Here is a 288,358-nt window from a genome sequence, read left to right on the forward strand (position 1 = left end):
TCACCAGTGTTTGAATATTTAAGTAGTTCTTGCAATTATTCTTAAGTATAACAGCCTGAGTTTCAGCAGAGCTGTCTGGAGCTTGTGCAAGTCAGTAATTTGCTGCAATTAAAAATATGCAGCTTGCAAAATACAGGAACATTGTTTTTAGCACATTCTTATAATGTGTTAAAGACATTTTTAAAGTGTGCTAAAGCATCCAGCTTGTTCTCCAGCACGTACTTTCTTCACAGTTTGTTCCCCTATGAAAAGCTACCTCCAACGGTGTGGGCTTTTCTCAGCTACTGCCGTAATCCCACTCTGCTACACCCACTTCCAACTTCTCCATATCCCTGTATCTCACTTCCAGGCATTAATTAATTACTCCAATCCTTGTAGGGATCGTTAGTCAAACACTTCACTCAAACACTGCCTTACATATTGTCCGAGGACAGCCCTAAATCCAAGAACAAATTGTTCCTGTTACGTATTCACCGTTTTTGGTTTTTTTCCCCTCATTGTGCTTCCAGCCATCTCCCAGTAGAGCTGAGAAGAAAACCCCCACACAAAGGGAGGGACTGCACTCCAGGCAGGATCTGCAGCCAGATGGAGTCATCCTGATGTGAACCACCCGTCTGACCTTTGTGTAACTGTCGTGTTTGGCTACTGGCCTTTGAAGTGATGGGATAAGAGGTCTCCAAAAGGGGCAGGTAGGACAAGGGAAATAAATACTGCTGAGATGTGGGCCCAGTAAATAACTTATTTTTAATGTCTTTCTCATGTACAGCATTCTGAAGTGTTGCTGCTCTCCAGCCTTTTCCTTTTTCTCTTGCTCAGAGATGGTCCGTGCATAATTATTCCTGGATTTCAGGGGAAAAGGCACAGCAGTTCTCTGCCTGAGGCTGCCACCTCTGTCTCCTGGTTTAGCTTCTCCCCTGAGACATCAAACAAGAGTTTTGGGAATGCTTGTCCTGAGACAGGCTATGCCACCAGATTCACATCTCTCAAACAATGCAACATTTCTTTGGCACCAGGATCAGAACAGAGACAAAAACCACAGAACGAAAACAGAGCTGGAGGATCCTGGCCCCAGATTCTTTGGCCACATTCAAACTGAGAATCTGGTGTGCAACAGGCTCCTGGTCCCTGGCTGAACCAGCTGGGAGGACCTGTCAGAGTGTTCTGTAGCTCTGGTTGGTCTAGGGACCTGGACTCCTCTTGGAGAGAAAGGTCACTGTGTTCCCCAGCTAAGGTGGCAGGACATGGCCAAGGTGTGTACCTGGCATGGGAACTCAGACCAAGGCTGGTGGCATGGGACAGTCCTGTTAGAGAGACACAACAATTCCTGATACTGAATTTCTCCCTGGAGGTTCTTGGATCATTGTCCAGCCACCCCTTAACTTTCCTTTGACAAGTTAAATGGACTAAGCTCCTCAAATTTCTCCCTGCAAGTCATCTTTCTCAGACTTGTGTACATTCTTGTGCCTCTGTCTCGAGTTGTCTCCAGCTTTTCAGCCTCCCGCTTGCTTTGTGGATGCGAGAGAAGGGCACAATGGGTTGGCAGCAGTTTCAGGAGATGGGGAATACCCAGACATCATTATCACCCTCTTCTCCCTGGATTTCCTCTGCTTATACATACAAAGATTAGGTCAGTTCATGGACAGTTGATTACTCACCATGACTTGCAACCCTTTTTTGGTCATGACTTTCCATTGTAGAACCACTGCAGCCCCCATCAGGCAAATATCTTCTTTCTCCAGTGTTGTGACTTAACAAGGCTGTACTAGCTTACCTTCAGATTGCCAGCTCTCTGTTGGTATCAGTGACCTGGGTTCCTTCTTTTGACCATTTTCCCAGTCTTTTTCATCTGAAAAATTTGTTGATAATGATTTAAAGGTTTTTTTCCTAAGTTGTTGATAAAATACAATAGTGTGGAGCCAAGAAGTAGTCCCTGCGGGATCTGTCCAAACACACACCCACTCAAAGAAAATTTCTCTGGTTATAATAATATTTAAGACCTGAAGTTAGCCAATTCTTAATCCATTTAATGTGTTTCACAGTGGTTTTGTATTGTTTTAGTTACTTCATCAACATTCTGTACTGTTACAAGACAAATTTCTTACAGAAGCCCAACATCAATTCCCTCATCAGTCAGACTTGAAATCTAACACAAAGCTCTCCTGAGCTGCATTAAGAATGAGATAATGGGAGATAGAGTGCTAAACTGCCACATTTGGGTATAAGTAGCAAGGTGGGCACACCAGCACAGTGTTATAAAATTATAAAAGTTACCTTTTCCCCCCCAGCCTTGCTCTTGGCAAGGTGAAAAGCTGCTGCAGACAGTGCTGGTGTTTCAGGCTCTCCCTCAGGAAGCTGGTTACATGATCCACTGAGATATCCTGCAGGACAGTCTGATTTTCCAGGACTAATGCCACCCCTTCGTAACCAGAGAACCTCTTGTTTGTAATTCCATAAAGGATTTGTAAGCTGAAGGTGTTAAAAAAAAATATCTGGCCTGTTGGAGGTAACCTCAGCCTTCCAGGTATCAACAGCTTTCCTCAGGTATCAGCAAAGTGCAGCACCTCAGTGACTTCTCCAGCACTTAGAGGGCAACATGGATGGAATGAAACTTTGAGACAGGATGTTTAAACTCATCTTCCAGAGTGTTTGGTGTGATTTTTATCAAGAATTAGATTAATTAGACTGCCCTTCCTTTCTCCAACTATGGCAGTAACTCTCATGATATGGTTCTAATCTATTTGCCCTGATAGAGACAAAAGGAATAGGGGTTAGGTCATGATACATATTTTAGTGACCTGTAAGTGGTGTGGTCATCACAAATCCAGTCATTTCCTCGGGTGCAAAGAGGGTAATTCAAAAAATTGTCCTTTTCAAACACACCTTTTGAACTCAGAGAAAGGACCTGTAGAAAAAATGCTCGTCTGCTGCAGGAATGAAATTCATGTGTTTCAGCCTTGGATGTCTTAACTTCACCTAAAGGTAGACAATGAACAAATTATGTATACACACAAAATTAAAATTAAACAATTGTTATCTGGATTTAGATTTGAGAATGAACAGGATGCTAATGAGATAATGTCTAGGCATGACATGGTGTCACTTCTTGGCAAAAGAATGCATAATCATGTCTTCTACACTGCCTGTAGTACACTAAGGACAGACTCTAGAGATACCTTTTCAGTATTGCATACCTATTTATTTCTGTACATTGATTAGGATTAGATATTTTATAATTTCAATTGTTTCTTAGTGTGCCTAAATTCTGATTTAATGCTTGTATATAACTTAAATATTAAGTTCCAAAGACCATGAGAAAACAGGAAACACTGGCACAGGGAGGTTAACTCAGAAAGGGCAAGGCTGTTCCGCTGGAAACTGAATCTTCTGCCTAAACTGACTCGTTTGTGGTGAAGCCCAATAACACTTTCAGGTTCAGTTTGATTCCAAAGCAAGGATTTTTCAGCAGCAGCAGCCAAAACAAAAACCATTACAGGGTTGAAATAGGAAAGCAACATCTCTGCAGCCAGGCTTTGATTCATGCTAATGTGCAATTAGGGGAGGTTGTGATTGCGGGACCATGTCTGACCACATGCAAATCTCGTTCCAACCACGGCAGCCTCCTGACACAAGGTGGGTAATGGATGATCTGAGTTCTTATCACTCAGCAAACTCTTTGGGGAGGAGTTCATTCATATAAATAACAGGAAAGAAAAGGAAGATCAGCCCTGAAGGGATGAGCAGTTGGGTCCATTTTGAGATGGAGCAAATCCTCTCCTGGTGATCTTCTTGCTGCACCTGTAGCTCCCAGTGGTGTTCCAGGAGTCCAGCCCTGCTCAGAGCAGGAATCATGAGGCAGAGCTGCAATTTTTTTCTCCTTCCCTGATCTCCAGAAAGGATTAAAAAAAATTGCTGGTGCTGGTAATCATTAATCACTCTGAAACCAAACCTGGCCTTGCAGAACTAACTGTGCAGTCAGAGCACTGGGAAAACTAGGAGGGGGAAGAAAGTGGTCAAATGGTTTCTAGATGTCTCAAATTTGGGGTTTCCCATACCTAATTTCTGTGATTATTTTGTAGTCTCATAAACTATACCATTGAGAAGCCTTTATTTTTGCATGACCTGCACTTTTCTTTGGACAGTTAGATCCAAATATTTAAATTTATTATTTCCCATTTCCTCCTGAGTGGGGAATAATAAAGAAATAATATTGGTGTCCTGCTACTCTCTCATCTGTCTGCTGATTCTGTTTGCTCCAGTTGAGAATGAATGAACTTGTGTTGTGCTACTTAGAAGAGGTGAAAAATCCCAGTTGCAAAGCCTCTGTGCTCACCACCAGCTCTGAAACTTCTTATCATCACTGGGACAGGCAGGGAGCTGTCTAGAAAGCAGAAAGTCCCTGTATAAGCTGGTGGATGCAAACTAAAGGATACCAGTTGGATGCTGAAATTTCTTTCTGGATCATTGCCTTTTTACAAACGTTGTATCCTGTGATTCCTCTGTAAAAATGTCACTTAACTGGAGCATGAGGTTCCATTTGCTGATCCCTCTCCAGGCTCCTGAAGACGGATGGACAAACACATGGGTGGTCAGTGATGCTCAGTGATGCTGAGAAATGTCCACATTTCAGTCCCACATTTGCTGTCAGAGGGAAGGTGCTACATCCTCAGGAGAGGTAGCTTGAGGTCCTTCCACCCCCACCCTCAGGGTTCACTCCTCACTTCCATGTTCAGGTTCAGGCTCTTTCACTTTCTGGGGTTTTCAAAGATATAACAGCTAGTTGTGGAAACTGAATTTTCCTGACATATTCTCTGCTAAAATTCCTGAGTCTTCTCCTTAAGGTTCCTTTAGCTGTCATTTTTATACATCTTTTGTGCATGTTTTTAGTTTCTCCTTTGGTTCTTTGCACTGGTGTGGAGTTGCAGCAACCAGCAGTCATCTGTGGCTGGCACGAGCATGTGTGAGGGAAATGGAGAGGAAAACTTGTTTGGAGAGGAAATAAAGGTGAGCAATCACATGGACCTTACAGACATGTTGAAACACAATAAAACACAGATGGTTTTAACTCTGGCAGTGAGAGAGTAACATTGTTTAAACACAGGCATTTAAAGACCATACAGATAATTTCCAGAGAGGAGAAAGGTGATGCTGGGATCTACTTTGCAGCTCGGCCACACCTCCAGTCTAGCAGCAGCACCTCCCTGTGTGCAGAACTGCCTTTTGATAGCCTTTTGCTATCTGGCAGGTAAGTGTCTCCCTGCACTGGGCTGTCTGTGGGATTTTCCCAGCTGAAACTTTGAAGTTGGCTGTTTCGCCCGTTCTGTGATGTGGTGATGTGTGTTTATAATTTGTGAAGCACCTCAGGGTGAAAGGCCTTCTGTAAATGCTGTTATTCATCAAGAAATAAGCGGGTCTGTCCTTTAACTGTGAGCTGGAATTGTTCCCAAACCCCACTGCCACATTCAGCTGTTTATTACTTTTACTAGAGCAGTGCCCAAGGATGAAATGGGATGGGGGTGCCTTGTGCTGAATGCTGTGTGAATATAAATGTCATCTTCTCACTGACAAGAGAGGAAAAGGCTGTGGGAAGGGAAGTGTTTTATGTGCTGTGTCTGAGAGCCTTTCTTTCCCAGCTCAGCAAGGACAATCAGAGACCAGGTCTCTACATTTTTCCTCCAACCTAACCTAAAACTGGGTCCTACAATGAGAACTGCCCCATCTGAGCAGCTGGACTCTGCTTTTCACTGAGGGTGGCAAAGACTCATCCAGAGGCAGCTCACCCGAGCAGGTTCAGACACCAAATTTAAGCTGGGATGAACCACATCCTTCCTGAACCTGCTTCTCTTCCCTCATTAAATCATAAACCAAATCCAGATGTCAACACTCATAGGAGAGTTGCAGGTTGGGATGAGAGGAGCTCCCTGTGGGCAAACCCCACAATACCATTCTGTATAAACAGAAAAATCCCTCAAGATATGTTGCCTCAGTCTTGGGGCTGAGCCACAAACCAGTCTCCAGCTACATCCCCTTTTCCTTTGCTTTACAGGAGATAAAGCAATCAAAGAAGAACTGAACCCTCCCAGCTAGAAGGAGTAGTGTAATGGTGGGAGTATGTAGGTCCAAGTAGAGCAGGAGAAGTAGAAATACTGCAGTGAATTAGATGTTGTGTGTCTGACAAGAGACCAGTCAAAGCTGCAACAAACCTCCATTTATCCCCATGGGAATGTAGCATGTCTTATAGGATGCCAAGGACAGTATTCATGTTAAAAACAAACAAAAAGAGGTCTTCTGTGTGAAATTAGTACTGAGTGTTAGTGCCTCACAGAGGGATTTGGACTCTGTTAGGTTTTTTGGGCTGCAGCTCTCTCAGAGCAATTAGGAGCTTTGGTAAAAGTGCACCTGCTTAAAGCTGTGATGAACCATTATGGGTTTAATTCCATGATTAGCTAAAATTCAGCTTCTGAAGCCAGCACTTTGGGGTTGGAACTTGTGCATGAAAACACAAGTGCCTGTGGCTTCCCTGCTTCCTGGCTCCTACTGATTTAGAAAGGTTCCAGCAGAGCCTCACCTCCTTTTGGCATTTTAACATCCATTTTTGGCAGGGCTCCACTGTATCAGCGGTGTATAAAAATACAGAATAAAACAAACATAACAGAAGGAAGTAATTTTGAACAGCACACAAGGCCCTCCTGATGAAAACACTGGGCTAGCTTATTTAAAGATCTCACCTGCAACCCTCTTGGGTTTCACAACATCCAAGCCTCTCCACCAACCTGAGACTGATTTCTTTTGAGATAGGCCCAGGCTCTTAGAAGCTGGTTGGAAAAAAATGGAGATATGAGATAGGTTTTAGATATTAGGAAGCAATTCTTTACTCAGAGGGAGATGAAACACAGGGAAATGTTTCCTGGAGAGATGGTGGATCCCCCATCCCTAGAAACATTTAAGGCCAGGTTGAACAGGGCTCTGAGCAACCTGGTCTAGTTGATGTCCCTGCTTCTTGCAGGGGGGTTGGACTGGATGAACTTTAGAAGTTCGTTCCAATCCCAAACTGTTTTATGATTCTATGAATTGCAGTGAGATTTTAACTCTTCCTGGTCTGGTCAAGGATTTCAAAGATGCTTTGCTCTGCCAAGAGGGAACTACTAACCAGGGAGAGGAATAGGAATCCCACTATCTGGTGTGATGCTGGTTGAACTGGTCCCATTCTGTCCTTGCTGTGGTTATGAAGAGTATTTTCAGAGACTTTGAGGAAGTTTTGGTTATTTCAGGAATGGCTGCCTCCTATGCCTGGAGCAATTACTGCTACACCTCCTCCCTGCCCTGTTCACATCTTCCTGCTCCAAAAAGCTGCCACTGATAAGGTGGAGTTTAGTACCACAATGTGTGTCTTTCTGCCTCTAAATCCCATGGACCTGCCAGTGCTCAGCTCTGTGAGCAAAACCACTGCAGATGCACTGCACCAGGTGCATCACCTGGCACAGGCTTGTCCTGCTGCCCATCAGCTTTGCAGCACTAAAATTTGTCGCATCAGGACAAAATTACATTGCCTTTTTTTCTCATTGTAGTGATTTATTCTTTGGGCTTTGTGCTGATATTTAAAATACCCAACAACCAAATGTAAACACACGCTCTGACTCAGTCATGGTGTACTTTAAAAGACACAACCTATAAACATCCTTTCCTGCTGAGGCCCAAACAAAGGCAAAGGCTTTTCCCCTGAGCAGGATGCTCGGAAGGTTGGCTCTGAATGTCTTCTGCAGATGCTGTTGAGTCCCCTGCAGCTCTCTACTTTTATCCTATTTCTTCTATGAAATTTATTTATTACTCCCCAGATGTCTGACTGACAATATTTAATAGCACTCCTCAATCACGCTGCCTGGTGCAGCAGGGCAGAGGCAGTGGTTTGCCTAAAAACACCTTCCAAAATGCCACTGGCAGATTTGTTTTATCCATCGAGGCAATTGACATGCCCAAGCAAATTGTTTAATTTCTGGTGGCCCTATGAACACTTTGCTCCTTCATTCTTCATGTTTCTGACAAAGACAGGAATTGCAAATGTTTGTTAATTAAAAGAAATTGGATATAATTGCCCAAATGGAGTGAGAGGAGGCTGATTTGTATGACTGGAGCATTAAAACTGCTGACTACAACCTGTGTGTGAACAGCAGTGTGTGCCCAAGAGAAAAGGCAGAAAGAGACCACGACCCGTTTAGTTGTTAAATACAGAGATATTAAAGCTGTAACTATCAAAGGTTGGGGGGTGTAGTGGGAGGTGAGTGTGTGGTGCCTGTAAAGGGGATTACAGACCATGGGTTCACATTAAGAGGTGAGCTGTTCCCAGAGCTTTTATCCGTAATAAATGGAAAGAAATACCAGGTAATGGGAGATTTCAATCATAAAGATGTATGCTGGAAGCCTCATATAACCAGAAATAAATCTCTTTGAAGTTCCTCAAATGATGTGTGATCATTTTCTAGCCCAGGAGATATTGCACCCAACACGAGATAACAGTATTTCAGATTCCATTCTGACAGATTGGCTGGAAGCTGACGCTATCTGAGGAACATATGGCTGGGACTCCGTTTCAATAGAGGCAGAGGATGGACCAGTGTGGTAATGAATATATTGGGTAGCTCCAAAGGGATAATTTCCCAGGATTGAAGCAGCATAAAAAGAATGAAAGTTGGGCTTTCTATAAGAGGATTTTACCAGCTGACCAACCACCTTGATTTCACAGTCATGTGAGAGGGCAATTTCAATTAAAATCCCATCTTGCTAAAAAGGGAGGATGTCACTCAATGTGAGATAAATGACTTAATAAACTGATTGGGACAAATAAAATCTACCTTATCTATAAAAAATAGACTGGTGCAAAGCTACACTATCCCCACACTGCCAGGGAAAGCTGAGGGGCAGCTCAGAGGGAGAATTTTGGCCTTTGATGGCTGAAATGCTGCATCCCATTTGTAGGTTCAGGTTTAGGAAAGGCTGAAGACTGGGCTGAGCTGGGGTTGGTGGAAGGGAGAAGCTGAAGACAATGCCAAGGACCACCAGAAATGCTTTATAGCCTGATGTAGGAGCTTTGTCTGGTTAGTTCATCCAAAAGAAGCCAAGAGGTGACATCCCATCTGTTCCTGTGTGCTTTGTGGGGGAAGCACCAGGTAACTGGGTCAGGAACAGGGCTAGAGGAGGAGGTTGTGCTGTGCACTCTTGGAATTGAGCTGGTGGTTCTTCCTGCCTTTAAGACACCTCTGAATCTGTGAGGTGCTGGTAAGACCACTGGTGATACTTGATTATACAAAGTTTATTCAATGTTCCACGCTGTTTCCTGGAATGATGCTGCATTGTCTGTCACAGGCAGGAGACTCTGCAGGGTGCTGGGAGAGGCTTGTTCCAGCAAGATGCACTTGAGGAATGAGCTCTCTGGTTCTGTATGGAGCTTCATGAGCTATCAAACCCCATATTTGAGGCAGGAGGTGGGAAATTTGAGTCCTGGAGTCCTGGCATGTTACTGGGAGAATGTGAAAAATAAGTTCAAAGTCAGAAATACTGTGAAATGGCAAAATTCTGTGCAAAAGGCTGGAGGTTTTATGCAAAGCTGCCTTTAGCTATGCCACTACATCCTCTTCAGGGAACCTATATCCTCATCTCAGCTCTGCTGAGTGGCAACAGGCAAGTCACTACCTTCCCATGTGCTCATTGGTTGGCTGTAACACAGTATTTTAAAGAGCAGATTGGCATTTCCTGTGCAGAATGGCTCTTTAAGTGCTTGCAGTTGTGGGTATATTGTGACTGTAAAGCAGGAGAAAGTAGTTTCTTTCCCTTTGCACCAATAATTGAACTTTTCTAGAGTGAGACACTGATGGGCTCTGGAAAGGCAGAAGGAATAATGTCTAAACTGGCCTGAAATTCAGTCAACAGCTTGTAGCATCTCTGGGAGCCTCTGGGTACTTGTTAGTCCTGTCTTCAAAATCATGAAGGAAGTTAAAGAGGGAAATCTGTGAAATTTTTGCAAGGGGTCAGATGACTTTATTTCTTAGGAGTTCTCTGGTAAACAAAGGTTTCTTATCTTTTCCCCCCAAATTACAGCCCTTTTCTTGAACGCACATATAATACTGGCCAATCTGTCTGTTATTACAATGCTTTCCCAGGGAAAGGAGGGATAAAAAGATACTTAGGATCCCTGTGGCATTTCAGAAAGGCTATTTCCCAGTGGGTTGATAGGTCTATTTCAGCAGAAAAAGGCTCTTTCTTCAACTGGAAGAAAGAGCCTTGACCTTGCTGAAACTCATCTGTCTGCAGAGCTCAGTTCCTCCAGGTGTAGAATTCAGACCTACAGTAAGACCTTGTGTGCTCACAAATCCCTCCTGGTCCTCATGCTGAAGAGCCACTGTGGTGAGGGGCACTGAAATACTTGTTCCCAGCCATTCTGCCCTGGATTTGAGAGAGACAGAAGAGCCCCTAAAGATTGAAAACACCACAAAGTGCAGCATGGAAAAACTTGCAAAAAAGTTCAGCCATGGCTGTGAGATTTAATTCATTTGAACTGCCAGGCATGGCCAAACTCACTTACTGTGGCCTAACACCACTTGTTTTATTTCTAACACAGGAAGGGTACGGGGGCTCTTTGTCCATAGTAAATGTTACAAAAGCCAAAGAAAAAGGGGAAGAACAAACCCCTTCATCTCCCCATGGCTAATCAGGTATTCACCTTGAACAAGTCTGACGAAATCAGCACCACATCAAAGGGGAAGCTGGCTCCAGTTGAGAAGGTTATTAAAAAATTCAGAAGTACCAGGTGGCCCCCGACCAGCAGAAGTGACTGAATTTCACATTCTGTTCTGAACAGAAATGAAGCCCCGTGCTTGTCTGCTCAGCTGTCACCTGCTTTGGGGCTGCCACCATCAAAAAGAGGCACTGGGGGAGCCATCCTTGCAGGCATGAATGGTTTTTTCGCTCAGGGACTCAGTATTTCTCTTCCATTCCTCACACAGATGTTACCAGAAGGTAACAAACCTACCAGTGCTGACTTGAGTTTTGATGCATTGGTGATAGGGAACTCCTTTCAGTCACAAGGGTAAAAATATGTTAAATAGACTGAAGGAAAGGACCAAAACATCCCACTTGCAAACACAGTGGATGAAAAATAAACATGGTTTTGTGATAGCAGTTCACTGGGAATGGGATTCTTCCAGTTTGGCCTCCAGCTGTACAAAAATATAAGAGGTGAGGAGGGAGTCCCAAGCTGGGATGGAGCCGCCCCAGTGCTTGTAGGTTAATTCTGCTGCCACAAAATGTATATTTATATCAAATAGTGCTGCAGGTGAAAAGCTCAGCCTCTTTGCCAGGGGCAAAGACAGGGCATTTCCATATCCCTCCATCCTGAACTGCAGGACCGTGTTCCAGACATGCTCTTTTTAAGTCAAGAGCACTGAGATTTCTTGGTGTATGAGCTTGAAGGAATCTTTATTTCTACCATCACTGGGGAATTGTCCCCCCAGCTTCAATAGCATAAATGCATACCTGCAGGCTTGTACACTTGGAGACCAGGGTAAAAATTCTTCTCACATTAAAGTCTTAAAATCCTTAATTTTTCTACCATTTTGGACTTCTGTTATCTGTCATGAAGCCCTCAGAGTGCAAGCTGAAAGCATCCAGGGTTTTATCTACAAATAATGGCAGAGCCACCCACAGCTAAAGCAATGCCTAATGTTGAGCCATTCCTTTAGTCAAAAACTACCCTGTAGGGCATCAACATCCAGATTTCAGAGTAAGTTGATCCCAAAGCAAGCCACACTAATCTGCTCCATTGCACACCTGAATCATGCGATCTTGCAAAAAGATAGAACTGTTTTAGCTCCTGCTGAACTCCCATTATGGAAGATTCCAGGGATTGAAATGATTTTCCTGAAAGGTCCCTTCCAAGTCACATGGCAGAAGGAAATGTGTCTGCTTGTGGGGGCTGTTTTGGGGATTTTGCTCACTACTAGTTTATGAAAATGTCTGCAGCTGTGAAATCGAGGCAGGAGGGCCCCAGAGCAGCAAGAGGAGGCACCAGGCACCACCATTCAGATGAAAGAGATAAAGTTTCCAACAAAAAAAATGGGCATTTTGGCCCTGAGTGACAGGGAGGAAATAAAAACAGAGAGCGCAATGACAGCCTCTGCCATTTGTGTCTTGCCTTGCCAGGGAAAATAAGAGTTTAACTACACAAATATACTGAAATGTGCCAATTTTACCTGGCTCTGTCATTGATTTCTCTTTCATCCTGAGTTTCAATAACCACGTGGTTTATATGAACTGAGCATTAGCTCACTTCAATCTCCCCACGGTGTTGTGGTTTACGTGGTTCACTGATTTTCCAGAGTCTGGCTGAGGTGCAGATATGCTGATGCTCTGACTGGGAAAAAAAGAGGCCAATGTGCCTCAAAGTAGTTAATGTATTTATCCACTCAGTATCCAGTGAGGTAGACAAATGGGTTTTCCATGTTAAAGAGGGTCATGGATTCCAAAGGGGGAAAAAAAAGTGTTATTAAGTGTTACAAAGTGCACAAAATATATATTTGTGCATTTCTGTATGTGTGTGTTTTCCTAAATGGGTGGATTTGGCTTAGAAAATGTTTAAAAAATCCCAGCACAGCCAGGAAGTCTAAATTGTGGCTAAAAAATTACTTTTACAGAGGAGTCAGATTAGAGTGATGGAAGAAGCCCCTGAGCCCAGGACTGACCTTGGTGGAGGTGCAGCACAAGGGGTTGAACCACACAGGTCTGGGAGCACCATGAACCCCATCTTGCAGCAGACCTTGGAATTCCTTCGTGCCAGGGCTTGGTGGAGCAGCTCCAGGTCTTGGTGGAGGCTGTGAAATCTCACCCAGGAAAGCAGGACCAGCACAGCCCATCCCACTGACCTCACCGGGGGTTAAGGGAGGAGCCCTGACTTTGAGCATCCTTTCCCCGGCTGTGTGAGCTGTCTTTGTTTGGGACCTTCATTGTTCAAGTCCCGGAGAAGAATAGGCTGTCGCCGGGAGCGAATTGCAAGAAGAAAATTGCCACACAGGCAAAATCTGTCCTCATGTCCTGTTTCCAATAGAAGTGGATTTTTTTGAATGCCTGGTTTCAATAAAAAAACCCAGAAAGAAAGAATTGGAGGAGGCATCACTTTTCATGGAGTGCCAGCAAATAATTGCAAAAAGTTGCTTGTTTTTAAAGAGTTGCATGACCAGGGACAATGAGGATGCTCAGGGCTGTGCAGATCTGCCAGGTTCTGCACCAATTCTGCATTGAGTCCTGCTATTTATTCTTCTCCTTGAAAATGCCCCGGCCTGGGCATTTTTCTTCAACTCCTAAAGCTTCTCCTGCTGCTGGCTCTAGCAAGGACATGGTGAGTGGAAGCATCAGCTACTGCTCAGCTGCCCAAAAGGAGTGTTGAGCCACAGTGGCATTTCTGTATGAAGATATTGGTCCTGGCACTTGACAGACACCACACAGGAGTTGGGGTCAGTGCTGATTCCCTTTGGCACTGCAAGGTGACAGTGTGGTCAGGGTGGAATTGCACCAACAACCCTCCACTTCCACTTCAAATTTCATCGAAGCTGGGCACTCTCTGTCTCTAACAGCCTCAAAATAACCCTGAGGCAAAACATTGCCAGAGTAGTACAGAAAGTCTTGAATTTATGACTGTAAAAAACCCAAGCATACAGATCTATGCTATATATAAATCATGCTGTGGTTTTTTTTTCCTCATAATTTACCCTTTTTTCCAGGGAGTACTGTTTGCTTTGAATTTATCTGCTTTATTTGTACAAAGCTAAAGCCTTCTGGGTTTTGTAGTCACCATCACTCAACTAGAGATTCCCTCAAGCTTTTTTGCCTTGCACCCTGTAGCAGCTCCTGCTAAATTCCATTTGCATGTCTGTTCATGCCACAGAAAAAATCACACCTGCTGGCATGAGGGATATGATCATCATGGGGTTAAGGAGCTTAGATTCAAGAAATGTAGGAAATTTTTTTGCATTTCAAATTCCACTCTTATTTGGAGCTTTTAGCCCAGACTATAGAAGCTATTGACAATGTGCTGACACCAGAATCATTAATGGGGGGTTTTTTGTCACTGAAACTCTTGTAGGTTCATTGTCCCTGCTGGTTCCTCTCAAGGCTCAGCAGGTCCCATGACATCAGCAGTGCCAGGACAAGGCAGGATGCTGTTCCCTACAGATACAGGATGCTCTTCTTCCATATAAGCACATGAGAAGACTTTGGAGGAAGTTTCCACCAAATCTCTCTATTTCACCCTAGAGCAGCCCTTTTTTTGTGCTGTTCTGCCAGTTTGCCACAGAGACATTGAGGTGGAGTGACCATCTGAGCATCTTCTGCATTTTAATCCTAGATTAACAGAGTTTCTTCTCTGCAGGACCAGCTGAGAGGCTCCTGTGGGCAATGTCAGGAAAGCCTACAAATACCACAGGCATTTTGCCTACTTTGGGGCCAGATGGGGCAATGCAACCCCCCAGTGCCAGTGTGGCTCTTGTCCCTCTGAATTAAAAAAAAAACTTTGTCAAAAGTTCTAGAAAAACTTTGCAGAGGCAGAAGAACAGACAGTGGAGGGACTGCTGCTGGGGGCCTGCAAAACTATTGTTCCCACTTGGTGGGCAATTGCAACAAAACATACCAAAGACAGCTGTTTTGAGGAATCTATAGCCACAGGTGCTGCTCAGGCTTTCCCACCCAGGATTCCATCATGAACCACTCTACAGAACAAGCTCCCTCTTTAGTATGTTGAACAGCATGGGGGTAAGAGGAGGAAAACTCCTGCTGCATATCCCAGACCACAGATAAATAGAGATGACAATAATAGTGACAAATGGTGATAACAACAGTGATAAATAGCAAAGAAACAGGGCCATAGGTAAGTGGTAGCAGGCAGCAGAGGACAGCTCTGTGCTTGGCTTTTCCCACCCAGGACACAGAGGAACATGGAGAAGCTCAGAGGCAGCATTGCTTCATCCCCTCCTGCTCACAATGGGCAGCCTTGGGGTGTTTTCAACCTCCCTAGTCAGGCAGAGGGGGGCAGAGAGGGGGAGCTCGGGCAGAATATTCAGGGTGGCAAATTGCTGAGCTCCCCAGAGGCAATCATAAGCCTTAGGGATGGTGAGGCTCTTAGAGGAAGAGAAGAAGACTCATGAGGGAGGCTGTGACTGGCTGGACCTCATCCTGCTGTGCTCCCAAAACCTCTGCCTTCAGGGAATAGCGTGGGAAGGTGTCCTGCCGTAATGGGAGAAACAAGACAGCTCTGCCTTGAAATGTCTGGGCAAAGATTAAATGTGACTTGCTGAAAGAAAAAATTACTGTGATATTGTGCCAAGGGGCCACAGAGCTGTTCATGTCGGGATGAATTCTCTCTGTGAGTGGCACGGGGGCCCCGTGCCTGCCAATTACGGAGTTTGGGGAATGCATCCTGTGCTCCTCCCTGCTCCTGCAGCAATGCAGCTCACTGTGCTGCTGCCGCTGGTGGGGCTGGAGTGTGTTCTTCTCTTCCAGAAGCCAGGAACTCATCTCTCCATTTTTTTGTAACATGATTTTCGTAGTTCAAAGCGAGCAATGCTTGTTTTAATTAATGAATATGTTTCTCTTTTCTTGCTTCTTGGCTTTCTGCCTGGTCCCGCGTTTTCGTGCCTTGAGAATCAAATGTTTCATTCAAAACAGAATCCTCTTTGTCCCTGTGTGGCTGCTGCTCAGAGAGGTGAGGGAGCTGGGGATGTGGCAGTGGTTTCAGTTTTGGGGGTGGAGGAGCAGGGAGGGAGAAATGGGCTGGATTACAGAAGAACTGCAAAGAAAAGACAAGTTTTGTAGCACTCACCGCACTTAGCTCTTCCAATTTTCCAAAAGCCATGGCAAATCCTGTTTATGCAAATCCTCACCTTAGCAGCTTTGAAATATTCTTAGAGCCACTGGTGTGAACAGAAGTGGAAATTGGAAGTATATAATCCCAGCAAAACTCTACGTACCTGTGGAGTTCACTGCAAAATGTGTGAGTAATGATGTGGCACATTTAACTGGTGTTTGGTGACCGCTGCCCCCAGCATCAGCTGTTTTTTCACAGCCCTGCTTTAGCTTATCAGCCCTCCTCGATATTGGGCTAAATTCCAAATAAAGCAAGGGAATCAGCTGGCCATTCATTTGATGCGTTACATTTTTTTTCTCCACACTTAATTGAGCATTCCACTTCGAGTAATCCTCAGTATTAGATTAAATCTCTATTGATCTCATTTTAATGAGCTCACCACTGTGACCAAGAGCACTTTCTCCCTTAGCAGATGGAGAGGTGGCCATGTGAAGGTGCAGCAGAAACACCTCATTTCAGAGTCTGACACCTTCTCCTCCACATGACTGCTCTCAGCACCCCATGACTCTGGAGTCTGTGCTCCCAAAGCCAGCAGACATGTCCTGCCCTTTGCACTGAGCCTTTGTGAGATTCCTATTGCAGGGAATTTCTGTATGAATGCTGCCAAGAGCTTCCTGCTTAGGGATTTCACTGCTGAGCAGGCAATGTCCATGTCTGTCAGTGTGAAGGCAGGTAGCTGAAGGCTCTGTGTGAGCTCTCTGCTGTGCCTCAGGGAAACCAGGAGTGCTGGAGTGTTTGCAGCTCTGACTGCCTGCTTGAGGGGGAATATTGCAAATTCAGGTCTGGGACAAATCAATCTTGTGAGCTACAGAATTGATTCCACTCTTGCATTTAAATTTTCACTTGAGATTAAACTGTAAAATTAAGGAAATCTCCCTTTCCTTCCTTATAATGAAAAAAAGAAAGTGATTAATGAGTGTTTAAATCCTAATGACAAACACATCCTAATGACCCAGTACTTCATGATTTGCTGCACCATAGCATTTTGTAGACTTCATGGATCAAATGATCTTTAGGGTCAGCTAATCACACCTTCTGCCTAGCAAAGGTCACAGGCATTTCCTCAGTGATTTTTGCATACAGCCCAACAGCTTGTATTGGAACTGAAGAGTTTAACCCTTTCTGAAAGACCTTGATGTAAAGATGACAGCACTGGGGTGTTCTTACGGAGGGGGTGGGGAGCAGTGTAGTGCTATGGATGAGGCAGTCTAATTGAAATTTCATTCCCCTACAATTTATGCACTTGTATCATCAAAAAATATCATATACTAAGTAATATATTAAATCTGTATTCCCAGTTTTGGTGGGTTTGTGACAAATGGCATTGTTCAAGCACAGCTGAGATGCAGCAGCCAAGGCAGGGACATTGTCTCACATCTTTTAGCATGAAGTGTGCAATGTGAATTTGCCAATGCTGCCCATCATAATTTTCAAGTTTGGCTATTGTTCACTTGCTTTCTTCCCCTTTCTTATCTACTAGAGGCAATATGTCTTGCATCAGCAGATTGTGATTAATAGTCATGATGTGTAATGACATTAATTAGCAGTAGCTATTGCTAATGATTAATAACAGCAGCTAAGTGAAACCTTGGCTGCAATGATTTATTTTGGTACTTTTATTGAGCTGTGCATCTGGCAATATTGGGATGCTGCAGCAGCTTCAGGGAGGAATGTCTGTGTGGGAATGTGAAGAGCTGAGAAATGTGTTGAGTGAAGCAGCTGTGTGGACTTGTCCCCCCATATTGCTGCACACAATGATCCACTGGGAAATTTGGGTGCTTCAGTGGGATGGAAAATGGAAGCTCATTATGCAGTGTGTCATGAGGGTTCAGCACAGGTCATGGGATCATAAAATTATTTGGGTTGGAAGGGTCCTTATGGATCATCTTGTTCCAAACCCATTGCCATGGCCAGGAACACTTTCCACTGTGTTGGAAAGAAGACCCATCCCACCTGGCCTTGAGCACTTCTAGGGAAGGGCATCCACAGCTTCTCTGGGAAACTTGTGCCTGTGCCAGTATAGAATTTCTTCCCAACATCTAAGCTAAGTATCTCCACTTTTAGTTTAAAGGCCTTCCCCATTGTCCTATCACTACTTGCCCATGTAAATAAAGTCTCTCCTCCTCTCCTTTATAAACTCCCTTTAGGTACTGGAAGGGGTTCTAAAGACTCCCCAGAACCACCTCTTTCCATGCTGAACAACCCCAGCTCTCTCAGCCTGTCTCCAGAGCTGAGAGGCTCCAGCCCTCTGACCATTTTTGTGGCCCTCTCTGGACTTGCTCCAACAGGTCAATGTCTCCTTTGCTGGGGACCCCAGAGCTGGACACAGTGCTTCAGGTGGGGTCTCACAAGGGCAGAGGAGAGGGGAAGAATCACCTCCCTTGATCTTCTGGACACCTAGGTCCCTTATTAACCATAAACTCCAAAAAGGTTTGGCCAAAATGTAAGTTGGGTTGCACAGATTTTATATAGCTCTTTCACAGGGAAATGCTGTTTTAATGCTTTAACTTGTTTTGACATTGGATGGGAGACAAGCCAGAAGCACAAAGCAATAATCTCCATCGTTGCTAGGAAAGGCCTAAAAGAAATTCCAGCTTAAACATCCGTGGACTTTGGTAAAACAAATTGCAAATGAGAATTTGCAATATGGGCACATAATTGTTCATTACCCAGCTGAACAGAACGGAAAGGAATGGGCCCATCTTCAGCATGGCCTTAGTGCTGGTTCCACCTTCTGGGAGAACTGAACTTGCATTTGGATTAAATACAATTATTCCTTTTTTCCTCCTGCTTCCCATTAATTATATGCAATTTACTCTGAAAAGATCTGTTACTGTGCTAATCTTAGCAATTGCCGTACTGCAGCAAAAACATTGCACAGCCCTCTACATCTGTGAGTGCTTCCAACGATGAAATCTCAAATTAAAAAGCAGCAACAAAAATATCCTGGACCACTTCTACAATTTCCCTCTGTGGCACAAAGGTTTCTTAGAGAAACATTTTCCTTTATTTATAGCCACTTCTGCTACCGCCGCAGTTGTTTTTGTGGTCTATTCTTTCTAATTTAAGCTGCAGCATGAGGCAGTAGCCGGTTATTTGATTTGTCTCGAATGAGCCACGCAAACGAGTGATGCAGGCAGTGTAATAATAGTCCATGCTGGGCTGGGATTTATAGTCTGGGTTGTACAGAAATGTCCAAAAGCTTGAAGGAAATGTGAGGCATCAGAGAGCTGCGTGGCTGGAAACTTTCCAGTGACAAGCTGGTGGCTGGAGTGCAGCTCCAGGTAACTGTGATGGAAAGATGGTTTTTGAGAACTGGGAGATCCTGCAGCGTTTTACGCAGTGCAGATGAGAAAATGAGCATAGAAGGAGATGTGAAGAGGTGAAAACCCCAGAGAGAACAACTGCCAAAGTTGGACAGAACTCTTGAGTTTTGAGTCAGAAGTGGCTCTTGCACCACAGGCTGAATTTCTCTGCAGGAACTTCCAGACAAGGCCATGGAAAGGAACCCTCATCTCCTGTGGCCCACATCATAACATTTTTGGGAGCACTGGACTGGCAGTCATCAGGTAACAGCCACCAACAGACATAAAGAGCCAAGATGACCTTCTCCTCTGACATCCATAAAGCAAAGGCCTCAGAGGGTCCTGCACTGGAACCAGTAAGTTGCAAACGAGTTCAATCAACTATTTTAGAACAAGGCACTGTCTTTATAGAGAACTTTGCCAAGTGCTTTGAAAACCACTACAAGACACATCCATTTTTATTGCCATCACAGCTGGTGATAGTCTGTGACCTGAGAGGTTCAACGGATCAAGCCAGCAAATTCTTCTTGGTTAAAGCAATGATCCTGGTGGAGTTGCAGTCCAGCCAACCCTGTCTAAGCAGTTACCACATCCTGAAAACTCCTGGACATGAGATCATAAAATCATGGAATTGTAGAACATCCTGGAATGTAAGTGACCCACAAGTATCATTGAACTCCAAGTCTAGTCTCTGCACTGGACAGCCCCAAGAATCACACCTTGTGCCTGAGAGCATTGTCCACAAAAATTCTTGAGCTCTAGCAGACTTTGTGCTCTGACCACTGCCCTGGAGGCCCTGTTCCAGTGCCAGGATCCACCTGCCTAAATGTGTATCTACAGGGTACCTGAGAACTCATGCTGGTCACTTCTGCAATCAGTAAGTTGAGAGGCACCTGTCTGTTGAACACAGGGTGTAATTACTGTCCTGAAGAAGACACCTGCATGATTTGGGTGAATGACACCCTGTAGTGTGATGACTGGATCTCATTTATCTGTGATGAGCACCCAGACCATTAGTTCAGATGTGGATGTTTTAGGTGACATTAAGTGCCTCAGTAAACATGACAAAACCTGTGCTGGCTGCCACTGCAGAGTTTGCAGATCTCCTGTGTGTTCAACGTCACACCTGCCAGCCCTGGACAGAGGTCTGGGGTGACACAGTGTAGCCCATATGGCACTGCATGTCCAGCACCCAGATAGGCAATAATTTCCTAGCCCTGCATTTCATGAGCTGCTAAACTGAGGTGAGATGAATCATATCCTGAGTGTCATTACCTGATCTGAAAAATCTTCTGCAAAGTTCCTCTGAATGTCCCTAACCAAAAACAGAGAAGACACTTAGGGTGACAGACTAGCTGAGGATGGCTTTGGTGAACACCACACTCCTCCCCATGGTGCTGGAGCCCAGAAAGCCAGCCTGACAGGAGAAGCCCATTTTGTAGCCCATGGGCTGCACAGAGGGGAGGTTGTAGAATCATAAATGGGTTGGGCTGGAAGGGACCTTAACAATGTTTTGGGGCAGCCATGGGTTTTCTGTTTCCTGTTGGTTCATTCCACCCAACCCCTGGGTCTGTGTTTGTGGTGTCCTGTTGTCCATACAAAATGCCTTGCTTTCCCCAGGAACTGCAGAAGTATTTCAGCATCTCTCACTGGGCTTTTGCTTCCATGGTGGGACCAATATAGCTGAAGGTTTTGTGACACATAAAAATAGGCTGTGTCTGGAACAGCTACAATCAGAGTGAAAGTTCGTGGGGCTGCAGATTTTCTGACCCAAGATTGGTGGTAAATGAGAGCAGGAGACTGAAATGAATTTCCATACCGCGATGTGGCTGGTTGACTCAGAAAAGTAATTTGAAACCAACTTTTAAATTTATTCCCCTCTGCTCTTGGTGCAGCCTGGTGTGCAATTTTTCAGTGGTGACACTGAGCTAAGTAGAGTCAATGAGGGTTAAAAGGGCCTTAAGAAAAAAAAGAGAGTCATGTTTGGTCAGGTTATTATTATCCCAGATCGATCCCTGCAGGATTTATTGGGCAGCCCATGGAATGTTGTACTGACACAACTGAGTGGGCAGCAGGAGGAGATGTTGGGATTGCTCAAACTGACATAGCAGCAAGAGAAAGTGTTTGCCAGCCAATGGCATGAAGGGAAAGGAACTTCTTAAAAGTGAAACTCACTGGAATGACTTATCTATTCACTCACTTATCTACTACTGACTTATCCATCCAGAGCTCCATCCCCAGTGCAGTAAAAACAGACTGAAAATAGTGTAAGTCCAGGTATTTTTTAGGTTTTGTTGAAAAAAACTTCATGTACAGGGAAAATGTTAATGAAAATGTGTTCAAGACTTTTTGGTGGATATATGGAAAACTCATAGTAAACTCCTCAGTGCAATTCATGTACAAAGAGCTGGAAAATGAAAGCTAGAAATGAAAGTGAGGCAAATCAAGATAAAATCATTAATGATTAATAAAACTTGAGTATAAACCCAAAGCATCCTGTGAGCCTATTATTCTATCTGAGATAGGTGATCCTCCATCTCTGAGGACTTCTGGGAACCTAGGAGCTCATGGTTCTAACTCTCAAGGGAACTAAGGTAACTCAGCATCTCCTTTTCCACTAAACAAAGTGCTGAGTCCCACTAACTTGAGTTAAAACCTCAGCCTGTGTTTCTTATTACCACTCTATATGGAGTCTAGCCCCAGTGTAAGTGTAATACATTGAGCTTATTATCCTCATTTTCCAGCACAGCAGAACTGAATGCAATTACAAAGCCTCTTAGAGGTGATTTGACTATGCAGACGCTCTGCAGCCTGCTGCTTTTTCAGACACATTTAGTGCCTGTTGAAGAACAGAAATCCTTCTAGGCTGATATTGGAGCCATCTGGTGATATCTTTTTCAGTCCAGTAAACACTTCTGGGTTCAGTTTAGAGGATGTCACTACATAACAGCTTATTTAAGAGCCAGAACTGGGTGACTATGAAAAGCACATACACCTTGGGGATGATGCAAGAGTGCAGCAGGGATTATTCCTAAATCTAATGGTAGACAGGAGAAACCTGAATCATTTCTCTTTAAGCACAGGTTAGGGGGTTGAGTGGAATTTTAGTGGCACGTCTGGAAACGACAGCAAGCCTCCTATTCTGTGGGATGATTTGAATACAAAAGTGTGTCTGCACTGAGTGGTCTCCTGCTGTACTGCTTGGAGCAGAATAACACCATTGATCCACTGGGCTGCAGAGGGGATGAAGCATGTAAAGGATGCACAATGGCTGTTATACACAGGATTAGGCCATGTTGCTCCCCTGGAGATGTTCCTTATCAGCACACAAAGCCCCTGGCTCAGCACCATGCCCAAGGGAAGAAGGTCACCTTGTGCATTTTCTTCCAACACCCTGGCATTTCTTTAGATCTTTCCCATCCATGATGGGACCAGCTTAACTACATGGGACTGGCAACGTCTTGTGAGCTCACACCTGGGTCTGGCTTTGCCCTTTCTGCCTCAGGCCAAGGTAATTTATGCATAAATTTTTTTATGTCAATTTATGACTTGGTTTTGGCAGCAAAGTAGAAATAACCATCTTCTGATGGTGTTTCCAAAGAACAGAAAGGTCTTTTTGTTACTGGGTTTTCTCTTCATTGAAGGGCCTCTCAATAATTTGTACTGCAGCTGTGACGGTTCCAGGAGCTTGTTTGCTAATCAATATGATATGTGCTCACACATCCAGCTGCTCACATCCCTCCCTGTCCCTCCAGGTCAGTTTTTCAGGCAGCAGATGTGTCCCTGTCACCCCCTAGTTTGCACACTGATTCTGCATGCTTTGCTTTCTGCATCAACGCCTGCACAAGGCATTGCTGGGAGCCAGGAAAGCACAGCAGACTCTTCTCCTTCAGATCCCTCCCTAACAATTGCCCTTTCTCCACTTGTCTCCATGGGGTGAAGCAACAGGAAAACCTTCCAGAAAACTTCCAAGCAGATATTCCCCTTGTCCCTTCACTTCCAGACATGGCAGTCTCTCCCTTCTCCCTGTCTAGCAAACCATTACACTGTGCCCATGACTAAGCCACATGCTGGTACCTGTTGCCCTTCATTTTCTCTTTTCTCTGTGGTCCTTGTGCCCCCACACCTTAATGGGATTGCAGGTTCCCCTGGTTGCAGCCCTGCCTGTCAGGCTGTGCAGTGAGGCATTTGCCTGCTTTCAGGTGATGTCAAGCCATAACTAATACTTTTTAAATTAACTGCTAGAGAACAAGGTTTCAAGATGGTTCACAGACATTTCATATTATGAGCCATATTTTATGGTGGAAATTAATTCTCACAGTCATTCATGTGTGCACGTTCCTTCCCCTTAAAGCCCTTTGCTTCTTCGCTGGCATCCACTGCTGTTCTCTGCATGGCACAGTGGTATTAGGAGGCTGAGAATGAGAGTTAATAATATTTGTGATCCTAATTACCAGGTAGGTGTTGTTGGAAAGGAAAGTCAGGCTCACCAGGCTGCATATTTCCACTAAGTCCTTTGTGTTGATCCTGCTGCATGCTGGTGCTGGGAACTGTACAAGCAAAAAAACCCCAAAAACTTCTGTGACACAAAACCTGGAGTGCTCTGTGCTGGTTAACTCCCTGGACTGGCACAGTGTGAGGTCAGGGATGTAACAGTGAGGTGAAAGGGAAGCTGTGGGATGCATGTTGGGGTCAGGGACAACATCAGGGAGCCGGACATCCTTCTTGGCAGCGCATTAAAGTAGGTTGGCTCCAGTGTATAATCAAATCACAGTTACCCAGACCCCTGTAGAGCTGTGTATCCTGTAACAGCTGCCCTCTAGTTCCAATGTGAGAAGTGAGGTATTGAAATTGGTTTGAAAAATAATTTGTTTTAACAAATGCAATCTCTTTTCTTCTTTGGGAGCTGGTAAATCAGATGGTGTTCAGGGTACCTCTGCCTTTCTCAAGGGAAAGAGACAAGCAATAAAGAGAATCCTGAGGTTTGCCAGTCTTCATGACCTATCTCCCCCACGACCTCCCATGTCTGCCCTGATCTCAGGAACCTTCGGGACAAACCAGGGGATTCTTGAAATGGTAATCAGAGTATCCCCGGGTAATCAGAGAGAAGGAATGGCAGGCAAGGGTGACATGATTCCCTCAGTGCAGGGAAGTGGAAGCTCTTCTCCATGACAGAGGACAGTGGTTCACATTCACATTACTGGGAAGCCATAAAACAGACCCCTGAGGTCATCTCTCCAAGGACACAGGGAGTTGCCCAACCTCCTGCATCACACCCAACACGTCTGTGCCTTCAGGTGCTGCACTTGTGCTCACCTGAATGACTCAGCCTGACCAAGGTTTGCTTCCTGCACATCTGTGTGTCCCTGCCAACAGAGCTCTGTAGCATGAGTCACTCAGCAGTGTGGCAGTTGGTTTCTGCTGCTGTCTGCAAAAATCTTTACACCTCTTCAAACTTCCCAGACAGGTCAGCTTTGTGATGTGAGCCCACTGCTATATGTGGGAATGAGTTTAGGGAAATGATTCGAAGCAATACATTCCTTGGGTAGCTCAGGGGCCCAGAAAGATCTCTGTAGTCAATGCTAGTCTCAAAAGTGCTGGTATTTCACTTCATTAAGAAATTGTTCAAACTTAAAGAGGGATGAGATGTACTCATGGGAAGGGAGCATGCTTGTTTGCCTTTTACTGGTTTATTTTTGAGGAAATGACCTTTCTGAGCTGTTTAGCAGCTGCTCTTTCTCCATCATTTATTTTGATTCCAGTATTTTCCAAAATTTAAAGAAGTCATAACCACACCACCCCAAGAAGAAGAATGATGTGAGAACTGCAAAGATGGTTTAGCCAGGCAATCAGTGCAGATAAATTGATTGATGAATATGCACCCTCAAAACCAAAAATCATCACAGATATGATCAGGAACCAATTCATGTTGGCTTATTCAATGAAACCAGACTGTTACCTGCATGAAATTCCCTCTGAAAAGGGAGGGAGAGGTTTGTCTGTCTGGGAGCTGTGACCGTGCTCCTGATTCACTGCACAGACTCATTCCAGCACACTCTAAATAACCTCATTCCCTGGGGACAGACTGCAACCAGCAGCTGCCAGCAACCAACTTGTCTGGTGTTTCCTCCCCTCACTGGCAGGACTCCCCACCCCCAGGCTTTTCGGGGACATGGTGAGAAAGAGGCATTTCCTGGCCCTTGGAGGTGCAACCAAAGGGAAGCGATTGCTCATATTTCAGTTCTGACAATGTAGAAAAGACTAACCACAGCAGGGAATTTTGCATGTAAAATTTGGGGGTAGGTAGAAGAATCCTGACATCGCTTGATGCTGCTCTTTGAGTGTCATGCACTCACTTCTATATCTGACCAAAACCAACAATAAACACTAAGAGGAAATTCTGGAAAAAAAATCCCAACTCCTGTTCTTCTGGCACCTGAAGGTCTGGAAAATACAGATCCAGTGGGAGCACCTTTGTCCCAGCCTTTCAGCTTAACAGGAGGTGTCAGTTCTTCAACAGTGCAAGAAACTTAAGAGTAGGTTGGTATTGTGCTGCTGCTTTGTAGGAAGCAGGAAAAAAAAGGAATTATTGGATGGAGAGGTAATTGTGATGTGCTGTGGAAGTCAGAATGACTTTTATAAAGGGAAGTCCTGCCATAGTCCCTGGAGTTTTCTGAAGGTGTCAACAAGCCTTTGGATGAAGGATATCCTGTTGATATAACCAGCTTGTATTTCCTGAGAGCTGCAGACAGCATCTCTCACCAAAGGCTTTTAAGGAAAGTCAAGGCATAAATGGAAAGGTCCCTGGATGAATAAAAAGGGAATGAATTAAAAAAAAACAGGAAACAAAGAGTGGGAGCTCATGGTCAGGTCTTGTGGTAGAGGTTGATCAGCAGTGGTGTCCCCTGGAGGTATGTGCTGTTTGCTTACAAACTCATTCATGAGCTGGAAAGGAGTAAACAGTGAAGTGACAAGGTTTAGTCATGACACAAAACTACTCTGTGTATTAAAGAGGATTAAAAACTGGGGACAATTGCAGAATCTCAGTGAGTGGACAGAGAAATGATGCCCAAGGGGTAAAGTAGCCCTCAGCTCACACGTGGCTCTGAATTGGCCAAGAGGGAACAGTTGGCGCTCTAACAGATAGTTCTATGAAAACATCAGCTAAGCAGATAGAAGCAGACAGTAAAGCAAATAAAATGTTGGAAATTTATAGGAAAGGGACAGAGCTCAAATAAGAGAATGTTGCTACATAAATAAATAAATGTTATATTGCAAATTATTATAAATTATTATTAAATAAATACATAAATCTACGGCTCTTCTAGCTTGAATCCTGTGTGCTGCTCTGGTCCTCTCCCTTGAAAAGGACACAATAGATGTAAAAGGATTCAGAGGATTAAAAGGCTTATGAGAAGTACATAACTACTCAATGTAAGGGAGAGCTAAAGAAATTATCTCTTCAGTTTAAGACACGACCAGGATAAATCTATAACATCATGAACATCATGGAGAAGGTGGAGAGATTGATTTTTCATTGCACTTTCCAATAAAAGAAGAAGGGAGCAGTGATTTTAAGTGGGAGAGGACAAGCTCAAAGGAAACGGAAGGAAATGACTCTTCATGCCTGTAGTTAAACTTTGGCACTTCCTGCCACAGTGTGTTGTGGGAACTAAAAGCTGATGTGGCTTCAAAAGCACCCCTTCAAGCAGGCTCTCTGAGGAAGAGAGAGATTGAGAGTTATTAATATACCAAATCCACCTTTTCAGGAAGTCCCTGAACTGCGCATGATTGCAAAATGGGAGTATGTTTTTTACTCTCTTTGCATTCATCTGCTTTGACTGATGTCAGAATCATAGAGAAGGAATCTTAGAGACAACAGCTGGTTCTTGGGTTGCACTAAATCAGGGAATAAGCTCATGCACTGACCATCAGCACCATCACAGTGGTCAGTGTTGCACATTTTTCTCAGTGTTGCTATGCATTTAAAACCTTATCATGGTTTAATCCCAGTCAGCAACTCAGCCCTACAGACAGTCACTCAGTCCTCCCTGGTGGGATGGGGGAGAGAATTGGAAGAGTGAGAAAACTTGTGTGTTGAGACAGAGACAGTTTAATAGGGGAAGTAAAAGCTGTGCATGCAAGCAAAGCAAAGCAAGGAATTAATTCTTCACTTCCCATGGGCAGGTGTTTGGCCATGCTCAGGAAAGCAGCACATGTAACAGTGACTCGGGAAGTTAAACACTACTGCTCTGAATATCCCCCTCTTCCTTCTTCGCCCAGCTTTACATGCTGAGAATGATGTCCTATGGTATGGGATGTCCCTTGGGTCACTCAGGGTCAGCTGTCCCACATGCGTCCCCTCCCAGCTTCTTGTGCACCCCCAGCCCACTCACTGGTGGGGTGAGGTGAGGAGCAGAAAAGGCCTTGACTCTGGAAGCTCTGCTCAGCAATTATGAAAACATCCCTGAGTCATCAACACTTTTTCATCACAAATACAAAACACAGCCCCATAATTGCTATTATGAAGAAGATTGCCCCTGCACAGACCTCAAGGACCTTGGCCTGGGAAACAGACAAAGCAATGACTTCAGACATTCAGGTGCTATTTTCCTTTCAGCTCGTTTCCATGAGCCTGTGCTCACCTCTCCATCCTTTAGCCTGTTATCTTCAAATTTTCATTTCTCTTATGGGAACAACATTTACAGTCATTAGAAAATTGAGGATTTTCCTCCTATCCACTGCATAAAGAAGGTAGAATGATCACAAAAGATGTGAATTCTTAGTATATTATTTCAAGTGCTATATTTAACTAAATTACCCCCTCTTTTGGAATTGTTTGTTATTCCTTTGGTGATAGAACAGCATCCTGTTTGCCTGCACACACTGCAGCTGCAGATTTTTACTGAAATCCTCATGGGTTTCTTGAAATAGCTTTAGAACTGAAACCTCCCAAACACTGCACTGCACTTCTAATTTATTTAACCAGAGCCTAGTGTGAACCGACTGCTCCTATCACATTGTTGTTCTTCAGAATGCATGACCATGGTGTTTGTTTAGTGCAAGGGCTTCAAAATACACCTAAATCATGCAATTTTATCTTTACTAAACTATGTGACTCAGCTTGGGCAAATTCCAGAAGGTGTGTTTGCTCCCATAACCTTAACCCAATTATGTTGCACATCCTACGTGAATAATCCATTGTCAGCCACAGGAAATGGGGATCTTGTTGAACTACCACAACCTGATTACAGACAATGATCCATAAACTGGTAGTTCTGGCTAATATTAATCACTTTCCTGAACACTTGAGTTTAGATGCATGGGTAAGTAATTAATTCAGCACTATAAATTTGGAGAGCTTGTAAGAGCTAGGTTGTGCTGCTGTTAGAGCAAACAGTTACATGTCCTAGCAATATTCCTTGTTTTCCATATTCTACAAGTATTTCTCTTCCTCACAGGGAGGGCTTAGGAGCTGGAATTGCTAACTGCTTTTTGAAGACATGATTTGCACATGAAGGTTTTGTTTTGTAAACAGAATAGAGCTGAGTCCAACCTAAAGGAGGTTTATGGATTAGGGATGCTGATGTTAATTCTACCTAATAACAACTGGGTAGCTTTGGAAAATCAGAACCTGAACATCTGCTGCTAAATAACAGCAGAAAGCAGAGTTGAAAACCTGGCTGGTGAAAGATCCAGATGAAGTAGCTCCCAATTAATCCCTGGGACATGAGAGACAGATTGGACAAACTACCAGGGCCAGAGGTTTCACTGTCTTCCCAGATGCATACCCACTGTCCTCTCTAGCAAACAGGATTCTGCTATCTCTAACTTAACCCTTTGGTTTCAATTTAAACTCCTTACACCTGACCCACTCCCAGGGGGCATGGAGAGCAGATTACAATCTCAATTTCTGTACTCATATAGGATTCTCTGAGCAGCTATGGGCAGGAAAACCTGTCTTCCTTATAAAAAGAGAAATGAGGATGAAAATTGGCTTCTATAGACTGTTCAGCATATTACACAGAACTGCAGAATATCATATTTTTGCTCTTTGGTTAATGATATAAGTCTAAAATTAAAAGCACAGGTATGGCATATCTTTAAGCCAGCCTACTCTCCACATCCAGGATGATGTTTTTCAAAGGTATCTTTGACACTGCAATGATCTCTGTGCAGAGGCTTAAAATTGCATCAATAATAAAGTCAATAAAATAGCAACATTCTCTACCTGAAGTCCAGAAAAATGAACAGGAGCACTTGAATTTTAGAAGTCACCAAAGAGCTCATTCCATAGGGGCACCATCATGACAAATCAACATGTTGGGGTCAATGACAGTGTATTTCATCTGGGAGAGCAGAAGGACTTCCTCGAAAGGGAGCTAATGATGGTGCCTTCTGCATGACAGATGATCTCACATATGGAATCCATTTGGCCACAGGCAGAACCACCCATTGAGCAGATTACAATGATCCTCAGCTCTGCGGCTCTGTGCAGCTCCAGCCACTCTGCCAGGACAGACGGGCTTACAACGAGTACTTAAATATTCATTACCTCCATCCAGCAGATTAAAGAAAAAAGAGCAAACTGTGGAGATACAAGGCTCTAAAGCAACAGCTGACAATATAGGAGATGCTTTGCTTGGTGCATCTGTTGCACAGATTATGGCTGAGGAGTTGTGCTGCTGAGCCACAGCTTTTCTAGAAATTCTGTGTTGGAGGACACATTTCCCATGTGACAGGCTCAAATCCTGCATCTCTTTCAGGGTATGAGGGAGCTGCCTCTGTTCCTTCTGGCACTTTTTTTCAGTGCTTAAAGATGTTGTTTGGGGAGCAACAGCGGAAACCAGAATGGCTGAGAAGGGTGTTAGGTTTCTGCCTAGATACAACTAAGCCACTGTATATATGATCAGGGCACCATGCATATGATAGATATACAATATATATACAATCAAGGCATTGTATATATGATTAGGACACTGGAGATGGACTTCTCTGTGTTTTCATGTATAAATCTCTTAACCTTATTGCTCATTTTATCCTGCCCCTTGTTTTTCTCAGTGATGTTGTGTTGAACTTTGTGCTTTTTGTGCAGCCAATGCTTGGGTTTTTTCCCCCATTTTGATGGTTATCACCACGGACACCAGAGCTGGAAATGCCAGTGAGTGCTGACTGATCAGGATTAGGTGGCACCTTAAAGTGGCTGGCAGAGACAAAGCTCAGACTAAACAATCTGCTCAACAATTCACCCTGCACACAAGTGCTGCCCTTGCAGGCTGAACTTTGAATGAACTGCAAATTACAAACAAGGTTACAGGCAGCTTATCACTTGCTTCAAGTGCTGAGGATAAAGAAAGGTTGCAAGGAGTTGCTAAAAAACACAGGAAGAAGCAGGAAAAGTGTTCCATTAAAACAAATTAAGGGCAAGGAGAGGCTGGTGGTTTCTGGGGTTACACTAAAGGGCTTTGATGAACGGCAGCTCCCAAAGGAAGGTATCAATTATCTACTTCAAGCCCAGGCAAACTGGTTGCTGTGTAAGCATCAATGCACAGACAGCTTTTCTGATGTCATCTTAATTCACATTAGAACATTCATCTATTCTTTCTCAGCCTCATTCCTCATCTCCTCTCACCAGCACAAACCTTTATTTACACTCTGGTTTTTTGACTCACCTGTACCATTTCTCTCTTTTCTGACCCTCCCCTTCCATTACCTCTGAATACTCTCACTCTTTTCAACCATCTTCGTCCTGTCCTCCTCTTTTGCTCATGCTGTCTCTGGAATCCTTCCTCTATCACAGACAAGATCACAGATATCCAAGATAGTTTTCCAGCTCTTTGGGTCTTTAAGACTGCATCACTTCAGGAAAATCTGCCATTTGTCAAAAAGGGAGAGGGCAGCAGGTGAAATTTAAGAGTTGTGCTATATAGGACATAAAATCTAGTGGTCACATCTGGGTCTATTTCTGGCACTTTTCTCCCTCCACCTTCTCAGAGGTCTCATCCTTCTCATCTCACAGTTTTCTCTCTTACAGGGTACTTCCTGCTGGCACTCCCATCTTGTATCAGAAAGAAAAATGTTGAACTTATTCTCCACCTGCTGCCTTGAACCCTCCTCTTTTGAACAGTTCCTTCCCTTGATACTCTTCTCCCCTCATCTCTACTGCTTCTCTGTAGCTGCCCAGCTTCCTTCCATCACCCTTCTTCTTTTATTCCAATTTCTTTTCTTTCAATTTTATTTTACTTTATTTTATTTTATTTTATTTTATTTTATTTTATTTTATTTTATTTTCATTTTTTTCCCTTTGTTTCTTTCCTCACAATCTCCCCACTTGGTTCTTAATTAGTTCGTTAATCTGGATGGGGTTTTTAGGCCCAGATTTTCCAGGGATACCAAAACCAGGACAGCCACAATCTATTTTTTCTTTTTCTGACCATTTGCAGAATAGATGTTCAGTTCACTGTTTCCTCATATTGATTTTCTCAGCAGCTATTCACAGGGTTTATTCTGTGAATTGATTCAACATTAGGGCTGTGTTATTTCCACCTAGTTGGAGAAGTAATGTGATGCTGTTTTCATTCCCTGCATATTCAAGGGCATGAAAGATCAAGCATGAATATCTGTCTGATCTTAGCCATTCATCCTGAATGTGGAATGTGCTCCGTGAAAATAACTTTATAATTTGCAGAGTTATGAACTTAGACATTAACTATAAACACTGACTTTTCTTCTGTTATATCTAACATTGATTAAAATTGGAAAGAAATATTCAGAAACAGTTATTTTTCATACCATTCCCTTAATTCTAATTATGTCTTTCTCTACCCAGATAATAAATCCACAGCAGAGATGACAGTTTCATGATTTTTAGTCCACAGATACTTCCTCCCATATATGTAAAAGAATTAATAGAAATGGAGGAAATTCTGTGGCTTTCTTCACTAAATGAGGTAGATATGGGCTACTGTTTGAATCTCGAGTTTTCTCCTCATACAGAATAATCTTAACTATCCTGACATATGGACTGGTTACTAAGGAAACAGCTGGGAAGCCCATGTTGGGTTGGATAGGTTGAGAAAACAAAAATCTAAACCAAAGCTTGTGTTTAGTCCTAATGACTACTTGGTCTGAATGCATTTACCAGAAACATCTCTGTGGAAACCTTGCCTGCAGAGAGTCTCCAATTCCACTTTGCCTCTGGGTGGCCTCAGGCTGGTGTGCCACCAGGGTGGCCTGACAGCAAGTGGGAGGGCAGTTAAGCTTCTCACTCTGGTGCTTTCCTCTACCTCTATTTCCTCCAGGATTCTCTTTACTTACATACTGATATGGTCTACAGCTTCTTCTAAGATGAACATCCCATAATCTTGAATCCTACTGCCAGTGAAACAGGATGTTCTTATCAACCTTATTCTATCAATGTGGAAGTTAAAGTGACTTGCCATGGTCAGAGGTATTGAGTCCCACACAGAGCAGGGCCATCAATGAAACCAGTGCAGAAAAACCTTGTGGAAATTCTGAGGTGGAAGGCACTCCAGAGAGAACAGTTACCTTAATTAATTAAGGTGGTCATGTGGCAGGGTGCTGTAACTTTGCCAGCTTGACCAGTGAACATCCCTGTGGGAGTGTGCCTGGGTAGAAGAACACCTTCGTTCAGCGTCAGAACGCCAGGAGGAGGGGAGGAGCTTGAGGATTATCAGGGAGTCTGAGAGAGAAACAGACTGCTGGAATCACACTCTGCTTTCCCTGGGACATGCCCAGAGGCAGACAGGACAGATGACACAGAGGATTACTTGTCCTCTCTCTGCCTGGCTGAACTGACTGACTTAAGGGACAGAGAGCAATGGCAATAAGCCCCTGCCTGGTGCAGCAGAAGGATCTCCTCTGTGACTGCCCCAGCATAAGGTTCTGCAAGTGGAACTGAACAATGACAAGGATGATGGCTCCTCTAGGTGGGAGATGTTGCTGAGGTTGATGGTTTCTCCAGGCTGGAAGTGTTGCCAAGGCTAAGTCACCCCACACTATGCATCAAAGCTGCTTCCATAAAGAAATAAAGATGGGTCACTGTCATAGGAGACTCCTTTCTGAGGGGAACAGAAGGCCTGAAATGAGGAGCCTGGTTGACACAGTCCCTTGGGAGGCAGTCCTGAAGGCTGGACATTCTTCAAGAAGGAAAACTGAAAGGTACAGGAGCAGGCTGTCCCCACGTGCCACAAGACAAGACAGAGGGGAAGAAGACCAGCCTGGCTGGACAGAGAGCTTTAGCTGGAACTCAGGGGAAAAAAAATGTATGACCTTTGGAAGAAGGGATAGGCAACTCTAGATGACTGCAAGGATGGTGTGAGGTTATGCAGGGAGAAAATGTCTAATTTGGGCCAAAACCCAGCTAGAACTTATCTGGCTACTTCCGTAAAAAAAAAAATATTTTCTAAAATAAATTCATAGCAAAAGGATGCCTAAGAAGAATTTCCATCCTTTATTGGATGCTGGGGGAAACATAAGCTACAAAGGATGAGGAAAAGGCTGAGGTGCTTGATGTTTTCCACAAAAAGGCATTGAGGTGCTAGAACATGCCCAGAGAAGAGTGACAGAGCTGGGGAAGGTTCTGAAGCTCAAGCCTGATGAGAAGTGGCTGAGAGAGCTGGGAGGGCTCAGCCTGGAGAAAAGGAGCCTCAGGGGGAGATCTTAATGCCTTCTAAAATGACCTGAAAGGAGGTTGTAACCTGGTGGGGGTCAGCCTCTTTTCCCAAGTAACAAATGACAGGACAAGAGGATGTGGCCACATGTTGCACCAGGCGAGGTTTAAATCAATATTAAGAAAAACTTCTTCACTGAAAGAGTTGTCAGGAATTTGAACACTCCGTCCAAGGGAGTGGTGGAGTTACCATCCCTGGAGGCATTTAAAAGATGTGTAGCCATGGCACCTAGGGACATGGTTTGGTAGTGGACTTGGCAATGCTGGGTTAATGGTTGGATTCAATTATCTTAAGGGTCTTTTTCAACCTAAGTAGCTCTCTGATTAACTCCTATAATGACCCACAAGCTGAGGATACAGATTGTGGCTGCGAGAACTTGTCATTGGAGTTTTGTAAAACCTTGGGAATGAGGGAGAAACTTAGGCACAAAATATCCTCTGGAGCAGGATAAAAGAGGGTCCTGGTCCAAGAGGCACTGAGCACACATAACTCCTAATGAAATCTATAAATGCTGCCATTCGTCAGCCTCATGTAGCACAGAGGGCCTGGGGGCTGGGAAGATCAGGAGGAAACTGGTAATGGACCCAGCAGCTGTGTTTGGTGGCAGACTGTGATACAGTGGCCAGAAGTGTAGTTACTGTTCACTTTCCTTTGGGATGGGTTTGAACTGCCTGAGCCTCCTCTGCCACTTTGTCTGGCAAATAAGAGACACCCGCCTGGGGGAATGAGGAATCCAAAGTCAGGTGCAACTGCCATATGGCACAGATGTGCATTTGAGCTAAGAAAACTCAGCTCAAAAGGTCTGGGCTGGATATGAACCAGCATTAATTCCAGGGAGGAGCAGTCTGACCCATCCTGCAGTTGCTGAGTCAAACTGAAGCTTTCATCAGTGTCTCAGAAAGTACTGCAGAGGCCGAGAGGAGCCTCAGCACCAAGCAAACCCCTTGGACAAATCAGCCCTGAGATGAGGTGTCTTCAGCATCCCAGTGTTTCCAGGGCAACCAGAGCTGGAATTCAGTTCTGATGAAAGTTCACCAAATCCGAGCTCTTTGAGACATAATATTTTTCACCAGCTGAACTGGCATCTTTGGAAGTTGTTTCTGAACAGTGGCTGTAGTGTGCATGGCCATGTCAAGTACCAGCAAGGGCACAATAGGCAGACGTTACACATTTCTGGGAATAAGAGGCAGCTCCTTTGCCTTCAGTACTGTTATTGTTCCTTGAGAACACAGAAATCACTGTACTGTTGGATCCATGGCCATTTGGTGGGATCATTTGTTTCTGAGAGTGGTTAGTAATGGAGACATCAGTAGAGGGTGGAAACAAGCCCTGATATCTCCTTTTTCCCTGATGGTGTAATATAATTCTTTATATAAAATAGATACCAAAGCATATATTTCCCTTCTGGTTTTTGGAGGTTAATTTTTTAGTTTTCAGTGTTGCAACTGCATATGTTCCTGCTACCACATCAAGATTTGTCATGTTTTGGGTTTTCAGTAAATTCCAGTGCTCTGTGGTTTGTAACTATGTCGAGCAAGTGCTGCTGTAAAATCATAATTTGCTATTTCTCATCTCTTTGAATGACACTTTGCTCTTTTATTATATGAAAGGGAAAACAGGCACACTCAATCCACGTGTCCTAGACCGTTCATGGTTTGATTTTTCACATCTTATCCTTCCTTCCTAGACAAATGGTTCCAATCCTTTAGGTTTTTTGTTCATCGCTGTAAGAATGCTGCTTGTCCCTGAACTCCCCAATCCTGTTATTTATTTTTGAAGCACACTAACAAGCACTGAAGACCGTCTTCTGATGACAGCAATCACATACATTGTGTAACTGAATTATATAACCCTTCATCCCATCCTTTATATAGCCTCGTCTATGTTTGTTTTTTGGATGTGGCCACACAGTGAACGCAATTCTCAACTGACCTTTCTCCAGTAATAGTCAAGGACTTTTCCTGAGTCAGTGCTTATCCTAATTTATCGTGGCACAAAGGCACACTGAACTGTGACAGCTCCACGGTATAACTCCCAGCTGTGTACATGTATGCCACAGCAAGGCTTTCCACAGAGAGGAGTTATCCCAAAATCTCTGGAATGGTCTCCCATGTAGATAAGTCCTAATTTAGGGCCACATTCCAGTCTCGAGAGTCAGTTTGGGAAGAATCACAGAGCTGCGTAAAGGAAAAATTAATGTATGAGCCATGAATGTTGCCATGGATAGTGGAGCAGGGAGTACACAAGGCTGGTGTGACAGGGTGGCTAAATAAAGTGGAAGTGACACAGTGAAAGACCTTGAAACATGCAGCAAAAAATAAAATATTTCCCCAAAAGACAGATCACTCAATTAAAAAAGAAAAAAAGCCCCATTTCTAGGCAGAATGAGCTGTAAATCTCTGTGAGAATAGAGACAGCAACGTTCTTCTCAAGTTACAGTGAAGGGTAATAAATCTGCAGGTAATTCTCGCAGCGACCGTTCAGCACGATGACGGACAAAGGTCTGCAGGGCTCTGCAGCCTGCCTTGCAGCTCCTCCTGCTCATAGATTTAGTTTGGAGAATTATACAGGTCAGGCTACTGGGATTGCTTTTGGATGCTGCAGGCTGGAGACCAATGCCTCAGCAGGCAAGACCTGTGTGCTGAAGATGCAGGTGATGACAAACATATGTGCCCTGCCAGTCCCAACAGACCACTTACCAGAAATTTAAGAACTGAAGGCTTTAGCTGAAGCATCTCTGGTGAAGCTCAACAGAGCTCTGACAGGCACTGAAGCTGCTTTCACAGCATGTTTAATTATCAGATGTAATTTAAATGGCTGGGGAGCTGCATTTAAAGGGGGAATCAGTGAATCTCAGGGAGACAACAGGGTGTTATTTCCTTCAAAGCTGCTTGCTCAGGAGTGAATTTTCCTTAGTAATGTTAAACGTGCCAAGGACTGCTGAAATTTTGTGTTACCACGTTCCTCTGTGCTGCCCTCAGACTGAGAGCAACTCTTTCTTTCTGATGTCATTTGGAACCTGTGTGGAAATTGTATTCTTTTGGGAAGGTGCAAATAGTGGGCTTGGTGTCATACATTGCTGTACACCAGCAGTGGTCTCTGAGGTTGGGGAAACCACGTGTGTGAGTCCAGAGGCCACGCCAAAGAGAGAGGAGAGGAACTGATGAACTGGAGGTTTTATTTATGTGATGTCTATCGCCTTGCTTACTGGGAAGCTCTGGATACAGCAGCATTTCCCTCAGCAGCTGCAGTAATCCCGTCCCAGCCCATATCTTCAACACAATCTGCTCCTAAAATAGCCTGTTCCTCTGCACAGAAGTAGGAGATCTCATTTTCAAAGCATTTCCTCTGCTGGTAGTCTCCCAGCTTTTACTCACGGTGCTGGTATCCAGTGCTGCTGCAGTGAACGGGCAGCAACGCCCTTGCAGAGAGAGGAAGGGAAAGGACTCAAGGAGAGGGAAAAGTCACCTCCCTCCATAGTGTGGGAAGCTGGGAAAGGCCAAGTGCCAAAGGACCACGACACACAAAAGGCAAGGTCTGGTGCTTCCTGGAGAAGGATGAGGGCAGGTGGTCTGGCAGGTAGCTCAGCACAGCCCATACAAGGTGCTTCTGCAGTCATGTGGCAGTTCACAAGCAGAAACATCAAGTGCTGCATCTTGTCCAAAAGCCACGTGAGAGGTGATGCAGGATGCTACCAGCTGGGATTTGTTCATGGTGGGCAGAAAGAAACACATTTGTCACTGGGAATGAGCCCCCATGCTTACAGCCACAGCTCAAGTAGGAGACTGCCATCTCATCTGCAATGGAAAGGATAGTCATGCTCAGACATGGAATCTCCCAGGTCCTGACCTCTTGTCCTGATCCAGTGTCTTCCAGGAACTCTCACTCAAATCCTTATTTTCAGTTACCTTACTCAAACCCTTTGGTCCAGAGTCATTCATCCTTGTCCAGCCCATTCCCCTCACCTCATATTTTCAGTCCACTATAACGTTTAAGCAATTTAAAACTATTACAGACCATGCTTGCCATCTCTCCAAAGTGAAAAACTACACACACATATATATATATAAAGGTGCTCACATATATGAGCACAGTGTTTCTGATTTCAGCCCTGAATCTCAGGAACAAATTCCCCAGCATTGCACAGGATTCTCGTAAATGCATACCAAATGGGATTTATCTCAAGCCCCTAAAAAGCACATGTACACAAATTAATATTCATTACTAAATTAATATTCAAATTCTTCCTCTGTGATGATTTATCTTCATAGACCTGGATTTGGCACTGTCCTCTTCCTTCACGCTGGGATCCATTCCTTTCTCTACACCTGATTAATGTGTTGATATGAGGCTGCAGGTAAATGGCCAAATGTTAATTTATCTGTCTTTTATACCAATTGTTCCTTCACAGCTACAATTCTGTCTTTGTTACGAAAATCTTGTGGTATTCCCTGCTCTTGGGACACCACTGCTGGCTAAGCATTGCCTCCATTTACCATAACACCAAAGAATGTGCTGTTGTACCTTTGGAGTCTGAGCTCCTGTGCCCTGGTCAAGCAGGAGCTCACCTCTTCCTTTCCCATCCACCTGCACTCTGTGTGATAGACAGTGATGGATTATCCATGGGGAAGACAATGTGAAATTTTGAGCTGGCCTTTCTTCTTGCTTCCTCTGCTGGAATAATAATTCGGAATATTTTTTTAGAACCCAACCTATTTCCCCAGTGGGTTTTTTATAGCAGAAATCACTTTGTAGTAGTGTGTCTTCAAAACTAAGGTAAGGTTTTGCCAAGCTATTTAAATGCAATCCAGCTGTCAGAAAACAAACCTCTCTCTTTTATAAAAATACCAAATCCACCACCTCCTTTCCTCTGTCACAATCCCTTTCTGGGCAACATCTGCAAACAGTCTAATTAGTGGTCCTGAACATAACTCAGCAAAATCCTTTCTTGGCAGAGTACTAGAGCTGGACTGTAAACCAAAGGCCCTATGATGTCCTTACTGTAGCCAGATCCTTGCTTGTCCCACAGATCCTGCTGCCTGGGCAGGGCTGAGAGAGTTGCCCAGCAGCCTTTTGCTCCCTGTAAAACGTGAGCAGCCTCAGCAGCAAGGTAGCAGCTGCTGATGGCACAGGAGGGGGATGAGGAATTGCTTAGGAAGTGGTGGGGCTTTCTCATCACACCAGAGCCATCTGCATAGTGAGTGAAATCCCACCAGGGGTGAGGAGGTGATTTCCTTCCTGGCCAAATATCCTGCTCCAGCTGCAGCAGGGCAGCATGAGCAGTGAGAGGTGGACACATCTGGCACTTGTGTATCTGTGGTTTGGCTTGGCTCACAAGGCTTCCCCACAACCTGCAAAAGGGATATTTCCCTCCAGTTTTCCTTCTCTATTGTACCTTGGATGGTAACAATCTCACAGCAAGGACTTTGTTGCAGGCCCCCGCAGCAGGAAAATGTTTTTGTGATACAAAAATAGACTGATGCAAAAAGAATTCCTTCAGATCCTTGAAGATTTTCTACGTTAGAGGCAGACATGGACTTGAATTGAATTTTCCAGAAGAGAACTGATTAGTGCAGAAATCATGGAAAACAACTGAACAGCTCCCAGTTGAAGGGAATATCCAGCAACTCTGGCTTTCAAAATGTAAATAGGAAACAGTCACAAAATCTTATCTGTACTTTGCAGCTAATGAAAACACTAGTCTCTCCTGGGAGCCAAGCCTTTGCTCTAATTTTAATGCATTTTCTTAGGTTTTCCTTAGCTGTGACTAATTTGTGCTGTCAGGTGTGCCTTTTTTGAAGTTAAAAAGCATATCTGAAGTGCTACAACCTCTAGCCAGAATATTTAAATTAATATCCACATCTCAGAGTCTGTCAAGAAAGGGGATGGCCCTCAGCTGCCCTCATGTTCTGCTGAGCCACGGGTACAAGCAACCTCTGCTCCGAAGGGAGCCTGGAAGGAATTCTTCCTGGGTGAAGTGCTGTGCTGGCCTCTGGCACTATCTGGGCTGTGCCCAAACAGCACTTGGACTGTCCAGCACAAAGCATTTCAAAGATGGATCTCATCAACTTCCTGGAATGGGTCTAAATAGCTATAATTTTGTATATTTAATTATAACTTTATTATAAAAGGTAACTTTAAAGACTTCACCCACCTGCTTACTCTGGCTGTGTTCATGTCACAGATTAAATCTGGCGCGGTTGATCACACCATCAAACTTCTATCCCCAGGCCACAGAGCCCTTTAGCTAAGAGTCAAAGGCTTTAGGAGCTCTGGAGTTAGAACTTGGTGGAGTGGGGTGGGCTGGGATGGCAATGAACTGTTCCTAATTGCTGTTCAGCTCCTGCTTCTTCCTCTGGCTCAGCTGATTCTTGTGCTCTGCTCTGCTCAGGAGACAGAGAAATAAGAGGGCTGGAGGAACCCACAAGCTGGGCAGGTCACCCTCCATGGCAGGCATAATATATAGCATGGACATACCTTATGGTATCAGTGACAGATGGAATAACAGAGCACCCTGAGTTCAGGAGAGCAATTCAGGCCACCTGCTACCCACCACTACCAGGCCATGAGGGCCAGGCCCTGCCAAGCCTGTGTAGGAAGTCTCTGAACTGTTCTTAGAAGCCAAGAGGATGTAATAGTGTAGTAAAATGTTTAAGTGCACTTCCTTCTGTGTGTAGTTTGGGATGAACATGGCTGTTCCCACCAGTGAGCCGTAAAGACCAAAGGAACTATGGTCTGTTGCTCCAATAAAACAATAGAGAGTTTCAGTTGAGGTGTTCAGTGCTACCTAATGCTGTACATTCAGATATGGGATGGTAGATATGGTAGGCAGGGATTTGGACAGGGGCCAGAGATGAGATTGCACATGATTTACACTTAATGTCAGGCATGTGACTTGCTGCCTACAAGGCGAGGAGTTGTTTGCACATAACTGTGTCTGCATTGTCCCTGCAGCTGAGCAGAAACAAATGATTGTGCACTTGTCTGCAGACATTAACCCTGCAGAGTAGGGAGGCTTGTTCCACCAGAGCTGGATCTGCAACAGCCAGTTTTAACTCCTGGAAAAGCACAAAAAGGTGTGGATGTGTGTGACACAATTAACATAATGACAGAGAATGTTTTTCTGCTGGGAATGCAGCCAAAGGAGGCTTTGTGCTATCTCCACAAAGTTGTCAGCCCTTCTCTCCGTGCCCCCTCAACAGAATTTATTTTCTCTAAGCAGAGAAATAAAAAAAACAGATTTTGCAAATTTACCTATCTATCCTTGCTTTGTGATGTGACGTTCAGATAAAGACATAGATGTTCCCTGAGTACAGCATCAGCAAGCTGAGCAAAAAATTAATTCAGTGCTGGATTCCAGAGGAAAAGGTTTGGATATTCTGTGCTGCCTAGAAAGAAACCTGCACAGAGAGTGAAACAGTTGTTATTTTGTACTGTCAGAGCATTTTCATTCTGTCTAATGACAGCTGTGTCTTCCAGTCTTTCTCTGATGCTTGCTACAGTTAAATTCCTTATTTTCTGATTGATTTTCTGTGGAGACTTGCAGAACCACAGCACCTGATGGATTTTCCCATCTTTCTTCTTCTTGCTAATAATATTTACATCTGTTTTCAGTCAAATAAGACAGAAGGGCAAAATGCTGAACAGAAGTTCATGCCACCTTTGTGAAACAGGCAGATGGGTTGAAAAACAAAGCACCTGTAAGCATAGCTAGTAAAGGCTGCAAACTCATGCCTCATTAGAGAATACAGGTGGGAAGGACATCTTGTAGGTGCTGCTATTACGGGAAAAACCTTCATTGATGATTTTGCTGGGAAGTCAGTCAGGGCAGAAATCTTCAGGAAACCAGGATTCACTGGTGCTGATGCTCAAAAATTACTTGTGGAAGTATGGGTTTTACAGGTTGCTACCAAGACTTCTTTGCATAGCTGGTTTAGAAAAATTTGGTGCACAACCATGTCACTGCCCACTTTTAAAAAAGGTTATCAGTCCATACCACATGCTACAAATACAGTCTGATCTTTGAAACAATTCACGCACTACTTAATAAAACATCCAAATTTCACCTTTTAATTGAAGGTTTGTAAAGCATTTTGCTTCAAACCCACATCCAAACTTCACACACTGGTTGCTGTCTTGCCACACACTTTACCAAGGATGCCTTCAGTGCTGCTGCTTCTCATACCTGTAATTGTGTCAAGGGGTGCTTCGTTGAACTCTAAACCTCATGGGGCCAAATTTCATTTGTAGGTGATTCAGGTGTTCATTGAGTGTTGCTTCTTTATGTGTGAATTGCACAGCTCTGCAATTCTGTTGCATCACACTGAAATTAAACATCTTTCAAAGTGTCAAGTAATGAGTGCTCCTCATTCACATTTGTAGTAGGCTGGGAAATATGAGATGATGGGTTTCAGCTTCCAGGGAGGTGTCCAGCATAGTGAGGCTGTGGAAGTTGCTATGATATGCCCAGACTATCTAAAAAATTGTATAATATTGTCTTCCTTGGATAGTGAAAAAGTCAACAAAAGTTTTGGCTTCTAAATAATTTTCTGAGATTTTGAATGCTGTACTAGCTTGTGAATTGTCCTGCAGACTTGTGTGTGTGCAAAATGGTCAGATTGGACAGAATTTGATTGAGGAAAGTGGCAGAGACCAGGATTTTTATTCATTAAGCTGCTCATATTTTCAAGCCTGTTTGGTAACCACGCAGTGGATAGAGAGATTCCAGTCATTCTGCAGGTGACCTGGCATACTTTTCAAAAGTCATTTGGAATATCTGAGCTTTGAAATGGTGAATATCACAGGAGTGCAAAATCCCCCAAGAGGGACATTACAAGCTTTGCAAGAACAAGTATTGAAAATAATCAAATGCCAAATGTCATCAGGTTTTCAGGAAAACTGAAGGCAAAAAAGTGTATATTAACTCACAGCAATTAACAATCCCAGGCAAACCATGTTTGCCACCACTCCAGAGTACTGTGAAAAGAGGATGGGTGGAAATGGAACTGGCCATTTAGCTGAAGTGACATCCTGAGAAGAGTTGTAGCTACAAACCCCTCCAGATTTGGAAATACCTACAACCTTCTTTAAAAATATTGCCAAAAGTTTTTGTATAAGATTCAGTAGAACCACTTCCCCTCCACCCTAGCTCTGCAAATGCTGGCTGTGCTGGACAGAATTTGCTGGGTGTGCTGGGATTGCATTGGGACAGTGAAGAAAGCTAGACTGGTAGAGCATAAACTCTAGACTCGGGTCAGGCTGGGACATGTTGAGCCTTCCTGGGCAATCCCAAACACAAGGATGGATGAGGTGTAGGTTATTCCAGGATCTGACAGCCCTGGATCGTGGAAGATCTTAACTGATTGGATTCAATGATCTTGAAGGTCTTTTCCAATCTAAACTATTCTGTGATTCGATTCCCCTGACCTAAATGCTAAAATTTGCCAGATCCGTTACAGGCAGCAGATGGTCTGAATACGGCTCCTAGTGGTTAAAGGCACCCATGACACGTTTTAGATGAGCTTTGCTCAGATTTATGAGCTCTCGGAGAATTGGATGAGTAACTCTTCCCTTTCCCTAGAATTATCCATTGTAATCTTCCTGGGTTTTTTTTTTCTTAATTTGATTTTTCATCCTTGGTAGAATGCCTGGACTTCCTCTGTAATGAGAAGGATGACAGCTGTGAGAAAAAGGATGCAAACACAGAAAGATGAATAGAGCCTTGACTCCCAGCTTTCACAGGATATTTTAAGCAAGTCATTTTGCCTTTCCCTATCTGTCTCTCCATTTGTTCACTACTGTGCATGTTGCATGCTGGAATTTCTGTCACAGAAAATGATCCCATTGTGACTGAAGCAATAAAAATCTGAAGGGAAAAGCTAATCCTGCCCCAAATTGCTTTTGAGGTGTAAGACATGAAACAGCAGATGGGTACAGTCACGGAGGGGAATTTAAGGCAACGGTGAGGCAATCCTGATGAGTGTGATAGGCAGCCAGCACAGGGTATGAGCTGTTGCCAAGGCTTCTCTATTGTTGCAAAAGAAATTTTAATGAAGGATTTGAGAAAAGCTAATGAGAGAGCTCTGTAAATATTTTTGTAAGCCCAAAGCATGAGAGAAAGCGTGAAATTGATTGTTTGAACATCTAACAGTAACTAATTTGTGTAGTAAGTTTGATACCCATGAATTCATAATGGAGGTTATGAAGGTTAATTCATGACCATGTCTAAGTGTGTTTAAATACCATTGAAGAGTATTGTTAAATGAATCAGTCCAGGGAAAAGTCTTAGAATCATTTTTTAAAAAGGCAGAATGATTTTAGACAGGCAGCGAGTGCAGAAATTGGAAGCTGCTAGGCCATAACCTTTTGATATCAGCAAAGGAGATCATTAAGATGAAAATTGCAAAAGGGATTTTTTAGCAATTGCAGCCTCTGCTGTATCAGATTGGGTTTTATTTTCATTTTCAGTGGCTGAAATACTGGTAGTGGCTGCTCTGACTTCAATACAGTGTATGTTGATTTCAGGAAGTAGAAGACATCTCACTGGGGTTGAGAGAACTACTTATGTGTGTTGGCATGGAAGAACTAAAATACACAGCAAGACTCAGAGCCAGAATGTTCCTGTCAAAGCAGTAAGCCTACCTCAGCACAAGGGGGGAACTGCAATGAAGGAAGCATCATAGCTAAACCCCTATAAAATTTGATTTGGAAACTATTATTTGGAACAGAAAATAGCTGTCAAAGAACTCCAACTTTTAATCTCACAAAGCTCCTCAGAGGCAATTCCTGACATGGCCCACTGACCCTGAACACTCTTCGTCTGCTGTCTGCAGTGAAGACAACTGGGAGAACCTCTCTGAAAAAGGCTTTGTATGAAGTTACAGTTATTTGTGACATGCAACAGCAGCTTGAATACATTTCCCAGAAAGCAGATCTTCCAGGTTTTGTATTCTTTTGAATTACTGCAAAGATTTTTCTATTACTATTTTTTAAACTTAGGAGATTTTCTCTGTCCTAGTTTAAAGACTTGAATTTGAGGTTGTCAAATCTGATCCCTTTCAAGAAGCCTTTAGAAAAAATCTTTCTAATGTGATTTGTGTGAGATAATTCAGGCCTGAGCAAATGTGACCCCTCTGTGCCCTATTCCTGCCTAGACTGAAGCAGTCGCCTGCAGCTGTGTCCATCCTGCCCTCAAAGGATTTTTAAAGTGCCACTTGACACACTGAATGTATTTGAATGAATATTTTCTGTCATTACCAATTGAAATGACTTCTGCCTTCTCCTCATGACCTTCAGAGTTGGAGCCCATAGAAGAAAAGCATTCTTCCTCTTCCAGACAATTATGTGTCTGATCACCCTATACCAAAATGGGAGTTTCTGACATGGGAAGTATTTCCTTGTCCTTGAAGGGAGGTGGTGGGTTAGATGATCTGTGTAGGCTGACGTTAAATTAATTTAACAAGTCCTGAGCTCTAGTTTTAGGCAAGCTCAGACAGGAGCTCACCCTGTGGCTATGGACACGTGTTGGTGTATTTTATCGCCAATTTTTTTTTACATCTCTGTGAAACCTAAAACATGATTGCTGAGTCTAAGTGAAAATCAAATAGGCAGTTTTCCAGGGGAATCTGAGACTAGGCCTACCAAGAGTTAAGTGGCTGTGGACAAAAGGACCTGGGATTTTCTCAGCTGGAAGGCACTGCACATAAAAAGGAAGATAAAAGGAGTACTTTGTGGCGGGGGAAACCCTGAGAGCTCAGTTACGGGAAACAACTCACTCCAAGTAGGTCCTTCGGAGAAAGCAGGACTTTGATTTCACACACCGGCAGGAACAAATAATTATAGCTTTTTCTCCTCTGTTATCAGCAGCGGAAGAGAAGGGATGGGAAATCCACAGTTCACCCACATTTTATCTGATTTCTGTTTTTTTAGAGAAAGGGTAAATTATTTTCCCTGAAGTTTCCTCAGAGAGGCCTTCAGGTGCCAAGAAGCCATGATGGCCATGCATATCCAAATTATATAGATTATAACCACAGTCACAGAGGCAGCCTTTCTGAAAATTTCTATTAAGGTACTTCAAACTCAATATATAAAACATAGTCAAAATTAGTACATACTTTTGAAATTCCTGGCCTCTATTTAGGATGTGCTTACACTGCAAAGAGAAAATAAAAGAAGAAAGTATGCTCTTCATCTGTGCCTGAAAGAACTCCTTGTTTATTAAATTTGGAGTGCATTAGTTGAATAAAATGTAACAGAGGTAATTACCTTGGTACATCTAGTTCAGCCTCTTACCATCTTTGTTCACAGTGTTTGTTTGCTTTGAACAGATGGAGCAAGGTAAATAAGCTAAAAAAATAAATCCTGTGGAGCTACTGTACCTGCTTTTTCTGCGCAGAGGTGAAACAAAGAAGAAAGCAGCTCAGGTCCTGAATGTCAAGGCATGATGGTAACCAACACTGTTTTTCCTGACAGAGATGAAAGCTGCACACTGATTTTTCCCATGTGATCTTACAGACATGAGTCGTGGTGAAGAGAGGTGCAGATACAATGATTTTACTTCTAAACCAGAGGAACCAAATAACAGCATTAGTAGTGGGCATCATACAGAAAATGCTGCTGATACTTTTCATCATCACTGGGTTGGAAGGGAAGGAAAATCCAGGTTGTAAGTTTTTGTTCATCTGAACTATAAACTTTGACCTAACCTTTCAGGCAGAGTTATTTGCCTGTCTTAGTAATTGTTAGCAGTCAAAACAAAAAGGTGAAAAAACCCTCCATAACCATCTTCTTAGTCATTCCAATGACAGACTAAGCACTGAATGTGCAGATGACTTTGAGCGTGGAATTTTTTCCTCATCAGTTGTAGCTGGAAAGATGCAGACATGCAAATGTTTCTTGCAAAACTTGCAACTTTCCCATATGTATTTATTAGTTATTCTTGTGTCTCTGTACCCTTATTAGAACAATTAATCTGAGGTTTATCACATCAATCTTTAGGTACCATTGAAGTATCTAAGCTGAAATCCAGTCTAAGCTCCTTCTGTTCTCTGTGGTGCTCTCATCTCACTGTCAGTTTGAATGCTGGTCTAAGGTGCTCCACAGTTGTTACAAGCAGGGAATACACTTTCAAAACCTACCAATCTTTTTTATATCCTGCTGGGTGTAAGCAGTATATACAGGCCTGAAGCATGACAGGCTGGAGGGAAGACTTGCTTTGGTCTGCTAACATAAAAAAACAGTGGCAGTGGTGCTCAGAAATTCAAATGCTGTGGAACAACTGTCTTTTATACCACATTGGCCCACACCACCAGTCAAAAGTGGACTTTACACCTTTGTTTACAGTTCCATGATTAGCATCCAGGATGTTTGCACACCCTTACAAAGGTGGGCTCCCTCTAATAAGAGCCTGTATGTTTACAGTGTGCCACAAACAGCTGTCATATCTGTCACATTAAATACATCAGCAGTTTTACAGCATTTCCCCTCTCTTTCCCAAGAAAATGACAGAATCTTCATAGAATTATGGAATGGTTTGGGTTGAAAGGGACTTTAAAGATCATCTCATCCCAACCCTTGCCATGGGCAGGGACAACTTCCACTATCCCAGGTTGCTCCAAGCTCCATCCAACCTGACCTTGAACACTTCCAGGGATGGCGCATCCACAGCTTCTCTAGGCAACCTGTGCCAGCGCCTTACCAGCCTCACACTAAAGGATTTCTTCCTAATAGCTAATTGCAAATCTACTGTGACATACTTCACTTGGCATTGTTAATTCCATAGCTGTCATTGGGCCTCAAAATGTTCTGCAGTTGCTGAGCTTTGGGAGATTTGCTTCTGTTTAATCTGCAAGTGTCCAGTTTGAAACATTCAAGGCACATTTCATCAACACATGCAGGATAAACACTGCACAGTAGTCAGCAGTAAATGTGTGCAGCCTTTTCCCATGCTTGTACTTTTCTTATTCCTTCCATCTTCAGGGCTACCAGAAGTAATTTTTTTCCTCCTTTTGGAGAAAGGTGGATACTAGTGAGAGCAGAGGGTTAAAACTTAAAAATAAAAAAGCTGCAGTGGAGGAAGGGAGATAGCAATGACTCCTGCTCACCTTTGGGTGTGAAACCAATCAGTCCTTCAGTTTGCAGTAACTCTGCCATCGTTTAGTACTGCCTTGCTACTGGGTTCTTGTTTTTCTTAACCCTGTTGAGAAATCATCTGTGTTACATTAATGTATCAAGCTTGTTTTTATTCACCTAAAAGAACAGCAATGAAAGCAAAGAACTTAAACTGACAACTGAAAGAACTTAAATTGACAGCTGGAAGTTTTATTGTTTCAGTACCTGCAGAGGTGGATTTGACCTTGGCTGTCTAACAGACCCCACCCAGCTGCTCTCCCTGCCCCTCCTCAATGGGATGGGGGTAGGAATGAGATGGAAAAGCTCACAGGTCAAGATAAAGACAGACAGATCCCTTAGCAGTAACCATCATGGGCAAAACAGACTTGGGGAAAACTTTTAATTTATTGGCAATTAAAAATAAAGCAGGACAGTGAGAAGAAAAGATTTAGCTAAAAACACCTTTCTACCACACTCTCCTACTTCCCAGGCTCAACTCCACTTCTTCCTTCCCAACTCTTCTACCCCTGCCCTCCTTGTTCAGTGCTGGGGGATGGGGAATAGGGGTTGTGGTCAGTTCATGACACTTCCTCTCTGCTGCTCCTTCCTCCTCCCAGTCTTCCCCTGTTGCAGTGTGGAGTCCCTTTAACAGGCTAGAGTCCTTCACCAACTCCTCCAGGCTGGGTCCTTCCCATGGGCTGTAGCTCTTCAAGAACACAGGGGAGTCCTTGGCTTCTTCTCACATAGATCACCCCTGCAGCTCCTCTGATGACAGCATGGATATGGACACCCAATACACCATCTCTTATAAAATGTAGGATCAAAGAAAAACTCAAGTTGGAAGGGAACTCTGGAGGTCTCTAGCCTAATCCCCTGCTCAAAGCAAGATAGGATGCATTTCTGGGCATCCTATCTAACACTGAAGTTAGATAGGATGCCCAGAAATGGGAATTTCACCTCTCTTTATCAATTAGAAGGAATCAAAACTGGATGGGTAAATGATTTGCAGGAGGGGAGGCTGAAGACTAATTTGCAATTCAGACCTAACCATTACTGAGGGTGGCTGAATGTCAAGAAATGGTAAATGTGAAGAGAAATCAGTATTGGCATCCCCACAGTTTGCAGTGGGAAGTGTTCACGTGACAGCAGTAGTGTTACAGCTACCACTAACTGCTTCCATTCTGCCTCGGGGCAGAGTATGCACTGCGGGTGAAGAAAGATGGAGAGAAAACGTTCCCTAGGGGAAAGACTTCGAGTTTTTACTGCATTTAACGAAATCTGGATCCTGATGGCTTCAGGTACCACTGGAGTACAAGTTCTAATGACTTCTGTAGGAACCATTGTGAGATCCACTTCCAAAGGTAAGGGTCAGGCAGTCTGTAAACTCTGTACAACAGGAAAACCTGATGACCTCAGCCTCCATCCTGACCCTTTGCTTTTACAGAAACCTTGCATGTTCCCCTGTGGCAAATCAGAAAAGGTCTTGTACATGACAAAAGGAAAAAAATTATTCACTGGGCATTTCCATTATGCTGTTCAGTGGTGCTTTAGCCACAGGGTGAAAACAACCTTAACGAATGTTGAGCGATGAAAGCAGAGGATCCTTTAAAAGCCCCTATTTTTCAGGTATGCATAGTTCAGGGTTACTGTGATCCCAGGCAATCTGACCCCTGTCATCCTAAGGAGTGAGAGCAGATGCCTGGCTGAGACTAAGCTCTCCCTGGTACAGGAAACAGCATGAATGAGATGACCTGAGCTAGAAATCTCATGGGAAAGCTGTGAAGAGCTGGGCATGCTCTTTCTACCTTGACCAGAATGCGAAAGCAGAAGCCAGTAGCTGTTGGTTATGCACTGGCAACCTTTGAATCTTCATCTCATGCACTTTCTCCTTTTCCTTGCTGGCCGCTGGAGGGGCAAGCACAGCTTTTCAGAGCTCTGCTATTGACTACAGAGGTAGCCATGAATGTTCTGTTACCATAGAGTTGGAGTGGATTGGAATTGGCTTTGCTGTCTGAAATGAGACAGGTAGTGAAAGATAATAAGTAGAAATCCTTGCCTGATGATGTAAGTGAGATGCAGTTAAAATTAATATGAAAGCACGGCCACAGACTTTGCATATTTATGCAATCACTTGTCTGGAGCATGTGGCTGTTATATTTAAATTCTTATATTTATTTTAACTTAGCAGAACTGAACACCATCTGTACTCAGAGAATTAAGACAAAACAAGCCCATGTTGCTTGGCTGTGGGTTCTGTAAGCTCTTCAGAGAAAAAACTATGCCATGGGGCTGTAGGGCATTGAGCATCAGTGGTGTTACAAGCCCTCATGGGGTATTTAGGTGCTAGGAAAAATAAATTCAATAGTTGGCTTAGTGCTGAATTACAAATTCTGCTTAGTGCCAAAGCTGTAGTGCTGTTTATATTTAAAGTTCGCTTTTTGGCTGTGCTGAAAAACAGAAGGCTTGGCTGTTGTAATTTGACAAGAATTAGAAAGGCCCAGATCACTTGGAAAGTCGAGGGTTGCTGTCTCCCAAACAAAATTTGCGGCTTTTCAAAGATGTTAATATTGAAATAAATGCAGCTTTTATAGCATGTTGTAACTATATGCTGCAGCACAGTGCCCTGTAGCACTTTCCTTGGCACTGCCTTAATAATATCATCTTTGATTCCTTCCTGGTTAGCTGATTGGTGTTCTTAGTTACTCTAAAGACTTCCATATTGAGATTCAGATTTTGCTCCATAAGAGACTGAATGTTTCTGGACAGTGCATAAATAAATTACCTTCTTTCCTTTGAAATCTTTATCATAATTGCATGATTTGCAGGGGTAACCATGCATGTCATTATGAAGAGGTGATTGTATCTTGTTCAAGTCAGTCAGCTCTCTAGTGGTGTGCTGTAATATATTGGCAGCAAATCTCTGTTAGAAAGCTTCCATGAAAATCTTGTTAAATCTGGGAGAAAACCCAGGGAAATACGAATTGAAGAAGAGACTTTTCAGGAAAATCTGTTCAATGATTCATTTATTAACTCCATTAATGTGCTTTCTCAATCAAACAATGCTGCTTTCTTGTAACTACAGCCAGGGAAGGACAGGAAAGTCACCAGAAATTTTGTTGAAACAGCTTTTATGAGCAGCATGCACTGTTGTCATCAAAGACACATGGATTCTATCAGTGTATGATTGGCTTTTTGACCTATGAGCAACTTGCCTGAAGAAAGGCCTGAAAGGGAATGCCTCACATGGCTGTGCCAAACCGCACATTCCTAACATGCTTTAAAAATCACCTCTCCTTTGGTGCAATATGGACAATGCAGAATGATATATTTCACAATTTATATTAACGTCCCTTCCAGCCATGTTTGGTGTAGGGGCCAAAACGCAATCTGCTGATAGACGTAAAACAGCTTTCCTTAAAACAATGGAGAACTTTACCAGAGATAGCAGAAAGCGGTTGGTTATTGTTGTGCTGTTTCCGCAGCATTGGACCGCTGCCCTGCTCTGCAGGATGACTGTGCTCCACTCGGAGAAACGCCTCCCGCCCTCAGGCATTTCCAGTCTCAGGTTGCAACGCGATAATGAGTTGTGTGGGATTGATCCTGAAGAAAAAAAAAGAAAGAGGGGTGAAGGCTTAATTTTAGAAAAGATGCAGCAAGTGAACTTGCCAAAAGAAAAATGTAGTCGGGAACAGAACTAATAAGAAAACGTTGTTGTTTATGCCTTCAGACTGCATAATGTGAGAACTAAAAACAATCCGGTTTTTTTTAGCCAGAACTTAACAGTAAGTACCATTCTCTGTAGAAGTACTGATAAATTTATTCCTAACTCTAGCTTGGGCTATATCTGGTTTTAGTTTTTCATACAAATTTACTTAATACAAGCTATAATTCTATATGTTTTTATATTACATCATTTTACTCTCAGTAGGTGAACAACATTGGTGACAATATTACCAAACATGTGAGCAGTGTTTTCTGAGTCACTGCTTTTCTTAGGAGGAAGCTTTCCCAAATCATATGACAAAGTCCTTTTCCACTCCAGTAATTGCCTTTGCCCTCACAACAACTCTTGGTAAAATAGAAGAACTCTTTTTTTCACGGTCACCATGAACACTACTGTAACATATGATAACTTGGCAGCTAACCAAGCTGGGCTCCTGGTATTGTGTGTGCTCTGCAAACACAGAAAACTAAGAGCCACCCTTCAGGAGAATCATCTTGTACTAGGAAGGTCAGAGGTCATAAATGGTTTGCTTTGACACTTGAAATTTTGATATAAGGTTAATCTTTGTGTAATATGAACCCACTTTTAGAACTTTCAGTAATTTCATTTATGTCAGGTTATGTTACTTCCCCATATAGAAATATTTTATTTTGGTGTGTTTTTCTTATATAAGATTAGAGGTGAATCAACTCCAAAAAATCTCCAAACACCTAAGAACAATAAATTAAGGAAAACAACATTAGATTCAGCTGTGCCAAAAAAGAAAGCCTAAATTGCTCTAAAATTATGTCTTAAAATACCTTTGATGAATAATTCACCCTAGTAGGTGCTCTTCAACTAACTGGGTGCCCTACAGAAAACTGAAACAGCCGTTATGAAGGAATAAACAAGAACAACAGAAAACAAGGCAGTGGGGGACTCACTGTCAGTTAAGTTTCCTACTCAAAATTTATTGTTTGTTTTTGTTTTTGGTTTTTTTTTTTTACATTAGAAGAAGTGCAACATGGAAAACAAGCACAGACCATTGGGTGGTGTTTGTACAAGTGCCCTTTTCTCTATATAGTCAGTTGTGCAGAATCCTCCTTGGCCTACTCTCGTGGTAGGAGTTGCCACATGATTAAACAGGAGTTAATTATTTATGAGGTTATGTTCTGTCCAGTTTCAGTCATACCTGACACAGCAGCATGTGCCTAATTACTATATTTGATATGTCAGGCAATATTTGAATACACTCCTTTTATAGTGCTATAGCAGTACACCTAAAAGTAGACGATATGTTTAGCCATGCAAATGGTTGAGCTTTGTTCTCTCTCTGCTGGACAGTTAAATCTCTCAGGAATCTAGGATGCAAATAAAGCAATATGGGCTTCATTAAATATAGAATCAAAGACAAATGTTGTTTAGATCGGACCTTTGGAGGTCTCTAGCCCAACTCTTTGCTCAAAGCACAATAACTTCAAACTTAGATCCGGTTGCCCTGCTTTTCACCCAGGCAAGTTTCAAAAATTTCTAAAGAAGGAGGTCACACTGGCACCTTGGAGAACCTGCTGAAGCACTTAATCATTCTCATGGTGAAAACCTTTTCCCTTGTATTCAATCAGAAATCAATCCCTTGCTGCAACTTTCAACTGTTGCCTCTTGTGCTCCCACTATGTGCCTCTGAGAAGAGTTTGTGCTGCTCCTCTTGATGACATCCTCCTCAGGTGGGTGGCACTTGGATTCTCCTTAGCTTTCTCTCATGACCGCTCTGCCCTTCAGCCTTCACCCCCAGTGGCATCCACAGCCTTGCTGAGCTCTTTCACCCCACAGTCCACATCCATGGTAAAGATGCCAAGCATTTTTAGCCCCATCAAACTATCCCTCTAAAGTATACTCAGTCTTTGCTGCCTTTTTGTGGTTCTTCTTAAAGCATTTTTTATCTGGAGATACGCAGAGGTCACTTGGAAGCTGAGTGTTTTACATGGAAGATATGATGGGTATTCTGGTTGGATCCAAGCCTGGATTAATCTTCTTCAACAGCCTTGTTATGTGTACATTTAAAAATTAACAACCTTTTCATATATAAGCAGTTCACCAGCTTAGAGAAGATTGTTTCTTATATAATAAAGGTAATTTTGTTTATATATGTTGTTTTTTCATAAAGAGAGTGATGTAAAAGCTGCCATGAAAAAATCGAGAGGGAAAGTGTTTGGCCTTTAATATGCATTGCACTAAGCTAAAATTAATTAAGGGCGAAGTTTACTATATGGTGCTTTTGTCAAGCTATGAACTGCTGATAGATCTTTTCTGAACACAGTGGAGTATCCCAAGAGAGTCCCCAGATTACCGGGAGAAAACCAAGTATTTTAATAAATTAAAAAAAGAAAAAAGCAGTTCATAGTTCAGAATGATGATATCTGTGTCAATGTATTTTAAGGTTTTTTACAATGATGTTTACAAGAAGCTATTACACAAAACCCATTCTATCTGAAATTTTCTTTTCTGTATCTGACTGACAATCTTTGTGCACTAATTGACCTCTTCTCTCTCTTGTCCCACCACTTCAGGAATTCTGAGTGTGCATTTATTTTACAGCAATGCTGTAAAAGAACAAATGTTATGAAATCTTAATGCTACTATAAAAAGCAGCTGCAAAATCTCTTTGGCTGCCTGAGATTGTGCCAGATGGTAAAGAACTAGAAGTATAATAAATGTCATATTAAGGCAGTCAGATTTGAGGGACATGTTATGCATCCCACATAAATAAAACACTGCTAAAACTGCCCCTGGAGTGATGAGATTCAGGAATAAGCTCTTCTGTAGCCTCAGGAATATCTCACAGTATCTACAATGCAAAGTGTTTCTAATATTCAGAGCACTCACATTAGTCTGGTTCTTTGCCAAGGCCTGACAGCTCAGTGTTGCTACATCTCTCTAGATGCAGGGGCTGTGATAAAGCTAATCTCTTTTTTTTTCCCCTCCTAGGACTTCCACCATTTTTTGTCTCTGAAAAATAAAACTGCAGCCGACCTCCTTATCAGAAACATAGAGATGATGAGGAATAAATGCTGCATTGACACCCAAAGCTATTTCCTTGGGACTTGGTTATCCCATCACAAAAAAATTGTGTTCATCTGAAAGGTCACTGACTGTACAACTGGGTGAGGATTTTCTCTGCTTTTTTTCACTGTAATTCTAACATTTTGTTTCCTTCATATACAAATTTTAAACCCTCCTGCTGTGTTAGTACACAGAGACCCCAAGAATGGCAGAATCATCCACATCAGAGAGAACCTCAGGAGATCTGTAGTCCAACCTCCTGCACGAAGCAGGGTCAGCTGTCAAGTCAGCCCAGTTTCCTCACAGCTTTATTCAGTCTCTTGAAAACCTCTGAGGATGCAGACAGTACAGCTCCAGGCCTCTGCTGCCTGATTCTAGTACATGCTCTGCCTTGCTCAGAGATGACAAAGAAACATGACAAAATTATTTGGCTTATGTGGATAAATCACAAAGATCTGAGCTTTAAGGGATGTGTTTCCCTACAAAATTAGAATTGGGGATACATTTCCACAGGTCAAGAACTGAGGAACTAGGAGGCAGTAGGTGACTTCTTCAGCACATGGGCAGGTTCAAACTATGAACACAAATCCCACATGCTGACACATTGTGAAACCTGCTCCATGCTGGCATTTTTCTGTAATGCCAGTGAAACACATCCATGTATTCTTAAAGAGATGCATGATAAATGACAGTTAATGTTGCAGAATATTTGTATTCTGTAATACCATAAATGGCAATAGCACAACCCAGACAAGCCAAGTGAAAAAGAAAGAAGATGCAAATTAAACTGTAAATAGGCACAGAGATCTCTGAACTGTCCTCCTTCCCCTCTGATATGTTTATGCTCAAAACTAGTAACCTTTTACAGAATAATTTTGAGGCCGAAGCCATTGCACTCAGTTGGACAATACCTGCAATAATAAAGAATTGTCATAGCAGGTTTTTGTGGCATTATTAGGAATGGGAATAAGTCTCTGAGACACTGAGAGAGGAATTTTAAGTCTGTGCAGGGCCCTAATTTGAAAATCCTGATTTGATTTGCATAGTCAGTGGTTGCTTGGTTGCTAATTTCAGTGTAAATTTAGACAGTGAATTGTCCTCAATGAAAGAAATATTATGTCTGTCAGTAAAGATCTTTCTCTGAAGAATCACGGAAGCCTCCTGCTTCATTATTCTGGAAGAAGGAATATAAAATGAGAAATGAAAAACTTGGAGAGAACACATCAAGCTGACTAGCTCAGTTTTGTTCAAAATAAATCCCTCACCCTATGAATGACCTTGATGGTAAGAGCATAAAGAACTGTGCTCAGAGACAAAGAGTTTAAAATCCTGAGAGATGGTGTTTTTAATGGACTTCCAGACTGCAAAGAGTTATCTGATATGTATTAGAGCAGTGCACTTCATGCTGTATGTCCTGTCTTCATTTTGGCTAGAACACACAGCTCTGGACAGAATAAAGATTTATTTATGCAGTCTTGCTCAGCATAGACACAGAAATCAGAATCATAGAATAGTTTGGGTTGGAAGTGACTTTTTATAGGTCACCAAATCCAACTCCCTGCAATGAGAAAGGACATCTTCGACTAGACCAGGTTGCTCAGAGCACTGTCCAGCCTGACCTGGATGTTTCCATGGATGGAGCATCCATCACTTCTCTGGACAATGGATCTTCCTGTGAGCCAGGCACTGGAAGGAAGCAGTGGTCTCAGTTTTTCTCACCTACAGATAGTGCTGTGCCACAAGCTTGATGATAAGACAAAGAGAGGATATTTAACTATCAGGAAACCTGCAGAACACTAGTGATGTCTGTATTCAGTTTCAAAATGAGAATTCCTGCAGTCCTTACACTCACTATAGTGAAACTCTGCAAGATGTACAAGCCCTAAGTTAGTCTATATGTGTAGTTTTCAGCACTGTTTGGAAAGGGGCACGAGTTTGAAAAGCATGAGTGAAAATCAGCTTTCTTCATGTTGCTTTTCTGCAGTTCTCCTGTCTTAGTTATCTGTATGTGCATGGGGGGTGTGGACTTTTTCTTCAATCCTCCAGTTTTGGCCAGCATACCTGTTATAGTCCTTATTAGTCTTCACATCTCCTGACAAATTCAGCTTCAGTTGTGCCCTTGGCTGCCCTGATCCCATCTCTACACATCTGAGCAGCATCCCTATATTCTTCCCAGGTCACCTGTCTGTTGTTCTACTGCTTGTTCATTTCCTTTTTACACATCAGGTGGACCAGAAGGTCCTGACTGACCCATGCCATTCTCCTGCCTTCTTGCTTCTTTGCAAACACACGGGAATTAAGTGCTCTTGCACTCAAAGAATATTGTCCTTAAAGAGCTGCCAGCTCTTTTCACCTCCTTGAGAGCAGTTTCCCAGGGGGTCCCACTCACTAATTCCTTAAAGAGCTGCAAATTTGCTCTCCTGAAATTCAGGGTCCTGACTCTTCACCTGGTCCACATACCTCAGGACTGAGGTGTTCACAGTGTAGGAATCTACGACTCAACAAGTCACTCAGTTACTTTATAAGCAAGATCATATCAAAGAAACACAGCTTGTGGAATCATTTTCTCCCCTTAACAGAGGCAGTGTGGCTAAAACAGAAACACTGTATTTGGAAGATAAATTAGATTCTATGCCAAGAGAATTTTTCATTATTCAGATATGGTCCCATAGTTCTGATAAAACCTTTCCCATGCTGAAGACATATCAAGAACAGCAGTTTTTTCTGCATTCAGCAGCCCAATACCACCTCAGGGAGTTAACAAACAAACAAACAAACAAACATTTACTGCATTTGTGATCTTACAAAAAGAAAACACATATTAAAAGCTGGCATTTCTTCCTCAGTTGCCTTCTTTTTCTTAGGAAGGAAATTGCTCAGCTACATGAATCTTTTTTAGCACACAGAGATTCTTTATATGAATGAGTTTGTCTCTTACCAGTGACCTCATACAGCAGGATTTCTACTTTCAAGGTTCTTGAGATTTCATCAGATTAACATTAGTACCTTTAATCTTGTAGTTCTGTTTTGATAATAACTTCACCAAATCTTTGCTTTGAGGGCTACATTAATGATGAACAAGAATCATCCAGTATTTATCATTGCAGATAGCAGAGAAATCAGAAAATAATTATGATACAGATTAATTAACTACAGGTGACCTGAATTGCTTAATAGCTTTGGTTCATTTGTAATTTTCTTTTAATACGGTCAAATGCTTGGTCATAGTCATAGGTCAAACAATGTAAGATGTAGGATTGTCATGCTGGAAGTAATAACCCTAAGAAAACTGTACAGGGTTGCAGTGGATAACTAATTAAACACTACACCCTTGCTGAATGATTCATGTATCTGTCTGTCTCTGTTTTAATTAGGTGGGGATATCAGTCAGAAACAGCAATGAGATTTACCACTCAGTATTCAACAATAATAAAGCTTTGGTTTTGGTGTTCATAATTCAAAAATAATCCTGGAAAATTTTGAAATTTTTGAGGAAAGATGCACACAAGTGATTAGGAAAGAAATTTTAAAAGCATGAGTTATATAATCTTTTAGAAACAGAAATTAACAATCTTGAACTCTGCAGAGAGGAACCTTTTCATAGTAAAAAGTCTGTTCAAGCAGCAGCCAATGTAACATGATCCAGTGACAAAGAGTTAAGCTAAGAAGTGAAACTAAAAATGAGATGCCCAGCATTTAGTAGTGACTGTTAACAATTCCTACTGCTTGGCCTCAGCCTGAAGTTACAGCATTAATACAGGAGTTACTTGGGGCTACAGAGGCTAAACAAGATCATTTTAACAATCTGTGATGACCTCAAAGTTCATGAACATAAATCTTTGAGCCCTGGATCTTCTTCTATCACTTTGGAGAAGAGATCCCCGAACTTCCATGTTTTCAAGAATTTTCTTCTTTCAGTCACTGCTGTATGAACAGTTTTCTATATCCTGGATGTGTGTTTTCCTCTAAATTTGAGACAACCAGAGGCCATACAATCCTGAGCTATAACACCACAAAAATTCAGATAATAAAACACCCACAAAAATAATAAAATCCCCTCATTCTTTATACTTTTTGAGGAAGCCTGTTTTGACCCCTGAACTGACAAGAAACTCATGAAATCCTGGAACTATTCAGACCAGGATGTTTTTGCATTTAAAATACGTGACCACTAGTCCACAAAAAAACGTTTGTGGTTGTGATGAAACTTTATCTCGTACCTCCAGTTTCAGAGAAACCGATCTCTAGTTTCGGGTACTTTATGCTCCAGTCCCGAAGGAATTACATTCTCTCAGTGAAGATCTGCACAGAGCCAATACATACAGAGTGACTCATGGTGTATTTGGATTAAACAGCTCAAGAAGAAACCTCGGAGTTCCTTGTGCTGTGTCTCTGCTGTGCAGGCTGCCCCACTACTCTAGAAAGGAAAGCACCATGCTGCCTGCCCCAGCTCTGTGCTTACAGTCCATTGAAACCGTGACCCATGGCAACGTAAATAGAAGACTCTCTCTGCAGTGGCATTGACACAGTCCTGCTGAAGTGACACAGTCTTGCTGAAGTGACACAGTCCTGCTGAGTCACCTGGAGCAAATAGCAGGGAATGGCTGTGCTAAACAAGGTGCCAGTCCGTGACATCACCCATGTCTGACAGGTTGACAGCCAGCCTGAGGCACCTCGGCACCTCCGGGCCATCAGCCCCACAAGGAAAACAGCCCGTGGAGAAAAATTAACTTGACCTTGAATCGGGAAGTGTCTTTCCCAGGGGCTGTCCCAGTGTGACAGTGAAACAAGGTGAGAAAAGAGTCGCAGAATGGTTTGGGTTTGAAGAGAACTTAAAGATCATCCAGTTGCAAGTCCCTGCCATGGACGGGGACATCTTCACTAGGCCAGGCTGCTCAGAGCCCCATCCAGGATTGTCTTGAGCACTTCCAGGGATGGAGCAACAACTGGGGACTCCTCTCGTTCGAGTTAGGTCCTCAATTTGTTGCTTAAAACTAGCAAATATTATAGTCCTTGGTCATGTCAACCTGCAAATTATGTGACTGTAAATCACAAACCCTATCACTAGTCTTTAATGGGGCCAGTGGTATCTCAGCCCCTTAGTCCCGCACCCTCAGCCCTGAGTCCCACAGCTTTCAGCCCTGAGCCCCTCAACCCCTCGGCTGTCAGTCCCTCAACCCTGAGACCCTCAGCCCAGAGCCCATCATCCTCTTACCCTTCCAACTCTCAACTCACAGCCCCTCAGCTCCACCCCTCAACTCTCATCCCTTAATCCTGAGACGTCAGCCCCTGAGACCAGAGCCCCTCAGATCCCAACTTCTCGTACCCTCGTACCCTCAGCCCCTCAGCCCCGCCCCCGCCCTGCCCACCACGCGTCCGGCCGTTCTGATTGGTCAGAGCTCTTAGAGTGACAGACTAAATAGCCAATCAAAGTGCTCATAGTCGCGATGGGCGGGCAGGTTCCCGTGTGAGAGAGAGGACACTCCTCCCCCAGCCCGCGGGGCGGGAGCGGGCGGCGCTGAGGGCGGGAAGGCGCTGCTGTCCCGAGGGAAGGAGTCGCTGCCCGCAAGGAAGGAGCCGCCCTGTCCCCGCCGTGCCATGGAGGACGTGCTGCCCTCGGGCTTGCTGGAGATCTGTCTGCTGGTCGGTGCACCCAGGGAGCGGGTGCGGGCGCTGCTCCAGGTGAGCGGGGTCCGGGCGGGCAGTGCCGGTGTCTGGGGCAGGGCTTGCCAGCGCATGGAGCTGAAATACCTCACAGAAAGTTGTTGACAGGCGAACGTCAGCAAAGCAGGGAGAGTTTGGTAGCGCGGTGAGGTAGCTGCACTTTTTCAAAGGTCTGAGTTCCGATGGAAAACTCACTATAGGTTTATACCAGCAGGAACTGCAAAACGCTTAACGATGCATATTCTTTACTGGATGTACTCCACGTCCTGTGTTCCTCTGGAAAGAAAAGCAAAAGAATAAAGGCTGATAACTTGTATCCTCAGGAAAACACGAGATCTAAATCCCCGTGAGCTCAAGTGCCCTGAGTTTGGCGCAGCCTGAACCACTTGGATACGGCAGGAGCTGATGGGTTGGTTACCGCTTTGAATATGCGGGTTATAATTTGTTTTCTAATTATTCTCATGTTTTCTCACAATGAAAACTCTCCTCCTCCTGGTTCTGCTCGGTTCAAGTGTGCCGAGGGGTTTGTTCCATACCTGCAGCCCTGCAGTGGGAAGAGCTGTGGTGCCAGCACGTGCAAAAAAAAGTCAAACAACTCGCAGGGATCTCAATTGCTTTGCTTGAACTTGAATTTGATTGCGCGCTCTAATAGCATTAGATAAAGAAGTCTTTGTTGGGCTTGTTGCTCGTTCACTCGCTTAGGAGACAGTTTTTTGCTGATGTCAGCTTCTTAAGTGATAACAGCCAAGCAGAGGTTCACATTCCAGGATCTCATTCGTGTGTACCTTCAGAAGGGGAAAACAAATGTCAGCACCAGATTTTTGAAATCGGTGTCTACGTGGTATTTTATCAGAAGCGTGAGAAGTGAACCCAAAGGAAGGGGAATTTCTTATTCATTCCAGTTTGCTTAGTTTGATCTCAGTGCTTTCTAAAAAAAACCTGTGGAACAACAAATAAGAAATTGGCTGCAGAAAGCAGAAGCAATTCTGATATTCTGATTACACTGCAGGTTCTGAAGTGTTTCTTTGCTCAAGATTCAAAAAGGCATCAGAAGAGAAAGTAGTCTCTTCTTTTGTCAATATTAAGTTCAGTAAAGTCCCTGCAAGCTGTTGCACCACAGGGTTTTCAGTCACTGTCTTAGCTTACAGATTTACTCCACTTCCTTTCCCTTCTGCAACACTATCTACACGAGGAAAGAGTGGAATATATTTTATGGCTAACTTTAATGAGTGTAGGAAGAAGATACTTTATTGACAGAAGATAAGAACATTTCAATGGAAAGTAGTGGATCTCTCATGATATTTGCAGAGGAAACGGCAGGTAAAAGTCCTGATAGTGCTTCAAATCTTGGTCTTTACAGTCTATTGGTGCATTCTTAGCTGTATTGAAACACGGAGTGATAAAGCCAATGAAGTCAACGGGACTATGATATAACCCACCCCCAAAGTAAGAGAAGTCTTATATGACTGACCTGTTGTCAATGGGGACTCTAGGAAAAAAGATACAGTTTTCCACTGAAGCTCATGAAACAGAAGTTTTTGGACTGTCATCCATCACTTATCCTTATTGCAAAAAAAAATTGTCTCTCTGAGATTTCAATTTGAAAAGATCAAAGGCCTCTATTTTCAGCTAGAGATTTCTTCTTTAGTGCTGGAAGTGTGTATTTTGTAAGAATGAAATGTACAGTTCTGATGCTTCTTGTCCCTAAGTTATTTACAGCTATAAAGCTGGATTTTGTTTTGGCAAGTGTGTGCAAGCTGTCAGTGACATGTCTCAGATCTTCCTGCAGGTTCCATCGTTGGGTTCTGGATCTGCCCACCACAGTCAGTGGTACAGAGCTTGTCTCCTGCTTTCTGGCCCTGCTAATGCAGACATAACTACCAAAACAATTTTTCCTGCTTCTGTAATGCCTCCCTGGCTATCAAGGTGCCTGAAAGAAATGAGGTGTGATCAGATTGAGCATCAGTCAGCAGTGTGTGCTTGTTGCAGTGTAAAGCACCTGGACAAGCACTAAAGGTGAATCCATGGGAACCTTGGGAGGATCAACAAAGCCAAGTGCAAGGTGCTAAACCTGAGTCAGGGCAATCCCTACTGTTGGTACAGACTGGGTGATGAGTGGATCAAGAGCAGCCCTGCGAAGAAAGACTTGGGGATGCTGGTGGATGAGAGGTTGGATGTACCCTGGCTATGTGCACTGACAGCCCAGAAAGCCAACTGTGTCCTGGGCTGCATCCAAAGCAGTGTGGGCAGCAGCTGAGGGAGGGGATTTGGCCCTTCTGCTCTGCCTGGAGTGCTGAATCCAGCTCTGGGGTCTCAGCACAGGAGAGACCTGTGGGTCCAGAGGAGGGCCACAAAAATTATTAGATAAGCACCTCTCATAAGAGAAAAGGCTGGGAGAGTTGAGGCTGTTCAGCTTGGGGAAAAGAAGGCTCTGGGGTCACCTTATTGTGGCCTTTCAGTACCTGAAGGGCCTTCAAGAGAGCTGCAGAGGGTCATGGTCAAACTGGGTGGGGCTTTGGACAGCTTGGTCTAGTGGAAGATGCCCCTGCCTATGGCAGGAGGATTCAAATGAGGTGACAATTTAAAGTCCCTCCCAACCCAAGCCATTGTATGATTGTCTGAAAAGTAACTGTAGTGGACTGCATCATCAGGACTGTGGCTCACAGGTGGAGGGAAGGGATTATGACTATTGTTGTTATTACTCAACACCCTTGAGTGGGAATACTGTCCCACATTTGGGTAGCTTTATACTGGAGAACTGCTGGCAAACAAGAGTGACACCAGAAGAACGTGTGCTATCTGGGGGCTGAGGCATAAGGGGAGGGAAGAATCTCCTTCCTAAGGAACTTCTGAAACTTGACTGCATGAGACCTAACACAACCAGATCTATCTTCAACATTATCATTGCTTTGAGCAAGAAGTTGCACAAAAATCTGCAGAGATCATCTTACAATCGTTCGGGTTCAAAGGGACCTTAAAGATCACCCAGTTCCAACCCCCCTGCCATGGGGTAGGGACACCTTCCACTGAACCAGGTTGCTCAGAGCTCCATCCAGCCTGACTTTGGACACTTTCCACAGCTTTTCTGGGCAACCTGTTCCAGTGCCACACCACCCTCACAATAAAGAATTTCATCCTAATATGTAGTATAAACCTGCCCTCTGTTGGTTTAAAACCATCCCCTCTTGTCCTATCACTACAACCTAATTGTCCTAATTGCCCAGTCTAATTTTTCTGAGGCTTCATACTCTCCCTGTCCAATTATTTGTTGAAGAAACCAGTTCTTTAATGATATTCAAAGTGAAATTAACTTCCTCAATGATGGGAAGAAAAGAACAGATCAAGGAGAAGAGATCAAGGAAACACCAGATAGCTGAGGTCATGCTCTGATTTGTGGTTTCAACACACTACTGTTTGTGTCTAAATAGTGCAGTCATTGTAAAAGTCTGTCTTGTGTTGGTGTCCTTTACAGCACTACTATTACAGGAACACTGTCAGTAAATGGGGATGGAATAAAATCCCCTACTTCTGTTTGTAAAAAGCTCTGTATGATGCAAGATTTGCTAGTAAGAAGCTACAAGAGAGAAGTATTTCAAAGAGAAGAAGAAACAGTAGCAGCAGAAAAGATAAACTGTTCAAAGAATAACAGAAACAAGTGAATATTGTTCTGTTGCTGCCTATTCATTTTCCCTGAACTCAAGGAGTAAGAAAATGTGACTTTGACCAAGACATTAACATGAGCTGACTCGAATGCTGGGGACTGAGTCACTGGGTCAGCGACAGTGCTGACAGTGCTGTTCTGTGGGGGAAAAATGATGTTTAATGCCTCTGTTGTAGTTCAAGACATCAAGGACCTGCCGTTTCAGGAGCTGTTAGTCTGTGAGGCCATTAAATCGCTGGCTGCCATCCAGCACTTTGGAGCACAGAGGTGCCTTAGTGTAAGTCAGGGATTGCCCTGTCAAAGCCACTCTGTATGAAAACCTCAGCAGGGCAGATCTGCCAAGCTGAGATTGCTCCTGTTTGAGTACGTCTGTGTTTTTCTTGCATAACAGCCTCAGGGCTGAGCCTTAATTCTTAATTTCCTCCTGAAATGTTTAACTGCATTTTAGTTTGAGGGTGACCATGGTGAATTTATCTGTGTTTCAAGTTATTTCACTGCCTTTGTCAGCTGCCAGCTACGGAAATGGCACTTGAAGTTCTTAGCATGGGAGGATGTGGCACTCAGTACCCCAATTTGTGATGTGCTTTTTAAAGTCATTGCTATCTTTTGACTATTCCAGTGAACTTTTACCTGAACTTTTCTCTTCTACTCCTTGTTGAACTTGTTTCTAGTTCAGGCACTGTGTTCATTAAAAGAGTTTGCTTCTTATTTTTAGTGAAGTAGTTTCTTTAGAGTACCCTATTATAAATGTGGTGGAGTTTATGGAGTTTAGGATACCGTAATCAATATATCATGAAGTATTCCTTCACACTTTTCCTATGATGCTCAAATGTGAGGAAAAAACTATTAGTGGACTTGTCTGCTGGGGCATAAGAGCTAAAAGTTCTGTCTCAAAACTTGGACAGTGGAAGATTGGCTTCAGTGAAGCAACAGAGCTTTCTATGTTGTAGCTATGTGAAAAAAAAAAAAGGGAAATGGTGGGTGAGGCTAGCACTGGTTCTCAAGGAGCATCTTGCATCATGTCTGATGATAAAAGCATGCTTCACCTTATCTGACTTTGAAGCTGTTTGCAAAAAGTTGAAAATGAAACTACTTTTTACCCACAGTGGGGCTCGCCTTTCCTGTTTCCAAATATCCGTTGGTCAGACAAAGCTTTTGCTTGTTTTTCTAACCTTGCAGGAAGAATTAAAATTGCAATGAAGTAATTGGAAATGCAGCTTCTTGGCTCGGTCTACAATACAAAAAGTGCTCTCAAGTACATGAAATCTCTCTGATCTCTTCCGCCACAGGTTTTTCATTGTAGGGCAGTGAGGGTCATACTTTGCAAAGCTGCCTGTGAAAAATATTGTAATTCCATGCATGCTCTTGGGGTGCCTCTTCCACTTAGTCGTCAGTGTATGGAGGAATTCTCATGGCTTCATGTTTTACAGTGTCTTAAAGTTGTGTTTATTGTAACAATGATTGAAGTTTTTAATTGTGCTTTGTTAAGTGCCTTATAAAGTTAAACCTTGTCTGGTTAAAGTCTGTGTTTGTGTTGTTTGGAGTTTTTTTGGTACACATTATTCTGAGTTAAAATGAAGCTTTTCCAGAAGTCGGTCAAAGACTTATCTTAGAGGCTCAGCTGCTTTTCTTTATTTTAATTTATTTGTTTCCTGGTTTCTCTTACTGTCAGTGTTTATTTTAAGTATAGCTTAACTATATCTTAACACTGAAAAGTAGGAAATATGGTATTTGTCATCATGATTTGTCATCATCGTTTGTCATCATTGTTTGTTAGTTTATTTTGCCAAGGGCATAATATTGATATGGTGCATTTTGAATGATGAAGGATTCCTTGCCTGCTAAAAATGCCCAGAGTATTCTCCTTGTGCTAACATCCATAAAACAAAACATTAAAAGGAAAAATCAATTATTTAGGAAGAAGAAAAAAGTATTCTAAACCCACAATTTTAGGCATAGAGAAAAAAACTGGGTTTAAAATGATTTTAAAAAAAACACGTCAGAATGAGCGTCAACTTAGTGTTTGGTTTTTTTTGTTGCTGTTTTTTGTTCAATAGGGCACTCAAAGAAAACTCAGAAGTCTTCCTCCCCTTGATCCAGAAGTTCTTTCTGTGTTTGTGCCTCCATTTATCAGCAGAGATGATGTTCAAGTGATCAATGCTGGTAGTAACTTGAATAAAAGCAAACGCCGCTCCTTCCGAAAGAAGAAAGAGAGACCCAAGCTTGAAAATGTCAAGAGCATCAATGGGGAGCAGAAAGCACCTGACACAGAAGATGTGACAGTTCCAAAGGACATTGATCTTATTGCTTTGCCACAGCTCTGCTTCCCAGGTACATGAGAGCTCACACTTCTTATTGAGAACTCCTTTAATGTAAATATTTGTTGACCCATAGTGCAGCCCTTTTTTTTTTTTTAGCCCTTGTTGGTAAATCTTGGTTTGAGTGAAGTGCACAAATGCACACACTTGAAAAATTATTTTTTCCCTCAGAATGGCTGAGTACTCCCTCACTTTTAATTTGATACTTTGATATGTCTGAAGTAGTGCAAATCTCCTCCAGGTTTAATGGGAGAAATTTTAATATGTGTGTCATTATTGCAGACCTTATTAACATCTTTAAAGAAGTGAACTAAACCCATTTATTGTATTTTGTGACTGAAAATGCAGAATAATTCTATTTTTTCTTCTTCAGTAAAGTGCAGCTTACAGCCTCTGTAGCAACCTTTAGTTCAAGTGGACTCTATATTACATTTTAATCCCTTAAAATGAGACATTTCTCTTGAAATGAAGTGGCAATATGCAGTATTTATTATTAATTGCCTTTCACACAGCTGTAGTTAAATATGTAATTAAAAATATTGTTGCTGCCTTCATTCCAGGAGGACTTTATGTAACTTCTGAATCAAAAGAGGACCACATCCATTTCCTGGTCTTCACTGACGTCTGTGGTAACAGAACTTATGGTGTTGTTGCACAGTACTACCAGTCTATGCAAGTATGTTATTTAACTCATTCTTTAATTAAAACATATTAAATATATAAAAGAAAAACACTTTGAAAATAATGTGAGGTTTAATTTATGAAATTAGTTAACACGTATGTTTTCAGGTTATGAGTACAGGACAAATCATACTTTTATATTGCTATTTTAAATTAAGTATTTTGGTACACATTGCATTAGGAAAAATTGTTATGGATTTAATTTAGGAGATTTGGATATTTAGGAGCAGGCTTTATCCCTTGGATGTTTTTTTGGTGAAGATTGTGCCCTGTGTTCTTTCTAAATATATTTTGTGCTGAAATCCTTTTGAATACAAATGTTTTAAGTTTTGTAGGCTGACATTTTTCTGAAGACCTTAAGGGAGATAGACATCCAAATCCCTTTGAAATGTAGAGGGAATTGGGTGTCATATCTCAAAGGTTCTCAAGAAAATATAAGCCATAAATTTATGATTAACATAAAGATATTAATGTGTAGTTTTCTTGCAGGATGTCTCCATCTCCTCAAATGGCCATTGGGAATCTGCACAGACTGGGAAGGTGCCTGTCTATTTTGTACCCTTTGCTGTTTGTGTTATATCCAGATACCCATATTTTAATGCCCTCAAGGATTGCCTCTCTTGGTAAGATTTGCTCCCCTGTGTGTTTCTACTGGAAATGACTGCAGGTTTTTAATACATGAATTTGCATGATGTGGTCAGGAGAGCTGTGTGATGCTAAAACAGTGGTTAGTTTTACCTTAAGGTAGTGTGAGATGCGTGGGAGAGGAAAAGAGGAAATGCTCTGTCAGTGTTGCCCAGACAGTAAGTGCAAATTCTGAGTACCAAGGGAATTAGTTATGATGTTGTCTTCATTTTCTTTGGGTTTTTTGCTAATGTGTAGGGAACCAATTATTGAGTTTTTTGGATGAGGGTTAACTGTATTTTTGCCAGTCTTAAGAAAATCACTTTCAAAGCACTAAAAGCTTTTTCTAATGAACCAAATATCATAAGAACATGAATATGTATATTAATAAGCAATTAATGGCACTTTAAGGAAATAATCCGAGTCACTTGAGAAAGTACAGTGGTTACTTGGCTGTTCTGGAACTAGGAGACAAATTCTTAGGATACACTGATTAGAAACCATCAAGTAGTCTGCAGTGTAGATAATTTAAAAGGTAAGTGAACATGGATCTAACTTGTTATTAAGTAATTTCACTTATTTTGAGGTCACTTTATTGTTAAATTATGAAGATCTATTTGCAACTATTACAGATTAAAACCTCACATCAGGGAACCTGTCTATGTACATTGGACATTACTGGGTGTTTTCACTTGCAGACCCATGGTCCAAAGGTAGAAGAGTTTTCTTCACTAAATTTCAGTCAAAGCTTTCTAGAGTCAAATTTCAATCCAGTTGCAGGTATTTGTGTCTTGTACATGAGTTGAGAGACATTGGGGTTTTAGGTTGGAGTTTGAGTCTTCCCCTTTGTTCTGCCAGTGCTTGTATCCCAAGCAGATGAGCAAGGAAGCATTCCCTGGCTACCAGATGAGGTGCATCAGCAGCCCCTAAAGTGGCTCCAAATCAAATGAGACCTGAGCACTCATTTCCCCACCCCATGCACCTCTTCTTCTTGGAGCACTGACTGGCTTTCCCTGATTTACATGAAGAGAGCCCTGGAGGAGCAAAGCAGTGCCTTCCTCGTGGGCATTTGAGATGTTGGCTCAAAAAGGCTGTGAGATCAGAAATGAGTCACTGGCAGCCCTGTAAGGGCATGTGCCTCTGCTCTGTCATTTTTAAAACATTAGTAAAGGGGTTTAATGTGGACAAGGGACTTCAACTTGATGGAAACTCAGTGTGCACAGGTCAGTGTGAAATCAAAACGTTCAGTAAAGTAAAAAGGAAATGTTTATTTTCCTTTCCCTGCCCAGATCACTTCCCCCCGCCCTTAATTTAAGTCAGTTACATCAGCCCTTGGTATTGCAGGAACTGATTCATTGCTGCCTTTTATAAGTCTCAAATCTCAAGTCATTGCTAATCTGCATATGGAACTCTTCCAGCTGTGACTACAGCTGTGGCTGCTGTGGCTACTGTTTCTATCCCCTTTATAGTGGGATTCCTGCTGCTTTTGTACTGTGAGCTCAGCCTGTGAGAGGGCTCACCTCACACCAGCTTTCCACTGGGAAATAGTATGTATTCAGCTTGACAGTTACAGTACTCATCAGTGGTTTATGTAGACTATTCATAAGTGAGTAGTTTCTTCTGTGAAATGAGACATCTCTGAGCTGGGAGAAGCAGTCATTTGGCAAATGGATTTTAAGAGTGCACAGAGGGAGAAGTGGGAAAATCTTCAGGACAACCATGGAAAATTCCAGAGGTTCTAGTTTTTGTATCTATTTAGAGGAGATAGGAACCAGGGAGAGTTAACCCTCTACAGCTGCTTCTGACTCTAGGTGGGGATTTTAAATGTAGTTATTAAAACATGGTAATTAAAAACCTCTGCCATGATCACATACAGTAGGGTTTGGTACTTATTTAAAGCTTTGCCATCCAAGCCAACTACCATGGATGGCTTTTCCTTTGAGTCTGTACTGGTTTCTGAGGGGAGTTCAGAATGATCAGTACCCTACCATCTGAGCTTACAGTGATTTCTAAATATGTGAATAGTTATAGGGAAGTTCAACCGGACAGTAACCTTCCGTGTTCGTATTGTGTGTTGTCCTGGTCTTTTAACAGGGGAATTTTTCACACAGCTGCACAGCTCTTCTCCTTTTTGCTGCTGCATCTGTGAGAGGGGAGTGTGTGTGACTGGAAGGAGAGGGGGAGTGCAAGTGTGAGAGCTGAATTGAGTGTTAGCATTTCCATGGTACTGGAAACTCAACTGATTAGGTTCCCATTCAATTTTATTCTGAGATGTTGGCTGGTTTTTTTTTAATTTAATTTTTCTTGATACTATTTAATGGATAATTTCAGAATGTCTACCCTTCTGGTTTTGTGTCTTTTTTTTTTTTTTTTTTTTTTTTAGAAAAAGTATTTCATTGCCAGAGTACACTTGGGTAGAGGAAAGGAAGGGGTGGAGAGGCACCGGTTTTCCTTATTTTGGTTTACTGAAATGTTTCTGTGTGGCATGAAACAGCTGCTGGGATGTGTGGCTGTTCTGAATGCAACATAAACAATTAGAGCCAAGACCTCTGGTATATTTTAAACATAGTACCCTGTACAGCTGGAGATGTCCTGACTTTTTGTGACATTACAAACATTGTGTTTCTGTAAACCAGAAAGGGAGTTATTCTGTGTCATCAGGTGGCCAGTGGGTAAAAAATCTAATTGTTTTCACTGACTGAATGTACTCAAGTAGCAGTGCCTCTTATACTTAACAAATAATAACACCTTCAAGAGCACACTTGTATCCTTGGTATGCTGCAGAGGTGTTTTGCAGGATGCTTCAACTGATTAATCATTCTCCAGTCAGGAGATTTGAAAGCACTTGCTGGTGGACCTCAAACCACCTATTTCTAGTGTGTAGCCCTTTCATTATGAGAACTAGTGCAAGAATGCTGTTGCTTCTGCACATCTGATGTTGAAGTAGCATTTAAAGGTATTGAGCTTCCATTCAGGATGGGTTTTTGTGGCAAAACGTTTCCTTTTCCTCCAGAATTCTGTTGCACATAGATTATTTTCTTCAGTACCTAAGTGCACAGAATTGCCTATAGGTGAGGTGGTACTTGTTTTTAGTCAGAACAATCATCAAAGGTATTTTTTTTACATGAGTATTCCCAGATAAAATCCAGGTTTCTAAATTTTTTCAAGTGGCAACATATAGGAGAAATCACAACTGAAAGCTGAACCAAGCTGAGATGCACAGGCAACATCAAGCTATAAATCCATGTAGGTGCTTTGAACTACAAGGGGATCTGCAAACTGTCATCACAGTCATGAAGGTCTTTGTATTCTGTGCCATTAATTTTATATCTAATTTCTATATTGCTAGCACACAGTGCTTCCAAATCCAGAATATTTTGTGTGGAGTGTGTCTGCCTTTCTCCAAAGCAAGCAGATGTTCACCTAAACCGTTTCACAGCACAGTGGCTGTTGGATTATTCTACATTTTTTGAAAAGGCTCAGTTTTAACTTGAGAGGTTTTAGCAGTTTGCACATGTAGTATTACCTCAATCTGTTATACTGCATGAAAAGTGAAATATTCCTGGCAGTAATCTCCTGGATGAACTCCTGTCTTGGATGGATGAATAGGCTCCATTCAAACAGTAAATCTTCCAACCTGTGTAGTCGTCCTTTCAGCTGCCTTGAGAAAAGGTGGGAGTGTGCAAATAGCTCCCAGCATTGAGGCAGTACAAAGGGCCTATTCTGAGCTGCTCTTGCTTTCTGAAACACCTGTCTGTGGACAGTTAATAGCTGTAATGAAAGGTTCATAAACTCCTTAGCTCTCCACTTGAGTGTTTTGGAGATTACTTCATTTATTTCAGTAGTGCAGAGCTGTCAGCTGCTGTTAGGCTGCATTAATGGGCACCATGTCCTGATTAGGGAGCTCTGACTGTCCTCTCTGTGCATCTGCTGCTTCTCAGTCACGTTGTTTCTGTTGTGACATTTACTGGATGTCTTGATAAGAGCTTTTTGTCTGAAAGGAAAAAAAATAACTACAGGTCTGCTTACTCTGTTAGGCCAAATCTGAGGCATTACTAAGTGTGACTGAGTATTTGTTTAAATTGATGGTTCTGCTGTCTGGTTTTCTTTGATAATTCTTAAATTGCCCTTTCTCTGCACTGTTGAAGAGCTGATGGACTTTTTGGGAATACATATAACAGCTCAGGGTTTTCTTCAAATAGGAATATAGTGAATTTAGATATCTCATTAAAAAGTGCAGCAATATATGGTAGAAGAGTTTTTTTTCTGGAATCTAAATGCCATACACAAATATGGTGTCCTGGATTCTTATATATCTCTTGACCCATTCAGTTGCTTTCTTCCTGAAGAGCAAATATTCTTCTTCAGGAAACCAGTAAAACTGCAAACTGCAGTAAAACCTCAAAGGAGAAGACAACCATATTCAGTTCCTAGTTTCTGTACATATAGATTTGCAGGCCTAGATTTCTGATTTTGTAAAGCTGTGGGGTTTTTGTTATAAACATGCAAGTGAACCTTCTATTGAACAAAACGTCCTTTCTGACCACAAATATCTAACTTGTTAATTGTTACATTTCAGAAATGCTGTGGAACTTAACAGTTTGCAGTCTCAATAGTGTGTGTGTTTAAATGTTCAGGAATTTATTTGGTGTGTAATATAAACTGCATGACCTTTGTTAGGGTAATAAAGTTTTAAACCAGAAACATTTGGCAGGTTTGCACAAATGTTCTTATTTGTGTGGGCAGGAATGACAGCAAAGAGCAGTGTCCATACAGGCCTAAGCCTTATGCTAAATATGGCTCTTGCTTCACATTCCTCTGCTGTCAAACCTAGCTTTTTTCTCTGGTGCTGTTTTCCATCTCAGAGCTGGTGTTTCATGCTTGGGATGGGAGAAACACCAAAGGCACTGTGGTGCAGCTGGGGCTGTTGGCTTCTCAAGCAATCTCTATGGGACACTTGCTGTACCTACACCTCACCATCTCATCTCACATGTGATTTCCTCTGGCCAACAAATCACTATGCTGTGTCCTCTGATGAATATAATTCAGTATTTTATGCATGGGAGTACAAAAAAACTCTGCTTCTGACACAGCAGCATCATTAAAATGTAATGAAGCCGCTCAAGTAGCTAATAAATTAGAAATTAATTAGCTGAAATAATAGCTTCATTACTCCTAATAATTTTTTTCTAGATTATCAGCAGAAAGAGTTTTTTGTGTTTGCATGTTACCATTGATAAGTAATTTCCTATCATTTAATTACAGCTTACTAATGCAGCTACAACCTTTCAAGGATTTAGATGTCGAGAAGCACATAAAAGAATTTGCAGCAAAGCTGTTTTTAATCCCCAGCCCACCACCAGGACCACTCCACTTGGTAATTACTCCTGCTGAATTTCATAATCACCTAACATTATACCTTATAAGATACTAAGATGCTGTTTTCTATGAACTGTGTGACATTCTTGATCAGGACAGAGATTGTTGATGTGGAACTGATGTCAATACCTGTGCTTTAAAAACTAGGCAATGCATTATTAGTAGAGAAAATAACAGTGTGACCACGGTGCAGGCTGGAGTGCTGGCATACCAGTCATGTTCTTTAGTTTTCAATATTCCTCTGAGAAGGATTTGGCTCATGGCAACTATTTATGGTCTGAGATGATGCCTGGAGAGATCTGGGAGCAGCAGAACAGTGTGCAGTGGATGAACGGTCCTGAGTTGGCAGCTGCCTGGATAAGACCAAGCTGAGAGGGGAAAGTCACATCAATATTTGTAGTCAGTTCTGTGTATTTGTTCCTTTCTGACCCTTCCCAAGTCAAGCCTGATGTCAGTGGGGTCAGTGATTTCAGCATACACTCTGTTACCTACTGCAGTGGCTTCTAGAGAAGCAGTGCTTCAGCCATGGACTTCTCCTTAGCTGCTTTCCTTGACCCTGGGATGAGTGGAGGAAAAATAAGATAGCTGGAAAATATCTGAGTGATTGGCTAAACCAGCTGTGAGTGCCGAAATATGCAACACGTGCAGGACCTGACCCCCAGAGATTTGAGCTGAAGTATCTGAAACACTGAGGGACCTCATTCCTTTTGGCTTGTTTTATTTCCTTAGCATGACAGCCTATGCTCATTTATTTTGTTCATGTTTTTTCTATTTCCTGTATGAATTTTATCAATAGTTTTGATTTCCCAGTTCTAGCTACAAATATAAATTCAATTACTTTGTTATAACAAAGCAAGTTTAATTCTATTGAGAGATGTTTTTTAAAATATATTACTGGCCAATCACCCTATGAGAAGGAGAGGAGACAAGTCTATATTAATCTTTTAAACTAGTTATTGTGTCTTTTAGTATTTTCTTCTCTTTTTATTTCACTTTTCTGTAGTATACAAATACCTGTCTTCTTGCTCTCAATTAAAGCTAATATTTTGTAGTTGGAACTAAAATCCTGAATTAAATGTGCTGTGGGAACATTTTCATCAAGGAGTAATTGGAAACCATCTGTTATTACAGGTATTTCATATGAAACCCCTTCAAATAATAATTCCTTCACGAGAGGATCCGGACAGTCCAATTATTGACTTAGATCTCCATCTTCCATTGCTGTGTTTCAAACCAGAGCAGGTGCTGCAGGTAAAACTAGCTCATACTTTTAAATGTTTTGGAGATTGACAGTGCTGGTAATTTGTAGTTTAGGAAAAAATTAAGATGTTTATTTACTCAAAAAACTTTATAAACCCAGGAATTCAGAATAGTATTAGTTCTGAATATTAGAGATATGGCACGATAAAATATACTTCTTAAGATACTTTGTTATTTATAGATCAAATTAGATTAAGACATATTGCATTTCTTTGCCTGTGGTTTAGAAATAGGTGCTAAATTTCTTAAGAATATATTTAAAAATGTAAATACCCAAGCCAATTGACAGATTTTATTTTGAATTTTTACTGCATGCATTTCCACAAAATTTATAAGAACTTTTCTCATGTGTAAGAAAGGGACCTGTAGGAAGTATTGATGCTAGTTGGCACTCTCATACAGATAAAGTGCAAATGGTGTAGAAAGACAAAACAGCTGTTAGCAAAAAAAATTTTTCAGTGCTTCACAGAATCTTACAATAATATTCGCTGGAGTGTCCTTTGTAGGTTTCCTGATCCAATTCCCTGTTTAAAGGCCACCTGTGAAGTTAAATTAGGTTGTTTAAGGTCATGAGTGTTATTAGAGATGCTTCCTCTGAGAAACCTGATCAGTTCTGAGAGCTGGCAGTGGCAAAAATTGCCTTGTTTTTTTGGCTTTTGCCCACATGTGCATGTTATGAATAAATGTGTCTCAAATCCTAAATGGTCCCATGCAGCTGGTGCATCTTGAAATGGACATGATTTCATTTCATAAATCTGTAAGGTAGCTACTAAAAATGAGAATTTGTGAGGCTGAGTTTCACAAGCAGATGAAATATATGCATTTCTAGTAAGTTCTACATAACTCTTTGCAAACACTTAACATTTTGGGTTTGTTTTCCAGATTATGACCTGTATTTTGACTGAGCAGAGAATCGTTTTCTTCTCTTCTGACTGGGCTCTGCTGACACTCATTGCTGAATGCTTTATGTTGTACCTTCATCCTCTTCAGTGGCAGCACACTTTTGTGCCTATTCTGTCTCGGCAAATGCTGGATTTTGTGATGGCTCCAACATCTTTCCTGATGGGATGTCACATTGATCATTTTGGTGAAGTGAGCACGGTGTGTTTTCCACAATTACCACTCTTGATTTTTACTTGCAGTGCATTTGTCTCCTTACATATTAGAGCATATTAGATTACTAAGTGTTTATGTACTTAGATTAACGTCCATTAAGGCAATTGCATTAATTTTTCTTGAATGTAATTGTTTACATATCCATACAATCTTCTACTTTTAGGGAAAATTTCAGTCCTTTTCTGGTTTACCTCCTTGATGAAATTAATTGTTTGAGGAGTATGTAAATTAGAAGTAAATATTTTTACAATATGTGTACAGTCATTCTATTTTCTTTTGTTAAAGGAAGCTGAAGATTTGATTCTAATTAATATAGATAATGGAGATATTACACATTCAAAAATGGTTGAAGAGGAACTTGAGATTCCAGATGTTCCAGCACAAGCAGCAGAAACTTTCATAAAAAGGTGACAAGAACTTGAAGATGTGTTTATCCTAGTGCATAAACCATGGCTGATGCACTAAGTTTTTAATGTTGTTGTTGTTATTATATTTATATAAGCCCCACTGTATTTTAAAAGGGCAAATTGAAAAATTCAGTTAATTGGTATACAAGTGGCTCTAAGCAGTCATAATCACAAGATTATTTTGCAACAACTGGAATGTTTGTTTCCTTTTTTATTATTGATACAGATTATCATTGAACTTTACAAAGAAGACTGAGTGCACTCTGATTTAGAAGAGTGGGACTCGCTGGAATCTTGTTAGCTTGTCAGCACTTGTAAATCAATCTTGCACTTCTCTAGCTGTAAGATGAATGGACCTAAATGACTTTTTTTTTCTTAAAAAGGTATGAAAAAAATGTTGGTGTTAGGATGTAAATTAATAATTTTATCCTGTGTGTAGAGTGGAGAGTCTGCAGCTGCATTATGATCTGGAGCTCTGCCATCTCCGAGCCAGTGCAGACCTTGGTGAGCTCCAAACCCGCAGAAGGGCTTGGCAGCAGAAACTGAACATGGATGTGCAGCAAACCATGTTGCAGTTAATTGTTAATATCTTCAGGTAAGTGGATGTAGCATATTCTGTTATAGGAGCATATGGTACTGGTTAAGCATCACTCTCATTTTGTCTTTCTTTATAGATATTTTTAGATTTTGTTAGGGAATATGAGAAGAAGGTCCTGTAGCCTGCTGGAATATGAGTCATTGATGTGTTGATGGACATATCCATTGCTAGAATATCTTAGATAAAACTGTTGTTATTTTGAGCTTGTCTTTTATAGGAAGATTTCAGAAGGAGAAGTGCAGTCCTTGGGAAAGCTTAGGGCCCCACAGGGGTATCAGTCAAGGCACAGTCTTGGTCACTCTTGTTAGACGAACATAAATTCAAATTAGGATGAGGTAGAAGAGCTGAAAGCAGGAACAGAGCTCAGAACACCTGGGTGTGTTTGGGCTGAGAATGGATGAGATACCTGGAGAGGGCAACCACCTGAGAATGAAGGAGGGAGAGGAGCTTTGAAGCTCATGGACAAAGTGTTGGCACAAGAAGGGACAACTGGGCCAGGAGTTGGACTCGGTGATCCTTGTATGTCCCTTCCTACCTGGGGTATTCAATAATTCTTTGGTAAGAAATGTGAGGTATTGGATGTGTTTGGGACTGATATTTTAACAATGATGTGGCCTCTTGCTGGAGGTGGTTCTCCTCTTTGGATCAGCTACTGAATTGCTCACGTGAATTCTCCTTGACACTTCCAGTCAGAAGGTGCTGGGTTAATTTACAGAGTCCAAATACCAGGTGTCTGTTATTGGATCTGCTTAGGGAGTGTTCCTACAAGCGTCTGGACCCTCCAAGAAGGACAGTAGCTGCTGGGTGTGGGGAATAGAACAGCCTTTACAGATAGCTGGTTATAGAAACTGAAATGCATTTATTTCCGCAGTGGGATTTAGTGGATTTCAGTGTTTGGCAGCAATAATTCCAGACAAAGATGAGGAGAAACTCATTTTTGCTCATGACTGCTTGAACTCTTTAATGCACTAAACATTTGGCTGCAAAAAATTAGCAGATGCTTTGCTCTCTAAGAGATAATATATGTCACAAAGGGGTTGATTCTTCTCTTGTTTTCTTTCTCCTTTCTTTCAAACTTTCTGTCTTCTTTTTTTCAGCCCTGTTTCTTCTATCTTCTAACTCTACCAACATCCAGGAATGAAGGAAAGTAATTTTCTGATGCAGTTGTGCTGCCAGTTTTTCTGTCTTCAGCGAAGCATTGTAGTGATTTTGTGTGCATGGAGGTTCCATGTTTAAAGCAAACAGCCAAATTATATGGAATCATGTAGAACTGTGTACTTTTATTAACTGTTCTTTTTCCTGATCTCAGAAGGTTGGATAAACTGTTAAAAAGATGTAATAGTAAGAGTCCTGCTTCTAATGTGCCTGTTACAGATGCAATGTGATGGGACAGTGTGAGGTCAGGTCACATCTTTCAAATTGCCCATGATAGATGCACTTGTCTTTTGTGCTTCAGTGGGTTGTGTGTGATACAGGAACTGTGTATGTAAATGTAATTCCAGGATTGGAGCCTAAGTCATGGTTTATACAAATCCTCCTTCATGGTTTGCTAAATCCTAGAGAGTGTAAGTGAATTTGGCAGCAGATAGCCTACCTTACTTCTAAGAATTTGAATTCTTTTTCTATGATTCAGTAGCTCAGACTAGTTCATTAAAATTGAGTTTGCCTTCTGATACTGCAGCATATTTCTATTTTATCTTCTGACGCTGCAGCATATTTCTAGTACTACTAGTGGGCTGCTGCTATTGCAAAAATACAGCTTGCTTACAAATCTCCAAGCAGACTTACCTATTTATTAATTTTTGTCTCCAGGGAGGTAAAAGACCATCTAAATTATGAACACAGAGTGTTTAACAGCGAAGAATTCCTGAAAACAAGGGCAATTGGAGACCAGCCATTCTACAAAAAGGTAAATTCAGTGTTGTGATTATCTGTTATCAATAAATCTGTATTTTAGGATTCATGCCAATATCTGTCAATTTAAAGGTAACAAAGTGATGAATCTTACATGAGAAGCAGTGTTTGTTGGATAAAGCTTCCAACATGTGTAAACATTGTTAAAAACAAACAGACTGAAAGGAAAAATTAAAAGGAATCTATTAATGTGTCCTCAGGAGAGTAACTAATTGGAAATGTTCTGACCAGGATTTCAGATTAATAGTATTAATTAAGATATTTTCAACAGCAGTTTCTAATGCTATAAATGAAATGGTGGCAATTATATGAATTGAAATTTAATATTAATTTAAAGCTCAGATGTGCATATTTAAAAAGAGCTTTGAGCAGCTGACTGACTTAAATACCAAATAGCAAAGTGGTCGGTTTGCTTTCAAGTGAATCTTAGAAAATAACGCAATATGCAGTAGTTACTAGTGGTGTCTGGAATTAGGTTAAGAAAACTCAAATCCATTTTAAAGGACTAAAATTTGGAATCTCCTGGATGTACAATTGCTAGCAAAGTATGCCACCTACTGGAGGAATACTGGAAACTGGGAATCCTAATGCTTTTGGAGATGCTGTTTTGCATGGTGCATTGCAAATGGATTAATAAGAGGCATTTCAACATTTACATAATAAACATGTTGTATTGCCTCACACCCCAGCTTTCACCTTGTTTTACTGTGCAGTGATGAGAGATGGTGGCTTTCTCTCTTTTTAATTCACACTTGGCTTTTTTTATGGTGTTTTCTATGCTAAAAGTAGCCATTTGACCTTTTAGAAGTTATTTCTGGATGACACCACAATAATTACCTGAGTTGGGATCAATTTTGAGGGTCATCAGAAGAAAAGATGATTCACCTGTCTCTTCAGTGTCATAGCATAGTGTTAATTTAAAGTGCCCTAAACTTCTTATTCCAGACTATTGACAATATTATCAGCACTTGGCTTAGGCAGAAAAGATAATATTAAACTTGTAGCTTGTTTTGCTCAGTATTTCTCATTTTTGTTTGGCTTCATCTCTTGGAGGGCAGTCTGAGATTACTGTTTAGCACTAAGCAAATATCATCAAAGTTCAGAAGGTGAATGGAAACTTAATTAGTTTCGTGTTGAAGCTTCCAATCTTTTTATTTTTGTGATTGCTAAATTGGAAGGTCTCAGTTTTGCATATGTAAAGGTAATAAAAATGAGCAAAACATGCTAATAAAAATGTAATTTATTAATTTATAAATGATCCACAGTTAACCCCTTTGTGTCTCACAGGTTTTAGAGACCTACATGTTTCACTCTTTCCTTAAAGCACGTCTGAACAGAAAGATGGATGCTTTTGCTCGGCTTGAGCTGAGCACCCAGTCTGAAGAGGACAGGTACAGTTTTCTAATTTCTTGTCCAGGTTTTGAATTTTCTGTTGGTATCAGTGAAAAAAGAAAAGGTCAATACCTTTTGACTCTATAGGTATTATATCAGGCCATCTATAAATAAGATTATGACTAATTGATAACTCAATGTATTTATTTTAAAAGGGTGATGTGAACAGGTGGCTGTTGAAATTGTAGATTTAATACTATTATACAAAAAGAAATAAAAACAAGCAGTAATTTAGAGTGTACGAGTACTCAGTTCTGAATCTAGTTCTGTGTTATTTTTATTTTTCTCAGGTTAGATTGTATGGTTCTCTCCCCGAGAAGGCTGACGATAGAGAAAATGGCATCGAAACGAATCAATGCCGAGCGCAAGGCCAGCCGGCGCAAGGTGATCAGCATGCCCAACCTGCAGGACATCCAACTGCCAGAGGGCCCCACCAGGAACTCCTCATTTCGAAAACTAGAAACAGGTGTTGGTAAGGGAAGATTCTGATGAACAAATACACTTCTGTTGTCTTTTTGGGTGACATCACAGAATGATTTTCACAGAAACAGTGTGAGATGCTGGGAAGAAATGGAGGGCTGAGTCACTTTGAGCAGGGTGTGTCTGTGCTTCCCCCTGCATGTGAAATCAGTCTGTAGCCTGCTGTAAGTTTTGCTGGAACACAAAAGAGTGATTGATCCCAATGGGATTGATATTGGAGAACTGATTCCTGAGTACTCACCCACCTTATTTCCAGTTCTCTACTACCTTTAATTTAAACACAGGCTTAAGCTTGTCTCTATTTAGAAATAACTGTATGAGTTTGGGTTTTTTTTCCTTTTTTTCTTTCCAGAATTCATGTTACCTGATCAGGGAATATTCTGATAATAAGGACAATGGACACAGAAATGTACTTGTGTTCCTAGCACAGCTGTAATCTTACTTCTTTCTAGTAATTGCTTGTTGCTGGGATGGGGATTCTGGTTGTTGTTTGTAGTATTGCTGGTTGTGAAGATATTTCTTCTTTTATTTCTTATCCTAATCAATGTGGTCTCTTGGTGTTTGCTTCTAGCTGTGATGCCCTCCAAATCCATCATTAAGTTCAAAATCCCTGAAATTCACTTTCCTCTGGTGTTCCAGTGTGTTCACTCCTACTACACAGACTTCTACAACCACCTTGGCAAAGCTATCAATACCTTACCCCCTGAGAACTCCGCGTTGCTGGCAAGGTACTTCTACCTCCGGGGCCTTGTTAGCTTGATGCAAGGGAAACTACTAAATGCACTTTCTGACTTTCAGAACCTAGAAAAAACAGACTTAAGAATTTTCCCTACTGATCTTGTAAGAAAAATAGTGGAGACCCTGCCTCGTTCAGAGCGCTTGCAGGCAGACCGCAGACCTGAGCTCAAGAGGCTGATAAGTCGAGTGATGGAAAAGCAAAGAGAAGTTCTGAAAATAGATGACCACGTGAAAAATTTTCAATTGCCAAAAACACACATGCAGCTGGATGATTTCGTGAAGCGAATTCAGGAGTCTGGGATTGTCAGGGACATAGACACTATCCACCGGTTGTTTGATGCCCTGACAGTAGGTGAGTAGAAGATAGTTGGTTTTCTTTTTGATTATTATTTAGCACTGTCACATGAAAAGGGGAGATTTAGTGTTGGTTGGTCTATCACTGCACAATAAAGAGGCATTATTTGAAAGTTACTATCCTTTTAAAGCTATCTTCATGTACAAATCTCTGTAACAGTTTCTCACAGGGGTTTTAAAAATTTTTTAGGACAGCAGAAGCAAATTGATCCCGAAACATTCAGAGATTTCTACAACTGCTGGAAAGAATCTGAAGCAGAAGCTCAAGAGGTGAATCTGCCACCAGCTGTAATAGAGCATCTAGATAAAAATGAATGTGTTTACAAGTTATCCTGCTCAGTTAAAACCAACCATGGTGTAGGGAAAATAGCTCTGACCCAGAAGCGCTTGTTCCTGCTGACTGAAGGGGGACGTCCTGGCTATGTCCCCATTGCTGCTTTCAGGGATATAGAGGTGAGCATTAACTTCCAGTCCTCTGGCATGTCTGTGGATATAGGTTGTGTCCCATTCTCCAAAATGAGCTGGCTCTCAATGTAAATTTTTAGTAAGGAGAGTAGGAAACAGTGCTGAAGTCAATATATGAGTGATTAGATAAAATTCTGGGGGTTTGGACCAAAATTTTCGCAACTAAAAATCAAGAGGTTATAACCTCTAGATGTAGAGAAATGTGCAGAGTTCAGCATATGGGATATGGAATAGAGAAGTTTAATAACATGAACATTAAATGTGCTCATGTGACTCAGGTGTCAATGGGTCAGCTTGTATCCACTGTGGAGCCAAGGCTGTATGATGTTGTTTAAACTTATTTTCATAAGCCCATCTCTGCTTAATGGTATGTATGGACAACTGAAATAATTAGCTGTGTAATTAGAGAAAGCTGCCCTGTAGGCTGAGTGCTGAACCTTATCTGTTATTTTGATATGTTCTCCTTGTTTTCTCTTTCCTGTAACTTTCCAGGATGTTAAGAGCACAACTGTAGCTTTCCTTCTTTTGAGAATACCTACTCTGAGGATTAAAACATCTAAAAAAGAAGTTTTTGAAGCCAACCTTAAAACTGAGTGTGATCTCTGGTACCTAATAGTGAAAGAAATGTGGGCTGGAAAGAAAATGGCATATGATCACAAGGTATAAATATGGGAATTTGTAACCAAATAAGTATGAAATATGTGCTTTCTGTCTCTCTTCTAAATAATTCATGCACTAATCTTAGAATTTCTTGGTACTTCTCTCCCATGGAGAAAGATCCACCTTGGAAATGGGTATCCACCCTGTGCCTGCTGTATATTTTCATTGGTTTTGTTTGCACATCCTGTCTCAAGGTTGTGCCAGATCTGAAGTATTCCTGTAATCAAATAATACTGACTTCTGGCTCCCTGCTCCAAAACCTGGTTTGGAACATGGGATGTGGGAGTGGGGTCTGACAGCAAGTGGCATGAATTATGCTGCAGGGCAGCAACTGGCTGCTGCTTGTGCTAAGCATGATGTGTTGTGATTTTGAGCATGATGTCTTGTAAGAATAATGAACAATAGATAAACTACAGTAAGACTTCTGTCTTTAGGATCCTCAGTATATCCAGCAAGCACTGACAAATGTCCTCCTGATGGATGCTGTAGTTGGTGCCCTACAGTCCTCCAAAAGCATCTATGCAGCCTCCAAACTGTCTTATTTTGACAGGATGAAAAATGAAGGTCAGTCACATAGCAATGCTACAAAGCCTGCTGGTGTTGCATCATATCTTTCTGCTCTCTCAGTGTATATTCTGTTTTTCAAACTGGTTGTGTGTAGAAATACAAAAAGACATTAGCCTGATTGGACTTTCACAAACATAGTTTATTTAATAGTATTAATAGAAAGTTTAAGGTTTGTGTTCTCTTTTTTTTTCTTTTTTTTTTTTTATTTGGTTTGGTTTTGGTTTTTGCTTCTGTCTCGATGCTATTGCTTCTCTCTCTATCTCAGATTCTGTGTTTTTGTCTTGGTTCTTTAGACTCCTTGGGTGGTGGGTGTCTCTGCTACCAAAATTCATATAAATGGTGTTTGGGCTCTCCTAGTCAGCTAAGGCTAGAGAGAAAGAAAAGTGAGAAATGTGAATGAATGGTGTAGAATTGCTATCTCATAAGAATTGTAGTTCTATTTCAGGCTTAAATGTGCATTTTATAACCTTCTAAAAATCTACTTTAGTGCCTATGATGGTCCCCAAAACAACTTCAGAGATGCTGAAGCACAAGATCAACCCCTCAGCTGGTGAGACATTTCCACAGGCAATAGATGTCTTGCTTTATACGCCAGGTAAGGTGATGTATTGCTCTCTTTAGGTTAGCCCAGCTTTAATTAGCCTATAAAGCACATTATCTTACAACACCTGGTATTATGCCTGCCTGATGTGTTCACATTCTGACATGGATTGGTTGTGTGTTGAATACTAAACCAGAAAAATCATTAAACAAGAACAGTAATGTTGCATATTAAGATACTCCAAGGCATAGTTTTCACAGTCTTAATTTGCCTTCCTCTGCATTTGTGCCTTATCATAGACTTCAATTCTGTGTTAATGGGCTGATTTCTCATAAAGATTTCTGCCTCACTCACTGAGCAGGGTGGCTGGATGGATGGATGATGCTTCCCCATTGATCAATATTCATTGTTATGTTTTTATTTCTCAGTAGAGTCATGTGGGGGTGTTTGTTTGAGCCACAGTGCAAGGAATAATGTGGAGGGTGTTGGATTCAGAGGTGCTTTTCTTTCATCATAGTATGAGGGCTTCTAAAAGAGGCTCTAATGGAGTAGACAAGAGTAAATGGATTTATTAGTTGTATTTCATAGGGCTTAAAAGCCTTCCTGCAATTCCAGTGAGCTCAGCTCTTAGTTATCAATGAAAGAGATTATCTCTGATCTAAATATCTCTGGAATGTAAGATTAACTCATTGGGTGAACTCAACAAATAGAGGAGAACGAGCACAAATTCATTGTGAGAACTGTGTCAGTCAATAACTGATGATGAAAATTCCAGAACACAGATGCATTTCATTACAAACCTACTCTGCCTAATAATAGCTTTCCCACAGGTCTCCAAAAGTAGTTTTTCTTTTACCTCTCTCATCTTCTCTGCTTTATTTCTAGGGCATCTTGACCCTTCAGAAAGATTGGACAATGCTCACCCAAAACTCTGGTGTGCTTTAAATGAGGGGAAGGTGGTGGTCTTTGATGCCTCTACCTGGTCCATCCAACAACACTGCTTCAAAATGGGTCGCTCCAAACTGGTAAGACTGGCACAGAATCACAGTTCCTGCTTTGGCTGGGTGGTTTTGTTGCTGTAGCCTGTCTGACCCCAAATCACATCATTCCTTAAAAGTGGTTGAGCTGTTTGGGCTTCAGTTAGCTCAGAAAAAAATGGGGATTTTTGACAAGAGGGGAAAGGAGGCTAAATGGATTAGTAACAAAACAAGTCAGCTGATGAGAAGGGATGGATTGGATTTGGGAGGGCTTGATGGGTTCTTGGAGTAGGAAAGCAGGGTTGAAACAGTTGAGGAGAAGGAATAGGATAATCAACCCAAAGAGAAGATTAAGTGGAATCCTAGGAAGATACAAAAATTTAGCCATGCTGAAGAACTGGAAATTGGGAAGAGGTGTAAGGAAACCAGGCAGATGCTATTGGAAGAGAGATAGAGCTCTAAAAGAAAGTGTCTCAACCAGCAGGTGAAAGAGAGTTGTTTGTGAAAGACCATCTGAAAGAGTAACTCTCTCCATGAAGGGAGAATCTGAACCAGGAATGCAGCCTGAGCGAAAAACACACAGCAGAGAGAACACACAGGAAAAGGGATTGGACCTGTCACTTGTGTGAAAGATAAGAGAGATTGCTGTGGATGAGTGTGGAGAGAGTAAAAAAGGGAGGGGTAAAGCTGATGGTGAAGAGCTGGGTGGAGGAAGGAATTCCAAGAGAGTCAGATATTGACCTAAAAGCAGACAAAAAAAGTTGGCAACTAATGGGACTGTGAAGGGAGATAAATGAAGAGTGTGTGAGAATGAGGAGAAGGACATTCCAGAGCCAGTAGAGGAGACAGTATTTTCTTAGACACTACTTTTAGCTGAAGTAGGAAATGTAGACATATTGGACAGTTAGTTTGGCTTCCAATGCAGAGGAGAGGAGCACACTAACTTCTGTGGTTTCCCTGATGCCCTTGTAACTCTTACTTTCTTTGGGCCAGAAACACATTTTTGAATCAGTTCCTAAGACAAAATATTAATCCTATTTACTGAAGAACAAACTTTGCAAAGATCTGTCCTCATTATTTATATAGCAGAGCAAAGAATAGAACACTGAAAAGCAGAGACGTGATCTCCTACAGCGATCACCACCAAACTAGCATCTGAGTACAGCATTTTTCATGTTACACTACAGAGTGATTTTTCTTTCAGGCTTTATTTAACCCTGCTTTTTCTCCCCAGACTTGCATGGTCATGGTGGAACAGAGTCAAGTGTGGATTGGTTCTCAGGACTCCATTATTTATATAATCAACACTCACAGTATGTCTTGTAATAAGCAGCTGAACGATCATCGCTCCGATGTTACAGACATCATCGTGGAGAAGAAGAATGGAACATCCAGGTAGATCTAATTTGATTTTCCTAGATGTTGAAAGAATTTATTGTTTTAAATTGGAGGGTTTATCCTGCTAATAAAGTCTTTATTTAGCCCATTTTTGTAGGTCCCATATTGCGTATGGTCAACTAAGAATTTCCTTTTAAAATAAAGAGCATTGTGTTGTTTGGAACAAAGAGGATGAGAACAGCCAGGAATTGGTATCATCCAGTGAGGAATTGATACAGATGCAGTTTAAAGACTACTTCACTTTTGCTTTGAGCACATCATCGACTAAATGTTTACAGACAGTTTCTGGATTTTTTTTTTCTGCCTGCTTGTAAAAGAAATAATATATTTATTGTTCTGTTCAGGCAAAATGCTTTTTATCTTTGGGTAGCACTGGGAAGAGTGTTGGCTGAAGGTCTTAACCTGCTGTCTTTCCCATGGGAAAGGCAACTCCAAGGTCAATAGGTCTGCCAGTAGTGCAGCAGGTGTAACTGGATTTCAGGAAGAATTTGTTTAAGTATTGTTGGAACCTTCTGAAAAAGGTTTTCTCATTCTAAGCCAACAAATGTTAAAGGTAAAAAGGGATGGTATAATTTGTTTTCTCAGGTGCAGTAACAAAGAAGAACAGTTTTGAGATGTTTTCGTTCTAACTCAAGAGAAAATCTATCAGGCAGCATTGTTCAGAAGAACTATAGGGAATGTTTTGTTGTGCTCTACTCCTCATGCATGATGTAAGATGTGCTCTCATTCACTGAGAGCTCTGAGTTAGCCTTCAGTGTTTCCAGTGAAATAGAGTTTGTAAAGGATAATCTTGAAGATAATTAAAAAATGAACATTAATTTGGCTTACTGTAAAATTGGTTATTTTGCAAGTAAGTCTCTTCTATGTATGCAGTTTTTTCTGAACATGAATAAACTGTATACTACGTTATTTGTTTTAATCTGTGCCAACAGTGAAGCCTATTCCAGCAGTTTAGATGGAACAGTGATTGCTTGGAACATCAGTACTCTGAAAGTGAATCGTGTCTTTCAGCTGCCCTGCCAAAATCTCACCTCTATGAAGCTTCATAATGACCAACTGTGGTGCTGTAAGTCCCTTCCTCAAATAATAATAATTAAAAAATTCATCTTTACATAAAGAAACAAGACAGTTGTTGGATGTATCTATTTTATTTTGCTTTTTGCTTTGTTTTGTAGAGATGGAAAAAGTGGACACCTCTGTTACTAATTCTTTATCTTTAATATTGAAGGTACCAGAAGTTGCATTCTTGTAGTGTCAACTCATGAGTTTCAACTGCAGATGAAAATTGAGCATCACCTGAAGGATGTGTTTTCCTCCTTTCTTGGCTTCCAGCTCTTCCCTGAGGTATTGCCTTTACTTTGTTGATTGTTTGAAGGAGGCAGGGCCATGTGGCATTACAAGCTGTGGTTATTGTGATACATTTCCTGTCAGCAGTGCTCAAATATATCTTTCTGTGCTTTAGAGAGATGAAGTGTGGGCCTCTTACTCAGGGAGCAGTGATCTGTACATTTGGAACACCAAAGACTTTTCAAGTTCACCTCAAAATATTCACCTCCAGGATTGCTCTGAGATTACTTGCATGATAAGAGTTAAAAATCAGGTGAGAGACATTTTGTGCTGGTTTGCCCTCTTGTGGATTTCTTTACTTGAGTTTTGTTTGTTTGCAGCTCTCATGGGCTGTCCTTGCTTCCTCACTGGGTGTGTGCTTAGGTGCTGATTTGGAATGTTGATTCCTCTTTGAAATCAGAAAAGCTAAGGACTGCCCAACACCACTGGCTGCTGCAGCTGTACCCCAAGATGTGTGGCAAGCCAAACTCTTCATCAGTAATTAAATATGTGATGACATTTATTAGCTATTGACATTTCCAGGGAACTTAGAAACTGAAAGTTTAGGTCCTTTGATATTTCATCTCAGGGCTCCTCAGACTAAGCCCTGAAAAAAGGTTACCAGACAAACAACAAATACCAATTAATTGGCCTGTTTTTGTAGATGACCTTTTCTTTGATTAGTCACCACATTCCTAATTCAGACAGACCAAAGCAGCTGATGGATTCCTACCTTGGCATTTTCTGTCCATGCCACTATTGGCCTCTATGTACCTGCTTTTATTAATATCAGTAGTTGTGCAAATTATTGTAGTTGTGCTGCCACAGGGGCCCATTCAGGGTTACTTTGCAAATAAATAGTTAATGTATATCTATTGGGAAAGCAACTTATGGAATCTTTTTCTCAGATTTTCCCTCCCTTTCTCAGAAATGATTTTTTTTAGAGGAATAGGGAAGTTTTTTCTGTATTCAGCCTCTGGTTAGATTTTTGTACTAAAACAGAAAATCATTTTAGGATATTCTTCCCCAAGGCAGAGATTGGTACATTTAACCTCTGTTTCAAGGGAGGAAACCCCTAAGGCATTAAGCTCTTATTTGTTCTACTGAAGAACTTTGTTCCTTTATCATCTTTAAGTAATTTATGAACAAGTTAAACAATTTGGAGCCCAGTATTGACCCTTGGGGGACACCACTAGTGACAGGCTCCAACCAGACCCTGTGCCACCTCTCACATCCCTGTGTCCTCTACACAGCAGTGAGTCACAGACACTAAACTTGCAGCCTGGTAAAGGCAGACAACAACATTGGTAGGGCTGCAAGTTACAGGCTTTAATTAACGTGCTTTTATTAAAAGCAAGCCATAGTTTTTCTTTTAAGAAACAAAAGAAACCCAGCTACATACTGTGTCTATCTGAAATAGGATGTGTTCTGTCTGGCACCTCATGCCACAGCAGCTGAGGAGGCCTGGATGAGGCCAGGAGCAATGGTGGCCAAACCTCTTTTTTATTTTTATATATATATATATATGTATGTATGTATATATGTATATGTATATGTATATATATATATATATGAGAAAATTGTTGGTGTTTCCCTTTTCCAGCCAAGCATGAGAGAATCCTTACTGTACCAATGTGCCACATAAACCTCCTCAACTGTGCCCTGGACCTACAGTGAAAATGTAAAATAGTGAAAATGTAAAATACTGAAAGTGACCATGGGTTTGTTTTGTTCCCCCAGCTGTGGGTTGGCAGCAGTGGAAAGCAGCAAGGCAAGAGCAAAGGGAAGATCTATGTGATCAGTACTGAGAAGAAGAGTGTGGAGAAGGAGCTGTTTGGCCACTCTGATGCAGTGAAGGCACTGTGCTCGGCAGAGGACAGGTATGTCCTCAGTGGCTCTGGGAAGGAAGAAGGGAAGATTGCCATTTGGAAGGCTGGATAGTCAAGCTATTCCAAGTGTGTTTGCCTCTTCTGGGAAAAGGCAAACACCTTGGGCTGTATTTACTTCAGCATTTTGCATCTATTTCAACCACTGCCAGTGTTACTGTCTTGTATTTATTTGGTTTCCATCCTTACATTGCTGTAGAAAATGGAAATCGAAGTGAATCTCCCTCACACCTTGTCCTGCTCTGGCACATTTGGTAAGGGAACAGAAATGGGAGAAGACAGGTCATTGTCCTTAAACTGGACACTGTGGAGGGTTGGAGTTACCTGGCTGCTTGGGGCAAGTCACACTGGGAACACCAGAGCTGGCTCAGTAATTCCATGGGAGCTCTCAGCAGTGCAAGGTTGCTTAAAAATAGGATTTGATGATGTCTTTACAGCCTGTAATAGGTGGAAAAGAGCACTGAAAAGAAAAAACCCAAGTGCACCTGGATTTACAGAGTTGTCACTGTGATCAGCTTTCTGAGCTCAGAGCTGTAAGTGGGCAGTGTGCTTTACCCTTTGTGGCATTTCTGGGGCTGTTTTGTTTAAAATGCAGGCACAGACAGGATCACCCTGACAGCACTGAAAGCTCCTCCAGCTGAAACAAGGTATTTTCAATGAATGTTTTAGTTTTTAGACTTGTTTTTTCTTTAAAAACAATGCACAGCACTTGGCATTTGGAACAATTTGTGAAACTGATTATTTTTTATCTGGACCATTAATTTATTTAATTCCTGTATATGTTATACTTGCTTCTGGAAGCACCTCTCAGTCCCTGCACAATCCAACCTGTTCCCCTCCTCCCTTCAGTTCCTGTTTGTGCAATCAGAGGAACTGCTGTTATTTTGGGTAGAACCTGCTTCATTTTTAAGTTCTGCACAGTCCTGAAAGCCCTCCTCAATCCCTGGGGTGAGCACCACGGGGCTGCAGCCGGGAGGAGTCTGCAAAGCAGCATTTCTTGTGTCTGATGCACAGTGGTTTTTCCACTGGTGACATTTATCCACAAGTAAAACAATAAATCCGTGCAGAATAGTTTTATCTGCATGCAGTGCAGAGTGGAAAACAGAGTCTAAAAGACTGTAAATAGAAGGACAAAATGGGCTGCTGCTTTTCTTAATAAAGATAAACCAGTGTAGGGCTAAATAGAAGGGTATAAGAAACTGGAAAATATTATGACTAGAAATATTATAACTGTGTAATATTTCTGCTGATAAAAGTTTTATTATATTATGGTAATGAAATGTTACTTTTTTAGCTTTTGTATCCATTTAAGATTATTAAACACTATATTGATACTCTGGCCTCTGTACTTTGTTCTTTTTCCTGTGTAACTGGATATTCAAGAATGATTTTAGCACTGACTTTCATCTTCTATGTGCTGTAAAGAATAATTACCTGGGGTTTTCTCTCTGCATGTTCTACTTTCTGAAACAGCTTCTGCTGTAACATGTCCCCCTTTGAGCCCCAGATCTGGGACTCTCAGGTTCCTTCTTTCTTCCTGGCAGGAAGAAGGGAGGCTGTGAGTGACCAGGCTGAGCACTCCCCATCCCTCTCTGGCCCTAAGGCTGTACTGCTCTTGGGGTTGGTCAGCCTCTGTCTGAGCTTCCAGGTCGTTCAAGTCCAACTTTGTGCTGCCATCCCCTTCTTTCCCTCAGGGCAATGTTGATGATTTCTTGGAAACCTCAAATCTAATGTTTGGTCAGCTGCTTTTTGCTGTTGATTTTTTTTTTCCCCCCCCCGGTCTCCTGACCTGCAAAACCTGAGGGGAGCAGACAGACCTGCCAGGAGCCCACGGTGCTCTTGGTCCTATGGTTCAGTTCTCAGAAGTGCTGCGTGGAGCAGGGAGTTGAACTCGATGATCCACATGGGTCACTTCCAATTTGAGCTATCCTGTGATTCTTTGATCAAACCAAGGGATGGCAGTGTCTGCTTCCACAAATAACCCTGCTGTGGAGATGGGAGCTGCTTGGAAATTCAGGCCGTTGTGTGCTGGCTGTGATCTCCCCAACAGGGCCCTGCAGGGAGGGAGGAAGAAGCTCCTTTCTCTGCCTCCCAGTCTGTGCCCACAGGGGGTTTGTTTATGGACCAGGTCCCGTTTTCCTTCGTGGCCTGTTGAATCCTTTTGGAGGCAATGGAGCCAAACCCCATCCTCACCCCTTAGTGTGCCTTCCTTACCTGTCTGCATCCATTTCATCTGCCAATGTAACCTGCAGGATTCCTCCTGGCATCCTCCTCCCCTCTCCACGGTGAGTTCCCTGGTGTCTTGGCACTTGTCTCATAAGCAGTGGGTGACATTGTGCCACCCCAAGTGTCAGGACAGGGACAGTGCTGCACAAATGCATGAAATGCTGCCGCCAGCCACCCTTGTCCCCAGGATTTAGGCAACTGTCCTGCTGGAATGCCCTCTGGCCCTGCTGGGTGGCTGCCCCACTTGTCATTGCACCAGGAGACAGGGGTGTAGGACAGTCCCTGCCACTTAATCTCTCCCTCACTTGGGGCTCTCCAGGTGGAGTCCCTCAAGGTGAGGAGGAACCCAAGACTGCTAGGCAGAGTGGGGCCAGAGGGGAGGCTCTTGCCCTCATTATTTGCTCACATACTTCATAGTAGCTACTAGGAATTAACTATCCCACCCAAACCCAGCCCAGGCCCTCTCTGGGTGTCCTGTAGGTATCTGGAGAGGCTCCTGCCCCAAAGAGGCAGGTCTGTGTTCTCTCTCTGCTGGTGAAAAAGCAACTGCGTAGGCCAGGCGAAATGTCCAACTTACTGTGTTTTATAGTTTCATTTCTTCCCTAACCTCAAGTCGAGGGAAAAGTGTGTTGATGAGCTGTGTTTAGTCAAAAAGGAGAATTAACTCAGGTGCCAGAGTACACACTGAGCGTATGAGAGGCAGTGGGATTGGTGGCTGAATTCCCCAGCGTTTTAAAGGCCAAGGGCTGGATGGTGCCCGTGGGTGATGACACCAAGTTGGTCAGAGGTGTTGATGCCCTGGAGGGGAGGAAGGCTCTGTGGGGGGAATGTGGACGGGCTGGATGGTGCAAGACCAGCAGGATAAGGTTCAAGAAGAGCAAGGCCTGGGTCCTGCCCTCATGTGACACCAAGGCCTGCAGTGCTCCAGGCTGGGGGCAGAGTGGCTGGAAAGCTGCCCAGCGGGAAAGGCCCTGGGGGTGCTGGCTGACAGCAGCCAAGCGTGAGCCAAAGTGTGCCCAGGTGGGCAAGGAGGCTGCTGGCAACCTGGCCTTGTGTGTCAGCAATAGTGTGGGCAGCAGGACCAGGGCAGTGATTGTCCCTCTGTGCTGGGCACTGGGGAGGCCACACCTCGAGTGCTGTGTGTAGATGTGTGCTCCTGATAAGGTGTGATTAGGGAGAGATTACTCTGTGTGAGTTAAGATGCTGAGGAGACCAACTACCAAAGTCAACAACAGGGATTTTATTTAACAATAAATGTGGGGTAGGGAGATAAAAAGGCATGGGAAAGAGGAGAGTGAGAAGAGGGGTAAGATCAGGGGTGGAGCGGAGGGGGGAAGTCATCAAACAGAAGAGTCCAAGACACTTGGCTCCACTGGCATCCCATCGGTCCTTCCTGACCCTGCACTCCTCAGCAGGGTGGGTCTCGATGGTTCTTGTGGAGGTGCAGATGCAGAGCCCAGGTCGTTCTTGCGGGGTTAACACCTTGTCCAGTCCATGTTGTGGGTAGCCAGGGCGGCATTTTCCTATTTGTCCTGTGAAAAGAGCATGTGGCTTCATTAGCCTGTATTGCTGAGGCCCAAGGAGCATTTCTCAGCTTTTAATAAAGCCTAGGGGCAGGGTGGGGATGCACACCAGCAATGCTTTAGCTGGGCCTAAAGCCAGCTCCTGTGGGTTTCTACAAGGCAGCACTGCAGTCCTTACTGAACCAGCTCTCCTGGAGCAGGCTGCCTTGCTGTTTGCTTGGGTGTGCTGGGCTGGGGCTGGCAGCAGGACCTGCCTTTGGCAAGTGGTTGCCTCATGGTGATAGTCATGTCCGGGGATGGTCCTGGTGCTGGCAGCCGGGGTCACTCCTCCCGCTGCCCCCTGAGGCAGCTGAAGGAGAAGAGCCTGCGCAGAGCCCGCCGGGCCGTCTTGAGGGTGGAGCGCCATGGCCGTGGGGCCGGGGGCTGCGGGACAGTGGTAATGCCAGCGGGGGAGGAAGCAACAGTGCATGGCTGGGGCTGGGCAGGCACCGTGCAAGGCTCTGCCGGTGTCCCAGCCCCGCAGGGCTTTGCCTGGGGAGGGGCGGCCTGGGCATGGCCAGGCTCCATGCATGCTGTGTTCTCTTCCTCCACAGGATTGTCAGGCAAGGCACAAACCAGAGACATCATTGTGTGCAGCAGTGCAAAACCTGAGGGCAGCCCCCCCCTGCTGCGGGGGAGGGCTGCCCTAGAACTGGAACACGCAGGATGGTCATTCCATGGTCACGAGCTGTGGGGCTGGTCAGACGCGGTTCTTGTAGAAGCGTTGCAGGTTTAGAAAGGCAGCTGTTTGGTTCCTGGTCTGCATGGTGTTTTTATTGAGGAAAACAGGGGAGGAATGGGGAGACTGGGGAGGGGGAAGGGAAGGCAAGGGAGGGTGCAGGTTCCATACGAGCCCAGAACCAAAGAGGCTGTTCCGGATCTTGCTGGGGATTTTATCTCTAGGGATGGGGGGCGGTCCTGACTCACATCCAGTCAGAAGGGGTCAGGGGGGCGGGGTCAGGGACAGGAAGGACACACGTTACAACAAATCCACTTTTTCTCTTATACAAAAGGAAAAAAAAATTTTCTAGTTCAGAGTCTTTTGGAGCTGGTAGAAATTTCTTCAGTAGGGCTGGAGTTGAAGCTGCTTGGCTGAGGTCAGGTATATCTTGCTGCTCTGCTGCACGACGGGGCTGTGCTGTCTGCAGTGCCCCCCCCAGCTTTGACATGCAGGGAGAGGGGCAGAGCTTACACACAGCTGGAAAGACACAGGGATTTTTGGAAAAGCAAATTTTTAGAGAGCATGGTAGAGGGGCTATTTGGGGAAGAAGAGGGTAGAAAAAAAGGGGGTGAGGAGTGATTTTTTAAGGGTGATGGTACAAGGGGGGGACTGGCAAGGCGCCTGAGAGTATCGGTAGCAACTCAGCGTCTTTTTTGACGGGATGCAGCCTTGCTAGTTACCTCCTTATCAGAATGGGAGGGAAGAAGGGACATGGGAAGGAGGAAAGGTATTAATAGGGGTAAACAAAACATACTGTAACTCGAAAAAGGGTTTTAACTAAAGAAAATACCTTTCTTTTTTGAGGATTGGGTGGAGAGGGCCTTTTCCGGAAGCCCTCTCTAGCCCAATTCTCAAAATGCAACACTTGTTAATCTGTCTAAGGTTAAAATAAAAAAAGAATTAGCTGGGTTTTAAAACAGAGCCCTACACCCTGCCGTGTTCTATGACTCAACCATTTACACTTTTGCACCCCCTCCCCTGGGGGGTGCCTTTAGCTATTCACACGTTTCTCACCCCCTCCCCTGGGGGGTGCCTCCTAATCACATTCATACAAACATTCACTCCTCCTCTGCTGCAAACTACACCTTTAGCAGAGGTCCAGGGTCGGAAAATTTCCCTGAATAGGCACTGTAGGCGCTATCGGCTCACCCCCAGAGCCTCTCTTACTCTTGGGTAGACTTTTGCCGACTGACAAGACTGGTCACCGCTTTCCGGTCCCTTACAGTCTTCTTCGTCACTGTTTTATCCTCAGCAACTCAATACAGACTTCACAAGTTTTCTACAAGTCCCTTCAGGGTCCTCTTCTTGGGACTCGCCTGTGTCTTTACAGAGTCTCACAGCTCACGGCCACTGCGTGTGCTGCACAGCAGAGATGGTGTTTGGCTGTGCAGAGTTGGTCTCGCCGGGGGAGGGGCGCCCGCGACACAAAATGGCGGCTCACAAGATGGCGGCGCCCATGTGCGGGCCACGCGGCCAGGGTGGTCTCCGTCTGCAGCGCAGGCAGCGTCCCGCCGCGTCGGCGGCTCCCTGCCGTGCGTTCGCCGCTCCGCCGCAGCCCCGCGCGGGCTGGCGGGGAGGCGTGGGCCCCGCGGGCCGGCGGCCAGCTCGGCCCGGCCCGGCGCGGCCGCACCGCTGGCCCCGCCGTTCCCCGAGCACCGCCGGCTCCCGCCGCCCCCCAGCTCCCGCGGGCTCCGCTGCTCCCCGGCGTGTCTAGGCAAGTTCTTACCGCTGCCCGCATTCTCCACCATTTGCAGCAGTGCAGAACCTGAAGGCAGCCCCCCCCTGCTGCGGGGGAGGGCTGCCCTAGAACCGGAACACGCAGGATGGTCATTCCATGGCCACGAGCTGTGGGGCTGGTCAGACGCGGTTCTTGTAGAAGCGTTGCAGGTTTAGAAAGGCAGCTGTTTGGTTCCTGGTCTGCATGGTGTTTTTATTGAGGAAAACAGGGGAGGAGTGGGGAGACTGGGGAGGGGGAAGGGAAGGCAAGGGAGGGTGCAGGTTCCATACGAGCCCAGAACCAAAGAGGCTGTTCCGGATCTTGCTGGGGATTTTATCTCTAGGGATGGGGGGCGGTCCTGACTCACATCCAGTCAGAAGGGGTCAGGGGGGCGGGGTCAGGGACAGGAAGGACACACGTTACAACAATTGTGTCTTCAGGCAGAGCCGTGGGGAGAGGCTCACTGTGCCCTTTGTCACAGGGATCACTGTGCAGGAGAGAAGCTGCTGCCTCTGCTGCGTTGTTTTGCAGTGGGAGAGACAACGCGCTCTCTGGCTCGCTGTCCCTCTCTGCAGCCACTTTGCTGTCTGGGAGCTCTTCTTCCTGCCACTTTTCCAGTAGCTCATTCAGAAGAGCACCACAGGACAGTAAGGTGTCTGATAACAGTTCTGCCAGCAGGTCAGCAGGTGCAATCTCTGCGTTGTTTTCTGTCTCTCCTGCAGAGCCTTTGGTCACGCTGGAAGTGCTGTGTGGCACCTGGGGGCCTGCAGCTGGTTCCAGGGTGACACTTGAGTGATCTGTGAGGACACAGGTGGTCTTGGCGAGGGTTTGCTTACGCAGGGAGGAGAGGATGTCTGCAAATAGATCTCCTTCTATTTGATCACCATCCTCTTCCTCCAGCTGCTCTGTCGGGGTCTTCATAAGGTGCTTGAAAGCATCCTCAGACCCTGTGCAGAGCAGCTTGCTGTGGGGAGAAGCTGCTGCCTCAGCTTCTTTGTCTAGCGGCAGGAGAGACAACATGCTCTGTGGCTCGCTGTGTCTCTCTCCTGCCGCTTCTCTGTCAGGGAGCCCTTGTTGCTCCCAGTTTTCCAAAAGCTCCTTTACAGGAGCGTCACAAGACAGGGAGTCATCAGAGAGAGAGCCCACTTTGGCCAACAGCTGGTCAAGAGACACAAGCTGTGAGTTGTTTTGTGTCTTTCCTGCGGCGTCTTTGGTCCCGCTGCAAGTGCTGTGCAGCATCGAGGGGCCTGCAGCTGGCTCCAGGATGGATCCCTGAGGACGCAGCTGGATGTCATGAGTCTTTCTTCCTTTTCCAGGGAGGAGAAGATGGCTCTGAACTGCTGTGCGTAAATTTCGTCTTCCAGCTTCTCCATCTCCTCTCTCTTTCTCCGCATGAAATGAATCAAAACTTCCTCATTGTCTGGGCACGGCTGCTTGTGACACGCAGTTTGCTTGGTTGGCCGAGGGGTTCTCTCTGTCTCTTGGTAGACACCTGATGACTTGAGGGTGCTCAAGGTGGAGTTGACAGGCCTGTTTACATGCAGATACGAAGTGAGGGGTCTAAACAGGTCTGTGCAGGTGTTGTCACCATGCCCTTCCTGCACCTTGGGGAGCTTCCCTGTCTCGGTGTGTCCCAGGCGCCTCCTCGCCAGTTGGGTCCCTGTGTGGAGCAGCACCCTGTGTGGGTGGCACGGGTGGCAGGCGATGGCCCTGCCTTGCCACAGACCCATGCCAGAGTCCTTCCGTTCTCCTTGCCAGGGAAGGTGTTTCCTGGGCCCTGCCAGCAACCATAGTGCCCCATGGAGAAGGTGGCACAAGCTGTTGGTGGCCACTGGCCCCAGGGCCCCCAGGCCATGGTGTCCCTCTGGGAGGAGACCTAGAGGCTTCTGCTGGTGGCAGATAGGGCAGCTTGACTCTTGCAGAGGCTGCTCTTTCCATTAGAAGGCTGAGCTTACCTGGAAGTGCCAGTGACAACTGAGGGCCATGGAGACATGGCAGGTCTGACACGGACAGTATTTGTGCCCGTGTGACACTGCTTGGGGGCACTGAGTGCCCGCTCTCCAGGCTGCCCTTCCATGTCCTGGATCTTGTGGGGCTCCTGGAGAGCACTGGTCTGGGGAGCAGTGTCGGGCTGTCCCCAGGATTGGACATGAAGGTCATACAGGTGAGCTGCAGTGCTGCCTGTGGCTGCCTCTGGGTCACCTGTGGGAAGCAGGAGGAAGCGCGGGATGGAGGTGGCTGTGTGGGCACAATGTCCCCCACATGTCCCCAAGCCTGGCCCTGGCTCCAAGGCAGATGCTGGCCATGGCAGCCAGGCTGGGCTGGGTTCCCATCTGCTCTCACTGTCCCTGGGGCATTGCTGTTCCTGGGCCATCCCAGCACCAGCTCCTCCCCAGAGCAAGGCCTGGTGCCAGTCCTGGCTGTCTCTGTCCCCAGGCCTCCCCCAGGTCCCACCGCAGGCTGTCCCTGAGGAAAAGGCTGAGGTACTTAATGCCTACTTTACCTCAGTTGTCAATAGTCAGACCAGTTATCCAGTTGGTGTGTGGTCACTAGCGGTGTCCCCTGGGCCCAGTCCTGTTCGGTCTGTGCCCTGCTGATGGGGACAAGGGCATCGAGGGTACCCTGAGTACTGAATTTTTAACGACACCAAGTTGGGTGGGAGTGTCGATGTAGGGAGGGAAGGAAGGCTCTGTGGGGGGATGTGGACAGGCTGGATGGATGGTGCAAGGCCAGTGGGATGAGGTTCAAGAAGAGCAAGGCCTGGGTCCTGCCCTCATGTCCCACCAAGGCCTGCAGTGCTCCAGGCTGGGGGCAGAGTGGCTGGAAAGCTGCCCAGCGGGAAAGGCCCTGGGGGTGCTGGCCGACAGCAGCCGAGCGTGAGCCAAAGTGTGCCCAGGTGGGCAAGGAGGCTGCTGGCAACCTGGCCTTGTGTGTCAGCAATAGTGTGGGCAGCAGGACCAGGGCAGTGATTGTCCCTCTGTGCTGGACACTGGGGAGGCCACACCCTGAATGCTGTGTCCTGCTGTGGGCTCCTTACAACAAGAAGGACATCAAAGTACTTTACCAGCTCTGGAGCACAAGTCTGATGAGAAACAGCTGAGGGAGCTGGTTGGGCTCAGTCTGGAGGAAAGGAGGCTCAGGAAGAACCTTTTCACTCCCTGGTAGTTGGTTGTAGCCAGGTGGGGGTTGCTCTCTTCTACCAAGTAACAAGCACAGAATCACAGAATCAACTAGGTTGGAAAAGACCTTGGAGATCATCAAGTTCAACCTATGAACAGGACAAGTGGAAAGAGTCTCAATTAGCACCAGGGGAAGTTTAGATTGGGTACTAGGAAGAGTTTTTCCATGGAAAGAGTTGTCAAGCATTGGAAGGGATTGTCCAGGGATGTGGTGGAGTTGCCACCCCTGGAGATGTTCAACAAAGAACTGGATTTGGCATTCAGTGCTGGTCTACTTAACAAAGGTGGTGGTTGGTCATATGCTGGACTTGATCTTGGAGGTATTTTCCAGATTCACATGGATTCTGTGATTCTGTGATGATTCTATGAAAAATAAATCAAGCCCCAGGTAGGCACTGACTTCTTGGAGCTGCTACTACTCATTCTGATGAATTTCCTTTAGGAAGAATCACAGACCAAATGTGTCAAGGAAACTAGATATCAAATGGGACAACTGAACTCTTCACTGCACATTTACCCATCAAGTGGTTATGATGTGGCTCCATCCTTCCCCTCTCATTGTTCCCAAGAGGTTGGTGAGGTTGGATGGGAAATGATTTCTTTGGAAGCTACTTGTGGTTATTGAATCACAGACTCGCAGATGAGTGGGGAGAGTCTCAGCTCCTGGTGATGGCATGAGAGGTGAGAGATTGTGTGACAGCCACCACCCTTTGTCACAGCAGAGCCTGCAGCTGGGGACACACCTGCCCCATGTATCCCTGTTTTGCTCCTCCACCTGTGCTCCCTCTGGGTTACACCTGAACCCTGCAAGTGTCAGGTGAGTTTAGAGCCATCTGTGAATTGGAATACCTGGATTTATGCCAGGCAATGTTTGGCAGCAGCATTTTTGGAAATATTCATGAAGCTCTGGAGTGCAGGTGAGAGTTACTTGCCTTGCACAGCTCAGGGACCAAGTGTCCCCCAGCTCACCTTCCCTACAAACACCACAGGGACACAAACCACCAACTCTTACTGAAATGTTTATTAAGATCGAACTTCGGAACAACGGATTGGAACACAATGCCTTGTGGAGTAGAATATTTCTAAATTGATTTTTTTATTTTCTATGCATAAATGAAAAAAAAATCAAGATTATACAAAAAGAACAGAAAGTGCAGAACACAATAAAACAGTTCTCATGCAACAATTTTTTTAACCTTTAAACAGGAAATAAGCTCAACAGTGTAGAAATAAAAATCATACATACATTATGTCGTCTACGCACTCAAACATTCATCTGTGACATCACTTTTCTTTATCCCTTTTTCCTCATAAAACAACATTATGTGTTTAACACATGCTTATAAACATTGCTAAACTCAGCAAGAGCTATTATAGTGCCCCAACTTAATAAGTTGATAAAAAAGTAGTTGTCATATGGCCAGTTCACAAAGGAACTAAATATTCTCTTTTTTTTATTTTTTAAATTTTTTTTATTTTTCCCCACTATGAGATGCCTATATGCAGCTTTCTAGTAATACGAGGCATTTAAAATAAGCTGGTCATTTGGCTACTTAAAGGGCTTAGTGTTCATGTTACATCAGGAAGAAACAAATTCACATTGGGAACTGCCAATTTGTTGAGAGAAAAGTCTGGATTTTGGGATTATTTATTACAATTTGGCTGTTGCTAAGGATTGAGTAGGTGCAGAGTAAACAAGGTGACACCAAGTTTGATTAAATGCTACCAGAGCTTCACCCCAAACCTCCAAATTTAAAAATAAATGTGCCAGAGCAGGTCAAATTGAAGCATGTCCTGCATTTTCCCTAAAAATTTTAGCAGGTCACAAGGGCATCAAAAGCCCTTTAATTACAGCAGATGCTCTCTTTTGGTGAGGGATGTATTTGTCCCCCTGGACACCCCTTGTGCTCCCTGGGGCGAGGGAAGCTGAGGTGGAAATTCAAGTGAAGCTGCTCAGGTTGAGGAACCAAACCTAATTGGTCTTCCAGGAGGTGATTTTAATTTAAATGACAGAAAAACCTGGAACACCTTGATGAGCAGATCAGCAGGTGTGAACGCCACGTCAGGAAAAGGAATTGAGCCTTTTTGTTGTTTTCTAAGGCAGTTTCCGAACTGCTGAGCCTCAAAATCAAACTCCAGTTGGTATTTGAGCTGCTGCAGCTCCTTTGGATGCAACATGACAAAGAGAAAACTTTGGGTAGCTCCACATTTTTCCAAATGACCATTTTTTTGACGTGCTTTACAAATGTTCAGCTTTGTCATTTAAGGAAGGAAAACACCTAAAGGACTCTCTGGAACCATAAAGTTTCTGCAAAGAAAAATAAAATTTGGTATTTCTTTCACACAGTCATTAATAACATTTCTGTGCAACATTTGGTGTCTGTTACATTTATTTGGCCTATTCAAAGGAAATGAGGACAAAACAGCTGCAAAGAAAACCAACTTCTCTTTCACGACAGATGCCGAAGCTGCTACATGTGCTTGGAATATCATGCAGGAGTTCATTTGTTCATTTAAATAAGATACATATTTATATGTATATTGTCTTGCATCGGACTAGGATGAGGAAAACCTGGAAGAACTCAGTTGAAAACATTGTGTTGTACAGTGAGAGCAACACACAACTCCCAAAGGTATTTTGGCCCTTGCAGAGAGTCTGGAAATGTACAAACACACAGTACAGCCACACACACATATCCCTAAAACCCCCAAATCTCAGCACCTGCCTCCTGTGCTTCTTCCTGCCCAGATGTCCCAGCTCTCCCAGGAACCAAGTGTGACTTTCTCCACCTTTGCTCATAAGTGTGACCCTGACCTGTGTGGCTGTGAGACCTGGCAGCCAGAAAAATCCTGCTTTTTGTGGTGGTGCTGGAGGAAGCCACGCTCAGTCTGGACCAAGGGCAGGGGATGCATTCTTAATGATGGAACTGAGGTTTAATGAGGTACCTGGCAAAAAGCACCGATGTTGCTGCTGTCACTCCAAGTGCTGGAGGGTTCAGATCAGATGGGAGAGGGATAAGAAAGACTCAGTCCTTGCCTGTGAGGAAAACCTCACAGTCTGTTCCATCCTGGGGTCTGAGTGCCAGCATTGGCATCAGCAAGAAAACCAGCAGGGTAAATTTGCACCTACCTCCTTTTCAGACTGATGTGCTGGGAATATTTCAGAGCCTAGAAAAAGGCTCCAAGTGAAAGGGGAAAAGGATATCATGTGTTTCAAGGACCACAAACCGTTGTTGGATTTACTGGCTTCCTCCCTCCTGATGATGAACAACCCCTATCCTTCCACAACTGTTCGCAGCCAGTGCCAGCAAACCTCCAGATTTGGGTTATTAAAAGGCTATTTAGGCAATAATTTGGGACTTGGGTTATTAAAAGGCTATTTAGGCAATAAATCTCTATGAAAGTCATTGAACCAGCATGAAGAGAAACATTCATAAGAAATTATTGCTTCTGGAGTCTGAAATTGCCATCCACAAACAGCACAGATCTCACTGGACTCTTGGAATAACCCAGCAGGGCCAAACCCACACTCCACCTTTCTGAGGGCTAAAAGTTAAAGCTTCTCTGCTCTCACATGAAACATCTTGGATGTGCAGCTGATCACCACAGCCCTCGAGGGTCTGAGTGCCAGCAGTGCCTCGTGTCACACATCACTGCTGCAGAACAGGTTGAAATTGTTTATAGTATTGAACAACACAAAATTGAACCACTAAACCTTAGTCCTACTGCGCAGAAGGCCCAATGGGATGACTTTGACAGAAATTAAAAAAAAAATTATGCTTGTTGTCACCAGGAGTAACAAAAAAAAAGCCACTTCAAAACTTTTTTCCCAAAAGTTCTGCAATAAACACATAAAACTGCACTACTTTAACTGTGGCAAAAAAAAAAATCATTTCTGTATCAAAAGATAAGGTAACAGACAGATGAAGAAATAAATCATTGCCCGCTCTACCCTGAGAAGTCCCAGGGCTAGAAAGAAAACTCTCACATGCAAGGAAAAGCCCTCGGGAGACTTCAGGGGGTGAAGCCAGTGCAGGGCTTTCCCAGGCTGCCCCAAGGACAGGAGGAGATGCTTTGGCTGGGGCTCCGCAAGTTAATTCTTCTGGCAACACTACAGATACTTCAGTACATTTACAATGAAGAATTATTTCCTCTGCCTTTACCAAGGAGTGAAATCAGCTTCCTGCAATGGCACTCGTGTATTCCTGTGCTATGAGCCCCATAAACAACTCCAAACATGGATTTTAACATCCAATTCTTAGAAATGAGGCCATGCCAAATGCTGTCCGTGACAAAACTGGCCCTGCCCTGCCTTTACTTGAAGCCTCTGGGCTCGAAATGAAAGGTCCTTCTTCCCTCGTTGCCCTTCCCTGGCTGAGAAAGCTCCATAAACGTGGGTGAGCTCCCACCCAAAATGGTTTCATGTTTCCTCTGTGGGGTGTGAAGTCAGAGGGAGCTTCAGCCTCTCCTCCCCTTCTGCAGCTACTTGGTCAGAGCCATGGTGCACAGAAAGAGATCTTGGCTTAGAAAGTGCAGTGTGGAGTAATGAAGATTTGATCCAGGCTGGTCCATGGAACCCTTGGAAAAAGGGTGAGGCTGGTACTGGTCAGAAGATGCAGGTTTTTAAACTGTTGAAGAACCTTTCCAGCAGTAGAGATTAAAATAAGGAGTAGCTGACAGTGGTAATTTAACCAAAAGCAGAATCTTCAAGGAGTTTCAAAACTAAAATATTAAAGCCACTTTAAAATGTGTAACTCAGCATGTAACTTACATGAATGCCAGTTCTAGGGTGAAACACAACACTTGTCTCTCACACATGAACATCACCAGAATATATTAAATGTAACTGAGATGATAAAATTCACGGCAGAATTTCAGTTAAAGAATTTCTCACAACTGCTTTCTTCAGTAAGGTTTCACACTCTTCAGTAGTATCGCTCCCCTGGCTGAACACAGTTCACAGTATGTGTTCTAAATAAAAGAATATTCACCATAGAAAAAAAAAAAGACTTCCTCAAGACACTTGGAAAAACAAATGCAACCCCTAAGTCCTATGTGATTACATGTACTTCAGTGCTCTGTGATGTCACCAGCCTAAAAACATTGTCATCCTTGATAGCAGAGGCCATAGGCATTGACTGAAAGCCTTCAGAGAAACCAAGAGATGCCACCTTCAAATACACCCAAATCCATCTCATTAAAAACTGCTTTTCATTTTGAAATATAGCTTCTTTGTCTGAATGCCTGGATTGCAGCATGATTGACACAGGCATCTGCAAGTCTTGGAGGAGGAGGAGTTGGAGGCAGCAGGAATCTCACACAGCACTGTTTGCCTGTCCAGCACACGGATTTTGGCAGCCTGGGGGGCCCAAGCCAAAATGAGTCAACAGCATCACAAACACTTCTTACAAATGACAAATGGAAGTTTGGTTTCAAAAGTTGCTTTAAATGGCTGCTGGATAATGATCCAAAACTATTTTAAATCAAGTTAGTACAACTCTTTCAAGCTCTTTCCAGAAAAATATCTTTGCACTGCAGCTGTGTCCTGAATCACGGAAGGGGACATGGAGGATGCGCTGACAACATTGGTACAGCAGCTCAGAAGAGCTCTGGCCTACAATTCCTCCAACACAGGGACTGGAACAGCAACATTTGAATTTTAAGGCCTAAAAACTGTTTCTGACACAGATTTTTCTACACCCAGACTATGCCATAAAGTGACGGAGGTAGGCCTTGGGTTCTCCTTGTTGTACTGACCCCGTGCCTTTACCTCGGCTGCTGCGTTCCCAGCCAGGAGGTTAAAGGATCATAAAAAGTGCAATTAATCAATGACTTCCTTTCCCTATGGAAGAGAATCCGCACGCCCCCTCCCACAAAGCTGACCCTAGAGACACCCTTTCTCCATGGCAGCTTCATCCAGAGATGATCAGGTTTAAATGCCAAGAAAACCCCCGAGTTCACCAGCACGTGAAACTCTCAGCTAAGAATTGTCACAGCGTATTCCAACGACATTCATAAAATGCAGCACTTGTGATAAAAAAACCTGTGAGTGCTGGTAACCTCTCCCAGCTGCTGCTCCTTCCTTCTACAGCTGACATCCAGCACCCAGGGTCACGCTCTCCTGATGAGCAGCAGATCTGGGAGTGGTTGTGGATAGTATGACTAAAAGAATTCACGACAGTTTCTTAGAAACCGCAGTAATTGCTTTTTTTTTTTTTCTCGAAAATAATTGCAAATAAAAGGATTCTGTAGTAATTGCACTAACAAAAACATGAAGTCTAAAATTAACGTAGCTGTCAGACCAGAAATATCATGCTCATGAAAAAAAATCGATCGATGTCTAAGCATTTGATTCAGTTATTACGCTAGTGAAATCTGAAATGTTCAGACAAAAAAATGGCAAGAGACTATAGGTCAAGATAGCTTCCATTTTCCGTTAGTTTAAAAACAGCCGAAAACTTAATTTTTCTAACTGCTAATTGTATACACTGTGAAGTCTCATGCAGATTAATAAAACTTACTCGAAATCTAAATGTATTCTTAATAAAAAAGTGTTCAGAAATGACGTTTCTAAGTTGTAGAGAAAGCAATTAGCATCAGAGCGACCTGCTCAAACCTAGAGGAAGAACTACAGAATTTCATTTACATTTTTGCACGAAACTGCCTTTTCTTCTGTAAATTTTAGCTACAAGTAGTGAAGGTCCTAATTTGCTTTCCTGGAAAAAGAAAAAAACAAAAACCACAACAAAAGTTCTTGATCCTGCACCTGCACTCCTTGGAATGTGGGTGAACGAGCGGCAGCCTCACACGGCTGATTCGCCCTCCGGCTCCACTGCCGCGGCTCCTTTGCGCGTCAGCTTCAGCACCGTCGGCTTCTCCGTGCTCGCGCCGCTGCCCTCGGCTGTCTCTGGAGGACCCAGTCCCTTCTGCTCTTCCTTTGGCTCTTCGTTGACTTCGGGGTAAATCACCAAGAAAGTGGCTGTCAAAAAACCCAGGAAGGATCCCACCGAAGCCACCATGGGGATGACTCTGACGGTGCCCACCGCGTCCACCACGCCGCCGAGCGCGGAGGCCACGAGGATCTGGGAGATGTAAACCTGACACGACAGGATGGCGCAGTCGATGCCAAATCCTCGCTTCGAGTTCCCGGGGCTGTGGTGAATGTACTGCAAAAAGACAAGAAATGAGGTAGGAGGTAAAACAGTGGATGAAAGCAAATATCTAAACACCACTTGTTTCAAGGAACTTTCCTTGAATTTCTCAGCCCCTGGTGAACTTGACATCATCTTTGTGCATCACCATGGCACAACTCCAGAGCAACAGCTTCCTTATCTGCACATCAACAGCCCTGCTGCATGAAGCAGGTACTGACTGGGTCACTTCTAGCCCAAATCAGGTCTAAGATTAGGTTTTGTAAAAACAATTTTACATTAAACATATGGTGTTACATGAAACACTATTTTTATGATCATGAAAAGGAATCCCCCTCCCAATCACAATGCAGGAACTTGTAATAAATGATCCTCTTGCAATTTGTAATCCAAATGGAGCAGTCGAATTACTTTGCTGGGACGTAAACCCATCCTTGTTTCCAGCAGAATTGGTTTGCCTTATGTGTCCCAAAATTACAGCTGCATTTCTAGACTCACCTCAAAATGTAAGACTCTGAAAAACCTGAGTAATGCTACCACATCACATCCAAGACAGGAGTAACAAAGAGATATATAGTAAATACTCCAATAATAATTTAATTTCTCTTCATCTACCATATGCACCCAAATCCTTTTATATCTCAGCACAGGAAAAAGCAATCAAAACCCCCTCAGAGCCAACTCAATGCCAAGAGCATCTGATTTCAGCACCAGCTCCTGTTATTTACTATCCATTCAAGCTTTGGCACACATCCCAACAAAACAGGTATCTTCAATGATGGGATTTAACAAATCCATTTTGCCACCGTGATCTTCAGAGAAACATGAATGCTCTGCCTTGATTCACATATGTACTCCAAATATTCTACATACCTGTTTAATCTCATGGTATTGTCCCAAAAGCGCATAGGGGCAGTAGGAGATGCTCATGGAGACTATTCCCATGGTGCTGATCATTATCATGGTGACATACACATTGGGGAACATGGCCATCACTGCAGTGCCAAGGGAAAAACCCAGCGTGCCCAGGATGTAGATCACTTTTATGCTAAGGTCGTAGTTGTCCAAGTATTTCTGCAACAAGGCTGCAAGATAAAGAATAGAACAAGAATCACAGAATGGTTTGGGTTGGAAGGGGCCTTAAAGACCACCCAGTTCCAAGCACCTCTGACATGGGCTGGGACACCTTCCACTATCCCAGGTTGCTCCAAGCCCTGTCCAACCTGACCTCAAACACTTTCAGGGATGGGGCAGCCACAGCTTCTCTGGGTAACCTGTGCCAGGGCTTCACCACCCTCACAGGGAAGAATTTTTTCCTAATATCCAATCTAAACCTACTTTTTTTAGTTTGAAACCATTTCCCCTTAAATATCAGTTTACTCACTAAAGTTTTAGGGGATTGATGTGGCCATGGTAACTCGATGTTCTGTTTAGGACATGGATGCTCAGTGCATATTTGGGCTGTCTGAGCAGCACAGCCCAGCCCTCACTGGAAAAAGGAGCAGGTGTTCCTGCTTTAGAAAGAGCTCATCCCCACAGTACTGAGCTGTGCAGACATACCTGCAATGTGCTGCAAAAGGCAAAATTTAAGTTTGGCAAAACCTCTCAGTTTCAGAGTCTATTCCAAGCCCAAATTATCTGCAGAATGACTTTCAGAAATACATATTTATAATTTTGATTTTAAAACAGTCTTTGTAAAAACCCTCTTGCATATGCTTAAATGTTCTACCAAGCATGATTTTAGTTTCCTGAAGGCTTGTTAAGTGCCACTCAATATCCTTTGATTTAATTTTGTGCTTTATGCCACTTAACCATCTGTTCATATTTTCACCTCTACATTTGGAAGAACTTTTCAATATTGATTCTTAAAGAAGTCCTTCCCCTTATGACCACATGAAATGCTTTTCCAAAACATCCTTTACCCCAAACAAGAAGTTGGATATGAACTGAAGCAAAACCATTTCAGGAAGACCAGGAGCTTGACTCAATGATCCTTGTGGGTCACTTCCAACTCAGAATATTCCATGACTTGACTTTTACCTTAGAAATACATGCATGAGGTGCATTCCACTGTGTGATTGCAGAGTTTCTTACCTGAACAAACGGCAGCAGTAGCAGCATAAATCACCAGCCCCCAGCATCCCATCTGAACTCCAGCATTGTAGGCATGCAGCTCAGTCGAGTTCGAAGGGGCCTGCAACAGACACAAGCACAAACAGTTGTTGTACTGAGTACATCTCAGAAAGGGACTCTAAGCAGCTCTGCCCATGGGAATGCCTCTCCTACCTTGGGATCACCTTGGAAGATGACCTGTCCCATGAAATCCGTATAGAACACAGCTTCAGCGATGATGGAAAACCAAGTCAGGAGGTGACAGACGCACAACCTCAGCAGTTCCTTGGGCATCTTCAGCATCGACAACCACAACAGTCTGACAGTGGTTTCGGTCTCTCCCTCTTCGCTCTCCGTGTCGCCGCTGGAGTTGGTGGTGCCGCTCTGGTTGCGGTGCCTGCAGCGCTGCCGCTGCCATTTCTGCATGTCGTAGATGTCGTTCATGCTGCGTGAGGATTTGATCAGCACGATGGCGTTGGCCCGGCGGAAGCGATAGCGGTGAGAGCCGATCTTGCCATAGTACGAGAAGGTGTAGGATGGCTGCCGGTAGAACATGTGCCTCCTCCTCCTCATGGAGTTGGAAGTGCTGGATTGCTTCATGCCTATTCTGGCGTGTCCATTGAGGAACTCTTTTGGTAGGGAGCCATTGATGTTTGGGATTTTATCTTCATTTAAACGATTATCGAGCAGCATTTCCTCCTCCTTCTCATTTTCCCTGAGGAAAGCAGACAGGTGGTTAAGTTTGGACTTCATGATCTCCTGGCTTGTGTTGTGGGGAGTGTTTGGATATGAAGCATCCTGGAAAATGGAGGGTTCAATGTCATGCAGGAAAAGCAGCTCCGATTCAATTTCCAACGTGGCATCAGGCATGTGCAGAACTGAGTCACTCTTGCTTCTCACAATGTTCACCTCAAGGAGCTCCATATTGAGGTCATGCTCTGACTGAACCTCATCGTGGAACATGGAAGTTCCATACGGTTCTTCCTCACTAATTACATTCAGTCGATTCAGAGGGGGGAGACTGCCACTGAATTTGGCACTGGAAAGTGTGTCTCCTTCATCATCAATCCTGTCCTGCTGAGGGTTATATTGTTCTTCTTCAATGCTAAAAAGGTGGAGAGCAACGGAGACAGAGAAAATAATGGCTGCAAAGAAGAAAAGGACTTGCTCTTGAGATTTAAAAATGCTACCCAAGAAGGTCTGTGTCCAGTCCAGCCCTCCTAACATATAACCAATTGCTCCTCCAAGACCTGCGGAACAGAAAAAAGTGAGAAGTGAGTTCAGGAAAAATCAATTCAGCCACAAGCTGATCTTCAGGAAGATTGGACAGCTGCCAAAAACATCTCAGCTAACTCCATACCAGCAGAAAATGCGTGGATGTTTAGGGCCATGTCTTGTTCTTCACTGTCCACCACATCCAACAAGTAGGCCCGAATTGGCCCTTCGGTTGCATCGGCGCAGAAATCCAACACCACAACCCCGAGCACCGTGAGAACTATTCCAATGGGCTGCTTGTCTGGAACATCACCAATAGCCAGACCTGGGGAGAAACGGGAGAGGAGTCTGAGCATCTCATTCAAAAAGGAAAACCTCCTAAGAGCAAGCTTCACAATCTTAAGAGAGGTGGCCAACACGCTCACTGCAAAAATTCCTTTATGGAGCAAAATGGCAATTTCAACTCTCTGGCACAGCATCATGGAGGGTCTGGGACAAAGATTATGTTTTATGTTTGTAAGACTGACACTTATCAAAATGTTATTTTAGAAAGCATCTCTTAAACCTCTGGGAGTACTGGGTATTATTTCATATTCCTCCCATGTATTTTCCTGCCGGTGCTGAAGGCTGTTTTTATAAAAGACAGCCATGGTGGGAGAGGGGAGCATTCAAAATGACATATTTCATCTGTCAGTAACATCCACAGGTAACTGCACTGCTGGCAGCATTCCTGACATAAATGCTTAACATGCAGTGGTCGAAGTACATCAGGATAAAGTGAAATTTAACCCTTTCACCTCTCTCTATGCTTTTCTTAAATATTCCTATTTTTAGAGCACTTTTTAAAAGCAAAACCTTTAAGGATAAAGCAACATGAAGGTATTTTGCATTGCAAAAAGCATCAGTCAGCTTCTGTTGACAGCATGGGATGAAATGCTTTTTGTCTATAGAGTAGAAAGGCAGCATTAGCACAGAGCTGGATAATTTGTCATGAGATGAACCAGTGACAAAAGCATGAATTACTCGAATCACAGAGATTTAAGAAGTTACACATGCGAGGCTGATAAAACCATTAGTGCAACTGATTAAAATGTCTGTGGAAGGAGATGAACTGGCTAAGCCACCAAAAATCATCTAAATCTCAAATGCTGATTCCTGCATATTGAATCCTCTTTTCTACCAAGCTTTTTGAAGGCTAAAGAAGTTTATAAGCGTTCCATGCTTTGCTGAACCCCACAGCAGAAAACACTGACAGTGCTTTATATTTGCTGGAAACTTGAACAGGGCAGGAGAGAACAGGAGTTGAATAAGTTCTTCTCCTGGGACATGGCTTTATCACCATTGGGATTACCAAATCCTTTCCTATGACTCCTACTGCCAGAGGCCGTGTTATGAAAGAGGGTCTGATACAGTTTTTGCAGCATCTCCTGTTGTCCCAAATTTCAATTAGGATTGCAAGTAACTGGAGGCTGAGGATGGGAAAGAGAAGAAAAATTGACAATATTTTGTGTTGATTTATTAGAAGGCTTCAAAATAAGCCTAAAAACAGAGAATGAGGTTTCCTTGCCATGGCTCCTGACCTGAACTACTGTATGGAACTGAGAGCTTCTTATCACTTAAAATCTTGTAAGAGGGCTGCAGTCTAACATCCTGCAAACATCTGAAGGAAGAGGAATAAGTCTTGGAGACACAACAACTAAGTACAATTGATGCCATATGATAGCAATTCAAATAAATAATATTTATTGTTTGGATAAATTTAAAAAAGCATAAGCTAAATGTCATTTATCTGAATAGTTTGGCCACTGTAGTTTGCAGAAAATTGAAGACAATCATATGGCATTCAGTCTGGCTTTAACAAGCTGAGCCAAGGTAGCATTCCACTCATTTCCCTCAATTAGCAGACCTGTTTCACAATAGAGTTGCATCTAACCCAAAAAAAGAGAGCCAAGAGGATGTTATTAGGTGCTAAGTTCCTTTCATTTGCATCAGTCCAGCCATTTTGTAAACATTTTCCAAAACGTACTTGCTGTCACCTCTACTACAATAAATTTACAAAGAGATTGTAGATTAAATTTGTAGTAAACTATGTTCAAGGGAAACTATTTTTACCAGCTTTGATGGAGGCTCAGGAAAAATTATTTTCCCACATAGTTTTTGATAAACAAATATTAACTGTGTTCTGGACTTTTTCAATACCGGGTCTAAGAAAAGCACAAGAAAAAGTGAAAAGATAATTTTTGAAATAATGCTGGAAACAGGATGTGTTGCCAGATATGCATTAAAGGGAAAATGGATCACAACAGGAAACATTTCCCTGTGAACAGGTTGCTACAATTTTCCCATGTCAAGGATCGACCAAATTCGTCTCAGCGACTGCAAACATTATGCTGGTAACCATTGTATTAATAACACTGTTATTAATACCAGTTACAGCTACGATTGCACAATGCTCAGCACAGCACCATAACCTGAAAGTACAGATTATAACAAGCAAGATGGACAGAGCTCAAGTGCAGGGTTGTGGAGATTTCTAATGATTTTAACATTAAATATAAGTTAAACCAACTGCAGAGCATTATCTTTACTTTCTGTATTAAAATCTCAAAGTAGGTACATTAGCAGGGGATACATACAGGGGATTTCCTTGTTATTTACCTATCACAGAGCCATTAAGGAAAAGTGCAACTCCAAAGAGGACACCAATGCAGAGAGCAAGGATAAAAGGCCGCCGGCGGCCCCAGCTCAGCGTGCAGCGGTCACTGGCCGAACCTATGAGTGGAGTGAAGATCAAGCCCAGGATAGGGCTGAGGAACCAAGTGAGGCTGTAGTATTGTTCAGGAAGACCTAAAACAGAGATAAAAACGATGGAAAGGTTATGTGGTACACACCAAACATTTCACTTTGTAAATGAAATTTTGTTATACTGTTGAAAACTGTAAATTGAGGGTAATTTGCCTACAGTGAATTCCCTCCCAAATTAAAAGCTCTAAGATTCTTCAGCAGTGGTTAAAAAAAACAGCTAAGGAAAGCATAGATCATTTACCTTTCAAAACCTGGGCCATAAGGTAACAGCTGGAGTATTTCTGCTACTGAATTCTCTATCTGTGGAATATAGAACCAAAGATTTTGGGGTCCTTGGAAGCTGCCTGGCTGTCATATACAGATTTCCTGCTCAACAAAGCTTTTAACACTCAACTCAAAGCTTTTAACAACTCAAAATTGAACATTACAGTGGTTCTGTTTTCATCTAAGACCACCCCCATTCAAAAGTTATTAAAGATTAAATGGACTGAGAGTGAAGGACCAAATTTGAATGTCTTATGAAATGTCCCATTTCTACGCACAAAATTGTTTACTTACAAAAATTAACAATAAAAGACAATAAAAACAACAAATAGCAATTATTCATCAACTTAAATCTAAGATTTGCTCACCCCCATTATCTTTGTCTTCTGTAAGAACAGAGGTGACTGTTCATAGGATCAGATGGGGAAACGCTGAAATGTGCTATATATTACTTACTAGAAAACAACAATTTGCTAGAAATAATTTCTGCAGAAGAAAGAGCTCCCAAGCCCTCCTCTCCACATCCCCAGCACAGAGCAGTGGCCTGCAGATGGCAGGCTGGCCACAGGACCAGCCATGCTGGCTCCTTTGGGATCTGCCTCCCACTCCTTTATCAGCTCAGGGCAGGTAACTGTTCAGACACGGTTCTGAGAAAAGCGTTCAAAACAAAACAATCTATTTCTTGCAGACCAACTGATGCCAAGACAGAAAATTTCAGTGTCTTTATCCCAGGAAGGAAAATCATTTATCATTCAAATCCATATATGGTGACTGTGAGAAGCATTTGACCTTTGCTGGCGAGATCAACCTGTACCTTGAGCTCCCTGTTCAACACACTGAGGCATCCATTACCGAGCAGGATTATACCAATCCCTACCCAAAATAGCCTCTAATGCAAATTTGGAAGTCTAATCTACTGCTGTTTAAAGTAGCACCAAATCTTGACTAGCAACACTGACTTCTTCCGTAAGACAGATCAGATTTTCCCAGGAGTGTTGCACACTCTGTGGTGATACAGATATTACAGGAAAATAAGCTATTTTTTGGCATAAATAACCAATTTCATCATCAGGATTCATAATCCAGGTCTGAGGCCAAGGTCTGTGTGATTTGACTCAATTTTGGCTAATGGACAAGCTAACGGTGACTGCTGCCCTGATGTGTCCAGAATTATTGGAAGAGACCTGACCCTGAAACTTCCCAACCTGTGTTTTCAGATCAAACATGGCACAAACCTCCTGCCACAGGGAATGGCATCATGGCTCAGCCACTTCTCCTTGTTACAGGCAGCTGCAGCCTGTGCTCCACATCAGTACTTACCATGGAACTGTTGACTCCTTTTGTAGAGGATTTAGATCTTTAGGAAAGGGCTGTGTTGGTACAGGTGGCGTTGTGCTCACTTTATGATTCAAATCACTATCTCATATTTAGCTTTTCCTCCCATTTGGTGATATCTCGGCTGACATGGAAGTTTTAGCTGAGACATACCTCTGTGTGTGTGTGGGTGTGTGTGTGTGCATGTTAGATCTAAAGCTCTTGTTGAAGAAGCCACAGTGCTGGCACAGTCCCTCCAGACCCTATCATTTATTTGCACCATCCAGCTTCTCTTCATGAACACTATTATCAAGTGTGCAAGTTAGGCAGCCAGTAATTCAAGGAGGAGTACAAGGAAAACTTCCATCTCCCTGTGGGTTTAACTGTCTTTAACTTCACCAAGTTCAACAGCTTCCCAAGCACACAAGCAGGTTCAGGCACCTCATGTTTAACTGGCACCTCACCTGCTCCACGATGCTGACACTTAGCAGTGCCTCAGCTGGCTTAAGAATTAATGAATGATGGGGAAGAGGAAACATTTGGCTAAAGGTAAGTAGAACTAAAGGCTGGGCATGATTCGTTTCTGGTGAATGGTTTTTCTGCAGGACACAGAAGAAATGCCAACGTGTAAATACTCATTGCATTTTGCCTCCGCAGAGCCATCCTGGGAGCAATGGTTAAGCACCCAAGGCTGCTACTGTGTGAGGCTAAGTCCCTGCAAAAAGTCTGTTTCAAACACACTGAGAAGCTGCAGCTTAACCAATGTCATGGATCTTTACTGTAACAATCACCAACATCTGGAATAACTCGATGGAGTTTCACTGCACGAGGGCTGTGTGTTGAAAGCAGACATTTCTTTTCTGAATTATGTAGTGACTTGTGAATTATGAGCTGGGACCTCTCAGTCAAGCTCATCCATCAGTAAACACTTGTGAGATGCATGGAAGGTTTTGCAGTAAATCTTACAGAGACTTTAAATAAACACAGGGGCGAAGGCTGGCAGGAACTCTGTCATCAGTGTAACAAGCCTCATCACATCTTATATGAATAAACAAATAGATTTAAGCAAAATGGACACAATTAAGAGATTCTTTTAATATTCCAACATCCATTGAGACAACCAATTCGTTTTAATGGAGACTGTGGGCAGAAACAACCAGGAAACTGGTATATCATGGACAAGCAATAGGAGTGCAAATCAGGGACACCAGAGGCTGGCACAGCTCACTGTCCCTCTGTCCTTGAGGCCACCACTTTGTCTCCAATCTGCAGTGACACTTCTCTGTGGGGTATATACAATTGTTAACCAAAAAAAGAAAGAGTTCTGGAAACACACAAAACATTTGAAATGATGATCTGAAATGACTTCTGCAGAGAACTAAAAACTGCTTAAAGATATTTCTCGTTCAGCTGTAAAACCTGCACGTTTCTAAACTGGACAGATAGGTATTCTTTATGCTTTATAGCAACAGCAAACCATCATAAAAATGTCTTAAAATTATTAAAAAACAGTCAGTACTTGACTTTCAAGATCAACTTTGCATGTAATAACTCAAAATCAGATTAAGGTCTGGTTTGGTTTTACAGGTCAGTAAAAGAAAGGAAAAAGGGTTTTTTACTCAACCTTTGAAACATGACTAAAATTAAGGAGTTTTATCTTTCCGTGTGTGAGTCAGAGGAGAGAGACTGAAATGCTATCTTGGGAAGAATCTTTTACTTATTGCAAAGGGTGAGCTTCCTAACATCTAAGAATTATAAATAAAAGCCTAAATCTAAATATTTGCAGTGAAAATGGCTTACTTTGCAGAAGACATGAATCTCAATGATTTCAGAAAAGAGCTGTGGATGTAGCTTTTATGGAAGGGTAAAAGGACACTTGAAACCCCAAGAACATTATGTTTCAAGATCCTTCTTTAGAAAAATCACTTTGATTTTTTTTTTATTGAACTACTCATTAGCAGCCAAAATATCTATCTTTAGAAAAAGAGGCCACAGTAAAAATCCATAGAATTAATAGCCCCAAGCCAAGAAAAATTGAAGAATTTCTAAAAAGCTTTAAGTGCTCCCCCAAGTAAACAGGAAAGGGATAACTTTCAAGTGAAACATGAGCCATTCCCACAGATTGTGTAATGGCAGGAATCACTGACATGAGCACAACCTGCTTTCTCTCTTGCTGGAGAAACCATGCCATGGGACTGCTTCCATAAGCTAAGTGGCAGGGCCCTGATAAATTGCATTCCAAGTGTAAGCCAGCAGTTTATAAAATCATCATGTGTGTTTTACATACAGTTATGCAGAATTCCAAACTGTTACCATTTATTAAGTGATGTGTATGGCTTTACTGTAAGTATGTAAACTGTGAGATTGTCACATTAGAATTTAGTTGGTTACTCAAGTGGAAAACAACTGAGTGGGGTTAGAGACTCCTGGCAGGAAGGGGGTGCACATGAAAACTACATTAAAGCAGTACAGGAAAAAATTAATCTGCTATTGGGAGAATTCTCTCCTGAACCTGGCAGACTCTTCACCTGAGCAATGCACAGGCAGACAGAGCAATCATTGTAGCAATGGGCAGTAAAGTGAGTTATCCAGAGCTTCCTTTTGTGTTTCCTTTCTATATCTGAAAGTTGAGATGTGTTATTGATAAGCTCAGTCTGCCCAGTGAACCAAAACTCTGGAGAGTTCTAATGCCCAGAAATGTGTTCTCTGTACAGATTTAGGTGTCACCTCTGATGTCTGTTCAGCACTGTTGCTGGGAAATCAGACTTCTGTAGAGCTCAAAGCTGTGTTCTACCATGAATTTTCCTGGAAAGAGCTTTCTGAGGCACTGAGCACAACATCCACTGTCCCATGAAGTGAGACTTCAAAAGGTACCTCACAGATGCTCTTCCTAAAATTCATCCTTCATGCTGGCAAAGTCTGCAGGACCTTCATCATTTCAGCAGTAGCTTTAGTGCTAGACATTTTCATATAAATGCGACTGTTCCAGACAGACAAGGAGAACTCCAACCCCCAAATACTTTTCTTCCCTTAAAAGAGGCTGTTCTGGTTTTAGTATCTTGAATGTCTGCATACGTGATATACATATTTAGGTTGGCGTGCGTGATTTGGCAGGAGAAGCAAAAAAAATAAGACTAAAAGTTGAAATACTTAAAGAAATTGTGTGTGCATATGTGTGTGTGTGAATAAACAATAAAAACCCTCCTAAGTCTTCCAGAGGTTTTCTGCCTCACAAGAATGAGCTCCAGCAATGAAACGTTGTAAAAATTCTGTCTGCAAGGGTGTTAGAAAGTTGAGGAAGGTAATTACATAACTTAGTGGTTCTTTTCTTTGTATATGTATGCTGCTAAAAATACAGAATGTCACCATTTTATGCAACATTTTAAAATGGGAAGACAGTTCAGAAGGCAGTTGAGGCAGGAAAGACAACAATAAGCAGAAATGTGGAGACGGAATGTTTTGACACCAAGAAGTTCCTTCTGACGCCCCCATTCAGTGGCAAGGACTCAGCTGGGGGGTGTATTTTAAATAAACTTGGCTGTGGTTACGTGCTGGGCCAGCAGCCCTGCAGCATCCAGGCTCTGACGTGCACAACAGATGCACGGATGCTGGTTTGGACTGGATTTCAAGGCAGCACAGCCATGAGATTGTCATCCATATGACAGCCTTTCCACATCCTCTTACAGCCAAAAGTGAAGTGTCCCAAGTGCTGAGAGCTGCTGCACCCACCTGGAACAGGCTAAGGCTCGGCTAGGACTGATTTTATATGGCCAAGAGTGGTTCCATGCAGCACATGCCTTTAACCAAAGGCTGCTGAGACTCACATGCAGACTGAAAGGCCAAAGCAGCTGCATCCCATTACCAGTTTAATGCTGTTCCTTTATTTTGTCTGTAATTTTCCACCTCCACGCTTGCCTTGCCAGGTTGCAGCTATTACAGCAAAGCACCATCCACCAACTTGGAAAGGCAGCCTGGTGGCCTCATGGGGGAGGAATAATAACTGGAGGATTATTATTTAGCCTTTTACTGACAGCTAATCTGAGGAAACACCAAGGAGGAAAAAAACCATATCGGATAAAAAAGGTTAGTATTTGTGGCGTGAACTGAATGTGGAGCAGGTCACAAGGCAGACTCAGAAGTCTCATACAAATCAGTGAGAAAAAGAGCAAAACACAACAACAACTTCTGTTAGGAGCGACGACTGCCACTGAGACCCTTGTAATATGGCATTTCCCAGCCAGCTACAAACAAACAGGACACTGGCTTCTAGTAAATAAGGGTTTGTTTTTTCCCAGACAAAAAAAGTGCCCAACAATAGTGGGACCAGCACTGCTCACGGTTCACAGGAAATGCTCACTGTGTCACCATCAGTCTAAGGGCTGCGTGAGGTCACGAGTTACATGGAAGAAAGATTAAGTCACATACAGCAGTTTCTATTCAAAACTTCTTTTTGATAAGTTCTATTGGGGGAAAAATAGTTCTTTATAAGCTTAACAATAAGATCTGATATGGGAATAGGATGCTAAGGTCCTATTTTCATTTGTTAGAAATCATCACCTAGAGACTTGTTTATACACTTTAAGTAAACACCATACAAATTTCTGAACGAACACAAGAAGCTGTCATGCCCTGCAAATACTTTCTATTCCACATTTTCATCCTTGTATAAAATACTGCGTGCTGCTAAAAATATTTCACATTGATCTGTTTAAAACTGCACTGCTTATAGAAGCTGCTTTGTTTAGACTGTATTTTTAAGGAGTGTAGCAAGCAGAACCAATGCTTGTCAAAAAGCTGTGAAAAGGTTCAAACCCTGGTATCTGTTTTTCATCATATACATCAAAATTGTAGGAACCACTGCAAACTCAAGCAGTTTAGCTTTGGAGGGTCGCTATGAAGAGTGGGTGTTTCAGAATAATTTAATAAATGCAGCCAAATATCCACTCTCTTATATTTAAAATACAAATACAGACACATTTGTGTGTCCCAGAGAAACTGCAAACAAGCTGCAATGCCTGTTTTGACAACTGCATCACCACAAAACTATGACCATACATTCTTTGCTTCTTGCTCTCTCCCCTCAAATTTTAGGACTTTTGATGGCTTCAAGTGGGACCCTGAGCTACCAATAAAACATACCTGAGCCAATGTTGAACCAACGCTCAAATACACCTGCCTGGTGGTCTGAACACTACTGAGATACAGTCAGCACTTGTACACAGAGTTTGTTGCACCCATAAGAAAGCACCTTCTAACTTCTGGGTTGAAATAAGAGCTCTGATAAACTGGGAAGGGATAAGAAAAAGCACAGTAATTTCTCCTGGTGGCCAGCACCATGATTTGAGCAATAACAGTACAAACTTTTAAGAAGGAAGTAACTTTAAGTACTGCTTGAAATCAAAGTCTGGTAGCATGTGAGATGAGACAGCCTCTAATTTGCTACCCGTAATGCTACAGTATCTTACAGTTGCTGGGGTGAGAAGAAATGAAGTCCTATACTGGACTTGATTTTTACATGAACATTTTTCTTTTATTTAAGGACTCCTACCCAGCCTGTATAAGACACTTGCTCAAGCCAAGCACTTACTCAGAAGCCACTGAAAAGAAGCAAACACAACAACACTGGGGAAAAATTATACTGACCAATACTTGTGATCACAGGGCTCAGTTTAGTTGCAAGAGTGTGCAGGTGGAAGAACTCAGAACAAAACTGTGAGGTTTTTCATTGCTGCTTAGCTTCCTACATTAAAATGATTGCCCGGCAAGCTGTCAGGCATCTTGATTCGCTCAGTGTCTCGGGAACAACCTACTGCATAAACATCATCTCAGAATTGTGGCTTCAATCTTCCCACTGGTAAAATTCACATCCTGAAATGCCTCTTGTGCCTGTCGAATCAGAGCTCTTCTGCTTAGCCTGCAACCTTCACTGAGCTGTCAGCACTTTATACACATCTCCCAGGCAGGAGTACGTGTGCTCTGCAAGCCGAACATTCTGCTGGAACACAAACATCACCCACTTGCAAGAAATCTCTCTTCTCCCTCGTCCTCCTCCTGGTTAGCTCTTGTCAGCAGGGATGGCTGCACATGGGCTGGGATGCTGAGCTCTCAGCTCACTCAGCTGCTCTGGTATTGCTCTAGACAACATATAGGGCTGCCTGCTCTGTGCAAACAAGGAGTTTTTTTGTGGGACACAAGACAGGAGGGGTAAAGCACAATTCCTCCATTTGGACAGGGTTATGGACACTGAGGGAAGTGATAATCAAGAGAACAAATGATTAATAGGAATATTACGGAGACATAAATAACACAACACTGCAAAAACATGACATCCAAGGGCAAAAAGCAGAAAATTCCTTCCAAAACTACCAGCAGAAGTAGACTGCAGCCACCCTGGAATGGTCAGGAAAAATCCAGAGGACCAAAGAGACACTTTGCAGGGGAGAGAGACAGGACACTGTCTGTCTACCAGGACAGGAAGCTGCTTCCTGCATTGCTGTGACACTGAAACCTTTTACAGCACATTCAGGCCTTTACAATGCACCCACATTTCTGCTTTAGTCAGTCCCTGTCATAAGGACAGGATTTTAGACAAAATCTGCATCTACATTAGAAATACAGGTACAAATAATTAATAGGAAAACTAAAATGACATTAGGTTAGTGATGCAGGAAAACGGACATTTCCTTAAAACTTGTTTTACAGATTTTAAATTTCCTTAGGAGCTGTCCAAACAACTCAATACTGATATGGCAGAAACGACTTCCAAAAACTTGGAAACTATTTCACACCATGTCTGCACCTAGAATAGAGCCATCCATTTTGAAAGACCAGCTAAACTGGTAATAAAACAAAGCCCTTACTCTTCAACAGCTTCAGTACAGAAATATTAGTGTGGTGTTTCACATACAGAGTTCTGGAGGTGTTTTTAAGCTGCAGAAAAGTAGCATCTCCTTCTGGCAAAGCTATTCTGCCTTTTGAAATTCCCCATGCAATGCCAGCAGCAACCGCAGTGGGTTAAATAACACTTCTGGAAAATGGAATTAAGGAAATAAGTGACAGGCCTCTTATAGGATTTCATCATCCAGCTCTCCCATTTTCTGTCTCCGCTCAATTATTGCTTCTCAGCCTCCTACAACTGTCCTCCCCTTCTCACATTTGGCAACTGTGGGAGTCATCAGTGTTTCATTAAGCTCTGCTGCTACACGGCCGATCTGCCAAAGTTGTAGAAAGGTTTATGTGGCTTTCCTGACAATTTCTGGTTTATAACCCAGTTTTATGGTGCTGTGTCAGGAAAGAGATGTGTATGTTAAGAGAAGTGAGCCAAAGGTATGTGTGGAAGGGGGAGAGGGGAAGCAAAAGCCTGGGAACAGCTGAGGTTTGAGGCATCAGAGAGAGAACACATGCGCTGATCTGTAGGCAGGCAAATGTGATTTTCGTTTTAGCATGATCACAAATGCTGTCAAGCAAAGCTTTTAAAGCTTCCATTATTTATTTTAAAGTCTCTAACCCTCCTACTAACCTACTTCCACAGGGGTAACCTATGATAATTCAGGTAGAAGACTATTTCTAGCTTACTGCCTTTATAACAATACAGTTTTCTGCTTCCTTATCCAATATTGGCATATATGTCTACTACTTGATTTATTTGCTAGTCCTGCTGCTGCCAAGGAGGAGGAATCAAAAGCAATGCATATAACCTGCCCTGCTCAGTGAAAGGCCAAAGAATCAACTGCTGTTGTAGATTTTTTTTTTACTATAGCTAATTAGAAATTCCTACAGGTTTCACAGAATTATATCCTTATCAAGCCTACAGTATTTATTTTTGCCAGGGTACAGTGTAAAGCGCCAGCTTTACTTAAGCCAGAAGCTGAACCTTTTATGCTCCAACACTGGAAATACCAAACAAGCTTTCTCCATACTGAAGCAGGTAAATAAGCTGCAGAGAACAAGGAAACACAACATAGCAAAGGGCTCCAATCTACTGTTGAAGCGGATTCACTCAAGTTTTCTAGATTATCTTAGCTGTTCTTTTTGGCTCTTGGGAAACTTGTTTTTAACTTTTCTTCCTCTTTCACTTATTAACCAATATTTAGAAATATATCACTTTGACACTAATAAGAAATTTGCATCACAGTGTCTAACGAGCTGAAATGGAATATAGATTAAATCTGATGCAACTTCCAGTGTGCTGAACCAGCACTAATAAAAACATTTCTTTTTAACCACCACTCTAGAGCAGTTTTAAGGGTATAACAGAGGTGTTTACATCAGGTAATAAACTGAAAACTTTTTTTACTGTTTCAGAAAACACAGGTTGTGTTCTGTATCATAGAACCACCCAAGGCTGACTTCACAATGTCAGGGTATTTATTCCCAGCCTGTCTCCTGTTGCTGGCCAGTTAAGCAAGCTGCAGATAGAGAAGGACTCAAAGGTCACACACACAACATCAGCATCCATTTCCCATCACTCCTAAGTGTCTAAATGTATGCAGCCCCGTGCATGAATGCAGCAATCAATAAGCTGTTTCACCACACTGATCCTTCCCTCGCCCTTATGGGATGTAATTAAAAGGCATCAGCAATACACGATGCCCCACTTGGGCTCGGCGCATTACGTAACTCTGCAGCACTTCCCGCTCCTCTGGCTGCAAGATTACACATCAATTACTGTGACATGTGTTGCCTGAAGAGATGCAGCATCCCAGTTTATCCAAAGCTCAATAGGGTTTTTCGTCACTGTTTCTAGACTATTGACAAATTTATAAACAAAGGGGCTTTGGCTCGAATTCCTTGAAAATTCCCAAACCCAAGAGGTTCTTACACATACAACAGAAAATCTTTCAGCAGCCTGTTCCGTTAATCAACAGTGGAGCTTTTGTTGCAGTGATTAACACATTAATACCCTGGAATATGACCATCTACTTACATGGCTGAGTCAAATCCTAACCAAAAATTCATGTTAACCCCTAATTTTAACTCCAAGGAGAGTAAAACCTGAACTGTTAACTCTGGTATTCAACCCACATTGAACCAACCCTTTCACCTCCTAAAAAAATCTGGTCAACTAACAACTTTTCACCTTAAGAACAAGTTTTCTATTAAAATCAGACTGGCTTAAGGGGGACCTATTCAATATAGGGCTGCTCAGTAGAACCATGAGGCAGCAGTAGCTGCAGCCTGAGCCCCACTTGCTCTGGTCCTGTTCTGCTCTGCAGGGCAAGGAGTTTGTGCCCAAAGGAAGCTCTGATTACCATTCCACACTGCTCTGCCCAGACCGCAAGGGGAGGTGAAAGCCTGATTGACATAACTGAGGGCAAGGTGAACAGTGGGGCTAGGAGATCCCAAATGTTATGGGATTTGCTCATGGTTCAGACTTTTAAACCACCATTGAGGCAAACACTGGGCTAGAAGGCATCACTGAGATATTAATTCCCATTCACTGACGTTTGCCCCTGACGTGTCCATTCCACCCCAGCAACTCCCAAGCCCTAGGGAATCATAAAGGATCTGGTTCACCCTGCCAAACAAATGACTGGCATATACATAGTCCAGCATGGCATCTGCTCAGTGTATCCAGGAACAGAACTTGAAAAAGGAAGACAAGCAGACTTGAGGGTAGCCAAAAAAGTATTTTTTTGTTGAGCAGGCAGCCAGACAGAGTCCGGACAGCACAATATTTGCGCCCTTGAATTGCAAGCAGCAAAGAAAACAGTTCATTTCCATCCTCAAGGGTAAAATGCAAGGAGCTTGTCTCTGCACATTGATAAAAATCATTCTCTCCTTCCCCAATTTTTAGACTTGATTATATGCTTGGAAGCCACGTGAAAACAGTGACTCAATGAGGTGTTTTTTGGCCTGTGTACCCCTGCAGACACCATCTGAGAACCTTTTTCTTCCTGAGGATTAGTGACCAGACAGTTATCTTTACATTTCAGCTGGGATCACATTTTCATAGTCCTTTTAAGGGTCAGCAGGTGGTGCAGGCAGCTCCTTCTGCAATTACCCTAGCTGACCCAATAGAAAAAATGTAATACCTAATAAATATTATAATTGCCCAATATACACTTTATGTTCCAAAACCCATTTTTCCCCCAAACTGCCAGAGGGGAAAAAAGCTGAATTGATCCTACCTACACCTCCTTAGGCCATTGACATCAGGCAGTCTCAAAGTGCTTTACTTCCCTTTTCAATACTCAAAGCCTCCCAAAAAGGCACCATTCCCATGACAAGCTTACAAAAAGTGTATTGTTAATTGTTACCACACTGAAAAATCAACCTTCTGGCCTTTTTAAAAGCTTTTGGACCACAGGTTTGTTTATGACAGGAATAAAAACTCTGCCTGGGATCATTTTGGTCACAATTGTGCTACTGGGAAGCTCTACAAGAAAGTCAGCAGAGAGTGGTAACACAGCATTTGCTTTCAAATTATTTGCTGTTTTAAAAGCGTTGCTAAATTATATGAATAAATATATAAAGAAACATGCTGATTCTTCTAACCCATTATTCATTGTTTGCTTTAAAAAAACCCAAACAGGCAAACTTTGCAAATAACCCATCCTAAGCTCCTAAAGAGAAACTGCATTCCTCTACGCAGTTGCCTTTATTGAGGTTAATTCCTCATGTGGCTTTATCAAGCGGAACAGAAATCCTATTAGTGCTTTCCCCGTTTGCTGCAACAAATGAACAGCATGTTGGAGTTTACAGCACAGTTTTCCATGTACATTGCTCCAGGAAAAACACTGCAGTTCACCAGTGGTTATAACAATCTGTAAATGCAAGAATGAGGACTGTCAGACAGAGAGTTTTAATCAACTGAGGGTTTTCCCCACCAAAAATGTGGTTTTTTTCTCTATAGCTATTCCTGCCATCAACACCTGCCTTGCATTATAGAAAACCATCCCCTCAGATGAAATTTTGGGGTTGCTTAAAGACAGTGTTGGTGTTTATGGAGCCTACCTCCAACTCTCCTGCACTTGCATGTTTTGGCTTGAACTTTAACATACGTGAAACATGTTCTATACATGTACAGGGGAGATTTAAAAGCAGAGCTGTTTTCACATTGAAGTCTTCTAAATTCTAGTTAATAAAACCCTTGATCTTAGTATTTTGAGCTTGCAGGGTCATAGGAAATTTTGCTCTCATAGGAAATTTTGGTAACTAGAGCAGTCTCAGGCATCACTCCAAATAACTCACTTGCTGTGTCCCAGAGAAGTGGCTCCCCCACCCTCACTGAGCTGTTTAAAAATTATACAACTGAATTTCTACATGAAGGATAATGAGATCCATGGAGTCACTTTACACCAAATAACTGGAACTGATAGTCTGGAATAAAATGTAATAATACCAGATGAAAAAGACTTCTTACTGCAGATCCGTAAATGTGATCTTTACTCATATGTATTATGTTTCACAATCAGTGAAGCCACACATAGAAGGATAAATTTACCAATAAAACCTGAATTTAAACAAGCAGTGCACACCAGCAAATAGGACAGCAAAAAAGCCATTTCCTTTCCAAATGTGCAAATTATGAGAGTTAGGCCCTGCTAGGGACAAATCAGAACAGAACTCTCTTCTAACAACCAGACAAGTATTTTTATTATATTGTGAAAAACAGTTTTTCTTTATATCACTCTGCATGTAATATTTTTCTTCTCATTTAGATTTATGAAAGAATGGAACAAATTATACATTATATATACATGTATATAATATTTTATATATTTGTTACAAATTATGTATACAAGTTATATATTAGTTACAGGTGTAGTAACACAGCATTTTTCAGTCATCCAACAAAGAACCTGAATTATTTTTAAGATTGAAACCTAAATAATTTGCAAGATTTGGCAGTCCTTTCATACCTGACAAAGTTGTACTACACTCCTCTCTTGAAGGTTACAGCTTAAAAAAGGTTGAAAACTTATTTAAAATACATTTGCTGCATCAACAGGGTAGGAATACATGGTGCAGAAAAATAACCTTCCTCTCCATTTATCTCTATAACCTCCTGCACACACTGACTGCTCTCCAAACTGATGGAGTCCCTGGCACATAATTTATGATGCATGACTTTGACTACCTCAGAGAAGGGGGAGCACTTGTTAAACTATTGCTTAATTAAATTACAGAGAAAGAACCACCCTCAGCCTTTCAACTGATTACATAATCTTATTTTCTCAGGCCAACCCCAAATATCCTGAAAGCTCCCCCATGCACTTCTTGAGCTTCTCCAGTGTTACACAGTGAGTCTGTCTTGGGGAGACCCAGCAAGTCACTGGGGAAGAGGTGACAATACTGCTGCTCACCACAGGTTGAGCCATGACCTCTGAGATGTCAGCCAGTCTGGGTTTGAAAATTTTGTTTCTTGCATACTTCTGTTTGTTGTAAAGGAAAGAAGAGAATTTAAATCCAAGTTGCATTTCAGACAGATGATAAAGTTTCCTTCTGCTCTTATTTAAGGTCAGTATTAAGCAAACATTTGATTTGTATTAGAGGGTAGGTTTAGATTAGGTGTTAGGAAGAAGCTCTTCCCTGTGAGGCCCTGGCACAGGTTTCTCAGGGAAGCTGTGGCTGTCTCATCCCTGGAAGTGTTCAAGGCCAGGATGGACAGGACTTGGAGCAACCTGGGATAGTGGAAGATTCCCTGCCCATGGCAGAGGGGTGGAACGAGATGGGTCTTGAAGGTTTCCTTCCAGCACTAAAGGACTAAAGCACTTCCTTTTTCTAAAACAGCAAATATAGTGCAAAACCACTGCAGAGGGGATAAACTGACACCAAAATCTAGCAACCAGAAAACTATTTTTTAAAGTTTTACAGAATAATGACTTAAGGGGAGAAAAAATGAGCAGAGCACAGTGCGTCTGTTCTTCCTTTCTGCTGCAGCTTGGAAGACAACAGCAGATCAGATATTTCAGTGACATCCAATCACTGCATAAATTGTTTAAATTGCAGTAGGGTATGATAAACAATCATTTTGAAGTCACCTGATGCAGTCCATGTAAGACAGCAGGTATGCCTGCAATGACTCTTCCTTGCCAGAAAATGTCTGGCTTGGTAGGACAGTGACACTGACTTTCCAAATCAGGCAAAGAAAACATAGTGAATACCACAACTGTCTCCACTACAACTAATTAACCCCAGTAAACAATCATTTGTCTGAATACCTGACGCCCTTTAGTTTAGATTTGTAAAGATTTCTCCCAGAGTGCCCAAGCTGAATACTAATTTTAGAATATGTAATTTAATATTTATTTTCCTGCCACCTACATGAACTCTGAAGGGCATGAACTTGATCTCTATTCTCCAAATACATACTTTACTTTCTAGAAGTGTCCAGATATAACATTTGTAAGAGGTATTAAAACACTTCCAGATCAAGAGCTCATTTAAAGCCAGCAGGATATTTTTGGAATTTGCAGATTATTGGGGGGGGAGGGGGGGGAAGTTCAGTTCTGATAGACTGAATTATTGAAAGACCATTGTTTACAGAGCAGCACAACTGATAAAAGCAGGAAATTCGTGTTTTTATACAGTCAATACAGAGAACACATAGAAAATTATCCAGCTCAGTTTATCATTTAAACCAGAAAGAACAGACTTTGGGATTCAGGGAAGGATAGAAATTCAAGGTGAAGATGATCTGAGCAGAAGTTATACAAAATTAATTGGCATCATAAGAATGACTGCACTGCCTCATGGTGGGACACTTGCCAAAGACAAAGCTGATACCAAGGGCAGAACCACTGTAGGGATTGAGCCTTTCTGCTGATCCATTGCTGTATCAGCATCTCCATGGGGAAAAGTATTCTTGCTCTGGCAGTGTGTTAAGGCTTTTTTGAGCTGAATGTAGAAACTCTGTCCTCACACAGAGCACTCCCAAAAGCCTGGAGAGATAGCATCTAACTTTGCTGTAGAAAATTGTGATCCAGCAGTCACCATTCCCTATAAATAATAGAAACTCAGATTCAAATTCTTCAGTTTTCATGCTCTGCATCTACTACACTGCAAAAAATTCACAGTGAGGCTCCAACTGAAGATCACCAAACGTTGACATAGAGATGGGTTTATCTAGTTATGGAAAAATCTGCATCTGTGCTGCTTTGTACCCAGTTACTCAAGATTTCAAGGAGAGGAAGATGCTTATGGAGTGACATGAACTATAGAGGATTTATCCAAAGCGATGTAGGTATAATCCACAACATGGATTTTTCCTGTTTAGTTAAATGACCTTGTATTAAATCTTATCAAACTGAATCAGTAGCACAAAACATTTCCAATAATTTCTTGCAAAACAGCCTGCAGGAGATATATCTGAAACCTCAACTGTTGTTTGGTGAAAAGAGGATGATTAAATGGTGTCCCACAGGGGCATCACAACAGAAAGACTCTTGCAACAAGCATACAGGCGACTGTGGGGAACAGAGTTCAAGGGGCTGCAGCTCTGACAATGCTTTATTAAAGCATTACATGAGTTGGCAGGAGCCTGCTGACATTCTTTTCATTTCGAAAGTGGCTTTAATTCTATTTCCTTGAAAAGTAAGACTCCTGTTCATTAAGGAGTTCTCAGCTATTCCCTTTTCATAACCTGTCTCACAGTCCACATTGAACAGAAATCCACTGATGTGAGCAGGGGGGTTGCCAGTTCCAGTGCTGGGCATCCAAATCTCAGTTCTGCATCTCCAAGTCTCCACCATAACCCGATCCAACAGCTGAAAGGTTTCTTTTTACAGTAAAGAACAGGCAATTGCCCGCTGGAAAATTGCCCTGGTGGCAATTGCTTTGTAATAAAGAGCACTGAAGAACTATCGTGTTGCACCTGTTATTGCTAAGGCAAAGTTACCTCTCGGTCAGAGTCGAGGGTCAAACTCAAATTCTGAGCAGAAGAACTCATGCATGTTTCATGAATGTTGTACATTCAGGGCTTCTCCTGACATCTTACTCCAGATGAGGGTGTTTAGACAGAAGCATAAAGAGATGTTGGGCATGTGGGTGGAAAGCAAATTAAGAGGAAGGGTTTAGGCTAAGAAAGAGTTGCATAAACGTGTGTTTAAAACCACTCAATTTTAGCACATTTCCAGGAGGCCAAAGTCTGCCCCTATTTCTCTCATCTTTCCCCACTATTCACAGGAAATCTCAGTAAAAATCCAGACATCCTGCAGCTCCTTTACTCCCATCTGTGCCCATTTCTGCTCTAGAACTGCCCTTGAAAGCAGCAGAAAGGCTTGCCTTGAATGTCACAACAAGGTGGGTCTGGTATGTGTGAGAGGAAGGAATTTCAAGTCAATTTAACAACCCAATGACAAGAGAGATCAAAAAACCATGTTTGCAATAGACTAAAAAAAAAAAAAATTAAGCTATTGGCTGATATGAAAGTTAAAATAGAAAAAATATGCTTTAATTTAATATGGTCCCATACCCAGTTCACCACAATTGGCTTGTAGCAATATTATTAGTTAGTCCTTATTTCTGCTGCTTTACTACATCTTGGGGCAAGAGAACAGGAATTGGGAAAAGAAGGGGAAAACAGATGTCAAAGTATACCTAAGTCATGCCAAACAGTTTAGCCTCTCCTAACCCTTGGCTACTCCACATAAAAAGGAGGCAGCACGCTGGACAGGAAATATTTACTGGTAGGAAGAAACAGCTACATTCGAATAGAGATGTGCATTTCCTTCTTAGAGAATTATTATTTTTGGAGGCCTCAAACTCTTCTGACAAATCACAGACTAAAATGTATATTGCTGCAGGACAAAAAAAAGGATTTGAAGAACAGAGGTGACAATGAAATAAAAATTGCTTTTAAACTTCCATCCTTTGCTGATAGTCTGCATTTTCATAGTTTGCTTTGCCCTGCACTGTGTTGCTTCTATCAGGCCACAGTTCTCAGACCTTGTCATATACTGGTCACTTGCTCTAACCTCAGACCACACAAACTCTTAAAATGAAAACTTCTGAGGACTCAAGGAGTGTTCACTCATAGTTTTTACTGTGAACAGTCTTTATGCTCAGGGGGAAAAAAATGCCTCATTAAAACTTCCCCAGTACACAATTAAAAGATCAAGGACTTCTGTTAAAGATGTGGAATGGCAAAAAGCAGCACCATAGCAGGTATGAACCTTACTTTAGAGTAGCTTCTCCAGCAGACCTTATTCAGCCAAAAAAAGAGGAAAAAAATAAAGAAGGGAACAAAAAGTTACCTACTGCTAAGTAATAGGAAACATATTTCATGCTATGGAAGAAGTTTCTGAAGCCATTTGCACTAAACTTCCCTCTCTCTCAGTAAGGCTTTTCTTCCAAAGTCACACAGTCTGTAGGACCCTAGAGCCAGCAGGAATCCTCACATTACCCAGCTGAAAATCTGCCATGTGTTATCAGTGGTGCCTCTGAAGGCCACATTCAGTGTCACTTAAAGAAAAACAGAACATTTATATTAAAAAAAAAGCTGTAAGGAACAGCTATTGCTCAACTGCCAAACCACATGGCATTTGCCTTGATATGAAAATAAAGCTCCATGCTTCAAAACTGCCCCAGGATTAAAAATTTTAATAGTTCCACAGCATCTTTCTTTTAAAAGGGCTTTAAATATATCTTTAACCCAAGCATCCACTAAGGGCTATCTGTGTTCAAAATCTGTGCTGCTATTGCTTTGAGGTCAAAAGATATTTTATGTAAGAGTGATACATGATATGAAAGCCTGACTTGTTAGTTTTAAAAAAAAAAAAAGTACAGTAAAATTAGTCTTACACAACCCCTTAGTGGGCATAAAATTAGTCAATAAGTAAAAAAAGATGGGTGGGGAGGTTTTATAGAGCAATTAACATGTGCCTCAGGCACAATATTTGCAGTCTTATACATTCCACCACATGAGATGTGAATACAAACCTTACATGATCTAGACTAACACAGACTAACTCCAAAGCTAACAAGGCTGAAAAAAGGATTTAATTGTTTATTATTCCAGGTTTTCTGGATCCACTGTATATTCAATCCTTGCCCGTGGGTTAGCTGTATTACAGTCCTCTCTTGGGACGGGTCAGCTCTCAAGCCATTAATTCTTCCAAGAAGGAATTCAGATCCTGCAATTCACTCTCAGCATCAAATGCAGCCATGCCTGGGAGCGCAGATGCAGCTGGATCAAACAGGAATTTAACTCTGGGAGTCAAAGGACAGGTTATAGCAACTCAGTTTCTTCCTGGTAAGAGGAGCTAAGGTAGGCCACAGCTGAAATGGAAGATGCAGCTTTGCAGAAAGACAGTTAAAAATACATAACCTTAATGTAACCTCTGGAAGAGATGAGGAATAAACTCAACTACTCGAGCTGAGCTGAAATAGAGTGTCAGTGCTGCTTTGTGTTGAAGAGCTTCCTCCATCTGCAAGAGGATTTCCAGCCACTCAGCCCTTTTTCACTTGAATTACAGGCAGCCTCTAACAGCCTATCCAACCCTTTGCTCCCTTCTTCCCCAGCAGATCTTTCAGGTTTTTAGATTTCCTTTGATCTCAAGCTTAGCCTTAGGAATACTATCTGCTTCCATGCTGAATTGAGTCAGCAACTGATACCTTAATTCCTTTGAAGAAACAGACCTAGAAGCCAATTCATCTGTAACATTTCATGCTTGGTTTCTAAATACATCTCCATAATCTCCCTTTACCTACAAGCATTCTTCTCAGGCAGGTATCAAACACTGCATTTCAATGGGGAGAGTCACTGCTTCGCACTAAAAGAGTTCACTCTGGAATATTGAATCTCTTCAGCATAATGAGTTCTCAGCTACCAGAGATTTCTCAGAATCAGCAGTTGGAATTATTGCTTAACACACTTTTTCCATACTGGCAATTTCACATGAACTAGATTTCAAGACCCTTTAAGCACGGTCTGCTAAGCTTTAGGCTGGATGAATTTTGAATGTTAGATAATATCTCAAAAAAAAAAAATTATATCTAAATGCTTTAGCTGTAAAATAACAACCCAAGCCCGTGAACAGCTTTCCTACATCTAAGAGACACAAGCAACTACAGAATTTTGCTGATTTGAAAGGATCTAACGAGAGAAATAATTTATTTTCCAAACAAAAATAATCTATATTATTCCACTCCGGCAAGCTCAGCCTTTCTTTTTAGTAAAATCTAATAATTAGCAGTGAAAAACTCCATTTCCAGAAATTCCATTCTTCAGTGTTATTGCCTAAAAACAACACCAATACTCAGGGTTAAGCTTAAAATGACCAGCTTCAATATTTAATGCTAGACTAGCCAATGTTTACTACAAGAACCCATTACCTCTCACAGTAAAACAAAGTGATGCCATCACATAGAGGCACTCAGATATGAAATGCATAAAAACCACAGCTATTCCTGTAACACAAACATCCCCAAGTTTAAGTGACATTATAAAGGTAAGCATTATATGTAAACTCATTTTCCTTAGGTTTCCTTATGAAACTACAATATTCTTTTTAAGAGCACTATTGTAAAATATTTAATTTATGCAGCGGAATGAGGAACAGCTCTGGTGCTGACAGTCACTTCTGTGCCTATTAACTATTCATAAAACACTCAATAGCATTGAAAGAGCCTTTGAAGCAACAGTAAAGGCTTGACAAAGCTTTTATCATATTAAATATAAAACGTGAAACTTCATGTTTACAGCTACCACTACTCATTAGTCAGATAGTGAGTTTTTCATGCTGAAAGCAGCAGCTACCCAAATCACAAATCACAAAATACTGAATTTTTTTTTTTCTTCCACAATCCTAATGGAACAGGCACATGAATCCCACCTTTCATAAAAACCAACACGGACTTACAGCTTGCATTAAAACCAAAATTTTGTTTGAATTAAAATGGAAATAATCTGATAATAATAAATACACAATAAATATGTGTTTATAAATGGTTTAAAGTGTTATTAACAGAAATCATGTATTGTGATTTCATTGAACAAGTTTTTTCAAAAAGCAGTTTCTCCAAGTTTACACCACACCAATCTTTGGTTTCTCCTCCTTTTAGTTTTATTCAAGCAAAATCCTGTGCAACATAATTTTACCATGTATCCGAATCTTGCGTGAACTTATGAACTGGAAGTAATTTTAGAGATTTAATCCTTAGAAGCCAAGTTTAATGATGGAAGAAAATACATTGTCATTTATAAACAATAGCAGGGATTTTAATTCCCTCTCACAGATAAGCAGCATTAAGTACCAGATGTTTCAGAAGACAAAGGTCTCATCCTGCTCCTATGGAATTTGTAGTAGTTTATGTGCAGGAGAAACAAATAGCAGTGTTAATACTCGAGGATAACACAAATCACTCAATCTCTCAAAACCCTTGGACTGATGAACAAGTAAAACTCAAGTTCTGAAGGTGCTGAAAGCTTATTTTCTGGTAAAATTTAACACTGGCTGGGAGGAACTGCTTACTGAACAGGTCTTAAAAAGGTTAATGGAGATTTTTAGAGATTATAACTTCTGCAAGTGTCAACTAATGTAATTTCATCTGGACTGAGATGGGAATTCTCATATCTGGCATTTTTTTACATCCTTTGACTTCTCAACAAGTTCACTGCTTCATTTTAAATTCTTAAGCTGCAGATACTAAGAAACCAAAGAGCAAGCTGGAATTAAAAAAACATGTAATATATATTTAGCTTGTACTTGTTGCTAAGCTACTAAAGCCCAGTTATGACTATGAGGCTGTTATAGATTCGCAGCTGCATTTCTGACATAGCAATGTAATATCAATTATAGCAATAAAAACAACAATTAAAGTCACAAATCAGAACTTATTTCAGTAGGGGTGCAGTAACTCAGGCACTTCAGCACCTTTCCAATTCACAGTATCCACTGATTCAAGCAGCTTTCACTGATGCTTTCACTTCTCTTGTTAACATTTCAGAACTTCAGGAAATTTAAACACGAGTTCAACCACCACTGTACTGGAAAGGGACCATCCAAGTGACCATCTCCTTCAGCTGATAAAATCTCATGGGTTACAGAACAAGTAGGACAGGTTGGTCATCTGTCAAATCATAACTACACCTCTGATCCAGGGTACTCAAACTGCAAGGAAAGTCAGATACTTGCAAGCAGAAAGTGTGTAACACCAAACTAATGTGCCTGAGGTTTTCATGGTGGTATCTGATAAGAATCTCAGACTATTTCAGTGACCAAAGTTTTCTGAGGTACAGAAAAGCACAAACACACACTGTAAAGTTTAATTATTAATATTCAACACACTCTGTGAAGAGTCATCTTTTTTCGGATACCCAAAAGACTTCTTGTTCTTCAGTGTATTATAAGTAAAATTGGTTGAGTCACCACATTTCCCCAGGTGCCAATTCTCAAATATAGTTTGTCGAGCCAATTTAATCTCACAGAAACTGATCTTTGCTTTTACCAAAACAAGAAGCAAAGGGAATATTACAGCAGTTCGACAGCTATATTGCAACCCCCTCCAGTGAGGAATAAATATAGCTCATGCTGAGGCAGACAGATGTTGAGGTTGATAAAGGTAAACAGAACCATGTAAGAGGTAATTAACAAAGAGGCCAGATAAGTCACCCGTGAATAACTTAACCCTTTAATGAATCCAGCATTGTTTTAGCCCTGCTGAGGGCACAAGAGCCAAGCAGAAAGATTTCAATTAGCTCCCAAAGCACTAACATTTTTAACTGCTACCTCCATTTCTTATCTCTGTGGCAGGGAACATCATCGCTGCATCCCCACAGACTCTTGACATCGCTTTGTCAATTTTCAGCTTTTCTAGAAGTGGGAGTCCTCTTCCCTTCCCACAAATCCCAATGTTATTTTGAACACTAGGGTTAGGGAAGGAAGGGAAGAGATATTTTTCAATTATCTGGAGGAAACAGCTAGAAAAGCTCACAAAAGAAATGTAAACTGCAAGAGCGGTCAGTAATTAAGAGGATGGTTTATTTATACTGTCTGACCTTACCTTATGGTAAGGTAAAATCAGCTTAGCCAGCCATACATTTTACTCATCCAAGTGCCAGCAAACAAAGCAAACAAAAATGTACAGGTCACTTACAAAACCTGGGATCTTCTCCATGCAAAGCAGGATTCAAGTTTTTTGAGTTTATGGTAGGCAGTTATTGAATCAATGTTGCCAAGCACAAGGGACTGAAGTCTTTAAGCCTCAACTTACGCAAAAGACAAAACCTCAAAACAAGTTATGAATGTTACAGACATTCCTAGATGAAGTTGCATGTGTTTTATTTAGCAAGTCAGATTGATCAGAAAAGCTCATTTACTGCAGATTTTTAGAATCTGTTTTAGCTATACAAACAATAGTCCATGAAGGTCATCTGATGAGCATTGAAAATTAAAATTTTCAGGAAAACATGGAGGCTTAAGTCATCAGCATCTCCCATTGCACTAACTGCACTGATTATTCACTCCATTCATTCAAAATAAACCAACTAGCAATTTTGTATGAAAACACATTTTTACTGCAGGAAGACTGCATGAAAAGACTTGTAAATTACATGCTCTCAAGTTGAAACTAAAATGCCTTTTTCTCGTATCAAACAAACAAACAAAAAAAAAAATCCACACGTTCCATTCAAGATGCTAACCTGGAAATTTTAAAGTAATGTTGTAAATAGTATTCACTGAACATTATTTTTTAATTGGTTGAATGCTTCTGTTTGGTCACAGCTAAGAAAGCTGTAAGGCACACCTGCACAGGTAAGCCAAAGCAAACATAATATACAAAGATACAGACAATTATACAGTGCACACACATGCTTGGTTTATTCCCCACTCAGTCTGGCATTTCCATTCAGTGTCGTGTAGTATTTTCTGATATCCTGACTGACAACACAAGTTTTCTATTTGATAAAGGTAATACCAAGTACTCCTAATACTGTAAACAGTTTATTTGAAACCTAATGACAATGCTCACCATGAAATTTAACACTGACTATCCCCATTCTAATCCCCACCACTCCCCCTATTATCATCTAAGGCTATTGGTATCACAGTTTATTTGTGTGTATTCATGTGCTATAAACTGCAGATTAATCACACAAAACAAGGCTCACTAGTGGCTAGAAATAATGCAGTAGTTCACAGGAAAAAACGATTTATCTAACTGTTTATTCTAAAGTACTGTAACCTGAAGCATTTCTCCATAAATTTAAAAAACACTTCACTGCAATCCTTTATAGCCTAATATTGTTTCTAGTTTCTAGGACACTTACCGTGTAGCAGAGAATTTTAGAATTAAATCAAGTGATATTTTTTGCAGAAGGAAGCAGTATTAGACAGAAGATGAATGAATATAGAAATCATTCCCACTTAAACACAATCACACAGTTGAATCTGTGGCACAGGCAGTAAGGAGAAAAAACAAAATCTTTTTTACCTTGTGTACTTTTAGTTGGCAGACACATCTTCCCTCCTTGCCTGGCTTCAACCAATGCAAAAATATATAGAAAGCTTTGACTTACAGAAATGAGAATTACTTACCAATTTGTAACAATACAGGTGTTACCAAAGCTGTCTCCATGGCATAACAAAACTCCCTGCCAAACATTACTGCACCATGCATCACCCACAGGCGTATCGGTATCCGGTCTATGGATCCTTCACTAATGGTCTCCTCCCTACTTTCATTCTCCTTGTTTTCTGGTTTCTGAAGCTGTGCCACAGGTAGATCTTGAACTTGCATAGATTCCGAGTCAGCATTCTGAGGAGCCATTTTCATTACCATAAAAAATATATATATTTGTTATATCTATATAAATAATACTACCATAACTCCACGAACAAGTTAGGGTGTCTTCTCTTTCAGCTTCTGTTCCTCAGGCAAGTAATGCTTATATTCCTCTTGTACAAACAGGTATCTTGCAACTTCTTGTATAGATACGAGACATTAAGAATGAAAAGCTATTTGGTAGGAATTTCAACATATGGCTTGCTGGTTTACTGTGAGTTAGAGTTAAAAATCCATAATTGCCATTCAGTTAATACCAGTTTCATAATTATTATTGAAGAAGTGCTGAAGTTGTTATTCGTGCTACAGAGAGGTGGAAAGGCGACACAAAGAGGTGCTCCACTGTTAATCCCCATCGAGTGGCTGATTAATCTGCAACAAAAAGCAAGCATTTAAAAATTTCAATAGGATTTTTCAGGATATTGTGTCCCCCCCCTTAACCATATAACCTATTTCCTGCTTCATGCTTTCCATTGTTCTTGCCTACCGTAGGGTCCTTTATTCCACATTCCCTCCTACCTCTGCACTTTCCATTGAAATGCAGTTATGCCTTGTATTTAAATGATGCTTTACTGTACTCCAGTTCCTCTGGTTTGTGGTCCTACACAAAGCCACAGAAGAATATCAGAGTACTTGTCCAAGATCCTCAGAACACCAAGCACAAGACTAAAATTCTGGGAAATTTAAAGCAGGTTGCATTTCAGAAACAGCATAGGATATTCCAATTCTATGCCAGGAAGATGATTCATTGATTACCATGGTCACATAGACATCTCCATTTAGACTTTTGGAAGTTGCAAGTTACTTTGCAGTAACTATCACACCATTTTATACAGAAGATATTTCCCAGGCAAGCATGAGCAAAATAAGCCATGACAAATATAACTAAGGATTGGTATTTAAATATTTAAACATTAATGAAGATACCACAGCATATGAATTCATCTTCTTTCTGCACACAAAAACAGAGCATCTTACTCCCACATCCTGTGAGGCTGCAGAAATTTGTGAAAACAGAATGGTACAATATATTCCACATTAAAATTATTAAAATATATTCTAACCAGGTAAGACAAGCTTCTTCTGTATCTTCCCCTCCTTTGTGCCACAGACAAAGTCTAAGCAGATGTACAAATACTGCACCATGCCAATCAAAATGTGTTTAAGCACTTAGGAGAAGAAAACAAAGCATCTTATAAAAAGTCAGATTACATAATGTTTGCATTAGAAGGATGCATATTTACATCTCTGCACACAGGGTGACTGAGCTGTGACCCCAGGACAAAACCCCTGAGGGATTTGGTTCCATGAAATGCTGGCTCTGGCAGCAAAGCTGGCCTCAGTAAAAGTCCCCATGCTGCAATTCCCCGTCCTTCAGCTGTGGCAACAAAAACTCTTTGTGGGCTTGAGCACATACCAGATCATTAAGTGGTGAGCCTAAAACTGAGCCTCAGGAACCAGATGACATGTCTGGTGTTTAAAGCACATCACACTGCTACTGAAAGTGCATGACAATAACATCATCTTGAATTCTCTCCTGCTGACACTCTTCTGCAAGCTGTTTATTGCATATATTTTGCTCTTCCATCCAAAAGCATCTTTTTTGGTCCAGGTTTTTTCTTCTTCCAGGCTCCCCAAGATTACTGGAATTCTCATATCTGATTACCTCAACAACGAACTATTACTAACTAAAATTTTATTTTGAGCTGGACAAACCTTTAAATGCCATGAGAAAGTTAAAATAACTTACTGAACTAGTTCTATAAACCAAGTTTTAAGTTCAAGTTATTTTCTATAAGCATTAAATATCTCAGAACAAAAAGGACTTGAGAAAACACTTCTCTGTGTGCTCGGAATTAACAGAAATTAAGATGTAAGTAGTTTATCATAAATGTAAAGTACTCTGTGTATTAAAAAAACACATCCACTTTACATAACACCAGTTCTGAATGAGTAAAGCCTACAAAATACATGTTCCAGAGTAGGAGCAATTATTTTAATTACAGACTAGTCATAAAATGTTTAACTGCTGGCAGACTCCGGCAAAATGACATTCAGTAGAATTTAGAAGTATACATGTTAGCTCTTATTATTCAAAAAATCACCAGAACATTTATGGTGTATTGCAGACTAAGGGTCACAGATAACTCTCCTCTACAATCTGGCTTTAAAGTCTCTACTGTTACTGCCTAATTTCCCCTCCTGTGAAGGATTTAATTCCCTTTCCCTAAACACCTCCTTCCATATGCAGTTCCAGGGTGAGGTGCTGAGAGGAAGGCAGTTCATCACTCCAGAATATTCTGTGATGCACTGGGGCAGCCTGCACATGGCAAGGAGGAGGACACCAAGCTGGAAGCATTTGTCCTGGGAAAGGATAAAGAGTCAGGACAAAAGAGGATATCTGAGATTTGGCCCATTTGAGTAAGGCTCCTAAGGGATGACTGGAAAAGTTATTTCTGAAGTGGAAGATGATGGGGAGTGATCAGATAATTTGAGAGCCAGGAATAATGGGTGGTAGATTGAGGTAGACTTTGAAGCTGTAATTGACACAGATAGGAACAGCATATTTTAAACATGCCAGAAAAAGCAGTTACAGTGTTCAAGTGCAATAGCATGAGGCACAATGGACAAGTTTTATCTAAAAGAACAGAGAATTACTGTTCCATTATATCAATTTTGTGGTAAGCATAATGCTAGACTTCCTGCAGCACTTTCATCTGACTCCAAGTACATGTCTAATACAAGAGCCAGAGAATAACAAGAGCCTCTCAGAAAGGTCTTCAGTTCTTTCCTAAGCCCTGCTCAGTTGTGTTCATATTCATTTTAGACTGATATATATTCTGCTACTGTTTCTTCCAAGTCCATTTGGAATTTGGCAAGTTTGAATAGCAGCATTCTTTCTTATCAAAGAGGGAGATGAATTCATTTACCTGATGGAAGTAAATATAACAGAGGCTTTTATGCAGCAAAGAACTCCAAAGTAAATGGCACCTGAAGAGAAGCTGGATTAAAACACCAATGAAGGATTCTCTGATGTCTGCATCCAGCACAATTGTTTTTCATGGCTGGTATTCAAGGGCATTTTCATAACTAATAACAAATAAGGCAGTAGAATGAAGAATTTCATGGGAAGAGATGCATGTTGGGTGTAAAGAGAATATTAGATACAAAAATATTTCTAATCTTGCCAAGTGTTCATGGGAGGAGGAGACTGATGATACTGGCTCTCCTTCAGCTTAATTGCACATGTTTTACTTTGACCTTTGGCCACATTGTAGCAATTACAAAAAACTATAAAGCAATAGTTATTATTTCAACAAAACAGGCAAGTAATATATTCCAAAAACTAATCTGTAAGCAAAATTTTATAAAGCTTCTCATATTGCTTGCAATCTTATCTGTTACACTTTTACTACCTACCTTCCACTGAGGCATAATATGACTGTGTCAAACACAAAACATGTTACAGGCTTGGCAGGTCAATGATCCTGTGCCTCAAATAGGTACTGTTCACAGATAGAGCTTGTGAACCATCAAAGAACTGAAGGAAAATCACTGCCTTTCCTCAGGGTTTGCCAAAGAAGATGAAGTGTTATACAGGTCATATCTGTAGCCCAGAAAATTCTGTGATTTTCTTTTCCCTAGTGAGCACTATGATGCTTAAGATGCATAAAGAGCTTTTGCTACACAATTATACAACATGATGCCTCAGGCAAATGACTTCTATCACACGTCAGTGTGTTTTGTAAGTTCAGGACTTGGGGGTTTGACAAGCAATGTTCCTGCATTTGTGATGCCACCATCTGGAGGTCAGCAGACTGGTAGTACACCCATCAATAACAAAATAAATGAGGTTAACAGTGATCCTGCCCAAATCTTTTAAGACTGAACTATTTTTAATGCATGTTTCCAGATCTCTCTTGCTAACAAGGAATAGGAATGCACTGTTTGACAAGTAACTAGAATTTCTGAACCAGTGCCAAAGCATATGACTGTAAGCTGGGGAGTACACAGCGTGTTTCAGGTAATCACACATGTATTTTTTTGAGCTGTAATAAAGCTTGGTAAGCAGATAACAGTTAAATGGGCCCAACTGGATACTGTGAGAAGATTTCAAATCTTTTGGAGGGTTTTCTTCTTCTTCCTGTGAAGCCATTGGGCATTTATTGGTGTAAGAAACAATCTGAATTGGTATGAACTAGTTATAAAAACCCAAGACAACCCAAAAAATAAGTATAGCCTATGAAAAACCGGAATGAGCAAACTGAAAATGATGGAAACAGTTCTGTCCAAGCACTATTGAATATCTAAGGAAAAAAGGAAGTGACTGAACAGAGGCAAACTAGCCCTTATCTCATTCTCTTCTATAAAGTTTATTGCATTAACTTCCAGTCATTTATGTAGTTATCTCCTGTCTTCAATGTCTGCCTCTTACATTATCATGACTTTCTTTACATGCAAGGATACAGATTGATCAAAGTGGTTTCAAATCATGAAGAGCTGCATTCAGTTTTGCTCACAGGAATTATTTTCTGATGATGTAGGAAATACTTTAACTCAAAGATTCTGTGGTTCAAATGAATTTTACCTTCTTGATGCTGAAAGATGAAGAGACTGCTTGAGCCATCCTTGCATCCAATATCTTTTCACTGTTTACAACTACCTTTATATGGGAAAATTGCTAAGAATCAATGAATCAATTATTACAGCATTTAAATAGGCTTTAATGATTCGGGTCACAGTTGTCATTGTCACATTAGGATCTGTCAGTGATCCACTCTGCTCAACACATCAAAAAAAATCCCAAACAACAATAAAAACCAAGTAAGTGTACTTCCTCATGAAATATTCAAATAAGACTGAAGAAGTTGCCAGTCTAATAGCATAAGATTTTTGTTCCTCCCAGAGCCCTACAACTTACCCTTCTCCAATGCTTCAATGAGTGTATCCCACAGACATCCAGGCTAGCAAACACACTATTTCACCTGTGAATCATGTCAGGCTGACAAGCCTGTAAGTGCCCAGTCATTCCATTTATTTGTCAAACACTTTTCTGCCAAGTTGGTTTATGCTCAGATTTTCAAGTAATCTGGCCATATCTTGAACAGTTATCTAGACTGATTTAAGTTTAGCTTTAATATTAGCATTAGAAAGAAAGACACTGAGTTTATCTGTGTTTTCCTCGGGCTAAATAAATGTTTGGCTGAGCACTTCTAGCTCCATGTTGCAGACAAACATCACTTATTATTCCTTCCACAATTCAATGCGAAATGGACAATGGGTTCTGCTTCAGCATCTGACTGCCCTGTGAAAGGAGACATCATTTGGACTTGTGCCTTTTCAAAAGTAAAATGGCTTTTTTCCAAGCACAATTGCTGGTGTTTTGAGTTCAAACGCTCTGTGCTCCACCACACCAACAGACAAGGAGAATGCTGCCGAGTTCTTAAAAGCAAGGCTGACCTTCAATCCCTCTGCAAGCATGGCTACACCACCTTACAAAACCCTGCCCATTCTCAAAATACATTAAAAATTAATCTGTAAGATCAGGCAACTGATTTTGTAAAGAAATATAACATAAAATACATTACCAGCTTATTATACTGCTTACAGTCTAGGTTTCTCAATCACTTTAAGCTGGTATAAACAAGTACTTCCTCTAAGAGCACCAGTCTGTTGTTCCTTTTCTTTGCCCCTGGTTCCTTACTCCCACTGCTTCCTGCACAGCTACACCAGCAGCACAGCAACGAACCAGACACTGTAACTGATCCAGGCTGAAAACTAAGCCGACAAAAACATGTCCAAGCAGCTAAAGAAATCCTTTTTAAAAATCACGTTGGCTGCATGGATCCACACCATCGTCACAGGGAGGCACAGGAGAGGCTTGAAGTGTCCCTTTGGGCAGCAATACCCAAAGCCAGTGTGAAACTGCAGCTCACAGAGGCAAGAAGCTGTCGGTGGATCCCCGCAGCTACAAGGTCAAAAAGCAAACTCATCTGCCCAGCTCAGGACACCTGCTGTGCAGAAGGCAGAAGGATCCTCAGGCGTGCTGGGAGAGCTCTCATGTATTCTCCTCGGCCTTGCCAGATGCAAGGCAGAACACCACTTGCTTGGCCAACAGGCAGCTATTTTCTCCCTGGTTGTTTTGCGGCTCTGTTGCTAATTATTAGCAGCTGTTTATAGTAACAGAACTGGCCACAAGGGAAGTTTTTTTGGCCCATGTCAATACTCAAATGTTCAGTCAGTGCACGAGGAAGAAAAGCATCTAGAACACATACCTGGAGTTTTTGGCCCAGCTGGACAAATGTGCTCAACTACCCTACTCGAAGTTCAGAGGAAGGGCTGTGTCCTTCTGTGCTCTGATGAAGTTGTTCCATCATAAAGGTGTAGACCTAAACCCTGTGACTTTCTATGTAGGTGAGTCATAAGGCCTTTGGTTCAAAAGGGCAGCAATTATAGGCAGGCAGTTGTTTGAATTCCCATTAAGACTTCTGACAGCTAAATGCAAACATATAAAGCTTTTCAGCTACTACTTTCTAAAAACAGAACTGTATTAACCCTGTGAGAGGGAAATACTACACTTGTTCAGGAATAATTAAAAAAAAATCAATTATATCATGTATTACTTAACAACATTCCCATACATGAGCAATGTTACCTCCAAATCCTGCAAATCAACCTCTCATTTTAAAACAGTCTTACATTACACTGGACTGGCCTGTTGTGAATCACTAAAACCTTGCCAAAGGAAAAAGGTTAAGGCTAACTGGGTGCAATAAAGAACCACATTTGACATGTCCCAACATCTAATTCATCATTCAGGTAATCAAAGGCATTGAAACACAACAGCATAAACCAGCTTCTTCTACAAGGAAGCCGTGCCCAAACAGCCCTATGACTAACACTGATTGCAGGTCAGATTCTTTGTAAGTTCATCGTGAAACCTGAGATTTAAAAAAAAAAAAAAAAAAAAGAAGAAGGAAAAGAAAGAAAAGGGCCGCTGGAAACAGCACAGTGCTTTTGCATCATGACCTACTTTTGAAGCTACCACACAATTTAGGCCACAGAAGCAACGTCTGGGCAGGGGTAAGTCATTCTGCAGCACGTTGTGAATTAAAACGATATGGAGCAATCCACCTCACACGGAGAAACAGCATTTTTTCCACTTCTTCCAACGCAAACTTTTGCCTGCCCTCAGGACTCTTCACACACTGTAAGTCAGTTGATGTCTTTTACAACCTCTGCCTTGCTGATTAAGCCAGAACACGATGTTTGAAATATAAATTCATCTAAGAGAAGCAGACGATGCTGGCAGCTTTTCTAGTCTTAACGCTGAACATCTGACATCCTCTACTCCCCCAACAAATAAATATCCAAACCACAACCCAAAACATAAAAGGAAGGGTGTGAACAGCTTGATTTTGGAAGGGTTAATGAATAATTGTTGCACCCTTTGCTCAGTATGTATACAAAATTCCAGAAATTATTAAAGCCTGACATACACATGCTTACCAACTCCAGCCCTGCCTAAGTTAAATCTTCCATAGGGTTTCCTGCTTCCTTCTTTCCATAAAGCATGGGCTTGACTAGAAGCCCCTGGGCTTTCTTGGGGCCCTCTTTCCACCCCCCCCCAGCTTACTCGGAAAACGACCAAAAGTTAGATTTTGGCTCCTGCTGGAAGATGTGGTGATGCAGTCACAGATGGCAATCTGGGCATGACAAACTCTCCTGATGGGATTTTTCCTGCCTGAACACATGAGGAGGGATAGAATGCTCTAGAGGTAAGGTGAGAGGTGGAAGTGTTTGTGACACCAGGGGAAACATCTTTGTAAGACAGCACTATTTCATCATTCTTTGTATTTTGGGGTCCAACATAATTTCTCCATTCATTACTGGGAAAAATACATAGGAAGTCATGGGTCTTTATGCAGCTACTGAAACAATTCTGGGAAGCCATATTTTTAAGAGGGATCCAGAATTTAATGTGAGACAGGCTTTATTCAGTGGATTGGATATTATACTGCTCCCTAAAGGCACAGCCAGTTACTAATATTAGATCAGATTACATTGTTAAATCACGGCTGCTGCTGTTTTTAGTAGGAAATACTTCATTTTGTTAAACTGGAGAGGTGGCAGTATCTGATTGAACTTGTATTTTGATTTACAGATAGGTAAAAATTAATATATAGTCACACTGCCTTCGTGTTTATGAACACATTAAACAAGTAAACAGCTAAGGGGGTATGTGCATAAATAGCAGTGGAGAAGACTTCAGAGCTAATGGAAATCATAACAGCTGGGGACCAAGGATGCTGGGGAAAAAAACAGGCATTAAGAAGCAGCTTCACAGCACAGCAAAGACATAGGCATGCCTGAATCTCCAATTAGCGGGTTGTACACCCAAAATTAGGTAAAGGGCAAGACAGCAAGCACTAACAGCTTTAAAAACCAAAAAATAACAACCTAGTCACCACAAAAGCACAAAACTCAAAACCTCATGGGGGCAGAGATCACTCAGGCCAGTGTGCAAATATGCTGTTATGGGCTGATGCTGCTGCAAGTAAAGACTTTCACTAAGAAAACCCAATTATTTGGTCAGACAAGCACAAACTTCAGTCTAGCCTGAGCTCAAAGTATGGTCCAACTTGGGATGTGGTACTAAAAGATCCTCAACTTTTTAAGCCATGTTTATCACGAATGTTATCTCCCATCAGAATTAAATGGATTCATTCCCTCTGTCTCTATGAAGCAGAACAGAGGAAAACAAAACTAAGGCTATCATCAGCAAACATCTTAATACATAACCAAGTGGATTAACTGCACCAATCCCACCTTCCTGCAGAAGGAAGGGCAATGTCTAACCCAGTGGGGCTGCTGGTGCAAGAATAATCCTATCAAGACATTGTTGCCAGTACCATTTTTTTAAGGTTCTTTCACCTCCTGATTGCAATGAGGGAAATGTATTACACCAGAGCAACCTTTGCAAATTCTCCAGAATGAGAAATACTCTCTATAATAGGTTGAGACTAGTGTTTTGCATGAATATTCATCCATATAAATGGTCAAGCCAGAACTGCTTACTTAGTCTGTATCTGCAAAGTTAGACATTCCTTGCAGATGCTACTGTACCTACTATGAAAAGCACATTATTTTCACATACTGGCATTTAAACTAATCATGTTCACTGCCTGAAAATTCACAGACTGGTTTCTGCAGGCTGCAAATGCTTAAGAAACCCAAATACTGCCAGAATATGTATTAGACAATTACAGGAGCTCTTCAATAGATCAAGACAAAAAAAGAGCACAGTGTAGATCTTCATAAGCCGACTTCCTCTAGCATATCATTAACGTCTGCAAAGTCTAATTCATTGGAATTATCTCCAATTACCAGTCCCTAAACGCATTACCATCATTCAATCTCAGAAAACTCTGTTAAAGAAAGCTTTTGAAAACATCCCTAGAATTTTGTTCACCCTCCAACAAAGATTGAGAAATCAGGTTTTGACCAGATTTTACTAACTCTGAAGAAATAATTACTCCCTGAGAGAAAAACCAAAACATCGTAGAACGGGGTTTCTCACATTTCAGATTCTCCAAAGGGTTTGTAAACAAGTCTGTATCACTGGTTATATCATCTTGCACTAAGTGTTCTCATTTTGCCTTGTTTGAGTGGACTCGAAGATCAAAGGGGAACCTCATCATTGTGATTGCTTGGTAATAAACTAGCATTTACAGCCTAACCTGCAGTTTGAGCCCACACTGACTCATCACGATTGCTGGAAATTGTCTCCTGTCAGCACAAACGAGAGAGATTCCTTCCCTTCCCCACCCAAGCTTCGCCGAGTTTCCCTTCTCTCCGTCTGAGCCAAGGAAAATACTCTAACATCCCCTGATAAAGTCTTAAATGCAGCTCATCATTACAGTACTGAAAGAAATAAAAGTGTTTAGAGATAACATTTATTTCTTACTTACTTCCTGGCACCCGCGTTGCACAGGGTGTGGTAAAAGAGCTGCTTTTCACCTCTCTGGCCCCACACCTGCGATGCATGAGGTGGTGCTAATAGAGGAAACTGCAGGTTTAGGGTGCAGCACCTTCGGTAAACATCTCCAGTGCCTCCCTTCAGCAGCACAAATAATTACAAACAAGCGCTGAGAAAGCACGCTCCATAAAAAGTATTGCTGGAGCACTTGAGCAGATCCTTGCTCCAGTTTTTTAGGCTGTCCCAAATACCAGCGTGACAGACGTGTTTATGTACACTGCCATGAAGTGGAGCTATTTGATTTAGTTCCACAATTATTTAAATAAACATTTGAACGGACCTAGTGGTGATGCATAGCCTGTATACTTTAAGTAAGGTGTAAGATAAACAAAATGAAGAATCCCCTCTTAACCCAGATAATTAATAAACCGCAAAATGTCAGAGAATTACAGTTTGGTCAATAATATGGATAAATCAGCACTTAAAAGGGTTGCATCACAACACTGATTTCAGACCTTATCTATCTTATTGATCCTCTCTTGGGATCAATTCACTAAGAACTTCCACAACCAGTACTTTTAACAAAGTAGGGAAAACACACCACTTAAGAGTTACACCTTATAGGAGACAAAAGTACAGGCAATAAACAGACAATTTTGGCCAAGTTACACACCAGCCATTTTAGACAGTTATCAGTCAAATAATATGCTTTAGACAGCTGGTTTATAAGCAGCCCCATAGAAAGCTGATAGCCACATTTAAAAGCAGCTTGATCAGAACATTTTGATTTTGGACGATGAACAAATGCTATTTTAGAATGTGTTTTGCCAAGCTCTAACCCTGTTAGAACTGGCAGGATAAGATATTTACTGACATGTACACTAAAATAATAAGAGGCTACAAGTGCTTGGCAGTTGGACTTGATATGTGAAGACCAGCTAGCAGGGCAATATTTAGAGGACACAAACCTCTTCCATTTGTGACTCTGTAGAACTACGAAATACTTGGCAAAGGCTTGCCAGAATTTGGCATTTTTACCTAATTTGGGAATGACTGTCAGCTGTTCTCCTCGTAGAGGATGCACAAGCTCCAGCATCCATAGCACTTCAACAGCAGACATCTGGACCACTATGGGATGAGACCAGCAGCACTTCTGCACCAGAGAAGTGTTTGTACCCTGCTGTCACATCACTACAATCACTACAGAAGTTCTTCCAGCTGACAGTCACCTTCAGGAGGTGAAAAGATTTGAAAGCAAAAACATCTCCCAGTCTAGGTTTAGCCCTGTCACAGTTAGACAATTCAGTCATGCTCTGTCAGTCCATCAACTTTTCCTGTATGCTTCCTGCAAAATACACAGCTGCCATCCTCCAAGGGAAACTCCGCATATAACCCAAGGGACAAAGCTGCATTGGGAGATGGGGGCAGATCTTATCCGTGGAACTCTAAGCATCATCATATCATCCAAAGCATGGGTTTTGCACCCCTGTAAATCCCTACAGAGACAAGTTTCCAGGGGCAGAGTGGTTAAGAGGAATCAATGGTTTCATCAGCTGCACTATAACTGTTTGTTACAAGGCAGCTGGGACTACCCAAGCAGGCTATAAAGGCAGTAGAGATGCTAATGTACATTTAAATACCTTGAACACTGATTGCCCTTGTGAACTATTATTCCTCCTTCCCCCAAAAAACCCAAACCCAAAACCAACCCACCCATAACAACAAGCACATGCTGTCTGGAAGGCATCTAGTCTCCCAAAAGCATTTTCTGTTGGAGGTTACTATCAGATAACACAGTTGGATTACCTAAAACATCCTCAGTGAATTAATCTTTCACATGCTAAAGCAGCTTTGCTTGAATATCCACAAGAACAAAACATTGTTGCAATAGTGTCAACAGGACTAGGCAAGCTTCTTCTAGGAAGGGGAGAGTTTCTTCGCATTAAAAAGGTATTTAAAGTCAACAAGTCATAGCCAATGTTAATTTAGCTGTAAGATTCAAAGTGATTGCACTTGAGTCATTCTATAGATACAGGGTTGCTGACATAAAAACAGGGCAGTGAGAGGTTCAGCCTATACAAGCATGATTGATTGTTTAGAAAACAAAGCTAATGTAGTGGTTGTTTCTTTATGCAAGGCTAATTGCATACCAGCTAGAGTGTCTTTCCAGATCATTCTCAGAGGCAGAATGAATTTGTGGTCAGATGATATCACAGGTATTTCTCTAAGTAGGCAGAGCTGCTTTAATACTTGCAGGCACTGAAAGCAGCATATTTGAAGAGCAAAACAATGAGGGAAACACCAGAACTGCAGTGCACAAAATAGCACAATACTGAAGTGTAACAGCTGAGCTGGCAGGTTACCCTACAGACATCTAATATCCTCAGAAAGGGACAGGATCCTCCCTGCAGAGTGCACTCAGAGAACAAGCAATCTTTTTGCTCTTTCTCTTACCGTAGATAGATCCTGAAATCTCAAGCCAAGGGGGAAATCCAGAAGAAGCACTAACCTGAACACCTGACAAGATAAGTTTGGCTTTGTGCCTTTATTGTTTAAAGAGATACCAAAATACATGTGCAGTTAAGTGTAAGCCACCTTCAGAGGGAGGAATATTAAAGGGACTCCACAGACTATGAGTAGGTGCAAATAACAGCTACAATTTCAATTCAGGACTGAGTATCTCCTTAAAATTTTTAGAAGGCACACCAACTACAGCTTGGAGAGTAACAAGTAAAATTTGGTAGGTGTTGATTTGAAGGATAAACAGGAAGAGCAATGTCTTGGTCAGATAAATCTTTATGATTTGTCTAACAGGCACCTAACATTAAAGGACCTCTTAGCTCAGGGGTTGTAGGGCTAGTAACAGAAGGCAGAACTGACCAAACTTTGAGCTGATCAATAAATGCTGCCTTCAGTGCACTGAAGCTACCTGTTTATGTATCTCAACAGCCTGACAGGAGCATTCTCTAAACTTGAGTAATAATACCCAGCAAGAGTGTGGGCTTCATGAAGAGAGTTAGCTAAACAGCTCTCATTCATCTTCTGTCATCCACACACCTTTATTATAGTGCTTAAAGTTTGTGGTTGCATCACTGACTTTTCCTCACCTTGCTCCAGTTGTGTTCAGTCTGGATTCCTCTCTGCTGCTCTGCTCAGATGGCAGAAGAAATATAGCAGAACAAGATTTTTAGTCTCTACTCTTTCCTGTGGTTTAATCATCTTTATGGTTTGGCAGCACCTGTTGGGAACAGGCACACCACAAGACAGGGACTCAGCTCTGTAAGCTCTCAGTGCTTTCTGCTCTCTGATTCTAAAAGTGTAATGGAAGCAGAGTCTTCTTGCTGTTCCTCTGGAAAGCTGAGGCTGACCTCACAGTATTCCAGATGTTACATTTCCAGCTGCCTGATCCATCACTCCTAATCAACATGTAACTTATTATTGCAAGATTCTACTTGCAATAATATATTTAATTGCTCCATTTTCAAAACTGTCTTGATGTTCATCTTCCAGGAGGTGGCAACTGCCCACAGCAGCATCCCAAGCAAGGAACATCACTAATGGCAGAGGTCAGACAAAGGATGATAGAAGCACACCTACACCTGGCTGAAGCTGTTTGGTGTTTTTGACTAGATAAATTTCAAAGGGATGTTTTCTTTCTGTTCTGCAGAGGAAATCACAGGCTTGCATCTGTGGGGGAAAATGGGGGAAACCAGGAGGATAGTAGTGTTTTCTACAAGGGGATGAAATAAAGTTGGAAAACTAAAGTCAGGTACTTGAATGAATACTGCATGTATTACCTAATATCATTCAAAGAGTTTGACGTCTTCAGACTATGTCTTTAAGCAACTGCTCTACTTTTAACTGAACACTTTCTCTTATCAGTTTATGCTGGTACAAGATAGTGGCTTGGCTTCCACCCCAGTTCCCATGAAGATAGTTAACACTTACAGATTCCTTTCTCTAACATCACAACCAGCTACATCCATTTACCACATGTGGGGTTGATAAGTGATAGGACATTTATTCCTGAATTATTTTGCTGTCTCACTGTCTGCAAGGTGTTTATAAGTAACAGTTCATTGAAATGAACAGACTTGTCATTCAACTTTACCACCTACTTGGCCAAGTCCTTGAAAAGGAGACAAAAAGTTGTTCCCTTGATACAGTGATATATGTGTTAGTCCTATTTGAAGTGCTACACCTGCTTAAAGTACACAGCTTTAAGAGCAGGCAAACCAGAAATCTGAAGTGAAGGGGCTTTGAGCAACAGGCAGTTATCCTGGTGACACTATGGTGACATTAACTTTGTCTAAAATTTCCAAAAGCCTTGTGTAACCACTTTGACATGTTGGATGGCTTGTTATAGGCTTCTGGTTCAAGTAAGAGAATTCAGAATTGATTCTAGACAAGTAGAATTGCCTGAATTTGGTCACTCAGGAAGTCTTCCAGGAAAAAAACCTGCTATGAAACACTTGGAAGATTTAAAAAAAATTAGCAGTCATGTAGGATTTCACAAGTCCTATTAATAAGCAGGAGGATGTGCCATGCATCCCTGAATATATTCAAGCTCTGTCACACTTAAACAAAACCATCACTGTAGTGGGCAGGACACTCAGACGGACTTAGGGGACATTATGACAGCTTCCACAAATTTTGCTGTGAAGAGCTGACTCCAAAACAGTATTTCCAACAAGGCTTTCAGGAGCTTTCTAGTGTTGGTCCAGAAGTATTATCAGCCCATCCACTGAGAGCAGGTTTACTGAACAGGGATCTGTCTGTAAGGATTGCAAAAGATAGTGTGAAATAAAAACAAAAACCTAGCAAATATTTATTCAAACACCGCTCTTGCTAGCGGTTTAGCAGAGAGATTACACATTTTTCAGGAAGACCTGTGGATTCCAGCAGAGAAGCACAACCCAACTCAGTATATCCTGTTGATAGGAGATATTCTCACTTTTGTCCTAATGTTCTCTTAGAGGTGAGGATTACCTCACATGACAAATGATTTCTCATCAAGCACAACAACATTCAAGCCAAACACTTCAGCAAGCAAAGCATGCTGCACATCAGATTGAGCCAAGCAGAAAAAACTGGGAGAGGAAATAATCAAAAGGACAGGAGACAGAAGACATGACTATGAAGTCTGAAGGGCATGAGATTATTTTACATCTCTAAACAATGTCTTGACAGAGGGTGTCAAATATAGAAGCTGTTGAAAGAACATGAGGTGACCTCTCCATCAGAAATGTAACGATTAGCCAAAGATGTAACCAGAATTAGAGAATATTTTCTACATGCTATGGGTAAGAGAAGTGCTGTTATCCATCATGAGGAAGACAAGAAGCAAGTTCACTCCTTCCTTGCCCCACTCATGGATCAACTTCTTATGGCTCTGCAAGCTGATGTTGCTCCCTGCCATTCTTTCATTTTCACTTATGAGCACATACACAATTTCCCACCTCCCAGAGCCCACAAAGGCACAGACATTTGCATGTGCTGCATGTGTAGGTGTGAGTCTTCAGCAGTAACACAGGAAGCTGAGGAAGAAAACTATTAATTTCTTGTAGCTTGTGAACAAGAAAGTACGTCTAATATTTACCAACAAAATCTTAAAGTTAATTCAAGTTACTGGTCAGCACAGAGGTATTTGACATTTTACACTTTAGTCACTTGTCAGAGTGAGGAAGCCCTTAGGGTGATGGATTTCATGGTTACTGAAGCTTATTTTAATGAAATGCATGGCTTGCCCTTCTGGGCTGTGTTTTATTTTGGCAGCTTTACTGAGAACATTGTGCTTAGTCATTTTACTTTTTCAATTACAGGCCCAGCATATGCAATAAGCTAATGCTTTTACCGTTTGAACAATCACCTGCCAGATTTTCAGGAGGAATAAGATTTGATTAAAGCAATCAGCAGTTAACCATAAGATATCCTTAAATCTTTTAGGTTTTCAGAGCCTAAATAGATTTGAAATAATTTAATGTTGCTTTGTACAGCAGTCAAGATTTAATAAATAAAATGGGGGCACCACATCCCTGTTATCTCATTTAAGTGAAATGCATTTATCATCCTGTAAAAGCTTTCAGTTTTTATTCTTCCAGTAAGAAATTTCAAAGTTCAATGTATTACCTCTATATAAATATTTCTGCAAAACCCATGGACAGACCTTTGACCCATAAACTTCTCCAAAGAAGTACAGATGATCATATAGTAAAACAGTCAATTCAAAAGGTCACTTCCATTTTGTTTTAAACCTTTCCTTTTCAGCCAAAAGAGATTTAAATTTAAGTTTCAATTCCACATTAAAACAGCCATGATGTGACACAATAATATCGTTAACTTGTATTGTCATTTTCCATCAAGCTGCAGTCAGTTTAAATTAATTGTGGTAGACATTTAGAGGATGACAAATTCTTAGTTTATCAGGTAAAAAGAAAACCTGTCGGAAAAGAATTCACATAGTGCCTGTAAAATTCTTCCTACTTATCTGTAATGTGAACAGCAGTGTGTATAACTCAAACAAGTTCTGGCTAGGAAAGCTTTTTCACCTTCCTTTGAGGACTTTGTGTGCCCTTGCTCACCACTCATACATGAAATCTGGAAAAACAGAATGAATATAAAATGTGCAGCTGTACTTTGTATTTTACCTGATGAAAGAATACTTGTCATGTTACAATAAGCATCAACCAAGCTTAAACCTTCACTGGCATGGAGAGCAAAACTCAGCCTTCAAAACATGGAACAAATTAGCATACACAAATTTCCCAGGTATGAAATGCTAAATCCTTCTGAATAATAGTGCAATCAAAACAGACTCTGGTTTACTTTAGGACACATGGGCTAAATCAGCCATCTGGGTAGGATCTTGAGTGGCCTGATCCCAGATTTCTTTGCTGAACAGAAAACAAACTGCACACATGTATGTGACTTCTCACATGCTTTTTATTAAACACTTCCTACCATGAGGAGCAGGCCTGACAACCATTTGCTGAGATTAAAGTGATTTCAAAAGCACTGGCAGTTCTTTGCTGCAGCCACAGCTGAATCCCAGTAGTCTGCAAGCAGTGACACTTGTCTGTCACTTTGGATACATCCTCCCCACATATGCCGGGAGTGAAACCCTCCACCTACCCAATGAGAAAAGCTCCCCAGACTTTCAGGCTTTTGCTGCACGATCTACAGTTTAATTCTGTGCTTAGACTACTTAAAAGTCTTGGGAGCTCAGCTCTAACATTAATTTACAAGCCCGGATATAAACAAGGTAAGATGCATTCATCACTCATGTATAAGCCTGCTGTATTTTCATTATTCCCTGTGAGGCTGGAAGGGTCACAGCATTATTACAAGCCCTCTCATATGCAAAAGGACAGACTCGTGTAGCTTTAGTCTTAGCTGCTCACATCAAGCAACTTAGAGCTCCAGTTTGTCCTGTAAGGCTAACAGATTAATGAAGGAAAATTCTGGGCTTTTGCTTGCTTTATCAGATAGGATGGAGCAGAGAAGTTTCCAGCCTTGGCTTCCTGCTTTCCACTCAGTCCAGTCCAATATTTTAAAAATTTCTCTGGTGAAAGCCAAGAATTGGCCAGTGTTCTTGTTATTCTCATTCTTTGAAAAGATATGACTATTACCCAGACAATGGGAAAGGAAGTTATTTAATCCCTACATCAACAGTGAGTAAGAAAATGAAGTATTATAATGGCACCAGCATAACTGCACCAGGTAAGAATTAAAAATTATGCTGGACAGTCATTAATGCAAAAATAAGGAACACATTTTTATTTAATACTTGACACAGGCAGGCTTCCACTCATTTTCTAAGTTACAGGGAGATGCAATATTAATGAACTGAATGCTGCTACTGGAGATAAACCAAGTGTTGCTTTCATTCGCACAGCACTTCCACCCTGACCACACTCATTTAGATGCAAGAAGAGTGTAATACGTAGTGAAGATGTTACAAATATAAAGCTGAAGTATTTTAACACATGCCCTTATGAGAAAATATACCTTCAGTATTAAAGCTTGGGGAACCATTACCACCACCTCTTTATTTCAGACTATTTTTTTCACAGACAAAGCAATTTCACTGTGAAAGCCTGAAGCACAGAACTGCAGCAGCTTTCTTATCCCATCTCCTAGGGCAAGATCTCAAAATCATTTGGACAGCAGCAATTTCTGCATGTAAAGCTAAAATCTCATTCCCTACTTACTTGAAGAATTTGTCTTTTGCGAGCTGTGGTGTGTATACATATCCAGTAAACACAGTAATTGCATGTTGGGATTTAAAGCTTTCTCAAGTAGGGATGTTTGACCATGGACCACTTACCAGCAGTGGCTTTGTCAGTGGGTAGCCCTAAAACTTCAAAGGTCAGAGAAGCCACCAGGGACACATCAGTTGCTAAATTCCCAACAGACTCAATGAGGCTGTGATCCACAATCAAGGCAACTTACCAGGTTCATTGAAATCCTGCAAGTGAGATATTCAGCAATACACAGACTCTTCACAGAGCCACCCAGACAGGCAGTCTGTTGACAAAAAGCTTCTGCAAGAGGCTGAAGTGCAGGGAACAGTGTAGCCACTATTGTACCAGTGATAAATTCAGGCATTAATTACAACCAGTTATCCAGTAACCAGCCTTAACAAAGAACTGGAACTGATCTCTTAGAACGTGTTAATTCAGGAGCTCAGTTAATGAGGAAGAAAAAGCTACTAAGTGCAGTTCAGGGAAATACCAAGCAGTGCTGGGCTGCTGGAATGAGCTGGAAGTTTGTACTCTGATGACTACAAACGTATTTAGTAGTTTTCAGTTACTGAGCACTGGTTTTTGGGATTTTTCTTGTGTAAGTGTATCTATCCATGAAGTACAGGGATAGGATGATGCACTGAAACCTGTTCAAGGAGTATAAAGTCAAGTTTATACTGAACATCCCTGAGACTCGTTAGGTTTTGCATTGACAGAGTGATGTTAGAGAGATCTAGCCATGAACAGGCTAAGAATACCCTGAGATAAAGTAGTGAGGCTTTATCTTAAGTCATTACAGCAAGACTATTACTTGCCCACAAATATATCCTACTGTTCTAACCAGTAAAAGACTTACTAACAATACAATAGCAAACCCACTAGACTCACAGGCATCAGATATTAGCAGAAAATTCACTGTATGGGAACCCAAACTCTTTCATATACACTTTAATTGGGGGTTACTACACAACTGAAAGGCTGTGGCAGTGTCTAGGTCATATGCATACAAAGAAGATTAGAAATCCCACTTGTACTATGGGGTCAAAAGGCTTATTTTCAAATGGCACCCTGAATTGTCACGCAAACTATTCCAGAGCAATTGTCTGGAAGAGGACAAACCTTATCTAATTCAATTCCATTTCTCCAGTAGACTGAAAGATCCACTATGCAACTGCGTAATGAGAGTTTTGAACAGACCATACCTGGAAGATGACAAACTGGATAGGTGATTTAAAAACAAAGCAGCAGGAAAAGCTCCAACTGTAAGGACAGTAATGACTGTAGGAGCATGAACGGAACAGATAACTGCCTATTCATGCTCTTTTTTCAGCCTATTGAAGGAAATTTTTTGACTTTTAGGGAGGTCAAAGTGCTATGATGTTGAAAACAATCAGGGTACCTGTGCACTGAGAAGTGTAAGCCTTTTCCCTCTCTACACCAAAGTTAGAAGCAGAACAAGAGCCAAGAAAAAGAACAAGCCTACATCACAAGCTGATTCCCCCAGATACAGATCAGACAGCAAATGGGACATGTGCACTAAAAGTGCTGGTGTTAAAGCAAGTTGTGCATTTGTTTTGGGTTATTTTTTGAACTCTTGGGAGTTAGCTGGCCAGCCACACTACTCTAAGGAGCAATAGTTCAGACTGTCAAATCACTCCCCTGGGAGCACCCAGAGCCAGACTGCTCAGGCCAGTGTACTTGTTCAGATATTCCCCTCGTAAAATGGGAGGAGTATTTTTTGCCCTGCATGTGTGCCTTCTCCCCTCCCTCAAAAAAAACCTCACCAAAAAAACATCAAGCCACTGAAGCTATTATTACCTGGAAGCACAGATCCAGCATTGAGACTATTTAAGAGTTGACTCCAGTTCCTGTTATTTGTACTTCCATATGATTGATAAGAAAGTTGTAGGTTAAACAGTGCTCATGTTAAATGTATTCTGGAAGACTGTTTGCTGTGTGTAAGTGATGATAGGAAATTAAGTGGCACAGAAATCTGACTGCTCTGCAGTCATCGCTTGCTGGGTTAAGCCACTGGTTTCTGGATGTGGTCCAGAAAGATTGATCATATATTCAAGGACAGAATGCAGAAGATAAGAGTGATATGCAGTTGTGCTTTTGTAAAAGAACACTGGGTTCGGCCCCCAGTTAGATCATTTATTTATCTGGCACTGAAGGGTGATAATGGCTTGTTTTCAAGTCTCCAAAATAAATGAACTATACTGCATGCAGAAGTAGTCCAGGCCAGCCAGCAGAGGATAGAAAATATGCAGGGTCAGCATAACACTGGTTTCAATTTCAGTTACAAAAACATTAGAGCTCTCATTTAAAACAAGATGAGGAAACTAGGTCCTCTCTCCACTCTGCTGAGAACCAACCATGCTCTCCCCAGAACACTGACAAACTCCACTTCAAATATAGTTCAGCAAAACAGTTTGGGGTAACACTTTCCTGCTGCCATTTACACACTAGAATTTTCTTCAAAAGCATCTTTAGCCTACTCCTTAGGACTAAGCTTTATCTCCTACCTTTTTATGCCTTCCTACAAGAGCAGCAGCTATTGACTGACAATTTCAGTCGTGCAAGGAAAGTATGTCTCAGTCCACTCCCAGAACACCTCAGGCCATTAGTCAGTCTTCATATAACACTGCAAAAAAGATTGACTCAAGCCTGAAGTGTCAGGCCAGCCAGGTCTCCTAAAGCTAAAGATAATAGTTTAACAGTCTGTATCCTTCATAGATGGGAGTCCTGGAAATCAAGTCTTCCCCAGCTTTAACTGGGTTTGAAGTTTTATTAGTTGTCCAAATTGTGGAGACCAACTGCCCATCATCTATAGATTGAGATTCATGTTTTGAGCAGAATACATGCCAGTAAGTGCCAAACTAAGGTCAAGAGCACCTCTTAAGCCAAACCAAATCATTACCCAACAAAAGCCTTGTGTCCTGATGCTTGCCAGAGTCACTTGCCAAGACCAAGTTTGATGAGGAAATCTGGCTGCTTGTCCCGAGTTGTTACAAAGCCGTATGCCAGCTGCAGTCTAAATGACTGCACAGCACTTGTTGGAAGTACCAGCAAGAAGGGGCTTTAGTTAATAGCCACCGTGTGCCAGTTAGGTCACAGCACAAACCACACCATGGCTCAGACACTGCAGTGAGATGCCCAAAGTCCAGCTTTTAACTCGAGGCAAATTCAGTCTTGGGCAACTCTACTGGAGGTCTAGATTTAATAGTATGAAATCAGCTCTTTTTCAAGCAAAGTATCTTGTTTCACTTGGAGGAATATTAGGCTTCTGTACCATACTTCAGAGTAATCAGTTCATTTAGAACAGCAATAATTATTCAGTGCTTGGTTACAAGAGCCACTCACAGTCCCAAATGTAGGATATAATATCTGTTTACCAGTGGAAGCTTTGGGTGGTTTCTCTGAGCAGGGCTGTGACCCAAATGCAAACCCAAGATGTGTGGGTAACTGATAAGCTGCTGACCGTAAAAGTGACCTGACAGCAGCAGCTTACTGAAAGCATGCAGTCCTTAGATCCCAACACTCCACAGCTTAACAGTGTCTGCTTCCATGCTTGGTTTCTGGGCTGTCCAGGATCTGAAAGGTGACTCTTAGGCTGAAACGTCAGCTGACAGTGAAGCTGCACGCGTGGTGTCACTCATCCTGACAACATTCTGCTTCAACTTTGACAACAGGATTGTTTTCTGTTTTTGCATGGAGCCTCAAACACACAATTTCTAGCAAGTTTATCAGACTTGCTACAGCTTTTACTGGGCAGGTGTAATGCTCTGGTTTGGTAAAGTATTGTTTCAAACATTCATAGCAGTTTACTGCTGTTATATAAGCTAAGCAATGCCCAATGCACTCTGTAATCCCTGAGTCAATGGGCTACTGTTGAATGAAAGTGTTCAGTAAGACTCACACTAAGCTGGAGGATGAGAAGCTCCAACAGAATAGGTATCAAATCTTAATCCATCTCTAAGGAAAACAACTGCACACAAGGCTGTTCCATTGGAGTTTTGATGAATCTTATGCCTGTAGTTGGACTAGATCACAGCCTGGGATCTTGCAAGTATTACAGATATAAAGGTCATGGGAGTGACCCTTGCAAAACCAAAACACAGCACAAACAGTTCTTCATGTTACTCATTACTCTGCAAGCTGTTAAAGCTTCCTCCTCCTCACAACAGCCTCATCACTTCCACAGGGCTCTACTGGCAGATCAGCTGGAAAGCTCCATTTCAACTCCAAGAGTTTTGCCTCTGTTCAACATGCTTTTACACTATTAAAAGTAGCCCATAGCACTGCAGTCAGTTTGAAGGGCAAGCTGGTTTTTATGTCAAACATGACACCAGCACATGTGAACTGTTGCTCAACGCACACTGCTTGATCACTTGATGCAAGCATTTTAGGGTAGCTTGTGGTGTTAGAGGAGGTACAGACCACAAGTTAAGCTCAAAAGGAACTTTTGCCAGCTCCAGCTTTTTCTGATGGGCAGTGTGAAGGATTTCACTGGTTTTGCCTAACATGCAAGTAGCACTGCCCACATACTGTGAGTGAAACTGGCTTCCTCCTCTAGGAATTGATTCTGGAAGTCATAAGGTGCTCAGCTAAGGATGACAGCAATACATCAGAGATTACAGACTAAGCTAGACAAGATCAAATGCTGCTGTGTAAAGGAACTGTTTATAGCTTAAATCAGTGTCTGCTTAAAGTACTGAAGGGTTTCATGCAGCTGTGTTCACAACTGCAGGTACTACCTAGCAGGTCATTCCAGCCATCATCTTCCCACCCAGGAATTCATGACTCCTAAAGCTTCAACATCTTTTCTGAGCTACTCAGTTGGCAGCACATTTTTACTGCAAGACGGTTTTTCAAACATTAGATGCATGTTCACTGGTGAATTACTCCACAGGTACCATCCAATGTTAATATTCTCATTGCTTTTATAAATGATCCATTTAAGTTTATACAGAGATAGAGGCAGAGTCCATGCATTCCTGCCTCAGCACACAAGCAGAGCAATATTATATTACCAAGTCTTAACTTTCTAGCTGCCAGAGAATCCAGGACTGGAGTGAGTTTAAAGGTAATTAACCTTGGAGGTCACAGCCCTGTGAGACAGGTCCAACTTCAGCCTGCTCTCTCAGAGCCTGTATTTCCGCCTGGAGTAATCAAGGCAGTTACTTCAGAAAGCTCCTCAAATAGGCTCCACACTTGTTTCAGTGTGAAAACTTAAGGTCACATGCACTTAGACATACAAACATATTCATTGTTTCAGTCAGACTCACATCACGCTTCACTGGAAGCCACAAAGATATTCCATTTGTGTTGCCCCACTGAAAAGGCACATGTACAAAGTTCCACTTCATGAATTTTGTTGTAACATGACACAGAAGGAGCAGCAGGTTCACCAGCTGTCAGCCAGTGTTCTGCCACCTCCTCATGACTAAGGACATCTGTAGCAGAAGACAACCTTCCTTGACAGCCCAAGGCAGCACAATACAACTGTATTTAAAACACTGATTTTTGAAGGCACATTTCAGCTTGGAGGGAGAGGATTGCCCTCAACTGCAGGCAGTCCCCACAGCATCCAAGCAAGGTCACACCAGCAGATTCTGCTCATTCCTTTCTCAGCAACAGAGTTCCAGAGAGCAGCAGGCTCCTGCAGGAATTAAGCCACAGTCACACAGGAGGGTTTATCTGTAAAATCACCCGTTTTCCTTTTGCTGAAGATGCCTCAGTCATACATAATTGAACACAAGAACTGATATCATTTACTTGCTTGGAGAGGCACGAGCCAACCCATGTAAACTGGCCTCTGACATTACAAATAGCTAACTAAAATAGAAGCTGTTCCACTGATCCCACCCATTACATCATGGAAATTGTTATTTTGTCATGAAAACTCCCTTAAGTATCCAATTTAATCTCATTAATAGAGGAATGAAGCTCTTACTTCCAAGACAGCAGCTGCCACTACCTTTGACATACATCAGAACTCACAGATGTTTTTTGATGCAGAGACTACTGGATGCAGTTTCAGGAGTTTAAGGTAGTGTTAGCTTTTGAAGCTTATAGTATAAAGAACTTCTGTAAGCATTTATAGCCAAAGTGTCAAGTAAATAGTTTAATCTCTTGTCTGAAACCTCTTCCCATATTTAGGAAGGGAAAAATTAGCCATGTTGAACATTTCATCAATCCAGTATAATCACTAAGCAAACCTAGCAAGGAAGACCTTATCTTTTGCAATAATGGTGAGAGGGAAGAAGTCACACAAGCCATGGCAGTGCAATCACATCAGCAATCCCCTCTGCCAGGTATTTACAAAAAAGCCTGACTTGTGGAGGGAAGCAGGAAGCATTCATCAACTCACTCTTTGAGCTCAAGCACCTGCTCAAGCCATATTTCATTAAATATTTTAGTAGCTCTGTCTGATCACAGCAGTGGAACATGACGCAGCTCACACTGGAGCAGTTTTTGCAGGGCAGAAAAGATACATGCTGTAACAGTGCAATTCCTTCCCACAGATCCTCATAATGCTGCAGTTATTTCTCTGTGCTCTGTACCTAGTGCTGCCTCTCCTTGTAGATCCAATTCTTCTAACATGTCTTTTCCTGAAGGAGAAATCATCTCCTCTGTCTAACGTTCAACATCCTGCAATATCTTTTCTATCCTTTCCCATTTGTAAGTCCCTGAATTAGCCAGGCTCCAGCAACATTGATTCACTCACCGCACCCAGTGCCAAGTCAGAGCCTTGGCTAAATCTTTTCCTCCCCTCCTTTTTCCCCCTCTATACGTAGAGAATACTGGAAGCAAAACACTCCAAGAGAAAAAATTGCCCCATAGACAGAGTATTTTTCAAGGTCAATCAGAGTTCCTGCACCTGCTAAAAGAGCTAAATAAAGTAATCTTAGAGTTGCAGATCACTGACGACATGATCTTGAAGAAAACCACTGCATTCATGGGAGGTTTAAGAGTAAAGTTGAAAGTAATTTCTTCCCCCAATAACCTCCCACCATCATATCAGGCAAGGAGAGACTCAATTGTTTTGTGATAAAGCATTGAGATCAGGTTACAAATTAAGTGTGGAATTATTCAAATGGCAGACTACTGAAGTTTAATAGTCTGAAAAGCTACACTAGTTTCCATCTTTGGTCCCTTTGTCAAGTCCTCTTCCAGCACAGTCTCCACCCAACACAAACCCAAAGGGGAACTTAATAAATACTGATAAGAAAGAGGTGGCTATCTCAGACACCCCAAACAAGTCTCTTCAACATTACCTTACTCATTCCTCCATTCATTCCTCATCCGTTCCAACCTCTGTAGCCCAACATCTCCTTTGACCTGATTTCTCACCACAGCACACAGCATTTGCAATTTCCACCTCTGCAGCCTCACATCTCCCTAACCCCCGAGATCTTCATTATCTTCCCATCTTCATGACTTCACCCCAAAGCTCCTCAACCCTTTCTCCAGCCCTATAACTCCTTCATCTAAAAAACTTCTCAGCCTCTAACCCCAAACCTTCCTCATCTTCACCAGCCGCTCACCTCCCTTACCCTAAACCCTTCCTCATCTTCACCAGCTCCTCACCTCCCTCACTCCAAATCCTTCCTCATCTTCACCAGCCGCTCACCTCCCTTACCCCAAACCCTTCCTCACCTTCACCAGCCCCTCACCTTCCTCACTCCAAACCCTTCCTCACCTTCACCAGCCCCTCACCTTCCTCACTCCAAACCCTTTCTCACCTTCACCAGCTCCTCACCTCCCTTACCCCAAACCCTTCCTCACCACCTTCTCACCCGAAACCCTTCCTCGCCTTCACCAGCCCCTCATCTCCGTCACCCCACAGCTCCTCAGCCGCCCCCCGCCTCCACACTCCGTCCTCACTCCCGACACCCCTCACAGCCCAAGCTCCCGCCGCCCTCCTTACCTGCCCCCGGGTCTCCCCCAGCACCCGGGACCTGCTCCGTGCGGCGGAGGGGGGAGGCGGCGGCGCCGGGGAGGGCGGGGGGGATGAGGGAGGGAAGGAGGGAAGGGACGAGGTCACTGACGGCGGCGCGAGCGCGGCGGCACCGGGCAGCGGCGGCCGCTTTATACCGGGTCCTCGGGAACCGGCACCCGCTTCCGCTTCCGCTTCCGCCCCCTCCCGCCCCCGGGGTCATGAATATGCAGCGAGAGAGGCGTGGCCTCCCGGGGGTACGTGAGGTGGGCTTATGAATATGTATCAAGGAGGCGTGGTGTCCGCATGCGTTGGGGTGTCGGTAATGAATATGCAGTGAGGGGCGTGGCCTCTGGGCACGGGGGGGCGGGCGGGGGGCGTTGCTGGGTGACGGCGGGAGGGCTACGGGGGCGCCCAGGCATTCCCCCCAGGGACTCCCACCTGAGGGGAGCCAGGCGGGCATGGCGGGGCAGGTGCTGGAGGGTGACAGCGGCTCACAGTGACACAGAACATTCACAAGGAGCGTCGAGTTCGACTCCTGGCCCTGCACGGGACAGCCCCAACAATCCCACCATGTGCCTCAGAGTTGTGCAAACACACCCTGAGCTCTGCCATGCTTGGTGCTGTGACCGCTTCCCTGGGAAACTCCTCTAGTGCCCAACCACCCTCTGGGTGAAGAGCGTTTTTGTAATATCCAGCTTAGCCTTCCCTACACAACTTCATGCCATTCCCTCGAGTCCTGTCACTGGTCACCACAGAGAAGAGATCTGTACCCGCTCCTCCTCTTCCCCTCATGAGGAAGTTGTAACTGCAATGATGTCTCCCCTCAGTCTCCTCCAGGATAAACAGACCAAGTGTCCTCAGCCACTCCTCATATGGCTTCCCCTCAAGGTCCTTCACCATCTTCGTTACCCTCCTTTGGATGCTCTGTAATAGCTTTAGGTCTTTCTTATATTGTGGTACTTAAAACCACACACAATATTCAAGGTGGGACCGCCCCAGTTCAGAGCAGAATGGGACAATCCTCTCCCTTGCCCAGCTGGCGATGCTGTGCCTGAAGCCCCCCAGGACACTGTTAGCCCTCCTGGCTGACTCAGATTCAATTTTGCCATCAACCAGGACCCCCACATCCCTGTCTGCAATGTTTCTTTCCAGCATCTCATTCCCCAGTTTGTGTCAGGGGAGTCTTTCCTGCTGCCCAAGGATGAAGGATAAGCCTGTCTGCTTCTAGATTGAAGAGATGCTCTTGGTTGGAAAAGGAGCATGAGTGGCAACCTGAGGGAGGATGGAAGCCTTCACTGTCCCTGCCAAGGTAGGGCATTTGCACAGAAACAGCACAGAGCCCCTTGCCCCTGTCAGGCAAAGTTGTGCCAAGTACAGCTCCAAACCAACAGCTTGGAAAGTGCAGGAGCGAGCACCGATTTCTGCCTGAGGTACTGCAAACATGCTGGCCCCAAATTGCTGAAATTGTCCTTAATCACAAAGAAAAATAACACCTTTTCCCCATGTTTGGCTACAGTCGAGGTCCCATCCTGCCTTCCCACCTTGTCCCTGCTGCTCTACCCACCAGAGGCCATGAGCTGCCTCTCCTCACATCCAGCCCAGTGCTGCAATGGGGTGTGCGCCAGGCCACATGGAGAGGGTGACATGTGGCATTTGTCATGTATTTGTCACATTTGCAGAACACAACCCTCAACACACAGTGCCCAGTGATCCTCAGGACATTAAAACATTTCATTCCCCATGGCAGCCATAGCCCTGCCACATTAGAAGCACCCCCTGCAAATCAGCCATAAAAGACTGTGTTTTTTTAGCGCTGGTGTGTGTTTTTTTAGTCCCAATTAAGGTCTCCTAGCCTTAATTGTGCTGGCTCCATTGTGCAGGCTAGCGTGATATTTAATTTTCATTACTTACATAAACTGGGGATGCATAAAGCAGCGTGTGAGTGGCATGTAAAAATGCACGTTATGTTGCGTCAGTGTAATTGTTTTCTGTTTCTTGACACGCCGTTAAGTGTATATTCCAAAACAATTTTTTTATGGTGAACTTCTTTCTCTACAACTCATGAATTAATAAACCACGAAGCATACCAGACTTCAGAAAAGGAAAACCACAGAAGGCAAAATGGAAGAATTGTACACATCTATTAAAAAGCAAGATGAATCTTGAGTCTAACAAAGAGACTCTATTACAAGTCCTAAAGACACACAAAAAAGACAGTAATATTTTGTTCTACAATGCTGTTACCAATAGGTATTTGTTTTTAGTCTAATGCAGACCAAGGGCTGAAAAGCATGCATGACCACAGTCATGCACAACTCACTAAATTAATCATCCTCTGGTGAGGATGTCCAAAGTCCATTCAAAGAATGATGGTTTTTTAGACATTCTACTGATGTTTATAAACACAAAAAGTGGCAAAATAATTACCTTAATTAGCCAAATGGTAAAGATAAATTTTCCACACCCATGACAGCCCAGTGTAACACCTACTCTTGACAGCAGAATATCATCCATTGTATCACAACTGTGATACAGCTTAATAAAACATTGAGTTTATTCCATAGAAGAAACAAAATATAGCTATACATATAGAAAAGGCTAATGATTCTATTTTAAGAAGAAAGACTTGAGTGACTTTAGTGGAAATTCTAGGTGACCCTAACACGCCTGAAAACATCAAGAAAGGATCTCCAAATGTCATTACAACTTCTAAGATGTGCTTCTTGTTACCCATGGGCTTGTGGCAGACCAAGCTACCTGGTGTTTTGACGCCTCATTTTAAAATAATTGAAAAAAATTAAAAATTTCTTCTGTTTTAGCCCTTTTGTTGCCTGTTGTTGTGGTGAAGTGTGATCCTTACCTCAGCCTGACATTTTAGACCCGTTCTGGCAATGTCCAGACCTGTCTGGACAGGTCCAGATATTTCTCCATTGTATTTCCTCATGTTATTTTCACTCGAGAGTTGTTAATTCTCAGCCTTTAGCTGAATCCAAAGTCAAAAAAGGGTAACTTTCCATAAAACAAATATAATAGTTTAAAAAAATCTGATTTTTCATACCAAGTGAGGGGGTGGAAAAAAATCCAAGGAAACAGACCCACCTTTTCCCTCTGAGGTTCTTACTCAACTCCAAATATTTAACCCATAATAAATAAACGCACTGTCATGTCTTGGCAGGGGGAAAATGAGTGTCAGTCAGAAGCCTGATGTGCTGTCCAGACGTGTGCTGTTTGCATGGGAGAGGGACTGGGAGAAAAGCCCCTGGACTGGGGCTGAGAGCAGGTTGGAGACAACCCCTGAATGCTCCCCTCAGATCCCTCCTCAGCAGGGTGGCGATTCCTGTTCCTTGGAGTGTCCCTAGGCAACGTGTAGGGATTTGGGGCTCTTCAGGGAGACCTTTTTCTAAAGAAAGCATCCAGAAGTCACCTTAAAATCTCTCTGTGGCTCTTGGTGTGCACATACCCACTTTGTTGAGCCACGTAGTAGGAGAACCCCCCAAGGTACCAATCCCTTGCTTACCCTCACTTCCACTGGTTTGTTTGGCACAGAGTACCAGAGGACTTTAGAAAAGACCTCAGAACACTGGAGAGCAATATCCTGCTCCAAACACCTTGCCTTGTGTCTTGGCATAGACGCTGGAGCAAGGGGTCTTCCCTATTTAACGAGATATGTTAATTAACCAGACGGCAGGCTCATCAACAAGCTGCCGTGAGTTCTCTGTACTCCATTTCACAGGTACTTGGCTTACCAAATTGTTATGAAAACTCACCATCCAGCCAAGCCAAACAGACACCGCCCCCAATATTATTTTACACGCGTGTCAAAAGAAATAACTTGCCGCAGGCCAAGCGGGTGAAAGAATTTTACGAGGCTGCGTCTGATCCTCCCTTCTCCCCTCCCTCAGACAGTTAAAGAAATGTTTGCATGATGAAAGGGGTAAGGGAGCAGAGGACAGCTGGTTAGGAATTAATGAAATGTTTGAGCGTTATCATGCGATAATGGATTTAGCTGACTGTTTGCCAGTGTTCAGATCTAGTGTGAATTGCTTTACATGAAACGAGGGGATTCCTAGATTATACAAACCTCCTGAGACTGCTGCTGCTCCTAAATCCTTTCAACTGCGATTTTTTTAAAAAAATGGTAATTTTTCCTCTGGATGGACAGAAGCCTTTGGGATTGTTTTGACTTGCTTTCAGACTTAATGATATTTGACACAGCCGGCTCTCTGAGGTGTCTCCTAATTGGGAGTGGCCGTGGGTTTGTGAAGCCTGCAGCTACGCTTGAAGCAAATCTGAGCATCCAGAAGCCCAGGTGAGGTCTCCTAGCCAGGACATTTGTAAACAGGACATGAAAAATGAGTCTCAACTTTTACACATTTGGCCTGTAACTCAGCCCCAGGGTATCTTTCACAAAGGGTGATATATCTGATGGAGACCCAGGCTCTGGACTTGAAACTGCTGTTTATCCTTTTTCCCACCCTCCCCCAACACATGCTGTCATTACGATGGAACTTTAATGGCTGTGTAAAATAGCTCATGTCCCTTGATGCCTTTTTTTTTTTTCCCTAAAAGCATTGGGATACTTCTGGTTTTTTCAGATGTGGACTTGTGGCTGGTCAGCCAAAGATATTTCATCTGGACACAGACGAGTCTCAAGAAGGTTTTATGAAGAAGAGCAGGAGACTGTGTAACTTTGTGACTGGCACCCAGACAGGCAGGTTTTCAGGTCAATTCAGCTTGCCCATATTAGCCAAAAGTGACTTTGACTTCTGAGAGCCAAGGGGCTTCCTACAGAACCTGCAGGTAGAGAGTGTGACTCAGCCCTTTGCCCTGTCACCAGCCCAAAGTCCACACATCTGGAGCCAGTTGGTTCATGCCACCCCAGAGCAATGTCAACAGCCCTGAGCAAACAGGGTGGTGCACGTGTAGGGTCCCTTTGCCCTCGTCCTGCGCTGAAACCTGGAGTTCCCCTGTGCTGGGCGTTGGTGAGGTCCCACCTCAAATCCTCTGGTCAGTTTTGGACCCCTCACAAGGAGGATATTGAGGTGCTGGAGTGTGTCCAAAAAGGGAAATGGAGCTGGGGAAGGGTCTGGATGAGGAGTGGCTGAGGAAACAGGGGGTGCTCAGCCTGGAGAAAAGGAGGCTGAAAGGTCACATTTTTGCTGTCTACAAGAGAGATGATAGAGATGATCTCTGCTGCTCTTGGGGAGATAGTTCAGTGGTGGACTTGGCAATGCTGGGTTAATGGTTGGATTTTATGTTCTTAAAGGTCTTTTCCAACTGAAATTATTCTATGACTTTAAAAGCAGTAGCTACAACTTCTCACATCATCCTCATATGGAAAATAAACGGCTCATGTTAGCAGTTATGTCACAAGGTGCTCTTACCGGCTGTAAGATGGGGTTTGCTGCTTCTGCCACTTGTGAGGTCTCATCATGAGTTAATGCCTTGAAGAATGAGCGTTCCCTGTCATTATTTTCCTGGTTTGCACAGCTGAAACCTGGTATTAATGGCTGCAGAAATTATCCTGCCTCTTGAGTTTATGTAGTCTATAATTATCTTCACAATAAAACTGTGAGGAATTAAGCTTCAGAGTAGTTTATAGGTGACAAGGGGTGACTTGACAGTCCTTCAAGAACTGTGGCTTTCAGTCTTCAAGTTCCAAGAGCAGTTAAGGTGCTGCTAAACAGCACTTAAGAGCTGCAGGGCTTGTTCAGTTCAGCCCATGCTTCCCTCATCATGGAGAGACCAGAACCTCTTTTTAAATTTTTTTTTAAATGCTGTTTACTATTCTGTTTCTCTGCACTTGGGCAATGAGCTGAGATTAGTCAGTTTTCCTTCTGAGCTGCCTCTTATGAAACCATGACTGTAACGTTTATGAGGTTTCCATTGCTGCACAGGGATATTTGTTTTTTGGTCACTACTTTTATTGAAAAACAGATACATTTTCATCATATTGGATGTGCAGAGAACCAAAACCCTGAATCAAAGTCTGAAGTACAGCCTGGAGGCTGTTTAAGTCTGAGATGATTTTCAAGTGACTACATTCATGTTAGCCTTCCCCTGGTGAAAGCTGATTTGTATTATTTTCATTTTACACTGGTAAATGTCTAAAAAAAGACCAGTAAGTTTTCTGCTTGCACAGGCTCCTGCTGCCTGCCATAAAGCCAAATTTTCTGAAGTTTCACCGAGTGATCTTGTGGCCTTTCAGTATTTAATGGGAGCTTGTAAAAAAGATGGAGAGGGACTTTTTATACAGTCAGAAAGTGATAAAACAAGGGGGAACAGTTTTAAACTAAAAGAGGGGAGAGTTAAGATCAGATATTAAGAAGAAGTTGTTTAGTCAGAGGGTAGCGAAGCAGTGGCATGGGCTGCCCAGAGAAGGTGTGGCTGCCCCGTCCCTGGAAGTGTTCAAGACCAGGCTGGATGGGACTTGGAGCACTCTGGGATAGTGGAAGGTGTCCCATCCCGTGGCAGGGGGGGTGGAATGATATGGGCTTCAAGGTCCCTTCCAACATAAACCATTCTATAATTCTTGGTTACTTGATGCTTTCTCATAACAACACAATGCTTCATGGATTAATTAATAGATGATAGCCAGCTGGACTAGCCCAGAGAGAATAGAATACCATATTTTATCTGATCACCACACAAATGCTTAGTTCATAGCTCTAGACACTAAGTGATGACCTCTAGTTAACTGAGCATTTATCCCTGTTCGCACTGCCTGCTTGTTTTGCAGCCTTGTGGCTCCAGCTGGATTCCAACTGTGCAGGTGTTACTGGGCACGTCTGTTTCTGATCACCAGGTGGGACCTGAAGCCTCTGTAGCCTTCCTGGAGGACTCACTTTACTCTTTGCTCTGCTAAGGCCTGTTACAACCACGTGCTGTGATTTATCTCATCTCTCCCCTTGCCTAATCAGTCACATACCTAATTGGTGTTTGCAATATTCTGGGTCCCAGCATAAACAAATTGTTTAGCCCTGTGTCATCAAAACTGCATCTGGACAACCATCAGCGTTCTCCATATTTTTGGAAGATCCTAGGAAAGAACTCAGAAGCTACACCTGTGTTAGTGACTTCTGCAGATATGACTCAGTGTTAGCAGAAGTCCACGAGCAGTCGCAAAAATAGATGCTGTTGTGCTGACTGTATTCAGAGTGTTTTTACATATCCATGAAAACATGAGTAACACTCACCTGGCTGATGGAAAAGCGAGTTGGATTGGCACTGGTTGGCAACGGGATGGAAAATTAGTATGTAAAGAGCCTAGTGATTAAGATAATGAAAAACAATGTTAAGAGTCTCAGGTGAAGCCAAGTTTTGTAGCCCTCGAGCTTTTAGTTGTGAAATTGTTGGCTCTTGAGTTGTTTCTGAAATAGAAATCTATTTAAACGACTTAAGCAACCCAAGTTTCAAGAATAACCCCAAGCAGGCTGTTTTAGTTGTGACTGAGAAACCGAATTCGGTGAATACTTTTTATTCTAATTGCCTGAATTTCCAAACACAACCAGAGAACCAAACAGCTGCAGACCTTAAAGTATTTAATATGAAAGTAATTTTAAGCTTTGAGGAAAAAACAGACTGCCAAAGTTGATTGCAGTGGAAATCCCCTATAAAATACTGGGATTTTTTAGGATTCTTTTAATTGTTCCCCCCGCTGGCCCTAAAAGCTAAGTGTAAACTGAAACATTCACAGTTTTTGGAATTAACTCAGAACAGTTGTTTTGAGTTAATTGTATCCAGCATTTTTCCCCTTTTCCTAGAACTGAATATCACCCCTGTCATTGATTTTCATGCAGTGTTGGACTTGTGAAAGTCCCTCTACCTGGAAGTACAATGTGGATACTTCACACTGCTGTTCTTGGGCTCTAGTTTCACTTTTCAGCTTAAGTGATTTTAAAACCACCTGCTCCCAAAAGGAGCAACTTTTCCTTTCCATCTCCTCATACTCTATAAAATCATAGAATATCTCAAGTTGGAAGGGACCCATAAGGTTAATTTACTCCAACTCCCTGTTCCTCGCAGGAAGTAAAACTAAATCATATGACATTGTCCAGACACTGCTTGAACTCTCTAGAGGCGCTTAGGAAGACTCCCTCAAATATGGTGCTCTCCATAAATGACTGTAGTAAATAGAATCATTGTGAAATGCAGGATAGTTAATGCAAATTATAGACATTTTTGCAAGGATAAATACATGGCAATGCACTGTGGAACCCCAAAATTCTGCCTAAGGAATTTTAAGAATTCAGGCTTGGCATGAGTCAATTGATTTGGTGGGAAACCCTACCAAAAAAAAGTGTAGTTTTCTGTTGAATAAACTGTGCACATTGACTCATGCCACAGTCCTACACCTTGTGGGAGCTTGCCAAGGCTGACAGGTCATGGTCAGGCCCTTTCACAGAACAAATCACCCTCCAGTTCTCACTTCTGACCCCTATAAAAACAGCTGCATTTTCCAGTTCCTCTTCAAGCAATTTCATCATTTGCCTCAAACACCTCTCAGATTTTCCGAGGAATACAACACAACCTCCTGGAGAGGGACCTGGAGGTGGCCTGTGTGCATGAACACTGTGCCAAAAGCAGAGGAAGATTATAATGGAGATGTGCTTTCCTGCTGCTCGTCTTCTTGGACAATCCTATCAGTTCAGCAGCTTCTTTCCTTATTTATAACAGGGGCCTGGCAACTAAGCTCCTGACTTAAGAACCTCAAAGACTCAAGGCTGCTTTGGTAGGACCAAAAGTTTTGTATTACTGTCAGAATACGAATAAAGAACCTTCCTCTTTGGGTTCCACCCCATTTCTCTGGACTGGAGATGTATTTATGCTGGGCAGATGGATGCTCCCTGCAGGGATGACTTAGTCCTCATCAGGGCCAGAGCACAGAAGGACAACAGATGATTTGAATGGAGATCATTTGCAACCTCGAGAGCAGACTCGAGAGGTTACAGCTGAAGATAAAGAAGTCTGTAAAACTGAGAGGAGAGAAAGTTCCTAGCGATGAGGTTATTTGGGAGGTTTAACAAGCTCCCCAGGGAAGCATTGTTCCTGTGGATAACTTTGACAAGAGACCAGGAGAAATGTTTTTGAGGAGTTCAGATTTTTCCTGTCAAGTAATCAGCTATATTTCTGCCAGAAAAGGCCTTCCCCAGTCCCAATTAAACAAGAACTAGCCTGAGTGGATTGCTCCAAATGTGAACAAAACCTTTTTCCTTTTTCCAGCTGGCAAAAAATTAATATATTTTGCTTGCTCTTTTTTCCCCCACTGTTAGTGGTTTTGGTCAGAGCATAAGCATATGTTGCAGAATCTGCTAGAAAAAATTGTTTTCACAATTGATATTTTCCTAAATGCCTTTAGAAATTTTTCAGTCAGTGCCCAGGTGGTTTCCTGCTAACCAAGTATTCCGCCAAACCATTTCATCTTAAAGGGCCATGCCTTGTTGTTGAATGCAAACTTCAACTTGTTTTCCTGTGGTTTGAACAGATACAAGGTCTCTCTACCACATAGATTTACTCACATCAAATACCACAAAACCCATATTTCAGATGAGCTACAAATCTCCCCTCTAAGAGCTTATTTTAACAAACGTGCAGCATTTCATCCTCTCTGTGGTTTTGATTTCCTCCTGAAATGCAGCTGAAAGCAAGATGTTTAAAACTTCTCAGGAAAGGAGACATAATGTTGGACCAACTTCACCTCCTTAGAAAACTGGCGTAAAATTGAGAGACAGGGACAAGCCTATAAATCGGAGTCCCTCAATATTTCCAGGGCTTTAAGGCATTTGCTCACAGGAATGCTGAGTTTTGCCTCAGCTCCCTGAGCTCTGTCTGAATTTTGCACTTCAAGCCATCCCCAGGAAAACTTGCAGCTCTTCAGACCTTTGTTTTCTATCTGTGGGTGACAAAAATCACAGAGCTGGTTGTAGCAGAGCTCTGGCAGCTGCACTGTTAATGACAGGAAGAAAGAAAGTGAAGCTGTTCAGCTGATCCATTACCATCTCCAGCTCATCCCAAGATATATTATTTGAACCACAAAAACCCTCCACACATTTCATGCCTTGCAGGGACGGATGTTCCACTACCTGTCTCACTGGTGGTTTGCAGGATTTACCTTGCTGTAAATCAGAAATAGTGCATGGGTGCAGAAATACACGTTATTTTCAGAGTACAAAATATCTTCTGTGTGTGCATCTGCACATTTCATTCACGGACTTTACTTTCTCTCGAATGACCTATGGGTATCTCTTGTCTCATGGAATTGAGTGTTGTTTGCTTGTTCACAGCTTCCTTTCCTTCCGTTATCCAGCAAAGAAAGTTTGCTTAAGTGGCTTTTGTGAACTCTTTCAAGATCCCCAGAAGGATGATACAGGAAACAGAGAGTTTCCTTTCTATACAAACTTCCAGGGTGTTCCCATAATAGCCTGAAATTTATCTGCCCTCAGCAGCCTGCAATTGGACAAAAAAATAAATGAACTGTCAAGGGATCAGGCCAAACACAATTAATATATCAGAGAGGAGAGTTTGCAATAAGAATCCTCCACTTACACAGCACCTTTTATCCCGTGTTGCCAAACACTTTCCTTTCTACGTTTCCAATTACAAGTTGACCATGCTTTAACCATCCAGCCTGAAATTTTCCATAAGTGCTCCCTTCCTCATGTTGAACACAATTTTCAGAGAGCAGTGAAGGGGGAAAAGCTTCAGAAAAAAAACCCTCTTAAAAAGATGCAGTTGTATTGCAGTGAGCTTAAAGCTAATGAATTAGTTTTAGGGGTGTTTAAGTATTCCCCCTCTTTATTTTGAAGAGCAAGTTTGCGCTACATGAGGCTGGAATGGGAATGAGACACTTGGCACAGCGGCAGTGCTGGAGATGAGAATCTGTCACCATCGCTGTGAAAATGTATCTGGGTTTGTCCAAAAAATAAACCACAGACTATTCCCTATTTCAGTGTTTTAGAGGCAGGTGTGTACCTCGGTTTTACGCTTCTGACTGCTGTGCCTGTAGTTTCTGCAGCCCCTCAAAAGCAACCGCTGTAAGCAGAACATCTGGACAGGGTGCCGACAAAATGGATTCTCCTTCAGGATTTCACCCGGTGTGACCTGGCACTGTGGGTGAGATCTGGGAGGATTGTAGCACTGGGAGGGAGGGCAGGGCCCGTGTTGAAAGCTGACAAGGTAGAAATGTGAGTCATTAAAAGGCAAAGACCAATCTGTAAAGAAACAATTACTTACATATTAAAAAAAAAACCGAAAAAAAAAAAAGAAAAACAGAATCAGATCTGGAAGGCACGTTCGCCTGGTGGTTGACACTCCCTACAAAAGCACCATGTTGTTCCAAAAGTCTCCCATGAGATGAACAAACCTTGCCAGGAATAATCACAGATCTGGAGCTGTGTAATTGCTCAACTAAAGGCAGGCAGGGAACAGATAGGGAACCTGTGCTTTGCTTTTCCTGCCCACTTCCTTGCTTTCAGGGCTGTGCGGTGCTCCGGAGCACTGGGGCTTATATTGGCCAGAGCAGTCAGGGCACCAGGAAAAAAAAAGCTTCTAAGCAACAGCTTCACGGCGTGTGTTGTTTTTAACTCCATTCATAAAAGCAGTGAGCCGGGCTGTGCGAGGCAGGCCGGGGCTCAGCGCTCGTGTCTGCTCGGAGCAGAAAGCTCTCAACGTGCTTGAGCCGAGCGCCGGCAGTTTCATACCCTTCCAGCACTAATCCAGCAATAAAGAAAATGGCTTTAAGCCACTTCAGACCCATTAGTGCTCTCCAGAATGCTAATATAGCATAGAGATGAAAGGACTGCAATGAGGGGAATGAGGAGATGTGGTCAACAGTATCGTCTCCCCTTTTAGGGAGGTTTGGTTCGTTCTCTAGGAACAGAGACAAAATTTGGGGAGCAGATACCATGGCAGCACAGCACAGCGACACTCCCATGTCATGGGACTCCGGGCGTTGCATCCGGCACTGTTAACGGCGGGGCTGGGGTGCCTTTATTTTAGTGATAATTCATGGTTAACCAGAAATCTGATACTTGACCTCCTCCAGCCTGGAATGCCAAGTCCGAATGCGTGACCCATATCTGTATGGCCACAGGCAGCAGATGATGTGAAAATCGTTTGGGTAATAGTATTTAGCACAGCAATAGTTCTACATTTTCTAACTCTGCTTGGGAAAACAAATCTTTTTTTTTAAGTTAAGAAACAATGTTTGTCACTTTTAAAATCAAACCCTCATGTTTATGGAGAAAGGTCTGTCTTTAGTGACAAGAGCCTATTTTTTTTCCAAGTGAAACAGTACTATTTAAAATAATACCTGAGAAAATGTAAAGCTGTTCTGCTAGAAAGCCTCACAATGCAGAGAAGGAAACTGAGGAGAATGGTTGATGTGGGACTTCACAGGTTTGGAAACAGGAGTGTGGTGGAGCTCCGGGATGTTTACTCTGCTGTACAGAAGGTGAGAAGGGATTTTGCCCAGAAATACCTGCGGCAAAAGGAGGTGCCAGGCGAAAGCAGGCTATCTAATCTATTAGAGCCATTTGCTGGAGATGGAAACGAGATGTTCCCGCTGGAAATCAGGACCAGAGGTTAATTAACTATAGGAACATCCTACTGAGAAGCCATCCTGTGAATTCCTATATGATGGCCCGGGGGCAGTGCCGTCAGATGCTTTAGGTGTCCCACTAAGCTGCTCTCACCATGTTGTTGTGGAGATAACCTGCTTTTCCACTGATTCTAGAGGGATGCCAGGGCTCCTGCTGCAGGTCCCCAAACCTCAGGACTGTGGATACCCCCGGGTGCCTGCTGCAGGACTGTGCCCTAGTTTTGTGTTTCTCAGTGAAAGAGCCACATCGAGTCTCTGGAAAAAAAAAAAAAGCAAAACAAGGACAAAGTTCTGCCCTTCCACACTCTGTTTTCATTTACAGCCAAATTCTGCCAATCTTTGAGTGTCTATTTAAAAGTTCTATTTCCTTCCCATCAGCCAGTTTCCGTGCTGGGGTGCATGTTCCTTTTTCTCTTTTTCTTTTTATTTTCTTTTTTCTTTCTGTTTCTCCTTCCCTTTCCCCCTGTTGTTTCACAGTCCACCTGATGATACTCATCACTCATCACTCCAGACACACCAGGACCCTCAGCTGAGCCCAGTCTGTGTGCAGACACTGTTACATGAGGTGTCAGACCTTGCTGTTTATCCAGGGGAGGAGATGTGTGCCTGAATTTCCTTGGCTGTGATAACTGTGGCTCAGCCTGGAACTGACAGCAGTGGAAAATTAATGGGTGGGCTCTGTTTCCAAGGAATGGCCATCAAGGTCACGGTTGTGAGGCTATAAGGGCACAGCCCTTTCCTACTGGCAGCCAGTACACATGCCAGCTTTGCTGTCCCCTCTTCGATGTCACCAGATCGCTGTCACATGAGCACACCGTGGCTGGGAGGTGCCATTGGCTGCCCAGCCTGTTTTCATGCTCAGGGACTCTATGAATACAGCCTGACGATGCTCGAGGTGTAACTGAAACCTCTGCAGCCACAGCTCCTGGCTGAACTCTCCCTGCCCCTTGCAAGGCTGAGCAGAGGAATTTGTTCAAAGCAGCCTTGAGGACAGAGTCACCCTGTGCAGGAAGGTACCTGGTGCTCCCTCTCTGCTGAGGGTACTGGTCTGTTCAGTGCTCTTCTCCATCTGTTTGGTGGTCAGCCCACTTGAGTGGAGCCAATTTGGATGCAAGGAAATGGAATTTTTCTCAGGCACAGAAGCGAGAGATGAATCCTTTTGGGCATGGAGGGCCTGGGCTTGGAATACACTGAGCCTTGTCTCTGGGCAGTTTAATCTTGCCAGCCAGAAACCTGTGTGGATTTACACTTCCATATGCAACTGTTTGATAATCATGTTGCCATGGCTACATTTGAATCCTGCAATAAATGTGTAATTTCACACATTTACATCAAAAGGAGCTCCAGAACATACAGCTGCCTCACAAAGCAGCTGATCTCTCTCCATAAGCACTTTCCATTTTTAACACCACATTATTGTACTCACTGGTGTGCTGCTTTTGGGAGGGGATGAGGACTATAGGGCAGGTTTGACAATCAAGTTCTTGAGGTCTGAGCTACACTAAGGTTCCCTCAATGCTGGCACCAGGGCAGTTGCCCTGCTGGGGTCAGAGGGACCATTTCCAGGGCAGTGCTGGTTCTGCAGCCATTCCCGCTGCAGGGGATTGAGATCCTTTGCAATTAAAGAAGGACAAAGTGAAACACAAGGTGCTAGTGTGCCCAAAATGCAGGGAGAAGGACTGAGAAGAAGGAGTGGAGGCTCCCCATGAGGCTCGGCTCAGGGGTCTGATGCCCACCTCTCTTAGCAGTTTGGTCCCTTCATCTCCTTTTCATCCCAGTCCTCTCAGGTCTGCCTCCCTGGCTCCTTGCTTGCTCTCACCCACCCTCTACCATCTGGATTGCTCTTTATCTCAGCAGCCACCTTGTCCCAGTGTTTTGCCCCCAGGCTACCTGTCCTTCCAGTGCCCTCTGAGTGCTGTCCTACTTGTGATGGATGCCTCCTTGTCCCACAGATACCCTCTGTTGATCCCATGGGCAGCTTTTCCCTTGGTCAAAACCTCTTTCTCTGCCTCTGAGAAGAGGCAATGTGCAGGGAAGTTATTTAGGGAGGGGCAGCTCACAAGGGGAGCAGAGAAGAGGATGTAGCAGGATACAGCTTCAACCAGCAGCAGCTGAATGAAGTGGTGGATGGCACCCACTGAGCATCAGATCTGGAGAGAAATTTGCATCCAGACCTATTCCTGCTGACTTAAACAGATTTTTTTCAGGAACTCGAAACTTGGACAGTTCTGCCTTTGGTTTTTTTTCCTATAGCAACAACAGCTGGAACAATGTTGGCACCAAGGCAGGGCTGCAGCTGGTCTCCTCCTTGCTCAGAGCAAAGAGATGCCAGAGAGTCTTCAGCACTTCAGAATATGGACAAAGCAAACATTTCACTTCACTCCATGAATTTACTGTTGTGTGGAGAGAGAGCAAATTTGACTGTGACAAGTGCTCAATACTGACAATTTCTGTGTGAGAAACTGGAAGAAGGAAAAGTATTGGAAATGCTTAAGATTCTATTTTTTTCTCAGCTGTTTATACAAATGGAAAAGTTAAGTAAGTCTAATTATTGAGGTTATTGGTTTTAATGAGTCACCACCTTGCTGTTATTATTCCTGGTTCCTGTTGCCATAGGACAAGAAGCTGCAGCTGGGCTGAGCTGTGCTACGCAACAAACCCTCACACTTGCTATTCCAAGATTAAGACATAGGAAAATGGGTGGCTCAGACAAATGGGAACATGGAGAAGGAAAGTGATGTTTGCCAATGTGTTGTGTGGCAACATGACCAGTATGCAGATACTGGGAGCAAAGATGGGTTTCTACCAGAGACTGTTTTTTGAGGAGCCCTTCGGAAGATGTGATAGAATGGAGGTTGGCCTCCATCACGGGCTGGTTGTTGGTGGGAAGGGCTATGGACAGAGAAGTCACAGGGCTTTGAGAGCCAAGACCTGAGTCTGGTGTTATGGGAAGGGATGAACCAGTGAAGGGTTACAGCCTGAGAAACAAGACAAAAGGGAAAGGTTAGGAGAAAAATCTCCATGGTAAGTATCGTGGATAAGAATGGATAAGAATGAAGTGTGATCAGGGCCCATGAGAAGTGCTTTAGTAGCAGAGAAAGGAAGAGATATGCAAGAGATTTACCTGCAGGGCTGAAGAAACTGGGCTTGAAAAATTCTGCAAGCGTTAACTGCAGCCTAAATTCATGGACTTTGAAGGAGAGGTATGAAGTGGCATCAGGAGCAGTGCCTACATGGCAGATAAATCACTGTTGCTCACTGTGTTTTGAGAAGAAGGGAAAAAGCTTGGAAGGAAAGGGATATCGAAAATTCTGTTTTATGCAGGTTGGGCTTTAGATAATAATTAGACATCCATGAGATGTCCTGGAGGATCAGATGTCACTGGAGGATGTGTGCTTGTGCATTAGCGTGGGAGCCAGCTTGGATCTGCTTTGGGATCAGGCAGAGCCCGCGGTGTGGAGGCAGGAACACACCAACCCCCAGTGTTTCATTGATTGGGTTCAATTGATCAGTTGTGTGGAAACAAAGTAAACAAAGTTTCCGGTCTCTTGCATGTTGCAGAAGGTGTTGGGTTTGCTTGCAGCAAGCTCATCTTTTTCAGCTGATCCTGCACTTTCAGTTCTTTCTCCAGAGTGGCAAAGAAAAGTCTTTTTTGAGATGGGCTCAGAAACAAAAGGGAAGATCTGCTAGAGCAATGGGCTGTCAGACAGATTTTCTTTCTCAAATGCATACAAGGGTGTCTACTAAAAATGCCACAGGATCAAGCACAGGTGGGGTAGGCACCAAAGTGAGCTCCCCATGATTGTGAAAGTCATCCTCAAGCCATTGGCTTTTTCCCAGTGTGGCCCTCCCTATAAGCCCCACAAGAAGAGTGGCACAGTCTTTTTTTTCTCCCAGTTTGGACACTGCGTCCAGTCAGTTCCAGCATCCACAGCCTGGGAAGAGAGGGAATCTTTCCCCTTTATCTCTATGGCATGGGTAATGTGTGTCTTTCCTTTTCACAGCAACCAAAATCTTGAGTTTCCTGTCCTATTATCCATTTCCTAGTACTTCCCAGGGCTTGAATGCTGGACTCAGCCAAGACTCCAGAGAGGGATTAGCATGGACTTGCCTTGGCCGTGGATGACCTTCATTCTCTTTAGCATTTATTCTCTCTAGAGGATTGAGGAGGAGAAGGGGAGGGTGAGCCACAGCTAAATCCTGTTCTTGGATCTCCCTTCAGCCACTGAAGAATGAGCTGAGTGCCTAAATGAACCCAAAGGCACCGTGGGGTGAGGCACATCACATCCAAGCCGGACGTGGTGGCCTCTTCCCAAGTTCCTGAGCTGCCACACGCTCCAGCCATGCTTCATCAGGCAGGACAGTCTAGGAACTGTGGGGACTGTGACAGGGCTGCTGCCAAGGCTCTGAGCTCCCCTCTGGGCGACTGGAAAACAGCAAAGACACAGGTCAGGAATGCTGTCTGGGGTGAGTGACCTGGATGTGTCTGCCCAGACTCCATACAAAGAGGCAACGTGGTTGTGGCTCCGTTGCTCCCAGGGCTTTGTGCCGGAGGCTGAAGTGGATCCTGTCCAAGGTGTGGAGAGCCACAGCTCTTGCCCAGTTGCAGGAGAGGCCTCTGTTCTCTCTGGTACCCAAAGCGGCTCTGCGGACCTGGCTGCACAATAGGCTGGTCAAAATGGATGCCAGGAGCATCTCTCCCATCACTGCCAAACTTCTTGAAAACAGACTGCTCTGCACCCTAACACAGCTCACTGAGGGGAAATTCGGATGTTCAGAAGACAACTGCATAATATACTGGCAGTTATCCATGTCTTTTCACTCTTGTGGCCACCTAATTTTTTGACATTTCATGCCAAGATCCCCTGTGCAGCACCACGGCTGTGAATTTTGTAGCTTGCTAAAGTTAAGCTGTAATTTTCTTTGTGTGCTGGTTGTTGCTTTCTCTGTTGACTTGTATATGTGAGAACTGTTTTCCTAAACTCCCTTGCCTCTCATCCAAAGCACACTGAATCCTCTGACAGTGGCAAGAAGAACCTGGCTTACAACCCAGCTCATCCTTTCTCTCTCCGAACAGGTACTTCTTTGAGGTTCTTGAACATGGGAATCAAGGAGTTCCTAGCTAATGGCACAGTCATGACCCCAGCCAGAAGTTACTCCTGTGCCTGACAATTAGGTAAGAATTACCTCAAATACCTCAGATAGGTCTGACAGAATAAGTACAGGAGGCATGGGAGGTTGGTCAGACTGCTTCCAGCATTGCACAGGGACAGGGCTCAATCCACTGTATTCACTGAGTCCATGACTACTGGGTTTGCTTCTTCTCTCCCTTGTAAATCTGTATGATGAAAGTTTTCCCTGGGCATTTGCCACTTCTGAACATTATTTAGTGCACTGCATTACAAATAGAGGAAAATACTCGATTTCTGCTCTTTTGTTTGTTATTTGAGGTTCAAATTTTATATCCCCTAGTCCTTTTATTGGCAGGTTAAAATTAATTTTCTTTGCAGGGCGATTAGGGGAGAAATGGAGCATCAGTCTTTTACCAAATGAGACAACACAGGAAATGTTGAGATCATCTTGGGTAAATACCATTTGTTCCCTGCTCTTCCCATTGGGTCAGTGTATGGGGTACCAGGGCCAGACAAGTGGGAGAGGCAGCAGTGCTTTTGCTTCCCCTTCTCTCCTGCATGTAGAAATGAGGGACCCGAGGAGACTGCAAACCTGGATCAAAAAGGATTGTCTGCTAAGGAACGGATTTGCTTCTGTAGAAACATCTCTCCATCTCTTCAATGTGAGAGGAGAGACACTTTGGCCATTTTTTCTCTTAGTTATGAGCAAATAGCACATGGCCATCACTCACCACTAAGAAGCCCAGTTAATGTATCTGGTGATACACCCTGGCTGCCCCGAGGTGCTGTTGTGCAATGGAAGTTGGTAAACTGGGCCAAAAAATGCCTTTAAATCTCCCTGCTTCCACAGTAGCTCAAACTCCAGGTCAGAGTGGACACAATATACACTGGGCCAGAAATGTGACTTTACACACACCATCCATTTCACTCCACATCCCTTTTTGCCCACCAAGAATTCTGTTAATTGAGCATAATATCACAAACAACAGCAGTTAGTGTCAGTGTTGAAGGATCTATGCTGCTTCTGCAATCCCCTGCATGCCAGCTGGGAAGAGTCAATGTGCCCTTCCTGGAAAGGCTGTTGCAGTGATGAGAAGATGAAGGATGTGTTATTAGACCAATATGTATGTGCCAGGTCCAAGGCCTCTGATTTCTGCAGAAAGGTGTGACCTTGTCTGACTTAACATTGGAAATAGATGATCTTTAAGATCTCTTCCAACCCTAACCATCCTGTGATTCTAAGACTTCAGCAGAACTGGTGACATGAAATGGTTTAGTGCTGGGTTTTCCATGAGGATACACCTCTCAGACGCTGTGCCCACCAGCACAGACACCAGTGATACGTGAGAGGCCTCCCAACCCCTACAATTAGGAAAAAACAAGAGCTGGCACGAGATGGTAAATGCTGCCGTGCGATGTTCAGAGAAAACCTGCTTGCGTGGGATGTGCTGGAAAAATTGCTCAAGAATGGTGCATTCTCATAAGAAAAATGATCTGGCTGCTGTTCAGGTCAGTGGTTTTGTATCAGGGCTGCAGGCTGTGTGGTTGCCTCAGCATATGGTACAGCCACTAGCAAAATGTTTGCTCTGCGTGTGATCCAAACCCCCTCGCCCTGGGGTGTTGGAGGTCTTTGTCCTCACCCAGTTTTGGGTCTGGATCAGTGTTCTCAGGGCAGCTTGCACTGGCTCAGGACTCCATGGCAGAGAGAGGCATCCTGTGGATGTCAGCCCAGGAGAGCAGGGCAAACTGGATCAGTTTGCTGGTGGGGATTAGTCCCTTCATGTTGGGAAGGTGGGAGGGATAAAATGCTATGCTCATGTCAATAGGAAATTATAACCAGGGTTCTGATCCCTGCTGAGCAAAGCAGTGACCATGCTTCAGAGGTGGATGAAGAGGTTCCTGGAGACACAGATCATGAACCAGCAAGAGTTGCTGAAAGAACTAAATTACAGGAATGCCCAGGTGTTAACTGGAGCCTCCTTCCAACCTCTGCTTGACAGCAAACCATGAAGGCACAGCCTTCACTCCATCTCCTTTTTCACCTTAGGTGAAGGCTGAAGGAAAAAGACATCTGGAAGGTCTCCTGTCAGCCTGAGAGCTGTAAGTCCTCACTCACTCACTGTTTGTCCTCTTGTAGCAGCAGACCCCCAGCCTTTGACAGCAGCAACATTGGTCTATGCTTGGTTCCTGTAACTTTAAAGACCAGAACCATCAACATGAAACCTCTGTAGTTTCAGGGGTGAAGTTTAATAGATTCGTTTTAATAGGGTTGCTCAGTAGAGAGGGCCCTTTGTCCTCAACAGAATTAATCAAAATAATACAAACAGTAAATTTAATGAAAGAAAATGAGGTAGCTGTCCAAGGCAAACTGCTGCTTCTGCAGAGAACATGCCCTGACACTGCTAAATGTTCTGGTCAGTCCTGAAGTAGCCACTGGGAATAAGACCAGAGTAAGTTTATGCCAGAGGGAGGTTGTGCTTTAGATTCCTTGTGCTACTGCTTTAAAAAAAAAAGAGCCTTCACAGCAACTGCTCTTTTCCCTCTGGAAGGAGAGCTGAGGCAGAGTTTGCAGTGTAAAGTTTAAAAGAGAAATGAGGAGGAACCAAATTCCCCTTCTCTTGCCAGCACACAATATCTCTCATTTGTGGCTTTGTGCATTGCTGACCAGCAGACAGTGATGGTGTAGTACAATGAGCACTCCCTGCCATCGCATATCTTTGTCCCGTCCTCACCCCAGACCTGTCCCAGCACACACCAGTGCCATCTCTCCCTTTTGATCCCTGCTCACCTCCTCTCCAGGAAGTTTTGCTGCTATTTGCCTGGCTTTCCAATCCCCATCCCATCCAAATAAACCCTGCCAAGTTGCCCTCCATGGCATTTTCACTCTGTCACCCCAGCTGGAGCTGCAAATCAACTCAGACCTCGTGTCCTTGCTGTGTCCATGCTGGAGGTCCCATGGAAGCACTGTGCATTTGACACCAGCTTTTGAAGAACAGGCACCAGTTTTAGCTGTGAGATGCCCAAGACCATGAGTGCTGAAAGCTCCAGGAAGGATGACCATGTTAAACCCAGCCAGGCTCTCCTTTTAAAAGCACAGCCCTGTATAACACCCATCATCACAGCTACAGCAATTCCATGGCTGCACAGCCAGGTTTGAGGTACAACAGGCCTGTTCCCTCCAAACACATTCGCACCCACACGCCAAAACGGGGTGTTAAAAACTTCCCTGTGATGGAGCTTTCACAAGCAGCATTTCTGGGAAGGCCTGGCATTCAGATGGCAGGCAGGACAGCTGGTATCAGCAGTGCCTGTCACTGTGGTGTTGGGGCTTTGCAAAACAGGGTCTGTCTTTGAAAATATTCTTTTAAAATTTTTTTAAGGTTAACCTGCTAAGCCAAGATCTCCCTGCTCCTGACTATCTCAGCAGATAAATCGTACCAAATCATGTTTCCCTGCCTGGGAATTATTGTACCATTTCAAAACACCAGCCTGGTCTGGTAATTCTGCTTTTAACCCCTATGCCAGGCTTCCTCCTTTGGCTGCCAGCAAGCATCCTCTTCCCAAATTAACCCGACCACAATGAGCTGCAGCAGAATCCGCATAATTGCTCTTTTTTGCTCCAAACAGCCTGACTTACAAAGGGGACATTTCCTGCAGCAGCCAGCCCTGCAATACTCATTATTCCTAAATCAGGGGTCTTTGCGGTATCTTTATGCTCAGAAACCGCGTTTAATCTCGCAGCACCACCGGCTGCAGCAGTTCCCGCAAGATTCCCTCTTTCCATCCTCTCCCAGGCGAGCAAGCCGAGAGGCTCCCGGAGCCGGCAGAGAGCTGCATCCCCCCTTGGAGACAGGCATGCAACTTCCACCTGCCCTGGCAGGCGCGGAGCACTCACGTTGGCGGCGGCGCGGATCCCTTTCAACAGCTTAACTGCGGCTCATTTTTAACCCCGGCCAGCGGATCTAAGCTGCTCTCCCCAGGGCTCAGACGGAGCTGCCTGCATGACACCGAGGCATCCAGACTCGCCAGCTGACATGTCAAAGCAACGTCGTGGTTAGCAAACACATCAACAAATCGACTGCCAACCCACACATCGGCGGCAGCGGGGTCCCTGCGTTCCGTGCCGCTGTCGCTGCTCCGGGGTTTGTGCAGCCCCGTCGAATTCGGTGTTGCTAGCTGGCGTTTTCTGCCGGTGTCTAAAATAGCATCAGGAACGTTCCCTGTTGATTTCCCCGGCAGTGCTTGCTGAGCCATGCCGGGGACCGCGGCTCCCACAACCTGCCTTCACGCAGCATGTTAAAAACATTTTCTTGCCTTCTCCCTCCAAAGGAGGTGGAGAGAGGGGGGAAAAAAACCCCCTGTAGATGTTTTTTTGCCCAGCTACCAGCAAATCCCGACCTGAGCTAATTGTGCTATGGCTGAAAGCAGAGGATGTCTGCAGTGCATGGAGCTGATTTGCTGACTTACCCTTCATCTCTCCCAGGAATGCTAGGTGAAGAAGCCGACCTCTCGCTCCAGGAAAGAGCCACAAGGAGCCCGGCAGCAGCCACTGCAGAGCCTGCTCAGAAGTTCGCTCCCTCTGTCACAGTGTGTGCAGCTTGCCAGGTATAGCCTGGATGAGAACACCCCGTGCTTTTCCCAGGATGAATGAGATCAGCACATATTCAGTCAAGGGAAAAAATTAAATATATATATATGTGATAGTTTGGGACCCAGAGGAAAAGTGTTGGTCCCCAAGTTGCTCTGCTTTACAACTCAGGATTTTCTGGCGTGAATTTCACAGGGAGAGGAGTTTCTCCTCTGCATTTGGTGTTGTTAGATGTGTTAAAAAGCAAGCAAATGGTTGTATCCATGGGGTAGGCAGGAATCCCCCTGAGCCATATGAAGTGGAGGGCACGTGAAGGGCACCCTTACAAGCAGCAGAGATGCCTTTACAACCTGCAGGCTGATGCCTTTTGACTCAAACCAGCACCTTGCTGTTACAGCCTCCACATGGGTTGTGCAGATCCAGGCTCCACTGGTCCTGGCTTTCCTGAGGTTGTTTGGGTTAAGGTCTTTCCCACCTGGCTGCTCTGTGACTCCCCAGGTTGACAAAGTGTCTTTCTGCTGCCAGGTCCTTCACCTCAAGCATCTCAAGGCTCATCACCTGCCTGGTGGGGAGGGAGTGTCACTGAGCTGACACCCTGGGGTGACAGGGAGGCAGGGAGAGAGCATGAGGTGCTCAGAGGACTCAGGTGGATTGAAATATTTTGGTGTCAGTGTTATGTCAAAGAGCATCTTGTTCCTCTGGGTCTCTGTTGTTGTTCTGGTGGTGGATCCTGTGCTCCAGTGCAAGAGGCCCACGGCATGGCAAGAGTTTTGATACCTGCCATGGCCTTAGCTAATGGTTGGGAACCTCTGGCACAAGGAATGTGGCATTTTCCTTTGGTCTTGGAACTAAAGTGACTCTGTTGGAGGAAAATTAGATTTCCTCAGGATCAGACCCCACAGCTTGTCTGGCAGGGAACCCACCTCAGCTCCCCAACTCCCTGGCTTTAGGCAAACACCGGCCCTTTCCCTCTCCCAAAGCCAGGGCTAGGAGTCACTGAGGCACTGACCTCTGCCACGGACTCCGTGCTTAATCTTGGGTGTGTCCCTGCAGCTCTCCATCCCACTCATCTGCACACAGCTCCTGTGCAGCTCATCCACGCAGGGAATGGGTTCCCTGCCTCCCACACCTGGCCTCGTTCCCTGCTGACAGCGAGACAGCAAGTGGGGTTTGATGTGGCTGAGACAGTCCCTGTGAACAGGCTGCGGGGGAAGCCTGGCTCCCCCGGGCGTCACTCCAGGAGGATGCAGCAGGGCAGTGTGCTGTGCTCACCTGTCACCATCCTAAGGCCAGGTTTGCTCTCCTGCATCAGCAGGACTCATGGATGGCTGCCAGCCAGACCCCAGGGGAAGGTTTATCCCACCTGCACTCCAGGTCTGGCAGAGCCTCAGGCAACTTGTTGCTTGTCCGAGCAAGTTGGCTTCAGCTGCTGGATGTGCCCAGAACCCCACTGGGTGGGAGAGCAGGGAATGAAGCAATCATGGAGGGCCAGAGAAGATGCAGAAAAGCCCATTTGAGGCCAAGCTTGGTGAGAGTCCTGCACTGGGGACATTGCCCCCTGTGCTCAGTGACCTCTGAAGTCACAGCACAGAAGGGCAGTGCTGCATGAGTCCCTCTTGGAAGGGTGGGCAATGGGGATGGTGGACCTCTCATCACCTCTGCAGAGCTGCCTCTGCCTTTGACCCATGAAGCAGCCGTGGGCATGTTTGGAAGCTACACACATGACTGAGCTAACTTACCTCAGATAAGGCTTGGATTAATTAGTCAATACATGTTAAGTGCTGCAAAGATTTAAGGCTCTGCTTAATTGTTAAGTAACTCAATCATCAGTGGCTGCGTGGGATGCCTGAGGCAGAGAGTGGATGAATCAGCCATTCTCTGGCAAGTGCAAGGCAAAGAGGGAGAAAACTTTCCAAGGCTGGGTGACAGCAGGATGGGTTGGTTAGGGGACAGCAGCGATTACTGAGGTCACTGGGACTGACACAGGTTGCCCAGAGAAGCTGTGGATGCCCCACTCCTGGAAGTGTTCCAGGCCAGTTTGGATGGAGCTCTGAGCAACCTGATCTGATGAAAGATGCCCCTGTCCATGGCAGGGGGTTGGAATGAGATGATCCTGAAAGTCCCTTCCATCCCAAACCACTCTGTGATTCCATGACTGGGAGCACTTGGGAACATCTAAAAAGGAGGTCAGGTCCTGCATGGAGCAGCTGGCTCTGAGAGCAGGAGTTCCTTAGGCTATGGAGGGAAAGGCAATGATTTCATAGAAGAAAGAGATAAAAGGACTGTGAAGAACTTCATTGAGCTCTTCAGGCTTGTTATGGCCAAACCATTCTGAAAGAGGTGGGTTTGGGGCTGAACCAAAATTCTTTGGGGGATGTGAGAGCAGTTTGAATGGAGAGTGCTTAACCTGCCATGGATTCATCTGTCCTCCCTGCAGGAACTGGCCCTGTGTTATAGGCTTTGGTGGGACATGAAGCTGCTGCTGAGGGACCAACTTGTGTCCTGCAGGTCAATTCTCCATGAAGTGATTACAACCTGAGAGAACATTCATGCAGTCCATCACCAGCCTGAGACATCTCTTCTGCCACCATACAGTGTGTCCTGTCACTCAGGGATGGGTTTCAGACCTGGACCTGTTGCCTTGTTCCTGCACCAGCAAATTCCAGCTTCCACAGTCTCTCCATTTGCCTCTACCCTTCCTGCTGAGCTTTGCCCTCTGCTTCTCTCCATGTGGGAGCTTCCCAGGTATGCCATGGAGTCTTCTCCCAAAGACCTTTGCACAGGATAGGAATGTCCTCAGAGTCAGCCAGGGTGTTTTCCATCTCCTTGTGGAAAGGTGTCCCCCGTTGAAGGTGCAATTCACCAATACAGAGGCTTTAATCCCAGGGTTAATCCCCATGCAGAGGTGACTTCCAGCCATCCATGGTCATGGCACTTTGGCCAGCTAAGATGAGGGCCTCTTTGCATTGTGCCTCATCCACACACATATTCCCAGGGCTTTCTGTGAGGTTGGATATGGGCAGGACCTATTTACCTGGCATCACTCTGGCTGGAAAAAGCCTCTGAGCGCTGCCCTGGTGAAACATTCATTCTTTGGGAAACAGGGAGCAGGCAGGAACAGCCTGTACTGTTGTGACAGAGCTGCTTGCACGAGATGAACCTCACTGCCAGGGTTGGGATGGTTGCACATGGCTTGTGTGGGATAAAGGTATGAGCTCTGGAAGGGGACACAGCCAAACACAAGCCCTGGGAAGGGTCAGCAGGACAGCATAGAAGCATAGGCAAACAAGCCATAACTGCCTGCTCTCTTATCCTGCAGGCTCTCATGTCCTGATCCCAGTCCTTGCCCTGCAGCTCTCCATACAGAGCAGCACTGCCAAAGGCAAGCAGCCCAGATAGGTTACCTGGGTCTTGGATTAGACCTGCCTTATTCTTGGAGAAGCTGGAGTCACCAGCAGGCAGCCCCCTGTCCCAGCACCAGCTGCGGGGCTTGGCGTAGGTTTGCAAGGCACCCCTTGACCTCAGCGTCGCCCACGTCCTCACAGCCTTGCTTTAATCCTTTTTTAATTAACTGCTGAGGGGTGTGATGGTATCAGAAGGGTGGGAGGGGGGTGGCCTGGGGTGTTTTGGGCTCGGTGTGTGTGCCAGCCAGCTGGGTTTGTTATGAGTCTGTCAGATCTCACAGGCTCTCTCCAGATCCGGTTGCAGCTCAGGCTCATCCCTGCGGCTCTTGCACTGCTCAGGGATCCTGCCATGTCCCACCTGGCAGGTGCTGGCATATCAAACATTTGCGGGAAACTGGCAGCTGAAAGGCAAAGTGGCTTCTCTGACGGCACGGAATGCTGGGGAGGAGGTTTGACTTCAATCAGAAAACCCTGGGGAAATAACCAGAGCAGAGATGGAGTGGCCACGGGGATGTCCGGGATGGAAATGGGGGTGAGGTCAGCAGCTGGGTGGTCACTGAGGTCATGCAAAAAGCTCTTAGGGTTTATCAGCACTTGGTGCTGGGTTTCCACAGGGATTCAATACCTGCTTGCCTGGGGTTTGACTCGAGGACAAGGCATATCCAGGCTTTCCATACCCCCTACACCTCCATCATGGGGAACTGCAATTGCCCAGAGTGCTTCCAGGGATCTGATGCTCCTGAGGAGAGCAAGTTGCACGCTGGATCCAAATGCTATGAACATCTGTTCCCAGGCTGAAAGCAGCCTCTGGCTGAAAGGGTGAGTTGTTCTGGGGGCAGATTACCTACCTCTACCCCTGGGTCTGCAAGAAGGCATGATGACTGGAACTGAGATCCCAGGCTACAAGAGCACCCAAAAATGTGTGTGCTGGGGGTCAGTGCATACTCTGAGAGCACATGTTGTTGAGTCCTAATAAAAGTACACCTAGATATTAACATCCACAGGTCCTGTGTGTCTGTCCTGCACCCTCACTGTGGTTTCTTTGAGAGGAACTTGCCCAGCAGATGTTGATTTGGCCTTTTGTGGCCCTGAGGTGGCTCTTGGTTTTAAACATCTGAGAAGATCTTGTGTAACATAAGGCCTTGAGGGGAATCAAGGAGATCTGAGCAGGGAATGGAGCATGGCTGTTCTTGGCCACTGTGGATGATGAGACACAGCTGTGCCCAAAGCAGCACTGAAGTTCAGAAAGGAAGGACCTGACCTGGATGAGGCAGATGCAAAGACTTTCCAAGGGGTGAACCACACTTCAGCCCCACTGGGAAAATCAAACCACATCTAATGATGTGGAGCAGAGGCCAGATGTGTTCAGAATCAGTCAGATGCCCTTCTGGCTTTAACTGGTGGAGGCCACCTGGTGCACAGTAGGTTCTCCATTGCTGGAAATCTTCAAATCAACACAGCAAAATTATTGCTCAAAAGGAAGTTGTGGGCTTGGCAGAAGTGGTCAGTGCTGGGTTTTGCAAGAGGGTGGATTGCTGAGCACTGTTCACTCCATGTGCCTTAAACCCTGTGACTCTGAACCAGCAGCTGCTCACTGGTCCCTCTTAGCCAGAGTCATGAGAAGTTTTGTGGGTCTATTACATGGCCAGGAGGTGCTCTGCAGGATTGCTTACAAAATCTCTGCTTCCTGTGTACATAAATTGGGGGAGACTTTGAGGGCTCCATCCTCATGCTTTGACTTTGCATTGACCACAAACTGCTGAGTGAAAGAGATGCCTGAAATGAGGGAGAGCTGTAAATGTGCAATGTCTCTGCCTGCAACACACCTGTTTCCATGCAAGAAAAGCCTGCAGGGCTCCTGCCCATCTCTCTGTATTTCCTGGCTCCCTTCCTGAGCTGCTCCTTTGGCACTGGGATGTGCATACACAAAACAGAGCAGAGCACCAGAGAGGTGCTTGGAGAAGGAAACCCGGGCTTTGGGAAGACAGTGCTTAATCAGAAGCACGACCAGAAGGTGGAGGGTGGAGAGATAGATGCACAAATTCTCTTACTGCTGTCCTTTGTCAAAGCTGGGAAGTTTGGCAGCAGCAGGAGCCTTGCCCCAGCAGAGGCTCCAGCATGGCAAGAGATTGCTCATAACTGGGTTACCTGAGAATCTTCCTTGTGGGAAAGGTTTCAGAACTGCTTGGCCAGATGAGTTGAGTTTCTCAACTGCTGAGATTCCTGCCCCTTTTGGTTATGCTAAAGATAAGGTTTAAAAAAATCCTGTGGGTCAAGGCCTCATGAAACCTCCCTCCACAGGAATGCTTCACTTTGAGCTTTTGCTGTTGGGTTGCTTTTTTTCCCCCCTCAAGATTTGCTGTCTCTGTGGTTGGCATGAAGTCAAACACTCTTCACTGAAGTCAGCCTTTAGCTGGAAGCAAGTTGTGTTGCTCTCCTGAAGCAAAGCTGCTGGTTTCATATTCCTGCCCTCTCTGCTCTCAGGGCATTTCTGCCCCACAGCCTTGTTGGTCTGCAACCCAGAGGAGACTCAGAGTTTGTCTCAGCACTCAGCAGCAGCTGTTTCAGCTGGTGGCAGTGTGGAATTTTGCAGGCACTGGGCTGTGTGATGGATCATGGTAACTCAGAGCTAACCTGCCTCTTTTTCCTGGGGATGAATCATGGCAATGTCTAAGCTTCAGGCAGCAAAGAGGGAGTGGAGCAGGGCAAATGCAGGGTCACAGAAAATGGGATTTCTTCATTCCTCAAACAGTAGTTCAGTTGTGCAGAGCTGTGGTGCTGCTTGGCTGCTGTTTTTCTGCACTCACCGTGGCTACTGCCCACAGGGCTCATTAAAAGCACAGTGTTTGTTCCCATGGCAGTGTTGGCTTGGAGAAATGGCCACAGCTCTCTCAAGAGGCAGAGCAGAGCAGAGCACATGTGCTGGAGAAAGCATTGGAGCAAAGGAAAACATGAAAGGGTGTCAGCTGGGGAGATCAGGACATGGTGGGAAGCAAAGGTCTGCCAACCACAGGACATGGCCACAAAACCAGAGCTCCTGACATACCCCTTGGAGCTGTGGGATTGATCAGTCTGGCCACACATGGTCTGTCTGTGCTTCCTACAAGCTGTGCCTGTGTCCTACCCTGACCTGTGCCCACTCAGCAGAAGGGATCTGTGGGACACAGCAGCTCTGCTGCAGACTGTCTGCCAGCTCAGACCAGACCTGGAGGCATCAGGAGATGCTCACTGATTGCAGGCACTGCTCAGCATGGGGAATGACAAGCCAGCAGGGCCACAGATGAGACAAATGTCCCTGCCAGAAGCAGGTCGTGCCTTGGCTTTGTGCTGTTGAGCTGGTGCAGCTCTTGGCTGGCCACCCCCGGGAGAAAGGCACCTGCATTGCAGAGTGTGCTCAGAGCAAGGCAGCCAGGCCACTCTGCAGCCTGTTGTGGTGGCACTGGGGTGTGTGTCACCTGTGGTGCTGTGTCACTGCTTTCAGTTCCTCCCCACAGTGCCTCAGACAAAGGGACATTGTGCTGCTTGCATTAGCATGGAGAGCTGGCAGGGGAACTTTTTATACCCCAGAGCTGATGGCCAAGTCAGCTCTGTGGATAAGGATATTTCTCAACCTGTCCAGAGTGGAGCTTGGGCCAAAAGGATGCTCTGAGGGATGGAGAACTTCTGCTATGGAGACAGACTGTTAGAGCTGGGGTTGTTCAGCCTGTAGAAGAGAAACTGGGGCTCTGGGGAAACCTTAGAGGCCCTGCCAGGACCTAAAAATGCTACAAGAGAGCTGGAGAGGGAGTTTTGACAAGAGCCCTCAGTGACAGGACAAGGGGGAATGCCTTCAAGACAGAGGGCAGGTTTAGATTAGATGTTAAGAAGAAATTCTTGACTGTGAGGGTGGTGAGGCCCTGGCACATGTGGCTGCCCAATCCCTGGAATTGTTCAAGGCCAGGCTGGATGGGGCTCTGAGCATCCTGGTCTTGTGGAAAGTGTCCTTGCCTATGGCTGGGGGTTTAGAGCAAGATGATCTTAAAGGTTCCTTCCAACCCAAACGGTTCTATGATTCTATGAGGACACAAAAGCAAGGTGTGAAAGAGAAGGGCTTTTAAAGAGTCTTGGTTTTTCCCATGGAAGGTTCCTGTTGTGCTGGGTGGAGAAGCTGTGCTCTGGGACCTTAGTCTGCAAGGGCCACAGGAGGGGAGGAGGCAAAGGCAAGCACAGGGATCCTGGCAGGCCTTGAAAACATGAGAGAGAATTACATCTGCTCAGTGAGAAGGAAGAGCTGGCAGGGAACCTTCCCCCTCCCCTTGCAACTGTCCAGCGCTGAGCAAACATCAACTAATCTTCCTGACACTTCCAGAAGATGAGGAAGCATTACAGTGCCATAGTGGTCAGTCAGTGAAAACCACAGCTGTAGTGACATATGCTGCATGAACCCACCCCTCAGGCAGGCTCAGCCCATCAGCAGCAGGGCTGAGCTGTGTTTCCCACAGCAGGTCAGGGACAGAACCAGAGGGGAGCCCAGACATCCTGTCTTGCAGCCTCCTGCTCTCGCTTCAGGGCCACAATGAGCTCAACCAGCCGGGGCAATAACCTCCCAAGGGGGCTGTAGGGGTGAGGAAATAATTAAAAGCTGATCTGTGCTCCTGCTTTGGAGAAAGAAAACCTCCCTCACTTATTTTCTTAATGATTTAAAAGCACCCTTTCATCTCCAAACCAGCAGGAACCTTCTATTGTTTGTTTCTCTTAGGTTTGCTCCTAATCAGTTTTTGCTCAGCAGAGATGGAGATGTGGGAGCCAATTTATCAGGCAGAGTGGAGGAGACACATGAAATGGAGTGGAGAAAGTTAGTTCTCATCAGCAAATACTTAAAGATTTGCTGCCAAAGGTGCAGGAGCTTGTTCTTGCTGCTCACGCAGATATTTGACAAATAACTTTGGAGGTATTTGTTGGGAGTTGATTAAATTTTAAACTCAAATCAAAACAAAAGTTGTTGTTAGACTTTCATGCCCACAGCAGCAGCTTGTTCCCACCAGTCTGGCACCAAAACTCTCATGTCCAAGTAATCTGTCCAGGGTTCACTGCAAAGCCATGGAGGACAAGAGAAGTGACCTATTGAACCTCTCCATCATGTGTCCTGTCTGCAAGTCACCAGGATTTACTCACTGGCCTTTGTGTCCTATCCTGAATGCCCTGAGGTGGTGCATGGAGATGTGCTGGGATCTTGCTGGCTTGTTCTGCCAGGTGCCACTGGAATGTGCTGCTTGTGTAGCCCTTTCCTGCCATTTGTTCCTTCTGGTGAATTCACGCAAAACATCCACATTCCCTCCAGTCTGAACATTTCGGTTATGGAGCCCTGCATGGCAAAGGAAACATTTTTCACTTGGAGAGGAACAGGTGCTCAGCATACTGTGCCATCTCCACACCTGGAAACAACCAGAAGTCCTCTGGGTAAGATCCTGATCAAAGTTTGAAGATGATTCTTCTTAGAGGAGGAGATTGGATTGGAGCTGCCCAGAGGACCATTCTGCCTTAAATTATTCCATCGTCCTCAGCACATGAAGGAGAAAGTCTTTGTTCTGACAAGAAGAGGAAAGGAAAGGAAAGAGAAGGGGGAGCAATTACTTCAGTGTCCTTCATTAACCCTACTGATACAGTTTGAATCATCATCAGCTGTGTATGTGGCACTGCTGGCTGCAGGAGAAACGGTGTCCTTTCCCTCCTCAAGGGTCACAGGGAAGGCTTGCGATGGCTAATGAACAACCCCTGCCCCTTCAGTTGATTTCAGAGCCCAGTGTGGGGACAGAGCTGTATCCCTGTTTCTGCCAGCAGTGGAGGCATTAGGGAACAGGCAGCTTGCCCAGCTCTGCAGTGACGCACTGGCAGCAGCCAGACTCCTGTCTCCCAGCCCTCTCCATCTCCAGCCAGGTTATCTCCAAGGATAGCCCTGTGCCACACTGCAGATGGGGTTCTCTCCAGGTCTCTCCTCTGCTCAAAGCCTCAAAGTGCTCACCAGGTTCCCAGTGCAGCCCAGTCCTGGCTGCAGGCAGGCAGAGATGGTCCCAACCAGGTGGGAATTCTCTCCACCTGCTGTCCATCTCCACAATCTGAGGTGTTTGAGGGTTGGCATCCTCCAGCTTTTCAGAGCTCTGCCAGCTCTGGCATCCTCCTGCTTTTCTACAGGCACTTGTCCTCTCCTCTGGTGTTTTGGAGGGGACTGAGAGACTGTGATCCCATGCCTTGCTTAAACCCTTTGATCCCAAACACCTCACTCCTCTTGCCCACCCATTTTCACACATGTATTGAAAACCCCCTTTTTTTGGACTTCTGAAAGCCCTGCATTGGTGGGGTAAAAATTGTTGGGCAGGACAAGAATTACAGTCATGCTCAGTGATTGCATAAGGGGATTTCCTGGCCACTTAGGAAACCTGACAGAAATACAAACCCAAGCAAAAAAATCCCTTCTTGAAATCAGGTTCCTCAAAGAGCTCAGGGATATGATGGCTGGGCAGCACAGACACAGAGCCTGACCTTGCCCCAGCTCAGCCACCCCGGTTCCCTCAGGCACCCTCCCAGCCTGCCCTCCAGCACCAGCTGAGTCTCGGGTCACAGCAGGGATTTATCGCCCACCTGCCTCAGAAAGTTTTAGTCATCACCCAGCTGCTGAATAACCCTCTTGTCTGAATTGCATCGAAGGCCCAGAAGGACTCTGCTTATCTAACGCTCATTTGACCGGATAATTTGAAGGCAGTTCCAAGCACTGTGGAAGTGACCTGCTCTAAGTCAGCTCAGCTTTTCAATCCCCTCGGCTGCAGCATCAGCAGTTTTCCATGTATTTTTTCTTCTGCTTGGTGCAGGCTTGGACATTTCTGCTGTCCCAAGCATCGTGTTTACCCTGCTGGGACTCAGAGGATGAATGGTGCCCCCAGTTCCCAGCACAACCTGTGTGTTACCTTTCCTGGACCCATGGAAACTCCAGCACAGGGGATCTTTTGCAAAGAGTAATTTATCTTAAATGCCTTTTTATGTATCATCCTCAAATGCTTGAAAGTGGCTTCCTAGAGCCCTTCCTCAGAGCCTCTGAGTACAGTATTAACAGCTTGTTCCTGCACTGTCTCCTTTTTGGGTGTTATTGATTAACCCTGCTGCAGTTTGCTGTTTTGCTGGCAGGGTTGTGTTGCTTTCTTGCTGCTGGGGAGATAAGCTGCCGCCTTGCCATGGGCAGAGCACAACAGGTATTTAGTTCCAGTGCTAATACCTTCCAACAAAAACTTTGTTTTCTGCAACCAATCTCGTGCCCTGCTTTGAAACAGTTTCAATGGGTCTATTCACTGCACAGCCGCCTGTGTGAACGTATGTGAAAGTTACTCAGACAATCGCCTTGTGTTTGCTCTCCTCCTCCCACTGGGTGCCCAGCTTTTCCTGAAAATGCTAAGGGGAAGTGGCAAAATCATCCTGAACCTCTGAAATGACTGAGCTGTCTTTTCATACCTTTCAAGAGCCAGTTCCTGGAATAGCAGGATGCCACAGTCAATAGCTAAGGATGTTGATTTCTGATATACTGGAGATAAAAAGCTAATACTGCCTTACTTTCTCTTAATGTGCTTTTCCCCCTTCCCTCTCCCATATCTTTGAATCCTTTTCCATTTCAGCCAAGTCTGGTGAAGTGCCAGAGATTGTAGATATCAAAATTCCTACCACTTTTGCAAATATTAATTGCTGGATAAAGGAAAAGTCTCTTTCAGTGCCTCCATTAATGGAAATACAATGTTATGAGGATACTGTGTGTTACCCCAGAGCAGAAGTCTCTAAAAACCTACGAAATCTCTCTGTGAAAACCCTTCCAATCCCTTTAAAGCACGTTTCACTAATCCACTTCTCCAAGGACAGCTTGTTCATTGAAGTGAATGATTTGTAGGGGTTTCTTAGGTCCTCTCCTGTACCTTGTTGCACTTGTAGTTCCCCAGTTTGTGACTCTGGGACTGGATGAGCTGAGAGACCTCAAAAACTGCCACTGCAGGAGGATGACTTTGTGACTTTGTGGCTTTGTGGGTCATGCTGGTGATGGGAGGGAGGACCTCTGCAGTGTCCTCCAGCCTTGGTCTCTGTGCTGCTTATATCAAATCCTTTAGCCACTCATGAGATCCAGCTGCAGCTTCACAGGCAGGAATTTATTTTCTGCAGGAAAGTACTGAAGTTGGGTGCATTGGGGGGGGGGGGGGGCTGGGACCTGAGGACAAGAGGGAATGGCTTTAAACTAAAAGAAGCCAGGCTTAGATTAGATATTAGAAATAAATTCTTTACTGTGAAGGTAGTGATGCACTGGAATGGGTTGCCCAGAGAAGTTGTGGATGCCCAGTCCCTGGAGGTGTTCAAGGCCAGGTTGGATGGGGCTTTGGGCAACCTGGTCTAGTGGAAGGTGTCCCTGCTCATGGCAGGGGGGTTGGAATGAGATCATCTTGAAGGTCCCTTCCAACCCAAACCATTCTGCGGTTTTATGACATTGCATTATTTTAGCCATGAAACCCAAGGGGCCTGAATTGATGCCAGAGAAATGGCTGTGAAAAATAACATGGGACTTTTGGATCTTAAGTGCATGAGCCTGAATATGAGGTGGGATATTTTCAGAAATAACCTCACCTGTTTCCATGTTTTTACTCTGTAGGGAAGATGGTCCCTTTAGGAAGCCCAGACATACCAACAGGTCACAGCTATGCTGTAACTCTGTTGTATGTCTGTCCCTGGTGGGGACTCTCTGGGCATACCCATGTCCTGGCCCTAGTTCCCTGTCCCAGTTATTCCTTGTTCTATCTCGTTTTCCTTGTGCTTGCTTCCCTTCCCTTTCCAGCTCACAACTGTCCTGAGCTGCCTTGCAGACTCTGACCTTGCCATCATGGCCTCCTTCTCCTCACTTCCCATTTGCCTTCATCCAATTATCATGTCACCTTCTGCCCTCTGAGAGGAACTCTGCCAAAAATCCCCCCTCTGTGCTATGTGCTTGCCAGGTCTGAGCAGGAAAATACTGTTTCCTGCTATTTCATTATCAGCAGTCAGGGAAGTTTCTCCTGCTGAGGGAAGGCACTTCAGTGAATTACATCCCTCGTCAGCTGCCTCAGAGGAGATCATGTGTGTTAAATCCGGTCCTTTCTGTCCCTAATTTTCCCCTTGTAGCTGCACCATGGATGGCAATAAGAAGAACAGAGATGTGAGGCTCATCCCAGCTCCCGATGAGGATCCTCAGACCCCCTGCAGAATTTATCTTTATCTCCCTTGAGGACAATATATATGTCCTAATCTGAGCTACCAGCTCAAGGGGAAGCCCCAGTGAGGGCAAGAGATCCCACAGCTTTCCTGTGAGGGAGCAAGCCCAGGCTCTCCCAGGGTCTCTTGTTAGGGAGCAGACAGCAAGGATGTTTTATTCCAGATTAGTTAGCACATTTGCTGGTTTTATAACTGGACATGGTTCTTCAGGACATGTGTATGGCTCTTGATGTGATTTTTCCTGGGACAGCTGCTAAGTGTAGTACCAAGAGGTGGTGACAAAGCTGCCATTGCTGTATCTGTTTGTAGAACTGATGCAGAGGTGTTGCAGACTGAGGCAGATTCACCCTCCACAGTCAGAGAGAAACAGTCTTGACTAGGACATCTTATCCCAGGCGATGTCTTCCCATGGATGTTTCAGAACCTGGATGACAAGGTCACATGCAGACATCTGCTCCTGCCTGCTGTCACTTTAGGATTCAGACAGGAATTGCCCTTACTTGCAGATCTCACTGAAGCTCAGGATAAACTGGGAACTAAGGGGCCTCTGGCAGAGGGAGCAGCAGAACTACCAGTTGTTAAGTTGCTTGGGTGAGCAGAATAGATTTTGGCAAACATCTGGTGAGGTTTCTTTGGCAGTTCTGCACTTGCAGGTCTTTTAGCCAGAGTCTTGCTCTGACCCCTTCTCCTTTGCAGGCACAACTCTTGTCTGTTATAAAGGATGGGACATGTGTGACTGTAAGCACAGTGCCTGGCTTGTTGGGGTCTATGATTCACCAGCCAGAGCTAGAAATCAACCAAAGAGAAGAGCCAGCAGGGCTGTCTCATTGCAGGGTTAAAATCCTCCTTCCAGGTCAGTCAGACAATGCAATGCAGCCACCTTCCCTTCCTTCCCATGGATGTGTGTTTGTGCACTTACACCACAGCATCTTGTTTAATGAAAAGGATTTATTTTGATAGATGAAGGCTTCTGGTTATGTAATTGCCCTTGTAAGGAAGCACAGAGGAGAATTTTAACAATATTGCTGGCTCTTATGCAAGAGTGTTGCCAGTGTTTACTCTGCAGACATGTGAATCTCCTCTGTCATTTGGGCAGAAAATGATGCCTTAATCTTCTAAGACATTTATGAAACATTGGATTACGCCAGGATCAGTGTGCTATCATCTGTAAGAAATTTACTGGCTGATTGGATTGCACAGAACTTTTCAAGGCAGGTTTTATATTTAAACTTTGCATTTCCCTGCTGGAAAAACAGCAGATATCAAGCTTTAGGAGCCTTGGATAAATCATGAGGTCCTAGTTTTCAGCAATTACTATCAGCGGAAAGCTGGGCTTGTGCATCTGTCAAGAATAGAAACTGTATGGCTGATTATTGGTCTCCTATACAAATTTTCATCATATTTCTTGGCTAAAGGGAATTAAACAGACCTAAATGGCACAGTAATGCTGAGAGGCCATCCTGAATCTTATCTGTTCCCCGGAGAGCTGTGAGATGATTTAATGACACAGGTTTAGTGTATCAAGTCACTGGCTGAAGCATTGACTTGAGAGCTAAATTAGGAACATAATAAGGTATAGGACACCAAATCAACTTCAGCTAAGTTAGCTCTGGCAGGTGACAAAACTATTGTTCAAATGTGAGAAAAAATCCTTTTTTTTTTCCTCCCTGCTCCTTTGCCAAATTGGAGGTTTCTGGGATGTATGTTGTAATGCTGTTATAGTGCAGAAGAGCATCTGGGGTTAAAAGCTTGGTTTTCAGCCTCATTTTATTCATGGCTGCTCATGTTTTCCAGCAGAGGTGCAGCCCATCCATGGTTTCAGACAGCTGAAATAGGTTTGTGTCTCTGCATGAGCCCCAGCACCCAAAAGACTCTGCTACTCACAGCCCATGGTGGAGCCTTTGCCACCTCCCATCTCCAAACAGACTCTTCTTGACCAGACACCTGCACCCACAATAACCAGCTTTGTAGACTCAAGATGTCTTTCAAGGCAGTAGAGTTCAAATCTTGTGTTGTAAGTGCCATGAAAATGCTGCCCTTTTCAAAACACCCATTTGGGTGTACTCGGAATCATGTGCTCACATGAGTGTCAGAGACATGCAGTGTTGGACACGAATAATGATCCTCTTGCCACTCTCCTGACTGCAGTAGGATGCTGGCCCAGTCTACCAAATGCTGACCTCTCTTAGGAAGTCCAGCTCTGTGATTCCCACATTTCTCCATGCCCAACGGAATAAAAAAGCAAGGCTTGCTCCAAATTAAAAGGTGATCCCTGGTATCCTTTGGAAATCTGGTCACAGTCCCTGCCCATAGGTACACAATACTCCGGGCTTATTTACTGCTTTTCACCAGATGTTTGTGAAGCATCAATCACCAGCCAAAGGTTTCCCTCCCCACTTAATTCCTCTCCAGTAACACAGCAATGGATCCACTGGCTCTGGCCACGCCTCCTTTTACAGATTGGGAAACTGAGGCAGGGATTTGGCAGAGCTGGAGGCAACAAATCTTGTGGGCCTAGATGTTCCAAAGGCAGATTAAACCAAGAGCTCTCAGGACTGGTTCAGGCATGCTTGATCTTGCCTTGGGGCAGAGGGAAGGACAAGGTCACCTCCTCACCTCATGTCCTTCCCAATCATGCTCTCCGTGGTTTGAAGATCCACCCAGTTACTCTGGAAACAAGGCCCTCCCATCGGTGACACACAGGTTTCTTACAGTGTTCCTGTTTATGTCTTACCCATGCTCTTGTTCCCACAGTGTTTGCAGTGCTTGGGGCTCTGGGGCTGTGAGTGGAGGATTCAGGGAATGACATGCAGAGATCCTCGAGCAAGGCACTCACCAACCAGGAATGTGAATGCCCACAGTGCATGGCAGTGGGGAAGGGAACTGCAGAGGTGCTCCTGACCCCAAGGGAGGGACCAGGATGGCCACTGGCACATTTTGGGGCTCAGAGTGAGTGTCAGCATTGTGGACAAAGATTGTGTCACCAGGTAATGGCCAGGGTTCCCTGGGTGTGACAGGGAGTGTTGCCGTGGGTGGGAAGGAGTTAATTTCTCCTTGGGTGGGGAGGGCAAAGAACTGGGTGTGGGTCAAGTAGGCACGTAGTGTGAAGCAAAGGAATGGCATTATCTGGGAGATCTGTGGCTGGATGTGGCCTAAGCAGTGTTTTGAAACCCCCTTGAAATAACTCAGCCTCCCCGGAGAATTCTGCTGCAGCAGGATGGAATCCCCGGGTCAGGCTCTGTGGGGTTGCAGGAGCAGGATGGGCAGGCTGGGAGACCCTGAAGTGTGACACCTTCCCAGGCACTGAGAGAAAAGAACATTGTGTCTGCCCCACCTTTGCCCTGCTGTAAATGATTAAACATGGCGCTGAGTAATGAAGAGTCCTTCCCATGGCCCTGGGCCAGGAGGGGGAAATGCTCCATCCAACAACCATCACCGATGTGAATTCCTGGGATGGGGAGACAGGCTGGTTGTGTAGCTAGAGTGCAGGGCTCAAAGTCACCAGCCTCATGAAGCACATTAGGAAAGACAGCTGAAATAGAATTACAGAGTCATTTAGGTTGGAAAATACATCTAAAATCATTGAGTCCAACCATTAACCCAGCACTGCCAACTCCACCACTATATTCATCTCCCCAAGTGCCACATCTACACATCCTTTAAATCCCTTCAGGGATGATGATATCACCACTTCCCTGAGCAGCCTGTTCCAATGCTTGACTACCTGTTCTGTGAGGAAATTTTCCATAATATCCAACTGAAATATCCCCTAGTGCATCTTGAGGCCATTTCCTCTTGTCCTGTCACTTGTTGCTTGGGAGAAGAGAACAACTCCCACCTGGATGCAACCTCTTGTCAGAGAATTGTAGAGAGCAAAAAGATCATCCCTGAGCCTCCTTTTCTCCAGGCTGAGTTCGCCAAGCTCCCTCAGCTGCTCCTCATCAGACTTTCCCAGACCCTTCCCCAGCTCCATTGCCTTCTCTGGACATTGGTTAATTGCTATTTATCTGCCTGGCTCACAAATAAATCCTGATCATGGGCCTTGTTGGTAAAAGCCCTGTTCAGAAGCAGGAAGGTCAATCACCTGCTGGAGGGGGGCCAAAGACAATGCTCTAGCCCTGCTGTGCTGTTGCTCAGACTGGACAGAGGTGGAGGTTTGCCTAAACCACCCTGCCTTGGCAGGGGTTCCACAGCCAGGTCTACCCAGGGCAACCTGGGGTCTGCTGTCAGGGCAGAGCCACCCAGACCTCCTGGCACAGAGGATATGAGAGAGGACAAATGGCACAGCTGATATTATTCCAGAATCAACAAAAAACTGCCCCTTATAGAACCCTTCCTGACATGAGGCCACTCTTGTGGGCCCAATGTTCACATAATACATCCATGCTTTGTTGCAGGAGTCTACTATTGCAGGATAATTCAGGTTGCAGTGGACGTTGGAAGGTCTCTAGTACAATCTGTGGCAGACCTGGGAGAAGGACAAAGAGTCTCATTTCTCATCTGTCACTCCTGGGGAGCACTGGGTGGCTGGCAGGACTGACACTGATTTCTGCAGTGTTCCTGACTGGAACAATGAATCACCATTAGAGAGGTGGTCAGCACATGTAGCTGGGCTGTCTTCTTGTTATAAGCCTCCAGGATGAGTTGAAGTGTGTAAATACATCTGAAATATTGATGTAGTGTTTGGCTCATCTTGAGGTTTCCATACAGATGTGAGATTCATAGAGAAGCCTAGAACTGAGTTAAGTCAGGTGTTGAGCATCATGGCATTGCCATGAAGTAAAACTCTTATGTTGTTACTGATGTCTCTCAGTTGAGCACAGAGATCTGGACTCCTCTTATGGGGGATGGCATATCAGAACACTCAGCTGTAGAGGAGTGAGCTGTAACATCTCCATGTAACTGGTGGGGAGCTGCACCATGAAGAGATTCAATGAGTTTCAGTCAGAGATACATTCAAGCATCTCAAATAATATGTGGTGCTTAAGTTTAGGCAAGTGGGTTAGCTGTACAGTCACTCGGTTAAACTGCTAATTTGTCTGCACTGACAGTGCTGATGAGCTCCTGGGGGGCTGCAATGTGAGATCAGGCATTAACACACATGGAGACAGACACCTGCATTTTAGCATTGTCACCTGCATCTGCCTCCTGTCCCCAGTGGCTTTCCAAATACCTCCTTGGAGGTCCTGCAGGAAGGTTGTGATGGAGATGGGGAATGCTTCTGGATCTCTTGACTCCCTGACTTGCACACTTTCACCACGCCAAGGTGCTGACATACCTCGAGTCCCCACCTCTTCACCTCCATCCAGCATCTCCCCAAGCAGCCTCTTGGCTTGTGCTTTGAGGCTTAGGCCACCCCAGCTGGCTTGACTCAGAGAAAGCCTAGGAGAGGGGTGTCCTCACCCATGATGAACACTCTGAGGTGCTTCAGGCTTACAGGTCAATGACAACAGCATATAATATCAGCAATAACTCTATTATTCTTCTAATTGACAGAGGAATAACAATTACTATCATTAAGTAAAAATAGGCATTAATATCTATTGTTAATTACCATTAATGTGAGAAGCTCATGAAGTTCAACAAGGCCAAGTGCACAGTTCTGTACATGCATTGGGACATTCCCAAACACAAACACAGGCTGGACATGCAATGATTTGAGAGCAACCCTGAGGAGAAGGTGGTGCTGGGGAATGAGAGGCTGGACATGAGCTGTCAATGTGCATTTGCATTCCAGAAATCTATTTGTGTCCCGGGCTGCTACAAAAGCAGTGTGGGCAGCAGGTGAGGGAGGGGATTCTGCCCCTTTGCCCCGCTCTGGTGAGATCCTACCTGGAGTGCTGCATCCAGCTCTAGGGTCCCCAGCATTAAAAGGATGTGGACCTGTTGGAGTGAGTCCAGAGGATGCTCAGAGGACTGGAGCACCTCTCATATGGAGACAAGTTGAGAGATTTGGGGTTTTTCAGCATGGAGAAGGCTCCAGAGTGACCTTACAGCAGTCTGCCAGTACCTAAAGGGGCTACAGGAAAGCTGGAGAGGGACTTTAGACAAAGGCAGTGATAGAACAACAGGGAAAGACTTCAAGAGGACAGGTTAGATATTAGGTAGAAATTCTTCTCTGTGAGAGTGGCGAGGCACTGACACAGGTTGCCCAGAGAAGCTGTGGCTGCCCCATCCCTGGAAGTGTTCAGGGCCAGGCTGGATGGGGTTTGGAGCAGTATGTTCTGACCATGGTGCTCAGGCATCAGAACAGGCTGTCCCTGGAAGTGGTGGAGTCACCATACCTGGAGGTATTTAAAAGATGTGTAGATGTGGCACTTAGGGACATGGTTTAGTGATGGACTTGACAGTACTGGGTTAATGGCTGTAAATGATCATAAAGGTAATTTTAAACCTAAATGATTCTGTGATTCAATGACTCTCTGTGCAGAGTAGCAGGGATGTGGCAACAGGGGCAGCTTTACCCACAGTGTAGGAGAAGGGTTCTGTTCTCTCAGTCCCCATTAGCAGGTGGGTCCTGCAGGTGCAGGGGAGTCACTACTGTGGCCATATCCCACCCTAATTGATGTTCTATCACCAGTAATTCACATCCTGGGTGCTTTGGAAACTGAGCACTGAAGATCCATTTTTAATTGTTTGGGGATGATGCCAGCTCTGGGATTATATTTGAAGCTCATCAACATTGCAGCTTTCAAGCTGCACTACTGACATCTGCCGCTTGTTGCTTTATTTCCTGAATGGGCTTTGGATAGCACTGCAGAAAGGACTGGATGTGAAGGGAAATAGCCTCAATTCTTATCACCCTGATGGATCTTGAGCACTCAGTATTGCCAGGCTGGTTGCTCACTGTGGATAATTCATCACTACAGTGTAAGGATGCCCTTAACCATGCTCCTGCTCCACAAATTGCCCAGCAGTGCTGTGTGCTGTGAGACTGGTGGATATGGAGCATGTTACAGACCTCCCCAGGATGGGGCAGAGGGAGCTTCTTCTCTGTAGAATGGTGCTGGAGGGGAGGAGGGCATGGTTACTCTTTTCTTAGCCTTCCCTGGGATAAATTCACACCAATCTCTGCCAGCAAAGAGAAATGAACCCCTAGGGACAGCTCGGTATGGACGTGCAACCCTTGGCTCAGGTTGTTTCTCTGGTTACTCCAGAGTGGCTAAAAATTTACAGTTGTTTCTAGCAAAGGGATTTGAAGAGCAGTTGTCTGAATTTCCCACAGTAGCTTGGGACTGTGTTTGAAATGTCTCAGATGAGGTCTGTTGTGGGCAGAATTCTATATGGCAGTATCTTGTCCCATCGTGAATGTGTTGTGCTGTCAGGAGGAGAGGGGATTCTGTGTGTGTTTGGGAGTTAGAATGGAAATGTTGGGACTGGAAAGAATGGAAATTGGATGAGGATTAATGTAGAAGCACCAGAAGGGACAAACAGCAGCGGGCTGCAAAATGTTAGGTGTAGATGGCCACTAGACGAGCAAATGAGCAAGATCCCAGCACAGCTACATGTAGTGTCTCAGGACACCCAGACTGGGAAAGAAAAGCCAGAAAAGTTAGTAAATCCTGGTGACTCACCAAGATAGAATGGGCTGGACAGACCAATCACTGGCAGGTCCCTCAGGGATAAAAGGTACATCCAGTCCCAGCACACTGTGACCAGCCTGGGAGAAACCCAAGAAATGTGCTGAGGGCTTGATAGTCATTGTCCCCTGTGCCTGGAGCGGAGAAATGCTGAGGGATGATGGATACTCATGGCTTAGGATGTGACAAGATCCCAAGAGGGTGCTACAGTGGGAATAAGCCTCATCCATTCATATTTCTGTAACCAGTGAAAAGCTGTCCTTGGATATAAAATTGGATGTGAAATTGCCTTTGCCTCTGAGTCATTCCTGAAATGTCTCCCCATTGCTATTTGTCAGATGCAATCACTCCACAAATAGCAAGCAGTGGCAGAAGCAGCAGCTGTGGCCCAGGGAATACACTGTAGACTTCAGGAAAATGGTGTCTGTAATGTGCCCAGCTGATGCAGAATTAATCAGGTTTGAAAAAAGAACACGGCTCTCGCACCCTGGGGGACTGTACCTAAAAATTCCTGCCTATGCGGATCTTCCCATCGTGCTCCTTGACATAACTTCTAAGAGAAATAAATGAGTTTATCTCCCACATTGCCTGCAGACCTTTCACATGGAAATAGTGGGATTAAGGAGATTAAGATTTAGCTTCGACTTGGATAAGGAACAACAAAGAATGATTAACACTTGAAATGGTTCCCAGTCATTAGATCTGAACTCCAGTCTCCCTGTATTTCCTCCAGTGAAGAGCTTTTTTGTTGTGTTCATTGCTGTCACATCTGATCCTGTAAGAGCAAACCAAATGGTTCCCTATGTTGATATGGGCTGGCTCTAAAAAACACCCAAGGCTTGGGCCATGGAGGATGTAGAGGGCATGGAAGAGAAAAATAAGACTGGTGAGGTTTATGGGATGCATATAGGGAAGGCTGCTCTTGAAAAGGACCAGGAATCAGGGAGAACAGGGTCAAGGAGGGGAAGAGTAGAGTCCAAGTGTTGGGGTCTTGGTTTCAGGTGAGCAGGAGGGAGAAGAAGGTGGGAGGCCATAGGCTTGGAGGGGACCTGAGTGATTGCTGAGAATTTTACCATTCAGAGATCCTACTCCTGCAGGATTCATCCTTCCTACAGAATCCAGGCTTGCTTCCTGAGCAGCTGGCTGCTCACAAATGGTGATGCTCAGTATCTTAACTGGATGCAGCATGTGAGGTCAGGAAAGGGCACGTGATCCCTGTTCCAGGCATCACATATCCTCATACATTTAATAGTTCTGGAGACAGCAGAGCAGTGCAGACCAGCTTAAAGCCTTCCTAGTCTTGGCCTGATCATCAGGTTTTGTTATAGAACAACTTGGTCCCTTTTTGTGCTGCCCCATATTTTAGATGAGACACAGATGTTTGCTCTGACAATGAATCATTACCACAGCTGTAGCTGTCAAGAAAGCTGGTGTGTTTTGCATCTGGATCAGGGGAAGTCAAAGCCTTTAGTGTACCTCAAACCACAGAAGTTCATGTGCTTTTTTTGGGAATCTGGGATCAGACGGATCAGACAGATCAGTACCAGCAAAGGAATCTCTCTCTGTGACTAGTGCAGTAATAAATTTAGAGTGAAGGGGCTTTGAATCCCTTCTTCCCCTGCCCAACACCACCTGTGCCTGCTCTGCCCTCTGTACTTTGCCTGTTTATCCTACTTGGGGTCAGGGATTTACCACATCTCTGTGGGACAGTACAGCGGGGCCTTGCTGGCATCTGAAGTCTTCAGGTGTCACTGCAATGGCAGTTCTAGGGTCACTTGTGTGTGTGAGTTGTATTTTCAAACACATGGGTGAAAAGGACTCGGATTCTCCCTAGATAAACAATTTGTGCTAATGGCTTTTATGGTATGGTGACTTATCTGCAAGACTTGACCTTCACAAAGGTCCCTGGATACACCTCTTTCTCACTCTCAACCCAACTGGATTCTCATATCCCATTCGTGTCTCCTCTAATACTCACCATCATTCTGTAATTTATAACTATATGTCAGAAACAAGTAACGTTTATAGACCATCAGAAATAATTCATGAGCTTTTAAGCCAGTGCAGAGAGGCAGTCTCTGCATTTGCCACTCAGAGCCAGAGCCAGGTGAAGGCAGTGACAGACAGCATGGGAAGAAATGGGAAAGTGGCAGGAAGAAGCAAAAAAATTAGATTTTTTGAGCAGAAGTAATTTTCCTGGACCATTGCTGTCATGCTGTCTAGACAGTGCAGATGTGGTTTCTCTTAGGGAAGAAATGGAGCTCCTGGAACACTTCCTTCTCTTTACAAGGAAAGTAGAAAAGAGCCTCTGGGACTTTCAGGGGTTTCATGTGTTTCATTTACAGGAACAACAGAGGACAAAAGCAATGTCACTGCACTCTGCCATGGGTATGCACTGAGAGTTCACACCCTCATACAGGTATTAGGAGTCCTAAAGTAAGAGGATAAATCTGAGGATGCTGGAAAAAAGAAAGGGAAAAATATTGAGTTAAAGCTGTGTATTTGTAAATAGGAATCAGAGAGGTGAGGGAGAGTGACTTCTTGCCCTCATAAGGAGGTCATGGAGATCTCTAGGGTGAAAGCAGAGGAAAACGGTACAAGCCCCATGGGAGATTTGTATTCGGCTCTCCTGGAGAAATAGCCCCTGCAAACCTAAAGAAGGGAAGTTATCCATAACCTAGAAAATACAGGGAAATATTTTCCATGCCGCTCTGGGAGACCAGGAAGTTATTTTTGGTTTCTGTAGCACAGTGAGTGTCGTTGGGAGCATGTGCAACAACAGAGTTTTCAGCAGCTCCCATTGTAATTGCTTCCATTGACCTTATCACTAATAAGTGCAGGATGTGAATTATAACGGCAAAGATGTAATCGGAGAAGCCTGGAGACAGCTCGTCTGCAAGGGACGAGCAGTTGCCATGACAGAGCCTCTCACGTTGCTCCTTCTCAAGTGGAACATCAGGTAAAACAAGGACTCTGCTGCTTCTGTTGATTTCAGTATAATTTAGGGGGTAAGTGACTTCACTGTTTCCCTGGATGTGGGAGGCGAGGACATTTTTATGATTGTGAAGGACAGAAGAAAGTCGTGTTATTGCACTCCTGGTGAATTACTTTGATATTCTGCACAGCACTCAGGCTGGGAGGCTAAATGTTATTCTTAGTTATTGCTTATAAAGTCACAGCACATGCAGAGATGCACCAGAGGCAAAGGATCCAGATCCTTCCTGATTTACAGCAGCTTAAACACCTTTGATGGTGCTATAGCCATTTGTACCAGCTCAGAGTCTGGCCAAAGTTTCCATGAGGTGCAGTACCAGGGGTTTAGGAGGTGAAAAACAGGCACTCTCTCATCCAGCACCTTCCCTGTGCTGAGCAGCCCAGCAAGTGAGGAGTGCCTGACACTGACATCCTTTCTTACAAACAGGTCAAGGGAAAAACAGCTGGAGCTGTGCAATGTATGCTTTCTGTCTGCGAGAGGAGCAGTACATCAGTTCAATCCCTCTTGGCCCGAGGTGTGTTGAGAGTGCTCAGCCAGGCAGAGATGTTCCACAGGGTTTCTGAAGGGATTGGAGGCACAGGTGTCTTACAGATGCCTCTGCTTGGTCCTAAGTGCTGTGGTATGGGAAGTTGTTAGGGAAAGGAGTCTCTGGAAGTTTCTGTGAGCATCTTCCTCCTGTTTTGCCTCTGCTGTGAAATCATCTTTGAAACAACAAGAGCTGATACTCTTACGGCTGTGGAGCCATAGGGCAGGCTAAGGGCTGGTGGGAGCTTGCAGTCTCTAGAGAGAATTGAGAAAGATGGTCTGAAATTCAGCAGCAGTGATGGATGTAGATATTTTTTCAGGGCATAATGGTTTGAAAGGAAAGAAGAGGTAGAAAGTATTCATTGCAATGATACATATGGGTACCTGACTGTCTCTGGGAGAATTTATCAGAAGATAGGACAACAGGGTTATAAACTGCAAGTGTCCATGTGTCCAGAAGGACAGTGGGGACAGATTGAAGGGGAATGGGACCAGCAGGCAGTAATATTGTTACTGTCAAATATATCAATGCCAATGATTCTTGTTTTAGAAGCAAGGGACACATTGTCATTTTAAGAGGACAGATTGTTATTCCTTGACAGCATCTGATTCACATCACAGCACTTGAATCTAAAAGTGAAGACTTTCAGATGGAAATGAAAAATCAGCACAAAGGAAGTGCTAAACAAACAGAAATGAAGGGGTCTGGGGATTTCAGACCTTATGCACTTGGAATAAAAAAGGCGTAGCCTCTCCTTTTGATCTGAGAAATGCAGTTGAACTACCACATGCATAGACCAGGTAAACAAGTCCCAGGCATCTCACTGTGTCTTTTGCCAAGACCCCACAATATTTCAGGAACATCAAAAGATCTTGATGTTTATCTGACTCTGGTTTTGTAAGGAAAGAGACAAAAGCAAATTTTGTCTAACTGGTGTCTAAGCAGACATCTGCTGTAGCTCAGCCTGTGCTCTCCTCTGAGACAGATTTCTGCCACCTCCTCCAGCCATCATTCAGTTTGTGTCCCTTTTATGGGCTGCTCAAATTTGCCGAGTGGGTGTTATCCCCAGAAGAGGAGAATGAAGGCTGGTATCTCTCAGCAGAACTTGTTCTCCATGTAGGCCACCTTCCACTTTTGGCCTGTGTCTGCATTCCTTTAGCCAGGTCCCAAGGAGCCTTGTCACTTGCTGAAGTTTTGTAGCACATCACCGATCATAGCAAGGATGTTATGCAGAGCTTGGTGTGCTGAACAACATCCTGGAGATCTAGGAAGGCACAGGGCACGACTCTGCTCTTGTCTGCATTAAGTAATTTTCTTTGTGTGTTTTTGTACATCTGCACATGTCAGCAAGGTATTGCTGTCAGTTTTAGGGCAGCCATAGAGATGTGGCCATGATACACCCATAGCTTTCTTTTGCAAGAATGAAGAGTTGTTGACATTGCTATAAACAAACTGCATCTCCTGCACCTGATTGCAATGAACCAAACTCCCAGGCTCTCCAGAGCACCACTGACTTTTCCAACTGCCTGTGTCTCCCAGTGGGGAAGGCAGTGGGATTCAGTGGGTGAAACTAAATCCCTGAAGGCAGCCCCAGTGACCTCTGTGCCACAGAATGCTGGGAATGATGAGGGTGAAGGGAACAATTTGCAAGAATTCTAATTCTTTACCTGAAGTGACCATGTGAATACAATCTCTATGCACAGTAAAGTCTTGTGCTGTGTGTGGAGGGGCTTGCAGGGAATCATAGAATAGCTTGGGTAAGAAGGGACATCTAAAGGTCATGATTTAATGTAGGCTGAATCTGAGCTTTACAGCTCAGTGGCAAGCTCTTATTTTTATTCCTATAGCTTTAGTAGTCTATAAATACCATACCTATTTATTTTGACCATTTGGGCTTTAAAAGCCTGTCAGAAACACTCCTCACCAATTTGGTGTAGAAATAGGAAGAAGGAAGGGAAGCTGATGGTAAGTGCTCATATATACCTGTTGTCTGCATAAATGTTATGTGAAGTAGGAGCTAAAACTCAAATGCAAATCCATGGTGCTTGATCCAGTGCCAAGGGAAAGCTTGAGTTCAATTGCTTCAAGGCATGTCTGTGTAGACAGAGGCAATTTGAGGTTAACTGAGATGAAGCCACTGCTAATTTCACTTGTTGGTTATAACCTTGGGCAGACTTGAACCTTCTCCCAGAACCAGAATGTCAGCTGAAACGCAGTGGCTGCCTGTACTGCAGCAGAAGAATAAAGTCTCAGAGCAGTTTGTCTCAGCTGGGGGTGATTTTGGAGAAGTTAGTGTCTGCAGTGCACAAAGGCTTCCTTCAAATGATGCATTTCCTTGGTTTAATGAAGACTAAGCTTTTATAGAGATACAGATCAGCTTGGACATTCCTGAGAATGCAGTTTGCAATCCGTGGGATATATGATCTATATGTACAAGCAAAGGCATAATTTACACTTTAAAAAATACAGTACCTCATGTCATCTCACTGTGAGCTTCACTTCTCATTCTTGATAGCCCTCCTGAAGACATCCATCATGTTCTTTGTCTTGGTGGGATCCACATGCAACATGGGCTGGAAGCTGGTGAATGTGGTCCCAGTTTTCAAGAAGAGCAAGAGGGATGACCCTGGTAACTAAATTGGGGGGAGCTGTTTCTTCCCTTGAAGGCAGAGAGGCCCTGTAGAGAGATCCTGATGAAACAGAGGATTGGACAATCAGCCAAGCCATATGAAGACAACAATGCCAAGTGATGGGGTCTGCACATGGACTGGGAGAACTCTGGATATATGGACAGACTGGGACCAGTGCAGCAGAAAGGGACCTGTGGGTCTTGGTTGATGGAAAGTTGAATAGGAGTTAGCAGCCCTGGCAGCCAGGAGAGCCAACCATGTCTTGGGGACATCAGACACAGCACCACCAGCTGGGCAAGAGTGGGGATTGTCTTGCTCTGCTCTGTACTGGGGCAGCCTCACCTTAAATATTGTGTGCACTTTTGGACACCACAATGCAAGAAAAGAGGTTAAGATGTTAGAGAGCATTCAGGGGATGGTCAAGGGTCTGGAGGGGAAGTCTAATGAGGAACAGCTGAGGTCACTTGGTTTGTTCACCTTGAAGAAGAGAAGACTGAGGAAAGTTCTTATCACAAACTACAGCTTCCTCACAAGCGGAAGCGGAAGGACATCAGCAGTCTCTTTCTTCTAGTGACCAGTGACAGGACCCAAGGGAATGACATGAAGCCAACTCACAATATTCTGTGATTCTAAGCTTTGCTGGCTCCTCTACTCTTGCAAGGAAGATTATTTGGGATGCAGTGGGGCCTCTTCATAAAAGTCTGATGCCTTTTCTTCTTCCTTGTCTTTGGCTGGGGCCACCCTCTGCTGATGAGGCTGACTTGGGTGTTGTCTCCTCAGGGAGGGAAGAAGAAGCCCCTCCCACCAAATTTCTGTATGCACAAAGGATGGACTCAGAGTTTTGTATGAGTCTGAGTCAGAGCACCCTATCTATTGCTCTCTGAGCACTCTCCTCTTCCCTTCAACCACCATTGCCATCAACCCCATAGCCTCAGAGGGATACCTGCTCTACCCAACACTCCTGCCCCATTCATTCTGCCCCTGCTGGCTTATACCAGCTCTTCTCTCTGGATGGCTCTAGCTGTATTTGCCATACTGCCCATGTCTCCCTGCCCTCCCACACTACAGGTTTAGTATCAACTCAGATATAAAGGGTTGGGCTCAGATATAAAGGGTTGGGCTCAGCTCACCAGATCGATGTGAGTGGGAAGAGGATTAGGTGGGTCCTGGGTGAGCAAATACAGGGGAGATTTATGATGTCAAGATTTATGATGAAATAGTCTCAGTTAGGATGTAGATAGCACCATACAAGTACAAGCCAGGTTAGTCCTTCCTGCTGGAGTTTCCAGAGCTTCCACTTCCAGAATCAGGCTAAACTAAAGTGCAGAGAAAGAAGCCTGTGATGTGTGCCAAAGCAGTAGCCCAGAGCAGGTAAGAGGGAGCTCGTCTCTGCAGAGATATCTTTGCAACTTAAACTGACTACCCAAAGGGGAGAATTGAAAGTGTGTGCATTAAACCAGGACAAAGTGAATAAAACTACTTAGAATTAAAGTTACTTTAGTTCTCATGGTTCCGACACAGAACTGTAATATGGTCTAAGCAAGGTGTCATCATGCTGAGAAAACCATAATATCTACCAGGGTAGGTTAATGTTTCAGGGTAGTGTGTATAAGGGACCCCAGAGCCCTGATGGACAACAGTGCCAAGGTAGTAATGATGCCATTTCTCCACATGGATATTTAGCCAGATGTAGGCACTCACTGCACTTCCTCCATGGAGTCTACATTTCATCTGCAAGGCTAGGGACTCTTTTGCCTCTGAAATAACAACCTTTGTTGACCTATGGGATACAACTCTGCAGAAAAGTGGGGAAGGGGCAGGTTTTAAGGGGCATGGCTGCTGCACACAACTCTTTCTGACTGATGCATCACCATGTTTTTCTGAGTTGACTTGTCACTCAGAAACAAATCAAATTCCCAGCCAGGTGAGCTGCCCCTCTCCTTAGGCTGGGTTGTAGAAGAGGCTGCTTAAGTCAGAGCTGTGCTCTGTTTTGGACTTGTGTGAATTGCTGTGTCACCATTTCACTGTGGATCTGTTTGGAAACAGCTCTGCAGCTGCTGCTTCTTCTCCTGTTTTATTTGGAGCGAAGCAGCGGAGAGTTGTCCTGGGCTGTTTTGAGTGTTCTTCCTTTGTGGCACTTTGCCTGAGAACGAGATGAGTCACGGGCAGGTTACATGCCCTGTCCTCGTGAGTGTGAATTAGGGGAAAGGCTGTGGGATTACTGATGATTGTCTCCCTCAGCACCTCACCGAATTATGCATTTCACAGGGTTGAAGGCCTGCTGTGGCCTCCTGGTCCTTTGGGTCCTGCTTAAAGGGGGATGAGCTCTTCTGTTCTGCTCTGCCAGCTGGGAGCAAAACCTGTTAGGTCTGCCTGACCTGTCAAATTGTTAGGGTTCAAATGGATTAGGAAAGGAACGTCAAAAAATGTTCCCAGCATACGGATGCCCCGTGGCTTTGCAGCAGGCTGAGTGTCATGGACAGAGCTATGTGCAATGAAGGACGGAAGTGGGATAAGAGAAATATTGTCTCCCTTGCTGCATTTTGAATCACGGAACTTTCCGTGCCTGAGGAAAAGCAAGGAGGAGTTAAGCACTGAGGGTTACAAGCAGGTTGACAGAGTGCAGCACAGTCCCAGGGAATTCAGACTATGCTTGGGTCAGGGAGATTGAGATGTATTTTTTGTTAAGAGCATATGAATCACTTAGTCAACCAAAGCTGAAAGATGTTGTTTGTAAGCAAAGCAAAAGAAGTTTGAGGGCAAAAGAAGCATTAATATGAAATATATTGCTGTATAAGAGATATTTATGTTAAAACATAGTACTAGTGGAGGATCAGGTGGGAATAAATTGGACATGGACATCTTCAGCTTGGGAAGGAGAATAATATTCTAGGCCTCAGACATTTTAGGAAACTTTTCCAAAGAAAGGCATCAAGCATCTTTCAGTGTGCAAGGGGTAAAATTGAGGAACAGACTGCACAGGAGAGGTGCCAGAGGGAGGGTGTGGAATTTGTCCATATTCTGAGGAAGGCATTGGAAGGAGGTAATCATTGCTGTTCTCAGTTTGTTATTTGCCATTTTGACTGTGTTTAATTATTCCCATGTTTCAGGGTTTCTGCCAGGAGAAACGTAGAACTTAGCTTTGGATTCAGTTTGTTCATGGTATTTTTTTCTCTCCTTTCCCAGTTAGCACTGGACTAACTTTGACAAGTCAAAGTTAGCTTGAGGCAAGGTTGAGCACTCCACTTGTGCTTTTAGAAGAAGAAAGAAGTATTTTGAATGCCCAGCTCATTCTCACACCCAAAAATTGTCCAAGAGTCAGACCTCACGTCAGAGAGGAACTGGGCTGGGTCCTTCCTTCTCTGTAATGCAGAGGGTGGGTGACATCATTTGACATGGATCCATGACCTTGGCAATGTATTTGCTGTCTCTTGCCTTTTTGCAATGGCACATTGTACTTGGAAGCTCTAAAGTCCTTTATATTTGAAGTGTTTTCTTCACCGTGAACTGCTGGGGATGCCTATGAAGGGCTGTGGTTGAGCAAGACCCTGAACAGTACTTTTTGGGGGCTTTTCCAGACATGCAGCTACTGCCTGGGGTGACCCAGTGATCTGTTCTGGAGCTCAGTGCTCCAAGGTAAGTGGTTCCCAGGACTGTGTGGTGACTTATTTCCATCCAGGATTTTTTCCTTCCGTAGTGACTTGGTAGCCCAAAGGAAATTCCTGACGTAGGCATTGCCTAACCAGGAGCACTTTGTGTTTGAGAATGGAAGGGATAAGTCAGAGCATTTTTTTCCTTCTCTGATTTACTAGCAACTCAAGAAGATGACAAATAAAACAATTCCAGACAGGAAATTGTCAGAGTCTAACGCAGTGTGTAACTGTGCAGGTTTGTATTGGAGCTGAAAACATTCCCATACATGCTGCCTGTGATGTGGCTGACCCAGAGCATTGCCCAGTCAGGGATCCAGCAGTGCACCCAGGCCAGATAACTGCAATTCTCTTGGAAGTGGGGTTTGGACCAGTTGTCCCTGGAGTCGATGAGTTCCAGACCATGACAGCAGCCCTAGCCCGGTGTTCCTGGGACTGAACATGGCTCAACAAAGTCAAGACATAGACAGTGACTCCCCTTTATGAAGCTACAGGATGAAAGGGGTTGAAAGGACCAAGAGGGAGATATCTTTACAAACAAATTATGAGGCCTGCTGGTAGATAAGGCCAGATACTGATAGGTGAAAGAAGCAATGGGAAGAACCATGAATTCCATAGGAATTCCATTAACTGACAGAGACTACTCTTCACCCAAGGCCATGCTAAATCCCTGACTTAGAGAAAAAGAACAGAGACACAAAGAAAGCAAAAGCAGAGGGAATGTACATTAGAAGGGGGTCTGTATTAGGGGATTCAGGAAGTCTGTACCTCTCAAGTACCTCAGCCAGTGGGGAAAGAGAGAAGGAAACATGGCTGGGAAATTAGGATAAACAGAGGCTGTGTCCTCCAGCAGTTTGAGAGATCCCATGGGAAACTGTCCCATGACCTCTCCCTCTATTCAAATAAAGTTGCAGGACCCCTCTGTCTCCTTTTTGGACATAAACCTCTGGTGTTTGTGGATTAATTTTCCTGACTGGTCATTTCAACCAAACCAGGGCTTTAGTAAGTACAGAGGAAGGAACTGTAGTGGGAAAGGTTATCCCAGGGTTATCCCATGGGCATTTACACAAACGTTTGCCAAGGCAAGAACAGGGTAATCCTTCTTGGTCTGAGCACTTGACCAAGGGATGGAGCAGGGGTCCTGCTCCTGAGGGGATGTGGTCTGAACTCCACCACTGGGCAGGGGGTCCTGCCTCTTAGGGGACGTGCTCTGAGCATTCCTCCAAGGATCTGCGGGTTATGGCTTTGAGGGATCGAGGTCTGAGCCCCACTAAATCCCATTCCTTGTGTGTCTGAGCCCCATCGCAGAGCAGGGGGATCCTGTCTCTGAGGGGACATGATCTGAGCCCCCCCAGCCAAGGCACAGAGTGAGGGCTCTGCCCCAGGGGAGTCCTGTCACTAAGGGGACAGGGGACTGTCACTAAGGACACTGATCAGTGAGGGGGCGAGGTCTGAGCCCCACCACTGAGGGGCTGGGGATCCTGTCTTTGAGGGGAGGAGATCCGAACGCCAGTACAGACTGGGGGCCATGCCTCGGAGGCGGCGAGGTTGGAGCCCCAGGATGGAGCAGATTCTGTCTCTGAGGGATGAGGTCTGAGCCCGCCCTAGAGGGGCTGCAGTCCCGTCCCTGCGGGGCCGCCGCGCTCCCGCCTCGGCCTCTCCCTCAGCGCCATCTCGCGGCGGCAGCCATGCCCGTGCCGCTCCGCTCCCCTCGGCCCGGCGAGGCCCGGGAGCGGCCGGGAGCTAGCGCTGAGCTCCGGCTGGGGCGGGGACGGAGGAGAACGAGGAGCGGGGACGGCCCAGCCCGTGTGCGAGACCTGTCAGAGTGCTGAGCAGCCCCCAGGGGAACTGCCACTGCCACTGCCACTGCCACTGCCACTGCCACTGCCACTACCCCCCTCCCTGACAAGGCTGAGCATCAACCCCCTCCCACTGCTGTGCCCGAAAGCTGTTTTTTCCAACACCAGGCTGCTCCAAGCCCCGTCCAACCTGGCCTGGAACACTTCCAAGGATGGGGCAGCCACAGATTCTCCGGGCAATCTGTGCCAGGGCCTCCCCACGCTCTGCCTTCAGATAAATGCAGCTCTGGGGATAATTTCCAGCCATGCCAGAGGTCCCGAAGCAGGGACTGCCCTGGGGGCAGGGGTGACTGACCCTCAGGGATCTGGGGACAAGTATGCAATAAGCTCTGAGTGGGACAAGAAATCAAAGAACCATTTAAGTGGAAAAAAGACCTTTAAGGTCATTAAGTCCAACTATTAACCCAGCACTGCCAAGTCCCTTATTAAACCATGTCCCTAAACGCCACATCTACATGTCTTTTAAATGCTTGTAGGGTTTGTGAATCCATCACTTCCCTGGGCAGTCTGTTCCAATTCTTGACCATCCTTTTCGTGATGACATTTTTCCTAATATCCAACCTAAACCTTCTTATTCAGCCTCTCATTACTTGGGAGAAGATATTGATCCCTACCTGGCTACAGTACCTCCCTACTCTGTCAGGGAGTTGAAGAGAGTGATAAGGTCCCCTCTGAACCTCCTTTCCTCCAGGCTGAGCCCCAGCTCCTTCAACTGCTCCTCACAGTGATTAGTATTCTGAGGTTGAAGGAGATATTTAGGTGTGCTGTAAAGGTGCAAAGGAATGTAACATGGAAGGCATGAAATACAGGATTTTGGAAGCTGACCTGAAGGGAAGATTCATGATCTAAGGGAGTAGTTTGAGTTTGTCCATCCTCCCAGCAAAACAGGATTTTGACCATAATTTTCTGGACCACTGGGAGCTTCGTGGGGATTCTGGGCTATGTTCAGCAGAGGGCAGTGGTTGGTTTGGTCACTACTTGGCTGGCAGTGTCAGACCTCTTAAACCACTGCCATGGACTTTGCTGTTTGCTGAAATGATTCTGCTGCAGAATATCCAGAAAAACTGTAGAAAAGGATGGTGCAAGCAGATCCTCCCTGCCTTGGATCAGTGTAACGCAAAGGTAATGGTGGGTCACTGATGTCTCTTGGGGAAGTTCAGCAAACTTCCCTCTTCCCATCCTGTATGAGTTTACAAATCTAAAAGAGAGTTTCCAAGAAAAAAGATTGATTCCTTGACCTTGTTTAAATCTTCAGATTTACTGATATTTTTCGAGAAGTTTGGCATTTTGTTATCCACAAATATTTAATTAAAATAAATAAAAAGAAAGCTTAAACCTGCTGTATGTGTTTATAAAACTTCCCTAAACAGTAATTGTAAGCAGTACTGTTCACATGACTGAAGGATGCAAGGCAGTGTCTTGTCATTGGGGCATCCTGTTCCCGTGGGAAGGGAAGAGATGCAGGAAAGTGAAAAGATTCCTTCAGCACAAGGATACCAGCCACCTGGACTAAGCAATGTGTCCTAATGGTCCTGAGAAAGTTACTTAAATACAAAATTGGTGAGGAGCTGCTCTGAGCTGCTCCAGAAAGCCTGGCAAGGGGATGCTGGGGAACACCTCCTGTGATGGTCTCCCTGTGGATGCTGGCAGGGCAGATGCTGCTGCAGGAGGGAGGTCAAGACTGGGAATTCCTGGCAAGTTACTGTGTACAGGGCTGGTGGCAGCTGACATGACAGTGAACTTGTTGCTGCAGAGCAGCCTTGGGATTGCTGGAGTAGCCCAGTTTTCGGATTCCACCTCTGTGCAGGAAAAGCCAGATTCCAGTTCACTGGATGCACTGTGTGAGTGAGGATGGTGGGAGGAGGGGGGGGGGGGATGCCTTAACACAGGTATTAGCTTAGAGCAAAGCTTGTGAGGAATTGGAGACTGGGAGGACTGCAAGTGAAGTTCAAAAATAAAATCAAGCACTTGGCCATGACTTGCCTGCCCACCTAGAGCCCTTTATCCCACTGTGTGCCTGCCATAGTCCTGTGCCCTTCCCCATACAGGTATATGGGGGTTTTAAAAGTGAAACCTAGGTCAAAATCCTGTTCAGGAAAAATTAACTGTATGTGTTAATCAAAATCAATATGTTCTATAGATTCCAGCTGGGAAGGGCTGTGAAAGCGTGGAAAGATGAAAGGACCTGGGCCAAATGGGACATCTGTTCTGGTGTAATGCCCAGGGCAGGTATAACACCAATTCTGGCTGGTGCTGAGCATCCTCTGGTCCTACTGCAGGCAAAAGGATGAGACTTCACAAGATGAAGCCTGAGTCTAAAACCTATGGGATATTTATGCTTGTGTCTCAGCAGCCTTATTTTTTCCCCAGTTGCTGAGGAAGGCTCTCAGGCAGGCTGTTTCCTGTGATTTTATGCACTGTAAGCTGGACAAAGAGGCTCCCCTGGAGAGCTATTAAAACATATTTAATCTGTGAAAGATTTTTGCTGATGGCAGGGAAAAAACTTGTACCTTGCCATGTATGGGGAAAAAATTTTGTCCTTGAGGGGAACCAGAGAGAGAATGAAGGGATGTCCTTCTCCATTGAGGTTGCATTAAAAATCTCCCCACACTACAAAAGTTATCTTGTGGTTTTTATCTGCTCATATCATTTGCTGATGCCCACACTGCTGTCTGCTCTCCGACCACAAACACTCCTGGCAAGGGGAAAACTCCACAGACCCCTTAAGGACACCCTTGGATGTGGTGTAGGTAAGCTCCTGACATCTTTCACTAGAAGGTGAATGCAGAGATTGTGCCTTAATTTCCTTCCTGCTTTCACCCCACACCACCTCCCCATACCTGTACCCCATCTCTCATCTCCCTGGTCTCTTCAGGGTTTGTGCCTTCATGGTGGCAGTCTGTGAGTCCTCTCCCCAGTCACACTGAAGTGTGTTTCTTTCTCTCACCATATGCACACACAAACACATTGTTGCACAAACGTATCCCATTTGGATTTATGGTGAATTTGTTTTCCTGCTTTTTAGGTGTTTGTGTCCTCAGGTGTTCAGGTCCTCGGGCAGGGTATCTTGAAATGTCCCCACCTGCACCATGCCACTGGAATTGCAAGTGAGAAAGACTTGAAGGCATAGTCCAGAACAGACACGAGACACTCCTCTGAAATCCTTCCTGGCTGCTAGTGGGTTATAGATTGGGATCTGGGTGATGTCTTGTTTGCATCTCATAGCAGGAATTTGAAGGTGTTTTAAACAACCCACAGGCCCCTGCTGCCTGCCACAGATTACAGGACTTCCCTGCCTACAGCTGCCTCTGCCAGCACCTTGCCTTGTTTTTCCATCACACGGTTGCTACTGCAAACACACACTCCACATTGCCACCCTCACCTGCACACCTATGTTCTGTGCAGGTGTCCTACCCTCCTCTGTGCATCCCTCCCTTGGGATTCTGCTGCTCCCTTGCTCAGCATTGCTGACAAATCACCCTCTGGGATACTCATGGCAGAGCCAATTGATTTTTCATGCCTCCCAGGATCTTGCAGGACGAACAGCTGCATTATTGTTCATGACAGTTAAGTTGCAAATGGCACATCCACATCCCTTGTACTGGCAGCTGCTGCTGTTGGTATTAAATGTGGCAGCTGTAGAGACAACATGCAGAGAGCACCCTTCCACTCACTCCTCCAATCCTTGTGGGCTTGGAGGGCTTCACACGTGGCTGCCAAGTGCAGAGTATGTGGGCTTTGCTGGGCAGCTCTGGACTGATAGTGTGGTGGCTAAAAGGAAGCCAAAAATGTTAAGGATGCTCAGTGATTCTGGCCGATCTGGAGCTCTGGGTGGTGGGTACGGAAGCACCATGCTCCTGTGTCCTGGAGCATCACCTGTGTCCTTCAGTCCATTTGTATTACCCCTCTTCTGCCCCAGTGTAAAGAAGGGGTTTAACCTACTTTAAATCAACTGACGGACTAACACCCCTCTGTCCCCCATCCCCATCTTTCTCTGATGTCTCGACCTGGAAAAGGCAGCTGAAACATCTGAAAAAGCTCAGCAAATAACCACCACAAAGCCTGACCCTGAAAACATGCCTCATAGGAAGAGACAGAGTAATTTAATTTTTTTTGGAATGCAGGAATAGAGAGTTGTTTACAAATACCTTTGCTGGGAAAAAAAGGTCTGGCATCTCAGGGTGTAGTTATCTGTTAGACAAAGAGCAAATATCTGTGGCTTTGAAACATAACACTGCAAAGACAAAGAAAGAGCTGTATCTTCTCTAAACCTCAAAGAGAAATTAGACCAGAACTGCAGGCTTTCTGAAAAAGGGGCTCCAGTTTAAATGGGTTGATGCTGGGATGACTGGGAGAGGCTTTCTCATCTCCACTAGGCAAGCAGTAACCTTAGAAAGAAGTCCTTCTGGCTTCCAAGTCCTTCCAGCCTCGAGAAACAGCAGGGTTGTGCCTGTTTTGATATTCCATGGGTTAATACACTCTACAGTAACTTACTGAAACCTCTGCAGGCCAGGTATAGAGTTAGCAGTGGCAGAACTGTTAGGATTGTATGGATAAACCATCCAATCGTTTGCTTTAATTATGACAATACAAATCTGCTTGCTTAATGCAGTGTTTGTCGTAAGATGAATCATGGTTACCAAAATTATCATGTAGAAGATTCTGTATATAATAGCAGGCCAAGAGGTTAGAAGAGGAAGGGTTTCCGGCTTGGGTAGGAGGCACAAAGTAAAGCTACCAGATAAACAAGCCATAACTTCTGTCAAGAACCTATCAACAGATTCCCACCACATGCTCTGCAAATGGGCAGCTGTGCAGAGAAGTCCATCTGAACCGGCGTCTTAAACACACCGTGTTTTCCAAGCGATGCGGGCAGGGCGGCATTTCCAACTCTAAATACTATCAATCAAGAGAGGACTTCCCTGGGAAGACAGGATTTGGGCAGTCTCCAAGCTGCCCAAAACATCAAGGGGTTGGATACTGGGCTTTGGTCTAGGCTCCTGTCTAATGAACTTCAGGAATGAATTTATAAGGATCCTTCTCTGGAGGGATGCTGACTGTGGGATCAAAGGACGGATGAGCAAATGGCTGGGCTCTGGCCCAAGGCTTTCATACCATGCCCTACTCCCATATGGACTTCCCCTGGGCAAATCTCTTGGGGGAATCTGTTTAACTGATCTGCAGCATTTTCCACTTTTCCCCATCTGTAGAGACAAACAAGCACTTCTAGGACTATTTTAGAGTCCACTTCTGGAGGAGATGGAAGTGAAACTGCTGTAAACAAAAAGCTTCACTGCTATTTTCTTCCTGGGTACTTGAACCACATGGAGGGAAATTTATTTTGTTGCTTTAAGGTCATGTCAGGAAAGTCCTATTAAGGTCCACTGAGGGATCAAAGAGAAGCTAAGGGGTCTCCTGCAAGGCCTTCAAGACATCCCCAAGAATGCTTCTTTTGGGGCTGGAGGTCAGACTAGTCCTGCTCTTTGGCCTTGCCTACTGAGAAGAGCACAGGTGATGTGCTTGGAGGAGATATGTTTGGATTGGAGTTCTTGGCACATAGTGTGACTCTTGGGGATAGTCCTATGCAGGGCCAGGAGTTGGACTCAGTGATCCTTGTGGGTCACTTCCAACTCAGCATATTCTATGATTCCATTATTCTACTTACCTTCTCATCTGGATAGCAGAAGCTCCTCTCTGTGAGCTTTGCCTGAGATTGGTGTGAGGTGAACAATTCTCCTTCCTGTAAACTTGGCTTTATTTCATCTGACAGGCTTTCTTGTTGTGTAGCAGCTGGAAAGAAGAACCTCAGTCCAGAGCTGGGCTGTTAGCTCTGCGTACAGCCATGAAGGAAAAGCAAAATCACTTGTGTTAGAACTCAGACCCATATCTCCATACCTAAATTAATCTGATCTCTGAACCTATAATCCAGAATCATGAAGAAGGACAGTTTCATGAAGTAAAACCTTGATATCCTGCCAGCATTGGATGCTTATAAGAACACTTAGAGAAATTCACATCTCTGCCAAGGAAGTTTGGGTGCCTTTTGATGCATTAGAAGAAGAAGGAATCAGAAAGATGGGAAGTGTGTGAGTCATTATCTCATGAGGTATTTGAAAGATGTGTAGATATGACACTTAGGGAAATAGTGGTGGCCTTGACAGTGCTGGGGGAAGGATTTGACTTGATGATCTTATAGGTCCTTTCCAGCCTAAATGATTCTATGGTTGCAGTGGATATTCTCCCTTGCATCCCAATTAGGTCCCTATAGTTGAACAGTGCCCACCACAAAGCACTGAAATACTGCAGTGATTGATCATTTCTTGTACTTGGGGACCTGCTGCCATCCCAGTCTGCCCTGCCTGGGATGCCCTGCAGAGCATGGGACACATGCTGTGATGTGACATTTCAGGTGGGACCATCTAGCATAGGCATCACCCACCACTTGCCATGACAATCCTGCTCATCTCATAGCCAACATCCACAATGGATGCTGATCTGAGTCCATGAGCACCCCCATCACACCAGATCCCCTGCACTCTCTTCCCAAGGGTGTAGGGATAAAGTCCCTCTTTCCCAGCAGACAGGAGACTTTCCTGTCTTCTACTGCAAGGCCACAAAAGCTCAGATGAATGTGGGGAGATCACCCTTGTCCCTTTCCTGGGCCTCACCATGGGAAGGTGGTAAAGTGCTCTGCTTTTAAGCTTTTTCTTCCTAAAATGGGAGTCTTCCAGCTCTGATCCAAGCACTGGCACCTTCCCCAGAGCTCCTGTTTTGGGACTAATTGTGTCCAGAAGGGGAAAAGCAAGCCAGCCCTCACTTGTTTTCCTATGTCATCCTTTGTTGGGTGACATATCCCTGCGCTCCCTGTCCTCCCCTGTCCTACCTTCCTCATCCTTGTTTTTATTAGCCCTGCCCTTCATGGAGCTCAAATTGTTGTTTAACCCCTTGGGTCCCTCTCCTTCCCGTCCTCCTTTATTACTTTATGGATTGGCTTCCTTTGCAATGTCTTCCTCATCTTCCTCTGTCCCAGAGTAGCTGCGGAGATCAGACCTATCTTCTCCTAAATCCTTGCCCAGAGCCACTCCTGCCCTTACACCTGGAAGACAGGTACAGAAGAGGCAGAGTGACCTGTGCTCATATCCCTGACATAGCAATTCCACTTTCCTCAGCCTTTCTGCCCATGGAGCCCACACCTGCTAGCAGAGCTGATTAATGCTGATTAGCCTGACTAATGAGAATCTTGTGCACACATCTCAGAGAGACCAGACCCCAAATGGACAAGGGAGGAAGAAAGGAATTGCCCTTGTACATGGCTGTGCTGTTTCCTCTTGGCAGTTTCAGGTGGTTGTGGAAGGAGGGCAGAGCTGTCCCAAGGAGGAAGCTGGGCTGGCAGATAACCCCATGTGTGGAGTCAAGGGCTCATTTTCTCATGCAGAATTGGAAATCTTCATCTTTGCTGGGCCCCAATATGTTTGCAGTGTGACTGAGGGTGGCTATTCTGCAGCTTTGCCTTGCTACAGGGTTCTGGGCTGTAGTAGGAAAAACCTTGCAAAGACAGAAGTGCTTTGAATCATGGGCTATGCTGGATGCAATGCAGGTGAGACACTCAGCAGGGAGAGAAAGAGCCTCAACTATTTCTGGATAACCATCCTCTGTATTGTCAACAGACTTCAAATATCTGTGTGTTGTGACTCAGGCTCATAGTTAGCAGAGATTTTGTGTCCCAGGAATGACCGAGATCCTGAGAAATACATGAGAGATTTTTCACCACCTTTCTTTGCTGGCCTCTGGGCAGCTGGTAGAAGAGGATATTTCTAATTCACTTTATAGGATTTTAGATGCACAAGAGAAGCACAGCACATCAAAGAGGAATGAATGCTGTAATTCCCTGAAAGGTCAGGACTTTTTACAGAGCTCTTTATTGCTGTTAAGCTCTTTAGGGAATGCATTCTGTCTACCACAGACTCAGTGGTGGTAGTATGACATGCAATGCCCATCCATCCTGATTACTATTTCTGCCTCTGGGGAATGATCCAGATCCTCAAAGACTGTTAAGTACTGGATTTAATGTGAAATCATCGGGAATTTGGCATCTAAATCTTTAAATACTCTGCATAAAAGACTGCCCTGAAAAAGCTGACTTGTGTGTGCTTTACCTTGGCAGTCTCTTCATGTATTTAATGATACATGGAATCACTCACATTGCCCTTGGAAGCTTCCCTATCTTGTCGTGTGTGTGCTTCCCTAGTTTGTTCTCATCAGAGAAAGGGCAGATTGGAGAAGAAGCAGGACAATTTCAATCCTTGTTGGTGATCACTAAGAGGCAAACCAAGGAGATACCCTGAGCACAGGGATGGTGCATATTGAAGGGTGAGAGACCTTGCCCCAGTCTCCAGAAAAACGGAACTGAGGGATGCTTCAGCAGCAGTGGGAATTGGCAGGTGGAAGGTACCCCCCAAAACCATGCCATTTGGGAAAAGATTTCAGATTTCTGATGATAGCTGACTTTTTGGCTCTGGTTTTCAACTTTGTGCCCTGAGCACAAATGGGTTGATTTAAAATAGGACAGAAGTTTAGCAAGTACTGCACCCTCAGGAAAAGCAAGATGTGTAAACAGTATGGATTAAATACAGGGTTCAAAAAGTCACAAAAAAGTAGGTTAGTTTGTGAAGGATTTGACCTCTTTCAAATTTTTGGTGACCATGTCCTTGATAAGGGACCAGACCCTGTTTTGGAGCTGGTAAAATATGAAGAAGGACCACTGAAAGTTCTGGATAAGGCAATAGGCATTAAAAAAATAGAGAGAAATATCCAGTCTTTAGAAGCTTTTATGGGGAGTGAATAATACACTGACAGTAAGGGGAATTCAGACTACCACAACTGAAGTTTACAGCAGACAGACAGAGCTTTGACTGAGACGCTGTTTAGGAACTTAAAAAAATCTAAGCAAACCATCTTAGAGATTTTATACTGACCTCAAATGAACAACTGCACTGAGAAAGATGTTAAGACATTTCTGTATATGGCAAAAATACTGTTGATAGCAAGAGAATGGGAGGTGTGAATCTGTGGGTTGTTGGAACAAAGAAGCTAAAATAAGCTATGCACAGGGCCTGCACATTTCCTCCTGTTTCTCTGAGTAGCCTTGGCAGAAGAGTTCTGTTAACAGCTCTGTATATATGACACACATTTTCATTGCAAACAGCTTGGGAGGCATGGAAAGCTCTGAGTGTGTGTGGTGGGTTGGTGGGCTTGAGTTTTTGGGAGTTTGCAGGGAAGTGCAGACCTTTGAAGCATAAAAATATTTTCTCCAGAGGAGGGACTGTTGGAAAATGGTGGCAGAAATGTGAAGTGGCCAGCTGGGCCGAGAAGTCAGACCCTGATCTGTGTGTGCTGATGCATCATTTGACAGATGTGTTGGCTGTGAGGTGCCTTTATCAGTGATTTACAGATGAATAAGGAAATAGATGAGGCAGAAGGAAACCACAGTACAGTTGGGCTCTGGGAAGTGAAACAATGACCAGGACAACAGTCTTACCTCCCATGGGATAGTGCCATAGTATTGGTGGCCCTCATCACCACCTCCTGGAAGGAAAATTCTCTACAAAGGAATAGAGGTCTCAGCAGGAGGGCACTGAGTCAGCTCTATTGCTCGGAAAAGAGATCACATGCCTGGCAATGGCAGTTACTGGCAATTTTCAGACTCCACTGTCTGAAACAGGTACTGGAACACCCAGTTCCCTGTATTGTAGTTATATTGATGGTTCAAATTTTATTCCCATTGGATTGGTGAGGAAAACAGGTTAGGTGAAACATATATGTGTTGCAAGAGGCAAACTCTTGCAAACCCCATTGCGATAGGCAGTTTGAGGCATTGTTTATGTTGTGTTCCCGTGGAATGGAGATGGCTGTACCACAGTCAGATCCCAGGGAAGCAGAGTACTCCAGGATGCCCTAGCTTGGACCAACACCTGCTGTTCTGAATGGTAGCACCAGAGAGTGCCAGGAAAAGCTGAACACCAGACTTGATGAATTCATAGTAGCCTTCCAGTTGGAGTGGCCACAGACATGTGAGTGAGGAGGTGTGGAGAACAACAACAGTTCTTGCTGTTCATGCCACAGGTTTTGCTGTATTCCTATGATAATTTTTTTTTTTCATTTGCATTGTTTCATTGATATAATGTCGTCTAAAACCTTTACCCACCATTATGGATAGAATTTTGCAGCATCCTTAGCCTCTTTAAGCCTTTAAGAGCCTTTAAACAGGGCTCTTTAAAACATCCTAGTGAGCTTGTACTGGGATGAATTTTAACCTAGATGCCCAAGATGGATTCTTTTTCTGTGCTTGGACGTATTGATGTTTGAGTGACTGAGTCAAACAAATTACTCAGATGGGGGAATTAGGACAGCAAACCCTGATGTTACAACATGACAGGAAGAAAAACTAAACTAGAATAGTTTAGCATCATAATCTGGTTCTGGCTTTTATCTTGGCTGTTCTTCAGGGAGACAGAGCAGAACAGCAGAGTTTGCTGTTCGTTTTCACAGATTTTTTTATACTCATATGCAGTTCAGGAGATTTAGTGATCCAAATACAAGTGGAACATATCCTTAACCTCTTCCCAACACAGACATGTGTATGCAAATATATACATCGACATGTATTTTTTCTTATAGCCAAGAGGAGACTTCTCTGTTTGGCTTCATCTCTTCCCTGAGAAGGTTCAGACTTTTTCAGGAACAAATGAGTAGTTACTAGTGACATGTGGGTTAGAATACTTTCCCATTCCATTGGCATCTAAAATCTTTGTAGTGGATAGCTCTGGAAACATCCCTCTTATCCTTTATTCTTAAGCACATGCCCAAGGCACAAAAATCTTTCATTACAAACCAGAGCTATCCTGCTTTCTAAGTCTTCCTAGAAGTGTTGCATTATGATGACAAACATGAAAAGAAAACCACAGGAAAGAATTTGTTGCTAGCAAAATGTCTGTATTAAAATACAAAGAAAACTTCCCTGCTGGGAACAGTAATTAATAGACTCTCTTTTGTATTGGTACTACCAGAATTGTAGGTTCCATTTCCAAACAGACCACAATGTTCTTGAGGAATAAATTCCACCACTGTCGGTCTGAACCTCAGCCTGAAAAACAGAGTTCAAAAACAATAGTACTGTGCATCCCAGCAATGTTCCAGCATCAAGGCACTGGCTTACTGCAGCGTGTCCCACCAGATGTAGGTTATATCTGGACACTGCTTGGTGATGGCAAACTCAGAGGGCTTCCTATTGTGTTTGAGAAGGCAATGATTGCGTTGGAGCCCTTGGAGTTCTTGCTCATACCCACGATGTCTGCATTGGTTCGCTCTGGCTCGGTTTTCCTGAAGATGTTTTTCATGGTTGACTGGAAGTTATTAGTGACAAAGCAGTAGACAATGGGGTCCATGCAGCTATTGAGGCTACTCAGAGTCACTGTCACGTGGTAGACGATGAGGCTGATGTTGTCAGGCATGTCTGGGTTGATGGAGATTGCGACCTGTAGCACGTGGAAAGGAGTGAAGCAGATCATGAAGATGATGAGGACGGTGATAAGCAGCTGCACAGCCCTCATTCTCCTCTCCCGACTCTGGTGCATGAGGCTGGGCTTGGACAGGGCACACATAATCCTGGTGGTGAAGAAGATGATTATGATGAGGGGGAAGAAGTACTCGAAGACCATCAAGACCAGAATCTTGGAGACGCAGCACTCAGCAAACCTTATCGCCATGGCCAGGATGGAGAAAGTCACCACAGTAGCAAAGATCCAAATGAAGATGCAGATCCCCTTGGCACAGGTGGGATTCCTCCATTTACGTGAGGCTTCCACCTGCACGATTGCCAGGTAACGGTCCACGCAGATGCACGTCAAGAAGAGGATGCTGCAGTACATGTTGACAAAGTAGCCAAAGATGTGAACCAAGGAACAATTCTTGCAATCCCCTGCACTGTAGAACATGATGATCCGGACAGGCAAGGAAAAGCCCACGAGGAGATCAGTTATGATCAAGTTAATGGTGTAAATCACAGAGGTGGTTTTTGTCTTGGTACGGAAGCAGAAGACATACAGCGCCAAGCTGTTCAGCACAACACCCACCAGGAAAATGATGGCATTGACTACCATCAGGACAATCCACAGGCTATAAAAATTTGTGGACAGTTCTTCATCTGAGTGGATGAACTTGGAGAACAAGGTGATGTTGGAGTTAGGTTGCTTGGTGGAGTTGCTAGAGTCAAGGGCTGGCGTTTGCGTGGAGGAGGTCGGCATGGTCACTGACTTCCAGCAGTCTGGAAAAAAGAAACAGAGGTATAGTGATGAGTATGTCAGCATTCCTTAGGGCTCAAAATCTTGTCAAATTAGAACATTTTTACCAACATACTTGCACATCCTGAGTAGTAGATCCCCATCTGCCAATAAGGAATTACTGTAATCGCAAGGAAAATACCTGGGTTTGTAATTAGTGTCTTCCAGTGGTTCCAGATGCATGTTTTAGGGAAGACACACACTCCCCACTTCAAATTTTTCTTCCTCTTTGTACAAAAATGGTTTTAAGGCCAGAAGACCTTTGCATAACCATAGCCCCAGCATTTGACCCCAGCATTTGCCTTGGGAAGGTGATCCCATTAGAAAGTTACATGCAGCAGTGTTTTCAGGACCTATAAAATTTCCCTGAAATCAAGGAATGGCTAAATTTTCCAGGAAAGCAGAAGCAGGTTGTGTGGCATCTTCTAGAGATCTGTGCTCACAGCAGCAGCAGCCAGGAAATTTCAAGCTAAGGGCGTCAGCCACTACTCCTGCCAGGGTTTGACAGTTTAATTTGCAAATCATTCCTGACTTATACACTATTTTAAACTGATTTGTATATTAAAAAGATAAAAAAAAAAAGGCCCAATATATACAGAGACTTGGCTGGTTTCAATAAAAATAAATGGTTGAAAAATGTCTGGAATATCTCAAAGTGGCTGGGCCGGGCTTTGAGGTTAAAAAAATCAGCTTGGATCAGCAGAGAATGATGCTGAAAGGCTTGATTTATGAGGGTTTAAAAGCCCTGCTACCAATGAGCCAAATGCGGAAGGACTGGGAGACAAGGAGCTGCAAACACATCTCCCAGCGCTCACAGAACTGCCCTGTGCCTGGGCTGGGTGTCTCAGTGTGGAAGGCTGGAATTGCTAAGGGAGTCTGGATGTTCAGCTTCCCCAAGCATGCCCCATCCTCTGGCAGCTTTTTTTTCCTGGTCTAACTGTTTTTGCTGCTTATGGGGATCAGGAGGATTGACCAAAGGTGTCCTATCACCTGTGAGATGCTTGAAGCTGTTGGTGGCTGTGTACAAAGTGGAGGAGGAAGCCACTTAGGAGAAAAGTGGCTCCTCAGAAGGGTTCCTGCTGAATTCCAAAAGAAAATATTTTGCAGGGACAGTACTAACTGGGTCCAGAGAACATCACAGCAGCTCTGAGCCTGCCTGAGGAGTGCCAAAGCCTTCTCCTGCCTGGCCATCAAATCTCTCTGCATTCCCTGCTTACAGCACTCCTGATGTGTCTCACCAGTGTTTGGCCAATAGTCAACAGTCAAAATTAGGAGTACTCATGGGATGCTACAGCCTAGTTGTCATTACTCTGTGTGCCTCATTCAAGCCAGGTGATTGGGAAGCAGAACATTTGTTGAGCAAAAGCAGAGATTAGGACTGAGAATTTAGAAGACCAGGTATGAAAATTGCTGGGGAAGTGATTTTGCCGTTATGATGGAGCTTGGGTTTGTCATCCTGGAGCCTGGGGATTGCTCTAGTGTCTTCTTGCCTCTCAGTTAGCCTGTGGAAGTGGTGTGAAGGAAAAAGCTGGTTATTAGTATCCTTGAGCTCAAAAGGATATTTCTAATCAAATGGTATTTGTTTATTTAGGTAGCCACTGAAGCCCAAGGAGTTGAATTGTCCATTGGCATGTCTGCTGCTCAGACATAAAGCCCTCCTGAGATCCATTCCAGTGCCAGAGTACAGTGCAGGACTGAAATACTGAAGCCTGGGGTCAGGCCACCTGTAATGTCCCAAAGAACTCGTGGGCAAAGAGGAACAATGCTGGTTTCTGTCCCCTTTTGCCATTAGGCCATCTCCAGCAGAAACCAGATGTTGGAACATCATGTGTTTTGGGAATGACCAGATTACCTCACCCTGCACTGAACTCCAGTGGCAGCCAAAGTAGCACACATGTTCATGGCATTTTGTCTGGGTCTGGCTGTGCCTGCAGACTCCTGAGGGAGAGTCTTGTCTCTTTACATTTTGTGCCAAGCACGCTGTCAGTGAAAACCAGGAAAAGCTGGCCACAAGACAGGCTGAAGATAGTGGAGTTGCACTGAAAGATGCATGGGGAGGGTGCAGAACCCTGGCCCATTTTCTACTGATTTCCTAAAATTCTTACCATCTTTCTGTTTGTTTCACTCTTTAATTACAAAAACAAACCGAAATGAGCAGATGCCTGGATCTGCTCCCAGCTTTCTCTTTGCTTATCGAGAGGAGCACTGTGGAAGCCAAGGAATAAAGACTTTGATGCCCCAGGAGTGCAGTGTGAGCTTGTATATCTGTGTTTAGACACATACTTGAGCAAGGGGAGAAGATAAAATCACCCATCCCATCCCTGAGCATGCACTACTCTGTATTGAATTGCATATGCATTTGTCTTCTGATTGTAATTCCATGGCTTTGGCTGTTTGCTCTGATTTTGCATCTTGTTAGTAGCTTGCCTCCTCTGGGATATTTTTTTTCAGTCTGAGATCCTTTATCACAAACACCTGATATTCATCTTATTTTGCCTTTCTTGCCTCAGTGAAATCAGCAATTCCACATACATTCAAATATTCCTCATCCTCACAATGCCTCGAGGGATGTAGGGCATGTTATATACAAATAGAAAAGGATCCACTAGGAGTACTGTCCATGCACACAAATTAAAGTAATCAGCATATACAACGTCCTAGCTTACATAGTCACTTCTTCCACTGAATCCGATGTGCAAGGAAATAAACTCTAGATATTGTAAACTGCTAAAAAACAACAGGTAACATTGTGTTTGCCAAATTGAATATGCAGAGAAGTGCTGCATTTGAGTTTGTGTCTTTTCCCAGTCCATTGCTGCCCTATCTGAACTCAAAATCCAAACAACTACATGAAAGAAGTCCCAGCAAATTTAATTAATCCTGAAGATTTCCTCCCTGACAGTCTGTGGAAAAGCTGCCTCTTGGACTGTGGTGGGAAAAATCTTCCTCTAATCAAATTGTTACTGATGGATGTTTGGGTGAATGGCCTCTTCCTTTCTTTGTGGGACTGCCCTCAACTCATGGCTCACAAGCAGAAAGAATGGAGAACTGGACCAGCTAAGCAACAGAATTCTTCTGTGTACTTTTAATGAGATGGAGCTGGACCAAACCCCTGGTTAACAGCTGCTAAGGATTTTTCCATTGTGGGACTCTAAGCCTGTGAGAAAGGTGCATTGCCCCATTTTGCAGAAGCTGAACCAGGCACAGAAAGGCAGCATGACTTCGTGTCTCAGTGAAGCTAAACATTTCCAAAGATTTTAAGTTCTTCCACTGAGTCCAAATATTATCTCAACCAGGTATCTTTTCTCTACAATCAGAAATACTCATGCAGGTGTTAAAGTGAGTCAGTTCAGCTACCCATCACCATGAAGTGGCGGCATATGGAAGTCAGTCAGGGGCATGGCTGAATTAATGAGAAGCTTTGCTGCCTCTGCAAACCTTTATTTTGCTGTGTTTTGCACTATTTATTACTCATGGCTGTGGCATGAGCTCATGCAGAGCTGCAAGAACCACCTTTACTTACAGAGTAAATAAACTTTGTGTTAACCCTCTTTCTAAAATCTTCAAAGAACTTGGAGCTCAGCCTAATTCATACCTAACTGAGCTCTTAGCCCCCCGGATTTCCATGCAATCCCTGTTTCTTGGAGCTGGCAGCCTGCAAAGCCCAAGAGGGGTAAACACACATCCTTCTGAGTGCTGTCTGACTGTGCCAGTTGGCCTATGTTGTTATATTATACCTCTCAGGCTGGATTTTGTCTGTCTGGCTCAATGACTGTGGGTAGCATTTCCTTAAAAGTACAGCAGGCATCTGGGTAGAGATGGGATAAAGGGAGGGACAGAGACTGGAGGTTGACCTGCTTTCCCTTGTTCTGATAAAGGTCCCTGCTCAGCACTGGGAGAGGGGGACTTGCTCTGAAATACTTTCTCATTGTTGCGTGACACAAGCAATTCCATCATTCTTGGGCCAAATAGGAAACAGATGGTCACTGTGCTGAAAACAGGTCCTGCAGCCCCTTCTCTCTCTTGCTCACTGCTTGTCATCACACTTGTTAACTTAGCATGGGTAGCTCAGTGCTATTTCTGCCCCAGGAGGGGATCCTTGACCATCCCATATTCCACTCCACCCAACCTTTTGCTCAGTGTCAGCCCTAAGCCTCACCCTGCCCTTGCTGAAGTTAATGGGGTTCACTTCCTTGGCCCAGGGCACTTTTGGATCTGGCTCAGCAATTCAAGTAATGGGATAAAAAAGAAGAGGCAGGTCAGACAACTGAGTTTTGTCCTAACTGCACGCCAAAAGGGTTATTTATTGGTGGCAGAAAGGATCTCTGTGTGCAGACCCAGAGAACACCAGAGCCACACACAGGGATCGGAAAGTTGAAAAGGACGTTAACAAGCATGAGTGTAACTTAGTATAAACAGCTTCAGCTTTTCTCATCTCTTCATCCTGAAATGGAACATCTGATATGGCAACCTGGCTCCTCTATCATCCCCCCTGTCCCCCTCACCCTGTCCTGCCTGCTGGTGTTATTCTGCAGTCTGGGGTGGCAGCAGCATGTGTTTAGCTTTGCAGCTTTCCCGTGTTTAAAGTTCCCCGGGTGATTTATCATCATATTTATAAATGAAGGGTTAAACTCACTCTCTTTTAATTTAAATTGTATGATTCTCCTTCTGGCAAGCTCTCACTCAACTCTGGCTCAAACTGGCCAAATATGGTGGTTTAGTGCATGTCGACCTTGCCCTATATGTGGTAGAGCTTGTTCTGTGTGTTTCATGCTCAGCCTGGGGAAGGTGGGTTTACTGACAGGGGGAACAGAGAGAGAAAGGGAGAGAAAGGGATTGAATCCAGCTGCTGAAAGGGAAAAGCTGGTGCCCATCTGGCCCTTGGACTGTGAGAAGGGAGCTAATGTCTGGGGGAGGCAGGTTCCACCCCAAAGCAGAAATAGAGCTATTCTCAGGGCAGGTAAGATCCCATTTTTGTGGGCATCAGATCTCTGCTCTCACTTGATCCCTGGGCATTGAGGTCTCCTAGAAACCTCTGGGTCTGACGGTGGCTGGATCAAGTGTGTGAAACACCCACCTGCTGGGGAATTGCAGTTGGAAATAGCCAAATCCAGTCTAGAGTTGGATAATTCCTTCCCCTGTAATGCCATGGACATAAAAGGGACTTTGGAGACACAAAACACATAGTTTTATGAGTGTCAGATTAAATGACAACCTGTTTTCTTGCAGTCTTATGTCTCACAGTGGCTAGCAGGGCTGGGGGAATGCTCTGCCCTGCTCGAGATGCTTATTATAACTTTTTCCCATGTGGACACTTGGCTGCCTTAATGAGTACTCACATTCCAGCTCTTCCCTTGGCTCCAACACTTGTTTGACTTTCTCCTTTCTTTGCTGCCTAATTTCCTGAAAATTGAGGTGATCTTTCCCTTCTGCCAAATTCTGGTTGAAATTAGCCAGGAGATTGAAAAACATTAGGAGGACAGAGGAAATCGGAGCTGACAACCACACAAACACGCACTGAAAGTGATCCTTGCTTCCTCTAATATGAACCTGCAAGGCATTTGTTAACACTCTCCACCACACATCCTTTCATTTAGGTCTTATTCCCTGCAAATTCTCAATTGTTTTGGCATTGAAACACAGCAAACCAGGCTGGATGGTTTCTGTGAAAAGAGAGAGTATTGCCTGCTTCTTGTTTTCCTGAAGAGATGTAATTTCAGATTTATGCCAGTCATGGGAGAACCAGCCAGATGGGGGACAGATGATAGCTAATTGCTGGGTGTTGGCACTATTCAGCCATGGCCTGCTTGCCTATTTGTCATGAGGAGTGTGATGGCCAATGTCTTGTGGTTTGAATGGTCATGTGCTGAATTAAAGCTTTTGTCTGGAGTTATAAAATATCCTGAACTGGAAGGGACCCACATGGATCATTGAGTCCAACTCCTGGCACTGCACAGGACCATCCCCAAGAGTCACAATACCATGTGACCAATAGTATTGTCCAAATGCCTCTTGAACTCTGTCAGGCTTGGTGCTGTGACCACTTCCCTGGGGAGCTGTTCCAGTGTCCAAACACCCTCTGGGTGAATATATCCAAATTAAACTCCCCCTGAGACAACTTTAGACCATTCCCTCGGGTCCTGTCACTGATCATCACAGAGGAGACATCAGTGCCTGCCACTCCTCTTCCCCTCATAAGGAAGTTGTAACGTGATGAGGTCTCCCCTCAGTCTCATGTTCTCCAGGCTGAACAAACCAAGTGACCTCACCTGCTCCTCACATGGCTTCCTCTCAAGGCCAAGAGGGATTAACCCCTCCACACTGACTTTTGAATCTCTAATACTGGCCATAAGAATCAGATTTCCCATCTGGTCAGAGGGAAAACTTTTATTCCAATCTCAGGCATAGGGCTAATGCCTCAAGACCTGTAAGCACTCACAGACTGAGGATGTGTGGAGGCTGATGCAATGCTGGTTGCTGGACTGGTGTTGCTGATGTGCTGTTGAGCTGTTTGCCTCCTGCCTGAGATGCCCAGTTTGCCTCTATGTGCCACTTCATCTCCAAGGCCCTGCTGCAGATGGGCAATAAATATTGCTGTGTGTTGTGATCTGAGCTCCACCCACCATGCCGTGCTCAATGCTGTGTGTACACATGGATGGTTCCTGTGCTCTCCATGGGCCCAAGGCCAAAATCACGTCCTCTGAGGGTGAGGGACCCATATTTCTGGCTCATTTTGGGACAAGCAATAGTCTGTGGGTGCCCAAGCAATGATTTAGCCCAGCAGGTCACCCTAGGCCGTGAGGGACCATTGCCAGTTAGAAGAAGGAAAGCACAACTCTCCAAAGTGCATTCCTGCTCTCCACGGGGCAAAGTGACCCAGATGGGACTGATGCCACTTGGCTTGGACCAAATGCCAACTCTCTGCATCCAGGCTTGAACCTGGTGCTTCAAACCAGGTGACAGATCACAGTCCTGGACACCCCAGAGACAATCTATTTAAAAGTTGGCAAGGTCTGCATGGTTCTCCCTCAGTCCTGTCCTGAGCATGCATGAAAAAATTGAAATGAAGCTCTCAAAGATACACAGAGCAGGAAATTCACATGCTGGAAGATTTCTTATGAGATTATACCTCCTCTCTGGCCATTTGCAGCAGCAATGCCTCAGCCTTTGAGGGAAAGAGCCCAGATGTGGACGTGCAAGCAAAAAGAGAGGTGGGATTGTACATACTTTGCCTCTCCAGACCTACAAATATCCCCCCAGCAGTGGTGAGCACCTCGAGGTCCCCCAGCACGTCTCTGATGAGGCTTGCTAGCAGTGGTCACTATAATAAAGGTATTGATAAAAGGGGTTTGCCTCTTTTTGCTTGTTTATACCACACAACATAGAAAAGTCCCTCTTGAAACATTTGGAAGTCTACGATGCCTTATCAATACCACTGCATTTCGCATGTGCCTCTTTTCTGTGTTACCAGATCTTGGCTCTGGAGTGACAGAAATGCTAAGTGTATTGTTGCTCTATCAATCATGCTGCTAGCATTTAAAAGACCAATATCTCATACCCTGTCAGGGCTCGTACCAAGTGCCATCTGTCACAAGGGAGCACAAAGTGACATCTCTGCAGTAGGTGCTGTGTGTTTCCAGCTCTGTTACTTTCAGAAAAATTCAAGCATGACTTCCTGAGTGTATCCCTCTCTGTCCCTTGTGGATGATTATACGTGAGGGAAAACCACATATTTTTGGGGGAATTTTTTTTCCCAGATGATTAACATTTTTTAAAAGAAATTGCATCTTAAAAAAAAAACCATATGGATTTAGATTCTTACGGGTCCAGGCAGGAAAGATGGATTTGAGCCTGTCTTCTTGGGAGGTTGTAACAGTGCAAGAGAAATGCATTTGATTTTTATAGGGATTACAGTAATCCATCGAGCGTTTCCAGGGTGCCTGAGACAAAGTGCTAGAAATGTCAGTTTGGAATAACAGCTATTGTGGCTGTGTACAAGGAGAACCTTGCAGTGAAAATTACCATATAGGCACATGCAGGAACTTCACAGGCAAGTGCAAAACAATCTCTGGCCTGCGCACTGCTGCTTGCTTTTGAGAAGGAAATTTATCACAAATTTAGCAATCTTTGAGCACTTTCTCCTCTTTCTGCCTTCAGCTGCCTGCTTGCTCTGTCCTTTTGCAAGAAGCTGAGCTGGGCAGTAAAGGAAGAACAGCAGCAGAATTGTACTGCTGGGGAATACCTGTTGGGGAATACTGTTGAGGAATACTGTTGGGGAATACCTGTTGGGGAATACTGCTGAGGAATACTGTTGGGGAATACTGCTGGGGCTCCTGCACAGCCTGGGAATGCAGGACTGGTGAAACAATGCTCACACCCAGGGAGCACAGGGAATTTAGGTGGCAGCAGTGCAGGTAGGGATGAAGGGATGATGCAGAGGGGTCAGGTGTACCAGCTCTGCCTCCCAGCACTCACTCCAAACTGTACTGCTCTCATCTGCAGGGAGAAACTGAGGCACAGAGGCTGTGTGGGCTTGGCTCAGGGAATGCAGTGAGGTGGGAGACCCAAGTCAGGGAGCAGACAGTTTTTATTGCATCCCACGATGGACACCCAGGTCTTAACCCTTTGAGAGCCTGGTTTCCTTAGCGAGGCACATATGACACTGCTGTGCAGACCCCACAGCACCTTCAGGGTTTTGCAAATTTTAGATTTACCAGGTTAACCTGGAAAAACTCAGTGCTGTTGGTGACTGTGTTGCTATGAAAGCAGGGAGCATTTCTGAAGGAGTCTACTAAGGACCTGGGAAAGGATCTGCTTTCTCCTTCTACTGACCCAGCAGGTGGGTTCAGAGAGGGAAAACAGCACCTTTCTTAGAGCTGATCTTGCACCCTGCTGCATAGCCAAACAGGTAAAACATTCCCACTTGCAGCTAACCCCATTCCAGGCAGTACACCATCTCTTCTCCTGGCTTCCAAAACCTTCCTGAATGAATTTCACCAAAATTTAATTATGCCTGTGAATACACAGGTGCAAACAAGACATCACTCCCCTCTTCACAAGAGCTGGCGCAGTACTTTTCAAGAAGGGAAAACCAGCAACTTTGCACACTTCCTATCACCCTCCATCTCCTTGAAGAAAACCAAATAACTGCCCCAAAACCTACTACACTGCCCCAAAACCCAAGAGCAGAGAAGGTCACAGGGAGAAGCTCCTTGCAACCCCTCACAGCTGCTGGCACAGCCTGGTTTTTCAGGTCAGGCACTTCCCAATGGATTTCCACACCTGCTGCATGGGCAGAAACAGAGGCTTCCCGAGCTGCTCATCCACGTGTTCAGTGCAGAACCCTGTCTGCTGCCACCCTTGCCAGGGCTCCCTGCTGCAACAGCCAAGCTTTCCACTCTGGACTTGGAGTCCAGTATCCGGCAAATCCTTCCTGGCCCCACACTGTCTCCTCTCCAAACCCATGCCCCACTCTGACCAATATCCCAAAGCATTCCCTGCAGTGATCCCTGCAGTGTATTCCTCCCCGACGGACTGACTTACCTCTGGCCTGATCTCCCTTCTATGTTAGAGGAGCTGCTGGTAAGAAAATTTCCTCGTGGACCTGAATGCTATCACCCCAGGAAAGAGACATCTGTTCCTACAAGCAGAACAACTGGAGTGACTACAGAATATGAAGAAATGCCTAATCTCTCTCTTGCGTTCTCTCCCTCTCTCCCCCCCTCTCTTCTAAATATAGTCTTGCAACTAATGGGAAAAAATACACACTACCAAAAAAAAAATATTTCCACTTGTCTGTAGTGTTCAGAATTTCTCCCCAAACATTTGGCTCCTTGCCCTAAATCTCTCTAAAATTTATGAAGTGCTGTAAACGCTAAAGAGCACTCCAGCCTTACTGACGGTGCTAATGCCTGAACACCTCTAGTAAACTAAAATTGATGTTGTTGCCCTCAGGTCAATTTTCCTGTGTCTCTGTGGGAACAAAATATCCTTGCTGGGAACTCGCCAGGTCAAGGCCACCACAATGCCACCACCAAGAGGAAAATACCCTTTTCATCTTCCTGATGTGAACTGGGATTAGAGAGAAGCATCCCTGGCAGCTGTAGGAAGGTGCTGAACCAAAGGCCACAAAGCCTGTGATATGCTTTGAACGAACCCAGCTGTCCAGACCCTGAGAAAAACCCTGGCACAGGGAATCAAAGGGTGACCCTGAAGTCATCTGGGAGAGGAGATAGTGAGATCTATCCAGGGCTGAAATGGCTGAGTGTGGGTGGCAAGAGAGAGTCTGAGGCTCCACCAAGGAGCCCCCCAACATGTTCCTCCATCCTCACAAAGCCCTTCCCTACTGGTGGCAGAGTCATTGTGGGTGTCAGGTCTCTCTAAGAGCAGGGATTTAAGTATCTCTGCACCCTTGGCTACATGAGAAGAGACTGAGATTGGACAAAGCATAATGAATTATCCCATGATTGAGATAGGTTCAAATCACATGGCCAGAGCAGCTTTCAAGATATCTCTGCTGATTGATGCTCTAAGGACTCAAATCTCCCAAATCCCCCAAAGTTCCATATCAAGTCCCACTTCTTGCTCCAAATTGGTACCAAAACCTCATCTTTTCTGGGGTTTGCATAGATATTCTCCCCAGCAGGTTTCCAGTAGCTTTAGAGATTCCCTTTGGGAGAAAAGGCAGAAAAAAGTGAGAGTTTACATCAAATTTAGTTGTTTAGAAATACAGAGCTGATGGATGCTGGATTTTAGTATCAGCCCTGGCCTGCATCACACTTTAGATAGAGACAACAGTGCAATGGCACCACAACAGTGGTGCCATTGCAATAAACATGCAGGATATGGCCTGTCACAACACGACAGGATCAACTGAGAGGCATTGAATTCCAGTTCAAGAGGCCAAATCCATAAATAGAGGAGAGGTAAACTCCACACATGCGTGTCTCACTGCAGCACAAACAGTAGCTATGGTTATTAGAGAAGGTTGACCTCATTTTCTGGAATTACTTTTTCACCCTTGGATCTTTCCCAGGAAGACTGAGCTGATCCTTTTTGTCTGGTTATTTTATTGATTTTCTATTTTGAGCTGCCTCACACTGAGGGGCAGATTGTTCCCCCAGTTTCAGGAACATCCTCCTTGGCTTTATGAGCCCCCTGATCCAGCCTTCCACAACTGACCTCCAGCTCAGGCACGTGCTTGAGCTCTCATTTGTTTCTCGCTTCCTTATGCTTGGGAAGCAAGTGTGATTGCAAAGTCTCCATGAGCCCTGTCTGGGTGATCAGCTTGCCTTCAGTTCCCTCCATCCTGGAAGTTCAACAGGGATAAGAACAAAAGAAAAGAAACCAACCCATGGTCTAATGTTGGGCAGGGTGGGTGAACTTGGACCCTATCAAGGCACCAGGACAGGATACCCAGAGAAGCTGTGGATGCTCCATCCCTGGAAGTGTTCAAGGCCAGGTTGGATGGGACTTGGAGCAACCAGGTCTAGTGGAAAGTGTCTCTGCCATGGCAGGGGTTTGGAACTGGATGCTCTTTAATGTCTCTTCCAACCCAAACCATTCTAGAATTCTATGGTTCTATGGTTCTATAATTTTTAATGTCCGTGGTGGCAAATGCCCCAGCCTGTCAACAACATTTTTATATTCAGGGAATGGCTCTCTGGAGTTACAGATGTGAGACTGTAAGAAAGAGAATACTTTTCTCCAGGATGAGCTACTGGTAGTTGCACTCTGTCCACCTTCTCTGGGACTGCCTGGTCCATCCTGTGTGAGGACTGGTTTTATGCTTGCACATGATACATGAGAGCAGCGTTCCCATCCCTGTGCATGGGATTATCAGTGCCCTGCACTCCCCCACTATCCCAGCCGCTCCCTCCTTGCTGGATTTAGAGCTAGGCTCTGAGTGGCAACAGCTGCAAAGTTTCAAGTTGTGCCTGAGATAGTGCAGAACATGCCATATTGGGAAGCAGATGCTGCTGTTAAGGTGGAGAAGGCACATCCGGGCTCAGGGCCACGCTTTGTCCCAGACCCGGTTCCCACACTCAACTTCAGGAGGAGTTGCAACTGTAGCTGATAAATGAAGAACTTCTATCATCTCTTGATTTTCAGTCATTTATCACCCTCCCAGCGGGAGTGAGAAAGGCAGAAAAAAAAGTCAAGCTTCAGTAAGTGGAAAATTTTCAAGCTCGTTCATTGAATATACAACAGTATTAAATATTGGAGTGAGATTGAAGGTGGAAGAAGGTATTGCCTCAGTCAAAATCAGCATGTAGGAGGACTAATAGTTACATCAGGGAAGGATGCTCCTAGCCCATGGTAATTCCTAGCAATTCCTTAACCTTGCCACGTGAAATAGGGCTTTGGTTAAAAGTCTTCTGTGGCAAAGAGCAGCAAAGCAGGAGGCCAAACAGCTCTTGAGGAAGGTGGAGAGAAAAGTGACACCACACATCCCTCTGGGGAGATGTGTCCCATTTTTGTCAGGAGAAGGGTGTACTCTTCCACTCCCATTCAAAAAGGGGAATTGAGTGTCCTTTCATCTGCTGCAGGAGAAGAGATTGAGGTTGGGCACAGCATACTGAACTATAACAGAGCTGAGATGGGCTCAAGGTACATGGCCAGATCAGCTGTCAAGGTGTCTTGACCAACTCTATAAGGACCAAACCAGAATCTAGTGTCTGAACAGGCCTGGGCTTTTTTAGGAAGCTGAATTTAGGCTCTGTTATACTGAATAGATGCTCACAAATTAATTATTTTCTTCATCAGTGAAGAATTCTTACCCAAGAAGATATTGGACATAGACATAATAGAGTTCAGATAACTGAGGAGCCTTTACCTATGGTCATGACTGTGTTGAGGTCACCAAAGAGTGGGATCCTCACTGCATGGAGGACACTGAAGGATGGGCTCTTCACTGTCCTGTCTGGAAAAAGTCTTTTAAGCTGCAGGTTTGATGAAGAGGCAACAATGTGGTCTCTGCCAGGTGAGTAACCTTTGTCACAGCAGATAATGGCATTGAGGAGAGTCTACAACATCCATTTTACCCTCTCCAACTCTTCTTCCTTCTGGTAAATCTACCTAAGAAGATCTCCAGGCCTTAAAAAGTGCTGAAAAACATTCATGTGTGTCTCTATGATATCTACTTCCCACGAGCCCTAAAATCCTGATTCTGCACAGTCTCCAGGGCTATTATGGGATGCTGTGAATCTGATTCAGAATTGACCCAGAGAACTGTGTAGGTTCTCACAGGTGGACCAAAGGTGGAGAAATTGCTGCACTGGACTATCCTCCAGGAGTCACCTTTGATTTAGGGAGAAATATGCTGGCACTGAGGCTCTGAAAGGTGTAGGAACTTTCCTCCTTGCAAAGGGGTTTGGTCAGGTGTGCTTCAACCCCTCACACTTCCTTACTGTAAAGAAGTGACGTGTTCCCTTGGAGAGCAGTGTGGGAACACAGTCCTCTCTGGTGGCTCCCCAGCTGGTGCTTGATGGAACTGATAGCATGGCAAATGGGTGGATCCTGAAGGCAGATCCAGGGTTTTTCTGGTACTTTTGGTAGAATCCATGGGAAGTTCAGCTGAAGATTGGGGCTGACATCTGTATCCAGCCTGGCTTGGGGCAGTTACTCATGTGGAGCCAAACAGAGGAACACGTGGCTTCACCTGCTGGGCTTTTCAGCTGTCATTCTTTGCTGTTCTCTTGGTGATCCAGGTATGCCATACTGGGACATCTGGGAGATCCTGGGACTGCTTTGGGATCTGAACCCTGAGACAATCATGCTGGTTATACCTAAGGTGTAGCTTGAAGGACTGGAGAAAAATATCAGAGTCCTCTCTACTGATTCTTAGACAGAATCTGTCTTTGCCCTAAGAGACAACCCTTGTCCCTTTCCTGCAATGCTGGGATAGAAACATCAAACAGGCAAAGAAATGTGAACTACTTATTGCAGGAGAAGGAGGGCTTGGACTGCTCCCCTAGTGATGTTCAATACCCCTAGGGCTTTTTATCTGACTGTCAGTGTGGGCAACAGAGGCTGTGGAGAGCCACAAAAGATGGTCCAGCTGGCTCTGTGATGGCATCTCAGCAGGGTCCTGATGCAGCTGTACCTACTTGACGTCAGCAGCTCTGCAGGGCACAGTCTGTGTCCTCTGCCAACTGCTCAGGATCACAGGCACTTCCCAGGCTGGCACTCGCTGTCCTCAGAGGACTGCAAGGGCTGGAGGACACCATCATTTTGCATCCCTGCCTCTGAATAGGCTCCCCATGAGTGTGTTTGTGCAAGGAGGGAGATCAGACTGTCTGCTGATGGGATCCAGCTGTGATTCATCTGCTTGATGAGGGACAGGGAAAGACAAGTGATGGCCTAAAATGATGGCTGTGGCTCCTGTTGGGTGAGTCAGGCATGGGGGAGGAAGTGTGTAAGAGTCAATTTCCTGCCTGCCTGCTGCATATTTGGGAATTGACTTTGCTGACCATTGCCTCCCCCTCCATTTTTCTCCCCAGGCTATGGCATTTTGCTGATGGACCTGCTGAGCTGAAAGAAAAATTAAGATTTCTGCAGGGCACAAAGAGCAAGCTGCTCATCTGGGCAGCCTTGAGGTCCTTCCTGAGCGACTCGTTTGGAGCACATTGGTTTTCCCTATCTCCAGTTCTTGCATGACAAGGGGTATGAAGTCCCTAACCTGTTATAAATGTAGCTTATGGGGCTGAGCCAGTATCCCTCTCTCCATCCCAGTCTGCCCACATCCCCAATCTGTGGGTCTCACAACTGGGAAGGTTCTGACAAGGTTCCTCAGTCAAGGCACGAGCAAAGTGAGCCTCCAGGACCCTCTGGTCACCCACCAAAGCATGTCATGTCTCAGCTGCCCCTACTGATCCAAACCTCTTTAGGATCCTTTACAGGGTCTCACTCCGACCTTTCTGGCCCTCCAACCCAGCTCTGGCCAGCAGCCACCTCTTGTTCTTTTTTTTCTTTCTTGCTATTTTTTCAAAGTTTCAGAAGCCAATTGCCAAGAACTCGATGTCCAGTGTCACAACCTCACTGCAGAGTTCTCCCCATTCCCAGCAAAGTATTTTCTGTTGGTTTTGTTTGTCATTGGGCACACAGGGACGCTGGTACTTGAAGGGGAAAGCTACACAAGCTTTGGGCTTTGGCATTGCTTGGGCACCATGCCCTGGGAGGTCAGAGCTGGGTGGAGTGGCTCTTGCCCAGCTCTGGTTTGAAGGCTGCAAAGTAGGAATTGGCAGGATGGTTGTCCTGGGTTGTTGAAGAGCCCCCAGGGAGCTCTCAGCACTCTGCTCCTGTTTGGGGTGGTGGGAAGCGCAGTGGCAAGGCTGAGCCAGAAAACCTTGAACTCAGGATGTGCTGTGCCCTGCGAGGATGCAGAGGACAGAGGGACATTTGTAAACCCAGGGCAAGGAAGTGGTGGGGACCTCAGGGAACCAGTCTGGTATCTCCACCTGCCCTGATTTAGCAGTGACCACAAACTGGGAAAGAGTCAGGGGATGCTCCCAGGGCCATCTCTGTTCAACTTTTGGGGTTTTTTGCTCTATGAGTAACCTAGCCCAGGAGGAAAGACACCTGCAACTCAGAAAATCTTGTATTTGGACCCCCAAACTTAAAACAAGGCTTTAGAGAAAGACATCCTCTCCCTGCTCTCTCTCTTGAAACATGTTAGTTCTCCTCTCCCATTCCCTTTGTTTGCCTGGTTGGAGAGATTTTGAAGGGCTCAGGGCAGAGCTGTCTTTTGTTAGACGTGCACAGAGCTCAGCAATGCTCTGATCTGCAACAGGGCAGCATAAATCTGGTGGATTATCGTAGGAAATGCCACAGTGATGAAAAGCCCTATAGGAACAGGAAGAAAAGAAAGAGTCCCATTTGGGAAGAAAAAAAACCCCAACAACCACCCTGCTGCTTGGTTATAAGTGATTCCTAAAATTGCTGCCTCTGGAAGAAGCTGGTACATTTGCTGATTTTTTCCCCCTGTTATTTTGGAGGGGGTGTTTTCCTTTGTATTCTCAGCTGTTTGGAATTACAGACTTTGTCGTTGCAGGCAGTCCCTGCTCCCACAGCAAGTTCTGTTAGAGGGGCCTCATTTTTGTTTGAGGGGACAAAACCCACATTTTTTTTTTGAGGGGGCAAACCCCACATTTTCTGTGGAGGTGCCTCAGTTTCCCTATGATTGAAACCATCCCTCTAAGCACAATACGCACAAGTGCTCTGGGAAGTTTTCAGGAAGGGAAAGAGGGAATCACACGTGTGATTTGAAGGGGTTTCTTACTGGAAACTGCAATGCAAAAATAATCAATTTTCTCCAGCAAACAAATGGAACAGGGTGGTGGGCAGCAGAATCCAGCTGGCACTTTTCATGGTGGTGGTGTGTTTTGCTGTGGGATCATGGATGGACCCTTTTGTCTCCCAAAGGAAGAAGAAAACTGCTCAGATCTGAGTCAGGTGGAAACTGAAATCCAAAGGGATATTTTCTCTGTCTGGGATGTGATTATAGACAGCACCAGATTGTCACTGCTGGTGATGTCTTGAATTCACTGAGGTGTGGGCAATGGATGGTATGATAGGGGGAAGAATAAGGTCTGACTCCAGTTTGTGTTTAAGGCCTCAAAGCAAATTTTTTTATCAGGACCAAAAGCTCAACCTGTCACTGCTGAATAATTCGTTTCCATAACTTCATCTTGTTACAGATAGCTTCAGTCTTTGTTATGTTGGGAGTGTTGCAAGGTGCTGTTTGATGTGCCTTTCAAGTCACCTGGAGGGATTATTTTCTACAAAAGCACTATTACATGAAATAAATAGTGTTAAATTGACTAATGAAAGGAGGATGTGTTTCTGCCTTGGAAAAAGTCCAAACCAAAACAGTAAGAATGACCTGAGCAGCATACATGACCCATCAGGGCAGACCTGCAGAATTTGGCTTGTTTTATCTAGAGAAGAGACAACAGAAGGCAAAACCTGATAACAGCTGTGGAGATGTCTGTCACAGCTTCCCTGGGAATGGTGCAAAGCTGGTTCATCTCACAGGGTTTAGTTCATTAATACCACTCTGGTCCAAATGACCAGTCCAGTTTGTGGTGATCTCAGTGTAAAGGTCTCCTTTGGGTAAGAGGAATCCTACAGCTTGTGTCTCCTAGGGCAGGGATGTGCAGACAGCATCCCTGTCCTCTGTAATTCAGAGTTCAAGCTCCAGCAGGAACCAGAGCTTCCCCCCATGGTGCTGGAGCCACAGGTTAATCCCATGGCTGTAACACAACCTAAACTGTCACCTTCTTTTGGGCAAATTCTGCTGGTTTCTTTAAAGCAAAAATCCAGCCTGCTTTGGTTGCTAAACTGGGCTCTGCTTCTTTGGGTGTCTTTCCATTTTCCAAGAAAAATAAACTGCAGGCTCTGTATTTTTAGATATGCCATCTGATCATGGCTAGTCATATATCAGTCCCAATACTGTGAGTCAAGATGCTGAGCTCCAGTGCTGAATTCCCTTGGGCAAGAATCAGCGGCTTGAGCCATCCTGGGTATATTAATAAATCAGTGTTTAAAATAATCTTACACTTCCTTAGGTAAGCTGCTCAGAAGGAATAATACAGTTGGGAATTATTACTGCCAGCGTCTTAGCAGCTCTGATTCTTTGGGTGAACTTGATACTGTTGTGAGTGGGAGATGAGCAGCCCTGGTATGAGACAGATCTAATCTAGGCAGGGGACAGAGGCAGCACGACTCCTCTTCCTTTCTCTCTCTCTTGCCAGTGACTGATTCTTGACGTCTGCCCCTTGCTATTTCAGTCCTGGGTATCCTCTGAGGCGGCTGCTGGTCCGAGTGAGCTTTATGCTGTCCCCTTCAGAAAGTGTCTGATCAACCTGCCTTGCACAATAGTGCACAAATGGGGAGTTATTGGTGTATTTTAAACCTCCTGCTGGCTTGCTTCATCTTCACAAGTCTGTGTCTCTGACACCACTGCAGCCTGCAGACAATTTTCTATGTGTTTGATCAAAGCAGCAGGAAGCCTCGAAGCTGGTGTGCGAAAAATGGGCTGCCTGGTTCCTGAAAGTTTATTTGTTGTGCTACTTTATCACTCTAATGACAATCAATTTATCCACATAATTGGTAGCTGGAGACAGCATAACACAGCTTGGCAGCCTGGATTTTTCCCAGAGATGTATTGCTTGGCATATTCAACCCAGGCAAAAGGAGCCAGCCTGGCTGCCGGGGAACTGCAGCTCTGTGAGTGCCAAGCAGGTGAAACCTGGCATGACAACTCAGCTTTCTCTCTCTGTCCTGCCAGAAAAAGGCTTTGGGGATAAAGGTGAAATTGCACCTGGCTGAATGTCTCATTTAAGGTTCTGTCCAACCTGAGCTGTCCTATAATTCCATACTATTTGAACAAGGAGATACTGAGAGGACAAGGGGGAATGGTTTTAAACTAGGAGAGATTTAGATTAGATATGAGGAAGAAATTCTTTACTGTGAAGGTGAGAAGAGTCTGGACCAGGTTGCCCAGAGAAGCTGTGGCTGCCCCATCCCTGGAAGTGCTCAAGGCCAGGTTGAATGGGGCTTGGAGCAACCTGGGATAGTGCAAGGTTGTTATGTAGGGCTTTGCAGCTATTTGTAGCTCTGAATGAAAGAAAATTTTGGCAAACCATCCCCACCCTCATCCATGAGGCCAAAAACTGCTTGTGATAGTCTCACTATGGGGCAGCTCCCCAAAGTGGCCCAAATCATCTCTCCAGGTATCCCAAAGACAGCGTGACAAATTCAATGCATTCAAGGATGGAAATCTCTCTGCCAGACTACCACACTGGAAGTTGTGCCCTACATTTTTAGCCTTGGGGGTATTTCCCAGAGCCCCATCTTTTTGGCAGATATTTGTAGAGAAGGTGGCTGGAGCCATGAAGAGGAAGGGACATGTGACAGTAAATCCTTTTGCATCAACATGGAAGAAGCCATCCTTTCTGTTGTGTGGTAATGGCTGTAGTGATGCTTTTCAGGCTGTGATAGATGAGATGTACATCTTTTATGGATTATGTGTAAGAGGTAATAAAGAATTCAGTCCCTCTGTGTCTATACACTAATGGTGTATTGATCCCAGTAAATATCATGCTGAGACTGAACAGCAGCATCCCTGGTTAGTGTCATCCTGATGGGTGACATCATTTCTTTGGTTGTCACAGCCAGCTCAGCCTAATCCCATCTGACCCCCACAGCTTTACTGATCCTTTGCTTTGGCTCTGGGCCTCACTTTTCTATTCCCTTGATTCATCCTTCACCTCAGCACAACTGCTTCTGTCTCTGGACTTTGTCTTCCTTGGCTGCACTCTGCTGTGCCTCTCTGGGGTTTACTGGATGGGAAGTGTTTCCCTGCTAAGCTATCAGTAGGATTTGCTCAGCTATTTGTGATCTGCAAAAAATGTACAGCTAAAAGCTACAAATTAAAATGCAAGGATGAAAAATGGATGAGAGGTAAAAGAGAGTGCAAGAAGGGATGGCAGGGTCCTTACAGCATTTACAGATGAGCTAAGAAGCAGCAGACATTCCTCAGAAGGGGCTGTAGATTTTACCTTAGATGTCATGGGATGTTCACGAATATGTATGTTTAAGTAATATGTAATCTCACCTCCTCCTAAACCTGGCAACTGGACATTTATGGAAACCTGCTGTAACAGCTCAGGGTGGAAAGGGAAATCACAGAATCATAGAATCACAGAATGGTTTGGGTTGCTCAAAACCTTACAGATCATCTCATTCCAGCCCCGCTGCCATGGCAGGGACATCTTCCACTGGACCAGGTTGCTCAAAACCCAATCCAACCTAGACTTGAAGTCCAAAAAATGTGCACTTTGAGTGTTTGTTAAGGTTACTCCTGTGGGGAATTTTTGTCTCCCATTTTAAAAAGGGCCCAGGGATTTGGATGTCTCTGACTTTAGGCATCAAGACTCATCTCCTTAATGGGTGAGGTTTCTCTGTGCTGAGCACCTGCCTGCTAAACATCCCTCTTTACTTGTCTCCAGCCTGGTAAAATGTGGAGAGCCAAAATCCTGCAGCCCTTCTGACAAGTTGGAGTGCAGGGCTTGGTCTTCCCCCTCTGAAGGGCGATGTAGGGCCAGGACAGTGTGCATCCCTGTGAGAACCACGTCATCCCAAGGGCATGATGCACTTAAGGGGGAGCAGAGCTGTGGTGGTGCTGTATGTGTGCCTGGTGGGATTTATTGCTTTTTTCAGCAGCCTCCTCCATTCCGCTTGCTCTGCGTCGGGAAGAATGTGCTGTGAGAGATGTTTCATGTGCAATTCTTTCCTTGGCCTTTGCCTCCTGCTTCAAAACGGGGAAAGAAAGACTTTTAGGGTGCTTTTGGCACCTTTAAGCTCTGTGGGGAGGGAAGAAATGGCTCCGTGTCCAAGAAATGGGAGATGGGGAAGGAGGCTTGAGCAGAGTGAGGAAAAATGCTCTGAAATAGATTAATAAAGTAGCTACTCAATTCCATTGCTAAGTTGCCATCTGCCCTTGTAAGAAGGGATGGGGAGAAGATGGGAATTTTCTTTCTAATTGTGGGTTGGCAGAAATATCTGTGCACAAAGGAGGTGGAAAAGTTTCTTAGCAAAGACGTTTCCACCAAAGGGAGGTTTCTGCCCTCACTTGTGGTGGTAGATGCTACAACAGGAGGGTGGTGGGCATTTCTGCCTCCTTTTTCCATGGCTGCCCAGATTTCCACTGCTTAGGGAGAGATTTACAGGGTGAGCTGAAGTGCAGCATTGCATCTAATCATGGATGACAGAGGCATTTGCCCGGGTGGTTTTCAATTGGGATCGTCATGCACAAGTAATAGGGATTAAACTTGTATGCCCAGTGTTTTATTTCTGAATGGGGTAGTTTTAGCATTGCAGAAGGAGCTGTCATTTCTGGAAAAGGGCTGGCTTTTTGCTGAAGAAGAGCAATTGGCCCTGGCATGTGAGAAATGTTAGAGGAAATGGTGCCTCCTGTCACCAAAACACAGCTGAAAGGAGTCTGAAGGGCCACGTTGCAGATTCATCACACTGCCACTGAGTGTGGGTTGTGTAAACACTGGGAGATGCTCTCTATGTGATGTACTGTGGCCAGACACGTCCCAGTTGGCAGAGACTTGCTGATGGACCTAGTGAGGCCATTCATCCCTTTCAGCCATCCCAGCTCTAGCCCAGCCACTTCCCCCACCCACATAGCAATCAGAGTAAGGACATTTCCATATCGTTTCCCTCGGGAAAAAATTCTGCTTCCTAACCTTATATTAAAAAGTTCATTTTGAACCCTCTCAGATCACTTTTTTAGGGCCTGAGTCTATAAAACCTGTGTCTAGCTCTTCATCTCTATCCAGGGACACTTGTGGGATGCACAGGTGTGTAGCTAGCTGGACTTGACAGAGGTAACCCATACATGAAGGTTTACCAGAAATACTCAAGTTTTCCTGCAGAATTTCCAGAAGTACTCAAGTTTTCATGCAGAATCCCTTCGATGGCTCAAATGGTTCAGTTCAGTATACAAAACACCCAACACTTCCCTCGATGAGATGCTCTTTTCCTTTGCAACATCTCTAAACCCCCCAACCCTCCAGCACCTGGTGCAGAACACTCTCCCTCCTCTCCAGAGCTGTTCCCACCCACGTGGAGCCAAACCGCATCCCAAACCCACGTGCTCCTCTCCCGACCCGGCTTGCAAAGCTCTCCCATCCCCATCTGGATGCCTCCAAACTCTCAGCCCAGCCGGGATCAGAGCGCTCTGCCTTCCCCAGCTGCAGCCAGTGAATCTCCCTCCCTCTCCCCCCTCTCTCCCAGCCCGAAACACTCCGCAGCCTCTACTCACTCAGCCGGAATGAGAAGGCTCAGCTGCCGAGCCCTGAGCTCACTCCCAGATTCCTCGACCGAGTGGCCGTGGGTTTGCTCCCCAGCGCTCAGCCCGGCACGGGGATGATACAGGAACCAGACCTCTTTGGTTTACTTTCACGTTGACGTCAGTGTCTTTTCGAGCCTCCGCGGCTCGTTTTGGTAAAAAGGATGTCTTCAGGGGAGAGGGGAGGGGTCGGGAAGGGAGAGCAGTGAGGATGAGCTGGAGATGAATTTTTGTGATGTGGACAGGCAGTGGTGGGATGTTTTTGGGGCTCATGCTGGAAGAAGAGGTGCTTGTGGAGACCAGGTAATCCTGGGTGTAGCTCATCACGTGAACACGAAGATCTGACTCTCACACAGAAATTACAGAAATCTTAGAGTGGCTTGGGTTGGAAGGAGCCTTAAAGACCATTTAGTTTTAACCCCCTACCATGGGCAGGGACACCTTCCTCTAGACCAGGTTGTTCAGTCCCATCCAACCTGCTCTTGAACACTTCCAGGGATGAGGCATCCACAGCTTCTCTGGGAAACCTTTTCCAGTCCCTCACTACCTTCTACATAAAGAATTTCCCTCCCCCAGCCCTGTACACCCACTGCAGCCAAAGTGTGTGTGGACACTTTTATGGGGCTTGTAAAGGGCAGATACTTGTGGGGGATTTGGAGAACACCATCAGGAAATGGAACCTGCAAGTGCAATCATTAATGCTGAATTATTCACAGCGGATTAATCACATCTATGTTTAGGGTTTCAGGAGCAAAGTCAGATGCCTTTGAATGACCACACAGCTTCCAGGAATTCCAGACTAAGGCTTTCATGCCCTAAATGCTGGTATTCTTTTATTAGGCTTTTGTTGAGTAGTGATGCAAACCCTTGAGCACTTGTATGTCAGAGCCTCAGGTAAGGCAAATATAGAACTTACCCCACTCCTGCTGACAAACTGTAATTAAACAATTAACCTGTGCTCCCTTTGAATAATGGATCCCTTTACCATGATGCATTTGTCCAGCTCTTAACACAACTAGTCTGTCATCCATTATTAGACCATCTGTACCTTGATAGAAATAATTTACTGTGAGCTCCTAGGAGCAGGCACTGAGATTGGTCTGTGTGAATCCAGGTACCAGACTCATAAAGAGCACCAACCACCTGATGGCATTGATGTATTTGTTTGGAGGACCCTGGGAAGCTGTGTCAATAAAGCCCTGCAGGGGGCAGGGATTGTTGACAAGGAGGAAAATTCTGGTGTTGCTAGGATGATTGGACTGGACTGGTTTATTTTAAAAGCAGTAGTGAGAAATAGTTTTTTACTCTTCTGTACCATCACTGCAGAGAAGAAGAGACAAAGAAAGGGAAAGCTCTTGTTGTTCAGCACATCCATGGCAGAGCCAAGTAATAAGTCCAATTTCTTATCCATTGGATCACACACTCCCTGTCATAAATAATTCTAGTCTCAAAGGTTCCCGGTGTCCTTGTCAGAACCAATACACTGTTCATGGCTGAAGAAAGACAGAGTCTTATAAAAACCAGAAAAAGAGTTCCTTGTAAATCATGACATCTATACTTAGAAATGTGTTAAACTTTCTAAGCTCCAGTTCAGAGCATATAAAGTGTTTTTTTTTTCTTTTTCCGAGTTGAAAAATCCATCCAAAGGTCAGTCAGAAACAGGAATAAAACTGTCTTTGAAATCTCAAGCTGCTGTAATAGCATTTTTGGCAGTGAATGATAAACTTGAGCAGTTGAGGTTTACATGACAGATGAAGTGAACATGTCTTTGTCTATACATTAAATGACCCAGCAGTGGCCCTTTTTCATCTCTTCTCCCAGCCTATCAGACTATTTATGGATTTTTACTACAAATGGACCTCCTGAACAGAGGAAGCAGACCAGCTAGGTCTGAAGAAAGCATCACGGTGGAGCTGTGCCCATAAAGCCATCATTCCTGGGCAGGAGTCCCATAATGATGATTATTTTAGTGATAACCTCCCAGGTAGCAGGAATATTAACTCTTCATTTACCTGGCAGGGATTTTTACAGTCTTTCATAGTTTTTAGCAACTATGGAGGGTTGCCCAGGGAGATCTTATGGTCATGTAAGTGTTGGATTGAAAGCAAAATGCCATATCCTGGCTAGGGCTCTCAGAGATGTCTGGGAAATGAGGTTTACTGCCACTACACAGATTGCACCTGGCTGCAGTAACTTAAAAGTTGTAATTCAGGGCTCTCAAAGTGTATACTTCTCATTCCATAGTCCTTGATGGGTAGATGGTGCTAACACTCAAGGATGGCAGAGATTTGGGGGATCTTCTCTGTCACTCCTCATAGATAAGAAACCCTTGCTGGAGACCTGCAGTCCTTGCTCTGTTAACTCTGGAGGAATATATTCAGGGTCTGTTTTTTTAAAAAATATCTTAACATTTATTAGAATGGAGACTGCTGTGTCATCTCTTCCATGACCCTGGCTACGTAGCTGCACAATAATTTGCCCTCTCTGTGCAGGGAGTCCTAGTGGAAACTGGGAAATTTCTACAGCAGTGACTATGAGGCTCTCATCCCTGGATATTTTATCTTGGTAACTGAGAGTCAGATGACGTGTATTTGAATCCTGCTGTGTACAGGAGGGACTTTGCAGTGAGAAAAAGAGTTATCTCCCTATTTTGAGGGAGTTTCCAGGATATTGCATAAAAAAAACCTTTGAATAAGCAGCTCCTCTTCATCTTTTGGTGCTCTTCTTTTGGGCTAGTTGTGCTGAGGTGCCTCCTGGGCTGAACTGCCAGTGATCTCATCAAGACTCAGCGGTGAGGTGGGTCTGGTGAGCAGAGCAGATCTGAAAACACAGGTCCCTGTAGGCTTGAGAGGTGTTTTCAGCCTCACAGTGAAAAATATTGGCAACTCTTCCCTAGGTATATTGGAAACTTCAGGTTCTAGAGCAGTTGGTGAAGGAGAGGTTTAGGATCACAGTTTTAGACACATGAGCCTGAGGTGGAGGCTAGGGAGGCTGTAAGCTCCCAAACCTTCCAGGAGGATGGGATCCCACAGATCCTCTGCTGGATGGATGCAGCCTGTGGGATGTTTTCTTTTTAAAGCTGAAGAGCAGCTCTGCAGGCCCTGCAGGGAGGACTTGGCTGCTCCTTGCCTTTAGGATATCCTGGTGCATGTTCAGCTGTTCATGGCTCCAAGCAAGATGCTCCTTTCCCCAGCTTCCCTCTTCCTCCAGGACAGGGGCCCCAGGCAGTGTCAGACTCATAAGACTTCAAACTTTCAAGTTTTTTAGGTGCTTAGATGAGCTGATGAGCTTTCCAATCCCACACTGTGTAGAGGAGCACAGAGCAGCTGGGACAGTGTAGATTTAGCCTGGCACGTATCTGAGGAGTTTTCTAGGACAGAAGAAAATATTTCCTGCAGTTCCTAGTGCTTGGAGCAAAGGTGGCCCTTGGAGCCTGCAGGACTTGGCTCTGTGCTTTGAAGACATGAACTTCCAAGGTATCCTGGGGAGAGAGAGCAGAATGGCATCTCTCTGCTCCAGCAGCTGCTTCCAAACCACTTCTGCAGGCAGGCAGCTCTGCATCATTCCAGAAACAGCAGGTGCCTCTCCAATAGTGAACATGCAAAGGTGGAGTTCAGCAAGAGTTCAGCCCTTCATTATGCCAAAAAAAAGCTTCTCACCCAGCACAGGGCGACACACCACTCTCAGAGTCCTTGTAAGCACAGTGGCAGCTCTTTGCTTCAGTAACATTTGCAGAAAGCATCCCTTTCTTGGCCATCCTGGTGTGTTCTGCAGAGCCAGGCTGGGCTGTGAGAGGCATCAGAACTGGCTGTGGCACACAGGACCACATGGCCATGTCCCCATGTCAGCAGCCAGCCCAGCCTGGCTTCCTGAACTCTGCATGGAAGTGCATTTCATGGCATGGGTCAGCATGGTTTGGCACAAGCCAGGAGGGTCCCCAGTCTGTTGCCTTCATGGAGATGCCATTTTAGAGGTGCTCTCTTTGCTCTTCTTTAATTGCATGGACTTCCACATGCCATGACTCGGTGACAAAGGACAGCTGTAATGGCTCAAGGTGCCACCAAGTTGAGCCCCCACACCCTCTCCCAAGCCTTGTGGCAGAGTGATCTTGTCACTTGGCCAGCTGATCAATTGAGGGATGAAATAGAGTAGATTTCAGCCTCTTGTACCTTCATCTAAACCCTTGAGCAGTGCTTGAGCTGTGTGATCAACAGGGGCTGTGTTGGTGGGATGGAAAGCAAGAGGAACTGCTAGAGGTGCTGTAGCCAAGTTTTAGGTCCATAGGGAGAACTCCACAATGAAATTTACAGGCATGAGAGAGCAAAGCAGACAGCAGGAGGATTTGTCCATGAAGACATTTCAACAGTCTGGGGTAAATAACAGCTGAATTCTCACAGTGCTCCCATGCTTCCCTGACCACGCAGTGACTCGCTTCTGTGTTTCCAAATGTGTTTTTTCCTCTTGCCTCACAAAAGCAGCTTTTTGTGAATGAGAGCAGGTCCATCAATGGGAAACAATGGCTCATAAAGACATAATGATTCATTTGGAGTCCTGCCAGGGGTTATTGTTTCTTCCACTGTGCTTTTGCCTGAGCTGGAGGTTGCATTCAGAGCCTGCAGTTTCCTTGCTTTGCTGCTCTGTGAAAGGAGCTTCAGTGTGAGGATGCTGGGAACTTGGCCGAGCTCATTTTGCTATGAACTTTTCCTTTTATTCCTTTCCCATATTACAGAAACTTAGATTTGAGACCAGACCCAGGGAAACACGAAACTGTACCTGAGGAGTTTCCTTACCACATGAACATGTGGATATTTTTTCCCATTGTTACCAAGTGAAGAAGCAGATTTCAAACAATCTGTGTCTTTACTATTCCTCTTCCTCCCCATGACGTGAGCAAATCTTCAAGAGTCTTTGGTCAATATCTACAAAAGCATTTGAACATACAGTACTGCAATGCCACTGTGATAAGCATATATGGTGGAGCAGCCTGGTCCCATGAGCTGTCTGGCTGTGAGATGGCACATCTCCTCCTTTCTGCTATGTAGGAACACATGTTCCCTTCCTTCTAGGCTTGCCACAGTAAATACAGCCCTGAGAAATCATTCTCCTAACACCAATAAAATCTGTCATTTCAAATTTTTTAAAGCAGTCTGTTTTGTAGTTATTTTTGGGAGCTCTGCCCTATGTAAAATTCCATGCCCATTTCAAATACACTTACTACATTTCTTACATCCTCTTGCTCTGCCATTCTGGCTAAAATTAAGATTAAAAATAAAAATAAAAGCCCTACAGCAATGTTCTGTACAGCCTGAAGTGTCTCAGACAAACTGGCAAAGCACAGCGATTTTGAGGCTCAGTGGCCCAACCTTCAGAGCCCTTAAGGCTTAACTTTCCATTAGTCAACAGCACAACTCATATGGGTCCTAGTTCAACTGGTCAGAGAAAGGCACACATGACTGATTGGTTAATAGCAGATCATCTGACCACTTGGAAATTTTTCATAGTTTAACTTTTGATGATGTGGGTTGAGTTTTTGATGGAACCGCCTGCTCCCATTGCTGCTGTGCAATGGGATAGGTGCCCTGTAGCATAGCAGTGATGCCAACACCAACTGGGCTGGTGCCCAGCCTTGACAAGAGTTGCCATAAGCTGGGAATCAGGAAAATGCCAGTTCAATGCAAAGATGCCCCTTTGTGCATTTGCACCTTGGCTACTTGAAGTGTCTTTGACAGGTAACATGCATTTCTTCACTGAGAGGAATATGAAATGTTGGAATGGGCTGCCCAGGGAAGCAGTGGAGTCACCATCCCTGGAAGTTCAAGAAACAGCTGGATGTGGCACTTAGTGCTGTGGTTTACTTGACACGTTGGTGTTTGGTCAAAGGTTGCATTCAGTGATCTTGCAGGTCTTTTTTCTACTCAATGATTCTGTGATTATGTGGTTTAATTTCATATGTCAGTATTTAGTCAATGACCATCACTGATAATATGTGAGCTTCAACATTAGAGGGATTTATCTATCCCAGAGCAGAAAAAGGAAAAGTCTATTCCCTTCAATTTTCAGCTTTATGGACTCATGTTCTTCCTGTCCTACTCTTGTAAAGTGTGTCCTGGCTCTCTTACAGCCAGTTTGCTCTAAGTGTGTAGCAAACTCAAAGATCTGTGGCTGGGATGAGCTGAGATGTTTGGAAAGAAAATAACACACTTGTTTTATGGAGATCTGCACAGCCAATGGAGGAATTGCCAGGACTTTGGCGGGCCAAAGTCAGCTGGCTGGTGTTGGGTGGACTCCTTGGCAATCCCACAGTGTTGATGAGTAACAGTGTCAAGAATCTGAACATTACTGATGCAATCAAATGGGTTAATCTTTTGCAGCTAAGTCACTCCTAATCTTTTGCAGCTAAGTTGAAAAAGGTGGACAGAGACTTTTGTCAAGGGTGTGTAGTGGTAAAACAAGAGGGAATGGCTTTAAAGTGACAGATGGTGGGTTGAGATTAGACATTAAGAAGAAATTCTTTACTTTTAGGGTGGTGAGGTGTCGCTGTTGAGCAGCTAGCAGAGTAAAGAACCCAGTTCTCAGTGGCAAGAAGGAAAAGACCTTTATTGTTTTGATTTCATCATATATATAGAGTTTTCAAAGGTCACCCAGATTGGTCAGTCAGAAACCTCCCCCTAGGCCTGATTGGCCAGGCCTGCACCGTCCAGATCTTGGGACACTGTTTTTAATAACATCCAAACTTTATCTTTATTTATAAAACACAAAAAGAATTCTCATGGGAAAGACCTGTGCTAGCCACAGCGAGGTACTGGAACAGGTTGCCCAGAGAAGCTGTAGATGTCCCATCCCTGGAAGTGTTCAAGTCCAGGCTGGATGGGGCTTTGGGCAACCTGGTCTGGTGTCCCTGCCCGTGGCAGCAGGGGTGGAACAAGGTGATCTTTAAGGTCCCTTCCAACTCAGACCATTCCATGATTCTGTAACTCCATGAAATCAGTGGGGGTTTTCCTTTCTGTCCTTTGGCTTCTAGGCAGGATCTTCCACACAAATTGTGGTAGACCATGTGTAATGCACTGTGCCATGAATAGAAGAGCTGTCACATGACTTTTGTGTCTTTACTTGAGATGTATTAGCTGTTCCCTGTCTTCTCCGGAATAGTCATTCCAGATAAAAGAATTTCCCAAAGCAATTTGAAAAAGAACATCCAATTGAAACCTGAGATGGAGCTGAAATTATTTTAATTCATCCTCTGTGTAAACACCAGGTTGCTCATGGCTGAGTGTTCCTCTTCCTATGTGTATCTGCTGAGTAGCCTTGTCTACACCCAGAGCAGGGGGAGGCAGCAACCTGCCTTGGAAAGGAAGCTCTCTGGGCTGTCCCTGAACTACAATTTAAAATGGTCAAGCTCTTGTATGAATATGGCTAACCATCAACATGCTCTGTGGTATGTGCAGGGATATGTTCCACAGACAAATCCACTTCTGAGCCTGAGTCTGAAACAAGCAAAATTTCCTCTAATGAGCAAAGGAGCCCTAAAAGCATGCAAATGTAGTGGGGGATATTTTTCATGTCTGCTCTGGCATGGAGCAAACAAAGATAGGAGCATAGAAGGTAAAAAAGGATCTGGCAGTAGTGACAAAGTTAGCACTCTCAGGGGGGACTGCTTTTCCAGGGCTGGAGGCCACATTCTGATATTGCCTCTCTGTCTGTGGGTGGACAGGAGTCCTGCTTGAGATGCTGTTTGTTTCCTCTGCTTTGGTCAGAGCTCTGGAATCTTTGGATCCTCCCCTCCCACCCAGCTGCACATTTCTCCTGCCCCATCTGCACTGGGCAAACGCCGGAGTTGGTTCATAGGAACTGACTCAAGAGAATTGGAAGTGAAAGGGCCTTGGAAAAATGAAACATTGCTTAATCCCATGCTGGACTGGTTCCTCAACCAGCTTTGTGCAGAAAAGGAGCGTGGGAGCTCATGTGTGCTCGGGAGGTCATGGGGGGTGAAGCAGGGCTGGCCTTTGCTGCAGCAGTTTGGAGATGACTGCAAGGCTACACTCCAGCAGATGTTGGTAAGGACACAGTGCCATGGATCATTGTCCTTCTGAGCTCAGAAAATGCTTCTTTTCTGGTGTGCACCTGCCCTCTAACATCACCCCCTGCACTGCTGTACCAGCCTTTTGTAGAGGATGTGCTGTGCAAACTTGGCTGATGTGCACTGAAGCACTGAAACTACTTACACAGTTGTTGGTATCCATCAGCCTGTCCTCAGCCACAAGCCCATCAACCAGCTGCATTGGCACAAAAAGCAGCAGTAAAATATTTAAGGAATAGCTAGTCCACCAGTATATTTTATGGTTTTTTAATTTGCACTAAATAAAGCTTTTCTGTGTACTTGAGCAAGGAATTCAAGCTCTTTCCTTTAGGAGTTTACTAGAAACAGGTACACATTTCATTCCTGGAAATGATTACAGGCCTGTTATTGATTTGTTCCTATTGATAGCCTTGGGAGGTTTTGGCAAAAGACCGTGGGTGTAAAAATGGGGAAAAAAATAGATCTCAGCAATATTGTTTTGATTCCATGCACTCAATGACCATGTGGCCATAGATTAATGGGAAACTCATGTTACTTATCTTTGTCTGCCAGCACAGCTCTGGGGCAAACCCATATCAAGCACTGAGAAACAAATAGGGGTTGTGTGGCTCCTCTGTGATGTTACCAGAACTAGCCTCTGGTTCTGAGGTCTTCTAAGGTCACTTCTGACCCCTTTGGATGGGACACAATGACATAAACATGACCTCCCATTTAGATTATATTTGTTATGACCTGTGTTTTATGCCTTTGATCTAATTAGGGCTGTACTGATGCCCCATTGCTTGGAAAGAAGTGACATTCTGATCTTCTTTGTTAGTTTCCGTTCTGTTCTTTCACTTTCAGCATTACTCAGTCAAAAGGAGTCCTAAATCTACTCCTAAGTTATATTTGGTCTTAAAAGTTCCCCGGGGCGCCTGCAAGGGCAGATGTGGGCTCAGTAGAAGAGGAGACAGTCTAGATGGCTGACCAAGTGTGGAGCTTGGTGGTGCTGGGTGTGCTGCTGCAGAACCAACTCACCCTAGTCCTTTCCAGGTATCCCTGCTGCCCTTCCCATCTCCCTCCTGCTCTTCCCATCTCCCTTCTACAGGTTCATAAATAGTTATTTGCCAGAAAACACTCTGACATGTCCAGTGAGGGAGATCCTACCCATCTGTGACTGTGAAGATGAAGAGCTTGTTTGTTCCGAGGGAGGATGGAAGGAAGCAGTGACTACCTGTGGCTTGATGCTGATCATCTCTCCTGGCTTTGATGACTCAATAAAGGTGAGCCATTCTCACCCAGGTTTCTCCAGAGCCTGGAAAACAGCGTGATCTTGAGAATGTCTGTAGAGAGTGTGATGTTCCCATTTCTGGGAAGAGCTTGCACTGGACATGCTGTTTCTTTGCCTGGGCTTTGTACTCTGGCTGTTGCATTTACTGCAAGGGCAGCATACCCAGGGCTTGACTCACCCCTTGCTTTGCTTTTTATGGGCTCCCAGTCCAGCAGAGTCAGGATGCTTGGCTAGCCCAAGGTCATCTCCTGAGGTGCTCAGATACTGAGAGAAGTGCAATCCCTCTGATTTGACAGGTGGAGAATGGATTTCTGTGAAGGACAAGTGAATATCCAGTCCCAAATCACTCTGAAGGACGCCACTGTGTGGTACATGTTGCCTTCTCCCCCATCCATCAATCCTCCTCTGCCCTGAAGCAAGAAGACTGATAACCTTTTTCAAAGTACTAGGGGGAACAATCTGAGTCACTTGAGGATGAGTCAAGTTTGAATGGATTCCCCACAGGCAGCCTTGGCAGCTGGCCTGGCACACTTGAAAAAGGATTAACCAGTTCTGTCCCATCATGGCAAGTGGGGGAAGAGCTTTTCTCAGAGTGGCTTGAGTTTCCAGACTGGAGCCCACCATGCCTTGCACAGCTGAGGGTATTGGGGGAAGCACATCAGGTGCCAAGTGCAATGTCACCTGATAATTGCACTTATGGGGTCCAAGTGCTTGAGGAGTAGGCTGATGAAGTTGTAGGGGGTCCGGAGGGGTCCGGCCGCCTGGCCCCAACGAGCTTCCGGGGCTTCGGGAGACCTCGGGGGCCTCACCTGGCCCAAGCTCTCAGCCCTCCCGGCTGTTCAGCTCTGTCCAGAGGCGGCTGCGGTCAGCCTCGGTGTTCCCAGGGTCGCTCCTTGGAGCGGCAGGGACCACGCGGCGGAGGCGGGTGCCTCCCGGGCAGGAACGCCGTGGAGTCGCTGGTCGCTTCCCGTGATAAAGAGAGTGCTACGAGTTGAGAGTCAGCAGTGTGCAGTTTATTCAGGAGAAGCGGCGCGGGGGAGGCACACTGGGGGCTCTCGGGTGGGGCGGTCCACGCAGATGCCGGGCGCAGAACCCGGCGGGGCTGGGGTCGCGGCCACACCACACCGAGAGAACAAAGGGAAGGAGTTTTTAGGGGGAAATACGGGGTTTCCCGGGGAGGAACAGCAGGGGCGGAGCCAACGGGGCTCCGGGACAACATGAGGGACAAGCGGGGGAGCAAATGAAATATAAGTAGGGAGGGGATTACAAGCAACTCATGGGGAAAGCCCGGCAACAGAACATTCTAGTGAGGGCAAGCAGCGGGGGCGGTGCTAGGGGCGGGGAAGCGAACTTTAAACCAATAAACTTAGGAAAAACTTTCCAGGGGAGGGAGAGAGCGGTTTACGGCCCGGCCTCCTCCGAGTCCCAGGCGATGGCATCCTCGGCAGCGTCCCCGTGGATTACGCCGACCGCCGGCCTCGGGGACTCGGGATCCGCAGCATCGGGCCGCCGCACCCCCACAGGCTGAGGTGAAGGGGGAAATGACAGTGGTTTGGGGAAGCTTTAGCCAAGCTGTTTTCTGTGATTTCCCTCCTTGTCACTTGTCTGTGCATTTTCTACCATTGGGGGGGGGGTGTGACTTCTGCTGCTTCTCTCTGAGTTCAGTGAGAGTTTTGCTATGGACACGAAGGGAAGAAGTAGCTGCCCATTTCTGCACTCTGAGCAACCAGGAGTCACAAGCTGAGCCTCCAAATCAGGTGGAGATGCTGGGTTTGGGTGCATGAGAAGATCATATAATATGCTGAGTTGGAAGGGACCCACCAGGATCATTGAGTCCAACTCCTGGCCCTGCATAGGTCACCCCAAGGACCACACCCATGTGTGTGTTGTTCAAATGGTCCTTGAACTCAAACTGAGTCTGATGTTCAGGAACAGTCAGACTCCAGTTACCTAAACAGGAGCATTTAGTGGTGTTTCAGATACTCTTGGAAATATTGGCTGATCACTTGATTCAAAAAGTAATGGATTTCCTGTAGTTCCTGAGGGGAAAAGTCTTCCATCCCCAGGTGGACCTGCCAGACACTGCCATGAGACACTTTTGGAGCTTGGAGCTTGCACAGGCTGTGGGATGGAGGGCAGCGGCTCTCATCCTCTGAGGCTGGATGTCCCAGTTCCTCAGCACATCTCTCCTGGTCAGTCCTTGTCACTCTGTTAGGGAATTTGGGGGAGGATACTATAACTTTACATGGATAATGGTTCTCTTTGGGAAATACCAGATGTATCTCTTCAGCATGCAATGTATTCCAGCTTAACACCCCTCCTGGCTGGCATGCAAGTACCAGGTGCTCCCATGGAGGGTCTCTACCTGCTCATTGGACTCCTTCTTTCTCACTGAAGCTCTTCCACCTTCAAGGGAGCTGAACCTTTGTGTGGAAAGATGAACTTGTCAGGTAGGACATGCAGCAAGCCCAAGCTACAAAACTTGTTCTTCCCCACTCAACCCTTGCTGTGTCATTCTCAGGGTATCCCCACCCATGAAACCTTTTGGCCAAGTGGCTGGGAATTAATTTCACCGGCTCCAGGGTGGGATTAAGCTCTAAATGGAGACCCAGATGTGTACGAATCTCCATGTATCCATGTGTACAAGGTGTCTAAGCTCCCATTGTACCCTGTGGAGAGCTAGTTAACAGAGACCAGCCAGAAGAGTCTTGATTTGGTTGCAAATATGCAGGTTTGTAGCATCTTCCTGAGAATCCTGGACTTGCAGAATCATTAAGGTTGAAAAAGACCTTTAAGATCAGCCTCCAGCTGCTCACAGGGCTTGGCTTTTTCAAATCCCTACTTCTTGTTGTCCTAAACTTTCCACCTCTCTAAAACATCCCCAAGGAGCTGGGAACAACAACCTAGGTATCTCCAACTTTCCTCCAACTTCTCAGAAGCAAAGAAACAGCACATCCTGACCCACTTGTTCCCCCCTTTCCCCAGCTTTTCCAAGGGAACACTGTGGCCTGTCCTTCTGCAGTGCTTCGTGACACCAGTTTCTCTGAAGGCAACACAACCGCAGGGCAGAGGCGAAGCACATTCCTGATAGGACCAAGATAGCTTTTTCCCATAGCTCCCAGGCAGTGGGAACAGGGCACTTTTTCAAAGGACTGCTGTGCTTAAAGTTAAAATAACAGGAGGAAGAGAGTGGGAGATCCAAGCTGGATTAGAGTGCTTGGGGCTCAATTCCTTGAAATTGAAGGAGAAAAGAGAAGATGACAAAAGGATGCAGTTGGTGAGTTTCCAAAATACTTCTCTGACCACTTTGATATCTCTTTGGTCTCACAGCACCACGGGAATAAATCTGCCTGATTCCAGCTTGTACATACAATCTGAACTGCAGCTTTGTTTTTGTTAGCAGGGATTACCCAGGCCTGTGGTTTTGTTGTTGTTTCCAGAAGATCCAGCTGTTGGGGTAGATGAGTCCCTCTTCCTACCAAGTGCCTCTTCCTACCCCCCCAATTGAAGAACAATATTGATATAAAGTCTAAAACACTTAAAATCAGATGGGCTGAGTGTTGTTTTACAGCTTGGAAGCCCCAAGCTGTCTTTGTCCCTCTGATTTTTTCACAAGTTTACAAGGCATGGAAAATCTTGTCTGCTTTCAACCTATAAATCTCCATCAGCCACAGAAATGCCTCTCATGGGAGAATAAATAGATGGGTGCTCTGGGGTCACCATGGTGTTGTAGGTGACAATCTTTGAAGCTTTCACAATGGAGCCTGCAAGAGCAAGGAAGGGGGAAATCTGCTCCTTGTTATTTTAAAGCTATATCTTGAAAAACAGGAACTCGTGCCAGGACAGTTTATTTTGGTTAGAGCCAAGCTGTGCAGAAATTCCCCTGAGGGGAGGCTGAACTTGAGAGCAGAAAGCAGGAGGGAGACAAGCTCAGGGGGAAGACTGAGTGTTTAATCAATGCTGAGTGATTGTTGGTGCTTGGGAACACCAGCACCAGTTTTGGATCAGGTGGACAAGGTTTTCTTCTCCACACATGTCCAGACAGCTGTAAGCCATGAAGAACACTGAGGATTTGAGTCACAGCTGAACTCACCTTGTCCAACACATCAGTGTCACTGCAGCTCAGCCTTTGTGCTGTTTTGTCTTCATGTGTCCCACCATGGCTGGAGCTGAGAGGATGCACAGGCTGTGCCTGCAGCAGTAAATTATTCAGGAGCATCTCAGGAACATAAATATGATCTGTACAGTTGAACTGGATGGACTACAAGGCAAGGACTGGGTGAGCAAAGTCCCTCCCGCTGTTGGAGATCAGGTTTGTGACCACCTGAGGATTCTAAACATATATATATTCTGAATACATGTCTGTGAGACCTGACAAGATGCATTCCAGAGTCCTGGGGGAATTGGCTGATGCAGTTGCCAAGCCACTCTCCAAGATATTTAAAAAGCCATGTCAGTCAGTGAAGTCCCCAGAGACTGAAAAATGGAACCATAGAACCTATTTTTAATAAGAATAAAAAGAAGGACTAGGAGGACCCTGGGAATGACTGACCTGTCAGCCTCACCTCTTCTAGCACCACAAAATCTTGTGGTGAGGATTTGCACAGTTTGACCACACATCACATGAAGAACTAACTTGCATTTTGCCGTGAAGATTTCTTGTTTTGGTTGCATTAGATTTCCCTAGAAAATTGCATTAAAAGAGGCCATGAAGAAATCACTACCCTTTCTGTTTGTTTCATGGTTTTATAAATCTCTATCATCCTTCCTACTGCTCATTCTCTTTTTTTTTTACCCTCAGCCTGAAAAACCCTGGTGTGAAATTCACTCCTAACTTTCAGGGTCCCGAAATCCAAGATGATGTTTTCATGGTGCTTCCAAACCAAGATCTTGTTCCAGCCCATCATTTCAATCTGTGTTTTGAATCCCTGCTTAATCCACTTCTGATCCTTCCCACATGGACCTAGCAGCACAGCTTGATCCTCAGAACAGCTAAATTTTCCATGCAGAGAGCTGTGATCATTTTATGGAGAGAGAGAAGGTGGCTGAAATAAATGCCAGTGGGAATATGTGGCTGTTAAATGTGAGCAGCAAAAGCAATAGTCATGCAAGGGCCATGGGAATATGTGTCACCTCCTCCTTGTTCACCTGCCAGGGACAGGGAAAACCAGCAGAAATGCAGGGAAGCAGCATGGACTGTGGGATTTGAAATCACACCCAGAGCTTTGGAGCCAAATCTCTGTGACTGCAAACTCCAGCTGTGCTCTGAGAGCTGCAAGCAGGAATCACCCTGGCTGCACATCCCCACTCCTTCCAGGAACATAACTGCCACCAGGGCCCTGGGGACTTCTGCAGTGTCAGCCATCCCTCTGCAGTCCTTTGGAGAGCTGGACAAGCTGGCTTTGCCTGAAAAGGGAAGAAGTCTCATCCTACTGGAAACCAGCTGGAATGAGCACAGATCAAAGCTACCCTGAGATGCAGCAGTGGAAAACATTGGAGGAGGAAATTGCAAAAAACTCATGCTACCCTTTGGATCAGATCCAGCAGGATCCAATATTTCTTCTTGCTCAGATTGCTTTTTGCAGTGGTCCTGGAGGAAGTCACCATGGGTGTTGTGCATGTCACCAAGAGGGAGGGAAAGGATGAGAGGCAGCTGCTCAGTGATCCTCCATCCTGCTGGGCTTGGGTTATCACTTGCTGGATGCTCTTCTTCTGTCCAGCATGTTTGGAAATAACAGTTTTTCTTCTGCCAGAATTTCTGACCAACTCATTCCTACCCCAGACTTGTTTGTACCTTCATGTTCTCTTGTTTTATTTTTATATTCTGATGAATCAGGTGTTTGGAGAGAGAGCTGGAGTGTCTGAAGCATCTCACCTCCAAAGGATTTTCTGTCCCAGTAGAGTTTTCCTTTCCATCCTCTTCTCACTGGCCAGATTTTTTTTCCTGGGATTTGCCTTCCTGAATCTGCCAGTCCTGTCCTGCCATATCTACTGTATTGCAGTTTCCCTGGCTGCAAAAGGAGTATTTTCAAGCTGGCTGCTATAGTCAGGATTGACAAACCCTTGTCTGCAAATTGCTGGACAAGAAAGGGCTGCTGAGAATGCAGATTGTCATTACAGACCAAAATATTCCCATCAAGGCCTTGGGCAATTAAAAACATGTAGTTTAATAGCTCTGAGAGTTAATTACTGTACTCTAGTGTGTGCTTTTATTTATTTTATTGCACTTTACTATATTATATTTTATTTTATTGCTTTTTATTTTATTACCTTTTTGCTTCCTAAATAAATCCTCGGTTTGTTTTGTTTTTTGTGGTTTTTTTTTTTTTTTCCAAATAGAAAAGTTCTCACCTCAAAACATAAAAGCAAAAATTCTGATTTGGCTGCAATTAGATGAACACCTCAGTCAGGACAAAACAGAGAGAGGTTGCTGCACCATAGCCATTCCCATGTCCCGGTCATCAGGGATTTTTGGCATTGGCTTTCCTAGTGCAAGAAATGGGAAATTCCAAGTCCCCATATAAGGAAGAGCAGAAAAAGCCATGAATCATGGCAGGGCATGAGCTGGGGAAGGACTGCTGGAGAGGTTGGGCTAGGAAGAACTGCAGCAAACCTGGAGCAGCACAAGGTGCCTTTGGCCTCCTGCAACCTGGGAGAGGTCATGAGGATTTGGGCACTGAGGGTGTGGGAAGAGCAAAGCCTCCTGAGCCCCTTGGGGTGGAACCACAGCCTTTCTTCTCCTGGGGAGAGATGAGGGAAGGCTGCTGGATTGTGTCCAGCTTCAGCAAACATGGAATTGTGCCTCTTTTGGGGGTGCTTTGAACAGGGTTACTGTGACACTCCTGAGCCCATGGGGGGAACCTGACCCCAGGCCAGCCAAGGGGAGTGAGTTTCTCCAGCCAAGGTGTAATCCTGAGCAGATTGCAAGGCCATTTGGAGCAGGATCCCCAGGGAAGTGGCCACAGAACCAAGCCTGACAGAGTTCAAGAAGTGTTTGAGCAACACTCTCAGGCACATGGTGGATTCTTGTGGTTGTCCTCTGCAGGGCCAGGGGTTGGACTTGATGGACCTTGTGGGTTCCTTCCAACTCAGGATATTCATGATTCCATGGTTTGATCTCTCTCTTCCTATCAAGGCTAAAACCAGACTGCAAATCTTCAGAGTCACTGGCAGATCTCCTCCTGACTTCAGCAGCCTCGGGATTTCACATCATTGCTGGGTAATTTGCCCAAAACAATTTTAGGAGGAAGTATTAAGAAAAAGGATCCTGTAGATGACCAGTGGCCAGCCATCATATGTGAGTCTCTGGATACTCTTATTCACCATCTGTAGTAATTCCAGATGTGCACAGATTGAAAAATATGTTTGAGGAGTATCTACTGGCCTGAGAAAGTGAAGTAATTTCCCCCAGGCTTCCCATTTTGAATGCCTTGTCCCTGTCTTTCTGGAAATAGCTCATTTTTTTGCAGAAGCTGTGGGATTGCAGTTGGAAGGGAGGAGACATGGGGAAGCTTGATGGAATGGTGGGTATTAGCAGTTTTTTTCTACTCCAGGGTGCAGCTGACTGGAAAAATCACTGTCACCCCTTGGAGGTCAGGAGCTCCTGAGAGAGCAGGGGCTCTTGGCTGTCCCCATCCAGGAATGGAAGGTGTGCCAGCACAGTGTGACATTGGAATGGCATGGCAGGGTGGGCCATGCCCCACACAGTGCCTAAATCCAGCTCTGGGCATAAGAAGGTGCCACCAGACCCAGCCCTGGGACTGAGCAAGGTCTGTGCCACCAACAGCTCTGTGCAGAGCATGTGTGGAGCCAGTGGATTCATAAATTACAGAATCATTAAATTTGGGAAAGACCTCTAAGGTAATCAAATCCATTAACCCAGCACAGCCAAGTCCACCACTAAACCATGTCCTTAAATGCCACATCCATGGCTTTTTAACACTTGTAAGGATGGTGATTCTACTGCTTCTCTGGGCAGCCTCTTCCAGTGCCTGACCATTCTTTCAGTGAAGAAATTTTTCTTATATCCAATATAAATCTTCACCGGCATAACTTGAGTGCAATTTGCTTTCATTCTGTCAGTTGCCACCTGGGAAAAGAGACTGGCTCCAACCGCTTTTCAGGGATTGTACAGAGTGATAAGATCCCTCTCGAGTCTCCCCTTCTTTTGGGTTTGCACTTGCACAACTAAAGAGATGGATCCAGAGGGAAGCAGCAGCTGCTGGTTCTTGCTGGGACACAGCTATGAGGGGCAGGATGAATTCTGCTTTGGGGCGTGGGCTGTATTTGGGCTTTGGATTTTACCTGGTCATGTCTTGATTTCCTCTTAGCTGGTGTCAGGATCAGTGTGAGGATGGTTCTGCACTGGCTGCAAACCCATCTTTCCTGCTTGGTAAAAACCCCAAACCTTCCATGGTTTGTGGCAAAGGGTGCTTCAGAGGGCATCTCACTTGCCATAAATTATGTTTCACTGTAAAAGTCTCTGGTTTTGATTTGAAGGATCAAGAACTGGCAAATCCACCCCTTCCCATTACTGACTTGTTTTAGGTTCTTATTATCCATGTTGTTAAATCATGTGCTTCATTTTTCTTTTTAACTTGTTTGATTTCCTAAACACAAGTTTGAGCCATGCTGTCAGACATTAAATCTCTCCTGCAGACACTCCAGAGGTCTGTGCTGACCTCACCTCACTCTTCCTTTGCCTGTAGACAGCTGATCACTGGGGTGGAACAGCTGATTTATCCTGATGTAAATCAAAGCACAAACATAGCCTCAGCCTGTTTTTATTTGGCCAAGAGAGATTATTGAGTACAACAGCGATTACGTGAACACAGTGGGTGACCCGTGTGAAATCTGGGCTGCTGAGAGGCACAGATAATCCTGTGTGATGCTGTTATGATTATCACAATCACAGCATGACCTGTGGTGGGCACAGAGCTGGGGCAGGTAGTGGGGAGGGTCAGTGTGCAGATACACACCAGCACAGGGAACTCTGGTATTCCCAGCTTTCTGTGCTGAGCCCAGAAAAGATCTGGGTGGGGAAATACTATCACTGTCCATGTTGCTGTATTTGTGCTTCTGCTTTTGGGCTTGTATCCCTGTGGTTTGCACTCTCCCCAGGTTCATGTAACTCAGTCTTTTCCTCCAGCAAGCTGTGTTGCATTCCTCAACCTCCTCTTTACCAGATGAGGAGCCAGGGAACATCCTGAATGAAAGCTAAGAGCAGGACACCTGCCACAGAAGTGTAATTTTTACCTCAGGTAAGTGTGTATGAGCCAGGTTTGCCCTGTGTTAAATCTTGACTTTTCATTGAACATTCAGTACCCTTAACTAACCCTTTTATTTCTTATTTTATTTATTGCTGTTTTGAAAACCTGAGACTACCCATGGCTCTGCTGTGGTTTTCTCCAGCAGCACCTGAAACAGAGGGAGTTGGCTGCCAAGAAGAACAAAAATGCTGATCCCGAAGCCTCTAGCTGTGCTGGCTTTCCATCCTTGCTCTGTTACAGCAAACATCTGCCCCTCTGCAGTGCAGGAGAGCTGGTTAACTGGCAGCTATCTCTGGTTCCTGCAGCTCATGTGGAAAACTTACTCTGCACCCACTCTTATCTAAACATGCCTAAGCCCCAGCATGCTGCTTCAGCTCCGCTGGCTTTACACTTCAGGCTGTTTTGAAAGTGAATTTGTAAAGCCATTAACATTATTTAAACAGTTTAGCCACAGAATTACCCGGTGGTGCAATCCAGCTGCCAGAAGCAGAGACACAGAGCTCCTTTGCACTGCTGATCAAACAAAACTTGGCCAAAGCACGTGGGCCCTGGAGGATGCCAAAACCAGGGGTGATGGAGGGGAGCAAGAACTTGCTGGCTTTCCTCTTGGCAGGAAATCTCAGTAAGTGTTGGGTTGTAATTTTTTTTTTAATGAGCTGGTTTGGGTCCAAATCAGACCAAAACCAGATTTGTTTCCCCCTGAAGCTTTTGGAAGACTGGAAGGTATGAGGCTTCTGGTTCTCCTGATGCAGCTGGCTTCCCAGGGAGCACATTTCAGCTGGTGGGTCCAGGGCTTGGGTTAGGGACACTTGAGGAGATCAGAGTTGGCAGACAGAGCTTCCCATGCCCTGGATCTCATGGCAGACCTCATCTCCTCTTGGGCAACAAATCCCCCCAGTTCCTGGTTTCCCCCATGCTGAGGCAAAGTCCTTTTACAGCGCACAAAATGTTCAGGGGAAGCGTGCTCAAGAATTTGGGGAAACACTCTGGAAACTGAACTTTTTCAGACAGTTGCAGATAATCAGTTCCTCCAAGCTGAACCTGTGACCAGGATGATGGGGGTGGTGAGACCCTGGCACAGGTTGCCCAGAGAAACTGTGGCTGCCCCATCCCTGGAAGTGTTCAAGGCCAGGTTGGATGTAGCTCGGAGCAACCTGGTCTAGTGGAACATATTCCTTCCCATGGCAGGGGGTTTGAACTTTCCAACCCAAATCCTTCTGTGGTCCTCAGACATGCTCCTTGTCCTGATGCAACTATAATAAAATGGATAAAGCATAGAGGAGAGGAGTCTGTGAGGCACAGACACCTCAGATGTTATCTCTGAGACTTCAAGGGGGTTTCCTACAGAAGTCAAGCTTTCCTCCTGCAGTCCTCACAGTATGTGACATTCAAGTCAGGGTCTTTCACATTCTGATAATATACATGAGAGCAACTGCCTGAAAACTTACCAAGGTCAAGTTGTTGAGGAGTCTGAATCAGGATTATTTTTTCTTACTTGTCTTTTTCTCTTGGCTGCTGTCTTAGGACAAGCCCTGAAATCTGTCTTTGTTCAGAATAAAACATTATCTTACGTACCAGTATTCTTCCTTTTGAGTGCATTGCCTTACTTGGCTATTTGATTTCATTCCTCTGAAACTTTCAGCCGTGCAGCCGGGAGAAACAACGGGTACTGTTTTATATTTAGACCGAGTGTTAAAAGCTGGAGCAGGGAAAGCGACAGCAGCTGCTGGAAGGGCTCAGACCATCAGCTCCCTCTGCTGACCTGCAATGGGGAGAAGCAGTGCTGCAAAATTTTGGGACTTCAGGAAAAGTGAGAACTGAAAGGATATAGGGCAATATTGCTCCAGTAGCACAAAGGTGGAGACTTGGGATAATTCTCCAAAATACCTGCCAATTCAAGAACTAGGGGACCCCAAAAGACGTTACAGAGAGCCACATTCAAGAAAAAAGAGGTGGCTGTTAGAACATTGTATTATAAAACCTGTGGATTTAATAACACACATTGTATTATAAATCCTTGCTGCAGGAGGTTGTGGATATGAAAAGTTTGTGTTTGCTCTGAAAGAGACTGGAAAAGTCTGGAAGAAAAGTTCACAGAAGACTACAAGATACAAAGATCCCTTTTCTTACCTGGAAAATTCCCAACCCACAAGCCACTGAATGCTGGGAATTGTTTCAAGGAAATATCGTTACGTATTTGTTCTAAGCCTATGTTCTTTCTTGGGCGTCCACTCTTGGAGGCAGGATGCTGACTCACACAACTTGTTCTCCTGCTGGTCTCAGGGGATGGCTGAAGGGTGCAGGAGAGGTGATATACATACAGTTTGGTGCACCAGAGCCAGGGAAAGAAAACATCTTGGATGGAGTCAAAGAAATCCTTGTTTTGGTGGGAAAATGGGTGCAGATAGGTTCTGTTGTGGTCTCAGCCTCCATGCTGAAGGAACTGACAGTGTGGAGACATCTGCACCAAATGGAGACATTGAAATGGCCCTGAGGATACAGGGCTTGGGTTCGGACAGAGCCTGGTGACTCAGGGTTTTCTTCTGAATTCTTATTTTTGAGCTAGTGGAAATGGGCTGACGTGACTGACATTCAAGTGTAGCCTTGTGGGCTGAAGGAACTCATATCAACCATGATTATCATAATTTGCATGGAGGTTCCACCGTCACTGGTGAAGCCACTGCAAAGACTAGGTGGGAAATGGTGCACAAAGAGTTGGAAGCTGAAAATACAATAAATGTTGCTGAAAATATAATGACTGTTTCTGAAAATCAAGAGGTTGTATTGATACAGCATGTCATTGAGCTAGAGAATGGTGATTCTTTTGAAGTGTCTCCTCTGAGCTTTCAGGGCAAATGCTGCTCTGGCACCCTTGAGAGTTCAAGGCTTGGCTTTCCTTAGACCTCACAGAAAAGATGGCACAGGTGCCTAACACTGTTTCCAAACTTTGTGGAATCATTTAGGCAAACACAAAGCAAACACAGCATTTATGTTTCCTGAGGACAGATCTGTACCTGATTTGTCAATGTCATTGCCTGCCATGGGGTATTTGTGGATGGAATTAAATTGGTGAAACACTCATTTGAAATGGATCCTAACCAGCCTCATGTGGATGACTTAGGTACCCTTGGGCACCTCAGATGTTTCTAGGTGTCTCCTGTCAGGCAAATAAATCCACCCCAAGCTGGGTATCTACTGGAGGTTGGGCTGGATCAAGCCCCAGGGTTGTTGACTATAACTTCAGTGCCTGTAGTGGAAATTCAGACACCAAATGTACATGGTAGCACCAAAATGTGGTTGTCCTCACTGGGAAGGAGTCTCAACCTGCACTGCCTCCCAGGTGCCATTCATGCAAACCATTTCATCCTATTTTCATTCCTCTCAGGCAAACTTGGGAGGAGAGAACAAACATTTGTTTGTTACTCAGGATAATGCCCCCATCCTCCCCATGTAAACCCTTGGCCACACCACATAGATTTCTTTTGTATTCTGCACTTTGCAGAGTGAGGGATGACGAGGAAGGAGCACAATTTTCTTGGGGCTCTTCTGTCCATTGACGAAAATGGTGGTACTTGTGACAATAGAGGTCAGCAATTAGGTCTCTGTGGCCTTTCCAGACTCTGTTCCATTTTTCAAAGACCCCTCTGTCCAGCAGGACAAGAGCTTGCTTTGCTCTCAGAGCAGGGAAGGTAACTGTTCTAGGAAGAATTTGACATTTTTGTCATGGTTGGCCACAGCATTCCTTTGTTTATTTATGATTACATCAACCGTGACGATGGCTTACAGAAAGTTGTTCAGCTCTGGAACTACATTTTCTTTTTCCTTTGAAGAGCTCTCAGGAAAAAAATGTTATGTTCCCTGGGACATAAAGCCTTCACTTGATGGATAAGAGTTTTGTTTATACAAGAGCTGGAGATGAATGCCTGAAAAACCCATGCCCTTATCCTTGTCCTTAGGGCCACAGCTCTGCAAGATGAGGGCCTCCCTCTTTCATCTTATAAAATATTTATTCCTCCTCTCCATAAAGGTTGTCAACACTTCTCTCCCTCAAAAAAAAAAAAAAAAAGGAATTGGAATATCTCCAAGAGAATAGTTACATCTCCAAGTCTATCATATTCTAATTTTCTCTGCAGGATTTTCAGAAAGGAGGTGTTGTGAAGCCATTTCTGCCCCACCAGACAAACTGCCCAAGTGATGAAGTAGACAAATAAAGAATAATTACCCTTACAGTGGGAGTATAGTCCAGACCCTCCCATACCTTGGAGCATTGCATGGCACTGACATGCCAGCAAATCCAGTTGGGCTGATAAAGCTCCAAGCAAAATGCACTGTAGTGTATATCTGCCTGGTTCCTGCCACATTTATCTGCTGCCTAATGTGGGAGTCCCTGGGCAGCCTGGGCTTTCTGTGGACATCCAGGATGCTTCACAGGTGAGATGCCCAGAGCTGGAGGTTCCAAGATGCTTGCCTAGCAATCTGCTTGGAGCCTGAGCTCTGTTCCTTTTCCTGGCAAGTGAAGAATCCTGAAGAAATCTGTATTTTGAAACAGCACCCCAAAGACCCTTCCCAGGACTGTCACCTTCATCTGCACAGTGTCAGCAGTGTGGGATGATGAGGATATGCATGACCTCTGAAATCAACAGGGAATGAGCAAGCACTGGGTGACAATGCTGTTGGCAGTGCTGGGAGGCTCACCAGCCCCACACCTGATTTCCATCATCTGTCTCCTTAGTTTGGCATGATGGATTGGCAAAATCCACGTGTCTCCTGAGCACTACCTAACATGGGCCATGGCAGTCTGTCAGAGGGGCTTTCCCTCTGGGCAGAGCAGGGTTCTGATGCTTAGCAGCTCCTTGATGAATGTCCACCCTGCTGTGAACCTGCCCTGACCACCCAGGCACAGGCTGGCAGCTCGTGGTGATGGGGAGGAGGTTGCCTCACACAAGGCCTTTGCAGATAGCAAGCTGATGTACAGGTGCATTTATGGCAACAGTGAATTTGCTGCCTTTCTTTGCCCTTTTCTCCTCCAGGCTGTTTTCTGCTGCCACTGAAATCACTGGGTGTTTTGCTGTTGGCTGAGATAGGAATATGATCTTCCTTTGAAGAGGAGCAGCCTCCATTCATGGCTTAGAGGTACAGAAGGACAAACCTACCAGGCACAGAGCAGCCCTAATTTCTTCTACCTTTGCTGCCTCTGCTCTTCTCAGGGCTCAGGTAAACAGGTATCAGTTTCTGTCCCTTGGAAACAGTCATTTTTGTAAGGGCAAGGCATTGCATAGACTGGACTGAAGACTTGACTGCTGTGGACAGAAGGTTTCTGCCTTGGCCTGGGGACACCAGACAGCACTATGTGCTTCCTGGGATAGCTTTCCTGGGACTTTGTTGAGAAATCTGGTCAGCTTGCCTTCCAGCTCAGTGTGGGGAAAATCCTGGGAGAAGGAGAATGGAGTTGTCATTCCCTTATGTGGAGTCATTCCCCAGTGTGGCTCCAGACTTCCCCATAAATACATTTCTCGTTATCACTGATAACTTATCTGATTATTACAGATTATCAGTGATACTGAAGGGTTGTCAACTTCCAGAGCCCAGTGAGGCTGGGTGGAAGCTCAGGACACTGCCCAGCTGTCAAGTGCTGAGACTGTGTGGACATGGGAAGAAAATGCTTTGCTTTTCCACCAGGAAGGACTCCACACTTTCCAGACACAGATCTTGGGTGGAAGGGCAGGGACAATGCATATAACCAGAGCAGGGCATGGAGGACATTCTCTTTGTTGCCTTTTTTACAGGTGCATGATGTGGTTCTGTCCAAGATGGACACACCAATCTGTATTGTAAAAGGTGCAGAGAACCAGGATTGTCACAGAATCACAGAATGGTTTGGGTTGGAAGGGACCTTAAAGATTCCTCTGCCCATTTCCAGGTCCTCACCATCTGTCAAGGTACTAGGTCTACATTTTCTTCATTCAACTTGGATATCTTCACCTCCAATCTTGTTTCTCAGTCATCTTTTGAGGTAGCCACACACTGGATCCATCCCTCACCTTCACCATGGACAGTGGTCCTGTGAGGAGTGGACAGGAAATGGTAAATGAAATCCAGGGAATGAATCAGAAGGAGAAAATCACCCATTTGTACACTTACAGACCCCTTTATATCTTGTTCTGAGGTGTCAAGGATTGGTTTGCTGACCTGAAGTTGGGCTGGATGGAGGTTACATTATTGTATCAGAGAGGACTGTTAAGGATCAGATTTAATAAGTCTTCTCCAGGATTCAGAACTCTCTGTGAGTGAGAAAAGGCTTGAAAAAACTCTCTAACCACTCTTGCTGCAGGAATTATAATATGCATTTGTGCTGCTAAATGTAACATGGAAGCTATTATCTTTATCAGATGCCATCTTTTATCATCAACATTTTCCCACAGTTGATTCCTGGGCTTCTGGGCCAATGGGACATGAAGGGGAAGAAACTCTCCATCAAGAATTGAGGGGGAACCCTGGTGATGACAAATCCTTGGAGCTGCCAGACACAGGACACAGCAGGTTGGCATCAACACTGCTGCTGATCTTGTTAGTGGTGCCAGCATGTGGAGAAGAACTTTGGATGTGCTGGAAGGCCACCTTCAACCCCCAGATGGGCATGTGAAAAAAAAGCAATTTTCTGTAAGCTTAATATGATTTTTAGCATATTTAAAGTTCCATTTTTTCCGTGTTTGAAAGCTTAGTGAAAATAATACTCAAATTCTCGGCAATTCACTCTGGATGGGGAAGGTTGAACCACATGACCCCACCAGTGGTTCCTTCCAAACTCAACCAGTCTGTGATTCTGTGACTAAATTGATAATATCCATTAGATGGACAGAGATGTCTGCCCCAGGGCATTTCTGAAGGCTGAAATTATTGCATAAAAATTGGAAACTTCTTGTGTAAATTATTAGTTTGACAGAAAATGGTGGATTTCATACAAATAAGTAGTTTTTCACAAAAATATTTGAACAGTCCTAAAATGTTGTCAAATGCTTTCCCCAGATTGGAAGGCACATATGAAAAAAATGGAATGAGGGCTGAGAATGTAATTCAGTTAAATAACACATGCCAGGAATTTAGCCTCCTTTTCTGTTTTTAATTTGTCCTCTAGGGGATGAAGGTTTTCTTGATTGTACATATTATGGGATATTATTTTTCATCTTGTGGTAGTAAACATTTCTCAGTTAGTGACAGTTTCATGTCTGGTTAACTTTTTGCACGGTACACAGATTAAACAGTAATGTTTTTGATCTTCGTTGAGATTAATGACATTTAGGGTGAGGCTGCACCACGAAAATTAACCCTCCTGAATTATTTTTGAATGTTCACCTAATGTGTGCTTTATACACCAGTTTTCCTGCCAGAAAAGCCATCCACTGGCATTCTCACTGTAAACTCAGCAAGGGTGAGACACACAAGAGGCAGATTCACTTTTTCCTTTGCACAAATATTTGCAAGATCAGGGTGTGGGATTTTTTCTTTTTTTTCTTTTTCTTTTTTTTTTTTTTACATCTTTGCCCATCTCTCTAGCATTGGCACCCTCGATTTAACCAAGTCACAGCCCACATTTCTGAGTCAGACAGCTGAGAAAAACACAGAAGTGAAAGCAATTCACATATTGCTGGAAAAATCACATCGTTAAATGCCAAGAGGTTCTGACTGAGAGGATTGAGAAAGAGGCAAATGCCAGTAATTGGCCCCGAAACAAACTTATTTATAGCAAAGCCTAAGTAGGGTGAAGTCTGCTCCTCTGGGTTCACCTCTCAGGATCAGGCCCTGGCTCTCCTGGGATTTCATTTCTCAGAGAACCACAGGGATGGCAGATGGGAAAGACTTGTTAGGTCATCCTGTCCACATGCCCCGGCAGGAGCAGGACGAGATTGTCTCTTTGCTTCGTTCTCAAGCGCCTCATCCAGATTTAAACAACTCCAGCAAGAAGACTGTTATTTCAAGAAAATTCCACTGCCTACATGTCCTTCTGCAAAACCACTTTTTTAAAGCTCTTGACGTCCGTTTGTTAATTTTGTCTGAATTGCATCACGAAAGAGAAAAGTGAGAGTATTGAACGTGACCTTGGGCAGCTCAATCTATATGATGACTTAAAAATGGAATTAGAGCAGAGATCACAGTGAAATGTGGGCTTGCTACAGTTAGAGTTAATATTTTTGGCTATCCTACATTAAAATGGTTGGATTTCTTTAAATTTAAACTTAGAGTAATTTCCTAGAGTTTGCAATGCTTTTTTTTTTTTTTTTTTGGCCCCTTCACTCTGTAACTTGCTTACCTGAAAACTGCTGACAAGTTTTCAACCTTGACTTAATCTGGGTTTAAGTTATTTTTAATCTGCAGTTTTATCTCTTGTTTCCAGGCTGTCTGAAATAACCACTTTTATTAGCTATGTGGTTATATTATGCAAGTTTGGCTCTTGCTTGGGTAGGAAAGGTTGCACAGATGTCCATGTAAAATCAAGGACAGGCACATAAAAGACCTACTGTAGCAACTGGATATATTATTACTTTTTTTTAAATTTTTTTTTTTGCTAAAGAGTCATGGGAAAATACCAATTCAGCAAACACTAAATTCTTCATTTGAAAAAAACCTGGGTTAAAAGTGATTTTACTGAGTCCAAGGTTAGGCTTCAGTGGAAGCTGGCCAGGATTATGGGCCAGGAACTCTGGAATCTGCCAGTTTTGGAGCCCTGGGTGAGTTCACAGGGGGATTAACTCCAGGAGCAGGGGAACGTGGGTGCTGCCCATGGCACTGCAGCACAGTTGGTATCAATTTCTGATGTGGAACTGATAAAATGCCAACTCTGGTGGGTGTGCACCATGGTTGGAAAGTTTCCAGTGTGTAGGAAACTAAAAATGAGGCATTTACTGATTTGAATCCAATTTGGACAGGAAATTTTTTTCCTGTCAACTTGGGAACTGCGCTCTCCTGCCAATTACAGTCACAATTGTGTCATTTTGTCTGTGAAACTCTCAGTCTCACGAATGCAAATGAAAAAACCTGTGCAACTTCAGTATCTTTGTTCAGTTTGTAATACAAATGAAATTCATATCTCTCGAGATGAGCTGCTGCATTGTCCAGGTGTTTATGAGCTTCTGTACCACATTCCCTTCTGTGCTTGTGAGAAAACCCTGAGAATTTATTTTTCAGCATCATTCTCTAAAGAAAATTATTAGACTGTAAGTCAAGTTTTTTTCCTTTCAAGGAACTGAATTCTATGCCAAATTCAGCCCTTGTTTACTGTAACCCTTATTTATATGGCAGAAATGCAAACACTTAAAGGAGAATCTTCCATCTTTACAGGAAGGTGTTTTTATCAGAAATCGTTAACATCTGAAAAGACTCAGCTACAATACACATGGGATGGTCTGTTCAGATACTAATAGGAGAAAAATTTAAATGATGGGCTCAGATTTAATGCTTAACTGTTGGATGCCTGCAGTGAAGTGAAGTGAATTTTGCTTTTCCTCTCGTTAGTGCAGCAGTGGTTGATTTTCAGAGCTGGCTTTTGTTCTACCAAAAAATAGCAATCTACTGAAAGAGAAGGGCATGGAGTGGTAGGACAAGGGGTAAGCTGAAGGAGAGCAGGTTTAGATTAGATATTAGCAGAACGTTTTTCACTGCGAGGGTACTGAGGCACTGGAAAAGGTTGCCCAGAGAAGCTGTGGATGCTCCATCCCTGGAAATGTTCAAGGCCAGGCTGGATGGGCTTGGAGCAACCTGGGGTAGTGGGAGGTGTCCCTGCCCATTGCAGGGGGTTCAAAACTGGCTGATTTTTAAGATCATATCCAACCCAGACCATTTAAGGATTCTATGAACCTTTGGGAAGAGCTGCTCAAGGGAATCCCCACAAACCCTTGTGATCTGTATGTGAAGCACAGTCAGCCCTGCCTTGGGAAGGAAAGGGAAAGGGCTAAAACTGCAGCCCACAGATTTGTGTTTTGGAGAGGAAAAATGCCTGCTTGTGCCCTCTCTTTGCTGCCTGACAACCAACCAAGGAAGGTTTGTTTTGCAAAGGTTAAAAGGAAGATAATTTCCTACTACCCTGAGCTCAGTAGGAATGACCAGGGCTGAACATTCCTTTCATCCATGAGGAGGTGGATGTATGGAAGTAGCCTGGTGGGAAAGCCTGGCTTTGACTCCTGATTTTTGTGTTAGGGTATCATTTAGGAGAGTGCAGGCCGTGCTAATGGTTTAACAGGATAAAAGATGACATTCCAGTGTGATCCCAGGAGTGTTTCCCTGCTGATATAGACATAGTGACTGTTGGGCTTGGGTTAAGAACAGAAGGATCTGCTCTGCTTGGCTGAGCTCTAGTGGGTTTTATGAAGATCCCTCTGTTACAGTCCCTTTCTAGTTACTCAGAGGTGGTAGAAAACCAGCATTAGCTACATCAGGTGTGCAGCTAGGGATTATTCTGACTTAGCTGCAAAGCTCACATAATGCAAGCAAGGAGAACCAGCTGCCTTTCCTGGCTCTGGAGCTTTTGCCATTCCTAATGAACCACTGCTGGTGTGGGACTGTGAGGCAAGGTGCTGGGTCTGGGAATGGATGAGTTTTCCTCTGGAATTAACTTCATGGCATGATGGCTTTTAAATCAGTCCTGAGGGATTGCCTGGGAAGGGGCTGGTGGGTCCTGTGGTTGGGTGGGAGCAGAACAGAGCTCAGCTCTGATGGCAACAGGATCTCACTGGGGAGGTGCAGCAGCATCTGTCTGCTTCCAGCTCAGTCTGGGGTGGGCTGTGAGAAACTGTCTAATGAACACTCTGCTCAGAAGATCTCAAAGGAGGTCTAATTTCAATTAAACAGTGAGTTACAATGCACTGGGCTCTTCATTCAGCATATTATTATTAGTAACTGCTTCTCCTGGCAGGTTACTCAGTGTAATTTCCTCCTTGTTCTCTGTAGGTTCCCCCCAGAGAATAGACCAGCTCACAAAACCTGGCTCTTCTTGTTATTTTTATCCAGGAGCAGCTGACAGTAAAAGTGACAAAAGAATTGATGGGGGAAGTGGTCCAGAGCGTGAAAAATCCGGTCGTAAAAGCCAGAGTGTTTGCAATAAAATATCTATACATAAAGGGAGAGGACGAGGGGGGGATTAGAAGCAGGGCTGGACAGAAAGCAGAGCAACAAGTTCTGAAAACAGAGGAACAAAGTGTAAATCCAGCTGTCAGGGCTGTAATATCCCTCTGCACCTTGGTGTCCTTTCCTCAAGGGAGTTCATGTCCATGCCCCTGTCTAACAAGGGACAGGGCTTGAACCCATGGGGATTACAAGATGCCATAGGGTGAAAGAATGGGTTTGCAGACTCCCATGGTCATGGGCAGAGCCAGCAAAACTGCTAATTGCTCTGCATCTGCTACAAAGGGTCTTTCCTCTGATGATGAACAGGATTGCTGCAGGGATTTGGGATTGGGAAGATGGCCTGGGCTGCAGAGCAGGGCAGCAAACTGTGTTGCAGGGTCAGGAAAAGAAAATCAGGAAGAAAAAGCTGAGTTAGTTAAATGCATAAAACAAGTGTATTGTTAAGCTGGCCCAGCTTTTTGGGGTTACTCTGAGCCCTTTGCTGGGTGTAAAGCTTGGGAGAAGCTGCTATTTTCTCCAGTTCTGTTTGGGGATGAGGAAGGGACCAAGAGCTGAGAGCAGAAGGAGGCAGAAGAGATACCAACTCAAAGGGAGGAGAAGTGCTTCTTCACATATGCCAAAGAACAAACTGGATGGCATTAGACAACAACCTCCTGGTGACATTTCTTTTGGTGCAAGGAAGGAAATTGATGCTGAAAACAAATCTGAGTGTCAGGACACCTGAGATCTCTCTCTAGGCTTGACCTGGCGCCCTAATCTTCTGTTCCAGAGATGGGAGAAAGCTCTAAAGTGTGCCTAGGAAAGGAGGTGCTCTCAGAGAGCATAGTGGTGATGTCTTGAGATGTCAAAATGGGTGTGAGAGCTTCCATAATCAAACAGCATTAGAGATCAGAGCTGTCACTGGGGAAAAAGGATAGCATTTCTTGGTATCAGGTGTGGGGTTTTCAGCATTTTCACTTGTGCTCCTGGCCTGTGCTGGATCAGAGATGCATCCATGCAGTGGGGACAGGAGAGAAAAGACTAATGAACACCAAAGACCCTGAGGTGTATCCAGCCAGAAAAATGTAAAGAAAGGAAGGAAACTCATTTTCTTTTTCCTTTGGCAGTCCCTTCTGAACTGCAGGATGTTTAAATCTGAGGTATGTCTCTGTTCCACTCACATGGAATAGCCTTGGCTGGGTGATGGGAGCATATGGTGGACAGGAGTAGTCTGTGGCATCCCTGTCTGCATTTGGGCTCTGCAGGGTGGTGCAAGTGGCCAGGGGTGTGGGATTCACTAGTCTGGAGGAAGAAGGAAAGCTGAAATGCAGCACCGTGTGGATCATGCCTCTGAGGCTGGTGTTTCCTACTTTGCCTCATGTAGCTGTGGTGTTTCAGGGCACCTTTCTGGAGCTATTACTCTGTAGTGTGGATGGATCACCTCTGGCTTCGCCTTCCCCATGCACCCAGAGTGATGTCCAGCATCATCTCCAGGCACACAAGGCACCTAGAAGACCTTCCTAGACCCCAGACTCCTGGCAAAAATGAGGGTGATGAATTCTGGGTGTGTACCAGGCCTTGGTGCTCCTCTAAGGTTGCCCTGAGACGGAGCTCTGCTCCCTGGGTGAGGATGAGCCAAGTCCTGAACCCCACAGACTCACACTGGGAAAGCCACTGGCTCAGAGGTGGAGGTTGCCTTTCATCCCAAAAAGCTTGGTAAATTATGTCACTTCTGCAGGGGATCTGTGCTAATCAAACCAGCAGAGGAAGGTCTGAAATCACCCATTTTCCACAGGCTGCCACCATCCCAGGCTGAGTCTGTGTCAACCAGCAGGAACCACAAAATTTGCCAGACGAATTGTTCTTGTTTGGACGCAACATTTCTCCCTAGTTGCCTCCAGAAACTGACTCAGCTGGCATAAATCCTTCGGAGCAGGAACAGATCTCCTCTCTACATATCATTTTCAGCTGCTGGGCTGCTGGATGGGAATTGCTTTTGTGAAATTGGGTATCACAAGGGGTGGGAAGTGGGGAAGGCAAAGTTCTGGAGTGTTACGTCAGTGTCTGATACTGATCTCTGACAGAACCATCTGTCTTTGGAGGACCTGAGATAAGTTCATATTAGGAAGGTTTATTTACAGAATGACAGGGAAAGAAACCTCAAAATGTTTTGAGGTGGTGGCAAATCCTGTAGGAACAGATGAAGCTGTCCTGTAGGAACAAGTGGGGGCTGCCAAGCAGGTGCCCACTCTGTGCTTAGTATGCACAGTATCCTTCTGCTGGCAAGAGAGGGTTTCTGCCTTTAATTTTGAGGATTGTCTTTTCTTATCATGGTTAGTTTAGAGGACTTGATTTATACCTCTCTTCAGCCATTCTAAGTCTGAATGGCTGGTGGATCCCAGGAGGTGCATATTGCTCGTTGCTAAGTCCATGCTGTACCAAAAACCTCCCAAACCAGCTATTAGCTGTTCTTGGGGCACTTTTCCTGAGAAATCCTCCCCTCCCTGCTGAAGACAGTTCTGAAGGGAGAGAAAAAGTCTCAAAATCAAGGGAGAAGAGAGAAAGACCTGTGCTTAGCACTGGAGAAAGGCTCCTTGTCTTGCTCTCCTGCATTTGGATGGTGCTGAAGAGTCTGAACATCTCCACCAGGTCACCTGCATGGGCTGTGTGGGCACAGGACTTCAGCCAGGGTCCTGTGAACATCCAGAGATGTTCATCCAGAGATCAAAGGGACATGAGGAAACCTCCAGCAAGTCTCAAGAGCTTTGCCAGGACCCTTAGCAAGGCTCCTGAGGGTGTGCTGGAAATTGATGTCCTGGTGGTCAGGAAAAGACAAAGGGCATGAGATCCCTGGAAAAGGAAAATTTCCAGAGCCTCGTGGAAAACTGGGAACACAAACTGATTTACAGCAATTGAAAACCTTTTCTCCACATCCTATTAAATATAGAATTAAGTCCTCAATCCCCAAACTTTCCTTGCCACCCTGGCCAGTAAATAACTGCTGAACTCTGCCAGTGCATCTCAGTCTGCTGCCCCTTCAGTGGGTCTGAAACACAGAGGGCCAGACCAAGGCAGACCCTGCCTTTGTTTGTCACTATTTTAGGGATTTTATGACACAGAGATTGCAGCCAGATCACTGTACTAAGTTATCCCAAAGAAATCTTCTACAATTTGGAATAAATCCTTTGTGATCTCATACATAATGTTGGCCTCCATGACCTCTTTTGGGAATGAGTCTCACAAATTAATTACATGCAATGTAATACATTACATTAATTACATATCAAACTCTTTGCCTGCCTGACTCTGGATAATGGATAGGTTCTGGTCATCAGTCACAAAACATTTCATTTTTTTGGCCATATTTTGCCCAAAGTGGTTCCCAATTTATGGAGCTCCACCTCTGAAAGCACAAAGCACACAGTGCTTTATTTCCAAAAGTCTGTAACCTTCATTCATGATTAAGACTGGCTTTGTCTGCCATCTGAGATAATTTAGGCTGAAAGGGGGAAACTGAGAAATAGTGTCCTAGGAATCAAGGAATTTATGTGGAACATTCACAGGAGAATGATGTTTTAATCAGTGAAGTTTATAAGTCTACAAGTAATTTATGTTTATTTTAGCCTATCTTTATCCAATGAATAAATAACACTGGGAGGAAGGAAGTCTTTATTAAGGATTCAGCCTCCTTTCCCTGTTCAGTTGAAGAATTTAGAGATTGCAATAAATATGCCTTTGAATCCAGAAAAGGCTTTTCAGCAGAACAAAGGCAGGCCAACACTAACACTCCTAATCAAGGAAAGACAGACATATTAAAGTCATCAATCCAAAACCTTTCATGCCTTGTTTCTACATCAGAAAGATTTCTGGGTATAACCTGAAAGCCTAAACATCTTGATAATGAAACAAAAGTCTGCCATGAGTGTCTTTTTTTTGGATAAATATTAGCAAATTTGTCTCGATCTGACTGAAATGTTTTCTGATTAATTTTTTTACCCCATAAAAAGAGGCTGATATAATTGAAACTGAAGCTTTCCATGGGAACATACCCATTTCACTGAAACCTCAGTTGAGAAAAGTTTCTCAGGTCCAGGCTGAATTTGGAGTCAAAAGCAGAGAGGAAGGGAGTTGGTGTATCATTTTATCTGAGCCTGGAGGGTATGGAAATCCCCAGAACAGGGATCACAGTGGTTGAAATCCCTGCTGCTGTGAATATCAGCTTTTACAAAGCAGAGCAACACAGACCTGACAGCAGAGAGTCTTTGCAGAGATGAAGATTAACCATGTCCTGGGCTCTTGATTGGGCAAGGCTCTAAGTCCAGCTTTGGGAAAGGCTGGTAGCCTTCCAGCCTGGATTCTGGAATAACAGGAGTAAATATGGTTTCACCTGTGGCAGTGGTGGGAAGTTGGGCAGCTGAGTTGGATGAGGGTGGAACAGAGATGTCAACTACAGCAAGAGACCTATCCATGGACTGGGCAAGCCAAAGTAACTACATCTGCCTCATTCTCTCTGATTTTCTGGGGAAAAAAATGCTGATATAATTTTTTTCCTCAGTCAGAAGTTCTGAGAATAAGAAAATAATGGAATAGAAGGGAGAGACAACCCTGTGCAGTACCTACCTCCCAGCTGCCTTCATCCTTTCCCTGCCTTCCCTGAGCTGTTCCCGTGGTCAGATGTTGCTTGTCCTGTCATGCAGGGGATCCACACCACCTGCAAACACATCTGCCTGACTGAAGACATCAGCTGGGTCATGGCTGAATTCCTTGAGGACTTCCAGAGGAGAAAGGTGGATGAATTCCCAGTGTGCTGTGTCACCGATTTATGTAGCTTGGATCCATAGCTGCTAAACAATGAGTGATCAGGGTTTGTTTGACAGCCATGGTCTAAACCTTTGCACATGTTAATGTTAGGACATAGTTTTGTTCTGAGGCAGAATTCCCCAGGGATTAGGCTGTGCTTGGAGGTGCAGGTGGGGGATGGAAGTTTTTACTGGTTGTGACCTGGGCTTTCAAACCTTGGCAGTGCAGAGCAGGTGGATTTTATTGCAGCAGCAATGGCAAATGCCTTGTCCCAGCGAAGCCAGACTAGTTTCCTCAACCCTGCCACTTTCTCCCTGCTTCCCCCCAAGCCTTCCTTCACCTCTGCACAGGAGGGAGGCCAGGCTCCCATCTGAACAGGTAAATCACACTCAGTCTTGTTCAGGTAGAAATAATACGTAAAAAATGCTGGACAGAGATCGCCAGGCTGGGAAGTTGCATGTTTCAACCAACTTTCAGCCTGTGCATCCCCAGTGTGATAATGAGACCAATTTCCAAAAGGGCTGGCTGCTGCTTTTCAGACCAGCATGTCAGAGGCCTGAGCAGAAACAGCTCAGTTTTCCCAGAGAATATCTTGACAGGTCTGTTTTGTGTCCAGCTCTGCTCATCACACTGCCTGTGTCCATGCAGGTGTTTCTGTGTGCAGCCCACAGCCCTGCTCATGCTGCATCCCAATCCAAGGCAAAGGATTGGCAGGAGATGAGTTACAGAGCTCGTGGCATGAGCTGTGCCTCCCACCCTTGGGGCTGCAGGGCTGTGATCCCAGCTGGACAGAGATCAGTTGGTATCTGCAGGATCTGCTGGATCTGTCCTGCTGCCCTGCCAGCACTTCCCATCCAGGAACGAGCTTTGTAAATCCCATTGCTCTTTACTGAGCAGCTCCCTGACAGATTCTGGGAGCACTGGGAACATACATCAGGGTGATGAAAATGCTCGTGGCCAAGCAGACTGGGATGGCTGCAGTCTGTCTCCCAGAGTGGGGGCCTTGGGAGCTGCTGGAGGGGAGACCCAAAAAACTTAGAGACCTCAAAACCTGTTTAACATCACTGCAAGTTTGTGCTGCAGCATGTGGGGGATCAGTGACCAGAGATGTGCATTTATCAGGGTGCTGTGCAAGCTGCTTTTAACCCATTGAATTTGGAATATCTACATATCTATATGAGGTGAGGGTGGTCATGGTCCGAAGGCTGACAGAGCTCAAGGAGCATTTAGACAGCACTGTCAGGCACATGGTGGGATTCTTTGGGTTGCCCTGTGCAGGGCCAGGAGCTGGACTGATGATCCTTGTGTGTCCCTTCCAACTCAGGATTGATTCTGATTCTGCTGGGCCAATGGACAGGACAGTTTCGTGATGGCTCAGCCCTGACCTTGCTCTCAGCACCTTCCTTCCCCCTCTGCTCTGCCCTTATATCCAGCCATGCTGTAATCCCTGCAAATGTTTCCTTGTCCTGAACACAGTGAAGGCTGTTTCCTCTCCTATCTGTTCCACACAGGACAATGGCAAGAGACAGCAGTGAATTCCCACAGGAGCACACCTTAGCATGGACTATTGCAGCAGGAGACCTGCCTGGCTCAGGGACTCCAGCAGCCACCAGTCATTAACACACAAAAACCCCCAAACTTAACAATCCAGGGAAGCCTCGGAACTTACATTTTTAGAGATGGAGCTGGAGATGGGCTGGCATCGCCATCTGGTGCAAGTTTCGAGAATTAACCGAGCAGCTCCAGCATGGAAATACCTGCCTGGGATTGTAAAACTGACTAGAACAATGCTGGTGTTGCTGGCCGAGCCCAGCACTGCTGGACTGAGTGGCTCAAGGAGAGATGACCCTTTGTCCTCAGCATTTTCTGCCTGATTCTCCCCTCAGAAATATTTGGGGCATCAAAGAGCAAGTTGATGAGTGCTGGGATAGAGGAAAGAAAGAAAAATAATGGGCAGCGGAGGTTGGATTTCATAGGGATTTCATAGACGTTCTCTGTATTTCATAGGGAGCATCTGAGTCTATGGGGTTGGTAAAATTTGGCTATTTTTTAAGGTAGTTGATTTTTTATTTAAGGTGGAGAGCTGAGTTCACACCAGAAAAAAAAGTTTTATTTTCTAGTCATGGGGGCAAATAACTACAGAAGTTGCTATATAATATAACATAACTCAATAGCCAAATTGCCAAATTTTTCTTTTCCTCAGTCTCAGTGCTTTCATCTGCTTCTTGTCTGGCTAAGGAGAAAGCAAAACCGTGTTCACAGGCACCACCAACGCAGCTCAGCTGAAATAAGGAGTTTTCTGGGGCTCTGTGTGTGTCATGGCATAAAGTTAAAAGCAAATGTTTGGCACTAGCCTTACTCAAATGGAGATATATTATTTGAGTTTTCCGGGAAGAAAAACAAACAAACAAAAAAATTGGAATTATTTGAGCAAAACCACAGCTTTTTCTCACAGCGAAACTTGATTTTGCAAAACTTGCCTTTCCTGCTGAGCAATTGTTCCTGCAGACAATTCCTACAGCCCTTTCAGAAAGGCAGGGGATCACCAGCTGGCATCTTCTGGGCTGTATGTTGCCAATTAGTTCAAACCAATTAGGCAATTATTGGGTGTTACTAAACCACTGAGTTAATTTCAATAAATTGGAAACAGCTGAGGAATTTGGTATCAAAAAAGCAAATCTGAAGGATTTCCCAAACCAGGTACTTCCCTTTCTGCACTCCCTTTCCAAAAACTTACCTGTGATGTTTGACTTGGCCTTGTGACAGTGAAATAACATCATCACCTTCCCAGGCTGAGGATCACAGAAGTGTCTGAGCTCTTCACAGAATGAAGAAGAAAAGCCTAAACTGAATCCTCTCTGGAAGGGTGGATCAGTTGTCCAGATTGCTCCAGAAGACATGCAAACCCAGCCAGATTGTTTGGGGAGTAGACTGGTATCCTAATGATCCCATCTGAAAATTTCTCTAAGATATTTTTCCCTCTAAAATGTTCCCTTCACCGATGTGGCGTTCTTTCCAGACAGGAGCTGGAGCAATAAAAACCAGAAATGAGACTTGGAAATGGGGCTATCCCTAACTTTACAGTGCAAGACA

The 288,358-nt window shown here is 44.3% G+C and overlaps 4 protein-coding genes and 3 long non-coding RNA genes across 14 annotated transcripts; 3 read left to right on the forward strand and 4 right to left on the reverse strand.

Moving 5' to 3' along the window:
- Positions 1-914: 914 nt before the first annotated feature.
- On the reverse strand, positions 915-59,976 carry LOC146442483 (uncharacterized). 2 transcript variants are annotated; one of them, XR_014850285.1, is made up of 6 exons: positions 58,992-59,976; positions 51,445-51,608; positions 48,002-48,093; positions 2,881-2,973; positions 1,772-1,846; positions 915-1,604 (listed from the first exon to the last, which is right to left on the reverse strand). It is a non-coding gene; the product is annotated as an uncharacterized LOC146442483 (long non-coding RNA). The 2 variants fall into 2 exon arrangements; XR_014850286.1 differs by lacking the exons at positions 915-1,604; positions 1,772-1,846; positions 2,881-2,973 and adding an exon at positions 37,069-37,696.
- Positions 59,977-60,261: 285 nt separating this feature from the next.
- Positions 60,262-90,511, forward strand: DENND3 (DENN domain containing 3). The gene is made up of 23 exons (XM_085053661.1): positions 60,262-60,453; positions 66,154-66,427; positions 66,975-67,090; positions 67,585-67,718; positions 72,985-73,096; positions 74,230-74,349; positions 75,241-75,459; positions 75,760-75,881; positions 76,321-76,476; positions 78,292-78,388; positions 79,681-79,784; positions 80,076-80,257; positions 80,837-81,355; positions 81,548-81,810; positions 82,315-82,482; positions 82,917-83,046; positions 83,537-83,644; positions 84,476-84,615; positions 85,802-85,962; positions 86,898-87,031; positions 87,194-87,309; positions 87,428-87,565; positions 89,032-90,511. Exons 1-23 carry the CDS (start codon positions 60,370-60,372, stop codon positions 89,230-89,232), a joined length of 3,798 nt encoding a protein of 1,265 aa, XP_084909787.1. The 5' UTR covers positions 60,262-60,369; the 3' UTR covers positions 89,233-90,511.
- Positions 90,512-92,620: 2,109 nt separating this feature from the next.
- On the reverse strand, positions 92,621-96,897 carry LOC146442485 (uncharacterized). The gene is made up of 3 exons (XM_085053668.1): positions 95,844-96,897; positions 93,181-93,564; positions 92,621-92,935 (listed from the first exon to the last, which is right to left on the reverse strand). Exons 1-2 carry the CDS (start codon positions 96,640-96,642, stop codon positions 93,248-93,250), a joined length of 1,116 nt encoding a protein of 371 aa, XP_084909794.1. The 5' UTR covers positions 96,643-96,897; the 3' UTR covers positions 92,621-92,935; positions 93,181-93,247.
- A 1,055-nt stretch (positions 96,898-97,952) lies between these two features.
- Positions 97,953-103,589, forward strand: LOC146442486 (uncharacterized). Its single transcript, XR_014850287.1, has 2 exons — positions 97,953-101,918; positions 101,958-103,589. It is a non-coding gene; the product is annotated as an uncharacterized LOC146442486 (long non-coding RNA).
- A 138-nt stretch (positions 103,590-103,727) lies between these two features.
- On the reverse strand, positions 103,728-184,678 carry SLC45A4 (solute carrier family 45 member 4). Of its 5 annotated transcripts, none has more exons than XM_085053663.1 (8): positions 184,539-184,678; positions 135,928-136,546; positions 111,719-111,907; positions 109,206-109,385; positions 108,020-109,095; positions 107,828-107,927; positions 106,607-106,818; positions 103,728-105,748 (listed from the first exon to the last, which is right to left on the reverse strand). In XM_085053663.1, the coding sequence occupies exons 2-8, from the start codon at positions 136,169-136,171 to the stop codon at positions 105,386-105,388; spliced, it is 2,364 nt and encodes a 787-aa protein (XP_084909789.1). In that variant the 5' UTR covers positions 136,172-136,546; positions 184,539-184,678; the 3' UTR covers positions 103,728-105,385. The 5 variants fall into 5 exon arrangements, with proteins under 5 accessions (XP_084909789.1, XP_084909791.1, XP_084909788.1 ...); XM_085053665.1 differs by lacking the exon at positions 184,539-184,678 and adding an exon at positions 183,967-184,391; XM_085053662.1 differs by lacking the exon at positions 184,539-184,678 and adding an exon at positions 162,330-162,487.
- On the forward strand, positions 162,511-188,961 carry LOC146442488 (uncharacterized). Of its 2 annotated transcripts, XR_014850289.1 has the most exons (4): positions 162,511-162,595; positions 180,017-180,115; positions 184,555-184,676; positions 188,678-188,961. It is a non-coding gene; the product is annotated as an uncharacterized LOC146442488 (long non-coding RNA). The 2 variants fall into 2 exon arrangements; XR_014850288.1 differs by lacking the exon at positions 188,678-188,961 and having other exon boundaries at positions 184,555-184,687.
- A 38,562-nt stretch (positions 188,962-227,523) lies between these two features.
- GPR20 (G protein-coupled receptor 20) lies at positions 227,524-250,833 on the reverse strand. Of its 2 annotated transcripts, none has more exons than XM_085053670.1 (2): positions 250,726-250,833; positions 227,524-228,874 (listed from the first exon to the last, which is right to left on the reverse strand). In XM_085053670.1, exon 2 carries the CDS (start codon positions 228,852-228,854, stop codon positions 227,793-227,795), a length of 1,062 nt encoding a protein of 353 aa, XP_084909796.1. In that variant the 5' UTR covers positions 228,855-228,874; positions 250,726-250,833; the 3' UTR covers positions 227,524-227,792. The 2 variants fall into 2 exon arrangements, with proteins under 2 accessions (XP_084909796.1, XP_084909795.1); XM_085053669.1 differs by lacking the exon at positions 250,726-250,833 and adding an exon at positions 238,434-238,619.
- Positions 250,834-288,358: the final 37,525 nt, after the last annotated feature.

Source organism: Lichenostomus cassidix, chromosome 2 (genome assembly GCF_008360975.1).
Source record: "Lichenostomus cassidix isolate B80296 chromosome 2, HeHo_3.0, whole genome shotgun sequence".
NCBI lineage: Eukaryota > Metazoa > Chordata > Aves > Passeriformes > Meliphagidae > Lichenostomus > Lichenostomus cassidix.

What these genes read in the sequence shown, in the direction of transcription:
- GPR20 (XM_085053670.1), bottom strand. Translation starts at nt 228,854, where the DNA reads ATGCCGACCTCCTCCACGCAAACGCCAGCCCTTGACTCTAGCAACTCC.
- SLC45A4 (XM_085053663.1), bottom strand. Translation starts at nt 136,171, where the DNA reads ATGGTAATGAAAATGGCTCCTCAGAATGCTGACTCGGAATCTATGCAA. An exon ending in ACCTGTATTGTTACAAATTG is followed by an intron (nt 111,908 to 135,927) that starts GTAAGTAATTCT and finishes TCTCTGTTTTAG; the next exon opens with GTCTTCCTGAACAATACTAC. An exon ending in TCTTCCAAGGTGATCCCAAG is followed by an intron (nt 107,928 to 108,019) that starts GTAGGAGAGGCA and finishes TGTCTGTTGCAG; the next exon opens with GCCCCTTCGAACTCGACTGA.
- LOC146442485 (XM_085053668.1), bottom strand. Translation starts at nt 96,642, where the DNA reads ATGCTGCACAGCACTTGCAGCGGGACCAAAGACGCCGCAGGAAAGACA. An exon ending in GCCTCTCCCCACGGCTCTGC is followed by an intron (nt 93,565 to 95,843) that starts CTGAAGACACAA and finishes CAGGTTTTGCAC; the next exon opens with TGCTGCACACAATGATGTCT.
- DENND3 (XM_085053661.1), top strand. Translation starts at nt 60,370, where the DNA reads ATGGAGGACGTGCTGCCCTCGGGCTTGCTGGAGATCTGTCTGCTGGTC. An exon ending in GGGTGCGGGCGCTGCTCCAG is followed by an intron (nt 60,454 to 66,153) that starts GTGAGCGGGGTC and finishes TTTGTTCAATAG; the next exon opens with GGCACTCAAAGAAAACTCAG. An exon ending in TTAATTGTTAATATCTTCAG is followed by an intron (nt 76,477 to 78,291) that starts GTAAGTGGATGT and finishes TTTTGTCTCCAG; the next exon opens with GGAGGTAAAAGACCATCTAA.